This window comes from Lithobates pipiens, unplaced genomic scaffold (assembly GCF_037356315.1).
Source record: "Lithobates pipiens isolate NorthernLeopardFrog02 unplaced genomic scaffold, aLitPip1_a1.2 Scaffold_28, whole genome shotgun sequence".
NCBI lineage: Eukaryota > Metazoa > Chordata > Amphibia > Anura > Ranidae > Lithobates > Lithobates pipiens.
The window spans coordinates 56,683,933-56,901,078 of record NW_027507789.1 but is presented as its reverse complement, the minus strand read 5'-3'; the positions used below and the strand labels follow the sequence as shown (position 1 = coordinate 56,901,078).

At 45.6% G+C, this 217,146-nt stretch overlaps 1 protein-coding gene across 1 annotated transcript; it reads right to left on the bottom strand.

Annotated features, from left to right (window-relative positions):
• Window positions 1-47,871: 47,871 nt before the first annotated feature.
• Window positions 47,872-199,891, bottom strand: LOC143935411 (uncharacterized). The gene is made up of 5 exons (XM_077459251.1): window positions 199,779-199,891; window positions 120,587-120,931; window positions 103,359-103,522; window positions 71,416-71,536; window positions 47,872-50,815 (listed from the first exon to the last, which is right to left on the bottom strand). The coding sequence occupies exons 1-4, from the start codon at window positions 199,843-199,845 to the stop codon at window positions 71,441-71,443; spliced, it is 672 nt and encodes a 223-aa protein (XP_077315377.1). The 5' UTR covers window positions 199,846-199,891; the 3' UTR covers window positions 47,872-50,815; window positions 71,416-71,440.
• Between the last annotated feature and the right edge of the window lie 17,255 nt (window positions 199,892-217,146).

The window sequence follows — 217,146 nt, the reverse complement described above, 5'->3', positions numbered from 1 at the left end:
AATGGACGTTTAAACGTGGGTTACTATCTGTCAAGTTAAATCGTTCAGAAGAGGTTGTAAAAATGTCCCGTGTACATTAAGCCTAAGTCAGTTCTAGTGAATGTGAGTATACAAAATTATAAGCAAAAAAGATGCCAATGAGACCTGGAACTTTTCAAACCTGGATTTTAAGGCCCCTTTCACACATGCGGACCTTTCAGATCCGCCTGTCAGTTTTTCAGGCGGATCTGAACGGTCACTCCATACAGCTCTATGGAGCGTCGGATGTCAGCCGTGACATGTCCGCTGACATCCGATCCGCCTCGATTAGGGTGACCACATTTCCAAACTGCCGTTCAGGGACAATTTTGGCAAGGACCGGGGGTAGCAGGATTTCGGCGGCGAGTGACTTTTCGGGTGAATGGCTGGTTTTAGAACTTATATCATCCCAATACCATGATTGAAATGTATTTCTATTATTACATTGTAATAATAGACCCCCCTCCCTTAGTACAGACCCCCTTCCCTCAGTACGGACCCCTCCCACTAACTATAGACTCCCTCAGTACATACCCCCCTCCACTAAGTATAGGCCCCACCTCAATACAGACTCCCTCCACTAACTATAGGCCCCCTCCCTCAGTACGGACCCCCCACTAACTATAGGCCCCCTCCCTCAGTACGGACCCCCTCCCTCAGTACGGACCCCCACTAACTATAGGCCCCCTCCCTCAGTACGGACCCCCTCCCTCAGTACGGACCCCCCACTAACTATAGACCCTCTCCCTCAGTATGGACCCCCTCTCCATTAAGTATATATCCCCTCGGTAAAGACCCCCCTCCACCAAGTATAGACTTGCCTCCCTCAGTACAGACTCCCCCCCCCCCCCCAGTATAGACCGCCCCACTAAATACAGACCCCTTCTCCATCAGTATAGACCCCCCTGACTAAGTATAGACTCCCTTCAGTACTGACCCCCCTCCCTCATTATAGACCCTCTTCAGTACTGACCCCCCTCCCTGAGTATAGACCCCCCAGTAAGTACAGACCCCCCTACAGTACAGACTCCCCACTAAGTAGAGAACCCCCCCACAGCTGGGGGGACACTTTTTCCCTTATCCTGATCACTATCCCTGTCCCCCCTCTGCCCATCTACATACACATAACATAAGCTTAGAACAGATCTCAGATCAGCGCTAGGAATGCACAGCAGTGTCCCTGTACCCTCTCCGTGTACTTGTAAATAGCCAAGGAGGGGGAGGCGACTTCAGTCTGCTCTGCGGTATGAGGCAGGGACACATCTAGGGGAAGAGCTGCGGAGATGGTAACCCTGACTGAGTGCAGTGCTGGTGGATTAGTGTTTGGGGCTGCCCCCGCTGACAGCCTCGTCCGGCATGGTGGAGAGCGTTAGGAGCGGAGGAGGAGAAAGTTAACTTCTCCGCTTTGCATGCTGGGCAGAGTCAAGACTGTGAGGTCACTGGTTGGTAGACGTCAGGCGGCTATAGCAACCAGTGACGAGAGTCTCAGGTGGAGCTGAAGGCAGAGCGAGCGCCAGTGCTATAGTGGGGTTTGTGCGCTCTGTCAGTTCCATTCCAGCAGTGGCGTAGCGTGGGTTGTCAGCGCCTGGGGCAAGGCAAGTAATTTGTGCCCCCTAACCTGCTGACTTTTCACACTCACTGAGTCCCTTCCCTTTCTACAATAGTACTGACCTACCTGATTCCTAAACTGACCTACCTTACCACTAATCTACCTGATTCCTATACTGACAACTACACTAACCTCTACACTGACCTACCTGATTCCAACATCGACCACTACACACTACACAACCACTAAACACTGACCACTACACTACGCACTAACCTACCTGATTTCTATAGTGACCACTATACTATACTATTAAACAATACACTACACTACCCACTACACTATACAATACACTGACCACTACACTCACACTGAACTCATTCCTATACTGACCCTTACACTAAGCTACCTGATTCCTACATCGACCACTACACTACACACTGACCACTACACTGACCTACCTGATTCCTGTACTGACCACTACACTATACAATCCATTAAACTGCACAATACACTATACACTGACCACTACACTACACAATACACTATAAACTGACCACTACACTACACACTGACCACTACACACCACACTAACCTACCTGATTCCTATACTGACCACTGCACAATAGAACATGTGTTAAATCTTTCCAACGGAATTAATTCGTATCGGGGGGGGGAAAACCACTCGTTTGTATGCTATTCTGACAGACCAAAAACCATGCAAGGGCAGCTATTGGCTACTGGCTATTGAACTTTCTTTTTCTAGTCCCATCCTACGTCATCACGTTCCAAACGCACAGACTTTGGTGTGATCGTGTGTAGGCAAATCAGTTTCAGCGGAACTCCACAGAGTTTATTCTGTCACTGTCCAGATGGCGGAGATGGACGTGCATCCTGCCGACACATATATGCGATTATTCTTTTGTGCAAGACTTACCTGTAAATTGGTGCATCATACATGTCTTTTTTGCCTGTGGTCTGCTGTCCTACAACTTGCCCCTTTTTTTGATGAAAGTTTAGGCAGAGATTGGTTTTCGAGGAGTCTTGATAGGACCATCGACATACCATCATTATCAGTCTAGAGAACGTCTTTGTCCCTTTATATTGGCTTTAATTGGAGGAATTGTGTAGATAAGTGGGGGCCTACCCATGGTGACCTGGTCTGTTCATGGTCGTTATCTCGCCATTGGTCTGGCAGTTAACATCCATTATGCGTGCTATGGTATGATCCTCTTCCTGACAAGTGTCCCTGACGAAGGGATACAACCGGTCCCGAAACGCGTCATGTTGTCCGGATATATGTGAGAATCTACCAACACCTAATATCTTTGCTTTTATCTGGTTGAATATTGTTGAAATTATTTCTGTATTTATATATGCATTGTTTTGAATAAAACATATCTTTTATCATATTCATATTTTATATATTGTTGCCCTTAAAGTCAAATTTTTTGGGGGGGTTTCTCCTTCTTGTGTACACTGCATAAGACATGCTAAGGGTGTTACTGCACATAACCACAATTCATAAGTTTAGGGGTCCTCAAAGTATTTGCACATAATTCTCATAAGGTTTACAGTATACAGTACATAGAAAAAGTGTATGTGCAAATACCATACTTTCAGTGTTCCCACTCTTTAATGTAAAAGCCACCATCCACTAAAAACCAGTGCTATGCCTGGCCAAAAATTAAGATGTACGTGTGCAGCACGGTCTTCTCCTCATGTCTCCCAGTCCCAAAAGAAGCAATGAAGCAGCAGATAATACTGTACGCTTTGCACCCCAGAGAGCCTAATTTATAGCTTCCTTCATGATGGCAGGCTACATATGAGCAGCTGTGCAAACTCCATGCTGGCTCTGACATCAGTGCCTGAGTTCAGCTGTTCTGGAATGTGTGATTTAACCAGCAGTGGGGACATTTGTACTGGTGCCTGCTCCAGTCTGTACAGTTATAGATGGGAGCAAAACACCACTTTTTTGGCAACCTTGGGCAGTACACTGACGGGTGGGGGATTATTTAGAACCCCCTAGCCAACCCACCCTGCTTAGCTATGCCCCTGGTACCAGTGCAAAAAATAAATAAATACTGTTTGATAATGAGAGCCCTCGATTTTTTATAAAACTTTCATGGCGACATGGGAAAAACACCAATATCTCAAATGATATGCTTCGGCGTTGCCTTTAAGCTGTATGTGGGTTTACAGCATGGTTGTAGGTGAGGTTGAAAAAAGACACAAGTCCATCAAGTCCAACCTATGTGTGTGATTATATGTCACTATTACATTGTATATCCCTGTATGTTGCAGTCATTCAGATGCTTATCTAATAGTTTCTTGAAACTATCAATTCCCCCCCGCTGAGACCACCGCCTGTGGAAGGGAATTCCACCTCCTTGCCGCTCATACAGTAAAGAACCATCTACGTAGTTTAAGGTTAAACCTCTTTTCTTCTAATTTTAATGAGTGGCCACGAGTCTTGTTAAACTCCCTTTTGCAAAAAAGTTTTATCCCTATTGTGGGGTCACCAGTATGGTATTTGTATATTGAAATCATATCCCCTCTCAAGCGACTCTTCTTGAGAATAAGTTCAGTGCTTGCAACCTTTCCTCATAACTAATATCCTCCATACCATTTATTAGCTTTTTTGCCCTTCTTTTTACTTGCTCCATTTCCAGTACATCCTTCCTGAGGACTGGTGCCCAGAACTGGACAGCGTACTCCAGGTGCGGCTGGACTAGAGTCTTGTAGAGCGGGAGTATTATCCTTTTATCTCTGGAGTTGATCCCCTTTTTAATGCATGCCAATATTCTGTTTGCTTTGTTAGCAGCAGCTTGGCATTGCATGCCATTACTGAGCATATCATCTACTAGGACCCCCATCCCCTCCAAGAGTTTACATACTATTGATGTTAGGCTAACTGGTCTGTAATTCCCAGGAATGTATTTTGGGCCCCTTTTAAATATTGGTGCTACATTGGCTTTTCTCCAATCAGCTGGTACCATTCCAGTCAGTAGACTTGTCAGTAAAAATTAGGAACAATGGTCTGGCAATTACTTGACCGAGTACCCTCGGGTGCAAGTCATCTGGTCCCGGTGATTTATTAATGTAAATTTCCCAAGTCTAATTTTAATTTTGTCCTCTGTTAACCATGGAGGTGCTTTCTGTGATGTGTCATGAGGATAAACACTGCAGTTTTGGTTACTGAAGCCCCCCGATTCCCTCGTGAAGACTAAGGCCGCGTACACACGGGCGGATTGTCTGCCCAACTAAGTTCGTCAGACAATCCGACAGACAGTCCGTCCAAACTTTTGAATGAACGGACTTGCCCACACACGGCACTTTTTGAGCGGACTAATTACAGCGGACTAAGTCCGCCAAACAATCCGCTCAACTTTTGAAATGAACGGACTCGCCCACACACGCGGAGGAAAGTCCGCTCATTTCGAGCGCGTCTCCAGGTAGGCGGGGCCCGCGAAAGATACGTCGCTGGCCCCGCCGCCTGGTATGAACTTAAAGGGGAACCCCAACGCCGAAAAAAATCGGCGTGGGGGTCCCCCCCAAGTCCACAACAGACCCTTGTCCGAGCACGCTACCCAGGTCGGGAAAGGGGGGCAAGCGAGCGCCCCCCCCCCTCCTGAGCCGTACCAGGCCGCGTGCCCTCAACATGGGGGGTGCCTTGGGGAAGGGGGGGGCGCGCGGCCCCCCCACCCCAAAGCACCTTGTCCCCATGTTGATGAGGACAAGGGCCTCTTCCCGACAACCCTGAAGACCCCCGAAGACGGAAGACCCCCGGAGCTGTGCAATAAAATATTTTAACCCTGTGTTGTGTTTTTTTTTGTAGTTTTTTTCACAGGTGAATGGGTAGGGGTACATTGTACCCCATACTCATTCACATAGGGTGGGGGGCCAGTATCCGGGGGCCCCCTTATTAAAGGGGGCTCCCGGATTCCGATAAGCCCCCCGCCCGCAGACCCCGACAACCAACGGCCAGGGTTGTCGGGAAGAGGCCCTTGTCCTCATCAACATGGGGACAAGGTGCTTTGGGGTGGGGGGGCCGCGCGGCCCCCCCTTCCCCAAGGCACCCCCCATGTTGAGGGCACGTGGCCTGGTACGGCTCAGGAGGGGGGGGGGGGCGCTCGCTCGCCCCCCTTTCCTGGCCGGCGGGGTAGCGTGCTCGGACAAGGGTCTGTTGTGGACTTGGGGGGGACCCCCACGCCGTTTTTTTTCGGCGTTGGGGTTCCCCTTTAAGTCCATACCAGGCGGCGGGGGCAGCGACGTCTCCGTCGCGGGCCCCGCCTACCTGGATACCCACTCGAAATGAGCAGACTTTTCTCCGGGCGGGAAAAGTCCGCTCATTTCGAAAGTACAGCGGACTGGCACACACACGGGCGGACTGTCCGCTCAAACCAAGTTTGAACGGACAGTTTTATGGAAATTCCGTAAGACTTTGTTCGTCAGACAGTCCGCTGAAAAAGTCCGCTGAAGCCCACACACGAGTGGACTGTCCGCTCAAATGTGTTTCGGCGGACTAAGTTGGGCAGACAGTCCGCCCGTGTGTACGCGGCCTAAGGAGAAGAATAAATTCAATACCTTCACCATCTCCCCATCCTTTGTAACCAGATGTTCTGCCTCATTCTTTATGGGGCCAATATGGTCTGTCCTCCTTTTTTACTGTTTATACTGTTTATATACTTAAATCTTGGGATTTTTTTTTGCTCTCCACCGCTATGTGTCTTTCATGTTCTATCTTAGCCGTCCTTATTTCACCCTTACATTTCTTGTTGTATTCTTTATAAAGTCTGAATGCTGATGATCCCTCAACCTTGTAATTTTTGAAGGCCTTCTGCTTTGCTTTTATATGCATTTTTACATTGGAGTTAAGCCATCCGGGACTTGTTCGCTCTTTTAAATGTATTACCCAATGGGATGCATTGGCTAATGCCCTTATTTAATATGCTCTTAAAGCAAACCCATCTCTCCTCCACGTTCTTTGTTCCTAAGATTTTATCTCAAGATTTTATCCCAATTTATGCCTTCTAGTAAGGTTCGTAGTTTAGGGAAGATGGCTCTTTTGAAATTCAGTGTCTTTGTATTCTCCTTATGTTTGCGATTTGTGTGATTTATACGGAAGCCAATTGACCTGTGATCGCCGTTCCCTAAATTGCCCTGTATTTCCACATCCGTGATCAGGTCTGTATTGTTGGTAATCGCTAGATCCAGTAACGCTTTATTTCTAATTGGTGCGTCTACCATCTGACCCATTCTTGCATTACATAACTTTTTTTTTTATTGTGCACTATTCCTAGGCTTACATAAAGCATCAGCACTCTTATCTGATTAATTTTAATTTGATAAAATATCTCTTTTTAGATAATGTATACTGTGACACATTTTTGCAATATTTGCAAAAACACCTAAAAAACACAGCCACATATTCTGGAGATGAGACAATTGTTATAGAGGAATAACAATTACAGAGCCATATTTATGTGGGGAATGACCACCTGTCACTCTATATGGCTGGTGGACCCTTGGAAGCATTGTGACATATAGCAACAAGGTGCTGGATTCTTGTTGGATCACAGCAGGGCCTGAATAATAGGGTTTGGAGGGTAAAAATTGTATTTATACTGACAAGAATATACCGTACAGAGGTCTGCGTGTTTTCCATGAGGCATCATTTAATGTTCTGCATATGATCCAAATGCACATGCATGCATATAGACATAGGGTTTGCTGGGTGAAATGGAGTAATTGTTCAGCATATTTAGAGGTCCTTTTGTAAGGCCATAGTCTGTGTATGTCCCCTGCAGTCCCCCTCCAGGTGGTCTGGGGTACCTGCATTATGTACTGCACACTAATTGATGCATATGTCCTATTTCTATACATTCTGAGAAAGCAGGCGAGATCTAGAAAATGTGTAATGTGTCGCAAATCAAACTGTATGGCAAAATCCTGTGTATTTTAAACACTGTAATAAGCCTTTTTAGTAAGCCATATTTAAAAAAGGAGAGATAAAGTACATTTTATTCAGGTATAGAAATTAAAATTGATTATGTCAGATACACGAGGCAGAAAAATAATAATAGTACACATTATGTAAACCTTTGTAGTAGTTTGTATTGCATGTGAACAAAGAGAAACAATGCACTTTTCATCCAGAAATAAAAACTGCATTGGATTATGTCAGAAACTGAAGGCAAAAAAAATAACGGTACACTGAACATCATGTAAGCTTTTGTAGTAGCTCACATTTGACGAGAGATAAGACACTTTTTATCCAGAAATAAATTACAGGGGATTATGTCAGAAACCAGAGATAGAAAGTTTTACAGAGACATATTGCACATCATGTAAACCTTTTTAGTAGACTGCATTTGAACAGGGAGAAACAATGCGCTTTTTTATCCAGAAATAACAATTACAGTGGATTATGTCAGAGTCACAAAACAGAAATATTGCAATCAGTTGCAGTAGGATGCATTTTGAAATAACATGGCATGCATCTTTAATCCTACAAATCCACATCTAAGTTTATGTAAAAACAAAGAAAGAGAGATGTATAGGGCGCTCTGTGGGAAAAGGGCCTCTTGTGGTATCCTTGATCTCTGGGCCACCTAAGGGGAAGAAAAAACAGGAGGAGTGTAGAGGGCACTTGGGCAGCACTTTATAGAGGTTGATGGGTATAACGGAAAAAGAAGACGCCTCTAAGAGCAGTAAAAGCAATCACTATTTAGAAGACAATGGTTAAAAAAAAAACACTCACAAAATAGATGCGTTAGTCAAGCTCATCAATCCCATTTTGACATTATGGTTGCTTTGCTGTCATGGCTCTCACCAGACCTCATACGCCAGCCAGCAGCTATGGGAAGGGTAGGATGCCTATGCTGTGCTTCCGGAACTAGCATGGAATACACACACTGGAAGTGATGTCGAAAGGGGTGGTTACATGTTTTGGAGTATGCACAGAGCTCCTTTATCAAACCCTCAGCGCATGCTCTGAGCTCTGCATGTGCTCCAAAATGTGTAACCGCCACCCTTTGACGTCACTCTTGGAGCATGCGTTCCATGCTGGTCGTGAAAGCGTGGCAGCCATTTTGCATAGGCATCCTACCCTTCCCAGATCCTTGACAGACTTTGGAAGTACCATAATGTGGACATTATATCTTCTGGATATACTCTCTAATTCTTCTATCTTGGCATTGGACTATTTGTGTTAGCCCTTGTACACGCGGTCGGATATTCCGATGGAAAATGTCCGATCGGACCGCGTTGTCGGACCGTGCTGTCGACAGTGTGTGGGCTCCCGGAATATCCGATCGGAATAACATGATCCGATCGGACTTTGTCTGATCGTTTGTAGAGAATTCCGATCGGACAAAGTGCCATGCATGCTCAGATCAAATTCCTAGACCAAAGCTATTGGCTACTAGCCTGAACGTAGTCCCGTCGTAACTAAATTACCTCATCACGTTACGAACGATCGGATTTTGTCTGACCGTGTGTACAAGGGCTTAGGAATGTAATTCTGTGATCATAGCGGACTTTTGAAATAGTGCTATGCAGTTTGGTTTTACTCTCTCTCCTATGTTGTTTAGGTCACTTCTCAATTCAGTGATGATAATTTCACAGGGCTTAGATAACTCCTGTAGTAGGAGGACAGAGAAGTGTGTGAGGGGGGGTAGGTCGGTGGTAGTTGTTTGTCACCTCCTCCTGTTTCCCTCCTCATTTGGCACCAAGCAAGGGTTACATGAGAGGCCTACCCCGAGGTGTTTTTTTTTTTGGGCTATGCTTGTACAAGGTCACTTTACTACACACGGGGTACCTTTTTGTTTTGTGCTGTTTACTTTTATTTTTTTTCATTCAAAAGTTTTTATTGATGTTAACAGAATTTTGATAACCACATTTTTCAGGTATACAGTGTTGACATAAATACACTTATAGATGAAGCAGGAACAGCTTAAAACTAAACATGTTCAGCAGAATATCAGGAAATTTTCATTTGAACTATATCTTGTGCAGGGTCTTCTCGGGTTCTCCTCTGAAACCTTATTGTAGGTGACCAGTCATGTATACCTGATTTTGAAAGTGTCTGAAATTCATAGTACTTGAGAGTAGAAGAGTAGAAATAGAGTTAGAATATTGAGCTGGGGGGGAGCTGGTATAGGGGAGGGGGGAGGTGAGGGGTGAGAAGGTGTTCTGGAAATTATGGCCGTACGCAGAGCACACAGCCAAATCTTCTGTTTACCATAATAATAACATTTCCGTCTTAATGATATAATACTTTAGCTTACCTTCCAACCCATTCATCCCAATGAACAGACATGACCATCCTTCTTACGTTCTCAGTTCCATCAGCCTTCACATCAGCCAGCATGACCTTTTATTATCACAAAAGCTTTCCACAAACAGGAAGTGCAGATTCTAGCCAATCACTTCTTACATGGGAAATGACATCACAGGAAATTACCTACATTAAAGGGGAGGGCACTCACAAGAGGAAGTGCACACGCCCCCTTTTAGTCAGCATGCAACCCAGACAATAGTGTTTCAAAGTAAACAGTATCTAGTTAGCTCATTCTACTGGTTCTTACAGGCTTAAGACAATCTGCGGGGACATTGCTACTGGTGTTGACAATATACGGTACGAGTATATTAACAAGGCAGATACCAATGTCCTCTTATTAAAGCATATATACTTTTTATAAAAAAAATTTTTTGGCATATGTGCTTCTTAAAAATAAAAGTTTTTTTCTGCCATTACAATTAGTGCCCCTATTTTTTGATCACATTTAAAATTACTACACTATGGAGATTTTATTTTTTCTCCTATGAGGATTAAATTGGACTCCTTCCTTTCTTTGGATTGCGCATATGGTGCCTGAAAACTGGGTTCGCATTTAAAGGTGGAGTACCCCGGGAGGGGTGTATTTCTTAGAGCAATCGCATCGTATACGGATTTGAAGTTTGGAATCACACAAAGACTGATCTGAAGGCTTATTACCCCTGCATGGGTGTATCGTTCTGGTGAGTGGGGAACCTTGTGGGGGAGCATACAGTCACCTGGAGAATTCAGTCACAAGCACAAAAGTCACCTTATTCCTGCTGGATTTGCACAATCAAGGATTTTGTTTGATGATTTTTTTCCATTTTTTTATTTTTTCTTTCTCCTTTTTTTCACGTGTGGACATTAATAGACTTTTTTTGTGTTTTTTTCTTTTTCTTCCTTTTTTTGTTTTATCACTTTTTGGCTTTATTGTTTGCTTAATGTTGTTTTTGAACAACTTTTTATTTCTGATTTAAATTTATATTTTATGCACATAATTATATATACAAAAAATCTTTTTCCCCTTTCTTTATATAATATATAAATACCCTGGTTGATATTTATTGTATATGCATATATTTGGTAAAATTATCTTGCTATTTTGCACATGAGATTTGGGGTCTGGTGCCTATAGAAAAATTTTATAGCCATATTGTTTTTGGTTTTTCATGAGGTTGCACCATAGCCTAATTTTTTGTAGTTTATGAATGCTGAATAATATAACACATATAGGGAATTGTGTGAATTGCATGTGATTCACAACAAGTATTATATGTAGCACTTATCCTTGCACAAAGCACTTTATAAGATTTTCTGTAGTCCCTTTATGCACAGTTTATTGTATTTTTTGGTGAGGATTTGATTGTTTCCAACAAATTTATAACGATCAACCTACTGTCTTGTGGTAATATTGTGTCTAGTGGAAATAAGGGTGGTACTCATCTTTGATAATAGGTAGCGCCGGACACCCCATATTCTCTTGAGATTATTAATTATTTTGAAAGACCCTTGCGGGGATTTCCTGGTTGGGGGGCTGCAACCTGTATATACTGATATTTGGATGTTTTTCGTTCTTTGTACCCCTTCTGCTTCCCGTATTGCATAAGAGCGGCTCGATCCAATCTTTTTAATTTCAATACTTTAGCTTACCTTCCAACCCATTCATCCCAATGAACAGACATGACCATCCTTCTTACGTTCTCAGTTCCATCAGCCTTCACACCAGCCAGCATGGCCTTTTATTGTCACAAAAGCTTTCACAAACAGGAAGTGCGGATTCTAGCCAATCACTTCTTACATGGGAAATGACATCACAGGAAATTATCTACATTAAAGGGGAGGGCACTCACAAGAGGAAGTGCACACGCCCCCTTTTAGTCAGCATGCAACCCAGACAATAGTGTTTCAAAGTAAACAGTATCTAGTTAGCTCATTCTACTGGTTCTTACAGGCTTAAGACAATCTGCGGGGACATTGCTACTGGTGTTGACAATATACGGTACGAGTATATTAACAAGGCAGATACCAATGTCCTCTTATTAAAGCAGATATGTATCCAACAGGGATAGCGTAGCCACACAGAGATAAAATAATATGTTTATCTCGTTATGTGGACTTCGCTTTTCTAATGCGCATAGTCATTTGAAGGCAAGAAGCCCAGCGCATTGCGCTTGGTACCTACAAACCAACAAACATCCACAGACACAGAGAACACGTCTCAAATCCCATGAGAAGGTTTTCATACTGACCGTTTTTACCACTGGTCTCGATTTAACCCAAGTGCGCTCTGCTAGAGCACTCCTTGATTACACCAGACATAGTGAGACAGAGGACAATCTATAAAACACACATCCTAGAATAAAATGTTCACATAAATGTTATACAATCAAATTTCCACAACAAAGGGTAAGAGGGGGAAGGGGAAGAGAGGGGCAGTAGTTATAATCTGTCTTAAAGAATAACATTTCAGATATGTTACTCATTGATAGGTTGTCAACAGTTGAAGAATATATGATTACAATATTTGGATTCAAACGTGAGGTGGTAGTCTAGGGGGGTATGAGTATGGGGTCCATAAACCAAACACTGTCCAGGGCGCAGGTATAAGTGCAGGTACAGGTCGAAGCTGGAGTCCCCTAGGGAGGGGAGATCATTATGTAATCCGACAAGGCTGATCTTAATCTCTCATACTCCTGTGAGTATTTAAAAGCAAATCAGGGAGACCATGTCTTATGATATCGTTAAATTTTGTCATTTGACTGTGCAATAGTTTCCTCTATGTCACAGATGTCTGTGATTCTGTGTAGCCAGTCCCTTATGGCTGGGGTGCTAATAGATTTCCAGAACAGCGGTATAAGAGATTTGGCCACGTTCAGTAGGTGTTTAGATAAAGAGTTTTTGTACTTTTGGAATGAGAAATGAGTGACATGGAACAGACAGCATATGGCATCAAGCTTCAATGTAGTTTCTGTAATGTGGTGAATGATTCCTTTTACCTCCGTCCAATATGGAGATATCAAGGGGCATTGCCACCAGATGGAGGAGAGTACCTTTGTCTTTCTGGCAGTGCAAACAAATACCTGAAGATTGAGGATACCATTTACTGTATGTAGCTAGTATTTTGAATGCTGTTTCTTTCATTCTGGTGCTAAGAGAACATTTGTGTGTGAATATGCAGGCTCTCTGCCATTGCTTGACAGTACCACATCAAGGTCTTTTGATCCGCTCTTTCTGAATCTGTCCATGGGTGGTTGATTTTAGTTCTGTAGCCAAGCGTATGATATCGAGATGGCTTTTTGAATTTGGTCATCCTCTAAGCACACCGACTCCAATTCAGTTAATTGTCTAATAAAATAGCCCCTGCGGCGCATATTGTTAAAATGGATCTGAAAGTAGGCACGGGATATGGTTGTCTGATTTGAGTACGCGGAAGTCCTTAATCAGTGTGTTCTGAAAGCAGCGTTTTGTTAGGAGGAGGATGTCTGGGTCTGAGGTTTGTAATGAATGAAGGAAAAATAAACTGCGCTTGACAAAAACGAAAAATAAAAACGAAAAATAAAATTAATCTATAAAGTATCTATTTGTAATGAATGATTCCCTACCCCTGGTGGAAACTCAGGGTTGTTCTTTAATGGGGTAAGTGGACTTAGTGGTGTGGAAAGCTCAGATTGTTTAGTCAATAAATACAATTGGTCCTGAACAGGCGTTCACGACCAATAAATGAGTCAATAAATGAAATATTGATAGAGTGGTGCTGTTGTTTTAAGGTCGGTGGGTAGCTTGTCAAGGGATCCAGGGAGAGAATTTCAAAGGTAGTGGGCTTAGTTCATTTTCTAAAGGTACCCAGTCCTTAAGGTCACATTGACAGTGCCAGTCGACAATTCTTGTGATGTGTGCGGCATAGTAGTATTTTCTATAGTCTTGTAAGCCTATTCCACCCTTTTCTTTAGGTCTGGTCAGGAGGGTAAATTTGATTTGTGGTCGTTTGAGTGCCCAAATGAAATTAAGCTGGATCGATTGTAACGTTTTAAAATTTTTTTGGGGTATTTTTATTGGTAGGGTTCTGAATAATTATAGAATTCCAGGTAGAATGGACATTTTACAAATGAAATTTTTCGGGTACCATGTTAGCAAATCCTTCCCTATGGTTTTAAGAAGAGGCAGGAAATTCTTCTCAAAAACCTGGGAGAGTTGTGGGGTCAGCCAAATCCCAAGGTATTTGACAGCTGATGCTTCCCATTTAAATTATTTTGCGTGTTAATGATCTGGTCCGGGACAGTCATAGCTTCCGATTTTGTGTAGGTAATTTTTAAGTTGAATATATGTCCGTAGAGGGAGAATTGCTTCATCAGGGTGGGAATTGATGTGAGTGTTTTTTTCAGCATAAGCTGCTACCTTGAAGTCTGTATTCGTTATTTGAAATCCTTGCATTGCTTATTCAGCTATTACCCTTCTGATGAATGGTTCAAGCGGAAGAATAAAAAGTGGTGAGAGGAGGCATTCCTGCCTTGTACCATTAGTAATGTGTACAGTGTCTGATAAAGATCCAATGATCCTTAACTTGGGTTTTTGTAAAGCGCAGAGCCCCATGTTACCATGTGGATATCCAAGCCGATAAATCTGCACGTCTCCAGCATAAAGTCCCATGCTACTCAATCGAACCACTTCTCCGTGTCTGTCAACAGGAGAAAGCCATTGATCTTTCCCATCCGGGCAGCATAGATCAGATTGAGTGATTTTATTACATTATCCTTTGCCTCTCTGCCTGGCATAAATCCCGGCTGTTCAAGACCAATCAGACCATGCAGTAGAGGCCTTATTCGGTTAGCTATGAATTTTGCTAAGACCCCTTTCACACCACACCGCCCATAGCGTTTTACTGCCGGATTTGCGGCACATTTTCGACCGCTAGCAGGGCGCTTTTACCCCCCGCTAGCGGCCAAGAAAGGGTTAAAACCGCCGGCAATACGCCGTAATAGCGGCGTTTTGCCGGCGGTATTACAGCGCTGCCCCATTGATTTCAATAGGGAGCAGCGGTGGAGGAGCGGTAAACACACCGCTCCTTCACTGCTCCAAAGAAGCTGCTGGCAGGACTTTTCCCTGACGTCCTGCCAGCGGACCGCTGTAGTGCGAAAGCCCTCGGGCTTTCACACTATAAACAATGGTGCAGCTTTTTTAGGGCGGATTGCAGGCGCTACTTCTAACGCTATAGCGCCTGCAAAATGCCCTGGTGTGAAAGGGGTCTAATAGTTTGACATCTAAATTTAGCAGGGAAATTGGTCTATAGATGCGGTGTGCCAGGTCTTTATTCGGCTTGGGTATGACCATTATGTGTGCTGATGAAAACATCAATGGGACTTTTCTGGGTGTAGAGAAGGAGTTTAGTGCCTTTGTGATGAGATTTGTTAGGGTGTCTATAAATGTTTTACAGTAAATGGATGAGAAGCCATCTGGGCCAGGTCTTTTCCCTGTCTTTAGATCTTTGATTGCTATTTGGATTTCGGAGGTTTCAATAAGTTGTTCTAAGAGTTCAATATCTGTGTCTGTTTAGGAAATTTGGAGGAGCTCAAGTATTCTTATATTATTTGTGTTCTATTGCCCTGTATGTCAGCTGGTTTGTAGAGTTTTGGGAGGTTGTAAAGATTGGTATAATATTCATGAAAGTGGTGGGCAATTAATTTGTTATCTCTAATGTCCCATCCTTATTTTGTATACCTAAAATGTTGTTCTTGTTCCGGAAAGCTTTTCAGGGCCCTAGCCAGAAATTTGCCTGTCTTGTCCCTGTGTTCATAGTAAATTTTCTTCCTAAAGAATAGGAAGCGTTTAGTGGTGGCGTCTAATGTCTGCTGCAGTGTTTTCCTAGTTTGCAGAAAATAAGTGGAGGTTCATGTTGTCAAAGATTGTTCGTGTTGGGCTTCTAGCTTCAGGATTTTGTCAGTCAGTTTGGTTCATTTCTTTTTCCCGCTCCTTCGTACGTTGAGCTCCCATCTTGATCAACTCCCCTCGAATGGAGCACTTATGAGCCTCCCAGACAATCAGAGGGTCACTGTCAGGGGATACATTGTGCTTAAACTCATTTAAGAGCGATGTCACTTTTGGAAGTAGCACAGGATCAGTTAGTAAAGAGAAGTTTAAACGCCAAGTGGGGGATTTAGGGGTTGGAGCTGCAGGGTTCAATGTTAGAGAGATAGGAGTGTGGTCAGATATAAATTGGATTCCTATATCTGCTTCAGAGACTGCACTTAAGTCTCTACGGGATATGAATAAGTAATCAATTCAGAGAACCTCGACCTGTGAACAACACTTGTAATGCCGCGTACACACGGTCGAACTGTTTGACGTATTTAGTCCGTTGAAACACATTTCAGCGGACAATCCGCTCGTGTGTGGGCTTCAGTGGACTTTTTCAGCGTGCAGTCCGGAGTACTAAGAATTTCGGATTTTCCAAAAATCTCTTCGTCGTACTTTGGTTTCAGCGGACAATACGGTCGTCAGTATGCTAGTTCGACGGACTAAGAATGGCGCATGCCCAGAAAGGATTTACACGGCGGAAGGGTGCTTTGCTGTGTCTTGGACTTCCTATTTCTGGTCCCGTCGTACGTGCTGTACACGTCATCGCGCAAGCTTTCGACGGACTGTTTGTGCATCCGTGTGTGGTCAAGTCCGTTCAGTGGAAAGTACGACGGATTGTCCGTCGGATTGTATGACGGACTAAGTACGTCAAACAGTTCGACCGTGTGTACGCGGCATAAGAGACAGTGAGAATGAGTAATTATGATGTTGTCAGATACTTGTTAAAAGTAGAAATAACCACTATTAATAGATAAGAGAGTATATAGAAACAGTATGCGTTAAGATAGAAAATTATGAGTTATAGATTTAACACCTTTTAGATAGGTACACTATCAACAGGATCATTAGCAGTGTACTCTGATGTGAACAAATGTTACATCAAGAGGCACTTTGTGGGGTAAAGGGAGGCACCTGCTGGTATTGACAGCACCAAGCAAGACGCCTGTCATTCTGTAAAAGGTGACAAACTATCTAGTTGGAGATTAGAGGTTAGCAGCCTCAATAGACGGCAAATAAAAAAGGGCTAGAGAAGTAAGGCTGCACTTTGGTGCACAGGACATGAGAACTACCATGAATAGGTAACGAGGTAGGAGGGGGAGTAGTCAACCCTATCCTTACCCCTCAAGTGTGGTCTTAGGTTATACTTAAACATAGCACAACAGTTGAAGGTGAAAGTCATAGAGAGAGAAAACAAAAACAGAGCAAAAACAGAACTTTGTCAGAAACAGCTAAACTAAAAGGCAGGATAAAGCCTCTAGGCATATTGCCCTACAAAAATATTAATATCACATATATGAGGACGTGGAAAAATGTAAACACATAGACATATAAATGTGTAAACGTGGTTGGTCTAGAGACAAAACCTGGCTTTTGATAGGTGTATAGCAACTCTAGGTCGCAATGAGCTGGAAGTCTTCTGCAGTTGCAGGTATATGATATATATGCCCATGATGCCGGCCAGTCAGCTCAGTAATGTGACATGGATTGTGTGAGTCTCTGGATGCCCTGGAAACAGACAGGTGTCTGAACATGACCTATGATAGTAAGTGAGGGTCCAGGGATCATTGTGTATTAGGAAACCATGTTGTGTAGTGTGCAAATAAGGACTGCATGATCCTGACACAGCTAAGCTGAGCTAGCGAAGACACATGTCAGATAGGTCCGAAATTTCAACTCCCAGTCTCTGGGAACGCGTTGCACAGACATTTGTGCAAGGCCTTCCGGAGATGTCTCATCCTCTGCTCCCTCTGCGATGGCAAGATAAGGTCGGCAACCTTACCCTTGTACCGTGGATCAAGGAGAGTGGCCAGCCAGTAATGGTCCCTCTCCTTGATCCGAAGAATACGAGGATCCTTCCGCAGGCTTTGCAGGATCAGGGAGGCCATGCAGCGTAGGTTAGCTGAGGAATTCGGTCCGGAGTCCTCTGGGTCACTAAGGACAACATGATCCGCAGCTACCTCCTCCCAGCCACGTACAAGTCCACGGGTTTCTTGGGACTGTAAATCATCCCTACAAGACTGCTGCTGCTGCTGATGCTGAGTGCCAGCCTCCACCTCCATGCTGACACAATCATCCTCCTCCTCCTCTTCCTCCTCCTCATCCTCTTCCTGTGTGATGGGTGGCACAGCAGGAACACTGTCTGGATAAAGGGGGCCTTGAGAGGCAAGGAAGTCCTCCTCTTCCTGCCTCTGTTCTGCCTCAAGTGCCCTGTCCATTATTCCACGCAGCGTATGCTCCAAGAGGTGGACAAGAGGTACAGTGTCACTGATGCATGCACTGTCACTGCTCACCATCCTTGTGGCCTCCTCAAACGGTGACAGGACAGTGCATGCATCCCTGATCATGCCCCACTGGCGTGGTGAGAAAAAACCGAGCTCCCCTGACCCTGTCCTGGTGCCGTAGTCGCACAGGTACTCATTGATGGCCCTCTGCTGCGTGTGCAGCCGCTGCAGCATGGCCAACGTTGAGTTCCACCTGGTGGGCATGTCACATATAAGGCGGTTCTTGGGCAGGTTCAACTCCTTTTGGAGCTCAGTCAGCCGAGCACAGGCATTAAATGATCGGCGGAAATGCACACAGACTTTCCTGGCCTGCTTCAGGACATCCTGTAAGCCGGGGTACCTGCCCAAGAACCGCTGCACCACCAGGTTAAGGACGTGAGCTACACAGGACACATGGGTCAGTTGTCCCTGTCGGAGGGCGGAGAGGAGGTTGGTGCCATTGTCGCAAACCACCATTCCTGGCTTAAGCTGGCGTGACGTCAACCACCTCTCAGCCTGCCCCTGCAGAGCTGACAAAACATTCGCCCCAGTGTGGCTCCTGTCCCCCAAACAAACCAGCGCAAGCACGGCATGGCATTGTTTTGCCTGCGTACTTGCGTAGCCCCTGGAACACCTACGGAGCACCGCTGGTTCTGAAGACTGCAAGCTCTATTTAAAACGAGCAAGATAGTTTGCTATATAGGTGGATATAGCGGTGTGTACTGGGTTCAGAGCACGCAGACAGCACGCACAAGCTCCTACCGCTGACTGCAAGCTCTATTTAAAACAAGCAAGATAGTTTGCTATATAGGTGGAGGTTTTTATTAAAAAAAAACTGCTGCCAGTTGTATTTACAAAACAAAGACATAAATACTCATTCTTGAGAAGAAGAAAAGGAAAACCAACTTAAACAGACTTAATAAAATAGAAAAGAAAACATGCTTTCTTCACCAGCCTAAAAGAAAAGTCACTCGGATTAGAACAGTTTATCTACAATAACAACCTATCTATATACACTACACACCCTTTATAGACAGGAACGTAACAAAACCATCAGTGCCTACCATGCTTTTAATATTAGATTGCCCAAAAAACTAAACGTGAGGGACAGGGCAGACAGACCCACCACCTAGGGAAAAAGCAGGGGGAGGATCATCAAGGTGGGTGGAAAGAAAAGCCTTTTCCACAATCTGGCACACCTTTCCCTGCCCGTTCTTTCTCCCTCAAGATACCTCACCTTCACCAATTCCCGAAAGATATCACCCGCCACCTCATGCACGGGCAGGAACTTGCCCCTAGTGGACACTAAGCACCGCGCGTGCCAGGTGTAATAAAGGCAAACTGTACTAACTAAAAACAGTGACGATAACTCATGACCCCTCCGGACCCTGAAGTCGCCGTACACCCTCTCAGAATAGGTAAGGGCCCGGAGACGGGGATAGCCAATGGCATCCCCAACCTCCCCCAGAACCTCCAAGTTGAAAGGGCACTCAACCAAAAAGTGGTCCATGGTCTCCAGTGCCTCTCCACATTTAGGACGAGGACAGCCCCTGTCCTCAAGACTCCGGTACTTTAAGTTCGACCTCACATAGAGCCATCCATGGAACGCCCTCCATGCAAGATCCCAGAACTTGGCCGGAATTCTCTTAGAATTCAGAAGGGCTAATCCCTCCCTGAGAACCCTGTCCGGACAATCCCTTAAGGCTAGTGGTCTCAAAAAGTCCGAGGTCATGACCCGCTGGTACAGCTCGCGCCGACCCAACGAGCCCACCTCCAGGGCCGTTATCCTCCACCGCCTCAGTACCCTTAGGGCAGTTGGAACATAGGTGGGGAGGTACCCATGGGATCTCCGTAGATCACCGGGGCGACCACCCCCCTCCCACCCACTCAGGAAAACCAGAAACCAGTTCTTACATGAGCGTTCCCACAGGGAGGGTTCATCCTGAAAAATGGATTGTAGGTTGAACTTAAGAAAAACCACGGTAAAGAAAACCGTGGGATTAATCATGTCCAACCCACCCTGCCTCCTCTGTCGGTACGTGACCTCCCTCTTTATCAGATTCAGCCTGTTTCCCCACAAAAGCAGAAAGAACAGACCGCAGATCCGCACATAGAGCGATCTTGGTAGAAGACAAACGTAGCTGACAAATAGGAATTCGGGAAGCAAATAGGTTTTGACCAGACTCACCCTTTCCCTCAGTGACAGCTTCCAGCCTTTCCAGGCATTAACCTTTTGGGTGGCACTCACCAGCCTGCGCTCCCAATTTAGTTTGGGATAGTCACCCTGGCCAAAAAGGATGCCCAGAATTCTAATTTCTGGCCGGGGCTTGGGGAAGACGTCCGGGAGGGCAAACTGCTCACCCTCCCTCCCCAACCAGAGAACTTCACTCTTAGTCCAGTTGACCAGCGAACCGGACGCCTCGGAGTAATCTCCAATCTGTGTTTCTACAAACTGGGCCTCCTTTCGGCTAGCCACTACTACCGAGACGTCGTCCGCATAGGCCACCACCCTTACCGCCTTATCCGGGCCACTGCAGGGCTCCGCCTGGACCCCCTCAGGTTTCCGCAGTCTAGCCTCCTTACGAAGGGGTCAACCGCAAAGACGTAGAGCAGGGGACTCAGCGGGCAGCCCTCGCTAACACCAGAGTCCACCGGAAAGGTAGGACCCACCCAACCATTGACAAGAGGGAAGCTTTCAGCCCCCCTGTACAAAACTCTGAGCCAATCGATGAATTGATCAGGCAGACCGTATCTCCCCAAGAGAAGCCAGAGATACTCATGGTTCACCCGGTCAAAAGCTTTCGCCTGGTCTAATGCCAACAGATACCGCCCGTCACCCGTTGCCCTGCACCTTTCCACAGCCTACCGGACGTTGAGGACAGCACTAAAGGTGCTGCGGCCAGGAACCGTGCAGTGCTGGGAAACAGACAGTAGCTTGCCCGCGACTGCAGACATACGCACAAACAGTATCTTCGCCAGGATCTTTCTATCCGTGGAGAGAAGGGCGATAGGGCGCCAATTCTCCACCAGGGACGGATCTTTCCCCTTTGACAGAAGGATCAAGGCCGACCTTCTCATCGAGGGAGGAAGCAGGCCAGACGCCAAACACTCACTGAACACCTCCCTCAGACAAGGAGCCAAGAGGCCCTTAAAGGTCCTGTAGAACTCCGCCGTGAACCCATCGGGTCCCGGCGACTTCTTTAGAGACAAAGAGTCTATGGCCTGTTCAACTTTGGCCACAGAGATCTCCTCTGTCAAAGAGCCAAGGGGGTCAGACCCCACCTCAAGTGGAGTTTCATCAAGAAATTTCTTGGCTTTTCCCAGGTCCAAAGGCTTCTTCTTTAGGAGGTCCGAAAAATGGGCTCTGACGATCCCCAGGATTCCCGGCCTGGACCTCGCCAAAGAACCCGAGGGATCCCTCAGTCCGTGTATGACCTTCCCACTCACCGCGTCACCACAGCTCTTGTAGGGGTCCGGGTTGGTGAACTTCCCGTAATCCCTCTCAAGAACCAGGGAGGCGAGACGGTCATACTGACACTCCTTCATCTGAAGCTTCAGACCTGAAATCTGGTCCTGAGAGCCACCATCAGAAACCAAGCGGTCAAGCCGCCTGCGCAACTTCTGGTAGGCCTGGTATCGGGAAGCTGCCCGACGACCAGAGACTTCACGGAAGAAGCCTTCCGACCTCTTCTTCACTACTTCCCACCATTCCTGTCAAGAAGTCTTCATAGGCCGACCTGACTTCAGGGTCCTCAAGTAGCGACCCATTTAGTCGCCACAGGCCCCTACCCTTCTGAGGGGTGTCCGCCACATTCAGAGTGACCGACACCATACAGTGATCGGAAAACTCGACCGCAGGCAGCACAGGAGCCGCAAAGGACGAGTCCCCCTTCAAAAAAAACCTAGTCTACTCTTACTACTACCTCTGGAGTATGTGAAACCAGTGAGGTTGGGGAAGTGGTGAACGTGCACATCCACCAACCCGGCCTCCCTCACTATGCGATTCAAAAAGATACTATCATATCCCAGGGGGCCTGAGGTGCCTGCCTGGTCCTTTGACCTGGTGACTAGGTTAAAGTCACCACCAAAGACCACCTGCTGGGATGTAAACAGGTATGGTTTCAGCAGCGCAAGAAGGTCCTTCCTACCTCTCCTTGACTGGGGACCATAGAAATTTATGAGGCGGAGAAATTCCCCTCTCACGACTGCATCCACAATCAAACACCTACCGATTTCTAATTCAATCACTCGTCGACAAGCCACCGAACCGGTCTTAAAAAGGACCGCAACACCACTGCAGGGCTCAGCCGCAAGAGACCAGAGGGAGGGCCCATGTCTCCACTCCCTCTTTGCTAGGTGCATCTCTGCCACAGATGCCAGCCAGGTCTCTTGCAAAAACAAAATGTCGGCTTCAACGCGGCCGAGAAAATCAAAGGCTGAAAACCTAGCCGCCGCAGAACGCATACTTGCAACATTAATGGTCGCAAGGCGTATTGGAGCGGGTACCGTCATCCTTAGTGATTAAAGTTTACGTTCCTCTCTATATTACAAACCCAAGTTAATCCTCCTCGGAATCGGAGGATAGGACCCCAAAACGGTTCCAGAGGGCGAGCGAGGATCCCCCACCCGCCCCCAGACTGGTGCTGGGCTGAGGGTCCTCGCCACCCTCCTTCCCCTTCCTCTTCCGTTTTTTTGTCTTTTTCTTAACCCAGCCCGACTTGGGGGGCTCTCTCCCACTCTCACCGTCCGACCTCCCACTAGACACCTCCTTGGGGCGCTTATTCACCCCCTTACCCACCTCAGAGGTGTCCATTGGGATACCACCCTCCAGGCCAACCCGCCGACCACCCACCACCTCCGTGGAGGCGGGAGGTGGCATGAGAAGGGCAGCCGGATCCGGAGGCGGACATGGTACATCTGGGGGGGGGGGGAGAGGCGGATGGGGAAGGAGAAGAAGGGGGGAAAGGGAAGGTGGCGGGGGACGGTAAGGGGAGGCAGGGAGAGGGGAAACAAGGGGGAGGGAGGGGAAGGGGCGGGAACTGGGGGAGGGGGGGGTGCTTCTTAACAGAGGGCTTTTTTGGTTTACCAGACGGGGCCGGGGAACCTGCTGACATACCCACCCCTGCAGTACGCCTGGGGGGTCTGACCCTTTGAGGGAGGGGGGCGCCCTCATTCTGTGACCCAGAAGGATTTGGGCCCCCACTTTGTCTAGGGACCTGCCCACCCTCCGGGCCTGGAGCACTCTCCTCAGCCTGGCACCCCTTAAAAGCTTTGGGGCAGCGGCTGAAGGGGTGCCCTATTTCCCCACAGAGGTTGCAGACTAGAAGTCTGCAACCCTCAGGTGAGTGGCCGAAACCATTACACCTCACGCAGCAAGGCATAGTGCAGTCCGTGCTAAGGTGTGTGGGACTGCCACATTTGAAACAGCGACGGGGCTGGCCAGGGTAGAAGACCAGGATCCGGTCTCTCCCTATAAACGCACTCCCGGGTACATGCGCCACGGTGTTGTTGTGGCGCTTGAGCCGGATCCTGACCAACCAAGCACCTGTCCAGACCCCGCGCTCGTCCAAATTCTTCCTCAACCCTGTCTGGAGCTGCCCATACCGCGCCAGCCAGGTTGCGATGTCCTCAGGAGGAAGGGACTCGTTTCTAACCAAGACGGTCACGTTCTTTATCTCCTCCTGCCTCGAAAGAGGTACTATACGGAAACTTTTCCACGGATCTGACTTCCTGACGATTTCGTACAGGGTCAGGAAAAGTTCCATAGAGACCACGGAGACGAAGCTCACATCGAACTCCTTGCTGTTCGCAGGATGTATGACCGCGAACAAGTCAGAAACCTTGAAGCGTAATCCCAGCAGGTAGTCAATTACTTGACCCCTACTGGGACACGCGGCCGTCCCCTCCCACCTGAGCTGCACCACATTCCGCCTGCGCCTCTCCGGACCCCCCGTACCCCTTGACCAAGCCTGTGCCCCCTGGAGCTGTTCCTCAGGGGGGGCCCTGAATTTCTGGGCACCAAACTGGCCATACAGGGGGCCCAGAGGAACAGAGGAACCTGCCACCTGGGCAAATGAGCGCCCAGCTTTCAGGGCACCTAAGAGGTTTGCCTCTTCCTGCGTGCCCAAGATGGGATTCGGGACTGTGGGGGAAGGGTCAGACCCCGGCTGAGATGAACCCATGGGCTCTGACGGAGCAGCACACATCCCCCCACTCCCACCCTCTATCCCTCCCCCAACAGGTGCCTTGCTCCCAACCACCTCTGCAGATGGAGACGTAGCCACACCCCCCACAGCGGCGGGGGCCTGAGAGGAAGCCACTTCCATTCCCCGTGCCATATTCTGCTCCTGCCGCTGGGACCCCTCCAGTTCCCTGATGAAGTCCAAGGCCGGGCATTCTCCCCTTAGTTCCCCCATAGGGGACTCCCCCCAACTTGTCTGTCCACCGGGTAAAGCTCCACTGGAGGATTCCAGGGTACCCAGGGCAGTAGCCACCAGAGGAGCCCCCGAGACCCCCAAAGCCCCTACCTGACCCAGAGGAGCAGGAGACTTGGTCACCGAGGCCCGGGGTGTCCCCACCTCCTCAGTACATTCTTTCACAACCTCCGGGGTCACCGCAAGTGGTGCTTCCGGTTGACGGAGGTCACTTCCGGCCGCACCTCCAGAAACAGGAAGTGACACATCCACCTCCCCGCCCCCACCCTCCCTGGTGTCTGCAGAGGATGTTTGTCCAAGGTGTTTTTTCTGAACACAGTCCGCACTTGCCGGCACCTCCCCCTCACTACATGCAGCCACGGCGGGGGCCGCCATTACGGCCGGCACCCCTCACACTGTCTCAGATGCTGCGGGCTTGACCGGGGCCACTGGGGGGGCCCGCACAGCATGGCCCCTAGCAAGGACCACCACCAGCTTCCTTCCATGCTGTTCCATCCGACTTGCCTCTCCCCCGGAGCTTCCCTGTGCATCATGGGGTTCCCTACCCGGATCTATCTGCTCCACAGCCTCTGACTGAGCAGGTGAAACAACAGGGATCCGGGGACCCTCCGCACTTACGGCTCCGGGGGCCACGCTCACCCGGCTGGTCTCCACCTCGGGGCGCTGATCTTCCTCACCCATCGAGACTACATCCTCCACCGGGGTTCGCAGCTTCTCCTCCATTTCCAGCAACGCTTTCTGGTAAGAGCCTTTTCTCCTGGCTGCCTGGGATCCCTCCTGGCTTGCTCTCAGGAGCTCTTTTTTCACTTCGGAGAGGAAGCCCCTCTCACCAACTCCGCGTTCGCAGAGACCGCCCAGCAGCCGCCACAGGTCTCTGCACTCATGTTTCAGGCCTTCAATGGCCTCCCGGTACTCCCCCCTTCTGCTACTGGCTGAGCGGTCTCTGCGATTCTGCAGGTCCGCTAGTCTCTCAGTCTTTATCACATAGGCCAACGTGGCCTTCTGCACAAGGGCTTTGATCCTTGACCGACGCTTCTGCATCCTTCCAGGGTCCTCTCCCGGCTGGGCCCGGGTCCAATCCAGCAGCTCAAACTGTGTTTGCAGGAACAACCTCTCCTCCCTGGAGAGGTCTTTCACTCCAGGGGGATGAACCGTGGGCCCAGGCCGGGAAGAGGGCCCCGAACCTGGGCTGGCCGACGCCATCAGCTCCCTCTCCTCCTCCACCTCTCTGGAAGCTCTCACAGTTACAGGACAAGTCAGAGCACGCAGCCAGCACGCACAAGCTCCTAACACTGACTGCAAGCTCTATTTAAAACGAGCAAGATAGTTTGCTATATAGGTGGATATAGCGGTGTGTACTGGGTTCAGAGCACGCAGACAGCACGCACAAGCTCCTACCGCTGACTGCAAGCTCTATTTAAAACGAGCAAGATAGTTTGCTATATAGGTGGATATAGCGGTGTATACTGGGTACAGAGCACGCAGACAGCAGGCACAAGCTCCTAACATTGACTGCAAGCTCTATTATAAAAGATAGATATATCGCTAGCTATATAGGTGAATATAGCGGTGTATACTGCGGTCAGGGCACGCAGACAACAACCACTACAGAAGAGCAAGAACGAAAATCGGCCGATAGCGATCGGTGTATACTGTGTTGAAGGTACACAGAACACTCACTAACTGCTTCAGATGCCAACACACTACACAAGGCCGCCGCGCTGGCGGCCTTATATAGTGTGGGGCATGTACTACACAGCCTGAGCTATGATTGGCCACAGGCATCCTGCCTGTGGCCAATCATGGCTCTCCTCGCTGCCGGCGCTGTGATTGGCCAAGCATGCAGGGTCACAGTGCATGCTTGGCCAATCATGAGTCAGCAATGCACTGCGCCATCGCAGTGCATTGTGGGCCGTGAGCGCCACACGAATTTGGCGCGAACGGCCCATAACGTTCGGAATTCGCCGAACAGGCGAACAGCCGATGTTCGAACACGAAGCTCATCCCTATCCCCTACTATTGTCCTCTGCAGCAGACTGGGAGTCCTCACTGAACTATTCTTCAGTGTGGGTCGGCGCCATCTTTACTCCGACCACGCTGCTCCGGGAGAGAGGCTGGTTTTTGAAGATGTCAGAGATGTTCCTGCCTTTGTAAGCCGGGATTGGGTGTGAGGGGTTCAGTAGTTCTGCCTGCTCATTATCAGGGGTGAAATGTGCAGAAAAATTAGCTAGAGGCTGCGATTCCTCTGGAGCTCCTCTAATATGCTGCCATTTCAGCCGTGCGTCAAGCCACACACCCCTTTTTGCTGTTTTGCCCTGGGACAAAGCTGAGGCCTGCCACATGGGAATACTCAACCTTAAGGCAGAGCTCTACTGTTAGAGATACATGTACACCATGTATACTTTAACTGCAACTGTTCTCTCTTGGGTCCCCATGTCTATGTACACCTTCTCTGTAATTTGCATTTAGGAGGGACATGCTGAACCTTGTCCACATCCACCTAGTCAGTGTTTACCACTACCACTCCCCGGGGGCGGCGTGGGCCCCACCGTGCACCCCGCGTGGGCTCCAAACATGTGCTTTACTTAACTCTTGAACTTCCGTGCCTCTGTACAGGATGGGAACCTCTGCAGTGCGGATCTGCTCCCATTGCTCTGGGAGACAGACTTCTGGCAGAAGGAATGCTGATAACATTTCTCTCACAGCTAGAGGCCATTCCACCTATAACAGGTACACTCAACAGGCTGCTGTAAAATTTCCATTACTCTAGGTAACCACTTATGTCTTTGCATTACTCCACACCAATGTCTTCATACCCCAATGTGTTTAAGACCCACTCTGTAGATTACGTGTCCTGGTTACTTGCATAACACCACTTTCAGTAGCTTCAGACCAGACAGGGATAACATTTCAAATGCTTTGCTTAGAAAAGCGTAAAGGAAATTACACAGTCCAACATTCAAACCATAACACTTCCCGAAGTGCCATGTTGATCTTCCAGTGACCAGTATGAGAGAGTGAGAGCGATAACACCAAATTTAACACACCTGCTCCCCATTCATGCCTGAGACCTTGAACACTAACTAGTCACATGACACTGGGGAGGGAAAATGACTAATTGGGCCCAATTTGGACATTTTCACTTAGGGGTGTACTCACTTATGTTGCCAGCAGTTTAGACATTAATGGCTGTGTGAGCTATTTTGAGGGGACAGCAAATTTACACTGTTATACAAGCTGTACACTACTTTACATTGTAGCAAAGTGTAATTTCCTCAATGTTGTCACATGAAAAAATATAATAAAATATTTACAAAAATTTAAGGGGTGTACTCACTTTTGTGAGATACTGTATACACCTCTAATGGGCATTTTTATATTTTTGCTATGGGCTTATTTATTTATTTTATTGGGCATGAGTTTGTTGTAATTTAAGAAGATTGAGAAATACATACTGTACATACATCATTTTTTTCATTCTTCTGGGACAAACAGGGCTTTCTTTAGGTGATATTGTATTGGAAAAGTGTCATTTCTTTAATGTTGTCACATGAAAAGATATAATAAAATATTTTAAAAAATGTGAGGGATGTACTCACTTTTTGTGAGATACTGTAGGTACTAGAGCTGAAGTGGTTATAGTTAACAAAACAAAGTGTGAAAAGTGAGGTCGTCATCGTGACCATTTTTTCTGTTACATCTGTTGCAGATGTAATATGATTTAACACCATGCACACAAAGTTCACAGTTTTTTTTCAAAGTTCCTTCTCTAAATTTTATGTATGTCAAAAGCCTTGTGCTCAAATTGCATCTTTTTTTTTTTTTTTTGCCAAGTATCCTAAATATAAGCAACAAAGTTCTCAGCTAATTCCTGCTAAGAGTTGTCAGCAAAAAGTATACAGGTATAAAATATGGTTATCACTTTGAAATTTGTTTTATTTAACAATGACCATGAATAAGTATATAATATAACACATTCATAAAATACAGTAGTACAAAATAGTACGAAATAAGAGGAGATAACAGGTGCATAAACAAGCAAATTTATAAAACTATAAATATACGTAAATATTGAATTCCACTACCACAAATGTAAAATTAAATATATATAAAAGTTAATAGAGGTTCTGGGGAGAAGTTTGGATCTACTTATTTATTCAAGTGGAACTAAAGTAGATCCAAGTACTACAAGTATATAACAAGTTAATCCCAATACAATATCCACTTCATCTCATATATCATATATACAATTCCCTAATGCAGTCACATACAACCCTGTTCAGCAAGGGGTGTGTGGGAGGTTCTTCAATAAGTTTCTCAGGCTCCGTAACTCTGTGACCTCTTTCATCAGGAAGTGGTGTAATGCTATTTTAGAAGATCCAAATATTAACAGTTAAGTAAACCGCCAGCTTTAAAAACAAAAACCTGCAAGGCAAAATTATAATGTGCTAGTACGCATCACATACTAGCTCATTATGTGAAACTTACTCTAAAACATCGCCCTCCACAGCACGGGACTCTGAAGGAATGGCACTGGTATGCCGTTGCTTCAGAGCGCATGTGCAGATGCACGTTTAGGAGATATTTACTATATCTATAGGTAAGCTTAGGCTTTATTATAGGCCTACCTATAGGTAAAAATCAACCAAGGAAGTTTATTCCCACATTAAGTTAATGAATAAACAAATTTATCAACATAGCAAAATAAATCCAGAATATAACTTAAATACTTTATTGATAGGGTGATCTCCAACAGTGGTGCACTTAAATTCAGGATCATGCAAACAGATAAAAGCAAAAGATATATATATATATATCTATCACTCCCCCAAAACTCCAGGATGGAAGCTGAGTGCTGGGGAGGCTAGAAGTTGACAGTGACATTGACAACAAATTGGTCATCTGGAAAGACTCCAAAATGTAAAAAATGTGGAACTTTTAAAGGACCACATTTGGTTTCTTTGGGTCCTCCTGGGTCTCAAGCCTCCCCAACACCACACTTCCATCTTGGACATTGGGGATAGTAATATACAGTATATACCTGCTGTTTTTATCTGTTTTCATGACCATGAATTGAAGAGCACCACTGAGGGAGCATGTCTTATTTAACCACTTAACGACCGCCGCATGCCATTGTACGTCATCACAATGGCATGTACAGGCACAAGCACGTACATGTACGTGCTTGCCTTCCAGCGAGTGGGGGGTCCGATCGGACCCCCTCCCGCTGGATGCGGCGGTCCGGTTCGCTTCAGGAGCGATCCAGGATGAGGGGATGGCTGTTGGTTTCTGGCCATCCCCTCTCGATCGCTCCTGGGGAATGAGAAGCTTCCTCCCACTGTGTATTGTATACACAGGCAGGGAGGAAGTGATGTCATTCTCCTCGGGGCGGTCTTATTGACTGGACTACGAGGAGAGGATACAGTAAGTCTGCACCAAACACTACACTGACACTAACTAACACACAGGCACACAACCCCCCCCCCCCCCAGTCACAGTGTCACTGATTGCAGTGATCATTTATTTACTGATCACTGCATTCAGTGTCAGTTGTAAAAGTAAAAAGTGTCAGGGCAGTTAGTGTTAGGTCCAGGGTAGCCCCCTACCACCCCCCAATAAAGATTTAACCCCCTGATTGCCCTTAGAGTTAACCCTTTCCCCCCCTTTTGCCAGTGTCACTAAGCGATCATTTTTCTGATCGCTGCATTAGTGTCGCTAGTGTCGGTAGGTAGCTAGTTATTTTTTTAGGTTTACCGCCAGGTTTTTATAGCGCTAGGTACCCCGATATACTACCCAATAACGGTTTTAACTCCCTGATTGCCCCTAGTTAACCCTTTCACCCCCTTTTGCCAGTGTCACTAAGCGATCATTTTTCTGATCGCTGCATTAGTGTCGCTAGGTAGCTAGTTATTTTTTTAGGTTCACCGCCAGGTACCCCGATATACTACCCAATAACGGTTTTAACCCCCTGATTGCCCCTAGTTAACCCTTTCACCCCCTTTTGCCAGTGTCACTAAGCAATCATTTTTCTGATCGCTGCATTAGTGTCGCTAGGTAGCTAGTTATTTTTTTAGGTTCACCGCCAGGTTTTAATAGCGCTAGGTACCCCGATATACTACCCAATAATGGTTTTAACCCCCTGATTGCCCCTAGTTAACCCTTTTACCCCCTTTTGCCAGTGTCACTAAGCGATCATTTTTCTGATCGCTGCATTAGTGTCGCTAGTGTCGCTAGGTAGCTAGTTATTTTTTTAGGTTCACCGCCAGGTTTTAATAGCGCTAGGTACCCCGATATACTACCCAATAATGGTTTTAACCCCCTGATTGCCCCTAGTTAACCCTTTCACCCCCTTTTGCCAGTGTCACTAAGCGATCATTTTTCTGATCGCTGCATTAGTGTCACTAGTGTCGCTAGGTAGCTAGTTATTTTTTTAGGTTCACCGCCAGGTTTTTATAGCGCTAGGTACCCCCATATACTACCCAATAATGGTTTTAACCCCCTGATTGCCCCTAGTTAACCCTTTCACCAGCGATCACCGTATAAGTGTCACTGGTGACGCTGGTTAGCCAGTTAGTTATTTAGGCTCCCCGTCAGGTTTTTATATAGTGCCAGGGACCCCCATATACTACCTAATAAAAATTTGAACCCCCTGATTTCCCCTAGTTAACCCTTTCACCAGTGATCACTGTATAAGTGTTATGGGTGACTCTGGTTAGTTAGTTTGCTTTTTATAGCATCAGGGCACCCACCATTTATTACCCAATAAAGGTTTAACCCCCTGATCACCCGGCGGGTGATATCAATTAGGTTTTAGGGTCAGGGTCTGAGTCGCCCCAGGCAGCGCTAGGCTAGTGCCAGTACCGCTAACACCCACGCGCAAAGCATAAACCTCCCGTAGTGGTATAGAATCTGAACAGATCAATATCTGATCTGATCATATCTATACCAGCGTCCCTTGCAGTTTAGGGTTCCAAAAAAGAAGCATTGTTAGCGGGATCAGCCCAGATACCTGCTAGCACCTGCGTTTTGCCCCTCCGCCCAGCCCACCCAAGTGCAGTATCGATCGATCACTGTCACTTACAAAACACTAAACACATAACTGCAGCGTTCACAGAGTCAGGCCTGATCCCTGATCGGCAGAAGAACCGAAGAGGGGGACAAGACCCCCGAAGTCGGAAGAAGAGGCCGGCGGCGAGGAAGAAAGTCGGACTCCTCCGCTAGCAAAAGAGCTACAAGAAGATAGCGGAGGAGTCCGGCGAGAAGACCCCCGAAGACGGAAGACCCCCGGAGCTGTACAATAAAGTATTTTATCTCGTGTGTTGTGTTTTTTTTGTACTTTTATTTTACAGGTGAATGGGTAGGGGTACATTGTACCCCATACTCATTCACATAGGGTGGGGGGCTGGTATCCGGGGGCCCGCTTAATAAAGGGGGCTCCCGGATTCCGATAAGCCCCCTGCCCGCAGACCCCGACAACCAACGGCCAGGGTTGTCGGGAAGAGGCCCTTGTCCTCATCAACATGGGGACAAGGTGCTTTGGGGTGGGGGGGCCGCGCGGCCCCCCATTCCCCAAGGCACCCCCCATGTTGAGGGCACGCGACCTGGTACGGCTCAGGAGGGGGGGGCGCTCGCTCGCCCCCCCTTTCCTGGCCGGCCGGGTAGCGTGCTCGGACAAGGGTCTGTTGTGGACTTGGGGGGGACCCCCACGCCAATTTTTTTTCGGCGTTGGGGTTCCCCTTTAAGTCCATACCAGGCGGCAGGGCCAGCGACATCTCCTTCGCGGGCCCCGCCTACCTGGAGACGCGCTCGAAATGAGCGGACTTTCCTCCGCGTGTGTGGGCGAGTCCGTTCATTTCAAAAGTAGGGCGGATAGTACGGCGGACTTAGTACGCCGTATTAGTCCGCTGAAAAAGTGCCGTGTGTGGGCAAGTAGCCCGTTCGGAAAGTCTGACGGACAGTCTGGCGGGAAGTCCGCCAGACTAAGTACGTCGGACAGGCGGCTACGTGTGTACGCGGCTTTTGAAACCCTGAAGGCAGTGATTGGTTTTCGGGGTGCCGTACACAGCTAGACTCCCAAAAAGTCCCACATATGTGGTATCCCCGTACTCAGGAGAAGCAGCAGAATATATTTTGGGGTGCAATTCCACATATAACTATGGCATGTGTGAGCAATATACCATTTAGTGACAACTTTTTGTAAACTTTTTTTTTTGTGTCAATATTCAATCACTTGGGACAAAAAAAAATATTCAATGGGCTCAACATGCCCCTCAGCAATTTCCTTGGGGTGTCTACTTTCCAAAATGGGGTCATTTGGGGGGGTTTTGTGTTATTTTGGCATTTTATGGCCTTCGAAACTGTGATAGGTAGTGAGGAGTGAAATCAAAAATTTGCACTCTTTGAAATCCTGAAGGCAGTGATTGGATTTCGGGGTGCCGTACGCAGCTAGACTCCTAAAAAGTCCCACATATGTGGTATCCTCATACTCAGGAGAAGCAGCAGAATATATTTTGGGGTGCAATTCCACATATAACTATGGCATGTGTGAGCAATATATCATTTAGTGACAACTTTTTGTAAATTTTTTTTTTTTTTTGTCATTATTCAATCACTTGGGAAAAAAAAAATATTCAGTGGTCTCAACACGCCCCTCAGCAATTTCCTTGGGGTGTCTACTTTCCAAAATGGGGTCATTTGGGGGGGGTTTGTACTGCCCTGCCATTTTAGCACCTCAAGAAATGAGATAGGCAGTCATAAATTAAAAGCTGTGTAAATTCCAGAAAATGTACTCTAGTTTGTAGACGCTATAACTTTTGCGCAAACCAATAAATATACGCTTATTGACATTTTTTTTTACTAAAGACATGTGGCTGAATAAATTTTGCCCTAAATGTATGACTAAAATTGAGTTTATTCGATTTTTCTTATAACAAAAAGTAGAAAATATCTTTTTCCATTTATATCGCAAAAAAAAATAAAATCGCAGAGGCAATCAAATACCATCAAAAGAAAGCTCTATTTGTGGGAAGCAAAGGACACAAATTTCGTTTGGGTACAACATTGCATGACCACGCAATTACCAGTTAAAGCAGCGTAGTGCAAAAAGACCTCTGGTCCTGGCTGAAAATTAGTCCGGGGCTGAAGTGGTTAAAGTATAAGTTATTGATGGATTTATATTGCTGCATTAATACGTTCATTGCCTATACATTATTATTATTATTATAATACAGGATTTATATAGCGGCATCAGTTTGCGCAACACTTTACAACATGGGGTCAAACAGTACAGTCACAATACAATTCAATACAGAAGGAATCAGACATGAAAGAAATGTTAATATTTAGATCTTCTACAATTGTATTCCACCATTTGTTAAAGCAGTTTCCAGAACCTGAGAAATGCTTTGAAGAACCATACTCACACCCCCTCAAGACAGAGGTCTATGGACCTCCAGTTGTTCATCAACTACAATTCCCATCATGTCTAGTCAAGTCTGTTAATGTCAGAGTTTTACAATCCCTCATGGGACGTGTTGTTCCGCAACAGCTGGAGGGTCATAGTTTGAGGATCCCTGCCTTAAGGCATTCAAACACTGTTGTATGTGACTCCATGAAGGAATTGTACATATGATACAAAGAGTGATGTGGGTATTGTATTGATGGGAAACTTCCTGTAGACTATTTGATATATTTATATATCGGCAATATGATTATGCAATATAGTTGTATGTACTATATGTCTAGACAATTATTTTCTCAGTTGTATACACTATAAACAATTTGAATACTATGCAATTAATAAAATAAATATTTATTTTAGAAAACAAATTGTATGTGTTATGACTCTTAGTAGCATCTGAAATATTTCTTCTTTCTGTATTGTAGTATAATTTAGGGGATGTGGTATAAATTGACACTAGAAATCATTATATATTCAGAAGATCCAAGTACTAGAATTTATTTAAACCAGACTAAGCAAATTTCCACACCATAACACTCAACTCATATTTATTTAAAAAAAAAAAATTCATGAAAACAACAGTTGTAATTATTACAAGTCCTAATAGGTTTTGCATGAGTAAATCAATAGAGGTCGGAGTGGTATTTTCCTCCAGCTGATCATATACATGTTGTTAAAGGTATCAATCTGAGGTCTACAAATATACAGTCACATAAGTGGTATTAAAGTGGTTGTATACCCAAATTTTTAACTTTTACCTACAGGAAAGCCTATAATAAGGCTTACCTGTAGGTAAAAAAAATATCTCCTAAACCTGTACGGTTTAGGAGATATTCCCCTCGGTATGCGCTGCTGACTGCAGCGGCGCATGCGCACAAGGGGATTCTCGGCCTGAAAATCCGGCAGTGGCCGGCCGGCCGGGAATGAAATCTCCCGCGCGCATGCGCGGGAGTGACGATATCGTGGCTCCGGCCACTCACAGCGCCGGAGCCGCGATACCCGGAAGAAACGCCGAGGGAGCTGACATGCGTGGATCGGGCCAGATGTCGGGGCCTCGTTCTAAGGTAAGTATTTCATAATGAGCTAGTATGCGGTGCATACTAGCTCATTATGCATTTTGCTTTGCAGGTTTAAAAAAAAAAAATGGCGGGTTTACTACCGCTTTAACTACGATAACATAGGATCATAAATCATCATTTTTCCAAAACTCCCTCTTCTCTCACCTTTTTGCTTTCCCATGTTATCAACCCAAAACCACAGTTGATCTAGTATGAATTTCAATTAGGGCCTATCAGAAGAGAGTCATTCCATTCATTCCTGACTTTATAGAATTTAATAGAGCATTTCCCTTTTTTTAGAAGATGAGTTTTTCAAATTGGATTATTTGATTAACAATTCTTTTCCAACGAGCAAATGTAGAAAGTAAAGGGGACATCTAGCACAGGGCAATAGCGCTATGAGCAAGAAAGAGCCTTTATCCAAGAAAAACACCCTTTGATAGTGGTGGCCATTGCCCTTCAATGAAAATATTCAATATGCATATTTCTGGGGAAGCAGGGACAACTTGTTTCAGCAAATTGGATAATACATTTATAACTGTAGTTTGTGTATTGTTTACTACTGACTTTAATGGTTGAAGAAAAAGGCTACGATAATTAACCACTTGAGGTTCGCCCTATAACAGTTTTACTGCTACAGGGTGGCACCTCTGCGCTGGATCACTTTTATATGCATGATCCTACTCTGCTGGGTAGGGTTGGATCTGCTGGCAACCTGGCGATCATTGAGCAGAGAGGCAGAACGGCAGCCTGCCCTGTGTAAACTAGGCAGATCGCTATCCTGACAGGAGGGAAGAGATACATTTTGTGATCCTTTGAAGGGAATAGATTTAATTTCTTCCCATACTAAAAGCACCTCCCACAGTTTAGTAAAACACTGGTTAGACACCCAGTTAACCCTTATTGTCCCTGAAGTTAAGCCCTTCCCTGACAGTGTCATTAGTACAGTGACAGTGCATATTTTCTAGCACTAATCACTGTATCACTGGTCCCCAAAAAGTGTCAAGTGTCAAAATATCTGCTGCATTATCGCAGTCCCATTATAAGTCACTGATCGCTGCAATTACTAGTAAAAAAAATATCCCCAGTTTAAAGAGGCTATAACTTTTGTGCAAACCAATAAACATATATGCTTTATTGGGATTTTTTTACCAGAAATATGTAGCGGAATACATATTTGCCTAAATTTATTAACAAATTTGATTTTTTTTTTTTTATTTGATTGGATAGGTTTCCTAGCAGAAAATAAAATAATAAAATATATATTTTGTATTAAAATTGTCGGTCTTTTTTTGTTTATAGCCCAAAAAATAAAAAAATGGAGAGGTGATCAAATACCACCAAAAGAAAGCTCTATTTGTGGGAAAAACAGGACATACATTTTATTTGGGTACAGCTTTGCACGGCGTATAGCAAAAAATGGTCTGGTTATGATTTGGGAGGGTTAAACAATTAGAGTTTTATATATATTTTTTTGTTTTCCATTTATTTACAAGTATTTCAATATCAAGTAAAATATTGATATGCTTGCTTTTAAAGAAGATTTGATTGATTTTGGAGAGATGTGAGCCACATAAACGTGCCACAAGACTAACAACATAAATTAAACCTAAAGTGTGCCCTGGCCTGCTGGACGGTATGCCAAGAGAAGAGGGCATACCCAAGATAAGCGAGTGGATGGTTGTTACATAGTTAGTAAGGTTGAATAAAGACACCAGTTCAACCTGAGTGAGTGTCTACAATTGTCCTTATCCCTGTACATTGCACACTCACATCGGTCCCTACCCTCAAGGAGCCCACAATCCAAGGTCCCCATTCATATACTAGGGCCAATTTGGAACAGAAGCCAATTAACCTACCTGCATGTCTTTGGAATGTGGGAGGAAACCGGAGTACCCAGAGGAAACCCACGCAGGCACAGCGAGAACATGCAAACTCCAGGCAGGTAGTGTCGTGGTTGGGATTCAAACCAGCGACCCTTTTTACTGCTAGGTGAGAGTGCTAACCACTACACCACTGTGCCGACCCTTGTGATGGATCGGAAAATAATTCCTGTGACTCAAGCGGAGGGTATATGGTGGTGGTGATGTTGGTGGTACTGTCTTTGGGGGTGCACACAGCAGAGAGTGAAGAGGGTGCAGATCGAGAGGCTGAGGAGGGTGCAGAAGAGTAAGGCTGGATGAGCCACTCAACCAAGTCTGGTGCGTCCTTTGACGTAATCGAACGCATCTTTTGCAGTTTGCCACTTTGGCTCAAGCCTGTTGCTCCTGCCCTACCCCTACCACCCCTGCGGAAGGGCCTGCCTCTTCCTCTGCCTGTCATTTTTTTTTTTGTAATTCCTTTATTGAATGCCAGAAGAAATAACAGGCACATGGACAACAATAATAAAACATACAGAATTTCAAAACATAAATCTTTCGGTAGCACCCAGGTGGGATATATAGAGACCACCCCCAATATAGGCTTAAACTAAACATGAAAGCATTCCCGAACCGGGGGCTAAATTCCCCTCTTAAGACATCCAACACCAATTAGGCAATCCGATCCCACCCAGGGGAGCAGTAATCATCACATGGCCATGCATTACAGTGAGATGCACACATTTTGTTATTTTATAAAGAAAGGGAAGAGGAGGGAGATGGGCGATGGGCCGGGCCCCAGGCAGACAGAGCATACATTTGTTGAAAACTGGTCATTCCCAGGGGAGCCCACAACACATCCGCTGCCTACCTGGACTAGCCGGCAGAATCTAATCATGAAAGACAAAGGACTGAGGAGGCGAATAGGTAAGGGGGAAGGGGGTATGGAAGAAAGGGACTACAGGGGGAGACAGGGAGGAAGGGGGGCCAAGGAGAAATGAAAGGAGATCAGAACAGAGAGACAGACCAAGTAGAAGAAACAAAGAAGAGGCTCCAGGCGGGCTGAAGCGACAAAGGCTAGCATAAAAGAGCAAAATAGGGACTGTGTGCACCACCAGACCGCAGGGGGGGGGGGCCGAAGCCAGCGAACAGAGACCCTCTCTCAACGGGCATCTAAAGCTGCCACCCAGAGGTAAGCCTCGGTGTAGGTGAAATGTTGCCAAGGTCTCCAAGTCTCACGAAAGGCCTCCTCCCTATTATGAAGCGTCGCTGTAAGGTCTGCCATATCTCTTAATTCGTTCACTTTAGAGAACCATAGAGCCATAGCCGGTGGGTTCTCCGATCTCCAGCACAAAGGGATACAGGCCTTCTGCCTGTCATTTTTTAAATGACCCTGTGACAAAAGTCTCTAGAGAAGTGCAGTATGTATGTGGAAGAAGATATATAACAACCCGTTTCAATCTGTCGTTTTGGGGGGCCACTGGTCTATCACACCATTTATAATCCTTTTTTCTAATTGTGTGTGTCACTCTTTGTAGTATCTGTAGTATCGCTGCAGAACCGCTCAGCAGTCACAATGCTGCACAGTGGAAATGCACTATACTATGCTTTCAATATTTGAAAGTATTTTATACGTGTATTACACCCCTATATACTGCGCACCAAATAGTACACCTATACCAGTCCTTAAAAGGACCTTTGTGGACCTAATAGTAGCTAGCTAGTAACTAGTGAATTGCAGACTGCCCCTGCTCCACACACCAAACTGTCCCTACACTGAGAAACGACAGCTGCAGAATCGGTCAGCAGCACTGCATGCAGTGCACTATAATATGCTTTCTATATTGGAAAGAAAGTATATTATAAGTGTATTACAACCCTATATACTGTAAACCTATACCAGTTTTTAAAAGGACCTTTGTGGACCTAATAGTAGCTAGCTAATAGCTAGTGAATTGCAGACTGCCCCTGCTCCAAAAACCAAACTGTCCCTACACTGAGAAATGACAGCTGCAGAATCGGTCAGCACTGCATGCAGTGCACTATAATATGCTTGCTATATTTGAAAGAGGAAGTTTGTAGAGGAAGTTTCCTGAGAAGGGGTATGGGTGGGTGGGTACCGCACACTGGAACTGACAAAAGACCACTGTGGGTGGTCTGCTTAAATACCCCCCCGGGCTCCTCCCATAAATTCAGGCCACCATACTGCCCTTCCTATTTATGGTTTGAGCCCTATGACTGAGGAGATGTGAACCACATAAACACACCACAAGACTAACAACAAAAAGTAGACCTGAAGTGTGCCTTGGTCTGCTGGACGATCTGCCAAGAGAAGGTGGCAAAACACTTGGATAGGGAGGTAATAATTTAACTGAGCTGGTAACGTACTACTGGGCAAGCTTGCTGGAGGCTTGCAACATTTCTGCTTGCAGATTCGGAATGTACCAGGCAAAGCAAGCGGATTTCCACCTCCAATTATCTTGATGACATGGTCCGGTACCCCGTGTTGTGATGCTGCTGACACTGCTCCGAACCAGAGGGAATGTCCAGATTATCGGCCGAGGTCAAGGCCTAAGTTGAGCAAGAGGATTTTATTTTAATAATTTTTATTGAAGATTTGCATCAGAACAGAAAAGATAAACAATCCTCAATACAATTCAACAAGATAAATCCACCCATACATAGGCAGAGCCAAGCTAGACATACATGGATCTAGACCAGAATAGAACAAAACCAACCTATAAAGCCAACTAGAGGTACATTGATAAAACATTGGTATTATTTGGAACCCATAACAACAAGTTCAGTCTCCTTGGTGGAGAATGACTAGTCAAAGCACACGAGCCATAGATCCCCTGGTGCCCCAAACGGGATCAAGCTGCAGACCAAGGGCTAGGCCCGCCCGCCAAGACCAGGACTCCCCCCACCCCTCCTTACCAAGTTTAGTTGCCTGAGATGCCCAAAGAAATTCTGGGCCAAAAACCATCCCAGAACATCGCTGCCATCTCTAATAGAACCCCTTGTGGGGCCCATCCCAAACCACCAAGGGAGGTGAAGAAGAAGCGAAGAGAAAAAACGTGTGAAAAAAAAAAAAAAAAAAAAAAGGGGGAGAGGAGAAGAAGAGACAAAGTAAAATGCTGAATCAAATGTTACCTGCCCTAGAAGACAAAGTACCGGGCCGCACTCCTGGAATAAGAGAAATATTACACAACGTCGCCCATGGTTCCCAGATCATCCGGAATCTCTCCGTTTTGTCGTGCCACTTAGCCACTACTTGTTCTTGCACCATAATCCATGTTACCTTAGATCTGAACATCCTATAGGAAATCGTGTGTTTCTTCCAGGCCTTAGCAAGCAAGAGGATTTTAATGTGTCTGGTGAACTGGCTACCATTCAAAAGGTTGGTAAGGAAAGGTTGCAATGGGCTAGACTCTGACAGGTTGGGCAGATGAGATAACGACTGGTTTAGAATGGCCACTGGGCACCAGAAACCAGACTGTTGTGTATGGACACTATGAGGTGCAGGATGACGTGATTCTGATTGCGTGTCAGATAGCGTCTGCATAGTACCTGACAGCTGGGGCCACTAGTTTGGGGTTGCTGCCTGTGGATACCCTATAGCAGTGATGGCAAACCTTGGCACTCCAGATGTTTTGGAACTACATTTCCCATGATGCTCAACCACACTGCAGAGTCCTTGAGCATCATGGGAAATGTAGTTCCAAAACATCAGGGGTGCCAAGGTTCGCCATCACTGCCCTATAGGATGGTTTTGACTGCATGGGCAGAGAACAAGGATGGCTTGGTAGGGCCCTGTAAGGAGACTAAATGCTGGATGCCAGCTAAGTTGAGTCTGATGGTAGTATATGTAGAGCCAGCTGTGTGTGGCAGTATTATATGAAAGCCAGGATGTGTTTAAGAGCTTCCAACACTGCCCCAGAGTTTGGAGCTAGGAACCTGTCGTAGGAAATCCAGTTGGTACGATAGGCCTTCAGGGTGTTGCAGGATAACAACTGATTTACAAGGCGGGTCGCATTGTGTAGGTGTTGCTTTAATCCAGTGTTAGCTGTGACCAAGGTTGGATAAGAGATGTGGTCAGGTCGTTCCAGGTTCCTGCAAAAAGAATGATGCAAACTTAAAGCAGGATAGTGCATCGGCCAAGACATTGCTCTTGCCGGGGATATAGATGCAGTGCACTTTGAATTGACGCTGCAGGGATAGTTGCACCAGCCTGCGCCGGAAGGACATGATGGATAGAGATTTGGACCTGCCTTTATTTATGATATTGGCTGTGGCCTGATTGTCTGTGGCAAACATCACTATTTGCCCTGACCAGGTGCTGCCCCAGACTTGAGCTGCAGCCACAATGGGGTAGAGTTTGAATAGTGAGAAGGACTGACTGAACCCGAGGATCAGGAGGATTTCTGGTGGCCATGGCCCTGCAAGCAATGATGGCTAAAAATTGCAGCGGAGCCTGTAGAGACTGCAGCGTGCGTGGCTACCTAAGGTGAAGAAGAGGATGCGGATGGAATGAACATTGATATGGCATTCCAGTTTGTGAGACATTCATCCCACATTGACAAATCCACTATTTCTGCTGTGTCTAGCCTAGGAATTTGGTCGGAAATTTTGCGCCTGCTAGAGGAAACTAAGAAGTGCAAGATGAAGGACTGCCCCTGAAGGATAATCCTCATGGCGAAATCGAGCAATCCCAGCAAAGATTGTAGCTGTCTCTTGGTGCACCCTCGAACAAGGGTAAAGGTGTGAACGACACCTTTACCCTTACTCGGGAGGCAGGCTGGCCTGCATGGACCGTGTGACGAGCGTGACACCCAAGAAGGTGATGGTCTGTGCCGGGCTTTCCAATTTATTCTCTGCTATGGGCACATTAAAACTACCAAATACCCCTCTTAAGCTGTCTACATCTACTGGGTGCTCACTGGGTTTTTCGATGAGCAGTTAGTCATCAGGATGACTTTCTGGCAACATGTCTGATGCAACAGGGTCCAGGAAAGGGACTGGACAAAAGTATCGCACAGTAATGGGCTGTGTTTTTTTGTTATTTAGGAAGAAATGTCAATTTGGTTGCAAAATAATTCAAGACTTTCCACTTGATCCCTATGCCATCACGAGAGGGATGGCTCGATGGGCAGCAATTTCAAATTGTCTGGGATGTGCTCTTTGGACTGCCAAGCGCCTACTCCTATGCTAATGATGTCTTGAATGGCTAGGTTGACTGATAAATACTTAAGGGAAAATTCTTCTAAGGGTATTTTCGGAGTTCAAACTTGGGATGTAAGAACAATGAGGCGCAAACAAATTATACACTAACAAAGTTTATTAGAATACATGCCCTCGGCAAGTCCAATAGAGATGACTCTCCAGACTTTGAAAAGCGACTTGGAAAAAGGGCGATCATGTACCCTCGGTCCAGTTTGCTTTGTAACAAGATGCCGATGCCTGACTTGTTGGTAGCTGAGAGTAGGTTCTTGCATTCGTGGGTCGTGTGGGGAAACGTGATGAGGCCGGTGTGGAATCCTGAGGTGCATCCCTGCACGAGGAAAGCGGCCAGGGAGGGAGTTGGGTGGGAGGATAGGTAGAACCCGAGCCATCCGACATGCATGCGGCCTAGTCATGATGTACTTTGCTGCTTAATGCCGCACGTGACTTTGGGATGTGCTTTATGACATGAGAGGTAAATGTGAAGGAGCTTACAGTGAGTGTAGTTGCAAGTATTTTTTTTTTTTTGGAGCTGAACAATAGGATATAGACTGTGGAGAAGCCTGGGTGACAGGTTGGGCTGCCACTGGCAATGAGGATAGCCGCCTAAAAAGCTTGGTTTTCCTGGTTGTGGCAGGGTAGCTCTGCTGTGAGCTTGGGGATGGTCCAAGCTCTGCAAAGATGAGTGCTGCCACTTTCTGAACCACAGAGGGTGATGGAAGGGCAGAGGCAAAGGCTGCGCTGTCGGCCTGCGACATGGCTTTGGCTAAAAGACAAGGAGAGGGGAGTGCATATGTTAAGAGAAGTTGAAAAGGCAGGAGAGGACAGATGCACTGGGTAGGTAAAGATGGGGGAAAATGAAAAGGACAGGAAAAGGAACGACAGGTGTAGTGAAGAAGCACATTTGTGTACGAACACTGTTGAGAGTGTAAATTTAGAAAACTCAAAGAATGCGTGGCACTTGAGGTGAGCCAGGAGGTCACTGGCCAGGTAACCGATAGCTCATCTGTGCTCGGCACAAACCTGTGAACCAGAACCCCTAGGGCATACTGGGGCAGGGAGCTGCAGTTTGCTATTTCTAAGTAGGAATGTTGCAATCTGTAGTTTGACGTATGTTCAGCCCGCAAACGCTTGCACTGCCAGCAAACTTAATGTTGAGCGACCTTTTCTGCGTGGTGAAGGATCGTACTTCGAATACAGAATATAGCGCACAGAAAGATGTGACAGTTACTAATGCCCAACAAGCAACTCGACTCATGTATGTGAAGTAAAACATTTAGTGAAAGGGTGTTTAAGGAAATATTACGCACCAGATTTGATGTCCTAAATTGTGAAGTCCTGATTGGGGTCGAGAACTGGGAGGATCGGGAAGGTGACATAGGAGTTTGATTTAAAAAGGAGTTACAAAGAGCTGTTTGGGGCATAGCTGCACCCTGGTGAAGATGCAAGCCCTATCGTCAGTGTGTGTTTTTTTTTTTTTTTTTTTTTGAGGAAATACCGTCCAAACCTGGTGCAGGATGGACCAACTTGAGCTATACTGACCTAAAGGGGAAATAACTGAGAATAGGTGAATGGCCAATTTTCCACTAGAGATGATGTGTGGCCGAACTGAGTGCCACTGGAGACGTGCTTGTGAAGTAGAATAGTAAAGTATCGAACCAGGCAGAATTTCAGAAATGCAGGTTTATTAACAGCTGGTAACATACAGGTTTATGTTCAAAGTATTACATCATACAGGTCTAATTTATACAGTTTCTTACAATGCAAGCATGTTAGCTGTAGGTATTCCTATTCCCTACCCAAATTGAAACAATTGTGAATTGTTCTCACCTTGAACCAGAATGGGTCTTTTCTGCCAATTCTTGGGAACCCGTCACCTGATAGGGATCAGTCGATTTACCAGTGGTCCGGTCCCCTCACAGAGTTCTGGGTTCCAGCTCGACCAAATTCGTGAGGGAAATTCAACTGAGACCACATTCTGGAACAAGTTAAGAAGTCTTCCCTGACTTGTACGAGGAGACAAGTTATGGACAGATATTTGCCCATTGGTTCTGACCTCTGTGACCCTTTCAATAGGGCAGCATAGGGCAGCATACACAGAGTTCAGCCTTATGAGCTCCTATCTGACTTGTCTGACTAACAATTGTAGAGCTTGCATTTATATACCCTTTTTACAAGCCTTATCTTAATCATCTCTCCTACATGTGATTGGTCGCTAAAATCTACGTCAATGTAACTAACCATAAATCTGACACTTGTTCTATAACCAGATATTTATTCCCAGTGATTTATAACTGCTTTTGTCCAATTAAAAACACCTGTGTAGAGACAGTCTGGCACCCAGCTGTGTTATCAAACCCTCCTTATCTTTATAAGATTTAACTAAATTCAAGAATTACAGATTTAGGACCTTGAGAGAATGAATTTTCAATAACCCCACCAGATGTGTTATATGTCTCACTATATGTATGTATTTTAACAGTTTTAATGAGGGCACAAACAGACCTTTGTTTGACCCTGTCAAACTTAATGTTCTGTACATAACTTTCCCGTATTCCACATAATTATTTTAATCACCTGTTTTGTTATCTTATTTGTTTGATTTATATGCATTTCAAGGACTTGGGACAGTTCTATATAACTTAAATCAATTCTAATGAACTTTCACCAAGTAAACTAACTTATAAAAAGTATGAGAAAGAAGCAGAGAGGTCATCTAAAGTTCAGCATTTAAAACTTTCTCTATATTTATACAAAGATTATATAGTTTATAAAGATTCATAATAATTGTTTTCCTATTTAACAATAGTATTGATAAGACCACTACTATATAATAATAATAATAATATTTATATTATCGATAAAAGATATGCAAATCAATGTGAATAATATGAAATACATTGGCTAATATGAGATTCTACAACACTTGCAACGATTGCAAGTAAGCAGCCTTATCGGGAAAGCGAAAACATATATAGCGGAATTTGAGCATATAGAAATGACAAATGTATGAATAGATGGAGTGAGATGTGTATGTTATGCGCCTAATTTGAGCAATGTAAAGCCGAGGATCCAAATCGTTGTGCCGCCGTAATGTCACGCTGATGCGACTAGATTCGGATCAGGCTAAAGAGTGAGAAATATGGTGTGTGTAGAGCCGAGGACCGAATTGTTGTGTCGCTGCATTGTACCGCCGATGCAATTAGATTCGGATCGGGCTGAAATGGTGTGGTATGTAGAGCAGAGGATTTGGGTCATTTTGTCACCGATGCGACAAGGTTTGGAAGTGGCTGAAGTGAGATTGAGTGGCGTGGATTAGAATCGTTTGTGTTGCCAATGCGAGTTGATACGAATCGGCCTGAGCAGTGGGCAAACATGAGTCATTACGTCGCCGGTGTGACTGGACTCGAATGGGGTGTAGAATATTTTACAATTGGATGGTAGTGATTTTTGATAAACCAAATGGATACGAATACATGCGAATGATACAGTAAGTTAAATTAAGCAGTGGGGATAAGGCAAGGAACTTATGGCATGCGGTAACAACAGTTTTACGAATGGGGAACATGATAGACAATGGTTCGAAAGTATGCAATGTATCTGATATGAATCAGTTTGTAAAATTAGAAGACCCCAATACGAATCGGTTATGAAAGTATGAAACAAATCCGATATAGACATGTGGAGAGTGAAATAGTTTGTTTCGGAATTTCGTTTTCGTCAGAAAAATGTATTTATTTAGTTACTCCCGAAATTCGTTTTTATTTATTTAGTTTTTCGTTCAAAAATTGCATTCGTCCAAAAAACCACATGAATTATGGTCGAATCTGTCTTTGAAGGCTTATGGTGTCTGTCAAATGTATAAAGAAGATTCGATGGAGCTAGTATATAGCATACTTCGTGTGAACTTTAGAACCCTATTAAAGTCTATGGGACTCCAACGTTCAAAATCTAAAGTGCTGATTTTAAAGGCTAATATGCAAGTTACTGTCCTAAAAAGTGTTTAGGGACCTGGGTCCTGCCCCAGGGGACATGTATCAATGCAAAAAAAAGTTTTAAAAACTGCAGTTTTTTCGAGAGCAGTGATTTTAATAATGATTAAAGTGAAACAATAAAAGTTTAATATTCCTTTAAATTTCGTACCTGGGGGGTGTCTATAGTATGCCTGTGAAGGGGTGCATGTTTCCCGTGTTTAGAACTGTCCCTGTACAAAGTGTCATTTCTGTAGGAAAAAAAGTCCTTTAAAATCACTCGCGGCTATAATGAATTGTCGGCTCCCGTAATACAGAGAACACTCATTGAAAGTCATTGATAAAAAAATAAATAAATAAATAAAGCGTGGGGTTCCCCCAAATTCAATTATCAGGCCCTTCAGGTCTGGTATGGATATTAAGGGGAACCCCGCGTCAAATTAAAAAAAAATTGACGTGGGGGTCCCCCTAAAAATCCATACCAGACCCTTTATCCGAGCACGCAACCTGGCCCCCTCTGATGTAACGGAAACCTGCGTTACATCTGAGGGGGCGGGGTCACCCACACGTCATTGGGGAAGCCCGGCTTCCCCATTCGCGTCAGAGGGGCACGGGGTAGGGGACAGGTGGCCCCGCCCTCCGCATATAAGAAACGCCAGGCTGCCGGGCTCCCACAGTGTCTCCTCCGTAGAGACAGAAGATGGATGGATTCACTGTGCTGGATCAGATCAGCCATCGCTGGAGAGATGATCATCCATCGCTGGATAGTAAGAGTGCATTACCACCCCTGGAATCTGTTATTTATTTATTTTAATAAAGGACTTTCAAAAGTGTGTTTGTCTTATTTAACTATTTTTTACACTTTCTTTGTGAAATGGTAGGGGTACTTTTGTACCCCCTTACCATTTCAAACAGGTGGGGCGCCGGGATCTGGGGGTCCCCTTGTTAAAGGGGGCTTCCAGATTCTGATAAGCCCCCTGCCTGCAGACCCCCACAACCACTGTCCAGGGTTGTGGGGATGAGGCCCTTGTCCCCTTCAACATGGGGACATGGTGCTTTGGGGGGTACCCCCAATGTTGAGGACATGTGGCCTGGTACGGTTCAGGAGGAGGGGGCGCTCTCTCATCCCCCTCTCTTTTACTGTAGCCTGCCAGGTTGCGTGCTCGGATAAAGGGTCTGGTATGAATTTTTAGGGGGACCCCCACGTCAATTTTTTTTTAAATTTTACGTGGGGTTCCCCTTAATATCAATACCAGACCTGAAGGGCCTGGTAATTGAATTTGGGGGAACCCCACGCTTTTTTAAAATGTATTTATTTTTATCAATGACTTTCAATGAGTGTTCTCTGTATTACGGGAGCCGACAATTCATTATAGCCGCGAGTGTTTTTAAAGGACTTTTTTTCCTGCAGAAATGACACTTTGTGCAGGGACAGTTCTAAGCACGGGAAACATGCACCCCTTCACAGGCATACTATAGACACCCCCCAGGTACGAAATTTTAAGGAATATTACACTTTTATTGTTTCACTTTAATCCTTATTAAAATCACTGCTCCCGAAAAAATGGGCATTTAAAAAAAAAAATATTTGAATTGATAGATGTCCACTGGGGCAGGACCCAGGTCCCCAGACACTTTTTAGGACAGTAACTTGCATATTTGCCTTTAAAATTAGCACTTTAGAATCTTTTCTCTCTATGTCGAATATTTTCTCTATATAATCTTGGACTAATAGAGGTAAGGTTAGGCACATTCGACCACAGGTTCTATAGACACAGATTATTGTCAGAGTCACGTCGAATCTCCTATTCTATATCGAACTGTTGTAACAACTAAAATGAAAATAAAGCATTTATTTATGTTGGATCTTTCGTTTTTCGGATTCTGCACTTTTGTTATCGTTTGTCAAAACGAAAATACCTGAAATTCGGATGAAAATGCATTTGGACGAGAATGCACATGTCTAATCCGATATGAATGGTAGTAAGCAGTATTAAATGGATCTGATACCAATTGATTGTAGAGTGCATGCCACCCCTAGTTGTGAAACCGAAAAACAAACCAACCACCCAACCCCCCCAGGCTAATCAAGGTGCAGGCAAGGCACCAGGTGGGTCTATTTACCACCTCAATCAGCCACAGAAGCCAGACAAACAATACATGCTCATCACCAAATGGATGAGACGGCAACCCCATGGACAGAGAATCCTATAACCAGTGAAGCCTATGTCGGGTGATATCGGACAACGACCGACAGCGGCTCGGAGGCTTGGATTACAAATTAATCATATGTTTGTAGATGTATGATAAACAAGGCAGAATAAACCTATGAATGTACTACACCTGTGCCAAATGATGTCGGGACATGACTGACAACACGGAGGCAGGTTTTTTTTAACGAAAGGGATGCGGGATAGGAAGCATAACGAATCGAAAGATTGCATATTTTACGAAAAGGTTCAAATCCTACCTGCAACAGTGAGCGGGAACCGCCGACGAAGACCACGAACAGAGAAACCGCAACGCACTTTGCGATCGAATGCACAGACTCACGACCTTGAACTGGGAAGAGTCGGCCTAGTGAAGTGTAGTACCGTGCACTGCAACTGACAAAAGACCACTGTGTGTGATCTGCTTAAATATCCCCCGGGCTCCTCCCATAATTTTAGGCCACCATACTGCCCATCGCTCCTGCGCGATTCCCAGCGGGTTATAGTGTGAACCCAAAGTTTTATTTTTATTTTTATTGTCTTTACAAATATTTAGGATGTGTTACCCAAAAATAGGCCTTGTTGGCATCAAAGGTTTTAATTTATGGTGCAATAAAGTTTTTCTATGATGTGCAATGAGTAAGGTTTAAAGAGGAAGTAAACCCTGATGAGTTTCCCTGCAAAGGCAAAGCATAATGGACTACTATGCATCGCATAGTAGTCCATTATGTGTCACTTACCTGACACAGGAGCCAGCGATGTCACCGCTGTCCCCTGTAGTCCAGCGCATCCATCTTCTCAGTGGGGTCTCGCTGCTCCGCCGCTGTCATTCGGTGAAGCCGCAATGACGTCACTCCCGCGCATGCGCACGGGAGCCAATACGCGCGGCATCTTCGTCGTTGATGGTGCCGCGCTCAGTGCGCCTGCGCGTCGATGTCTACGGCACATGCGCCGTAGACAGTGGTGCCTGTCTTTCGGCAAATATCTCCTAAACCGTGTAGGTTTAGGAGATATTTCTTGGACCTACAGGTAAGCCTTAATCTAGGCTTACCTGTAGGTCAAAGTGTGTTGTAAGGGTTTACAACCACTTTAATTATATGTATGTTTGTGCATATATATATATATATATATATATATATATATATATATATATATATATATATACATTATACATTTACATTATAATCCTGATGCATCATAGTCATTGGCTAGCCTCCCGTAAATGTATTTCTGTTACTGTTCTTTGCATACATTTCTCTCATGATGTTTACTGTTTTACTGTTTTTCTTGAAAAGCACCAATAGAAATATTTTCAACACTAATTAATGCATCATTTTATAATGGTTAGGGCCGGTTCACACAGCAGGCGAGGCGAGGCGAGGCGACTCCGACTTGCCTCGCCGCGACTTGCAAATGACTTCTGTATAGAAGTCAATGCAAGTCGCCCCGAGGTCGCCCAAAAGTAGTACAGGAACCTTTTTTCTGAGTCGGAGCGACTCGAGTCGCTCCTCTCAGAACGGTTCCATTGTACAGAACGGGGGCGACTTGCGAGAGCGAGGCGAGGCGAGTCGTGTCGCCTCGCATCGCATCGCCCGCTGTGTGAACCGGCACTTAAGATGACATACACGTTTTCCTTTAAAGAAAGAAGGGTATTTTAGGATGCACCAAAGTACTGTGGATTTAGTTCTTATAATGATGAGCATGTCAGAACCCTCCTCTTGGCCCTCCCTCATCTCTACGACTAAGCCCTGGTTGGGAGAAATGCTTCAGCGGGGGCGGTCCTAGGACAGGGACTGTCATTGCTATGTATAGTTCATACAATAAATAAGGACGCTTGTAATATACTCGGAGTGCAGCTGCTTTTTTCCTTGTTCTGACTAGTGAGCATGGATGGATCCGTTTTCCTCTAGCACCCAGGGTTTGATTGGCAATGAGAAGAAGCTGCTTGGAGCAGAAGGATGTCTTGGTTTGATGCCATCTTAATGTGGGTTGTTATAATAAATGTAATACTTTTTAATATTTAAATGTACCAGTAAATTTATTCTTATTCTTTAATAGTAGGAGCAATTTGCATTAGCCAACAAACAGCATTGTTAATAGTAATATTAATTATTAATAGTATTTAATTACAAATCGCATACTTATAAACCCTTAAGTGTTCCATGTTCCAATCAGATGCAGTCACTGTTTGGCAGTGGGGATTTTTACAGACTGAGCGAGAGAAAATCGTACCATTTATGGCTAACTTGAGTTGTACCCAATGGTTTTTTTACTTTAATTGGTTACTGCTAGAAAAAAGTTCAGTTTTTAAGCACTTGTTACAACCAAAGACAGTCCCACCGAATGGCATTGTATTGAGAGCTTCTTCTGCTTTATCAGTCTGAAAAAGAAAATAACATAAATAGATAAGTTATGCTTTAAAATAAAAAAACTAACATAAAAACAATAGATTCTAAGGCTGAAGCTTTGACACTGTTATCTTTCAGTACAGGAATGGCAGGTCCTTAGTGCATGAACAGTGTGTTTTCAGACAAGGATGGTTAGTGTTACAGGTTGGGTTAGTATGATGGCAATTGTGAAAGTAGTTGTAAGAGCTCAAGGTTTTTTTTACCTTCATGCATTCTATGCAAAAATGTAAAAAACCTTCTATGCTCAGCAGCGCCCCCCAGCCCTCTAAAATGTACCAATCCAGTGATGTACATGAGAGCCTGGGCTCTCCTGGGTCTCTTCCACCTCATTGGCTCAGACAGCAGCGGTAGTCATTGGCTCCCTCTACAATCACAGCCAGTGAGCAAATGAGGAGACCCCCACGCCATTTTTTTAAAATTTTGGCATGGGGTTCCCCTTAATATCCATACCAGACTGAAGGGCCTGGTTTGCAATTTGAGGGGACCCCCGCTGAATTTTATTTAATTTTTTACATTTTGGTTCGGGGTTCTCCTTAATATTCATACCAGACCCAAAGGGTCTGGTAATGGACTGGGGGGATCCCATGCCATTTTTCAATGACTTATATGTATTACTGGGACCGACAATTCATTATAGCTGCAAGTACTTTTAAATGACTTTTTTTCCTTTAGAAATGTCATTTTGTGCAGGGACTTATCTAAACACCGGACAAATGCACTACTTTACAGACATACTATAGACACCCCCTAGGTACGAAATTTAAAGGAATATTCCACTTTTATTGTTTCACTTTAAGCATTATTAAAATCACTGCTCCCTGCTTTTTTTGCATTGATACATGTCTCCTGGGGCAGGACCCAGGTCCCCAAACACTTTTTATGACAATAACTTGCATATAAGCCTTTAAAATTAGCACTTTTGATTTCTCCCATAGACTTGTTCTGCGGCTTTTGAATTTGCAGCGACCACCCCAAAATCACTAATCAGTAATCACAGTAATCGGTGCATATTTATAGCACTTATCCCTTTATAAATGTCGATGGTCCCAAAAATGTGTCAAAAGCATCCAATATGTCCATCGCAATGTTGCAGTACCACTAAAAATTGCATATTACCGCCATTACTAGTAAAAAAAAAAAAAATGCCATAAATATTTCACAGTTTGTAGGCATTATAACTTTTGCGCAAACCAATCAATATACGCTTATTGCGTATTTTTTTGTTTTGTTTATGTCTGTTTGAACCCCCACCCCAACCACATCCCCTTTAACTGCAGTAGCCAGGGGTGTACACATGTTGCAGCCTCAGCAGGAATTATACACCCTGTCATGCTTGGCATGGGGCTGCTCTGCAAAGGCCATGTAACCTTGTGCAGTACAGTGACCAAATGGTTAAAGCAGGCGATGAGGTGGCATTGCATTGTATCATCACATCACCTGCTTTAATCCCTTGGATCCGATACTAGTATGTTGCTACTGAGTGCAATACACATGGTTGCAGGGTGTTTACAGAGTGGCCCTATTCAATTGATTGGGTCACGATCACCCACCAAAAGCAAAAGGGGGTATAATTCCTGCCGCAGCATACATATGTAATGTGGGTGGCATGGCAGGGACACAAGGGGGCCCCCCATGATCTCATATTGCCTGGGGGCCCCATGAGTTGTCAGTCCGCCCTGACTGTGCTCCTCTGTGTCAGCAACATGTTAGGTTTGTGAAAACGAGCTGGGACTAGGTAGGAAGATTTCCTTTACAAGTAGGGGCTGTGAAGGAAAGGAAGGGGCTGTTTATGTACAGGGTGGGGCCAGAGGCTTGTGTGTTTACAGATTTGTGTATGTGTGGGGCTGAAATTTTAAATACAGGTGTGAGGGGGCTGACATATATATATATACATACAAGTGGAGGGGTCGCTGACATATATACAGGTGTGGGGGGGTGGGCCTGACATATATATACAAGTGGAGGGGGGCTGACAAATATACAGGTGTGTGAGGGGTGGGGCTAACATATATACAGGTGTGAGGGGGGCTGGCATATATACAGGTTTGATGGGAGTGGGGCTGAGTGCGTACAGGTGAGGTGGTCGATGTGTGGATTTGGTGGGATGGCCCGTGGGTTAACTCTGGGGAATGTTGTTGGTCAGGCTCGGTGGGGTCCAGGCCTACAGCTATGTAAGTGGCCCAACATTTTCTGATGGCTGCCCTGTATCCAGGGAAGACGGAATGGAAACAAAAGTCATCATCAATAGCGAGGAATGCCTAACTTTTGTATAACTTTTGTATAACTATTATAACTAGTATAACTATTATAGGCCGGGGCAAACTAAGCAAAGGACCTAATTTCAGAGACCTATAAACAGTTCCTGACCTCACCCCTGTGTACATTACCTCTCCATTGCAAACAAATTTGGGAAAAGGATGTGGGACCTATTTCTGATGATATCTAAAAAACATTTTTACGTTTTGTTCGGTTGATGTCAATCTCCCCTTTACATGAGCTGACTCAATATTTATTCTACATGGATTCTACTGCACTCATGCATTTTTTCACAGAATTGGCCAATGCAGAAATTCTTGCTACAACAGATAACCACATGACACTTTAATTCACCCCCTGTGGTGGTGCCCCAAGCTCCAAAGGTATAAAAGCCTTAAAACAGGTCTCCTCAACACATCCCTCGTGGACGAAGGGATAAGTAAACTGAACAGATACATTGCCTTTGAGAGGCACCAGGGCAGGACTTAGGGTGGTGGGGGCCCCTGGGCTTGAGTCACTTTCAGGCCCTACCTTCTAAGAATTACCATATTTATAGGCGTATAACACGCACCGGCATATAACATGCACCCCAAGTTTAGGAGGGAAGTTTAAGGAAAAAAAATTACATTTAAATGCCCATCAATGCAGCCTTATCAGTGTCCATCTGCAGCCTTGCCCATCCATCTGCAGCCTTGTCAGTGTCATTTGTAACCTTGTCAGTGTAGCCTTGTCATTTGCAGCCTTGCCCCAGTGTCATTTGCAGCCTTTTTATTGTAGTCTTGAAGTTTAAAAATGGCGCTGCCGAGGTACAGAGTCCTCTGTATCTCGACGGCTGTTGGGTCCTCTCGGCAGCTCTTGGGTCCTCTCGGGTCCTCTTGGCGGCTCTCGGGTCCTCTCGCTGTCCCGAGTGGAGCCGAGAGTAGCCGAGTGTAATTGGCTCGGCTCACAGTCACGCCCAGTCCCTGTGTTATGTCCATCATAGGGCAGGACTGGGTATGACTGTGAGTGGAGCCGAGCTGAGTACACTAGGCTATGTATCTCGACGGGGCCCCCTATTGGGAGGGGCCCATGGGCTTGAGCCCAGTCAAGCCCAATGGTAAGTCCTGCCCTGAGAGGCACACTTATTGTGATTGACAGTATTTAGCAAATAAAAGTAGGGCGGGATGACAGGAAAACAGTAATTTACAGATCATGTTGTATATCAAAGAAAATGTTGAGGATTCCAAAAGAAATAACTCAGTTGTCGCATACCTATATCCCCAACTAATATGCTATAGGAAATGTTTAATGAAAGGGAAATTACTGGTATGAAAACAGCTTGAGTCTAGCACATGTACAGGATAAAAATGTTTTATTTTATTCTAATCAAATTAAAATATTCATCACTTTGGGGTGTCTCTATCTTCTCAGCGGGGTATTTAACTCTTTCTTTATGTATCTTTTATAGGAGTCCATTAGTTTAGACACCTGTTCTTGATTTCTTTCTGTAATGGATTGACACTATATACAGTGCTGTGAAAAAGTATTCACCCCCGTCCTGATTTTTTTTTATTGTTTTTGCACATTTCTCACACTTAATTGATTCAGATCAAACAAATTTTAATATTACACATCGATAACCCGAGTAAATCCAAGATGCAGTTTTTAAATTATTATTTCATTTATTAACCAGTTCCCGACCAGCGCACGCCGATGTACATCGGCAGAATGGCACGGGCAGGCATATTGGCGTACAGGTACGTCCAATCTTTAATGCCGCCCTGCCATCGCGAGTACGCCACGGTCGCGGGTCCCGCAGACTCGATCGCCGCGGGCATATCCACGATCGTCTCACGTGGCGGCTGAATAGAGAAATGCTGTTGTAAACAGCATTTCCCCATTCTGCCTTGCAACTAATGATGCTGATCTCTGCTCCAATCACATGGAGTGTTCACTAAATGAAAGCCCAGCCCCCCACAGTTAGTAACACACACCTAGGAACACTTAACCCCTACACTGCCACCCACTGGTTAACCCCTTCACTGCCAGTGTCATTTACACAGGAATCACTGCATTTATATAGCAGTGATTGCTGTATAAATGACAATGGTCCCAAAAATGTGTCAAAAATGTCCAATGTGTCCGCCATAATGTCGTTGTCACAATAAAAATCGATGATCGCCACCATTACTAGTATGAAAAAAATAATAAAAAATTAATAAAAATGCCATAAAACTATAGCTATTTTTTAAACGCTATAACTTTTGCGCAAACCAATCAATAATCCAAAAATATGTAGGAGAATACGTATCGGCCTAAACTGAGGGAAAAAAAAGTTTTTTTAGATATTTTTGGGGGATATTTATTATAACAAAAAACGAAAAAATAATGAGTTTTTCTCAAAATTGTCGCCCTATTTTTGTTTATAGCGCAAAAAATAAAAACCGCAGGGGTGAACAAATACCACCAAAAGAAAGCTCTATTTGTGGGAAAAAAAGGACATTAATTTTGTTTGGGAGCCACATCGCACGACCGCGCAATTGTCAGTTAAAGCAACGCAGTGCCGAATCGCAAAAAGTGGTCTGGTCTTTGAGCAGCAAAATGGTCTTGTCTGTAAGTGGTTAAGGGAAAAAAAGCTGTTCAAACCTGCCTGGCCCTATGTGAAAAATTGTCCCCTCCCATGCTGAATCATGAATGAACTGTGATTAACCACAATTTTTTGGAAAGCTGAGTTAAATTTCACTTGCCACACCAGGTCAAGATTACTGCCAGACCTGTTGAATTAAAAAATCACTTAGATAGAAGCTGTCTGACAAAGTGAAGCATGCTAAAAGATCTCAAAAAGTAACAAATCATGCCGTGATCTAAAGAAATTTAAGAACAGATGAGAAACAAAGTCATTGACATGTATCAGTCTGGAAAGGAGTACAAAGCCATTTCTAAGGCTTTGAGTTGCCAGCGAAACATGGTGAGAGCCATTATCCACAAATGGAGAAAACTTGGAACAGTGGTGAACCTTAGCAGAAGTGGTAGAAGTGACAGAATGAGCTGAACATCCCCTGGTTCGGTTCGCAGCAGAACATGCCAACAGCCCAAAAATTTGTTTGAACACGCGAACACCGTTAAGTTTGTGGGACACAAATGTGAAAAATCTAAAGGCTTATATGCAAGTTATTGCCATAAAACGTGTTAGTGGGGACCCGAGACCTGCCCCAGGGGACATGTATCAATGCAAAAAAAAGTTTTAAAAAGTTTTTTGGGGAGCAGTCATTTTAATAATGCTTAAAGTGGAACAATAAAAATGAAATATTCTTTTAAATATCATGTCTTGGGTCTGTCCTTAATATGCCTGTAAAGTAGTGCATCTTTTCCATGTTTATAACAGTGCCACAGTAAAATGAAATTTCTAAAGGAAAAAATGTAATTTAAAACTGCTTGCGACTGTAACGTATTGTCTGATCTCAGCAATATAGATAAAAATACCAAAAATACCAAAATAAAATGGTGTGTATATCACCCCCAAAATCCATACCAGCCCCTCCAGGTCTGGTATGGCTATTAAGGGGAACCCCACACCCAAATTTAAAAATAAATGGCGTTGGGGTCCCCCAGGCCCCCAGGCACTATATACTCTGAATAGCAGTAAATATACTCTAAATAAAATTGGGCCTTGGGTGTTGGTGGTACCAGAACACTGTAAGCCCTCACAGTTACTCTTGTTGGGCGTAGGAACGGGCCCTACTGTGAAATATTATATCAAGAATTGTAAATGAATGCCCCTGTTAAACAGGGGCAGAAAAATTGGGCCTTGGGCGGTGGTGCCACAACACTGTAAGCCCTCACAGATACTCTTGTTGGGTGCAGGAACGGGCCCTGCTGTGAAATATTATAACAAAAATTGCAATCACATGCCCCTGTTGTGTGGTGGTGGTGGTACCCTAAACCAAAAATATTGTTGGAAGCTAACATCATCAAGATTGAGAAGGAATAGGATAGTCAGCATAGGCAGTCTTCAAGGGATCCCACATCCATAGCAAATTCAATTAGTTACATTCATCATCAGGTGCTTGATAGCTTCTGATCCAAGACTGATAAATTTTTTAGAATGTGAGCCTATCAATTAATTCTGTGGACAGGCACACTCTTTGATCCCTTACAAACCCTCCAGCAGCACTGAATGTGAGTTCAGAAAGCACGCTGGATGCAGGAGAGGCCAGTAGCTCAATTGCATATTTAGCAAGTTCTGGCCACTGATCCATCCTCAAGACCCAGTAACCCAGTGAAATGTAATGTAGATGCTGGCGTTGGTTGCTTAAACTGATCAGACTTCGGCGATGAGGACTGAAAAATTGTTTAAAGTCATCGGTCAGCTGGCCACCTTCTCCACTGCTCTTCATCTGACTGAACGAAGCCTCAGCAACACATTGTCCAGCAACAGGAAATCGTAACCTCCCAGGGTCTGGAAATGCATTGCACAAAGCTTTCTTCAAGGCCTCCTGAAGATGTTTCATCCTCTGCTCCCTCTGAAAAGGCAGGATGAGTTCTGCAACCTTCCCCTTGTAATGTGGATCAAGAAGGGTTACCAGTCAGTAATGATCCCTCTCCTTGATACCACGATACCAGCAAAAGTTTGCAGAGGCATTCGATTCTGAGTTCCCTGGGTCACTAAGGATCAGATTATCCGTAACTACCTCCTCCATGCCACGTACAACTCCTTGGGTTTCTGGGGACTGAAAACCATTCCTTGAAGACTGCTGCTGAGTGTTATCCTCTACAGTCATACTGCCAAAATCCTCCTCCTGCTCTCTTCTTCCTGTGTGTTTGGCGGTTCCACAGGAATGCTATCTGGATAAAGGGGGCCTTGAGAGGAAAGGAAGTCCTTCTCTTCCTCCTGCTGTTCGGCCTCAAGTGCCCTGTCCATGATTCCACAAAGCGTGTGCTCCAGTAGGAAGAATAGAGGGACAGTGTCACTGATGTATGCATTGTCACTGCTCACAATCCTTGTGGCCTCCTCAAATGGTGACAGGGCAGTGCATGCATCCTTGATCAGTAGCCACTGGCGTGGCAAAAAGAAGCCAAGCTCCCCTGACCCTGTCCTGGTGCCATACTCACACAGGTACTCATTGATGGCCATCTGCTGTGTGTGCAGCAGCTGCAGCATTGGCAACGTTGAGTTCCACCTGGTGGGCATGACACAAATGAGGTGGATGATGGGTAGGGTGCATTCCCTTTGAATGTCAACCAGCCAAGCACTGGCATTTTATGACCGGCAGAAATTACCACAGACTTTTCTGGCCTGCCTCAGGAGATCCTGTAAGCCTGGGTACCTGGTCCACCAAATTCAGGACGTGTGCCAAGCATGGAACATGGGTCAAGTGTCCCTGTCAGAGGGCGGAGGGAAGGTTGGTGCCATTGTCACATACAACCATTCCTGGCTGAAGCTGGCATGGAGTCAACCACCTCTGAGCCTGCCCCTGCAGAGCTGACAGAATCTCTGCCCCAGTGTAGCTCCTGTCCCCTAGGTAGACCAACTCAAGCACCACTAGGCTTGTGCAACTCGTTTCGTATTTCGGCCGAATTTTGCATCTTTCGGACATTCGGATGCATCCGAATAAAAAAATAACGAATAACAACGAATACGAAAGAAATATAACGAATAAATTTGAATTAATTCGACATGATTCGGTAATTCTTTAAAGATCTAATGAAACAAAAGGTCAGCCCAAAGTAAATCTTATAGTCCAATCAGCTAATTAATTTTGTGCCGGAGGATGGATTACTGGCAAAGTGCATTCCTGAGAACTGAGTTAGAAGGGTGTTGTATTGTATTTGAGCCGAGGAGAAGAGACGTTGTCATTGTGTGTGTTATAAGAGTCAATAAACAAACGACTTTCCAAACTACGAATCATTATCACGAATGTCTATACATACATAAATAGCGAATTTCAACGAATACGAACAAATGAATTCGACACTCTACGAATAATAACGAATTATCCGAAAACGTATTAACGTAACATAACGAAATTATGTATTTTACGAATGACAACGAACCAAAACTAAACAAAATTTTCCGTTGTGCACAAGTCTAAGCACCACATGGCATCTTTTAGCCTGACTGCTTGCGTAGCCCTTTGAATGCTTACGGAGCACCGCTGGTTCAGAGGATTAATCTACAGAAGAGGCCATAAAGGAAGAAGAGGAGGAGGGGTTGGAGGAGAGAGCTGTGGCATAATCATCACTAGAATTTAGGAGGCGTGGTTGTGGAACAAGCTTCAACAACACTAAACCCTGTCCTGCATCCTTCCCAGTTCCTAGCAGAGTTACCCAGTGCGCCCCGAAGGAAAGGTAATGTCCCTGCCCATGTCTGCTAGACCATGAGTCAGCAGTGATATGAACCTTACTGCTGACCGCCCTGTCCATTGAAAACAAAACATTGCCTTCTACATGCCGGTAGAGAGCTGGTATGGCATTTTGGAACCTGTTACTGAGGTACAGCACATTCCACAAATTCACAAAAGGGGCCAGAGTCTACCAGTTAAAAAGGCAGCAGTTGGAGTGCTAACAATTTGGCAAAGCTAGCATTCAGACTCTGAGTATGTGGATGTCTGGGACCGAATTTCTTTTTACGGTTCAGCAACTGGGGTAGGGAAATTTGCCTGCTAAAATCAGATGGTGGTGTACTGCTAGCAGATTGGCTGCAAGTACTTGGGACACCTTTTGCTATAACTTCATTCCTCTCAGTGTAGGTTTTTGAGAGGACTGGAGGTATAGTAGGGTTGGAGATCCCAGATTAGGAGCAAGGAGAAGATCGCCTTTTTCTTTGATGTGGGTCTTTCAAGTGCTGTTGCCAACAGACTGCATGGCAGGTCGTCATATGTCTGGTCAAGCATGTGGTGCCCAAGTGGCTGCTGTTCTGGCCTTGCTTGATCCACTTCAGACATACTGTAGGTTGCAAACCGCAACGGTGCAATCTGCTGCACACGTGTCAAAAAAGCCCACACCAAGAAACTTTTAAAAGTCAGTGGGGAGTCAGTAGTGCCCTGCACCTGCGGAGCTCTGCAGTGTGATGCAATAGGGTGGCTGCCCTTAAGCTGCCCCCTAGAGGACATCCTGCCTCATTAGAGTTATGCCTCCTTTCTTCTCTCAGGCACCCAAGTAAAGTCAGTGACCTCATCATCCCCTCCCTCTTTGTCACTGGAGCAAATTTGGCAGTATGCTACAGCTGGGGGAACATGACTGCCGGTTTCTTGTCCTTCTGTGGCACCCCCTCTCTCTAGGCTCATGTTACTCTCTTCCTCAACCTGGGAACCAACATCAGAGCCTTCAAATTGCTGCGCATCCTCCAGCAGCATGTACCCAACACTGTGGTCGAATAATTCTGGGGACTCCTCCATGCGTGATGGTGGGGCTACGGAAGGAGTGACTGTGGACAAGGAGCCGGTGGAATATGCCACTTTGGCAGCTGGTTTGGAAGGCAAACTACTCTGAGCCTGGGTGACAGAGGATGAGAAAGATGAGGAAGGCTGTTTTATCTACTCCACCAATTCTTCTGCATGTTATGGCTCAATAACATGGCCAGCAGAAGAAAAAAAGGACAAGCGTGCCCCACGGCTACCTGCAGAGAATGCACCATGTCCACGACCACCACTGTTGACTGTAGACACAGAGGCTGCTTGCCCTCTTTTATTTACCATTACCACACTTACCAAAAAGCATCTTGATTATCCCCAAGAAGCTTTTTGGAAGGTGCGTGTCCTGTTATAACTGGCATAAAACGAATGCAGCATTTCATAACAAGAACATCATACCAACAGTCAGATATGGTGGTGGTAGCATGATGGTCTGGGGCTGCTTTGCAGCTTCCGACCTGGATGACTTACCATAATTGATGGAACCATGAATTCTGAGCTCTACCAGAGAATCCTAATGCCGCGTACACATGATCAGACTATCCGGTGGACTTAGTCTGGTGGACAAACCGCCGGACTTTCCGAACGAGCGTACCTGCCCACACATGGTACTTTTGTGGTGGACTTAGTCCACCGGACTATACGCCATACTTTTGAAATGAACGGACTTGCCCACACACACGGAGGAAAATTCGCTCATTTTGAGCGCGGCTCCAGGTAGTCGGGACTAGCGAAGGAAGCGTCGCTGGCCCCGTCACCTGGTATGGAGTTAAAGGGGAAGCCCTACGCCGAAAAAAGAGCATGGGGGTCCCCCCCCCCAGGTCCATATCAGACCCTTATCTGATCACGGTACCTGGCCGGTCAGGAAAGGGGGTGGGGACGAGCGAGCGCCTCCCCCCCCTCCTGAGCCGTACCAGGCCGTGTGCCCTCAACATGGGACAGACCCCCGGAGCAGTGCAATAAATTTTTATACCCTGTGTGTTGAGTTTTTTTGATTTTTTTTTCACAGGTGAATGGGTAGGGGTACATTGTACCCCATACTCATTCACATAGGGTGGGGGGCCGGTATCCGGGGGCCCTCTTATTAAAGGGGCTCCCAGATTCCGATAAGCCCCCTGCCCGCAGACCCTGACAACCAACGGCCAGGGTTGTTGGGAAGAGGCCCTTGTCCTCATCAACATGGGGACAAGGTGCTTTGGGGTGGTGGGGCGCGCGGCCCCCCTTCCCCAAAGCACCCCCCCCATGTTGAGGGCATGCGACCTGGTACGGCTCAGGAAGGGGGGGCGCTCGCTCATCCCCACCCCCTTTCCTGACCGGCCGGGTAGCGTGCTCGAATAAGGGTCTGATATGGACCTAGGGGGGACCCCCATGCCATTTTTTCGGCATAGGGCTTCCCCTTTAACTCCATACCAGGTGACGGGGCCAGCGACACTTCCTTCACTAGTCCCGGCTACCTGGAGCCGTGGTCAAAATGAGTGGACTTTTCTCCGGGCGGGAAAAGTCAGTTCATTTCAAAAGTACGGCAGACTAGCATACACACGGCCGTACTGTCCGGCGGACATATTTTGGTGCAAAACTACTTTCTTAGTCCGCCAGACTTTTGGGTAAAAAAAGTCTGCGGAGCCCACACACGGGGGATTGTCTGGCGGACTCGAGTCCGCCGAACTTTTCCACCGGATTGTTGGATCGTGTGTATGCGGCATACTGGAGAATGTCCAGCTATCAGTTTGTGAACTCAAGCTTAAGTGCACTTGAGTTATGCAGCAGGACAATGATCCAAAACACAACAGCAAGTCCACCTCCAAATGGTTCAAATAAAGATAAATTGCGGTTTTTGAGTGGCCTAGCCAAAGCCCGGACTTAAGATACCGTATACACAGGCTGTTCATGCTGGAAAACCCTCCAATGTGGCTGAATTAAAACAATTTCACCTAAACTCTGCACCCACCTTAACTCTGCACCCTCCACCCACTGAAACTCTGCATTCTGCACCCACCTGAACTCTTCACCCCGCACCCACCTAAACTCTGCACCCTGCAGCTAGCACCCACCTAAACTCTGCACCCACCTGAACTCTACACCCACCTAATCTCTGCACCCTGCACCCTCCTAAACTCTGCACCTAGCACTCACCTGAACTATGCACCCTCCTGAACTCTGCACCCATCTAAAATCTGCACTAAACTCTGTACCCATCTAAACTCTGCTCCCTGAACCCATCTAAACTCTGCACCCTGCACCCACCTAAACTCTGCACCCTGCACCCATCTAAACCCTGCACCCATCTAAACCCTGCACCCATCTAAACTCTGCACCCTTCACCCATCTAAACTCTGCAACCATCTAAACTCTGCACCCTGCACCCACCTAAACTCTGCACCCACCTAAACCCTGCACCCATCTAAACTCTACACCCTGCACCCACCTAAACTCTGCACCCTGCACTCACTTGAATCCTGCACCCACCTGAAGTCTGCACCCTGTGCCCACCTGAAGTCTGCACCCTGTGCCCACCTGATCTCTGCATCCTGTGCCCACCTGAACTCTGCACCCTGCACCCACTTGAACTCTGCACCCTGTACATAGCACCCTGCAGAATCCTGCGCTCTGTATGTAGCACCCTCCTGATATTTAATGCCTCTTTAGAACCCTCCCACACCCAGTTGCTGTGGCAGGTTCAACCCCCTGCCCCCCTGGGGAAAGGTGTGGGATATGGTTGAGTTCCTGCACCTATTCTCTGAGAAAAATTCCCTGGGTGACGCTATCAAGTAGCGCTGTGGCAGTCGGGGGGGGGGGGGGGGGGGGGTTTGTGCGAGGTTCTAGCTTGCTCAGTGCCCTACTGCCTTTCCTGCTGTCACTCCACAGTGGCAGGACAGAGCACCAGGGCCGCTGTTAGAAATCATGGGGCCCCATACAGCCTACCTGATGGGGCCCCCTTTAATCCTTCCCTCAACCCCACCCCAGGCCCCTCCCCTGTCCCCACTTCTGCAGATTTGTCACCATTTACATATGCGCACACAATCATTATGGCTTATCAGTACAGGGGGACAGAGACTGTGTCTTTAATTTTTTAACCGAACTTTTCCACCGGATTGTTGGATCGTGTGTATGCGGCATACTGGAGAATGTCCAGCTATCAGTTTGTGAACTCAAGCTTAAGTGCACTTGAGTTATGCAGCAGGACAATGATCCAAAACACAACAGCAAGTCCACCTCCAAATGGTTCAAATAAAGATAAATTGCGGTTTTTGAGTGGCCTAGCCAAAGCCCGGACTTAAGATACCGTATACACAGGCTGTTCATGCTGGAAAACCCTCCAATGTGGCTGAATTAAAACAATTTCACCTAAACTCTGCACCCACCTTAACTCTGCACCCTCCACCCACTGAAACTCTGCATTCTGCACCCACCTGAACTCTTCACCCCGCACCCACCTAAACTCTGCACCCTGCAGCTAGCACCCACCTATTCTCTGAGAAAAATTCCCTGGGTGACGCTATCAAGTAGCGCTGTGGCAGTCGGGGGGGGGGGTTTGTGCGAGGTTCTAGCTTGCTCAGTGCCCTACTGCCTTTCCTGCTGTCACTCCACAGTGGCAGGACAGAGCACCAGGGCCGCTGTTAGAAATCATGGGGCCCCATACAGCCTACCTGATGGGGCCCCCTTTAATCCTTCCCTCAACCCCACCCCAGGCCCCTCCCCTGTCCCCACTTCTGCAGATTTGTCACCATTTACATATGCGCACACAATCATTATGGCTTATCAGTACAGGGGGACAGAGACTGTGTCTTTAATTTTTTTTGTATCACTTTTATTGCTATCAGAAGTAATGAACAACATCCCTAGTGATAGCATGGGGCAATGACAGGTCCCCTTTATGGAGAGATCTGGTGTCTATTAGACCCCATACCTATCCTCTGGCCTCCAAAGCATCTGATCAAACCCAGATCTGTTTGATCAGACGCTTGTTCAAACTGGTAATTGCTTCAGGTTTCTGATGTCACACAGTGGGAGGAACCACATCAGTTCCCCTCACTGTATCTCAGGAACTGGATGCTGCTGCTCACATCCTTAACAGGACCCCTGATTGCACAGAGAGCCCAGTAAAGGTGGTGGTGGGATGGTGGTGGAACCCCCTTCAACTGACTGCCTGTAAAATATACGAGGGGCTTCTTAGCCACTAAGATTACTATTACTTTGTGCGGATTTGCTGGGTCTAAAAAATTATGTCTTGATCATTGCTGTAGCGATAATCAAGATTTCACCCTTCCAAACCAGCAATTTACCAGTAGGGCGCTGGACAGGAAGTGGTTAAAGGGAAGTGGTTGGTGGGTTGTTGGGGGGCACATGTTTACTGCCCCCCAAATGCAAGTGTAAAGCAGCATCTCACTGCGTCCTTACCAGCATTATAAAAATCACACAGGCAGCACAGTCAGCATGTGTTCTGTCATGGATCTGTCAGTGTCAAATGGCTTTTGGGTTCTGACTTTGACTATACTGTGTGTTACAATCTCTAACCCAGTATAGTCATAACAAAGTAAGCACCCAACCGCAATATGACACACTGTGACAGATTACAGAGCACATGCTGACTGTGCTGCCTGCGTGAGTAATCATAACTTGCCATGCTATGTGTAAGCGATACACAGTAAGGATTCTATCCTCTGTGCTCCCCTCACTGTGTGCACTGCAGCCACGGTGTCCGGGTTCTTGCTCCCTTGTCAGCCACAGAGCCGCCTGTTACCTCACAAGTCACATCAGTCTCGACACATGAGGTCTCGGCAGCCAGTGGAGCGGAGCATCGTAGTATCACTCCTCCAGGGAAGGCAGTGAGCAGCAGTGGCCGGAACTAATTAAAAAGCGGAGCAATGTGCGGTGCGCCTTTATGTACATCCACCCGAAAAACAAGAAATAGTCCAAACACTGCTCTCACCTCCTGGGCCTCTCTGATGACCTGATGGGGTCCAGGAAAATATAATTACACCCCCTTCCCTAAGCAAGTAGTAGCGGGGAACGATGGTGAAGTTTAGAAAGCTCTATTTTATAATAGCCGGAAAGTAACTGTAAAGTTGTCCGGGCCCCCCTGTGGAGCTGCTGGGAGCTGGGCCCGGTAAAACAGGGCTGGCTGTACTGCCCTATCAGCAGCCCTGCAGAGCACTGTAGCAGGCTGGTCAGGGGGTGACACCAACCCTAGTGACGCCACTGGCCGAAAGGCCATAACTGCTTTTTGGAAACTGCTGGTGTGTGTAGGTATCTTTAGCAGAATGTACTTTAAACTTGCAGCTGTGTTTTTTTTCTTGTTGGAGTCTCTTTAACACTAAGGAGCTATCCATACTCTGTCAGGAACATCATGCTAGCAATCAGTAAGGTTGTGCCAGCCATTGGGCTCATGCGCAAAAACAAGCGCATGTTTCCAGACATAGTAGCCTAGCTAAACTTGCGATAATGTACACATATAAGCACATAGATATGCGCACACCATGGTGTGCATGTGATTGGACTGGTATGTCCACCAGAGGTACTGGCACTAATACCAGCTCTCACAAGTCACAGTTTTCAGTTCCAGCTCCCTGGCACCTGCCCCCTTTCATTACCCTTGGTGACCCTATCTCAACTTCCAGGGGTACTTGGAAATTTTTTTTTGCGAAAAGCCACCCTGATCATCTCAAGCTCCTCATGCAGGTATACACATAACACTTTTCCTTTTTATAGACATATCCTTTTTATAAAGTATTACAGTAGTATAACCAGAGCTAAAGTCCTCCTTGCATCGGATAAATACTAAAACAGCGCTAAAACGAAAATAAAAATAGGGAAAAAAATGGATGGCAATGAAACCATAGGGCAATGGCAAACACCACGGCCAACAGTCTTTATGTAGCAGATGGATATGTGGACAGTTCAGATAATTCACAGTCACTTTTCTCTTAGCGTGCACCTTCCACCAGAGTAAGAATGCAATTATCCACCTCGTGAAGCACACACCCCTCTGGGGTTCAAACTCACCAGACGCCGCTAGAAATAGAGCCTTGTATCTGTGTCCAAACACTGCTCTGTGCTGACACTCCACTTATCCAGAAGGTCCCCTGGTATAGGAACTCCGATTGTATCATAACACACAAGGATAGATGTACATAGCGTAATCCTGTTTATTATAATGCAGCATACCCATACAGCAGAAACCCCCCTAATCCTAGCTGCTTACATTTAAAATGCAATCAACAAGCATAAAGAAATACAATAGAGGGCGTTATCACCATCTCCAGCCGTCCGCTGGAAGTGTGCTGTTCCTTGCAGACACTGTATTACACTTCCGGGTAGAAGGCAGAGTGTGGTGGAGCGCACAACGTCACTTGTGGTTTCCGTGCTGGTCAGGCCCTGATACAGTGTAATACAGTGTCTGCAAGGAACAGCACACTTCCAGCGGATGGCTGGAGATGGTGATAGCGCCCTCTATTGTATTTCTTTATGCGGGTTGATTGCATTTTAAATGTAAGCAGCTAGGACTAAGGGGAGTTTCTGCTGTATGGGTATGTTGCCAGGGCCGGATTAACATAGGGGCTATTGGAGCTGCAGCTCCAGGCCCCTTTCTCAAGATAGGCCCATTTGCCAAAAAAAAAAAAAAAAAGATCGACTTCGAGAATTGTAGCTCCGCGATCAGGAGTCACAGAGACCCCACCTTTGGGGGGTAGGTAGCTAAAGACCCACTCCAGCACTGGTTCAAATATGGGGCTGCTATCATCTATGGTTCCGGAGATACAGGGCTCCTTGCGCAGCCTGTCAGAAGCTGCATACAGAGCGACAGTATAAATACAAGCTGGAACACTCTGCAGCAGACGGAGAGGATGAACTCACAGTGCTTATAATAATTATTTGTAGATAATTTATGATAATTAATCCCTTGCCACCCAGGCCCATTCTGAGACTTCTCTCCTACATGTAAAAATCATCATTTTTTTATGCTAGAAAATTACTCAGAACCCTCAAACATTATATATTGTTTTAGCAGACACCCTATGGAATAAAATGGTGGTCTTTGCAACTTTTTAAGTTATACGATATTTGCGCAGCAATTTTTCAAGTTTTTTTTGGAAAGAAACTGTTTCATTCATAAAAAAAACACTAAAGTTAGCACGATTTTGCTTTACATTTTTTACAGGTTACATGTTTAGAGTTACAGAGGAGGTCTAGTGCTAGAATTATTGTTCTCGCTCTAACAATCGTGGCATATGGAACCTGTGTGTATCTGACTCTGATACTAACCAGAGCCTACCCAGGGACTGACTAGTATCTCTCCCCAGCCTGTCCCCACACACCCTCTCACCTGCTGACCTGTGAATGGGGCAATCACTCCCGCAGTGTTATTGTGTTCTGCCAGTCAATACAATGATTAGTGTTGCTAACTATAGCTGGCAGCACTGATTGTTTTGGGGAAAACCTGACAGGCTGGTTGTACTCAAGTTGGTTAATAGGTTGACTTGTGTAAAACCAGCTAGCCCATACATAGATCGACTATGGCTGGTCTCTGCTTAATTGGTGTAATTTCAATCCATGTCTGGCCCACTTAACCACTACGCAGTCCCTAAACATCCTTCCACAAACCTTTACATTTTTCCTTCCCAGATTACTTCATCCTCCTCTCCTATACATAGTGCCCACTGTCATACTCTCCACACTTCTCTCCTATACATAGTGCCCGCTGTCATACTCTCTACACTTCTCTCCTATACATAGTGCCCGCTGTCATACTCTCTACACTTCTCTCCTATACATAGTGCCCGCTGTCATACTCTCTACACGTCTCTCCTGTACATAGTGCCCGCTGTCATACTCTCCACACTTCTCTCCTGTACATACTGCTCACTGTCATATCCTACACACTCCTCCTCTCTTGTAAATAGTGCCCACTGTCATACACTTCTCTCCTGTACATATTGCCCACTGTCATACCCTCCATACTCCTCTCCTATACATACTACTCACTGTCATACCCTCCATACTCCTCTCCTATACATAGTGCCCACTGTCATACCTCCAACACTTCTCTCCTATGCATAGCACCCACTGTCATACCCTCCGCATTCCTCTCCTGTACATACTACCCACTGTCATACCCTCCGCACTCCTCTCCTGTACATACTACTCACTGTCATACCCTCCATACTTCTCTCCTATACATAGTGCCCACTGTCATACCTCCAACACTTCTCTCCTATACATAGCGCCCACTGTCATACTCTCCACACTCCTCTCCTGTACATAGTGCCCACGTCATACCCTCCCTCCACAATCTTCTCCTGTAATTACTGCTTACTGTCCTACTCTCCACACTTCTCTCCTGTACATAGTGCCCAATGTCATGCCCTCCACACTCCTGTACATATTGTTCACTGTCATACCCTCCACACTCTTCTCTTATACATAGTGCCCAATGTCATACCCTCTACACTCCTCTGCTGTGCATACTGCCCACTGTCATACCCTTCACACTCCTCTCCTGTACAAAGTGCCTTCTGCCATACCCTCTGCACTCTTCTCGTGTACATAGTGCTCACTGTTATACCCTCCACATTCCTCTCCCTCACCTGCACATACTTCCCACTTGTATACCATCCATACTCCTCCCCTATGCCTCTTACCCACAAAAAATGTTCTTTAAAATTATACTGAATATCCTCAATGTTACCAGCTCTAGAATGGGCACTTTTGTCAGTTCAACTAAAGGAAACCTCACAGTCCTCATATTTGTTCTGCCCCATTATTAGTACTTATTTCATTTTGTAATTACTATTGTGATGTATAGAGGAACACGGGGGATGTCAGCTACTATAAATATAGCACTTGTAAAGAAAAGCGTCCCTGAAAATATTTTTGAAATGTTGACAACTATGCACTTAGGCACTGCCCAAGGGCCACAGGGTCAGTAGGGGGCCCCATGAGAGGCTCGTGATATTAAAGCGGTAGTAAACTTTTCTAACATTACGACTTTTTAGCGGCCCTGGGGTAGGTTATGCCATAATGTACAAGTATGCCCAGCATATTAGCACATTAGGGTACACTTAAATTGTCAGACTGAGCCCTCCAGTGCTGTGCTGTGATCAACCGGCGGGGCCCCGGGCACTTCCATCTTCACCCGGTCTTCCTTCTGGGTTCTGTGCCTTCGGTCACTTGCCTTGGCCAGGCTGCGTTGATGTCATTCCCACACATGCTCATGTGCATCCTCTCTCTCTCACCCCCCCCCTTTCTCTCACATCCTCCCTCCCTTACCCCTCTTTCACCCCCTTTCTCTCTCTCTCTCTCTCTCTCTCATCCTCCCTCTCTCTCTTTAATTTAATTTGTTATCACAAAAAATAGTTTGCATTTTTATTTATTTATTGTTTATAAAAGGCCCCACCAAAATCCTCAGCACCAGGCCTATGATGTTCTTAATCTGGCCCTGTATGTTGCATTATAATAAACAGGATTACGCTATGTACATCTATCCTTGTGTTTTATGATACAATCGGAGTACCTATACCAGGGGACCTTCTGGATAAGTGGGGTGTCAGCACAGAGCAGTGTTTGGACACAGATACAAGGCTTTATTTCTAGTGGCGTCTGGTGAGTTTGAACCCCAGAGGGGTGTGTGCTTCACGAGGTGGATAATTGCATTCTTACTCTTGTGGAAGGTGAACGCTAAGAGAAAAGTGACTGTGAATTATCTGAACTGTCCACATATCCATCTGCTACATAAAGACTGCTGGCCGTGGTGTTTGCCATTGCCCTATGGTTTCATTACCATACATTTTTTTCCCCCTATTTTTATTTTAGTTTTAGCGCTGTTTTAGTATTTATCTGATGCAAGGAGGACTTTAGCTCTGGTTATACTACTGCAATACTTTATTTATATTTATTTAAACAGCTGCTTAGTCTTATTTTATGTTTTGATTTCACCTCTATTTTATATTGGTAATTTTATATGTTTATTTATCTATAATTTTTTTTTTTTTTATATCTGTGACATCGACATATGATATTGAAAAGTTCAACACATCTACCTGCTGCTGGCACTGTAGGATTGAGGTGGCGCTGAGTGGGTGACGCTTAGGCCATAGTTATACCTCATTTATCTATATCCTTTTTATATCCTCGTATTCTAGCAGATTAACTATTAAAAAATGTCTAATCCACATCTTTAACCCCCCCTAGCGGTAATCCTGAGTCTGGCTCGGGTTGGGATTTTAATTACAGGAGCGGTAACCCCAAGCCAGACTCGGGATCGCATCGCTCGATGCAGGGGAGGACACAGGGAGAGTTACTTACCTTGTCCCCTGGATCCAGCAATGTCCGCCGCGCTGTGTGATCGAGCTGTCCTCCGCTCGATTCACAGTGCCGAATGCCGCCGAGCTCCGTTCCCTGCGACGTTACGGCGCACGGGAGCGGAGAACGGCGGCAAATTCAAAAAAGTAAAAGTACACAAAACACACAGCACTGTAATCTTACAGACTACAGTGCTGTATTAAAAAATACACACCCCCTTTGTCCCTAGTGGTCTGTCCAGTGTCCTGCATGCACTTTTATATTATAAATACTGTTTTTTTCTGCCTGGAATTTAGAGATTGTCCATAGCAACCAAAACTTGTCCCTTTTTCAGTGTTTTAGGATTTGATTACATTATTGAATATTTTTTATTATTCTTTATTATATTATAAACTTTATCATACCCGGGATGTCTGCTAGACTCTGGTTTGAACAGATTTAAGAGCGTTATTCCTAAGAATTACAGGACTACAAAATAAAAGCCATGCAAAATAATTGTACCGCTTTCAGCACCTAATTCCAGACTGAATCATACCGCCAGGGAGGTTAATAGAAATCAGGTCAAATGTTTTAAAATGCTCATTCAGAATGTTTAGATTTCAGTGTTTTTAAGATAACAAATCACATACTTGCCAATGGTTGCTTTTTGTCATTTTATGAGCGACAATAAACATTATTATTTTGCATGGTGTTTCGACGGAGAGTTTGCATCATATCCACATAGGTATTGTTGTTGGTGATTTTTTTCTCCTGTTCAAAAAACAAACAAAAAAATATATTATTACATTATAAAAATGCATCATGGCAACTGATATTTCATTCTCATTATGCATTTCAAACTATGCATGAAAGGCAGATGATTGGTCACTTTAATAAAAATGACACTGGGAGAGATTTACTAAAACTGATGCACTCAGAATCTGGTGCTGCTGAGCATAGTAGCCAATCACCACCTTGTTCAATTAAGCTTAGCTTTGGCAATAAAACCTGATTGGTTTCAACGCAGAGCTGCATCAGATTTTGCACTCTTCCGTTTTAGTAAATAACCCCCTCTATGTCTTATGATATATGTAAATTGTTTAAAATTACATTAAACAACATCCTTATTATCAGGCATGTACTGGCCATCGGGACTACCGGGAGATTCCCGGTGGGCCGATGGCTCAGTGGGCCGGTTTCAGTGACAGCCTAGCCAAATGAATGGCTGCGCTACTCGCACAGCCATTCATTTGAGCACCGCTGTACTTCCGAGCGCAGCGCTGCGCACTTCGTCTCTTTCCGCCCCCACTCGGCGCTCTCACAACAATAGTATTGCACACATCTTCGGCCACCTCCGGCCCACAGTCGTCCTTTTCCGCCACCGCTCGGCTTCCCCCACCCTGCTCCTCTCCGACAACGCTTTTCAGCGAACAAAACTCGGCTATCTCCGGCGGCCCCCGCGGTAACGGACGCTGTGAGTTTAAATGAGCCGGGGGCCGCCGTGAGAGCAGCCGTCAGGCAGAGAAGTCCCCGGAGCAGACGAGGGAGCCTGGAGGATGGCGGTGCTGCAGGAACCCATCCAGGTAACCGGCCGGTATATAGAATATGGCTGTGTGTATGATATATATATATATCATCACGGGGCGGATCATTACTGATCCGTCCCGTGTGAAAGGGGCCTAAACCTGTTTGATGTTGGCAGCTTCTCATTACTGCGGTTGATCAAAAATAAGTGTGCGCATTAGTTGTTTATTTTAAAATATATAATGCAGAGCCAGACTTCGGGTAGGTGACAGGGGGACACCAGGGGGTAGAAGGGGGGGGGGGGGGCTGGAAAATAAAAGATCACCAGCAGTGTGCTGTCGGCTTCTGAGTATGCATACTCCTGCTATGTGTCTAGCCGGGCCGTGATGACGTCACTCTCGTGCAAGTGCGCAGCATACTGTTTTTGTGCGTGTTTGCAAAATTGGAGTGGGCCGGTCTGGATGAAGTCCAGGGCCAAATTTTTGTCCCAGTCCAGCCCTGCTTATTATCTAAAAAAGAAAAAAGAAAATCCACTATCTAATGGTCCTGCCATTTATTCAATAAAGTGGTTATAAGCCCTTATACATACTTGGTGAAGTAATAGCCTCTGGTGATACACAGAGATGAAAGAAACCACTCCTCCTACATGAGTTGTACCTGTTTATCTGCAGCCTCTGTCCTCTACAGCTGTTAAAGCTACACAGATCAATGACTATTTCTCAGCATTAGAAGGCAGGGGGCAGGGATCTGATGTCACACACTACACAGCATATAGCAAGAAGAGGAGTGTAATCTGAGACCCGAGTGGAGGCAATGGACACACCCCCTCTACATAGTCTAGGCCAGTGTTTCTCAACCTTTTTACCTTGGGGGAACCCTTGACAACAAGATTGAGATCTCGTGGAACCCCTGAAATAATGTTCACATCTACAGCTCATGGAACATTGGCATAATCAGCGAGCTGTTGATAACAAAAATTATTTGTAGAAATAGCATTAAATAAAACAATATTAAGACATACCTAATTAATGTGAAACTTGTGCTTTATTTTGCTGCAGAACTGATCCATTCAGGAGACATTACATGGGGCAGAGCACATGACAGGGGACATTACATGGGACAGGGCACATTACATGGGGCAGAGCACATTACATGGGTCAGGGCATATGACAGGAGACATGACAGGGGACATTACATGTGGCAGGGGACATGACAAGGGGCAGTGGACATGACAAGGGGCAGGGCGCATGGCATGGGGCAGAGCACATTACATGGGACAGGGCGCATGGCATTGGGCAAAGCACATTACATGGGACAGGGCGCATGGCATGGGGCAGAGCACATTACATGGGACAGGGCACATGGCATGGGACAGAGCACATTACATGGGACAGGGCACATGGCATGGGTCAGAGCACATTACATGGGACAGTGGACATTACATGGAGCAGAGCACATTTCATGGGACATGGAACATGACATAGGGAAGAGCACATTACATGGGACATGGCGCATTGCATGGGGCAGAGCACATTACATGGGACAGGGCGCATGACATGGGGCAGGGCACATGGCATGGGGCAGAGCACATTACATGGGACAGGGGACATTACATGGGACAGTGGACATTACATGGAGCAGAGCATATTTCATGGGACAGGGCACAAGACATGGGGAAGAGCACATTACATGGGACAGGGCACGTGGCATGGGGCAGAGCACATTACATGGGACAGGCACATGGCATGGGGCAGAGCACATTACATGGGACAGGGCCAGGGGCAGACTGACAACTCATAGGGTCCCCGGGCAATAGAAGATCATGGAGCCCCCTGTGTCCCCACCCACACACAAGCCACACCTACAAAAAGCCCCACCTACATAAATCATAAGGCACACAGCAGGGCACAGGCACATCACAGGGCATGGGGCACACAGCAGGGCACATCAAGGGGTACACAGCAGGGAACAACACAGGGCATGGGGCACACAGTAGGGCACATCACAGGGCACACAGGAAGCACATCATGGGGCAAAGGGCACATCAGGGTGTACACAGCAGGGCACTGAGAACATCACAGGGCATGGGGCACAACACAGTACATACAGCAGGCCACATCAGGTGGTACACAGCAGGGCACATAGCAGGGTTTATGCTGTACACAGCAGGGCACATTATTGAGCACAGCATGGTGCATCACAGGAGGCACACGGAACATCAGGAGGTACACAGTAGGCACATCATGGGGTACACAGCAGGGCATGCAGCACATCACAGGGCATGTGGCACATAGTAGGGCACACAGTAGGACACATCATTGGAAATGGCACATTTAGCGGTACACAGCTGGGCACATCACAGGGCATGGGGCACACAGTAGGGTACATCAGGGGGTACACAGCAAAGCACAGAGCACATCACAGGGCATGGAGGAAAAAAAGATATCAGTATCCAAAAACTGCAATATAAATCTTTATGTGTAGTTTTTATATTTTGCTCAAAGGGTCCTATTTTTTTATATTTTGCTCAAAGAACAGAACACACTTATAAACGTATAATATAACGTGAGTCAATAAATAGATGGTACATCATATAGCCTTGAATTGATAAAAACCTATCCAATCAGTGTACCCATTCTATCCTAAAAGATAAACAATTGTTCATTTAACCACTTCAGTCCCGGAAGATTTGGCTGCTGAATGACTAAGCCATTTTTTGCGATTCGGTACTGCGTCGCTTTAACTGACAATTGCGTGGTTGTGCGGTGCTGCACCCAAACAAAATTGACATCCTTTTTTCCCACAAATAGAGCTTTCTTTTGGTTCTATTTGATCATCTCTGTGGTTTTTATTTTTCGCATGATAAACACAAAAAAAACCACAATATTTTGTACTTTTTGCTATAATAAATATCCCATTTTTCTCAGTTTAGGCTAATGTGTATTCTTCTACATATTTTTGTTAATAAAAATCACAATAAGTTTATCTGGATTAGTTTGCGCAAAAGTTATAGTGTCTACAAAATAGGAGATAGATTTATAAAAAAAATTTTTTTTTTAACTAGTAATGGTGGAGATCTGCGATTTTTATCGGGACTGCAACATTATGGCAGAGACATCGGACACTTGACACATTTTTGGGACCATTGGCAATAATACAGCGATCAGTGCTAAAAAAAATGCACTGATGACTGTAAAAATTTCCCTGGCAGGGAAGGGGTTAACAATAGGGGCGATCAAGGGGTTAATTGTGTTCCCTGTGTGTGTTTCTAACTGTAGGGGGAGGGGACTGACCTAGAGGAAATGACAGATCGTGGTTCCTAACTATTATGAACTCACGATCTGTCCTCACAGAACAGAACAGGGATTTGTGTGTTCACACACACACGTCCTTGTTCTGTCACTCGTGCCTGCGATCGCTCATGGCCGCTGGTCATCGCTATCGTCGGCCACGAGCATCGGCACCCCCGTAGTGCAGTGGGTGTGTGTGCGTGCCTGCCATCCCGCTTAAAGGAGCCAATGTATAGCTACGACGGCTCGCCGGGATTGTGCCGACCTGCCGCAGTATGACGGTGGTTGGTTGGCAAGCGGATAATATATAGATCATGGACATTTAAAAAAAAAAATAAACATTTAAAATAATTGTTATTTGGAATATGACATTTATTCCTATTACACATCTATAAAGAAATACACACAAGGTGCTGACACTGAGTCTATATGTTCTATTATCAAACTAAGTAAGTAAGTACCTATATTCCCTGCATAGAGTGCTGAAGACTAAGTCCTTGTACACACAGTTGGATATTCCGACGGAAAATGTCCAAACGGACCGTGTTGTCGGATAATCCGACCGTGTGTGGGCTCCATCGGACTGTTTCCGTCGGAATATCCGACCAACAAAGTTTTAGAGCTGGGCTATAAAACTTTCCGACCACCAGGCATGTACTGGCCATCGGGACTACAGGGAGTTTCCCGGTGGGCCGATGGCTCAGTGGGCCACTCTGATGTAAGGGGGCTGGTGATGGGACACTCTGATGTAAGGGGCTGGTGATGGCACACTCTGATGTAAGGGGGCTGCTGATGGGACACTCTGATGTAAGGGGGCTGGTGATGGGACACTCTGATGTAAGGGGGCTGGTGATGGGACACTCTGATGTAAGGGGGCTGGTGATGGGACACTCTGATGTAAGGGGGCTGGTGATGGGACACTCTGATGTAAGGGAGTGCTGATGGGACACTCAAAATGTAAGTGGGCCGGTCTGGATGAAGTCCAGGGCCACATTTCTGTCCCAGTCCAGCCCTGCCAACCACATGATCCGATCGGACTTTGTCCGATCGTTTGTAGAGAATTTCCGATTGGACAAAGTGCCACGCATGCTCAGATCAAATTCCTAGACCAAAGCTATTAGCTACTAGCCTGAACGTAGTCCCGTCGTAATGAAATAACGTCACTACGTTCTGAACGATCGGATATTTGTCCAACCGTGTGTATGTAACAGTTTCAGACAAAATCCGTCGGACAAAATCCAACGGATTTGGTTGTCAGAATGTCCGACCGTGTGTACAAGGGCTAAGGATAGACTCTATGTTCATTGCTTAAAATGCTGGGAACTAAAAGATAAGAAAAAGAAAAGAAAGAAAAAAACTCTTGATCGTTCAGTGTATGCAGGGCCGGTGCTACCACTAGGCGGAGTAGGCAGCCGCCTAGGGCGCACTACCCCCCAGGGCGCAGCCACGGCCTCTGTATCATGCCTCCAATCCCCCCGATGTGTCCTGCTGAGCGCCCCGCTGTTCCCTCGCTCTCTTCAGAGTAAAAGCTCACAGCGCTGCTTCGGGACTACTTTGCTCCAGCCTGTTTCTCTGGAGCGGCGCTGTGTGTGTGTGTTTGCAGAGGAGGGGCTGGGCTTGGTGGACATCAGAGCATCGAGAGGTGCAGCATCTGTTAGCTGACCTCCCGGCCAACGGGGACACCAGAGAGCAACACCGCCCGCCCGCCCAGTGCTGAGGAGAACCTGGATGTGATTGTCGATGAAGCAGAGGTAAGGAAGGAGGGTGGATCCTCCCTATCTACAGCGAGCTGTGTGTGGGGGATGGGTGAGTAGTGCAAGAAATAGGAGTCAGGTAGGTAGATCAGTGTGTGTGTAATGGTCAGGTAGGTCAGTGTATGTGTCAGCTAGGTAGGTCAGTGTGTGTAATGGTCAGGTAGGTAGGTCAGTTTGTGTGTGTGTGTAATGGTCAGGTAGGTCAGTGTATGTGTAATGGTCAGGTAGGTGGGTCAGTGTATGTGTAATGGCCAGGTAGGTGGGTCAGTGTATGTGTAATGGTCAGGTAGGTAGGTCAGTGTGTGTGTAATGGTCAGGTAGGTCAGTGTGTGTGTAATGGTCAGGTAGGTGGGTCAGTGAATGTGTAATGGTCAGGTAGGTGGGTCAGTGAATGTGTAATGGTCAGGTGGGTCAGTGTATGTGTAATGGTCAGGTAGGTCAGTGTATGTGTAATGTTCAGGTAGGTGGGTCCATGTCTGTGTAATGGTCAGGTAGGTCAGTGTATTGTGTCAGGTAGGTGTGTGTGTGTGTGTAATGGTCAGGTAGGCTAGTGTATGTGTCAGGTAGGTAGGTCAGAGTGTGTATGTGCAATGGTCAGTGTATGTGTCAGGTAGGTGGGTCAGTGTATGTGTAATAGTTAGGTAGGTCAGTGTGTGTGTAATGGTCAGGTAGGTGGGTCAGTGTATTGTGTCAGGTAGGTAGGTCAGGTGGGTCACATATTGCAAAGGGGGTGGAGACATGGGAAGAGCCAATGGGGGAGCGGCAAAATGAGGTTTCGCCTAGGGTGTCAAAAATTCTTGCACCAGCGCTGAGTATGGATATGATTTGGACTCCTACTGTATCACTGGAGGGACACAAAGACTTCAAATCTAGAAGAGAAACATATAGAGATAATTCCGAGAATGTATGTGTGTATGTATATGTGTGTGTGTGTGTATGTATGTATATATATATATATATATATATATATATATATATACCTACCTGTAGATCCAGTATATGGTCTTAGCTGACATAGAAAGAACAACATAGATCATAAAAATAGAAAAAAATAATACAAAAACAGAAGAATTGAAAACACAAATCTATCAGTGTGTATGTTGATTCCCACTACAATGTGATAGTTGTCATTGTGAAAAGCAATCAAAAGATCTATTGGGCCATCTATGATGTCAGTTCCTGCTTTATTAATTTTCATACTGAAAATTGCATGATAACGTATGGACTCGCAAGCTCGTACAGATCCACCTAAAACAATGGCAATAAGGATAGAAGGGTAAAAGTTACAGATTGAAATGAAGACAAAGGAGGGTCTGAGGTAGTGAAGATAGTTAAAGCGGTTCTTAAAGCGGTTCTTCACCTTAAAGGGGAAGTTCCGCTAATCTGATCCCTCCCCCCCTCTGGTGCCACAATCGGCACCTTTCAGGGGGGAGGGGGGTGCAGTTACCTGGATAATCCAGATATCTGCACCCACTTCCGGGCAGACCGCCGCAGACCCCCGCAGACGCCCCCCCCCCCGTTGTGTTCTGGGAAACACACAGTTCCCAGGACACAGCGGGGACCAGAAGAGACGCGCAGTGCGACTCGCGCATGCGCAGTAGGGAACCGGGCAGTGAAGCCGCAATGCTTCACTTCCCAATTCCCTGACAGAAGATGGCTCGTCATCTGCCGCCGACATCGCTGGACCCCGGGACAGGTAAGTGTGATTTTATTAAAAGTCGGCAGCTGCAATATTAGTAGCTGCTGGCTTTTAATATTTTTTTTTTAGGTGCAGAACCACTTTAAACCGGACGGCTCGTGTTGCCGATCTCAATAGTATCGTCTATGGGCAGTTATATCAATGGTGATGTAGATATCGCTACATTTTCAAATATAAATGAACTATTCTCAGTTCATGACCCTCGTCAGCAGAAAAAGAAAAATATTTTATGTAGCTACATAGCAGTATTAAAAAACAAACAAAACACCCAAACAAAAAAATGAGACACGCCTTTTTCATTTAATTCATTTATTGGAGTATTATATTTGCCTGGGGCTTAGCTTTGGAAATATCTACCTTTTTCAGACTACAGCTTACCCTGTGTGTATTTTATTTTCTTAATTTTGGTTTTATTTTTTATACCACATTAGTGCAATGGTATTCCAACAGCAAGGTAAAAGAACACTGATCACTTGATTCATTCCCCTTAAATAGACTCTCCCAGCATGCTTAGCCACGAATATGATTGACTGAGAAATTATGTCTATTTACAACCTGAACACACTGTGGTCTTGTCATTCTAGTGCCAAAGGCAGCAGTGCCATTTATTGACAGAAGAGAGAAATGCACCAGATTCAGGCTTAAGACAAAAAAGTCAGAGGATACAAATACAAATTAGCCAGGCTAATTACCGCCTAGCGTGACTAAATTAGCTAGCAACCCTGCTACATATATACAGTCTCCACTCCTCTTTCCCCCTGCACAAACACTTTCTGAATCACCCTTGAGATGATCTGACAGTCTCCCAGTCAGCTTTAGCAATAGCCCGTTACAGGCAGGAACTCGCAGCCCCTTTAATTGTAGCTCAGATACAGTGAAAGAACATGCTTCTCTATGGCTACTCATCCTAGCACCATCCCTCCAGACACTGCCAACCCACCTAGCTGCAGTTGCCCCTCTCTCCAACCCTCCTGGCTATTTCTACACCAGTCCACCCGACTGACTATTCACCAGCCCACCTGGCTGATCTCTCAGGGAAAGGCCTGAAGACTTAAAGCGGAGTTCCACCCAAAAGTTGAACTTCTGCTCATCTGATTCCTCCCCCCCTCCAGTGCCACAATTGGCACCTTTCATGGGGGAGGGGGGTGCAGATACCTGTAAAATACAGGTATCTGCACCCACTTCCGGGAGTAGATTCCCGCGGGAGTCATGCCCCGCTGTCTCCTGGGAAACACACAGGTCCCAGGAGATAGCAGGGACCATTTACTACGTGCAGCGCGACTCGCGCATACACAGTAGGGAACTGGGAAGTGAAGCCATAACGCTTCACTTCCTGATTCCCTCACCAAGAATGGCGACAACATCGCTGGACTCCAGGAAAGGTAAGTGTCCATTTATTAAAAGTCAGTAGCTGCAGTATTTGTAGCTGCTGACTTTTAATAATTTTTTTTAGGTGCACTCTCACTTTTAAGCACACCTCTGTCTTCAAGGGAGACTGGCTACATGTGGCAGTCTTCCCCCTTTGTTAGTCCCCACAGTGTTGCACTATTCACACTGTCCTCTCTTGTTCCTGTGCCTCCAGAAAAAAACTTCCTCCTGTGTGTTTTGGCAGGATCCTTTCAGCATCTGACCCCCTGAGGCCCTCCGACAGCCTCCTCAACACTGTATCTCCATCTTCCACCTGACTGCCATTGCTGGCATGACCCATGTCTATTTATGGAGTTACCTCAGCCCTCTGCTGGCCCACTGCTGGGGATTGTCCAAGGCCCCATAAATATTCAAGGCAGCTCCTCCTAACCCCAACTCACTAATTTTAGAAGATTCTCCAAACCCTCTAGACCAGAGGGAGGTACCAGAGAGCTGCCAGGATGAGTCACCCAGCCCTGAATGCCAATAAACCCTGACCCAATTAAGACTCACCAGCTTAAATGCCTGGGTATGGTTTGCCTACACTCACTTCTAGTACACACTAGAGAGTGCTACATTTATTTCCCCTCTTTTTGAATATGAAGGTGTATATTTATAAAGGATTTGCTTTAGTTTTTTCTTATAGACATAATTTTTATGCTCTTATTTCCTTCAACATCATCACCCACTCAATAAAATTCTTCTCCTGTTGCAGTTAGAAATATTTACTGTAAATTTCTACAATTAAACCTAGGATATGAGTACCATTATATTACAGGGAACAGATAATGTTTTTGAATTTTAACATAATGTAGGTTTCTGGCTATTTATAACAAATTTGTAAATATGTAATATATCTGTTACTTTTCCAATGTACACATCTATATTTCACAATTCATGGATCCTCTGCTTCACCTGTGGGTGTACGCTTCTTCTGAAGTGTAACCACAGAGGGTTCTTAATGGTGGAATGGTGTTACATGGTGATGCCCTAGGGAATACCTCACAGAAAAGTCCAGTATTGACACCATATTTTTTGAAAACGCTGCTGCCATATACGTTTTCGCCTTTAGCATGTCCTTCAGATGTGGGTATTCATAGTTAAAAGGGGTACACCCTCTGCCACCAGTCATATATTCTAGAACAACAGCATGCAAAATGCCTTTCTTGTCTATATTACTAATGTTTTTTGTTACTACCTTGTTCACAAAAATTCCATAGAATATGACACTTTCCCCAGAGATCATAACAGGCAAGGAGTTTGCTTCTGATGCATGCATTGTCACAGTTCACATCTTCGGAACACATTTGTAGATTATTACAGGTACTTATAGAGCACTGGAAATTTACACAGCGCTTTACATATTGTACCTTCATCAGTCCCTGCCTTCAAGGATCTGACAATCTAAGATCCCCATCTTCACATGCATACAATGTACACATACTAGAGCCATATAACCTGCCAGAATGTCTTTGGAGAGTTGGTGGAAAACTAGAGGCAGAACATGCAAACTCCGTGCAGGTAGTGTCCCAGCAGTGATTAAAACCAAGGACCCCAGTGCTAACCACTAAGCCACTAAGCTATCGTATTGTGGTTGATTGTGTCCTTTCAATTACTGCTTATAGCTTCCAAATGACTTAGTTGATGTTTCAGGTCTGCATTTATTGAACTTAATCTCAGAGCATCCTATTTTTAGCTAGATTTTAGTTTCCAGAAATAGATTGCTTTTTGGCTGTCTTCTCTGCATTCTCTAACTGCTAATCTTCTTTATTATAACTGCTCTGAGGCAGAAAAACCATGAGGAGTTTCCTCTTTTTCATGTAGGGAAACATAAAACTTTGTCTTGAAATGAGTTAACAATGTCCTATCATTTGTCCTCAAACTTTCTAACCAAATATTCTTCAATGCCAACTGTAATCTTGGTCAATCAACGGTAGATTGAACACTGTTATTTTACATCCCCTTTTATTAAGCAATCTAATACCTACTCAGTTGATGGAGAAATCGGTATACCCTTAGCAAGATACTATTTTGGATGTCAAATTTTTTTCACTTTTTTTATTTTTTTTGATCTATTTGTCAGGCAGCAAACTTGTACAGGATGACAGTTCCTAATGGAGATAGAAATTATTTTGTTACAAACTATGGACCTTCAAATCTCTCACCTGTGCAGAGTCCTCAATGCTTTTAGCAAGAAGAGCACAACAGTCTTCAGCATTACCTTAGAAACCATTTAATAATGAAAGGATAGAAATATACTCACAAAAGCCAGGTGGTCGTAAGCATATTGATCTACAATCACAACTCAGAATGAGATGGATGTCCAATGTAAAATCAAAGCCATGCTCTTGATCAATGGCATCATGGGCTACACTCATGGTTCGGTCGATGTAACATTATAAAGATGAGTGTTTTACCAAAATTCCTCTATGTCTTTCAGGCCCTTCCTATTAATATTCCGCAGGTCTACTTTAATCAAGTGAATGCCCTCTTCACTAAATTCATATGAGCTAATAAAAGGACAAAGGATAAGAGGATGTCTATTAACCCTCCCCAAAATAATTAGGGTAATTGCGGTCCCGGATATCCAACAATGCCACCAAGCTGTTCTCCTCCCACAGGTGATTGATTGGTGCAGACACGGTGCTCAAAAATTATGGACCCAACTAGAACAACAATTCTGCACCATCCCTCTCCGTAGAGCTTCCTGATGCATTCAGGCCTTGCCCTCGATGCTCAAAACCCACCCTGTCATAGGCCCAACCCAAATGCCGGGTACACACGACCGGACTTTTCGACAGACTAGGAATGAATCCGTCGGATATTACAATCGTGTATGGGCTCCAGCGGACTTTTTTTTCCCCAAAAGTCAGATGGACCTAGAAATAAAACATGTTTCAAATCTTTCCAATGGACTCAAGTCCAGTCGAAAAATCCATTAGTCTGTATGCTAGTTCGATGGACGAAAAGCAACACTAGGGCAGCTTTTGGCTACTGACTATGAACTTCCTTATTCTAGTCCAGTCGTACGTCATCACGTTCAAATCCGTCGGACTTTGGTGTGCTTGTGTGTGGCCAAGTCCGTAAGTTTGGAAAGTCAGTCGAAACTCCGCCGAAAGTCCGTCGGGAAGACCGTCGGACCTAGTTTGTCGCAAAGTCCGGTCGTGTGTACGCGGCATGAGAGTTTGCAATGCTTTGTGCAAAATCCCAGGTATTGCCCCCTCAAAATGACCATTATACCCTATATACGGTAATCCCAACTTCCCCTTCGGTCTACAGAGAGGCTCGTTTCAGCACTTGCTGGATACGGGCTGTTTCCAGGCATCACATTTTCTCAACTTAGACAGCTGGCCGTCAATCTCGACACTGATGCAACCTGATGGGAGATTTACCTTAGATTTCTGGAGGGCACTCCAACTCTATATCTTCCTTCAAATGCTAGGGTCTCCGACAGAAAACAGAACGCCACCAACCACATTTGAATCCCATTGCATGGGAGAAGGCACACTACTATGCACCCTCTCCACAATGTACTCTATATTGATCTCTCCGCCTGAAGAATTCCGACATCCCAGCCTTATCAAATGGGAAACAGGTCTGGGACAATCTTTCATGCTCAAGCAGGATAGAAAAATCATCTGGTTTGCAATTAATTCCCCCATCTGTACACGCGTCCAAGAATGCAACTATAAAGGTACTCAACACATGGTACTACACTCCATCTGTTTTAAGCCGCTTCGTTCCTGAGGCCTCTGATTGAGTGCTGGAGATACCGGGGACACTGCATGTGTTTTGGGCTTGACCATCTCTGGAGACCTTCTGGAAGGAGGTGTGCAGACTCACACAACAGTTCACAGACCATATGGTCCCAGAGGACCCTGACTTCTTCCTACTACATTGCTCTTACATTCCAATTACAACATATATAAAAAAAAATCAGTGCTACATCATTTATTTGATGCTGCCAAGCATTGTATCACTTTGCAGTGGAAAGAACCTAACCCTCTGACTATCCAAATGAGGCTCTGAATTGTTGAGAATACCAAAAAATGGAGGACTTGTTGACTGCACAAAACAAACATGAGCATTACAAGATAACATGGTTTCACTGGAATATGTTCCTATATTCAGAGGAAGGACGGTTTCTTTTAGATGACCTTCCACCTGAATAGCTCCACCCTGCCTAGCGAGTTTACACCATTACTGCCCACCCACATCACTTCCGATCCAACTTTGCTCTGCGACTTCGGTTTGACACCATTCCGACTTTAATGAACAGGATCTGACTTGAGATGAGTGCGGCCTTTTCTATGCTGAATCTGATGCAAGCATAATTTAGTCCTGCACCCACAGGAGGTGGCTTTATGTAAACAGAAATTCCTCTTTAGCTGGAAGGAAATTCCATTTCACACCTGGGGATAGAGTTTCCTTCAGATCTCTCGCAATTCTTTATGTGTAACTTCGCCCCACTGTTTCAGTGAATTCAACAAGATCTTCAGGCTTGGGAAATCATTGTACTGGTTTGGTTTGGCAGTTGCCCTGAAAATGAATGTCCTTTTCGGCTTTCTATATATTATGCAGGTAGTGCTTATTTTGAACTTTCTTATGGAATAAACAGAAAGCACAAATCAGCATAGCCACCCTGCCTATCCTAAAATTTAAAGGTGGGAATCAGACTCCAGAAATATTATTGTGCCGGACACCTCACTAGGATTGTAGATTGGATTCAAAATCATTGGGCTTTTTGGGTTTGACTTTTATGGGTTTGGGCTTTTTTGCAGAATAATACTTACCTATGCTGCATCTGTCCCCCAGTGCCTCTGCACTGAGAACTGAGCGATCGAACACCGCTATCGCTCAGTTCTGACAACTCACTCTTTGATCAGAGTGCTTCAGACTGTCAGTCACCACACTCTGCTCTGCCCCCATCTCGCTCAATGGAGCGCTGGGATGTGGAAGGGGTGGAGAGGCTGGCTCTGGCTCACAGCAGCTCGCTGAGAGGCTGAACTGTGTGTCGGTCCAGGTACCTGGCAGATCCCGACTTCCATTGTCATGATGACACGACCCCTGGACCAACTTCTGTGATGTCAGCAGGCAGCAGTCTTCAGCCCGCTCTCTGCTGAAAACAGGTCACAGGAGTGCAAAGCAAATTGCACTCCTGTGACCCATAGGAGAAGTAAAGCCAAACAAGCTTTGGCTATACTTCTCCTTTAAGGACTAGGTGGGTCTGGAACAGGCTTCCTTGGCTGTCCCCTTAATGGCGGCCCCTTGAGTGCCTACAGCGTGGATTCAAGCAAAGACGATCGACCATCTTTTTGTGTTTGCTCCACTTTGCAATGCTTTCAGGCAGAAGCGGCTCTAGGCTTTGTGAGGCCTTAGGCAAATCTTAGACATGAGGCCCCATAACTCCCAAAATGGGAAAAATATTTAAGCGATAAACATTAACGGTATAAATTGCATATATAAAGAGCCTTAAATCCTATTAACTATAAATTTACAGTTTCTAGCACTTTCTCTAACCAATTCTTCTTTAATCAAATATATATACTACATATATATTATATTACAAATCTATATATATTACACAAAGACATATAGATAACATTTGTGCAGCTGCTACTAGCAATATGTTTAATGTATAACAAGAGTCAAAACCATATTTCTCCATTTACATGAAGGTCAGGTTAATATAACCCAACACAGAGTTCCAACTTACATCAGAGTGTGCAGGATTCCCCCTTATGCCGCGTACACACGATCAGACTATCCGGTGGACGTAGTCCGGCGGACAACCCGCTGGACTTTACAGTGGAGGTCCTCCGGACTTTCTGAACGAGCGGACCTGCCCACACACGACCTGACAAGTCCGTTCATTTTGAACGTGGCTCCTCTGGGACTGTGACATCATAATGGGCGGGGTCACCATGTGACATCACCCGGTGACCCCACCCCTTATCCCTCCTCCGCTAAGAGCTAGCAAAAGAGCAGAAGATAGCGGAGGAGTCCAGCAAGAAGACCCCCAAAGACGGAAGAAGACCCCCGGCGCTGTCTAACAAAGTATTTTAAAAACCTGTGTTTTGTTTTTTTATTAACACTTTTTTCCCCCCAGGTGAATGGGTGGTGGTACATCGTACCCCATACTCATTCACATAGGGTGGGGTGGCCGGAATCTGGGGGCCCCTTATTAAAGGGGGCTCCCGGATTCTGATAAGCCCCCCGCCCCCCAAGCTAGAGCCCCCCCTCCTGAGCCGTACCAGGCCACGTGCCCTCAACATGGGGACGAGGTGCTTTGGGGTGGGGATGGCCGCAGGGCCCCCCCCCAAAGCACCCCCCCATGTTGAAGGCACGCGGCCTGGTACGGCTCAGGGGGGGGGGCACTAGCTTGTCCCCACCTCCTTTCTTGACTGGCTGGGCTGCGTGCTTGGATAAGGGTCTGCTATGGACTTTGGGGGGACTCCCATGCCGTTTTTTCGGTGTAGGGGTTTCTCTTTAAATCCATACCAGGTGATGGGGCTAGCGAGGTGTCAATCTCGCCGATGGAGGCGGTGACATTGACTTCCTTCCCTAGTTCTGTCTACCTGGAGCCACGTTCAAAATGAACGTACTTTACTCCGCGTGTGGGCAAGTCCGTTCATTTCAAAAGTCCGGCGGACTGGCACACAGACGGTCGGATCGTCCGCCGGACTGCCGAGGCCGGCGGCCAATTTTGAGTCAAGAATTCTTTCAAAGTCTGCCGGACTTTTGGGAAGAAAACAAAAGTTGTCATCACCCCCAATGGCTCAACAACATACCTAAAAGCCAATTTTTCAGACTTAAAAAGAATTGCACTAGAAGTGAGGACAATGACAACCAGAGAAAGATCCTGAAAGAAAAGTTATTTTATAAAGGGTTCCCAGTTGATTTTGAGCTTATTCTCAGAATAAAAATATACTCCCCTTATCCCGCCATTCTACTATTGATAACATAAATAAGGATGACTTGCGTTTTATTACTCAATTTCATTCTCACCACAAACAGACGGAGAACATCGTGCAGAGACACTGGCCCCTGTTGCTTCAGGATGAGCATCTCCTTCCTGTTGTATCGAATAAGCCCAAGTTTGCGTATAGAAAAGCACCAAATATTAAGAGTAAGGTGGCACCAAGTAGACTCAAGGAGAAACCTCTTCCCTCCCTGGTTACGCTATTCCCACCTTCTTAGCCATTTCTGGCATGTACCAATGCCGCAAACCTTTATGTAAAACTTGTTGGTTTGTGAGGCATGGTCAGAGGGATTTTTGTGTGAAAGGCAAAACATATCCCATATCCCGTAAAGGGTTTTGTGTCATGTGGTCTACTGTTTGACATGCCCTTGCGGGCTTTTTTATGTGGGGCGGACCATTCTGCCGAACATCGCTGTTTTATCATCGGTGGTTTAGATAAACATAGTGTTCCTAGGCATTACCTCGACTACCAGGAAAAAACTACAGATGGCCTGAGGGTCTGGGTTATCGAGGCAATGCCGAGGGACCTCCCCCCCGCTGAACGCTTCAGAAGGCTCTGTCATAGGGAAATGTTTTGGTTTTTTTCTCTGTATGTCCTAGCTCCAGGTGGGTTGAATGAGGACTTTGAAACCAGTGCTATTTTGTAGTTTAGTTCTCCTTTCCCATGATCATGCATTTTAGTGTTTACTGACCAACCTTCCTTTCTACTTAATAGTTAACATTTAATATTTGATTGGCCAATTGTTTTTCTGTGAGTATGTGTATATGCTTGTGAGAATATATATTTTTAACATATGTGTGTATTTTTGTTCTTTAAGATAAATATATATACATATATTACATATTTTATATATTTTTAACCGCTTCCCGTCCGTCGGCAGAATGGCACGGACAGGCAAATGGGCGTACAGGTACGTCCCTTTTAATTTGCCTCTGTGCCATCGCGTGCGGTCGGGACCTCCGTGAATCCGTTCGCATGTCCAGCGGACTTGATCGCCGTTGGGATGCCCGCGATCGTCTCACGGGGAGATGGTGATGTAAACAGCATCTCCCTGTTCTGCCTTGCAACAAGTGACACTGATTTCTGCTCCCTGTGATTGTAGCAGAGATCAGTAATCTGTAAAACACAGCCACACCCCCCACAGTTAGCAATACGCCCCTAGGACTCACTTAACCCCTACACTGCCACCTCCTGGTTAACCCCTTCACTACCAGTGTCATTTACACAGGAAACAGTGCATTTGTATAGCACTGTTTGCTGTATAAATGACAATAGTCCCAAAAATGTGTCAAAATTGTCCGATGTGTCCACCATAATGTCGCAGTCACAATAAAAATCGCTGATCGCCGTCATTACTAGTAAAAAAAAATAATTAATAAAAATGCCATAAAACTATCCCCTATTTTGTAAACACTATAACTTTTGCTCAAACCATTCAATAACCGCTTATTCAGAATTTTTTTTTTTTACCAAAGATATGTAGAAGAATACGTATCGGCCTAAACTGAGGAAAAAAAATTTGATATTTTTTGGGGATATTTATTATAGCAAAATTGACGCTATTTTTTTGTTTATAGTGCAAAAAATAAAAACCGCAGATGTGATCAAATACCACCAAAAGAAAGCTCTTTTTGTGGGGAAATTTTGTTTGGGAGTCATGTCGCATGACCGCGCAATTGTCAGTTAATGCGACGCAGTGCCGAATTGCAAAAAGTGCTCTGGTCTTAAGCCAGCAAAATGGTTCGGGGCTTATGTGGTTAAAATAATAATTTTCTTTATTATTTTTTCTTGATATACATATATCTATATGTGTGGTATGGCCATTGTATCCTTATGATTGGCTAACACTTCCCGTTATTTATAATACCATTTTTTTGTCTTTTGTGTTAATCTAATTATATGTCTTTTTTTGATAGGGAAACATACTTTTTTTACTTTGTTTTTTAGATAATTATTATAGCAAAAAGTAATATAGCGATACCCTCACTTAAGAGGGCCGCAAGTTTGGTTTGGGCCCTGAGTACAACTCCGCCAACCCCCCCGGCAATCTGCTCTACCCACTCTGGCACAGTTAGTATCTAGCAATACACATTAAATCGCTTATACTCTAAATATGTGTGTGCGTGGGTGGATAACTCAAGCTCATAGACAATCTTTGAAAGTATATAACTGACTTTACTTGTTGTTTTATAAAAGGAATAACATGAATCGAACATTTGGTTTGCAACACATAAGCAGGTCCCTGCAGTAACCAGTAATAAAGATAAACAGAGTAATCAGCATAATAAAGTATTGCTATGCAACTCTAGCGCTGCAATTTTTCAGCTATTTCCCCGCATGGGTAAACTAACACCCAGCACTATCTACCTATGCAGTCAGGCCTGACTGATCTAGATGGAAGTCCAGTGAAACAATATTCGCTAGCAATCTTTCGGTGGTGCACTTGAAGAACAACTTTGTAATCCAAACGAATAATAAAGATAAAGTATCTGTCTTTAAACAGCTCTCACCACCCGGACAAGTCCAAGTCTGTTTCCTCCGCCGATTCGTCTAGGAACAGGAATCCACCGACCTCCGAGTCTTCAATCCTTCTGATGTACTGCAGCAAGGATGAGAAAATGTCTCTCAGGTGCAGCCAGGCTGGCAGAGGGCTCTTTGGAAAAGAGCACAAGGCCCAGGCTTCAGGCCTTGTGCCTCCAGCAGTTCAGCACAGACCTCCTCTTGCTAGGAGAGGGGGGGGGGTGTCCAAAAAGAGCCCGAACTAGGCCTCTCCCCCTCCTTATATGCCCTCCCCCATGAGTCTCTGGGGCATAACTCCAAACATCCTGGGAACCAGCGGGGTTCTGGGAACAGTAGTTTTATAGTCCTTAAAGAGACCCCGCTACAGTAAAAAATAAAAAATTTCTTTCAAAATTGTCGGCCTTTTTTTGTTTATAGTGCAAAAAAAAAACGCAGACAATTGCGCGGTCATGTGACGTGGCTCCCAAACATTGACGTCCTTTTTTCCCACAAATAGAGCTTTCTTTTGGTGGTATTTTATCACCCCTGCGCTATAAACAAAAAAAGAGCAGTTTAGGCCGATACGTATTCTTCTACATATTTTTGGTAAAAAAAAATCACATCAAGCGATTATTGATTGGTTTGCGCAAAATGTATAGCGTTTACAAAATTGGGGATAGTTTTATTGCATTTTTAGTAATATTTTTTTTTTTACTAGTAATGGCGGTGATCAGCGATTTTTATTGTGACTGCGACATTATGGCGGACACATCGAACATTTTTGGGACCATTGTCATTTATACAGCAATCAGTGCTATGCAAATGCACTGATTCCTGTGTAAATGACACTGGCAGTGAAGGGGTTAACCAGGGGGTGGCAGTGTAGGGGTTAAGTGTGTCCTAGGGGCATGTTACTAAGTGTGGGGGGCTGGGCTGTGTGCTAGTGAACACGGATCTCTGCTCCAATCACAGGAAGCAGAGATCAGTGTAACTTGTTGCTAGGCAGAACAGGGAGATGCTGTTTTCAACGGCATTTCCCCGTGAAACGATCGCGGGTATCTCCTCGGCGATCGAGTCCGCGGGACCCAAGACCGGACTCATGGGGGTCCCGACTGGCACGCGCACGTGATGGCAGGGCGGAAAATTCAACTGGACATACCTGTACGCCAGTTTGTCTGCCCATGCCATTCTACCGATGTACATCTTCGTGTGCCGGTCGGGAACTGGTTAAACCTCATTTGCCACAAAGTTGCTCAATAAAACAGTGCATTGAGGTCGGCTTGTAAGTTGGAGACATCCTATAAGGACGTTATTCCACTGCATAGATTGTTGTCATCTGCAAGGACTGAAATGGTACTTTTAATCCCAGACCCAATATAATTTATAACATTTTAAAAAGTAAGGGTCCCAACACTGAACCTTGGGGTACACCACTGATAACCTTAGACCATTCAGAGTAAAAATCATTAACCACTACTCTCTGAATTCTGTCTTTTAGCCAGTTTTCTATCCATTTACAAACTGATCTTTCCAAGCCTGTAGACTTTACCTTACACCTGAGCCGTGTGTGGGGAACTGTGTCAAACATTTTTTCAAAATCCAAGTATACAATGCCACAGCCACACCTCTGTCCAAGGTTTTACTTACCTCCTCATAAAAAGAAATCAAGTTTATTTGACAACTTCTGTCTTTCATGAATCCATGCTGTCTGTTGCTTAAAATATTTTTTTTACACAAGAACTCATCTATGTGGTCTTTTATTAAACTCTCCTATATCTTCCCAACTATAGAAGTTAAACTAACAGGTCTATAGTTACTTGGGAAAGACTTTGTTTCCTTTTAAAATAATTATCGGCACCACATTGGCCCTACGCCAATCCAGTGGTACTATTCCAGTCTTTAAAGATCACTAAAAATTAGAAACAGTGACAGGGCTCAATTCACTTTTGAACCATTGTGGATCATTTGGTACTGAGTCAATACCATCCCCTTTATGGACATGAGCTCCCCCAGCTCTACACAGAGCTGAAGAAATTATTTAATACATTTGTCTCCTCCTTGTCCCCAGTCACCCACTCCAGACTATTTTGGGAAGGGCCTGCATTCTCAGACCTGACTTTTTTACTATTAAATATAGTTGAAGAATTTTTGGGGTTTGTTCTCTCTTTTGCAATCTGTTTTTCTTTTTGTGAATTTTTTTTACCAATTCTTCTTTAATCAAATATATATACTACATATATATTATATTACAAATCTATATATATTACACAAACACATATAGATAACATTTGTGCAGCTGCTACTAGCAATATGTTTAAGGTATAACAAGAGTCAAAACCATATTTCTCCATTTACATGAAGGTCAGGTTAATATAACCCAACACAGAGTTCCAACTTACATCAGAGTGTGCAGGATTCCCCCTTATGCCGCGTACACACGATCAGACTATCCGGTGGACTTAGTCCGGCGGACAACCCGCTGGACTTTACAGTGGAGGTTCGCCGGACTTTCTGAACGAGCGGACCTGCCCACACACGACCTGACTTTTGAAATTAACAGACTTGGCCACACACGGAGTAAAGTCCGTTCATTTTGAACGTGGCTCCTCCGGGACTGTGACATCATAATGGGCGGGGTCACCATGTGACATCACCCGGTGACCCCACCCCTTATCCCTCCTCCGCTATTGAAAGAGCTAGCAAAAGAGCAGAAGATAGCGGAGGAGTCCAGCAAGAAGACCCCCAAAGACGGAAGAAGACCCCCGGCGCTGTCTAACAAAGTATTTTAAAAACCTGTGTTGTGTTGTGTTTTTTTATTAACACTTTTTCCCCCCAGGTGAATGGGTAGGGGTACATCGTACCCCATACTCATTCACATAGGGAGGGGTGGCCTAGGGTGGGGACGAGGTGCTTTGGGGTGGGGAGGGCCGCAGGGCCCCCCTCCCCAAAGCACCCCCCCATGTTGAGGGCACGCGGCCTGGTACGGCTCAGGAGGGGGGGCACTAGCTTGTCCACACCTCCTTTCTTGACTGGCTGGGCTGCGTGCTTGGATAAGGGTCTGCTATGGACTTTGGGGGGACTCCCATGCCGTTTTTTTCGGTGTAGGGGTTCCTCTTTAAATCCATACCAGGTGATGGGGCTAGCGAGGTGTCAATCTCGCCGATGGAGGCGCGACATTGACTTCCTTCCCTAGTTCTGTCTACCTGGAGCCACGTTCAAAATGAACGTACTTTACTCAGCGTGTGGGCAAGTCCGTTCATTTCAAAAGTCTGGCGGACTGGCACACAGACGGTCGGATCGTCCGCCGGACTGCCGAGTCCGGCGGCCAATTTTGAGTCAGGACTTCTTTCAAAGTCTGCCGGACTTTTGGGAAGAAAAAGTCCGCCGGAGCCCAGACACGGGCGGATTGTTCGGCGGACTCTACAAAAGTTGTCATCACCCCCAATGGCTCAACAACATACCTAAAAGCCAATTTTTCAGACTTAAAAAGAATTGCACTAGAAGTGAGGACAATGACAACCAGAGAAAGATCCTGAAAGAAAAGTTATTTTATAAAGGGTTCCCAGTTGATTTTGAGCTTATTCTCAGTATAAAAATATACTCCCCTTATCCCGCCCTTCTACTATTGATAACATAAATAAGGATGACTTGCGTTTTATTACTCAATTTCATTCTCACCACAGACAGACAGAGAACATCGTGCAGAGACACTGGCCCCTGTTGCTTCAGGATGAGCATCTCCTTCCTGTTGTATCGAATAAGCCCAAGTTTGCGTATAGAAAAGCACCAAATATTAAGAGTAAGGTGGCACCAAGTAGACTCAAGGAGAAACCTCTTCCCCCCTGGTTACGCTATTCCCACCTTCTTAGCCATTTCTGGCATGTACCAATGCTGCAAACCTTTATGTAAAAAATGTTTGACACAGTTCCCCACACACGGCTCATGTGTAAGGTAAAGTCTACAGGCTTGGAAAGATCAGTTTGTAAATGGATAGAAAACTGGCTAAAGGACAGAATTCAGAGAGTAGTGGTTAATGATTTTTACTCTGAATGGTCTAAGGTTATCAGTGGTGTACCCCAAGGTTCAGTGTTGGGACCCTTACTTTTTAAAATGTTATAAATGATATTGGGTCTGGGATTAAAAGTACCTTTTTGTGAATTTTTGCGTCTTTGATTTCCTTTTTAAATATTCTGTTATATTCTTTGTAACATTTAAACCATGATAGTGTTTATTCATTTTTATATTTTTTAACAGCTCTTTTCTTATTATTTATAACTTTTTATTTTTTACTTTGGCCGTGAGCCACATAGGTTTTATTTTTAGCCTTTTAAATGTATTGCCCATGGGAATATACTTTGCAGTGAGTTTGCATATAGTCTTTGAAGAATTCAGATTTCTGTTCTGTTTTCATTGATGCTAATATTAGTCCTGGAGAGCAGTCCTCGTCCTGGGAAAATTTGCTCTCTTGAAGTCAGGTGTTTTTAACTTTCCCGTATGTGCTTGTTGCTTACAGCTAACATTAAATAAAATCATGTTATGGTCACTGCAACCAAGATGTTCTGTTATATAAATATTGGTAATAAGCTCTGCATGATTTGAGATTACCAGGTACAGCAGAGCATCATTACTAGTCGGAGCCTCAATAAACTGGATCATATAATTGTCTTATAATGGGTTTATAAATGTTTGCCCTATAACTGTTCCACCAGTGCCATTACTCCAGTCAATTTCTGGGTAGTTAAAGTGTTTGTATACCCAAATTTTTAACTTTTACCTACAGGAAAGCCTATAATAAGGCTTACCTGTAGGTAAAAAAAATATCTCCTAAACCTGTACGGTTTAGGAGATATTCCCCTCGGTATGCGCCGCTGACTACAGCGGCACATGCGCACAAGGGGTTTCTCGCCGTCAAAATCCGGCAGCGGCCGAGCGGCCGGACTGAAATCTCCTGCGCGCATGCGCGGGAGTGACGATATCGCGGCTCCGGCCACTCACAGCGCCGGAGCCGCGATACCCAGAAGAAACGCCGAGGGAGCATGTCAGCTCCCTCGGCGTGGATCGGGCAGGATGTCGGGGCCTCGTTCTAAGGTAAGTATTTCATAATGAGCTAGTATGCGGTGCATACTAGCTCATTATGCCTTTTGCTTTGCAGGTCAGAAAAAAAAAAAAAAAACGTGCGGGTTTACTACCGCTTTAAAATCCCCCATTATTATCACTGTCCCAGCCCTTGCAGCCCTTTCCATCTGTGCAAGGAGCTCAGTCTCCACTTTCTCTTTAACACTGGAAGGTCTATAACAAACTCCAATGATAACCTTTGTACAGTTCCACCCATAATGCTTCAGACTTATCACACTCTCCATCAACTAGGTCCTCTCTCGCACTCGCTTTGAGATCACTTCTCACATAGACAGACAGCACCACCCCTCCGTTTTGCCCTATCTTTCCGAAAGAGAGCATAGCCAGGAATATTAATAGGCCAGTCATGTAAAGAATAAAGACAAGATTCAGCTTGCCAATATAATCATAGTTCTTCTCGTGCACCATAGCTTCCAACTCACCAATTTTGCTTGGCAGACTTTTGGCATTGGTGAACAAACACTTTAATTCATTGTGAGATTTTGCACTTGTCACCCTGCCGAGCCGGCGTTGGCTCCTCAATCACTCTCAGGCAGAAAACAGTCCTTGTGCTTGTTTTTTTTATTTTTATTTGAAAATTTAACTTGGATGGGGTAAGGGGATTATGAGATGCACAGCGAATTGTTTATAAGTCAGTTGGTAGATTGATATACAATCCACCTAATTGACTGATATATGTGTTGCATTTGTTAAAAATATGATTTTTTTTTATATTAATCAGATATAAGATACATAGGACAATATTACAATAGTGAGTTGGTCAGATTACTGTCAGTTTTTTGGCTTGAGTAGATTTCCCAAACAAATGCTGTTTCATACAGTGGGGTTAGATACCATTGTTGTATTTAATTGACAGTTTTCAACAGGCTATTGTCTCTATAGATACAGTAAACAAGTAAGACATTACTTGTTTGAGATTCTATCAGCTCTCAAACTGAAAGAATGACTAACATAGATACCATTGTTGTATTCAATTGACAGTTTTCAACAGTCCATTGTTTCTACAGCTACATTAAACAACTTGTTTTAGATTCTTTCAGCTCTCAAACTGAAAGAATGACTGTTAGTCGGTTGTTATGGAAACAAGTTTGTAACCATTAACTTTTGGTGACAAACTTGTACATAAAAGGGATGAGTAGAGACTGGGAGAACACATCCTCATTATGCTTTGAAGATCAGAAGCCACTCATGATACAAGAAAAAGTGCCTGGGGTCCAAGAAGCATTGTTGCCAATGGAGATCACAAACATACAGTAACAGAAGATACTTTAAGCGTATTTATACTGTTATAGACCATAGGCTGCATTTGCTAGGCATTTTGCTTGTTATATATAACTGTCAGTCTTGTATTGTATTCCTAAGATTGTAATAGTTTTGTATGTACAGCATCTTTGTATAGTAAAAGAACATTTACACACTGCAGAAGTCTAGGCTTCCTTGCTTATACCACAGAGCAACTTTGCTAGATAGACGCAAGCAAAACAATATACAATCAATTGGGACAACTGTGTACACAACACTTCTCCAAACTCCTCCTGCACAACTCTTGCTTGCAGACTATGGCTCTTTTTCTCTCCCTCCTGCACAACTCTCAATCTCCCAGGAGCAGCTAGCACATGTTTAGGCCTGACCCAGGCCTAAGTAACTTGCCCTTTGTAGGCAGGGACTACCGCCCCCCTATGGTGTAGCAAAAAGTAGAAAGTCTTTTTGTGCTAGCTGTCCTATACTACTGCTCCAAGTCAGTCCTCTTCAGGCCCTGCTGGCCCTCCTGGGTGCAGCTGCCCGACTTCACTGCCTATCCATTGTAATCTTCCCCACTGGCACCACATCTAGCTCTGACTGTTTCCTCTCGACGTTTTCTGGCATGCCTCTCCAGTCCTCCTGGATGCACATTTCTTGGAGGGCTCCATCCTGCACCCGAGCCCAGGCCCAAGCCCACCCCCCTAAGACTGAAGAGCTCCCTCAAAGGCCCGGACAGCCAAGTACTCCATTCTCAATTCTTCCACCGACAACTCCTCCCTAGCTGGGCCGACTCTGGATATTTCAAAGAGCCCGGTCCCCTGCCAATACTAGTTGGGGATTGGTCAGGGCTCTCTGAGTCACCCCTCACCCCAGACAGCTCAACCTCTCTTCCCCTCTTCTTCTTCTAGAATCCTCTAGAATAAAGAGGGAAGTGACAGTAAAGTGATGTTGTCTGTCAGTCACCAGCTGCCACTCTGAGTCACTCCCAGCCCACACAAACCAAAAACAAACAGGCCTGCTAGGCCTGCTCAAATTTGCCTGTACTTTAAAAAAAATCCTAACCTTTTGCACCTACCTATGTAGAAGGTGCTACACATATTTTTTATTTTAGTAAAAAACAGTACCATTTCCAATGGCTGTTTATAACATGGGAACCTTCATATCATCTGCCATAGCCCTCCCTCCATCTTTCCCCATTCCACCCACCAATTGGTGCTGACCCCTATCTGACCTGTATGTCCCATTATAATCAAATTCACCTTCTCCCTCAATCCTAGTTTAAATAATCCTCCAGCCCTCCCATAAACCTCTCCTCCAGCACAGCAGACCCCCTTCCATATAGGTGCAAACCATCTTTAACCACTTGACCACTGGGCACATAAACACCCTTAAAGAGGAAGTAAACCCTGATGGGTTTACTTCCTCTTTTTTTCCCTGCAAAGGTAAAGCATAATGGACTACTATGCATCGCATAGTAGCTCATTATGTGTCACTTACCTGACACAGGAGCCAGCGAAGTCGCCGCTGTCCCCTGTAGTCCGCCGCATCCATGTTGCTGGTGGCGTCTCGCAGCTCCGACGAATCACAGCGGCGCAGCCGCGATGACGTCACTCCCGCGCATGCGCACGGGAGTCGCGTCTCGCAGCTCCGCCGCTGCCATACGGCGAAGCCGCGATGACGTCACTCCCGCGCATGCGCACGGGAGTCGACAAATTAGGCAAATCCATTCTTGGATTTGCCGCATTTAGTGCGCCTGCGCGCCGCTGTCTACGGCGCATGCGCCGTAGACAGCGGTGCCCATTTTCGGGCAAATATCTCCTAAACCATATAGGTTTAGGAGATATTGCTTGGACCTACAGGTAAGCCTTAATCTAGGCTTACCTATAGGTCCAAGTTGTTTGGAAGGGTTTACTTCCTCTTTAATAACCAGACCAATTTTCAGCTTTCAGTGCTCTCGCATTTTGAATGACAATTACTCAGTCATGCAACACTGGACCTATATGAAATTTTTGTCCTTTTTTTCACACAAATAGAGCTTTCTTTTGGTGGTATTTAATCACCGCTGGGTTTTTTATTTTTTGTGCTATAAAAGAAAAAATACCGAAAATTCTGTAAAAAAACGAATTTTTCTTTGTTTCTGTTAGAAAATTTAGCAGATTAGTAATTTTTTCTTCATAAATTTTGGCCAAAATTTATACCACTACATATCTTTGGTAAAAATAAGTACAAATTGGTGGATATTATTTGGTCTTTGTGAAAGTTATAGAGTCCACAAGCTATGGTGCCAATATCTGAAAATTGATCACACCTGAAGTACTGACGGCCTATTTCAATTCTTGAGACCCTAACATGCCAGAAAAGTACAAATACCCCCCAAATGACCCCTTTTTGGAAAGAAGACATTCCAAGGTATTTAGTAAGAGGCATGATGAGTTTTTTGAAGTTGTCATTTTTTTCCCACAATTCTTTGCAAAATCAAGATTCTTTTTACTTTTTTACTTTTTTTCACAAAATTGTCATATTATCAGGTTATTTCTCACACACAGCATATGCATACCACAAATTACACCCCAAAACACATTTTGCTATTACTCCCGAGTACGGTGATACCACATGTGTGAGACTTTTACACAGTGCGGCCACATACAGAGGCCCAACATGCAGGGAGCGCCATCAGGCGTTCTGGAGCACCCAGGACAATTCTGACATTTCTCTCCTACATGTAAAAATCATCATTTATTTGCTAGAAAATTACATAGAACTCCAAAACATTATATATGCTTTTTTAGCAAACACCCTGGAGAATACAATGGTGGTCTTTGCAACTTTTTATCTCGCACGGTATTTGCGCAGTAATTTTTCGAATGCTTTTTTTGGAAAAAAAACAGTTTTGTGCTTAAAAAAAAAAAAAAACACAGTAAAGTTAGCCCAATTTTTGCATAATGTGAAAGATGAAGTTACGCTGAGTAAATAGATACCTAATATGTCACTCTTCAAAATTGCACACGCTCGTGGAATGGCGGCAAACGTCGCTACTTAAAAATCCCCATAGGCGACGATTTAATTTTTTTTTACTGGTTATATGTTTTGAGTTACAGAGGAGGTCTAGGGCTAGAATTATTTCTCTCGCTCTAACGTTCGCAGCGATACCTCACATGTGTGGTTTGAACACCGTTTTCATATGTGGGCGGGACTTACGTATGCGTTCGCTTCTGCATGCGAGCACATGGGGACAGGGGCGCTTTTAAAAAAACATTTTTTTTTATTGTTCATTTTACTTTATTTATTTTAGTTTGACATTTTTTTCCCCAAAAATAATTTTTTTGATCACTTTTATTCCTATTACAAGGAATGTAAACATCCCTTGTAATAGGAATATGGCATGACAGGTCCTCTTTACAGTGAGATGTGGGGTCAATAAGACCCCACATCTCACCTCTAAGCTGGGAAGCCTGAAAAAAAAAAGATTCTGGCTTTGATCGTATTAGCGATTCGGTAGAAGCACCGGAGGGCGGAGGGCGGCGGGAGATGTCTATGGCTGGGTATTGCAGGGTATCACCGACTATGGCTGGGTATCTCAGAGCATGGCGTTGCAGAGTACTGCGTTGCAGAGCATTGCAGGGTATTGGCGGGTGTTGCAGAGCATTGCAGAGTGTTGCAGGGTATTGGCGGGTGTTGCAGAGCATTGCAGAGTGTTGCAGGGTATCGGCGGGGGTTGCAGAGCATTGCAGAGTGTTGCAGGGTATTGCCGGGTGTTGCAGGGTATTGCGGAGTGTTGCAGGGTATTGCAGAGTGTTGCAGGGTATTGCAGAGTGTTGCAGGGTATTGCAGAGTGTTGCAGGGTATTGCAGAGTGTTGCAGGGTATTGCAGGGTGTTGCAGGGTGTTGCAGAGTGTTGCAGGGTGTTGCAAGGTGTTGCAAGGTGTTGCGGGGTGTTGCAGGGCATTGCGGAGTGTTGCAGGGCATTGCGGAGTGTTGCAGGGCATTGCAGAGTGTTGCAGGGCATTGCAGAGTAATGTAGAGTATTTGCAGGGAATTGAGGGGTTAATTTTCGGTGAGCAGCGATGTGGGCACTGCAGATGCAGCCCACATCGCTGCTGACACGATCTCTTCCCCCTCCGCTGTACCGATCGGTACAGAGAGGGGGAGGGAGGAACCGGCGTCATAACATGACGCCGGCTTGTTTACAAGTGATCACTCCGTCATTTGACGGAGCGATCACGTGGTAAACGGCCGCGATGAGCGGCCGTTTACCGTGATTCGTGATGCTCCAGGTCCACTGGACCCAGCGGTCACGGATGCTCTCGTGTGCGCGCCCCAGGGGGCGCGCGAGAGCAGAATTCTGGGAGGCCGTTAATTAACGGCCCCTCAGAGTTAAACAACCGCCCTGAAGCCGTTAATCGGCAATGGGCGGTTGTTAAGTGGTTAAGCATATAGGTTGTGCCCCAATGAAAATTCAGGTCTTTAGTCATGCATTCTGGTCTCTAATCCCCCTACCTTTCCTGTTTTTGCACATGGTACAGGCAATATTTCAGAGAATATCACCTTAGCGGTCCTTTCCTTCAACTTGCTGTCTAGTTCTTTAAATTGGTTCTTAAGGAGCCTCCACCTTCCATATATTCTGTCATTAGTTCCAACGTGGGCCAAGACAGCTGGGTCATGCCCAGCCGCTCCCAGTAATTTATCAACCCTGTCCACCACATGTCAAACCCTGGCACCAGAAAGACAGCATCTCATTCGATTACGGCGATCCTGGCGACAAATTTTTCTATGAGTCCTTCTGATTATAGAATCCCCTATTACCACCAAACTGTCTAGGCCTACCTGCACTACCGTCACCACCCCTACTAGATGGGCTGCTCTCCTGGTTGTTAGGGGTAGAAGTGATATCTAGGGCTGCCAACCCCACATCTTTACCCAACTTGGCAAATCTGTTAGGGTGCTCAAACACAGGGCTGGCCTCCCTTTTCTATTAGCCCGTACCACTCCTAACTACATTTTCCTACCTGATAATCCTGACTTATCTCTCCACATTAACCCTACTAGCTACCAGGACCCCTTTCAAGATTGTCAGTTCTGCCCAGTGTTCAATTTGCTCCTCCAGATCTCTAATGTGATCTTCCAGAAGGGCAACCTTCCAGAAGAGCTGTTGCTCCATTGTTGTATACATGTGGCACACTGGGCACTGAACAAAACCTACAATCTTGCTAGCACACATTTTCCCAGTTACAAAAAGACTAATGACAGGACATTTCAGATGTTATTTATAGGTTTGAAGACTCCTGTTTTAAACTCTGGTTTTTAACTTACCACTTGGCCAGAGTTCCAGCAAACAAAAAGTGCAAGCTCAGAAATTAGTTCCACAGAAAGTTATATAGGACCCTGCATTACCTGTGACCAATTGACCGTTACCTTGAATTAGTAGTCTGAAGGAAGGAAAGAAAAAAAAAAAGGGTAACAGAAAAGGTGTTAAAAAGCTTCAAGGAAAGACCCCCCCAAAAAACACTAAAGATGCAAACACGGAAATCACCAGCAGTCCAAAGCAAAACAGTTTTTTTACTCTCCCTCAAATTTGCCACTTCCAACTAGCAAATCTGACAAAAAAATCTGGCACTGTATCGAGTAAGGGTAAGTTTAAGGGGGGTGAGGTGTTGATACTTTAACCTAAACATTTTTTTACCTTAATGCAAAAAATGTTTAGGCTTTACAACCACTTTAACTGCTTGCTGACCAACCGCCGCAGTTTTACTGCGGCAGAATGCCACGGCTGGGCGAAACGACGAAACCTTACATTGCTTTGCCTTTTGGCTACTAGGGGCACGCGTCCGCAGTGTGTGACCGCCGAGCACCCACGATCGCTCGTGACAGAGCGAGAACCGGTATCTGTGTGTGTAAACACACACATCCCAGTTCTTTCAGAGGAGTAGAGACAGATTGTGTGTTCATACTAAGTATGAACACTGATCTCTCTCTCCTCCTATACAGTCAAATCCCCCCTACAGTTAGACCACACCTAGGGTAAACAGTTAACCCCTTGATCGCCCCTAGTGTGAACCCCTTCCCTGCCAGTGACATTTATACAGTAATCGGTGCATTTTTATAGCGTTGATCGTTGTATAATTGTCAATGGTCCCAAAAAACTAGTAAAAAAATAAAATAATAATAAAAATGGCATAAATCTATCCCCTATTTTATAGACGATATAACGTTTGCGCAAACCAATCAATATACGCTTATTGCAATTTTTTTTTACTTTTTTTACCAAAAATATGGTAAAATATTTTAATAAAAAACGTGGGATATTTATTATAGCAAAAAGTAAAAGATATTGGGGGTTATTTATTAAAGGCAAATCCACTTTGCACTGCAAGTGCACTTGGAGGTGCAGTCGCTGTAGATCTGAGAGGGACATGCAAGGAAAATAAAAAACAGCATTTTAGCTTGCACATGATTGGATGATAAATCAGCAGAGCATCCCCTCATTTCAGATTTTCCCCTCAGATTTACAGAGACTGCACTTCCAAGTGCACTTGTAGTGCAAAGTGGATTTGTCTTTCGTTTTTTTCTCCTAAATTGTCTCTATTCTTTTGTTTATAGCGCAAAAAATTAAAACCGCAGAAGCAATCAAATACCACCAAAAGAAAGCTCTATTTGTGGAAAAAAAAGGACGCAAATTTTGTTTGGGTACAGCGTCGCATGACCGCGCAATTGTCAGTTAAACTGATGCAATGCCGTATCACAAAAAATGGCCTGGTCATTACGCAGCCAAATCTTCCGGGACTGAAGTCGTTAATGTCCATTGTCTGAACACAGTCTAAATAACCTTTCCTTTGTCTATACTAGGCATAGTGAGTTTGGCCTGCCTGCCCTATCCCTGTGGTGATAATACTGGAAATGATTTTCGAACAATAATTTTTTTTCCGTTGAGTTTGGTCAGCTAGACAATGTCTGCAGAGGTTGCAGAGTGTCCATAGATATGAAATAGTTTTCCTTATCAGAAACATTAGTCTTCAGGTATTTGCTTTTTTCCTTTAAAATATAAAGATATTCTTCACTTACCATCTTATAATATCTGACAAATGCAAACAGTGCAAGGAAGAGGAAGAGACCAGCAGTTATACTGATGATGATGTACAAGTGTACTCGGTGCTTTGAGCTGTTTAATGTTTCATTTACATTAAGTTCTTCTGTTGCATTTTCCTTCTTTGTGACTTCTTGTTTTCCTGTGGAACAATGACAGTATTCACAACTGATGTCACATTTTGCTCTTTAATATAAATATTCTTCTTCAGAAATACTTTTCTCTAAAAAAGACAATTTTTATAGTTGAATTTAAAGGTCTGCTGTAGGATTGCATTGCAAAAAGGGAGCTTACCAAAGGATGGCATATTCGTAGGCTCTGTGAGCTGTATGACTAGAGTAATGCCCCGTACACACGATCCGAAAAAAATCGGATAAAAATACTGCTTTCAAAGTGATCGTACGATAATCGGATCCTTAGTACAGAGCTTTGGAGAGCCGATAATGTCAGTTCATGCGATATTATCAGATCGGACAATAACAAAAAATGTTCTCGTATGATAAAAGATCGTACAATTTTCATTGAATCAGTACAGTACACCGAAAATACAATAGAAATACACTAAAACACATGAGATCACTTCCGATTTTTTTATTCTGTCGTACGAGAATTTTTGTAACTTTAGTAACCTCTTCATTTTCAATATGTGACTAGCATGCAAAAAAAAAAAAAAAAAAAACGGACGATCTGTTGTCTGATTTTCGGAACGTGTGTAGAGGCCATTAGTCTTAAATGGATGGCAGCGGAGATCCTGTCACCACTTCAACCTTTTTTTAAACGGAAATTCACTTTTCCTAACTTCACCCCCCCCCCCCCAAATATAAATGAATAAATACACTTGCCCTTATCTTAAAATAAAAGAATACTTATGCTGTGTACACACAATAGGATTTCTCATCGGAAAAAGCTCTGATGGTTTTCCCGTCGGAATTCTGCCAGAATTGCTCTCAAACTGTCTTGCCTACACACGGTCACACCAAATTCCGACTGCCAAGAATGCGGTGAGGTACAACACGTATGACGGGACTAGAAAAAGGTGGTTCAGTACCTAGTAGCCAATAGCTTCCATCTCGTAGTTGAATCTGAGCATGCGTGAGTTTTTTCACAAAGGAATTGCATACACACAATCGGAATTTCCAATAGAACATTTTTCCATTGGGAAAATTGAGAACAAACTAACAAATTTTTGCTGGCGGAAATTCGGCCAACTAAATTCCGATGGAGCATACACACGATCGCATTTTCCGATGAAAAGCTCTCTGTCTCATCTGTCTTTTGCTGGTGATCACGTGTACGTGGCATTACTAAACCATGGCATCCGGCATTGACTTGCTTGAAGCATAAGTTCTCCCTTTGCCCCTCTTATCTAGTGCTGCTATCTTTAATGGAGGTCTGGCATATGCACAGATCCCCTTGACATACCTGACAGAGTCCTCCACAGCACATTGGGGCTTCCACGAGATCCCCTGCTCATGCACAGACACACTGCAGAAAACTGGTATGCATTTGCATGCGTGACATTTTGAAAACTCCTAGAATGGCTTTGTCACACATTAGCAAAATAAACTTAATTTCAATTTTGTAATGTGTAAGAGGGAGGGGGAAGCAGTAGAGGCAATCTTGCAAAAAAGGAGTAAAGTTCAGTTTTAATTAACTGGTTGCCGACCACCCTATAACACTTTAACTGCTACAAGGCATATATATATACAGTGGGGATCGAAAGTTTGGGCACCCCAGGTAAAAATGTGTATTAATGTTCATAACGAAGCCAAGGAAAGATGGAAAAATCTCCAAATGGCATCAAATTACAGATTAGACATTCTTATAATATGTTAAAAAAAGTTAGATTTTATTTCCATCATTTACACTTTAAAAATGACAGAAAACAAAAAAATGGCATCTGCAAAAGTTTGGCCACCCTGCAGAGTTAATATCTTGTACTGCCCCCTTTGGCAAGTATCACAGCTTGTAAACGCTTTTTGTAGCCAGCCAAGAGTCTTTCAATTCTTGTTTGAGGTATCTTTGCCCATTCTTCCTTACAAAAGTGTTCCAGTTCTTTGAGATTTCTGGGCTGTCTGTCACGCACTGCTCTTTTAAGGTCTATCCATAGATTTTCAATAATGTTGAGGTCAAGAGATTGTGAAGGCCATGGCAAAACCTTCAGTTTACGCCTCTTGATGTAATCCCCCGTGGATTTTGAGGTGTGTTTAGGACCATTATCCATTTGTAGAAGCCATCCTCTCTTTAACTTCAGCTTTTTTTCAGATGGCATCAAGCTACCATCCAAAATTTGCTGAAATTTTATTGAATCCATTTTTCCTTCTACTCGTGAAATGTTCCCTGTGCCACTGGCTGCAATACAACCCCAAAGCATGATTGATCCACCCCCATGCTTAACAGTTGGACAGAGGTTCTTTTCCTTAAATTCTGTGCCCTTTCTTCTCCAAACGTACCTTTACTTATTCCGGCCAAAAAGTTATATTTGAACCTCATCGGTCCACAGAACTTGTTTCCAAAATGCCTCAGGCTTGTCTATATGTTCATTTGTAAAGTTCAAATGCTGATTTTTGTGGTGAGGACGTAGAAGAGGTTTTCTTCTGATGACTCGTCCATGAAGACCATATTTGTACAAGTATCTCTTTATAGTGGAATAGTGTACCACAACTCCAGTGTCTGCCAGATCTTTCTGGAGGGATCGTGCAGTCAAACATGGGTTTTAAATTGCTTTTCTCACAATTCTGTGAGCTGTTCTGCCTGATATTTTTCTTCGTCTTCCAGATCTTGCTTTAACTTCCACTGTTCCTGATGACTGCCATTTCTTAACCACTTCCCGACCAGCGCACGACGATGTACGTCGACAGAATGGCACGGGCAGGCATATTGGCGTACAGGTACGTCCAATATTCAATGCCGCCCCGCGCTGGTCGGGACCCCCGTGAGTCCGGTCGCGGGACCCGCGGACTCGATCACCACGGGCATCCCCGCGATCGTCTCACGGAGCGGCCGAATGGAGGAAATGCCGAGTAAACAGCATTTCTCCATTCTGCCTAGCAACTAGTGACGCTGATCTCTGCTCCATGTGATTGGAGCAGAGATCAGTGTTCACTAAATGAAAGCCCAACCCCCCCACAGTTAGTAACACACCCCTAGGAACACTTAACCCCTACAGTGCCACCCACTGGTTAACCCCTTCACTGCCAGTGTCATTTACACAGGAATCACTGCATTTATATAGCAGTGATTACTGTATAAATGACAATGGCCCCAAAAATGTGTCAAAAATGTCCGATGGGTCCCCCACAATGTCGCAGTCACAATAAAAATCGCTGATCGCCGCCATTACTAGTAAAAAAAAAAATAATAAAAAATTATTAATAAAAATGCTATAAAACTATCCCTATTTTGTAAACGCTATAACTTTTGCGCAAACCAATCAATAATCGCTTATTGTGATTTTTTTTACCAAAAATATGTAGAAGAATACGTATCGGCCTAAACTGAGGGAAAAAAATGTTTTTTTATATATTTTTGGGGGATATTTATTACAACAAAAAGTAAAAAATAATGCGTTTTTTTCAAAATTGTCGCTCTATTTTTGTTTATAGCGCAAAAAATAAAAACCGCAGGGGTGATCAAATACCACCAAAAGAAAGCTCTATTTGTGGGAAAAAAAGGACGTCAATTATGTTTGGGAGCCACGTCGCACGACCGCGCAATTGTCAGTTAAAGCGACGCAGTGCCGAATCGCAAAAAGTGGTCTGGTCTTTGACCAGCAAATTGGTCCGGTCTGAAAGTGGTTAATTACATTCCGAACAGAGGATATTGACATCTGAAAACGCTTTGCTATCTTCTTATAGCCTTCTCCAGCTTTGTGAGCGTCAACTATTTCCAGTTTCAGTTTTCTAGACAACTGCTTAGAAGAACCCATGGGGCTGATTGTTGGGGCAAGGTCAGATGAGTCTGGCCATTTAAAACCTTTGAGATTGACATCACCTGGTCTTCCCAGACGATGATTGAGAACAATTCATGAAACTGGCAGGTTTGCAAAGGGGGCAGTGCATGCTATAAATTCTGCAGGGTGCCCAAACCTTTGCAGACGCCATTTTTTTGTTTTCTGTAATTTTATGTTGTAAAGCGCTGAGCAAACTGTTGGCGCTATATAAAACCTGTATATTAATAATAATCATTTTGAAAGTGTAAATGATGGAAATAAAATCTAACTTTTTTTGACATATTATAAGAATGTCTAATCTGTAATTTGATGCCATTTGGAGATTTTTCCATCTTTCCTTGGCTTCGTTATGCACATTAATACACATTTTTACCTGGGGTGCCCAAATTTTCGATCCCCACTGTACATGATCCTGACCTTCCAGGTATTGGGCATGAGTGCATGCCACCGGCAGCTCGCTCCCACTGGTGATTCTACAAAGCAGGAGCTGATCAGCAGGTCTGGTGGACCCGATGACCGCCGACACCTGCTGATTGTTCTCTACATGGGCAGAATGGCGATCTGCCTATGTAAATAAGGCAGATCACCGTTTTGTCAGTCAGGAAGGCATTGATTCTTGTTTCTGCAAAGCAGGGACACAGATCTATGCCTTCCTCTAGTCAAAGCCCCTCCTCCACAGTATTAAAACACCAGCTAGGCACCCAGTTAACCCTTTATCGCCCCTGATGGTAACCTCTTCCCAGCCAGTGTCATTAGTACAGTGACAGTGCATATTTTTTAGCACTGATCACTGTAATAATGTCACTGGTCCCCAAAAAAAGAGTCAAAAGTGTCAGTGTCAAATTTTCCACCGCAATATCACAGTCCTGCTCTAAGTTGCTGATCGCCGCCATTACTAGTAGAAAAAAATTAAAAATAAAAGTTCCATAAATATATTTCATAGTTTGTAGACACTATAACTTTTATTTATTAAAACACATATCAACAAACTGGTAAATTATAAAATAACCAACCTTCACCTGCCAGGACTATTCATTAAATATCAGGCAATACTAACAAAAGCCTTTGTAGTTTACCATAGAAAATTGTCATGAAGTAGAAACCTGTAAACCAGCTCGGAGTTGTAGTAGTCATTTAATAGTGAACGCGTGCTTTAGATGTTCCATAAAGTCCACTGTCACACATATGAGAACCCAACTATGGGAACAAAGTAACCCTTTACGCAAAAGAAAGAGTAAAAGAAGAAAAGAGATAAAGGAGAAAAGAAAAGAAAAAAAGTAGAGCAGAAGAAGAAGGGAAAAGAAAAGGGAGTAAAAGGGTAGAAAAGAGAGAGTGTATAGACGATCTCCATGCTCCAGCCTACTAACCCCCCCCCCTCACGGCGACTGAAGATATCTAACCCAGGGATTCCATATCTTTTCAAATCGGTTTTGTTGGTCTCGGAGAATACTAGTTAATTTTTCATTAATCATGATCCAGGAAATTTTATTTTTGACAAGCACCAGGTTTATTTGAGAAGTTTTCCATGCACGCGCTATGGCAATTTTAGCTGCCAAAAAAATTAAAGACATTAGGGATCTAAGGTGTTTAGGCAGGTCATTCGAGAGGTCAGAAAATAGAGCTGTTTTAAAATTTTTAGGTATATTCACTCCGGTCACCGAATACACCAAGTTAAAAATTCTTATCCAGAATCTGTTGACTTTTGGACAGGACCACCATGTGTGGAACATTGTTCCCTCTTGACCGCACCCTCTGAAGCAGAGGGGCGAAGCCTCTGGGTGTATTTTGGCTATCCGCGCCGGAACCAGATACCACCGCGACAGTACTTTGTAACCGGCCTCCACAAGGGAGGTGTTCAAAATTCCCCTGTGCACCCCGACTGATCACCTGGACCAAACATCCTCGTCAATCGTCTCCCCCAAGTCCGCTTCCCAAGCTATTTGGTAAGGAAGCTTAGAGTTTCGGTCTGTTAGCAAGGCGTACAACTCTGAGATGCTTCCCCGCGCCCCAGGTGCTTTGAGGCATTTATTTTCATAAAGTGTTCTAGCGTTAATATCTCCCTGGCCTTGACCAAGTGATTGAATATAGTGGATAATTTGAAAGAAGCAAAATGTCTCCGTCAGAACCATTTCAAATGTGTCCCGAAAGTAAGAAAGTTTTTTGATACCTCTATGGTCTATGAAATGTGCTATCCTAAGCAGGCCTTTATTGGTCCACCAAGTAAACTTTTGCGGGTGCTGCCCTGGAGGAAAGTGCGGGTTTCCAAAGATAGGAGCCACTGGGATATGTGGTGACCGTAAAGGGTATACTTTGCACATCCCAGAGGTCCAAAGAGTGGGAGAGGGAAGGGCTCAGAATGGCCCTACGCTCTCTAGAAGGTAACCACATTAGAAGATCTATGGGGAGGGGGGAACACGCCTGAGCCTCTAAATTAACCCAATCAGGGCGGTAGGTGGTAGAGTAGATGTGGTAAAGCTGTGTCAGTTGGGCCGCTCTATAGTAGTGCAAGAAGTGTGGTACCCCTAGTCCCCCCGGCCCCTTTGCGGCATATAGGGAAGATCGAGCCACCCTGCAACCCCCTCTGCTCCAAATAAATTGAAAGACTAATGATTGGAGTTGTTTAAAAAATGTTGCGGGAACCGGGATCGGGAGGGACCTAAAATAGTAGAGAATCCTAGGGAGGGTCATCATTTTAACAGTAAGACAAGTATTTGGCGCAAGTCAAAAATATTAGGTTCCCACTGGGGGAAAAAAGCAAAAGCGAAGTCTATAAGATTACGTATAGCAGTGAGTTCAGGGGATGCACTACTTTATCAAGTCCAGAAATAGATAATAATAAAAATAGTAGTAAAAATAGAGAGTTCTTTAGTTCATGAATAGAGGGGGGGGGGGGGGGGTAAAAAAGGGAGGATGGGGGGAGATGAAACCACATGCAGGGCTGCCACCTAAAAAGAGCTGAAACTTTGGCTCCTGGAATGCTGTAGATAAAGGAGAAAAGAGAGAGAGAGGGGCGCCTCTGGGTGTAGATGTTTCAAAAAGTATTTAATTTCAATATAAAAACATAGGATTTTGCACTCACATTTAGTAGGCAAAAAATAGGCATTTAAACACAGAGGGTCGTCTGGTATATCTGATTATGGGACGTCAGCCAGTAATCCGGTCCACATCTGTCATCTTATTGTTCTTTATTGCTCCTGTTCCTTTCGCATGGGGTCCACTACAGGTGTTTTTGCCGGCTTATGGTGGACACGAGATGTGCGGTCTTTGGAACGAGGCTTGGGAGGCAGAGATGACCAGGGCGCGGAGCTGTGACGTCAGAGGGTATGCGACGCGTTTCTTGAGCGTGCGGGTCGAGGTTGTCGTACGACCGCGCTCTTTCATCAGGCAGAATCAGAATAGAACGAAGGGAACTCGGGATTTAAATAGGGGCAGGCTAGGGGCGGTAGGCGCGGTTGGGAACGGACTAGGAACAGGTCAGGGGACGTGGTTACGGCCGAATGTGTGAGGAGAGGGGAAACGAACGAGTGGTGAGGGAGGGGAGTGGAGGAAGAGAGAAAAAAAGAAAAAAGAAAAAAAGGAGGAGAGAGGGCGGGGGCAGCAGCGGGTTGGTAAAAAACGAGAAAGAAACATGTCTATGGGGAAATCTTATGTTTACATCAATAAAAAGTTCTCTGGGAGTGAGATCAAGAGTGGAAAAAATGGAGGGATAAAAATCTATAGAACTCTATATATGTATCAAAGGATAAGAGGGTTAAAACGAGGAGTGTAGGTCTAATTGTATTGGACGTGAAACATAGTGGAAAACTATAATAATAGTAAAAAATAATCCTAAAAATAACTATAAAAATAAAAATGAATATAAGACTAAAAGTGACAATAAAATTAAAATAAGAATAAAAATAAATATAAAGATAAAATAATATAAAAGTGAATATAAAATTCGAAAAAAAAAAATGAAAGGGGGTAAAAAGCAGGAGCGTACACCCACACACATAATACACCTACAGGGACATGTGTAGGGAGGGGGGGGGGGAAGAGAAAGGAAAAGGGGGGGGGAAGGAAGAAAACGGAAGAGGAGGGGAGGGGGGGGAGGAAAGGGGTTTGGCGGAGGGGGAAGGGGGGGGGATAGGAAGTGTTACATTAATACAAAAAACATTTTCTAGATATACATGGGTACATATACGGACTGGTTTCAATACATGATTTTTTACAACACGTAATTTTTACACGTAAATTGTTACAGTGTTGTTACAGTGTTGAACAAAGGGGGGGATTAGGGGATTCCCAGAAGCCCATAGCAAGGTTCATATACGAACCTTGCTATGGGCTTCTGGGAATCCCATTACATCTACAAAAATAACCCCTTCTCAAAAAATATAATCTTCTTTGGCAGATACATAGACGACCTTATCCTCATCTGGGATGGAGCAGCAGACCTAATCCCCCCCTTTGTTCAACACTGTAACAATAACCCCTATGGCCTATCCTTCACGTCTAATACCAACCCTGAAACCATAGCATTCCTAGACCTAGAATTGGGACATGAGGGTCATGCTATTATCTCAAAAAAAATTATACAAAACCAACCGCGGGCAACTCCTACCTTCACTTTAATAGCTGCCACTACCCAAAATGGATTAAAAACATCCCAAAGGGACAATTTTGGCGCCTAAGGCAAAACTGCACCAAAGAAATCGACTATATCAAATCCAGCAACACCTTAAAAACTAAATTTAAAGAAAAAAACTATCCTACCCCGCTCATAGAAAACGCCTTTAAACAGTGCCTCTCAGAAAAAACTGCGACTAAGACAGATCGCTCCCCACAAAATTTCTCTAGTAGATTCATCACCACCTTCCATAATGAACATAAAACTATGGAAAAAATCCTAAAAAAACACTGGAGTATTTTACAGCAGGACCCCCATTTGAAAACTGAACTCCCAGCTCGACCATCTGTCACTTATCGTAGGGCCCCAAACTTGAGAAACAAAATCGCACCAAGTAAATTAAAAACGCAATCTATTCTTCCCAAAACCCTTCAACTGATACCCCTTATTGGGATGTATCAATGCCACAAAGCACTCTGTAAAACATGTAAATTTGTCCATCATGGACAAAAAGAATTCACCACCAAGGGCAAAATAATTTTACAACTGCTCATCTGATTTTGTAATATATGGTCTAAGCTGTCCCTGTGGTCTCAAATATGTAGGGCGCACCATTAGAACAATTAGACAACGCTTTGGCGAACATCGCAGACTAATAGAAGGAGGCACAGACCCCCATAGCGTGCCTAGACACTTCGCCCTCCTCCATAAGGGGTCCACATCAGGCCTCAAGGTCTGGGTCATTGAGCAGATCCCCAACCATCTCCCTCCAGCGGAAAGATTAAAAAAATTATGCTCCCGCGAAACCTTCTGGATCTATACCCTCGACGCACTCTCCCCAGGGGGAATCAACGAGTGTATCGAAATTGCCACCATCCTCTGATATCCCATTCGTCCATGGTGCCGTTCTTATCACACAACATTACTCTACACAAAAACATCCCCTCACCTATATAGATATCTTTTGCAATTTATCTGCTCGTTCTAGTCACCAATGCTTTAGACAAATATATTATCATGCATACTATGTTACCAATACCGTATCTCTTTAGTGATGATATTCTCTTCTTATCTTGTAAAAAATTATGTAAAAAATTACGTGTTGTAAAAAATCATGTATTGAAACCAGTCCGTATATGTACCCATGTATATCTAGAAAATGTTTTTTGTATTAATGTAACACTTCCTATCCCCCCCCCCTTCCCCCTCCGCCAAACCCCTTTCCTCCCCCCCCTCCCCTCCTCTTCCGTTTTCTTCCTTCCCCCCCCCTTTTTCCTTTCTCTCCCCCCCCCCTCCCTACACATGTCCCTGTAGGTGTATTATGTGTGTGGGTGTACGCTCCTGCTTTTTACCCCCTTTCATTTTTTTTTTCGAATTTTATATTCACTTTTATATCATTTTATCTTTATATTTATTTTTATTTTTATTTTAATTTTATTGTCACTTTTAGTCTTATATTCATTTTTATTTTTATAGTTATTTTTAGGATTATTTTTTACTATTATTATAGTTTTCCACTATGTTTCACGTCCAATACAATTAGACCTACACTCCTCGTTTTAACCCTCTTATCCTTTGATACATATATAGAGTTCTATAGATTTTTATCCCTCCATTTTTTCCACTCTTGATCTCACTCCCAGAGAACTTTTTATTGATGTAAACATAAGATTTCCCCATAGACATGTTTCTTTCTCGTTTTTTACCAACCCGCTGCTGCCCCCGCCCTCTCTCCTCCTTTTTTTCTTTTTTCTTTTTTTCTCTCTTCCTCCACTCCCCTCCCTCACCACTCGTTCGTTTCCTCTCTCCTCACACATTCGGCCGTAACCACGTCCCCTGACCTGTTCCTAGTCCGTTCCCAACCACGCCTACCGCCCCTAGCCTGCCCCTATTTAAATCCCGAGTTCCCTTCGTTCTATTCTGATTCTGCCTGATGAAAGAGCGCGGTCGTACGACAACCTCGACCCGCACGCTCAAGAAACGCGTCGCATACCCTCTGACGTCACAGCTCCGCGCCCTGGTCATCTCTGCCTCCCAAGCCTCGTTCCAAAGACCGCACATCTCGTGTCCACCATAAGCCGGCAAAAACACCTGTAGTGGACCCCATGCGAAAGGAACAGGAGCAATAAAGAACAATAAGATGACAGATGTGGACCGGATTACTGGCTGACGTCCCATAATCAGATATACCAGACGACCCTCTGTGTTTAAATGCCTATTTTTTGCCTACTAAATGTGAGTGCAAAATCCTATGTTTTTATATTGAAATTAAATACTTTTTGAAACATCTACACCCAGAGGCGCCCCTCTCTCTCTCTTTTCTCCTTTATCTACATCATTTTAACAGTGCCTATCCTACCCATCCAGGAAAGACTATAGTTCTGCCAATTATTTAGATCCTCTGACGTGGAAGAGAGAAAGGGGGCGTAATTAGCCTTGTACAAGGTGGATACATTTGCAGTGAGTTTGATGCCAAGGTAAGGGAGGGCCTGTTTGCTCCATCGAAATGGGAAAGAGGCCTGTACAGTGGTCTGGGTTGAAACAGCTAGGTTAATGTTCATGGCCTCCGATTTAGACTGATTGACCTTCAGGCCCGATACTGCTCCAAACTCCAAGAGGAGCGATGCCAAATGAGGTAATGTCGTGATGGGGTCTGTAACGAACAGCAGGAGATCATCCGCAAACAATGCGCACTTATGATCCCTGCCTCCGCCAGTTACCCCATGTATGTTGGGATTGGCTCTGATAGCAATTGCCAATGTCTCTATTGCAATTATAAATAGAAGTGGCGACAGGGGACAGCCTTGTCTGGTTCCTGTTCTTATTTGTATTAAATCTGATTTGTGCCCAAAGGCGACGATGTTAGCCGAAGGGGTAGAATATAATTTGGATAGTAAAGAGAGAAATTTAGGTCCAAAATTCCATTGTCTCAGAATGTGGAACAGAAAGGGCCAAGAAAGGGAATCAAAGGCCTTGTGGAGGTCCAATGATAACAGCATACCTCTTCTTGTTCCTAGGCCATCCCAATTAGAGTGGAGCAAAGATATTATGTCTACTGCCCTACGGATTTGATCCGCTGCCTGACGTCCCGGGACAAATCCCACCTGATCCACATGGATGTATTGTGCTAGGAAGGTATTGAGTCTATTAGCATAAATTTTGGTTAACAATTTCAAATCCACGTTAATAAGTGATATAGGGCGATAATTTTATGATGATTTTTTTTAACCAAAAATATGTAGCAGAATAAATATTGGGCTAAATTGATGAATATGTTTGATTTTTTACATTTTTTAATTGGATATGTTTATAGCAGAAAGTAAAAAAATGTTTTTGTTTATAGGGAAAAAAATAAAAACCGCAGAGGTGATTAAATACCACCAAAAGAAAGCTCTATTTGTGGGAAAAAAAGAAATATATCTAATTTGGGTACATTATCGCACGACAGCGGAATGGTCAGTTAAAATAATGCCGTGTCGTATCGCAAAAATGGACTGGTCAGGAAGGTGGGTAAATCTTCCGGAGCTGAAGAGGTTAAAATGCTCTTTTTCATAAAGCAAACAGATTACATACTTGTGTCTTTTTCCTTTTTTTTTTAGCTACTTTTTTTTTATTAGCCTTAGAAAGTTAGTAGGCATCTGAGACTTCCGGGAGTATCAGATCCCACTAACTGATGCTCCCCCCACGGCGTTGTCACCACTTTGCAAAGCCTCTTGTTGATACTGATAGTGCTGAGGTGGAGAGCATGCTCTATTAATATTCAGACTGAGAACTGCAGAGAATGTCTCTCCAGAGCTATCAGGGCTGCATGATAACAAAAGTTCTTTACAGCTACGCTATATTACAAAAAGTATTGGGACACCTGCCTCTACACGCACATGGGAAGGCTGTCCACAAGGTTTAGGAGTGTGTCTATGGGAATGTTTGACCATTCTTCCAGAAGAGCATTTATGAGGTCAGGCACTGATGGTGGACTACAAGGACTCGCTTGCAGTCTCCACTCTAATTCACCCAAAAGATGTTTTGTCTCGTTGAGGTCAGGACTCTGTGCAGGCCAGTCATGTCCCTCCTCCCCAAACTCGCTCATCCATGTCTTTATGGACTTTGCTTTGTACACTGGTGCACAGTCATGTTGGAACAGGAAGGAGCCATCCCCAAACTGTTCCCACAAAGTTGTGCACCATCTCACCCTTGCACATGGGGTTGGTTTGTGCCTCCTATGAACTCCACCACCGTGGGGCTGCCTGGAATTCGCCATGTTGTCCCTCCCGATTGTTCCACCGTGTGTATCGCATGCAGAAGAGAGATGGTCACGCCCCAGCGTCATGACGCACTGAGAGCGTAATTTCACACATGCGCAATGTATATAAAGCCAGAACGCACAGGCGATGGAACAAAAATACAATGATGATAACTAGATGTTATTCAAATATTTCTTTCTTAACCTCCCTGGCGGTACGATTATTTCGGATTTTAGATGCTAAAAGCGGTACCATTATTTTGCATGAAAATTTGGCGTTTTATATTGTAGTCCTGTAATTCTTAGGAATAACTCTCTTAAATCTGTCCAAACCAGAGTCTAGCAGACATCCCAGGTATGATAAAGTTTGAAAAATGAAATCATAAATTATAATATAATAAATAACTATAAATAATTGTACCAAATAATAATATAACAATAATAAAAATTATTCAATAATGTAAGCAAATCAAAAACACTGAAATTTGCTCAGTTGCAGAATTGTCACTATCATTACTTTTCAGTATTTGATGACGGATCTCCCCACAAATCGCTATCGCTCAATTCTGCGAGTGATTACAATTTATTATCGCTGTTTTCTAGCTGGTCTAAAACCATTTTTGATGTAAAGTGACAGTTTGGTTGCTATGGACAATCTCCAGTTTCCAGGCAGAAAGAACAGTTTTTATTATATAAAACTGCATGCAGGACACTGGGCAGACCACTAGGGACAAAGGGGAGGTGAAATATTTACATACAGCAATGTAATCTGTAAGATTACATTATACTGTATGTATACTGTGTGTTTCACTTTTTGAATTTGGCGCCGAACTCCATCCCCGTGCGTCGCAACGCTCGCAGGGCACGGAGATCAGCTCCGTGATAGATCGAGCGAGACACGGCTCGCTCGTACAGCGGGGAGACAACGCTGGATCCGAGGGAGAAGGTAAGTAAACCTCCTCCTGGATCCAGCGATGCAGTCCCGAGTCTGGCTCGGGGATACCGCTTTTGGTATAAAAATTCCACCCCGAGCCAGACTCGGGAATACCGTCAGGGGGGTTAACAAAGTGGTTTCCATATCAATAGACAGTAGTAACCAAAAATGATTTAAACAAGAATGAAAAACGATGGGGTCAGAATGATAGTCTTTTCTATTTCTCCACATTCAATTTGCAACAGTGAGGAGATCAAAATTGTGTGTGATTGATGATGTGATGTTCCACATTTTGTCATATTACAACCAAAAGCATAAATGGATTTTGTATTCAGGCCCCCTTACTCTGATACCCCTAACTAAAATCTACTGGAACCAATTGCCTTCAGAAGTCAGTTAATTAGTAAATAGAGTCCACCTGTGTGTAATTCATTCACCATCATAAAGGCCAAGAAACACACCAGATAGGTCAGGGATAAAGTTGTGGAGATGTTTAAAGCAGGGTTTGGTTCTAAAAAAATATCCCAAACTTTGAACAGCTCATGGAGCACTGTTTATGCCATCATCCAAAAATGGAAAAAAAGAGTATGGCACAAATGCAAATGCAACAAGACATGGCCGTCCACCTAAACGGACAGGTCGCGCAAGGAGAGAGTTACACCCCTTTCACACCAGGGCGTTTTGCAGGCGCTATAGCGTTAGAAATAGCGCCTGCAATCCACCCTAAAGAAGCTGCACCATTGTGTGTAGTGTGAAAGCCCCGAGGGCTTGCACACTACAGCGGTGCGCTGGCAGGACATCAGAAAAAAGTCCTGCCAGCAGCTTCTTTGGAGCGGTGAAGGAGCGGTGTGTTTACCGCTCCTCCACCGCTGCTCCCCATTGAAATCAATGGGACAGCGCTGTAATGCCGCCGGCAAAACACCGCTATTGCGGTTTTAACCCTTTCGCGGCCGCTAGCGGGGGGTAAAAGCTCCCCGCTAGCGGCCGAAATGCACCGCAAATCTGGCGGTAAAACGCTGCTAAAAATAGCGGCGTTTTACCGCCGACGCAAAGGGCGGTGTGGTGTGAAAGGGGTGTTAATCAGAGAAGCAGCCAAGAGGCCCTTGGTAACTCTGGAGGAGCTGCAGAGACCCACAGTTCAGGTGGGAGAATCTGTCCACAGGACAACTAGTTGTGCACGCCACAAATCTGGCCTTTATGGAAGAGTGGCGAGAAGAAAGCCATTTTTGAAAGAAAGCCATAAAAGGTCTTGTTTGCAGTTTGAGAGAAGCAATGTGGGGGACACAGCAAACATGTGGAATAAGGTGTTCTGGTCAGATGAAACCAAAATTGAACTTTTTGGCTTAAAAACAAAACTGCACATCACTGTGAAACATGGTTGTGGCAGCATCATGTGGTGGGGATGCTTTTCTTCAGCAGTGACAGGGAAGCTAGTCAGAGTTGATGGGAAGATGGATGGAACCAAATACAGGTCAATCTTATAAGAAAACCTGTTAGAGTCTGCAGAAGACTTGAGACTGAGGTTGTGGTTCACCTTCCAGAAGGACAATGACCCTAAACATACTGCCACATATTTATGTGTAAGAATGGCCCAAAAAGTCCAGAACTAAATCCAATTGAGAATCTGTTGCAAGACTTGAAAATTGCTGTTCACAGATGCTCTCTACCCAATCTGACTTTGCTTGAGCTATTTTGCAAAGAAGAATGGCCAAAAATACTTGCAGCTGTAATTGCAGCAAAAGGTGGTTCTACAAACTGAATACAAAATGCACACCACACTTTTCAGATTTTGTTTGTAAAAATGTTTGAAAAACATTTACCATTTTCCTTCCACTCCACAATCATGCGCTACTTCTATTACATCAAATCCCAATAAAATACATTTATGTTTTTGGTTGTCCAAAATGTGGAAAATGTCAAGGGGTATGAATACTTTTTCAAGGCACTGTAAGCAATGTTGTCTTTTAAAGTATGTACCCTAAGAATAAACTTATTTTATTTGTTCTCTCTTGGTTTGATATCTGTTTGTTCTGTGCAAAAAAAGTGGTTGATCCTGCTAGAAGTTTAGTGAGATGATTAACTGTGCACTCCACCTCTGCTGACTGTTATCAGATATAATTGTTCCCTGCTATCTATGTGGACTACAGAACACCTCCCCACATGGTATCAAGATAAGGAGAATGGGGAAGGGGTATTCTGATGTTCTAACACAGTTCTTGTCCTAAGGTGACAATGCTGCTGCTCCATATTTACTGTAGAGTGAGTTAGCATTGTCACCCTGAGACAGGAAATGTGTTACTGGCAAGATCACCAGGTAAATAAATAGGAAAAAAAGCCTGATAAAAAAAATCAAAATAATGCAACGTCCACATCTAAGGCCTCTTTAGCTAAAGGAAGGAAAAATGCCAATAGTGCAACACTGCCTTAAAATGCTTTATTGGAAGGTAATGCAATGCTGCATGTAATGAAATGACTCACAACCCAATCACTCGTTTAGGTAAAAAAATGGAATTCCAAACAGAATAAAATTACATCAACATGTGAGGGTGATCGCGCATGCGCAGAGCGTAGTGAAGGAGTTTTTCCTTCCTTTTTTTACATATTCACTTACCTGCACACCGGAATTGATGCTGTGGGATTGGATTCGATTACCACTTAGCATGTGTTTTTCCGGCAGGGAAAGTCTAATACATCAGGATATCCCTTCAAGCCTCAAACATCAGGATATCTTTTCAACAGATTCCAGATCCAACAAGCCTTGTATGACCCCCCTGAATAAGGGCGGTTGCAGGCTTTCAACAACTGTGGAAATTTTCTGGTGGGGAAAGCCTAATACATCAGGATATCCCTTCAAGCCTCAATTATCGGGATATCTTTCCAATGTATCCCACATCCAACAAGCCTTGTATGACCCCCTGAGTAAGGGAGGTTGCTGGCTTTCCGCATCTGTGGAAATTTTCCGGTGGGAAAAGCCTATTACATCAGGATATCCCTTCAAGTCTCAACCATCAGGATATCTTTCCAATGGATCCCAAATCCAACAAGCCTCGTATGACCCCCCTGAGTACGGGTGATCGCTGGCTTTCCGGTAAACCTCTTGTCTCTCCGTGGTGACGGGTTTCATGTGGTCAAGTTTATTTTTTATGCTTTACATTTCATGAATGATCCACCTCGTTGAACTCACATTGCACTAGGATCTTAATCCAAGAACTTATGAGTTATATGGATATGTGTATTTTGTGCACTTCATGATGCATTGAACTTTCACCTCTTAATTTTTTGTTGTGCATTGTATTGATTTTACATGATTAATGTTTAATAATCACAGTTAATATTACAGTTAATATTTGTACTTTTGCACTTCAATACATGCATATCTGTATCATGTACATGCATATATGTATCAACTAATTTTAATTTTATAGCGCTGCACTTTTTTGTCATATATTAAAATGTATTGGATGAACTTACCCACAAAAATTAAGGTTCCTTCTCCAATGATGGCCTTAAACCCTCCAATGATTGCATCGCAGATATAAAGGTCCGAGTCATCATGTGTCACATTCTTCAACATTAGAGTGAAATGTGGAGCCTGGCCAGAGTATGTCAGACGATTCGTATACTTCTCACTACTCATATATTCATTAATATGGGTCGTTTTCACTACTATAGTCATTAATTTTGTGAAACGTTTCCTGAAGAAAACATTTTTTATTACTGTATTATTGCCAGGGTTCACTGTGCAGTTAATGATTGCAGTTTCTCCAGGATTAAGTAGTAACTGTTTAGGTTCTTGTTTCACTAAAAAGCTTCCATCTAAGAGAAACAAATAATATATTATTTCACACTTGACATAAATTTAACTGATAACTAAACCTGAGAACAAAAATACAATAAATGTTTAGGTTTAAACCAGCCTTTCTCAACCTTTTACCCCCTTCCTGCCGAGTCCAATTTCCAGCTTTCAGCGCTGTCACATTTCGAATGACAATTGCACGGTCATGCAACGCTGTACCCATGAGAAATTTGATCATTTTTTTAACACAAATAAAGCTTTCTTTTGGTGGTATTTAATCACCGCTGGGTTTTTCTATTTTTTTGCTAAATAGTCAAAAAACACAGTAAATGTTGAAAAACAACCAACATTTTCTTTGTTTCTGTTATAAAATTTTGCAATAAATAATCTCTCTTCATAAATGTAGGTTAACATGTATTCTGCTACATTTCTTTGATGAAAATAACCCAAATCAGTGTTTATTATTTAGTCTGTAGGAAAGCTATAGAGTTCACAAACTATGGTATATGTGAAGGAAGGTCCCTACACTCCGCTTGAGTGCTTTCGTCATATACCACTTCCTCCCAGCCTATATATAGATGTCAGATAATAATAATCCAACCGCTCACAAGCACAAAACAAGACGACACTTGCTTAGCTGTTCAACATGGACTCCTTTAGTAGAACCAAAATGACAAGTATTTATAATACAGTAGAATGGGAGGTCCCCCCTCCTGATCATTTTCTCTAACAATACAACTGTAGCCAGACACAGAATTAACCTGATCTAATTATCTAAATCAACACTCAGACTAGTTGACTGAGAGATAAGACTTTTTGGTTCACTAACAATTCTATAGACATGACCATAAACATCAACACAGGGTTAAGTAGCACAAACAACAATGGGTGGAATACTCTTACAAGCCAGACTAGACTCATTTACATTATACAAGACAACAGACAGGTGGCTGGAGTTCATGACATTAGCATATGACAGTGTGTGTTAGGGTTAAGTTCGCCTGCTGGTGTCACTATCCTGCTCTGGGCTGTTTGCTGCAGTTCTAGTGTCCACCAGCAGGTGTCACCCAGGAGCCAGCAGGCTGGTGTAATCAGGCTAATTAATGTTCAGCTGCCTGGGGGCTATTTAACCACTTACAGACCGGACCATTTTGCTGGTCAAAGACCAGACGACTTTTTGCGATTTGGCACTGCGTCGCTTTAACTGACAATTGCGCGGGCGTGCGACGTGGCTCCAAAACAAAATTGACGTCCTTTTTTTCCCACAAATAGAGCTTTCTTTTGGTGGTATTTGATTACCCCTGCGGTTTTTATTTTTTGCGCTATAAACAAAAATAGAGCGACAATTTTGAAAAAAACGCATTATTTTTTACTTTTTGTCATAATAAATATCCCCCAAAAATATATAAAAAAAAATTTTTTTCCCTCAGTTTAGGCTGATACGTATTCTTCTACATATTTTTGGTAAAAAAAATAAATAAATAAGCAATTATTGATTGGTTTGCGCAAAAGTTATAGCGTTTACAAAATAGGGATAGTTTTATGGCATTTTTTATTAATAATTTTTTATTATTATTTTTTTTACTAGTAATGGTGGCGATCAGTGATTTTTATTGTGACTGCGACATTGCGGCAGACACATCGGACATTTTGACACATTTTTGGGACAATTGTCATTTATACAATAATCACTGCTATACAAATGCACTGATTCCTGTGTAAATGACACTGGCAGTGAAGGGGTTAACCAGTAAGTGGCAGTGTAGGGGTTAAGTGTTCCTAGGGGTGTGTTACTAACTGTGTGGGGGCTGGGCTTTCATTTAGTGAACACTGATCTCTGCCCCAATCACATGGAGCAGAGATCAGCGTCACTAGTTGCTAGGCAGAATGGGGAAATGCTGTTTACACGGCATTTCCTCCATTCAGTCGTCCCGTGAGATGATTGCAGGTATGCCCACGGTGATCGAGTCTGCGGGACCCGCGACCAGACTCATGGGGGTCCCGACCGGCACGCTCGTGATGGCAGGGCGGCATTGAAGATTGGACGTACCTGTACGCTAATATGCCTGCCCGTGCCATTCTGCCGACATGCATCGGCGTGCGCCGGTCGGGAACTCGTTAAGGATTTTCCTCCCTTCCCCTGATGCATCATGATTCTGGTCCCTTCCTTGCCAGCTGTGCCTAGCTTGATCCAGTCTGTACTGCTCTGCCTTGTTCCTATTCGAGTAGCCTGTTGAGATCCCCCTTCCTTGCATTCCCTTACCCTTGTCCTTTAGATGGTTTTTGTATATAGTTAGTAGTTAGGTTCCTTTGTTATTTGTCTTTTGGGGTTTGTTTATGTTCACGTGTTTGCTGTGTTGATGGTTTGCTGTGTTTCACTATAAATAAATATCACTTAAATATATATATATATATATATATATATATATATATATATATCTATATCTCCTTTGTTTGGTCTCAGTTCCCTTGTGTAGCTACGTGTCTGGTCTCCCTAGCCACTGATCCTGACATAATCGTGACACCACCAATGACCAGATCAGCTACACTTGGGAACTGGGAGCCAGTTTCTTTGGATTTTTGCTTTTCCTTTCACAATGCTGAGAGTGCAGGTTATTTGCCGCGTGCAACTTGCAGTAGAGGATAAGGATTTGAGTCGTTCACTTTGGCAGGATCTCACTGAGGAAGAACTGCTTGAAGGGATTTTGACTGCACATGCCTTAGCCATTGAGGGTAGACTTTCACTTGGTGAAGTACAACCTTTCATTCAGGTCTGTTCTGAACTACTATTTCAGGTTACCTCTCAGGGCCGTGATATTTTCACTCCTCCATTCACTTTGTACTAGGTTGGATTTTTGGGATGGTTGCTGAAACATTGTGCAGGTTTGTTTCTCCAGCAGTATTCAGCCTATCCACAACAGGTGTTGTTGGATTGTATTGCTTCTGTGCACCGTTTAATTGAGCAATGTGAGCAGGGGCGTAACTAGAAATCACAGGGCCCCATAGCAAAATGTTGTATGGGGCCCCCCCCCAAAAAAAAATTAACTAATGCCATTGAACAACAGATTACCACACCCATGTGGCACAGTACCCAGGCAACAGCTTATATTCATTTCGAACAACAAAGTATGCAGTATACTGTATGCAGCCCCTGAAGGACACAGATTGATGACCTCCATCAGTACAGTGCAGACCCCCCAGCAGTACAGACACCCCCTACCTCAGTGCAGAACCCCAGCAGTACAGACACCCCCCCAGTGCAGACCCTCCCAGTGCAGACACCCCCCTCAGTGCAGGACCCCCCAGCAGTATAGACCCCCCTCAGTAGTACAGACCCCCCAGCAGTGCAGACACCCCCCTAGTGCAGACACCCCACTTAGTACAGACACCCCCCCATTACAGACCCCCCCTCAGAGCAGGACCACCCCAGCAGTACAAATACCTCCCAGTGCAGACACCCCCCAGGCCAGACCACCCCCTCAGTACAGACCGACCCCAGTGCAGACACCCCACTCAGTGCAGGACCCCCCTCAGTGCAGACACCCACCCTCAGTGCAGACTCCCTCAGTGAAGACCCCCCTCAGTAGCGCAGACACCCCTCCATTACAGACCCCCACTCAGTGCAGGACCCCCCAGCAGTACAGACACCCCCCAGTGCAGACACCCCCTTATTACAGACACCCCCAGCATTGGAGACACCCCCCAGCATTGCAGACACCCCCCCTGAGTAGTGCAGACCCCCCTCAGTGCAGACACCCCTCAGTAGTGCAGACAACCCCCCCATTACAGACCCCCCTCTGTGCAGGACCCCCCAGCCGTGCAGACACTCCCCTCAGTGCAGACACCCCCCCAGCAGGCTCCCCCCTCAGTAGTGCAGACTCCCCACCTCAGTGCAGACTCCCCACCTCAGTGCAGACTCCCCACCTCAGTGCAGACCCCCTTCAGTAGTGCAGACCCCCTTCAGTAGTGCAGACCCCCCTCAGTAGTGCAGGACCCCCCCTCAGTAGTGCAGACTTACCCCTCAGTAGTGCAGGCGCCCCCCACATTAGTGCAGACCCCCCCTCAGCGCAGACCCTCCCCCTCAGTAGTGCAGACTCCCCCTCAGTGCAGACCCCCCTCAGTAGTGTAGACCACCCTAGTAGTGCAGACCCCCTCAGTGCAGGACCCCTCTCAGTAGTGCAGACCCCCCTAGTAGTGCAGGACCCCCCCTCAGTAGTGCAGGCTCCCCCCACAGTAGTGCAGACCCCCCCTCAGCACAGACCCTCCCCCTCAGTAGTGCAGACCCCCCCACAATAATGTAGACTCCCCCTCAGTGCAGATCCCCCTCAGTAGTGCAGACTTCCCCCTCAGTAGTGCAGACTTCCCCCTCAGTAGTGCAGACTTCCCCCTCAGTAGTGCAAGCTCCCCCCACAGTAGTGCAGACCCTCCCCCTCAGTAGTGCAGACCCTCCCCCTCAGTAGTGCAGACCCCCTCCACAGAAATGTAGACTCCCCCTCAGTGTAGACCCCCCTAGTAGTGCAGGACCCCCCTAGTAGTGCAGGACCCCCCTCAGTAGTGCAGGACCCCCCTCAGTAGTGCAGGACCCCCCTCAGTGCAGCAGACCCCCCCTCAGTAGTGCAGACCCCCCCTCAGTAGTGTAGACCCCCCCTCAGTAGTGTAGACCCCCCTCAGTAGTGCAGACCCCCCCAGTGCAGCAGACCCCCCCCAGTGCAGCAGACCCCCCTCAGTAGTGCAGACCCCGCTCAGTAGTGTAGACTCCCCTCAGTAGTGCAGACCCCCCCAGTGCAGCAGACCCCCCTCAGTAGTGTAGACCCCGCTCAGTGCAGCAGACCCCCCCTCAGTAGTGTAGACCCCCCTCAGTGCAGCAGACCCCCCTCAGTGCAGCAGACCCCCCCTCAGTAGTGCAGACCCCCCTCAGTGCAGCAGACCCCCCCTCAATAGTGCAGACCCCCCTCAGTGCAGCAGACCCCCCTCAGTAGTGCAGACCCCCCTCAATGCAGGCCCCCCCCCTCAGTAGTGCAGACCCCCCTCAGTGCAGCAGACCCCCCTCAGTAGTGCAGAACCCCTAGTAGTGCAGACCCCCCTCAGTGCAGGACCCCCCCTCAGTGCTGAAGATCCCCCCAGTGCAGGACCACCCTCAGTAGTGCAGAAGACCCCCTCAGTGCAGCAGACCCCCCCTCAATAGTGCAGACCCCTCCAGTAGTGTAGACCCCCCTCAGTGCAGCAGATCCCCACTCAATGCAGACCCCCTCAGTAGTGCAGACCCCCCCCTACATACCTCAGAACAGCGCTGAATCTGATACACAGTGCAGTGTGTGTCCCTCGAGCGTAGGCTCCTCCTCCTCTGTGGATGTAAACAGAGAGGAGGGGGAGGCGGCTGAGGTCCATGCTGCTGTGTCCCTGTCCCGGCACGAGGTACAGCGGAGAGCAGTGTTAGTGATGCGGGCGGCTGCCGCTACCCCAGTGTGTCACCCCTCTGGCGGGTGTCACCCGGAGCGGCCAGCACCCGCCCGCTAACACCACTCCCCAGGCCCCAACTCGGCTGCGGGCCCCATAGCGCCCGCGTGGGTCGCTATGGCGGTAGTTCCGCCACTGACCTCCATCAGTACAGTGCAGACCCCCCAGCAGTACAGACACCCCCTACCTCAGTGCAGAACCCCAGCAGTACAGACACCCCCCCAGTGCAGACCCTCCCAGTGCAGACACCCCCCTCAGTGCAGGACCCCCCAGCAGTATAGACCCCCCTCAGTAGTACAGACCCCCCAGCAGTGCAGACACCCCCCTAGTGCAGACACCCCACTTAGTACAGACACCCCCCCATTACAGACCCCCCCTCAGAGCAGGACCACCCCAGCAGTACAAATACCTCCCAGTGCAGACACCCCCCAGGCCAGACCACCCCCTCAGTACAGACCGACCCCAGTGCAGACACCCCACTCAGTGCAGGACCCCCCTCAGTGCAGACACCCACCCTCAGTGCAGACTCCCTCAGTGAAGACCCCCCTCAGTAGCGCAGACACCCCTCCATTACAGACCCCCACTCAGTGCAGGACCCCCCAGCAGTACAGACACCCCCCAGTGCAGACACCCCCTTATTACAGACACCCCCAGCATTGGAGACACCCCCCAGCATTGCAGACACCCCCCCTGAGTAGTGCAGACCCCCCTCAGTGCAGACACCCCTCAGTAGTGCAGACAACCCCCCCATTACAGACCCCCCTCTGTGCAGGACCCCCCAGCCGTGCAGACACTCCCCTCAGTGCAGACACCCCCCCAGCAGGCTCCCCCCTCAGTAGTGCAGACTCCCCACCTCAGTGCAGACTCCCCACCTCAGTGCAGACTCCCCACCTCAGTGCAGACCCCCTTCAGTAGTGCAGACCCCCTTCAGTAGTGCAGACCCCCCTCAGTAGTGCAGGACCCCCCCTCAGTAGTGCAGACTTACCCCTCAGTAGTGCAGGCGCCCCCCACATTAGTGCAGACCCCCCCTCAGCGCAGACCCTCCCCCTCAGTAGTGCAGACTCCCCCTCAGTGCAGACCCCCCTCAGTAGTGTAGACCACCCTAGTAGTGCAGACCCCCTCAGTGCAGGACCCCTCTCAGTAGTGCAGACCCCCCTAGTAGTGCAGGACCCCCCCTCAGTAGTGCAGGCTCCCCCCACAGTAGTGCAGACCCCCCCTCAGCACAGACCCTCCCCCTCAGTAGTGCAGACCCCCCCACAATAATGTAGACTCCCCTCAGTGCAGATCCCCCTCAGTAGTGCAGACTTCCCCCTCAGTAGTGCAGACTTCCCCCTCAGTAGTGCAGACTTCCCCCTCAGTAGTGCAAGCTCCCCCCACAGTAGTGCAGACCCTCCCCCTCAGTAGTGCAGACCCTCCCCCTCAGTAGTGCAGACCCCCTCCACAGAAATGTAGACTCCCCCTCAGTGTAGACCCCCCTAGTAGTGCAGGACCCCCCTAGTAGTGCAGGACCCCCCTCAGTAGTGCAGGACCCCCCTCAGTAGTGCAGGACCCCCCTCAGTGCAGCAGACCCCCCCTCAGTAGTGCAGACCCCCCCTCAGTAGTGTAGACCCCCCCTCAGTAGTGTAGACCCCCCTCAGTAGTGTAGACCCCCCTCAGTAGTGCAGACCCCCCCAGTGCAGCAGACCCCCCCCCAGTGCAGCAGACCCCCCTCAGTAGTGCAGACCCCGCTCAGTAGTGTAGACTCCCCTCAGTAGTGCAGACCCCCCCAGTGCAGCAGACCCCCCTCAGTAGTGTAGACCCCGCTCAGTGCAGCAGACCCCCCCTCAGTAGTGTAGACCCCCCTCAGTGCAGCAGACCCCCCTCAGTGCAGCAGACCCCCCCTCAGTAGTGCAGACCCCCCTCAGTGCAGCAGACCCCCCCTCAATAGTGCAGACCCCCCTCAGTGCAGCAGACCCCCCTCAGTAGTGCAGACCCCCCTCAATGCAGGTCCCCCCCCTCAGTAGTGCAGACCCCCCTCAGTGCAGCAGACCCCCCTCAGTAGTGCAGAACCCCTAGTAGTGCAGACCCCCCTCAGTGCAGGACCCCCCCTCAGTGCTGAAGATCCCCCCAGTGCAGGACCACCCTCAGTAGTGCAGAAGACCCCCTCAGTGCAGCAGACCCCCCCTCAATAGTGCAGACCCCTCCAGTAGTGTAGACCCCCCTCAGTGCAGCAGATCCCCACTCAATGCAGACCCCCTCAGTAGTGCAGACCCCCCCCTACATACCTCAGAACAGCGCTGAATCTGATACACAGTGCAGTGTGTGTCCCTCGAGCGTAGGCTCCTCCTCCTCTGTGGATGTAAACAGAGAGGAGGGGGAGGCGGCTGAGGTCCATGCTGCTGTGTCCCTGTCCCGGCACGAGGTACAGCGGAGAGCAGTGTTAGTGATGCGGGCGGCTGCCGCTACCCCAGTGTGTCACCCCTCTGGCGGGTGTCACCCGGAGCGGCCAGCACCCGCCCGCTAACACCACTCCCCAGGCCCCAACTCGGCTGCGGGCCCCATAGCGCCCGCGTGGGTCGCTATGGCGGTAGTTCCGCCACTGAATGTGAGCAAGGGAGAGACAAACTAACTTTAATTCAACCTCTACTACAAGCTTGGTCAGAGATCATATACCCAGTGCAAGATGAGTCACATAAGTACCCTGCCACCAGTTAGCACACTTCCCCTTTATGCAATGCATCGAAAGCTCCCCCTGCAGTGCTGTTACCCATAGCAACATCTCAGGCCCCTTCCTGCATTTCTAATACTCTTCCCTCTATTCTTCTTAGCACTGTTACTACCTTCCCATCAGCAGTAGGCAACTACGTGCAGGACTCCAATATCTAAGCCTAAGAAAAAGAAACAAGACTCGTCTCCTGCTCTTATACCTGTGCTGCTATCCATGTTGCCTGCTGATCCTGTTCTCACCGATCCAGTGCCTCATGCGATCCAGTCCTCCTCCATGCAGACAACTGCTGCTGATGCGATCCAGTCCTCCTCCATGCAGACGGCTGCTGCTGATGCGACCCAGTCCTCCTCCATGCAGACGGCTGCTGCTGATGCGGTCCATGCCACCTCCATGTTGCCGCCTGCTGCTGGGGTCCATGCCTCCTCCATGTTGCCGCCTGCTGCTGGGGTCCATGCCTCCTCCATGTTGCCTCCTGCTGATGGGGTCCATGCCTCCGCCATGTTGTCTCCTACTGATGGGGTCCATGCCTCCTCCATGCTGATGTCGCCTGCCGATGGGGTCCATTCCTCTTCTATGCTGCCGCTTGCCAATTGTGTACATTCCTTCTCCATGCTGACGTCTGTTGCCAAGCTTGCCACGGTGGTTTCCCAGGCTGCCGCTGCCCCGCTGGTCTATGCTGGTTCCCAGGCTGCCGCTGCCCAGCTTCACTATGCTGGTTCCCGGGCTGCTACCCAGTCTGATGTGCCCGCTGCCCAGCCTGTTATGGTGCCCTTTGCCCGTCTGGACTATGCTGATTCCGGGGCTGCCACCCCTCTGGACTATGCCAAATCCCTACTAAAAATCCAGTGTTAAGTGGCCTAAAGGGGTTGTCTGGGTGGGTCAAGATCCCTACATTTGCTCATCCTGAGTTCTTTTTGCAACCAGAGGAGCCTGTTGTGCCAAGGCCAGGAGGTCCAGATAGGCACTTTGAACTGGAGAGCCACATCTGCTGTTACAGCCTCGGTAGTAAAGGTCCCATGGGAAAGGACAGTGTTCCATTTGAGCCTTGTCCTGACCCAGGAGTCCTCTCTGCGATCCCTGGTGCATTTGGGGACTGAAGTGGGATAACCGATGTGCCGGGCAGACCCAAGGGACAGGTACCGTGCAGAGTAACAGAGGGAGAGAAGGTCCAGTCATGAAGGAATGCCCTGGTATCAGGGTACCTGCACGGACCAGGGACTCTGGCATTGGGCAGTCAGGTGTCCTTTGGTGTCCCAGAATTGGGACACAGGCTCCTTTTGAGTATAAGCCTTTGGTGTTGCACCTCCTTGGGGATCTGACCAGCAAAAAACCCAGCCAGTATTGGGACCCTGGCGGCGGGGTTCTAACCAGGCCTTCAGACATGGACAGTGGAGTGCTCAGTCAGCTTGCCGACCCTGGTGGTGGGGCCCTATGGAGTGTCCAGAGGCCGCTCCTTCAATTGGAAGTAAACCCATGGATTTAAACAGTTAAAAAAAAAAGGCATGCCGGGAATGCTAACTTCACATCGTCTGTGCTTTCAGCCAAACTATCAAACCATCCAATGGCTGGTGTCATAACGAATCACATGTGCAGCACCATAGCAGTTGAGGAATAAACAGAGACAAAGGCAATGTCAGCTTCCTTGGCTGAAAACGATAGGGGAGTTTACTTCCACTTTAAGGGGGGAATCTGTTAGGATTAAGTTTGCCTGCTGGTGGCACTATCCTGCTCTGGGCTGTTTGCTGCAGTTCTAGTGTCCACCAGCAGGTGTCACCCAGGAGCCAGCAGGCTGGTGTAATCAGGCTAATTAATGTTCAGCTGCCTGGGGGCTATTTAAGGCTTTTCCTCCCTTCCCCCAGTGCGTCATGATTCTGGTCCCTTCCTTGCCAGCTGTGCCTAGCTTGATCCAGTCTGTACTGATCTGCCTTGCTCCTATTCAAGTAGCCTGTTGAGATCCCCCTTCCTTGCATTCCCTTACCCTTGTCCTTTAGATGGTTTTTGTATATAGTTAGTAGTTAGGTTCCTTTTTTATTTGTCTTTTGGTTGCTGTGTTGATGATTTGCTGTGTTTCACTATAAATAAATATCACTTATATATATATAATTAATCTCCTTTGTTTGGTCTCAGTTCCCTTGTGTAGCTACGTGTCTGGTCTCCCTAGCCACAGATCCTGAGAGTGTGTGTCCCAACAGCATGAGACAGCACACATTATATATGCATATATACAGCATTGAATAGAATTGAATTATAGTGGGGTTCTCATGCACCCTGTGCCCCTAAAATCCAGGGCCCATAATCAGTCGGCAAGAGGCTCGCATTCAGTCCTCTCAAAAAGCCTGTGTCCCGGATATATATATATATATATATATATATATATATATATATATATATATCATAAATATTTTGATCAGTCCTGATGTGCACCCTCATTTCTTGAGGCCCAAAAATGTCAGAACAGTACAAATACCCCCAAATGAACCCTTTTTGGAAAGTAGACAGTCAAAAGTATTTAGTAAGAGGCATGCCAAGTTTTTGAATTTATAATTTTTTGTCAAAATTACTGGCGAATAAAGAAATAAAAAAAAAATGTTTTTTTTCTTTTTTTTTTCTTTTACATACTGTTCTACTGCACTGGTGATAGTATCACATAAATGGTGTCACGGTGATCAGGGACACTGACTGGTGACAGTATGTAAAGAAAATATATATATATATTTTTTGTGATTATACTGTGACCAAAATAATACCATGTTACCGTAGTAGCACTGTACTACTCTGGGGAAGTGATCAGGATTTTTTATTTTTTTGTTTGTTTTTTTTATTTTTTTACATATTATGATTGCTTATACCAATGTAAAATGTATAAGCAACTATTTTTACTGAATGAAACTGGCTCAGTGTTTTTTTGTTGTGATTAGCTGTGATTAGCCAAAGCTAAACACATGGTACAGATAGGCTGTGATTGGCCCTGTCTGTACCATGTGATCACTGTGACCAATCACAGCTAGCAACACAATTGTATACAATGGATGGCATGAAAGGAAGTCATCCATTGTTTACAATTGTCATGTGATCTGCTGTGATTGGCCACAGTGATCACATGGTACTGGCAGCAGGCCGGTACAGTGAGCAGCCATCCGGTAGACACAGCTATTGAGAGATAGTACCACTGCGTGGCCTCGGGGCCTCTTATGACGTCCTCCCAGAACATTGGTGCTAAAGAAAAAAAGGGAAATTGGCTCTGTAAGGTGGTTAGTGGGACAAGAAGTCCCAGTTTGACTATTAGCAGTCTCTATAGGCACTTCATATCCCCCCCATTACTTATCATTTATTAGCAAGAAGGAGATGCTGCCAAACAAAAGAGGGTGGAAAATATAGTTTTGGAACATGGAATTACATGACACCACTACTGCCTAAAGGAACAGGGTAGGACATATGACCCATTGCACCACATAATATGAGTTTTCAATCTATTTTATAATCTCACTTTTGTTTCCAGCACTCATGGTCTTTTTTGACCATTATCTTTTGGAATTTCCTTCCTTGGAAACTATCTCTGTTGAGTCCTGGTCTGCCATAACCACCTCAGCCCCCAACAGTGATACCCCTAGGGCAGTGATGGTGAATTTTGGCACCCCAGATGTTTGGGAACTACATTTCTCATGATGCTCAACTACACTGCAGCGTGCATGAGCATCATGGGAAATGTAGTTGCAAAACATCTGGGGTGCCAAGGTTCACCATCACTACCCTAGGGGGTTTCTGACTCATGTTGACACATTGCTACTGCATAGATACAGACGATGTAAGCACTCTTGAGAGTGGTTTTGGGGGGTTTATCCTAAGCAAGATCACCTTTTAATTACCTTATTTTAATCTTCTTTCGTGACAGGGTCAGACCTTACAGATATTCTTGTTACTATCATACTACAGCATTCAGTTTTCCATGTGCATGCTCCTGAAGAGTAGAGATGAGCTTCGAGTTTGAGTCGAACTCATGTTCGACTCGAACATTCCCTGTTCACTCGTTGGCCGAACAGCGAACAATTTGGAGTGTTCGCGGCAAATTCCAAAAACCGCGGCACACCCTGTAAAAGTCTATGTGAGAAATCTAAAGTGCTAATTTTAAAGGCTTATATGCAAGTTATTGTCATAAAAAGTGTTTGGGGACCTGGGTCTTGCCCCAGGGGACATGTATCAATGCAAAAATTTTTTTTAAACGCTGTTTTTTCGGGAGCAGTGATTTTAATAATGCTTAAAGTGAAACCATAAAAGTGAAATATTCCTTTAAATTTCATACCTAGGGGGTGCCTATTGTATGCCTGTAAAGTAACGCTTGTTTCCTGTGCTTAGAACTGTCCCTGCACAAAGTGTAATTTCTGAAGGAAAAAAAGTCATTTAAAAGCACTTGCGGCTATAATGAATTGTCGGCTCCCGCTAATACAGAGAACAGTCAATAAAAGTCATTGATAAAAAAAAAAAATGCGTGGGGGCTCCCCAAAATTCAATTACCAGGCCCTTCAGCTATGGTATGGATATTAAGGGGAACCCTGCATCAAATTAAAAAAAATATGATGTGGGGTTCCCCCCAAATATCCATACCAGACCCTTTATCCGAGCACGCAACCTGGCAGGCCGCAGGAAATGAGGGAGGACAAGAGAGCGCCCCCCCTCCTGAACTGTACCAAGCTACATGCCCTCAACATTAGTAGGGTGCTTTGGGGGTAGCACCCTACTAATGGGGACAAGGGCCTCATCCCCACAACCCTTGCCCAGTGGTTGTGGGGGTCTGTGGGCAGGGAGCTTATCGGAATCTGGAAGCCCCCTTTAACAAGGGGACACCCAGATCCCACCCCCCCCCCGCTTGAAATGGTAACGGGCACATTGTACCCCTACCATTTCACAAAAAAGTGTAAAAAATTGTAAAAAAAAACACAGACACCGTTGGAATAAGTCCTTTATTAAAAATAAAAACATTTAAAAAAAAATTCCAGCGGTGGCAATCCACCCTCAGTATTCTGCGATGGGTGATCGATCCTCTCTGGGGTTCAACGATGGATGATCTCTCCTCTCCTGGTCCAGGGTCCAACGATGATGTCCAGCGCAGCGCATCCTGTCTCCACCGGAGACACTGTGAGAATTCCGGCAGCCTGACAGGTCTCTTAGCTCAGGACGGGCCATCCGTCACGTGATCCCCTCCCCCTCTAACGCAAGGGGAAACCCAGGCTTCCCCAGTGACGTGTGTGTGACCCGGCCCCCTTTGATGTAACGCATGTTTCCATTACATCAGAGGGGGGCGGAGTCACCCACACGTCACTGGGGAAGACTGGGTTTCCCCTTGCTTCAGAGGGGGCGGGGTTACGTTACGGGTGGCCCCGCCCTCAGCTAAGAGACCTGTCAGGCTGCTCGGATTCCCGCGGTGTCTCTGGTGGAGACAGGATGTGCTGTGCTGGACATCATTGTTGGACCCTGGAGAGGAGAGATCATCCATCACTGGACCCTGGAGAGATGACCACCCATCGCAGGATACCGAGAGTGGATTACCACCGCTGAATATTTTTTTAAAAAAATGTATTTTTAGTAAAGGACTTATCCCAATGGTGTCTGTGTTTTTTGTTTTTTTTCTTAGTTTTTTACATTTTCTTTGTGAAATGGTAGAGGTACAATGTACCCGTTACCATTTCAAATGGGGGGGCGGAGGAATCTGGGGGTCTCCTTGTTAAAGGGGGCTTCCAGATTCTGATAAGACCCCTGCCCGCACACCCCCACAACCACCGGGAAAGGGTTGTGGGGATGAGGCCCTTGTCCCCATCAACATGGGGACAAGGTGCTTTAGGGGGCTACCCCCAAAGCACCCTCCCAATGTTGAGGGCATGTGGCCTGGTATGGTTCGGGGGGGCGCTCCCTCGTCCCACCTCTTTTCCTGTGGCCTTCGAGGGTGCATGCTTGGATAAAGGGTCTGGTATGGATATTTGGGGGGAACCCCACATCATTTTCTTTTTAAATTGGATGCAGGGTTCCCCTTAATATCCATACCATACCTGAAGCGCCTGGTAATTGAATTTGGGGGGACCCCCACACATTTTTTTTGTGTGTGGGTGTGACTTTGTGCAGGGACAGTTCTAAGCACGGGAAATAAGCGCTACTTTAAAGGCATACTATACACACCCACTAGGTACAACATTTAAAGGAATATTTCACTTTTATTGTTTCACTATTAGCATTATTGAAATCAATGTCCCGGAAAAAACTGATGTTTTAAAAAAATTTGTTTGCATTGATACATGTCTCATGGGGCAGGACTCAGGTCCCCAAACACTTTTTATGACAATAACTTGCATATAAACCTTTAAAATTAGCACTTTAGATTTTTCATGTTCGAGTCCCAAAGACTTTAATGGTGTTCAGATGTTCGGACATATTTATTGCCTGTTCGCATGTTCTGATGCAAAGCGAACTGGGGAGTGTTCGGCTCATCCCTACTGAAGAGTGGATGAATCCACTAAATGCATAGAGCTATTATATGCCATGTTTTTATGGCAACTATATGTTTCACCTACTTAATGATCACCTGTAATATGTGATTTGTATTATTAGTGGTTAATTGTCATTGCTGTATGTTTATTCACTGAATTAAATATATTGGTTTTCTTGGTGTACGCATAATTACTCTCATGTAACTTATCACTGATTTCCAATAAATGTAAAAGTTTTACACCTGCCTGCTTCATTTAAAATCCCAACCCCCAGTCCTCCTGTTTGTTTCAATTACTTCAGGGAGAGGATGGCAGTCATCTTTAACAATCAACAAAGCTGTCAGTTTCACTTCTGGCCACCATTACCTCAGAAAAATAGAACAGTAGCCATCTTGAATAGTCAGCAACAATTTCAGGGTGAGTTGTCAGCTTTACTCGTGGCTACAATTACAAGGTGTGGCCATTGGTTATTTCTTGAAGGGAGTGAGGCGGCGTACACACGCGGGGACTGTCTGCCGAAACTAAGTTCGTCAAACAGTCCGCTCAAACTTTTGAATGAACGAACACGCCCACACACGGCACTTTTTGAGCGGACAAATACGGCAAACTTTGTTCGTCGTACTAAGTCCGCGCAACTTTTGAAATGAGCGGACTCGCCCACACACGAGGCAACAGTCCGCTCATTTCGAGCGCGTGTGCAGGTAGGCGGGGCCCGCGACGGAGACGTCACGGGCTCCGCCGCCTGGAATGGACTTAAAGGGGAACCCCAACGCCGAAAAAAATCGGCGTGGGGGTCCCCCCAAAGTCCACAACAGACCCTTGTCCGAGCACGCTACCCGGCCGGCCAGGAAAGGGGGCGAGCGAGCGCGCCCCCCCTCCTGAGCCGTACCAGGCCGCGTGCCCTCAACATGGGGGGTGCCTTGGGGAAGGGGGGGCCACCCCAAAGCACCTTGTCCCCATGTTGATGAGGACAAGGGCCTCTTCCCGACAACCCTAGCCGTTGGTTGTCGGGGTCTGCGGGCGGGGGGCTTATCGGAATCCGGGAGCCCCCTTTAATAAGGGGGCCCCCGGATACCGGCCCCCCACCCTATGTGAATGAGTATGGGGTACAATGTACCCCTACCCATTCACCTGTAAAATAAAAGTACCCAAAAAAACACAACACACGAGATAAAATATTTTATTGCACAGCTCCGGGGGTCATCCGTCTTCGGGGGTCTTCTCGCCGGACTCCTCCGCTATCTTCTTGTAGCTCTTTTGCTAGCGGAGGAGTCCGGCTTTCTTCCTCCCCGCCGCCGGCCTCTTCTCCCGACTTCGGGGGTCTTGTCCCCCTCTTCGGTTCTTCTGCCGGGCCACCGCGCCTTCTTATAGCTCTTTTGCAGGCGGTGGCCCGGTCTTCTGTCGCCGCCTTCCGTTCTTCTGTCGCCGCCTTCCGTTCTTCTGCCGGGCCACCGCGCCTTCTTATAGCTCTTTTGCAGGCAGTGGCCCGGTCTTCTGTCGCCGCCGCCTTCCGTTCTTGTTCTTCTTCTTGTTCTTCTCCAGGAGATGTTGACACGTCGCTCTCTCCGGCCGGAATGCCAGAGCCGCGCTGAGCGGCCACTTATATAGTGACAATGGGGCGGTGTCACATGGTATATGTCACATGGGTTGGTCACATGGTGACCCCGCCCCCTTACGATGTCATAGTCCCCATGTGACATCAACCCATGTGACATATACCATGTGACACCGCCCCATTGTCACTATATAAGTGGCCGCTCAGCGCGGCTCTGGCATTCCGGCCGGAGAGAGCGACGTGTCAACATCTCCTGGAGAAGAACAAGAAGAACAAGAACAAGAACGGAAGGCGGCGGCGACAGCGGCGACAGAAGACCGGGCCACCGCCTGCAAAAGAGCTATAAGAAGGCGCGGTGGCCCGGCAGAAGAACCGAAGAGGGGGACAAGACCCCCGAAGTTGGGAGAAGAGGCCGGCGGCGGGGAGGAAGAAAGCCGGACTCCTCCGCTAGCAAAAGAGCTACAAGAAGATAGCGGAGGAGTCCGGCGAGAAGACCCCCGAAGACGGAAGACCCCCGGAGCTGTGCAATAAAATATTTTATCTCGTGTGTTGTGTTTTTTTGGGTACTTTTATTTTACAGGTGAATGGGTAGGGGTACATTGTACCCCATACTCATTCACATAGGGTGGGGGGCCGGTATCCGGGGGCCCCCTTATTAAAGGGGGCTCCCGGATTCCGATAAGCCCCCCGCCCGCAGACCCCGACAACCAACGGCCAGGGTTGTCGGGAAGAGGCCCTTGTCCTCATCAACATGGGGACAAGGTGCTTTGGGGTGGGGGGGCCGCGTGGCCCCCCCTTCCCCAAGGCACCCCCCATGTTGAGGGCACGCGGCCTGGTACGGCTCAGGAGGGGGGGCGCGCTCGCTCGCCCCCCTTTCCTGGCCGGCCGGGTAGCGTGCTCGGACAAGGGTCTGTTGTGGACTTTGGGGGGACCCCCACGCCGATTTTTTTTGGCGTTGGGGTTCCCCTTTAAGTCCATTCCAGGCGGCGGAGCCCGCGACGTCTCCGTCGCGGGCCCCGCCTACCTACACACGCGCTCGAAATGAGCGGACTTCCCTCCGAGCGGGAACAGTTTGCTCATTTCGAAAGTAGCCTACACAGGGGCGGACTGTTCGCTCAAACCAAGTTTCAGCGGACAGTTTTTCGGAATTTCCGAAAAACTTTGTTCGTCAAACTGTCCGCTGAAACTGTCCGCTGAAGCCCCACACACGAGCGGACTGTCCGCTGAAACACTGTTCAGCGGACAAAGTTGAGCCAACAGTCCGCCCGTGTGTACGCGGCCTGAGATATTTCTGTATGCACGTCTCAGTGATTTAAGAAGAGGACTCCAGACAATTACAATTAGGGATGGCCAAACTGTTCGCCCGGCGGTCGGTTTGCGGCGAATTTTGCGTGTTCACGATTCGCCCAATCGGCGCTGTTCGCCCGGCGGACATATGTGTTTACAGTGTGAAAGAACATTTGACCCACCCAATATATAGGGTTCTGGTGCACTGCTGTGCTGGTGATTGCTGAGTGCACTGTTGACTGATTCTGCAGCTGTCTTTTGTCAGTGTAGGGAAAGGACGCTGTGTGGAGCAGGGACAGTCAGTTTAATCCCTAGCTATTACTATTAGGTCCACAAAGGTCCTTTTAAGGACTGGTATAAGTGTACAGTATATAGGGTTGTACACGTATAATATACTTTCTTCCAAATATAGAAAGAATATTATACTTGACTGCTGCCCGATTCTGCCGCTGTCTTTTATCAGTGTAGGGACTGAGGGACAGTCTGCAAATCACTAGCTACTAGGTCCACAAAGGTCCTTTTAAGGACTGGTATAGGTGTACTATTTGGTGTGCAGTATATAGGTGTGTAGTACACGTATAAAATACTTGCACATATAGAAAGCATAGTATAATGCATTTCCACTGTGCAGCACTGTGACTGCTGAGCAGTTCTGCAGCGATACTACAAAGAGTGACAAACGCAATAAAAAAAAAGTATTATAACTGGTGTGATAGACCAGTGGCCCCCAAAAACGACAGATTGAAGCGGGGTGTTATATACCTTCTTCCACATACATACTGCACTTCTCTAGAGACTTTTGTCACAGGGTTATTTAAAAAATGACAGGCAGAGGAAGAGGCAGGCCCTTCCGCAGGGGCGGTAGGGGTAGGGCAGGAGCAACAGGCTTGAGCCAAAGTGGCAAATTGCAGAAGGTGCGTGCGATTACGTCAAAGGACGCATCAGACTTGGTTGAGTGGCTCACTCAGCCTTATTCTTCTGCACCCTCCTCATCCTCTCAATCTGCACCCTCTTCTTCACTGTCTGCTATGTGCACCCCCAAAGACACTACCACCAACACCACCACCACCATATACCTTCCGCTTGAGTCACAGGAATTATTTTCCGATCCATATTAAGACATTTCCGATGCGCAGCCACTCTGGGCATTGGATCAGGAAAAGGAGGTAGCAACAACCACCACTCAGGAGTCTGACGACAGTACCCAGATCAGCCCAAGGAAGAGGTTGGTCCCCGCTGTTGCTGCCTACTCTGAGATCTCTAATTATAGCGGTGAGGAAGGTGACATCGATGATGACATGTCTAGCGATGTCACGTGGGTGCCCACAAGAGACAAAGAGGAGGGGAGTTCAGAGGGAGATATGGACCAGCAGATAGGGAGGAGAAGCAGAAAGAACTTACATTGCACAGGAGGGACAAAGCAGACTGCAAATGTATCAGGAGCGAGGCATCAACCATGTACGGTCACATCTGACGCGCCCAGGATGCCGGCACATGGCTCCGCAGTGTGGGCTTTTTTTAACGTGTCCTCTGCTGACAATAGTGTTGCCATCTGCAATATTTGCAGTCAACGCATAAGTCGCGGTAAGCCCAACACTCACCTAGGGATGACCGCCTTAAGAAGGCACATGAGCTGTCATCACCGAGCCCAGTGGGAGCAACGGAACACACAAAGCCACACTCCAGGCTCTCACCTTCCAGCCTCGTCTTCTACTTCTCTTTCTAGTCTCTCCTCACAATTGTCCTCCACTCCACCTTCCATCACACCATCCTCACGTCTTCCTCACGTCTTCTGCAAAAAGGCATGCTTCCGTGGGCCAAATGTTTAAGCGTAAAAAAATGGATGATGCCGGATAACCCTCTTGCCCAACGGTTGACGACTGGCTTGTCAGAACTGATAGCTCGCCAACTACTGCCATATAAACTGGTGGACTCGGAGGCCTTTCAAAAATTTGTGGCCATTGGAACACCACAATGGAAGGTCCCAGGAAGGAATTATTTCTCAGAGAAGGGCATCCCAGAGTTATATGGTCATGTTCAGCGGCAAGTGAATGTATCTCTGGCACACAGTGTCGGTGCCAAGATACATCTGACCACAGACACGTGGTCTAGCAAACAGGGGCAGGGAAGGTATATCACTTTTACTGCCCACTGGGTGAACCTTCTGACGACCGTCAAGCATGTAACCCGTGGCACCCGTGTAGATTTTGTTTTACCGCCACGGATTGCATGCAGGCCTGCCTCTTCTTCTCCTCCTCCTACTCCATCCTCCTCCCTCTCCTCCTCGGCTGACTCCTCCTTTTCCTCTGCTAGCATCTCTTCCGCTGCGCCGCCCAAGTTCCCCAGAACCTATTCGACATGCCAGGTGAGACGTTGCCATGCTGTGCTGCCTCTGTTGTGCCTGGAAGCTAAGAGCCACACTGGCCCTGCACTCCTTTCAGCTTTGCGTTCACAGGTAGATCAGTGGCTAACACCTCTCAATTTTACAGTTGGTGAAGTGGTGTGTGACAACAGTGCCAATCTGCTTAGTGCATTGAAACAGGGCAAAATTATGCACGTGCCATGCATGGCACACATCTTAAACTTGGTCGAGCAGCGATTCGTTGTCAAATACCCTGGGGTCCAGGACATCTTGCGGCAGGCAAGGAAAATCTCGGCCCACTTCAGAAGATCTTACATGGCCATGGCTTGCCTTGCTGACATTCAGCAGCGACACAATCTGCCGGTCAGACGTCTTATTTGTGATTGCCTGACGCGGTGGAACTCAACCTTCTATATGCTTGATAGGCTGCGCCAGCAGAAACGTGCAGTTAACGTCTACCTGTACGAACTCTGCAGCAGAACAGGTTCTGGGGAGCTGGGGTTTTTTTCACCACGCCAGTGGCTGCTCATGCGCGACACATGCAGACTTCTGCGCCCATTTGATGAGATCACCAAACTTGTCAGTCGCAGCCATGGCGCCATCAGTGATATGGTACCTTATGCCTTCTTTATGGAGCGTGCATTGCGTCTTGTCATTGATCAAGCCATGGAGGAGATGGAGTGGGAAGATGAGGAAGTCGCAATGCTAGATGAATTCCCAGGGGGGGCTACTCTACCTGAGACAAGTCAACAACAGGAGTCTGAAGAGGAGTCAGAGGAGGATGGTGCCGGGGCGGATGAGGAGGAGCAAGAAGAGCATGCTTTAAACCTTTCTGGGATCCCTGTTTTTGTGCGTGGATGGGGAGAGGAGAACAAGGAGGATGACATTATCCTGGATGATGAGCAGGAGCCAGGCCACTACACCACTTCCAGTTTAGTGCAAATGGGGGCCTTCATGCAGTGTTTTAACAGGGACCCCAGTATAAAAAAGCATAAGGCTCAAGGACCAGTACTGAGTGGCAATGTACTTAGACCCCTGGTACAAACACAAAATGGCGGAAATGTTACCACCGTCACAGAGGGCTGTCAGAATGGAGCACTTCCAGGCCTTGCTTTGAGAAATGCTGCATTCTGCTTTTGCGTGCGCTGGCAGAGGATTAATTCCCACTCCCAGAGAAAGAGTTGTGGGCACCAATCCAACAGCGCCTGCAAGAAGAGGGCGGTTTGAAGATGTGTTGGTGACTTCTGATATAAGGTCATTCTTTCAGCCGACCCATCGACAGGTCTCATCCGGATCCAGCATCAGGGAACGCCTAGACCGACAGGTGTCCGACTACATCGGGTTAACAGCCGATGTGGACGCTCTGAGGAGTGATGAACCCCTGGACTACTGGGTGGGCAGGCTTGACTTCTGGCCTGAGCTTGCCCAATTTGCAATGGAACTGTTGCCTTGCCCCTTGTCCAGTGTCCTGTCCGAAAGGACGTTCAGTGCATCAGGGGGGTTCGTGACCGATAAGCACACTCGCCTAGCTCACGGCAGTGTTGACTACCTCACATTTATAAAAATGAATGAGGCATGGATCTCAGAGGAATTCAATACATGTGACCAGTAGACCATGTATATCTCTATAAACGATTTATTTAATCAAGCACACAGACCTTTTTTCTACCTTTGGCTCACTTCCTTGTACAAAAAAAGCACACCGTACTATATGCCCGTACCCTCCTGTTTGAAGAAGTTGAGCGGTGTCATATTTTTGGGGCCCAGCAGCGAGTTGCTGGTATCAGTGCTGCTGTCAGTGCTCTCTATCACGGTGCTGGTGTCAGTGCTCTATATCACGGTGCTGGTGTCAGTGCACTCTATCACGGTGCTGGTGTCAGTGCTCTATGTCATGGTGCTGGTGTCAGTGCTCTATATCACGGTGCTGGTGTCCGTGCTCTATATCACGGTGCTGGTGTCAGTGCACTCTATCACGGTGCTGGTGTCAGTGCTCTCTATCTCGGTGCTGGTGTCAGTGCTCTATATCACGGTTAGGGATGAGCTTCAAGTTCGACTCGAACATTGCCTGTTCGCCTGTTCAGCGAACAGTGAACAATTTGGGCTGTTTGCGGCAAATTCGAAAAGCCGGAATACCCTGTACAAGTCTATGGGAGAAATCTAAAGTGCTAATTTTAAAGGCTAATATGCAAGTTATTGTCCTAAAAAGTGTTTGGGGACCTGGGTCCTGCCCCAGGGGACATGGATCAATGCAAAAAAAAAAGGTTTAAAAACAGACGTTTTTTCAGGAGCAGTGATTTTAATAATGATTAAAGTGAAACAATAAAAGTGTAATATTCCTTTAAATTTTGTACCTGGGGGGTGTCTATAGTATGCCTGTGAAGGGGCGCATGTTTCTGGTGCTTAGAACTGTCCCTGCACAAAGTGTAATTTCTGCAGGGAAAAAAGTCCTTTAAAATCACTTGCGGCGTAATACAGAGAACACTCAATGAGTGTTCTCTGTATTACGGGAGCTGACAATTCATTCATTGATAAAAAATTTTTTTTAAATAGCGTGGGGTTCCCCTAAATTCAATTACCAGGCCCTTCGGGTCTGGTATGGATATTAAGGGTAACCCTGCGTCAAATTTAAACTTTTTTTTTTACGTGGGGGTCCCCTAAATATCCATGCCAGACCCTTCAGGTCTGGTATGGATATTAAGGGGAACCCTGCGTCAAATTTTTTTAAAAAATTGACGTGGGGGTCCCTCTAATAATCCATACCAGACCCTTTATCCGAGCATGCAACCTGGCAGGCCACAGGAAAAGAGGGGGGACGAGAGAGCACCCCCCCTCCTGAACCGTACCAGGCCACATGCCCTCAACATTGGGAGTATGCTTTGGGGGTCTGTGAGGGCCTCATTCCCACAACCCTAGCCGGTGGTTGTGGGGGTCTGCGGGCGGGGGCTTATCAGAATATGGAAGACCCCTTTAAAAAGGGGACCCCCAGATCCCGGACCCCCTGTTTGAAATGGTAAGGGGGTACAAAAGTACCCCTACCATTTCACAAAGAAAGTGTAAAAAATGGTTAAATAAGACAAACACACATTTGAAAAATTCCTTTATTAAAAAAAAAAAAGAAAAAAAAAAGATTCCAGCGGTGGTAATCCACTCTTTCTATCCAGCGACGAGTGATCATCTCTCCGGGGTTCAGCGATGGCTGATCTGATCCAGCGACGGGTGATTTTCAGTCCAGTGCAGTCCATCCATGCATCCATCTTCTGTCTCCACTGAGGAGACACTGCGGGGAGCCCAGCGCCTAACGTTTCTTATATTAGGAGGGCGGGGCCACCCATCACTTGACCCCGCCCCCTCTGACGCTAGCGAGAGAAGCCAGGGTTTCCCCAATGACTTATGGGTGACCCCTCCCCCCTCTGATGTAACAGAAATGGTACTTTTGTACCCCCTACCATTTCAAATGGGGGGGCCGGGATCTGGGGGTCCCCTTGTTAAAGGGGGCTTCCAGATTCTGATAAGCCCCCCGCCCGCAGACCCCCACAACCACCTGCCAGGGTGGTGGGGATGAGGCCCTTGTTCCCATCAACATGGGGACATGGTGCTTTGAGTGGTCACAGACCCCCAAAGCATCCTCTCAATGTTGAGGGCATGTGGCCTGGTACGGTTCAGGGGGGGTGCTTTCTCATCCCCCCTCTTTTCCTGCGGCCTGCCAGGTTGCCCTTTAGGTCTGGTATGGATATTAAGGGGAACCCCGCGTCAAATTTTAAAAAATGTGACTCAGGGTTCCCCTTAATATCCATACCAGACCTGAAGGGCCTGGTAATTGAATTTAGGGGAACCCCACTCTTTTTTTTAATCAATGAATGAATTGTCAGCTCCCGTAATACAGAGAACACTCATTGAGTGTTCTCTGTATTACGCCGCAAGTGATTTTAAAATACTTTTTTCCTGTAGAAATGACACTTTGTGCAGGGACAGTTCTAAGCACAGGAAACATGCACCCCTTCACAGGCATACTATAGACACCCACCAGGTACGAAATTTAAAGGAATATTACACTTTTATTGTTTCACTTTAATCATTATTAAAATCACTGCTCCTGAAAAAACGGACCATTGATCCATGTCCCATGGGGCAGGACCCAGGTCCTCAAACACTTTTTAAGACAGTAACTTGCATATTAGCCTTTAAAATTAGCACTTTCGATTTTGAACGTTCAAGTCCCATAGACTTTAATAGGGTTCTAAAGTTCACATGAAGTTTAGGTCTGTTCGCAGGTTCTGGTGCGAACCGAACAGGGGGGTGTTCGGCTCATCCTTAATCACGGTGCTGGTGTTGGTGCACTCTATCACGGTGCTGGTGTCAGTGCTCTCTATCTCGGTGCTGGTGTCAGTGCTCTCACGGTGCTGGTGTCAGTGCACTCTATCACGGTGCTGGTGTCAGTGCTCTATATCACGGTGCTGGTGTCAGTGCTCTATATCACGGTGCTTTTGTCAGTGTTCTTTACGGTGTTGGTGTCAGTGCACTCTATCACGGTGCTGGTGTCAGTGCTCTATATCAGAGTGCTGGTGTCAGTGTTCTCACGGTGCTGGTGTCAGTGCTCTATATCACGGTGCTGGTGTCAGTGCTCTATATCATGGTTCTGGTGTCGGTGCTCTCACGGTGCTGATGTCAGTGCACTCTATCACGGTGCTGGTGTCAGTGCTCTATATCATGGTGCTGGTGTCAGTGCACTCTATCACGGTGCTGGTGTCAGTGCTGTATATCATGGTGCTGGTGTCAGTGCTGTATATCATGGTGCTGGTGTCAGTGCACTCTATCACGGTGCTGGTGTCAGTGCTCTATATCACGGTGCTGGTGTCAGTGCACTCTGTCACGGTGCTGGTGTCAGTGCTCTATATCACAGTGCTGGTGTCAGTGCTCTCTAGCACAGTGCTTGTGTCAGTGCACTCTATCACGGTGCTGATGTCAGTGCTCTCTATCTCGGTACTGATGTCAGTGCTCTCTATCACGGTGCTGGTGTCAGTGCTCTCATGGTGCTGGTGTCAGTGCACTCTATCACGGTGCTGGTGTCAGTGCTCTCTATCTCTGTGCTGGTGTCAGTGCTCTCTATCTCGGTGCTGGTGTCAGTGCTCTCTATCATGGTGCTGGTGTCAGTGCTCTCACGGTGCTGGTGTCAGTGCACTCTATCACGGTGCTGGTGTCAGTGCTCTCTATCTTGGTGCTGGTGTCAGTGCTCTCACGGTGCTGGTGTCAGTGCTCTCACGGTGCTGGTGTCAGTGCACTCTATCACGGGCTGGTGTCAGTGCTCTCTATCAAGGTGCTGGTGTCAGTGCTCTCTATCAAGGTGCTGGTGTCAGTGCTCTCACGGTGCTGGTGTCATTGCACTCTATCACAGTGCTGGTGTCAGTGCTCTATATCACGGTGCTGGTTTCAGTGCACTCTATCACGGTGCTGGTGTCAGTGCACTCTATCACGGTGCTGGTGTCAGTGCACTCTATCACGGTGCTGGTGTCAGTGCTCTCACGGTGCTGGTGTCAGTGCTCTATATCACGGTGCTGGTGTCAGTGCTCTCTATCACGGTGCTAGTGTCAGTGCTCTCTATCACAGTGCTCGTGTCAGTGCTTTATATCACGGTGCTGGTGTCAGTGCTCTATATCACGGTGCTGGTGATCATCTTCTGCACCCTCTTCATAGCCTACCCTGACCTTTCCTCTCCTCCATTGCCTCCATGCTCTCCTGAGTCCTGAATTGTCAAAATTTCACAGATAAAAAAAGAATGCTTGTAGTTGTCGATCCCAGATTCACCTCATACATGTGTTATGTCATTGGCCATGCGTGTGCACAGCTAATAAGTATTTTGTGGCTGAAAATATGACCTGTAGGTTTTTAAAGTTTGCTTGCCATTGAAGTCAATGTGGCCTGCCGCAAACTTTGCGGTTCGCAAACTTTTGGCCGCGTTCGTGGTTTGCGAAACGTCCCATCGGAAGTTCGTCCATCTCTAATTACAATGACTTCTCAGTGAGTCAAGGCAAATCTTGCCAAATATCACTTACAGTCTATATATCCCAGTGTAGACCTGGTGGTCCCTCAGCATACCTCATACATCAGCTCCCCCTATCTGGAGTTCAAGCTATAAAGCTGAAAGGGGTCCCTCCGCCATCAAAACCAGTGAACAAGAATTAGTGAGAAAAAGTTGTCAAACCCAATTTACTCAAATTATAGAAGCAAACCTACTGCTAAATCACAGCCAATAGAAATAGAATTCATCCTACTCTCTTCCCCCATTTGAGCTTGCTTCAAATTATCTTCACCTATCAGTGTTTCTGTTCTTTTCTAAAGTATCACTGTAAAAACACCTTTAGAAGGATTGATGGTCCTAACTAAGATTCACCACTTCTGCACAATCAAAGAAGGGCTCCAACTAAGCTAGAAAAAAAAAAAAAAGGACAATGTCCTCTTATCGTAATTATTAGAACTTGTCTCACAATTTCTTTTATTAAAGAAATTAATATAAGATTATTATTAATATATCTCAAAGCAAACAACTTAGATTTAGCAGGCCCGTCCCTGAGTAGGGATGAGCTGGGTGTTCGAGACGAACGCATGTTCGACTCGAACAACGGCTGTTGGCTCATTCGGTAAAACCAGAACTTCGGTAAAACCAGTACATTGCTGGCTGATGATTGGCCAAGCATGCACTATGACCCTCATGATTGGCCAATCACAGTGCCGTCAGCGAGGAGAGCCATAATTGGCCACAGGCAGGATGTCTTTGTCCAATTAGGGCTCAGGGGGTTTAGTACATGCCCCACACTATATAAGGCTGCCTGCACGGCGGCCTTGCATAGTGTGTTGTGGCAGCTCATAGCGACAGATGGGCAGAGACAGTGTCTTCATTTCCTTTGAACCTAGTGCAATTACAGTCGGTGTATTGTGCCCACTGCACAATGTACACCTGAAGCTACCCCAATTGCTGGTGTTGTTCTGGTCCTATACCACAAGCAGCTGCAGCAGTTACAGTCAGTGTATTGTGCCACCTGCACAGTGTACACCTGAAGCTACCTCAATTGCAAGTGTTGTTCTGGACCTATACCATAGGCAGCTGCAGCAGTTACAGTCGGCGTATTGTGCCACTTGCACAGTGTACACCTGAAGCTACCCTAATTGCTGGTGTTTTTCTGGTCCTATACCACAGGCAGCTGCAGCAGTTACAGTCGGTGAATTGTGTCCCCTGCACAGTGTACACCTGAAGCTACCCCAATTGCTGGAGTTGTTCTGGTCCTATACCACAGGCAGCTGCAGCAGTTGCAGTCGGTGTATTGTGCCACCTGCACAGTGTACACCTGAAGCTACCCCAATTGCTGGTGTTGTTCTGGTCCTATACCACAGGCAGCTGCAGTAATTACAGTCAGTGTATTGTGTCATCTGCTCAGTGTGCACCTAAAGCTACTCCAATTGCTGGTGTTCTCATCTCCCTGCATGCCATTAGTATGTCTGGAAGGCCAACAAGGAGAGGCAGACAGGCACAAGCCAATAAAAGAGGGTAAGCAGGCTCTGTGTCTAGAGGCTACAATGCTGGTCCTGGACACGGTGTATCGTCATCAGCACGTGGCCATGGGACAAGCCTGTTGCCTCGTCTCAATGGCATCAGTCACTCCTTCCCTTGACCCACCATGTCCTCCTGAGGAGTCCCCCAAACTGTTGGAGCACAGTGTTTTGTACATGCTCCAGGAGGATGCCCAGCATTTTGAAGGTTCTGATGATGATACTCAGCTAGAGGAAGGCAGTAGCATGACCCCAGAGAGAGGCGATGCCCAAGAAGGACAGCAATCTGGCAGTCATGTTCCACCAGCTGTAGTATAGTGCCAGGTTTGCTTCAGTGATGAGGAGGGAGGGGATGATGAGGTCACTGACTCCACATTGGTGCCTGATAGGAGAGAGGAGGAGGAGGAAAAGGAGGAGGAGGCACATCTCCAAAGAGGCAGGATGCTCTCCAGGGGCCAGCTTAAGGGCAGCACACCGACTGAATCACACCGCAGAGCTCTGCCTGTGCAGGGCACTGCCTCTGCGTGTTATTCCAAAAGTTCTTTGGTGTGGGCCTTTTTTGAGATGAGTGCATCAGATTGCAGGTCAGGAAAGTCTGTGTGCATTTCCGCCAGTCATATAATGCCAGTGCTCGGCTGGCTGAGCTCCAAAAGGAATTGAACCTGCCCAAGAACCGCCCAACACGTGGAAATCAACTTTAGCCATGCTGCAGTGGCTACACATGCAGCAGAGGGCCATCAATGAGTACCTGTGCGACTATAGCACCAGAACAGGATCAGGGGAGCTCGGGTTTTTTCCCCACACCAGTGGGCCATGATCAGGGATGCATGCACTGTCCTGTCACCATTTGAGCAGGCCACAGGGATAGTGAGCAGTGACAGTGCATGCATCAGTGACACTGTACCTCTTGTCCACCTGTTGGAGCACATGCTGGATGGAATAATGGACAGGGCACTTGAGGCAGAACAGAGGCAGGAAGAGGAGGACTTCCTGCTGTCCCACCGATCACACAGGAAGAGGACGAGGAGGAGGAGGATGGTGTCAGCATGGAGGTGAAGCCTGGCACTCAGCATCAGCAGAAGTCTTTTAGGGATGATTTACAGTCCCAAGAAACCCGTGGACTTGTACGTGGCTGGGAGGAGGTGGCTGCGGATCATGACGTCCTTGGTAACCCAGAGGACTCCAGACGAAGGCCTGATCCTGCAAAGCCTGCGGAAGGATCCTCGTATTCTTTGGATCAAGGAGAGGGATCATTACTGGCTGGCAACTCTCCTTTATCCACGGTACAAGGGTAAGGTTGCGGACCTTATCTTGCCATCGCAGAGGGAGCAGAGGATGATACATCTTTGGGAGGCCTTGCAGAAGCGTCTGTGGAATGCATTCCCAGAGACTGGGAGCTTAAAAATTCCTGGTCCTGGACAACGTGTTGCTGAGGCTTTGGTCAGTCACAGAAGGAGCGGTGGAGAAGGTGGCCGCCTGACTGATGCGTTCAGACAATTTTTTAGTCCGCAGCCCCAAGGTATGATCAGTTCCAGCAACCATCGCCTGCGTCTGATTTACATGGTGCAGACTTGGACACCTTTCCCACCAAAAATCCTCTGGGTTACTGGATCTTGAGGATAGATCACTGGGCAGAGCTTGCACAGTATGCAATTGAGCTACTGGCCTGTCCTGCATCCAGCGTTCTTTTGGAATGCACATTCAGTGCTGCTGGAGGCTTTGTAACCGATCACAGGGTGCGCGTGTCCACCAAGTCGGTTGATCGACTGACCTTCATAAAGATGAATCAGTCTTGGATCACCACCAGCTACCAAGCACTTGAAGCGTGTAATTACAACTTTTGATGCAACATTTTGCAGGAGGGTTCGTTACTGCGCTCAACTACAATATTTGAGTGGTTGCAGTGTTATGGCACCAGCACCAGTGCCTAAGGCCCAATTTTTAAGCCCCTGTTTAACAGGGGCGTGTAATTACAATTTTTGATGCAATACTTTGCAGCAGGGCTCATTCCTGCTCTCCAACTAGAGTTTCTGTGAGGTGTTTCAGTGTTGTGGCACCAGTGCCTAAGGCCCAATTTTTCAGCCCTTGTTTAACAGGTGCATGTAATTACAATTCTTGATATAATATTTCACAGCAGGGCCCGTTCCAGTGCCCATCAAGAGTAACTGTGAGGACTTACAGTGTTGTGGCACCACCACCACCACAACCACCAAAGGCCCAATTTTTCTACCACTGTTCAAAATGGCATGTAATTACAATTCTTGATATAATAGTTCACAGCAGGAAGTTCCAGCGCCCACCAAGAGTCACTTTGAGGGCTTACAGTGTTGTGGCAACCCCAACACCTTAGGCCCAAATTTCTGCAGAGCATATAGGGCAGACCTCTACTTTCAAACATCCAATTTACAAATGTCTCCTACTTGCAAAAGGAAGGAGACAACAGGAAGTGAGCTGAAAAAAGACGGGCGGCAAAAAAATCATACAGGGGTGATAACCCTTCCCTATGTTTTCCAAAAAGCTTAAAAATAGATTTTTTGACTGGAGCTACACTTTAAAAATGTACCAGTTCAAAATTACAAACAGATTCTACTTTACACAACAAACATACACAGTCCCTGTCTTGTTTGCACCGCCTATATACTGCTGTTCTGAGTATATAGGGCCTGGGGGCCCCACGCCTTTACTTTTTTTAATTTGGGTACAGGGTTCCCCTTAACATCCATACAGACCCAAAGGGGCTGGTAATGGGCAGGGGGGCTACCCGTGCCATTTTTCTCAATGATTTTCATCCATATTGCCGAAACCAGACATTACATTAAAACCGCAAGCAGCTTTAAATTACTTTTTTTTCTGTTAGAAATGTCATTTTGTGCAGGGACTGTTCTAAACTTGAGAAACGTGCTACTTCACAGGCATACTGTAGACACCTCCCAGGCACGATATTTAAAGGAATATTACCTTTTTTTTTTACTTTAAGCATCATCAAATTTAGTGCTCCCCAAAAAACTGCCTTTTTAAAAAAAAAATTTGCATTGATACATGTCCCCTGGGGCAGGAGCCGGGTCCCCAAACCGTTTTTAGGACAATAACTTGCATATTAACCTTTAACATTAGCACTTTTGATTTTGAATGTTCAAGTCCCATTGACTTTAATGGGTTTCTAAAGTTCACGCAAATTTTCGGTCCATTCGCAGGTTCTAGTGTGAACCAAACTGGGTGGTGTGGTCGGCTCATCCCTATCCCTGAGTAGCTTGACTTCCTGAAGTTTTTTTTCACATTCTTCTATTCACTCTGCTTGGACTATGGTGGTCCTGTTACAAGTCAAGTTATAAACATAGTGGAATCTGGGCTCCATCACCATTAGTAAAAAAAATCTCTATAAATATCCAGTCTGTTTTGTGACTGCATTTCATGGTAGTAAATTATTATAAGGTTGTGATTATAGTTATTTGATCACACTTCTGCTCAGCACTACTAACACAACTATTCTCTATGGTCCTCCTACAGGTATATGTCAGCTCAACCACATCTTACCCCTTTAATTGAAACTGGGATCTGCTTGCTAATTCTGTTTGTGCTTTTGGTGATCTATGCTGTGTTCAAATTCTTTACCTCTGTCCATATGACAGTGATGTTTATTTTACTTTCTTATTGTCTATACCTACATTATGAGCTGTTGCTATCCTTATGGCTCTGCCCTTTCTGCTCTCTTGCTGTATCTTGTAGTGAGCCTTGGTGTGAGAAGTTTATTCTGTTAGCCATGTGTTCCTCCTATATGCAATCATGACTAATTCATTGGCAATACCCCCACCCAAACTCAGTATAAATGTAAGCCTTACCTAGGGGATGCGCAGGCAGGGGTTGCATTGGCAACTATCATCTTGGATTAAGTATTCATATTGGATTAAGTATTAGGCCTTGTACACACAGTCGGAGATTCCGACAGAATGTTTCCTATCGGACCGTTTTGTCGGATATTCCGACTGTGTGTGGTCTGCATCGGACTGTTTCCGTCGGAATATCCGACGGACCAACTTTTCCAACTTGCCGGTAAAATTTTCCGACAAAATGCTCCGATCGGACATACTCCGATCATGTGTAGCCTACTCCGACGGACAAAGTGCCACGCATGCTTAGATCAAATTCCTAGACCAAAGCTATTGGCTACTAGCCTGAACGTAGTCCCGTCGTAACGAAATAACGTCATCACGTTATGTACAATCGGGTTTTCCAACAACTGAGTCCGACCGTGTGTATGCAGCATCACTTCCGGACCTCTTCTGGAAATACACAACAGACTTCTGCAGAACACTAAACAGACTACAGGTGACCTGATTCTCCATCAATTCTACATCAATTTCACCACTCTATCATGCACTCCCTACTTTTCCTTCTCACAGTTGCATCCTCTCTCCTTCACCCATCTTCTCCACCACCCCACAGCTTATATATTCCACCTCAGTCCTGTCCAGTCCTGTCTTCACCTTATTACTGCATGTATCAGCTAATGCTAATTCTGAACCCATATGCCAATAAAACCAGCAGGACACTGGGACGTGTCCCCCACATAAGTCTCACTCCCATATCATGTCACGATCTGGAGTCAGGCTCAGAGGCCAGTAGCTATAGCAGCAGAGCAGATATTCACACAGGTCACCCTGGCTGATGACACGGGTTCACCTGAGGTGCGGGGTCTAAGCACTAACCGGTATTCACCAGAGCTCCCAAAGGTGGAGGTGGGCTTGGCTGCGTGTTAGTGCCAGGTCGCGGTCCTCAGGATAGCCCCACTAGGAGGTGAGCAAGCCGGGGGTCTGGTAGCAGATATAGCAGGTAGGGATCAAGCAGAAGCGTAGTTGAGAAACAAGCCAAAAGTCGGTAACAAATAGTTGCAGGTTGGGATTCAGCAGAAGCGTAGTCCAGGAACAAGCCAAATGCCGGTAACGAATTGTAGCGAGGATACGGTCGGCAGCAGGAGAGATAGGAGCAAGATATTGGCTGGTGAAGGCACAATATTCTGGCAACCAGGAAGTGCAGAGACATGGCTTAAATCAGGAAGTTCATGGGAGGAGCAAAGGGTTCAAGGTTCAAGGCAAACAAGATTCAAGACAAGATCATTCAAGGAATTGTCCAAGGAGCTGTCCAGCATTCCAGGTGGCTCAGCAAGCAGAGTCACTGCCAGACACACCAGAGGTCCCAGGTTCAAGCCCAGGTCCTAACAGTACTCCCCTCCTCCCAGGATGTCCCCTGGATGTCTTAGGGCCCGGTTTCTAACCTGTTGTTAATCTAGGGGCATGAACATTCTTTTCAGGCTCCCAAGAATTTTCTTCTGGCCCGTATCCTTCCCATTGAACCAAATATTGCAATTTGTTCCTAGAGATTCTGGAGTCAAGAATTTTTCCCACCACAAATTCTTCTTCACCCTGTACCTCGACAGGTGGAGGAGGAGGATGAATTCTTCCAGAAAAAGTATTTTCATGAAATGGTTTGAGTAGTGATATATGAAACACAGGGTGAATCTTCATATTGTCAGGAAGTTTTAGGCGAAAAGTGACTGGGTTGATTTGAGCAGAAATCTCAAAAGGTCCCATAAACCCAACTTAGCACATGGAACTTGAACTTTTACATTTTTGGTAGATAACCAAACTTTCTCACCTACTTGAAAAGTGGCAATAGACCTACGATGTCTGTCGGCAGCCTTCTTGTAATATTCCTGCGCCTCCTTCAATGTATCAGTCAATTTCTCCTGGATCTCATGTAATGAAGTTAGTCTGTTGGTAACAGCAGGAATTGAAGTTGAGATGGGGAGATCAGGAATAAAAACTGGATGATACCCGGTGTTTAAGAAAAATGGGCTTTGGGATGTGGAACTATGTTTAGAGTTTGTAATGTTCGGGTGATTAAGCACAATTGGTAGATGCACGTTTTAGTCTACATCAGGCAGGCGTTTTATGGTTAAGGGCCTGGTAGCCCACGTTTATTATAAGAAAACAAAATATTAGTTCATCCAGTAATCCCACGCAGGGGTTTAAATTCATTCAGCACACAAATGAACATACCAAGCCACCTGGCTCTCAATTGTCAACAGTTCCTCTGCTTGCTCCCAACAGATTTGTCAACTCTTTCCAGCCCCCTGGACTCACCGACTTCCTTAGTCTTCCTGACTCTCAAGGTTGTCAGCCTTTCCCAGTCCCTTACACGGACTACAGTCTCCCACAGGGCAAACCACTCTTCAACCAGCAGCAAGCTGCTCACACTCCTCCACACCCATCTACAACTTCCTGTCTTGCTTTTTAAAGACACTGCCTTAACAGGTGGGTTAATCAATTGTATTCCCTTAAAGAGAGCACAACCCAAACAGAGGGGAAATATAGCGTCCTTCCAGGACCCAGCCACGGCGTCCATTACATATCCCCCCCCTGTGTTTCGATCCGGAGGGAGGAACACCAGCACCCATCATGATGGTTGGGACACCTCTGTGCTGGCTGTCAGCCACGTAGGCCCAACCTTTTTTCCGGGTGCGCTTCCAGGAACATTCCCCCCTGGATCTTAACAGGTTCCTATATTGTCCTATACTCAGCCTTCCTCTTCTTTTGGGGTCCCTGGGCTTATTCACTTTTCTTGGGGGAACTCTGCCTTCCTTGAGCCCTCCTTTCAACTTACAAATACCCATTTTACCCTTCACCATCTGTATTTCAGGTTCAAAACAGTTTCTCTTGTTACCCATGGCAACCAAATCATTGTTTGCAGAACGAACTCTTAACAGATCACAGCTTTCCGTATCATCAGTGCTTTCCAAATCAGTGTTTGTTAGAAGAAGACCCGAGGAGGGACTACATCCGACGGAACCATAGCACAGCTCCACCTCACCCGTTGTCCAACACTCCATGAGTACCTGTTCTAACAAACTACCCTGACCTAAGCATAAACCATTTTTTCCAGGTGTACACATTACATTGTTATGGCAACCAACATTAACACTTTCTCCCATAGTGTCTCTGGGCACCTTAACTTGTACCCCTGGGCCAGTGACAGAAAGCATCTCTGCTACTGCTGAGTCCATTCTGGGCCGTTCCTTCTCATGAGGCCTAGCGGGTAAGGCAGTATCTGCGCCCTCTACTGACAACTGCTCCGCCGCACCTCGGACCACACCAGCAGAGATGTTTCTAGTCACCGCATCAGACGGAGAGACCTCTGATATCTCAAGCAGTTCTCTCGCGTGCCTTCCATACCAATCAATAACTAGAAGTACGCTCACAGAGAATCTGGAGATCCTGTGCCAAATGGGTAACCATTGGTCCCACCAATTCCACTGTTGGTCAAGGTTTCCCAGCACTGCCTGTACCACTTGGCTCCACCCATTGGTGCTACGCAGCACCACCTGGTCCAACTGCGGCGGAGATACCAAAGTATACAGTAAGTTCATCTTTACCAATTCTAGCATTTCCAGTAAAGTTTCTGTCATCTCTAAACATCCCATGTCTAAACACCAGAACTTTCTAGGGTCTTCTACCCTGTCCAAGACATGGAGGGGCTCAGCGACTGCAGGTTGAGAGGGTGAGACATTTGAAGAGACCTCATCCTCCTTGGAGGTACTCATCATCACAGCTTGTTTCTCCCCTGGAGAGCTGTCAGACACATGTCTCACACTTATCCCTTCTGCACCAGTGTTGGTGAGCCTCTGCAGGTCATTATAAGTCACACTATCACTTTGATACTCCATATCATTTAGCTGTGGGGCTGTGGACAACACATCTGCGATGCCAGTGCCCTGAACTGTTTCTTCAGAGGGGAGGGCAGCAACCTTTGCAGGGACCAGGACGCCCTCAACCACCAGCGGCTCTGCGATCCCCCTGTCTGGCATAGCAGTTGTGTCCACACCCTTGTTATTTAAGCTAGCCTTACCCAGCATGGCTAGCAATTGTTTGGCCCAGCTGTCCCAGTCCATTGTGGTTCCACCATGGGCGTTCCACAGCGTTGCATCACCTGCTGTAGAAAGCCGCACAGAAACCTGGGATTCATTAGCTTTAACTGCACATTCCTCACTTCTATATACATCATTTTGTAACACCACACTTTTATCAACGTTGCATTGGGGTGATGCTTCATCACCTAAAGCTTGGTGCAGCACACCATTTTGAACACCTTTTCCTGGTGGCATTACAGACACATTCAGCTTTGTACACTCAATTTTTGCAGGCTGAATTAACCCCTTGCCCACTGGGCTACATGTAGGGTTGTGGGGCTGCGCCCACACGCTCTCACTGTGTGAATTAGTCCCCCCTTGTTCCACGAGCATAGCACCAGAGCCATCCTGGGCAGCCTCTGACTCCAACACATGGAGACCCCATGAGACTTCCATGGACAATCCTGTGCCTCTGCCTATCATGGGAGATCTCCTACTCTCATCACTGGTAGTGAACACATTACCAACCTCACTCTCAGATATGACATTACAAGAAATACATGTTTCAATGTCATTACACTCATCACGTTTAGCAATAGTATCACTTTTGTTAGTACGATCATTAGCATTCTCATTACATGTAGACACAACTGCTGTTTTTGTGGTTTGTTTATGAGCCACCATAACCTCTGAGCGACTCTTCACAGCACCTGCTCTCTGTAAAGGGGCACTTTTGCCTATTTGGGCAGCTCCATAGCTGACCTGGGAAACTCTCTGCTCCAACACTGCAAGCTCCTTGGAAGTTTCCCTGGGCAACCCTGCAGCAGCTGTCACTAGGGAACATGGTACCAGCACTGTTTTGGTCACCCCTAGCTCAATTTTCCCAGCCATCTGCTGGATCATAGCAGGCATATGCAGAGTCCCCATGTCCTTTTCAGTCTTTAGCCCTGCGTCTAGTTGGGCTTTACGCTGCGCCTCCCCACTGCTCTGGGTAGCACAATGCAGAAAGTCTATGTCCATTTGTACCGCGGATCTCCCCACTGGACATACTCCCACTTCACTGGGTTCAGCATCATAAACTGAAACAGTCTTACCAGTTCCTGCAGCTGATGTCATAGCCTTCACTTGAGTGCGTTGTCTCACTGGTGTGGTGTCTCCATAGGCTGACTCCCCCATGTGGCCATGGAGCAAAACTGCAGCCTTTCTGGACCCACTGACGCCCCCTGTAGGTAACTCAAGATCCTTGTTGCTAGGGGTAACTGCAGACTTGCACTCCAAAGCTGGTTGGCTATACCTCATGCAGGATTCAGGCTGATATACTCTCCTTTCTGGACTGACCCCTTTGCCTAAGCGGCCATGACAGAAAACCTTACGTTTCTCTGGATTTCCAATTCCTAGGACTTCCGGCGACACTTCTCCCATCCTGGAGCATTGCTGGCGGCCCATGATACGATGGAACTCTCCTCTAAGAAGGATTTCCTCTTTAAACTTGCGATAGTCATCCTGGTCCCCATCCATCAAATGGTAAACCGACCGGAACTCTATCCGCAATAAGGTTTGCAGCAGTTTTGGCCACCGGTCCCTAGGCCATTTTCTCTTTACAGCAACTTTTTCAAATCTTACAAGGAAGTCTCCCACCTCCTCTGTAGGCAGCATGGGTTGCACATAGTCAGAGGCCAAGATGTCAGCCCCTTGCAGTGCACCCCACTCTTTGCGATTCCGCTGGAACCATTCATTCGCTGTCTCACATTTCACTGGTCCCTTTTGGCTGGCCCTACAAGGTGGAGACATCTTCTCAGGCCATGCTGAGCTCACATCCTCTTTAACTTGATAAAACATGAACTTCTTGCTTTTTGACTGCCTCATCCTTGCAATCACATGCACACAGCAGCTTGTAACAGTTCTCAGCAAAGAAGGAGAAAAAAAAAATCTGATGTTTGATTCTTCCTTCACAGGTACACAACCCGCATTCAACACAGTCCATCAAATAAACGTATACGCAATGCTGTTCGCCTGGCTGCCACACACAGCTAGCAGCAGTTCCTGATGCGACTCACTGTGGAGCAAGGACCCGGATTCCACCGTCTACATGCCCGCATTCGAGCACCACTTGTAATGTTCGGGTGATTAAGCACAATTGGTAGATGCACGTTTTAGTCTACATCAGGCAGGCGTTTTATGGTTAAGGGCCTGGTAGCCCACGTTTATTATAAGAAAACAAAATATTAGTTCATCCAGTAATCCCACGCCGGGGTTTAAATTCATTCAGCACACAAATGAACATACCAAGCCACCTGGCTCTCAATTGTCAACAGTTCCTCTGCTTGCTCCCAACAGATTTGTCAACTCTTTCCAGCCCCCTGGACTCACCGACTTCCTTAGTCTTCCTGACTCTCAAGGTTGTCAGCCTTTCCCAGTCCCTTACACGGACTACAGTCTCCCACAGGGCAAACCACTCTTCAACCAGCAGCAAGCTGCTCACACTCCTCCACACCCATCTACAACGTCCTGTCTTGCTTTTTAAAGACACTGCCTTAACAGGTGGGTTAATCAATTGTATTCCCTTAAAGAGAGCACAACCCAAACAGAGGGGAAATATAGCGTCCTTCCAGGACCCAGCCACGGCGTCCATTACAAGTTATTATAAGCAAACTCTGCCGTAGGAAGGTAGTCCACCCAGTCATCCTGAAGATAACTCACGAAACATCGAAGGTATTGCTCCAGAGTTTGATTGGTCCTCTCTGTCTGATCATTAGACTGCGGATGAAAAGCCAAGGACAGATTAACTGTTACACCCAAAGCTGAGCAAAAACTTCTCCAAAATTTTGAGGTAAACTGTACCCCTCTGTCAGACACCACATCATCAGGAATTCCATGAAGTTTAAAAACTTCTCTAACCATTACCTCAGCAGTATGTTCGGCGGAGGGTACCCCTTTAACTGGAATAAAATGAGCCATCTTAGTGAGACGGTCAACGACTACCAGAATGGTGGTCATCCCTTTTGAAAGAGGAAGGTCAACCACAAAGTCCATAGAAATTGACCCCCATGGTCTTGATGGAACAGGTAGTGGTAGAAGTAACCCCAGAGGAGAAGATCGAGGTGTCTTTTTGCGAGCACAGGTTAGACATGAAGCCACATAACTCTTAACATCTTTCTTGTACCCAGGCCACCAAAAGGAACGTGATAAGAGTTCTTCTGTCTTAGAAACCCCAAAATGACCAGCAAGCTTAGAGTCATGTACCAACCTGAGGGCTTCTACCCAAACTGATTCAGGTACATAGAGGCAATGCGCTTGAGTCCAAAAACCATTGTTGTACTTGAGGTTAATGTCCTTAGGAGGATTATTAAGAAGTGGGTCATTCTCATACCCCTCCTTGAGAAGATTAAGAAATGTCTTCGAACTCATGGCCCCTAAAAAGTTCTTTTGAGGCAGGATTGTACATTCAGAGGTGCTTTGCTGGAGAGGCCCAGACAACATCCGTGATAGGGCATCAGCCTTACCATTCCTTGACCCAGGGCGGTATGAAATAACAAAATTAAACCTGGAAAAGAAAATGGTCCAATGTGCTTGTCTAGATGACAACCTTTTAGCAGATCTAATAAATTCAAAATTTTTATGATCGGTGAGAACGGTTACAAGGTGCTTAGCTCCTTCCAGCAGATGCCTCCACTCAGAAAATGCTTCCTTAATTGCCAGCAGCTCCTTGTTTCCAATGTCATAATTCATCTCGGCTGAAGACATCAGTCGAGAGAAATAAGCACAAGGATGAAGCTGCATTTTTTCTCCCATTCGCTTAGAAAGGATAGCTCCCACAGCATAATTAGAAGCATCAACTTCTACGATGAAATCTAGTTCTGGATCTGGATGTACCAGTATTGGTGCAGAAGTGAAGAGAGTTTTCAGTTTACTAAAGGCAGCCTGTGCCTCAGGTGACCACAAAAAGGGCACCCCTTTCTTTGTCAACTTTGTGATTGGAGCAATTACCCTAGAGAAATTCCTTATAAATCTTCTGTAAAAGTTGGCAAATCCAACAAATCGCTGTATCTCTTTAACATTCTTAGGGGCGGGCCAATCCACCACAGCTTTGATCTCATCGGGATCCATGCTTACCCCTTCAGATGAGATTATGTATCCCAAGAACTGGATCTGAGTTTGTTCAAACTCGCATTTCTCTAATTTTATGTAAAGTTGATTTCGCCTTAATCTCTCGAAAACAATACAGACATGCTTGCGGTGTTCTTCCAAAGTATCAGAAAATATTAGAATGTCATCCAAATATGCTATTACAAACTGATCAAGCAAATCTCGAAAAGCATCATTAATAAAATGTTGAAAAGTTGCAGGAGCATTGCAAAGCCCAAAGGTCATGACCAAAGACTCAAAATGCCCATATCTGGTTCTGAAAGCAGTTTTCCATTCATCTCCAGGACGAATGCGGACAAGGTTGTATGCCCCCCGTAAATCTAATTTGGTAAAGAGCTTGGCAGAGCGGAGTCTCTCAAGCATTTCTGGAATCAGTGGGAGCGGATAGCGATTCTTAATTGTGATCTTATTTAAATCTCTGTAGTCAATACACGGACGCAGGGTGGAGTCCTTTTTCGTCACGACGAATAAGGCTGCGCCAGCAGGAGAGGTTAAGTGTCTGATAAAACCCTTCTCAAGATTCTCATTAATCCACTCCCTGAGCACTTTCAGTTCAGGTTCTGATAAAGAATAAAGGCGACCAAATGGTATTTCTGCCCCTGGAAGCAATTCAATGGGACAATCATAAGAGCGATGAGGAGGCAGCTGATCTGAGTTCTTTTTATCACAAACGTCCCGAAACTCAAGATATTGTGGAGGTAGCTTGTCGTATGACTGGATAGTTGCCAAAACTGCTTGTAAATCTTGGGTTGGTGGAGGGCTTATTTGATAAGATTCTTTGCAATGTTTCTTGCAATGGTCAGATGTAAAGCTTAAAGAACGTGTCTCCCAGTTGATGGAGGGATTATGGATAGAGAACCAAGGAATGCCCAGGATAATAGGGAACTTGGGTGATGTAATCAGCTCAAAGCTGATAGTCTCCTGATGGTCAGTTTCAATTAGGAGTTTAAGTGGGATTGTCTCGTGGGTAACAGGACCTGAAGTCAAAGGTGAGCCATCCACAGTTTCCATATCAATTGGGGAGAGTTTATTTCTTATTTGAATGTTATTACTTTGGGCAAATTCGATGTCGATGAAGTTTCCCCCAGCCCCTGAGTCCAGCATAGCAGAGCAAGGTATTTCATTGCTTTCAACAATAAGCTTTATAGGGATGACAAAATGAGTTGATAAAGAATTAACTTTATTTGCTTCCTGAATCAAAGGAGAGATGGACTGAGAAATTGAGTTTATTTGTTCAGATACTGTAACATCCGTTGCTGCAATTGTTCTTTTAAATTTATTGGGACAATTAACTGCGTAATGTCCAGAGTCTCCACAATAAAGACATACGTTTTCTGAACGTCGTCTTTCTTTCTCTTGAGTAGTAATAGATCTTTTAATAGCATCCACCTGCATAGGTTCAGGAGTGTCAGAATCAGGAAAAACTCTTGGACCCTTAGGAGGATACTGAGTAGTAGAAAAACGCATGCCACCATTACTGCCTAGGATTCCCAGTCTCTCCTTTCTCCTTTCAGTAAGTCTCTGATCAATTTGAATACATAATTTAATAAAAGCTTCAAGGTCATCAGGACTTTCTACTCTGGCAAGCTCATCTTTTACTTGTTATGAGAGTCCTTGACGGAACTGACTCTTTTGTGCTGCTGAATTCCAATTGGTATCTGAGATCCAACGTCGGAATTCAGTTATGTACTCTGCAACAGAGCGTCTTCCCTGCCGTAAATTGTGCAATTTTGCCTCAGCAGTAGAACAGCGGTTAGGATCATCGAAAACTTGGCATGTCACAGTCACAAAAGAATCAAAATTATCCAGGATGACATCATCTTTCTCCACATAAGGGGAGGCCCAGGCTAAGGCTTCCTCAGTCAGGAGGTTGATAATAAACAGCACCTTTTTCCTGTCAGAAGTGAATGCAGCAGGTTGCATCTGAAAGTATATACGACATTGATTAAGGAATCCTCTATAATGGTGGCGGTCTCCGCTAAACTTGAGTGGTAGGGGCATTCGTGCATTAGTTTCTATGGCAGCAGTATCTCGGGCATGAAAATCCCACAATTGTTTGTGTAGATCAAGGATTTCCTCCTGTAGACATTTCACTTCAATTTGTAACTCAGAAATTTTTTCCTGGTAGTCAACACCAAATGCCTGTAACTCAGCGATTTGAACCCTGAGAGGAGCCACGGCAGCTGCTACAACGGCCTCCATGTTTTCGGCCAGAATATTCTGTCACGATCTGGAGTCAGGCTCAGAGGCCAGTAGCTATAGCAGCAGAGCAGATATTCACACAGGTCACCCTGGCTGATGACACGGGTTCACCTGAGGTGCGGGTCTAAGCACTAACCGGTATTCACCAGAGCTCCCAAAGGTGGAGATGGGCTTGGCTGTGTGTTAGTGCCAGGTCGCGGTCCTCAGGATAGCCCCACCAGGAGGTGAGCAAGCCGGGGGTCTGGTAGCAGATATAGCAGGTAGGGATCAAGCAGAAGCATAGTTGAGAAACAAGCCAAAAGACGGTAACAAATAGTTGCAGGTTGGGATTCAGCGGAAGCATAGTCCAGGAACAAGCCAAATGTCGGTAACGAATTGTAGCGAGGATACGGTCGGCAGCAGGAGAGATAGGAGCAAGATATTGGCTGGTGAAGGCACAATATTCTGGCAACCAGGAAGTGCAGAGACATGGCTTAAATCAGGAAGTTCATGGGATGAGCAAAGGGTTCAAGGTTCAAGGCAAACAAGATTCAAGACAAGATCATTCAAGGAATTGTCCAAGGAGCTGTCCAAGGAGCTGTCCAAGGAGCTGTCCAAGGAGCTGTCCAGCATTCCAGGTGGCTCAGCAAGCAGAGCCACTGCCAGACACCAGAGGTCCCAGGTTCAAGCCCAGGTCCTAACATATCACCTCTCTCACCCTTCTGCTTCTCCTAACTTCTGAAGATATTTCCCCAAATCCTGGACCGCCATAATTTACCTTCGGACAACATACCCAGCACCCCCCATCCTCTGATAGCAATGTTTTTAACAAACTCACCACCGTCCATGACCTATTTATCACAAACTCCCTGAACCTACTTGCAATTACCGAGACCTGGATTCAAGAATCTGACCTTCCATCTCCTGCTTCTCTCTCCTATGGTGGCCTCCTGTGGACTCACTCTCCCAGGCCTAGTGGATGAAAGGTAGAGGTAGTGTTGGAATCCTCCTATGCCCTCAAAGCACTTTTTAGGTTCTTCATCCGCCCCCCTCTCTGTCCCTCTCTTCATTTGATGCTCACTGTATTCATCTATTTTCTCCAGTTTCATTGAGAATTGCTGTGATCTATCGGCCCCCTGGACCGGTATCAAACTTCCTTGATGACTTCTCTGCCTGGCTACCCTACTTTCTCCCTTCTGAAATTCCAACAATCATTCTAGGTGACTTCAACATCCCTGTTAATCTTAACACTCCTGATACTTCTAAGCTGCTGAATCTAACCTCCTCTTTTGACCTAAAACAATGGACAAGCGCCTTGACCTTATATTCTCCTACTTATGCACTCCGCACAACCTCTCCAATATTCCTTTTCCTCTCTCTGATCACCACCTTATTAGTTTCACTCTCTCCTTGTCTGCCTCCTCCTTGCCTTCCAACTACCAAACTATTACCCGTAGAAACCTTCGCCATCTTAACCCTTCTCTTCTTTTTTCTGCTACAGATTGTCTCTACGACAATCTCATCCTTGTCCTTCCCCAACGTGGCCACTTCTGTCTACAACAGTTCACTGCCATCCACCCTAGATACCTTTGCCCCTCTCACTACACATAGAATCAGGCCCCGACCGCTACAACCCTGGCAGACAGACAATACCAGAAGCCTTAAAAAACGTAGCCGCGCTCTTGAGAATCTGTGGCGTAAAACTAAGTCACAGCAAGATTTTAGCCAATATAAATCTGCCCTCCAAAAATACCATTCCTGCCTACACACTGCCAAACAGCCCTACTTTATCACTCTCATTAACACCCTCTCACGCAGTCCCCGTCAACTCTTTTCTACCTTTACCACTCTACTACATCCTTCATTACCCCCACCCACTAACTTACTCACTGCCCAGGAGATTGCTAATCACTTTAAAAATAAGATTGAGACAATTTGTCTTGAGATCTCCGCTCTACAGATATCTCCCTCACTTTACACTCCTTGTCCTCCTGCACAATCAATACTTCCCTCTTTTAATCCAGCTACTATAGAGGAAGTCACTAAACTTTTTTTCTAATGCACACCTAACTTCCTGCCCTCTGGACCCCATTCCTTCTCAAGTACTATGGTCACCATCTGACTCAATCCTACACTCCTTAACTCATATCTTCAACCACTCATCTCTACTGGCATCTTCCCCAACCCTCTAAAACATGCGCTAGTCACTCCCATACCAAAAAAGGCCTCAGACCCCACCAACCTTAACAACCTAAGACCCATCTCTTTACTCTCTTTTGCCTCCAAACTCCTTGAACGTTCAGTCTACAACTGACTGAGCAACCACCTCATTGAGAATAACCTTCTTGATCCCCTTCAGTCTGGATTTCGCCCACAGCACTCCACAGAAACTGCCCTCCTAAAACTCACAAACTACTTACTAACAGCCAAAACCAACTGTCATTATTCCATACTCTTGGACCTTTCTGCTGCCTTTGATAAAGTTGACCACCCCCTCCTCCTCAAAAAACTCAATTTGCTTGGTCTCCATGGCTGCACTCTATGCTTCGAATCTTACCTCTCATTGCACCTTCAGTGTCACTTACAACTTCACTTCCTCTTCTCCAGCTCCTCTTACCGTTGGGGTCCCCCAAGTTTCAGTCCTTGGACCTCTACTATTCTCGATCTACATGTCCTCCCTGGGTCAGCTGATATCCTCCCATGGCTTTCACTATCATTTATATGCTGATGACACCCAAATCTATCTCTCTGCCCCTCAGCTCACTCCATCAATCTCCTCACGCTTCACTGATCTACTAACAGAATTGAGGAGAAGTGTTGATATCTCTGGTCTCCTATCAGAGGTGTCAACAAAGAATTGTGAGCATGGGGACTATTATGGGGCACATGTTGCATTTTTTCAAATAGAATAGTATCAAAACACTAGTTCAAATTAAAAACAATTTATTCAAGAAGAATATACAACAATATAAATGTATAAATCACAGTTGGTAGAGACGAATGAGGTAATTGTTCAACTAGTTTCGCTTCGCAACTTCATCAGGATATTACCTAAGTCTGGAAATACATTAATTTAGTATAACAAGATATTAAACATTAATAATTACAATGTAAAGATATGATCGTTTTCATATGGAGACATAATTAAAACATTTCGACGTGAGGGCGCGTTCCTACCTCTCCAGCCCTGTTCCAGCTCCAGGTCAAGCTCAATGGTGTTAATAGAGGAAAGGATCTTTCCCGGCGACTGGGAGGGGAATATTTCAAAATAACGACTCGGATCCAAATATAATTGGCATTAACTAAGTATAAAAGAATGTAAAATATAAATATAATTTTTATAAGGTTGTAAGAGTATGAATAGAAGGCACCAGTTGTGGAAGGAAATGTTGAGAGGAGGGGTTAAGGTGAATGAAAATGACCAAAGGGAAAATACAATGGATGTTAATCATCCATTGTTGTAAGCAGTGAATAAACCCTGGAATCTATAGACTCCCAATTCTAAATATAAGAAGTTACATCAGTGTAGGAGAGAAAGTGTGACTAACACACCAGGGAAGTGAAAAGAGGGAAGAAACCGACCAGAAAGACACCAAACGTGATTATGAGATGCCAGAAGAAGATATCAAAAAGGTGTTTAAGCATAATTACCCCTAGTTGGATTGAAAAGGGGAAGATAATTGGTCCCGGAGGTACAAAAAAGTCTGATTTGTCCAGTAATGTTATGAGCAGGGGGTGTATATAGGTGACGAATACGGTACGGTTTCCATTTAAGTCACTTGGATAGTATATGCAAAGTCCATGCATCGCCAATGCCGTACTATCAGGGTAAAAACAAAGCACATTCATATTCAAGGCCATATATAGATACCTGTATGGCTCAGTGCAATGTCCTATAAAAGATTGTGGCTCACCCATGCACCAAAACGCCCTGAGTCTCCTCCGGGTCCGGTCGACACGATTGACTGGCGTATTGAACGCCATTATATACCCCTCAACCCCGCTGTAACCATAGCGCCGTGTCGCCGGCGCATGACGTCGGCGGGGTCAATGGTCTGAACAGAGCATGCATCAGTACCAGTCACGCGCATGCGCACAACAGTACCAGGCACCAGAAACATGGCCGCGCAGCTAACATAGGTGCGTCAGCCCGGACAGTTTACCCGGTCAGCAGCGCATGCGCAAGGGCCGGAAAGAGAATGCGCGACTGCGCTTATCAAAGGGGGGGAGGGAGAACCCAGCCCCCCATTACGTCAGCAGGAAAGGAAGGAAGGCACACTCCCACAGTCAACACTAGATGTGGATCGCCGCCTCCTCCCATCCCCAGACCATACCAGCCGCCGGGGAAGAAACCTCCCACACACCAAAGAACCTCCCAGACCAGTCTGAAACAGGGCCACTTCACAGGAGATAATTGGAACAAGCAGTCACGTCTCCAAAAGTTGCAAAAATGTTTATAGAATATTTTTGTATTTTAGTAGCACATATTATATGTTAAAGCGGTTTGGTACCTAAAAATGAAAATTCATGTTATTAAATTCACCAGATAGCATACTTACCTAAATGAACCCTGAAAAAAAAAAATATTCTTTACTTACCTTTTTTTTTTCTGATGTTTCTGCTGACTTCCGGGTTGTCCTCCCGTGGGAGTAGGCGTGGTTATTTTCCTCGCAATGGTCCCTGGGAAATTTCTAAGCTATTTCCCAAGAATCCATGGGGGACAATGAAATTGCGAAATCTCGCCGGTCACGTGACGAGGGCTCTGTCCCGTGTTGTTTTCATTGCCTTGACAACGGGGTGGGAACTTCCGGGACGCCGCCCGTTGTGATGGTAACCACAAACTTTTTCATTGCTGGTCACTGCTATCACTGAGCATGTGCAAGATGGAGCGGAGCATGCTGGGAGCCGAGCGTCATCATATACAGGAAGTAAATGCTTGTGAGCTTCAGACGCCCACACTTAAAATGGAAAACGCCAGAGCAGTTTTTTATAAGTCATCCCAAGGAAAAGAATCGTCGCGCCGGGGGTAAAAAAAACGCTGGACGTGGATGCTAATCGAAGGTAGCACTCGCCCACCTGTGACACAGGTAAGAAAAAAAAAAAAAAGAGCGGAATCCCGCTTTAAATGAATAAAATACAATACAAGAAATTAGCTAACCACAAATTATAAAAAGAAAACCATAAATACAAAGACATGGGTTTATACATTGATGCTATTAGAAGCACAGCTGGCTGTTGTATCAGAACAGTCCCCACAAAGTTGGGGACAACCAAAGGAGGGTGTCACATAACGGGGCCCCTTCATCCCCTCGTTAAGGGATCATGTTACAAACAAGGGAGAATGATCTAAGGCAGAATCTAACAGACTGGGAGACCACACATTGGGAGTTGCATATTGAATGTATGCAATCAATTATATTACAAAAAGGCTTTAAATTAGTTGGTTTCGTTGAGCCCGGGGGGGACAAGTGCATTCAATTTTTCGATCCATAGAGCTTCTTTTTGTAATAATATTTTATCCCTGTTACCACCGCTAATGTCAACTGAAACCACTTCAAGTGCCACAAATTTAATGGTCCCTACTTCAAATCGATGGTATAATCCAATGTGTCGTCCGATGGTAGTTAATTTCCCGTTGGAGGTATAGTATATGTGGTCTCCCACTCTTTGTCTGAATTTGCGGATAGTTTTGCTAATATAATATGCACCACAATGACACATCATTAAATAGACAATGCCAGGTGTGCGGCAATTGGCTAAAGGTTGTAGTCTATGATTATGATCACTAATGTTCCAGAGTATATCCAAGGACACATAGAGCATTGGCCGCAGGGAAAAGTACCTTTTTGAGTGGATCTCTGGGTTTTATCTGGTAATGACTGCTAGTCAACCAATCTCTAAGTGATCTAGCCTTTCGGAAAACGATTTCGGGGGTTTCCCTTATGTATTGTGTAAGTATATGATTTTCTGTAAGTAAATGCCAGTGTTTTGAAAGTATGGTTCTGAATGTATCGTGATGAGCCAAGAATTGTGTAATAACTTTGACTGTTTCTGTCCTAGTTTTTTTCCTATTGGGATACAGTAGGGATCTTCTCTTATGGCCTATAGCCTGGTTAAAGGCCTTTCGTAAGTTTGTAGAGGAATAGCCCCTGAGTAAAAGGCGTTCTCTAAGGGCTGCTGCCTGTATAAAGAAGTCCTCATCCCGTGTACAATTTCTACGAAGCCGCAGGTATTGTGCGAATGGGATGCTGCGTAGCAAGGGTTTAGGGTGAGCACTTGATGCATGCAACAGGGTGTTGCCCGCTGTTGATTTTCGATATAGACTTGTTTCAAGAAGTCCATCTGTATTTTTTGAGATGTATACATCTAAGAAGGGAATCCTCAGAGAATCCGTAGATTTAGATTATTTTGATTAATTAATTAATAAATTCCATAAGTTGGTTATTTGGACCTGTCCAAATGATGAATAGGTCATCAATAAATCTGAACCAGCATAAAACATACTCCAGGTGGACCTGAAACAAGTCACTTGAAAATACTTGCCACTCCCATGCGCCTAGGTATAGGTTCGCGTAGGAGGGGGGGCACATGAAGTGCCCATGGAAACACCCTGTGTCTGCAAAAAGTATTGTTCCTCAAACAAGAAGAAGTTCCGAGTGAGGATAAACTTCAACAGTTGAAGGATAAACTCATTTAGAGGCCAAGAGGACTCCTCCTGTTCCATTAGAAACATGCTGGCCGTCTCGACTCCCCCCTCGTGGGGAATACTTGGGTAGAGTGCTTCCACGTCCAAGGCCACGAGGAGGGAGTCAGGAGGAACCACGATGCCATCTATGTGTCTCAAAAGATCTGTGGTATCACGAATGTATGACGGGAGACTTGAAACATGTGATAATAAAAAACTATCTACAAATTTACTGACATTGTCAGTTAATGAGCCTATGCCCGAAATGATGGGTCGGCCTGGAGGTTTGCTTAAATCTTTGTGTGTTTTGGGCAGGCTATAAAAAGTGGGAGTGCGGGGATATTTGGGGACGAGGAAGTCCAAAGTTTCCTTGTCAATCAAATCTTGCCAATAAGCTTCCACACAAATATGTGTGAATTCACTAATAAACCCAGATACTTCAGCCGAAGAAATCAGTTGATAGCAAGTCCTATTGTTTAGTATTTGATAACACATGTCACGATATTGAGGGCCAGACATTATTACCACATTGCCCCCTTTGTCTGAGGGCTTTATGACCAATTCATTCCGCGTTTCTAAACTCTTAAGGGCCTTTTGTTGTTTGGAGGATAGATTAGGGCCCCGTTATGTGACACCCTCCTTTGGTTGTCCCCAACTTTGTGGGGACTGTTCTGATACAACAGTCAGCTGTGCTTCTAATAGCATCAATGTATAAACCCATGTCTTTGTATATATGGTTTTCTTTTTATAATTTGTGGTTAGCTAATTTCTTGTATTGTATTTTATTCATTTAACATATAATATGTGCTACTAAAATACAAAAATATTCTATAAACATTTTTGCAACTTTTGGAGACGTGACTGCTTGTTCCAATTATCTCCTGTGAAGTGGCCCTGTATCAGACTGGTCTGGGAGGTTCTTTGGTGTGTGGGAGGTTTCTTCCCCGGCGGCTGGTATGGTCTGGGGACGGGAGGAGGTGGCGATCCACGTCTAGTGTTGACTGTGGGAGTGTGCCTTCCTTCCTTTTCTGCTGACGTAATGGGGGGCTGGGTTCTCCCTCCCCCCCTTTGATAAGCGCTGTCGCGCATGCTCTTTCCGGCCCTTGCGCGTGCGCCGCTGACCGGGTAAACTGTCCGGGCCGACGCACCTATGTTAGCTGCGCGGCCATGTTTCTGGTGCCCGGTACGGTTGTGCGCATGTGTGTGACTGGTACTGATGTGCGCTCTGTTCAGACCATTGACCCCGCCGACGTCATGCGCCGGCGACACGGCGCTATGGTTACGGCGGGGTTGAGGGGTATATAATGGCGTTCAATACGCCAGTCAATCGTGTCGACCGGACCCGGAGGAGACTCAGGGCGTTTTGGTGCATGGGTGAGCCACAATCTTTTATAGGACATTGCACTGAGCCATACAGGTATCTATATATGGCCTTGAATATGAATGTGCTTTGTTTTTACCCTGATAGTACGGCATTGGCGATGCATGGACTTTGCATATACTATCCAAGTGACTTAAATGGAAACCATACCGTATTCGTCACCTATATACACCCCCTGCTCATAACATTACTGGACAAATCAGACTTTTTTGTACCTCCGGGACCAATTCTCTTCCCCTTTTCAATTCAACTAGGGGTAATTATGCTTGAACACCTTTTTGATATCTTCTTCTGACATCTCACTCATAATCACGTTTGGTGTCTTTCTGGTCGGTTTCTTCCCTCTTTTCACTTCCCTGGTGTGTTAGTCACACTTTCTCTCCTACACTGATGTAACTTCTTATATTTAGAATTGGGACTCTATAGATTCCAGGGTTTATTCACTGCTTACAACAATGGATGATTAACATCCATTGTATTTTCCCTTTGGTCATTTTCATTCACCTTAACCCCTCCTCTCAACATTTCCTTCCACAACTGGTGCCTTCTATTCATACCCTTACAACCTTATAAAAATTATATTTATATTTTACATTCTTTTATACTTAGTTAATGGCAATTATATTTGGATCCGAGTCGGTATTTTGAAATATTCCCCTCCCAGTCGCCGGGAAAGATCCTTTCCTCTATTTACACCATTGAGCTTGACCTGGAGCTGGAACAGGGCTGGAGAGGTAGGAACGCGCCCTCGTGTCGAAATGTTTTAATTATGTCTCCATATGAAAATGATTATATCTTTACATTGTAATTATTAATGTTTAATATCTTGTTATACTAAATTAATGTATTTCCAGACTTAGGTAATATCCTGATGAAGCTGCGAAGCGAAACTAGTTGAACAATTACCTCATTCGTCTCTACCAACTGTCATTTATACCTTTTTATATTGTTGTATATTCTTCTTGAATAAATTGTTTTTAATATGAGCTAGTGTTTTGATACTATTCTATTTGAAAAAATTCAACATGTGCCCCGTAATAGTCCCCATGCTCACAATTCTTTGTTGACACCTCTGATAGGAGACTAGAGATATCAACACTTCTCCTAAATTCAACTTACTGGGATGAGGGTGCACACCTACAGTTATATCATTCTAATACCCCTAAGCCATTTATTTCTTCAGATCTACTAACAGACATATCAGCCTGGATGTCAAACCACTTCCTCAAACTGAATCTATCTAAAACTGAGCTCTTCCTCCCCCCACGTGCCCCCCTCCTCTGACTTCTCTGTCAAGATCAATGGCACATCTTTCAGGCTCACATGCAATCCCTCTCTGAATTATGCTGCCTTAGCCTCCGTAACATTTCCAGAATACGCCCCTTTTTAACTACCAAGCTTCTAATTCACTCCCTGGTCATGTCTCGCCTCAATTACTGCAACTCCCTCCTCATTGGATTACCTTTACATAGACTATCCCCTCTTTAGTCCATAATGAATGCTGCTGCAAGACTCATCCACCTTACCAACCATTCAGTATCCTCCACCCCTCTCTGCCAATCCCTCCATTGGCTTCCACTCACCCAACAAATAAAATTAAAAGTACTAACAATAATTTACAAAGCCATTCATAACTCTGCCCCAGCTACATCACTAATCTAGTCCCAAAATACCAACCAAGCCACTCTCTTTGGTCATCCCAAGACCTCCTCTCTAGCTCCCTCATCACCTCTTCCCATGCTGGCCTCCAGGATTTCTCCAGAACTTCTCCCATCCTTTGGAACTCCCTACCCCAATCTGTATGACTGTCCCCTAAGCTGTCCATCTTTAGGCGATCCCTGAAAACCCTTCTCTTCAAAGAAGCCTATCCTGCTACTAAGACTAGCTTAGCAGTCTGTTGGACTTTTATGCCCCACTTAAAACGAGAGCTGTTACTTTTACTCACTCAGCCCCGTGGTATACAGATGAGCTTCGTAAGATGAAGGCAGTGGGACGGGTTCTTGAACGGCGTTTTCGAGCCTCTGGCCTCACTGTCCATAAACAAATTTACTGGGAGCATCAACATCTATATGCACAGTAGACCGGACCATTTTGCTGGTAAATGACCAGAGGTCTTTTTACACTTTGGCACTGCGCTGCTTTAACTGGTAATTGCGCGGTCATGCAATGTTGTACCCAAACAAAATTTGCGTCCTTTTCTTCCCACAAATAGAGCTTTCTTTTGATGGTATTTGATTGCCTCTGCGATTTTTATTTTTTGCGATATAAACGTAAAAAGACCGCAAATTTTGAAAAAAAATGATATTTTCTACTTTTTGTTATTAGAAAAATCCAATAAACTCAATTTTAGTCATACATTTAGGACAAAATGTATTCAGCCACATGTCTTTGGTAAAAAAAAAGTCAATAATTGTATATTTATTGGTTTGCGCAAAAGTTGTCACATCTACAAACTAAGGTACGTTTTCTGGAATTTACGCAGCTTTTAGTTTACGACTGCCTATCTCATTTCTTGAGGTGCTAAAATGACAGGGCAGTACAAAACCCCCCCAAATGACCCCATTTTGGAAAGTAGACCCCCTAAGGAAATTGATAAGAGGCATGTTGAGCCCATTGAATATTTTATTTTTTTGCCTCAAGCGATTGAATAATGACAAAAAAAAAATTTTTTTTTTTTTTTACACAAAGTTGTCACTAAATGATATATTGCTCACACATGCTATGGGCGTATGTGAAATGACACCCCAAAATAAATTCTGCTGCTTCTCCTGAGTACGGGGATACCACATATGTGGGACTTTTTGGGAGCCTAGCCGCGTACAGGGCCCCGAAAACCAAGCACCGCCTTCAGGCTTTCTAAGGGCGTCAATTTTTGATTTCACGCCTCACTACCTATTACAGTTTTGAAGGCCATAAAATGCCAAGATGGCACAAAACCCCCACAAATGACCCCATTTTAGAAAGTAGACACCCCAAGCTATTTGCTGAGAGGCATGTTGAGTCCATGGAATATTTTATATTTTGCCACAAGTTGCGGGAAAATTACAAACTTTTTTTTTTTTTTTTTTTTTTTCACAAAGTTGTCACTAAATGATATATTGCTCATGCATGCCATGGGCATATGTGAAATGACACCCCAAAATAAATTCTGCTGCTTCTCCTGAGTACGGGGATACCACATATGTGGGACTTTTTGGGAGCCTAGCCGCGTACGGGGCCCCGAAAACCAAGCACCGCCTTCAGGCTTTCTAAGGGCGTAATTTTTTGAGTTCACTTCTCACTACCTATTACAGTTTTGAAGGCCATAAAATGCCAAGATGGCACAAAACCCCCACAAATGACCCCATTTTAGAAAGTAGACACCCCAAGCTATTTGCTGAGAGGCATGTTGAGTCCATGGAATATTTTATATTTTGCCACAAGTTGCGGGAAAATTACAAACTTTTTTTTTTTTCACAAAGTTGTCACTAAATGATATATTGCTCACGCATGCCATGGGCATATGTGAAATGACACCCCAAAATAAATTCTGCTGCTTCTCCTGAGTACGGGGATACCACATATGTGGGACTTTTTGGGAGCCTAGCCGCGTACGGGGCCCCAAAAACCAAGCACCGCCTTCAGGCTTTCTAAGGGCGTTACAGTTTTGAAGGCCATAAAATGCCAAGATGGCACAAACCCCCCCCCCCAAATGACCCCATTTTAGAAAGTAGACACCCCTAAATTTAGGGGTACACTAGTGAGACTAGGTAATAAATGGCGGGTGCCCTGAAACTATAAAAAAATAACTAACCAACCAGCGTCACCTGTAACAGTTATATGGTGATCACTGGTGAAAGGGTTAACTAGGGGGCAATCAGGGGGCTTTATGCGGTAGTATATGGGGGTCCCTGGCGCTATAAAAAGCTGCGGCGAACCTAAATACCTACCTGCCTAACTAGCGTCACCTGTGACACTAATACAGCGATCAGAAAAACGATCGCTTATTAGGCTGGGTTCACACTGGAGCGATGCGGGAACGCCACGAATGCGCGGCGGGTTCCCGCATCGCATGCCTCCCGGCGGCAGTTCACACTGCCCTATGCGAACTGCTGGGAGTGTCAGTGAAATGTTAATGACACCCCCAGATCAGTTCGCATATCGCAGTGCGATCTGCAAACTTGGATCGCATGGTGTGAACACCCATGCGATCCGATTCTGCTGCGGACCAAAAAAAGGGTCCCGTGCGAGTTTGCGGCGGGTGCGACACGAATTCAGCCATACTATCTGTATAGCTGAACTCGAATCGCACAGAGATCGGATGTGATTTGCACTGCAGTGCGGTGCGAATCACATCCGTTCTCATAAACCGCTGCAATGTGAACCCAGCCTTAGTGACACTGGCGACGGGGGGTGATCACGGGGTTAAACCTTTATTGGGGGGGTTAGGGGGGTACCTTAGAACTAAAGGGGGCTAACCCTAACTGCCCTAACAGTTATTAGTCACAAATGACACCTGCCGGGTGATCAGGGGGTTAAACCTTTATTAGGTAATAAATGGCGGGTGCCCTGAAACTATAAAAAAATAACTAACCAACCAGCGTCACCTGTAACAGTTATATGGTGATCACTGGTGAAAGGGTTAACTAGGGGGCAATCAGGGGGCTTTATGCGGTAGTATATGGGGGTCCCTAGCGCTATAAAAAGCTGCGGCGAACCTAAATACCTACCTGCCTAACTAGCGTCACCTGTGACACTAATACGGCGATCAGAAAAATGATCGCTTATTAGGCTGGGTTCACACTGGAGCGATGCGGAAACGCCGCGAATCCGCGGTGGGTTCCCGCATCGCATGCCTCCCGGCGGCAGTTCACACTGCCCTATGCGAACTGCTGGGAGTGTCAGTGAAATGTTACTGACACCCCCAGATCAGTTCGCATATCGCAGTGCGATCTGCAAACTCGGATCGCATGGTGTGAACACCCATGCGATCCGATTCTGCTGCGGGCCAAAAAAAGGGTCCCGTGCGAATTTGCGGCGGGTGCGGCGGGTGTGGCGGGTGCGGCGGGTGCGGCGAATGGCTGAACTCGAATCGCACAGAGATCGGATGTGATTTGCACTGCAGTGCGGTGCGAATCACATTCGTTCTCATAAACCGCTGCAATGTGAACCCAGCCTTAGTGACACTGGCGACGGGGGGTGATCACGGGGTTAAACCTTTATTGGGGGGGTTAGGGGGGTACATTAGAACTAAAGGGGGCTAACCCTAACTGCCCTAACAGTTATTACAGTCACAAATGACACCAATGCAAAAAAAAAAAAAAAAAAAAAAAAAATGACATTGGTGTCACTGTGACTGGGGGGCAGGGGTAATTGGGGGGGTGATCGGGGGGTAAAGGGGGGGTGTGAGTGTGCCTGGCATGTTCTACTGTGTGTGGGATGTGTTGGTGCAACTCACTGATCCGCTCTCCTCCGTGTCGGAACGAAAAATACCGACACGGAGGAGAGAATACATCACTTCCTCTCCTGTGTTTACATTACAGGAGAGGAAGTGATGTCACCGGGGATTTCCATTCGTCGGGAGCGATCGCGAGGGGGTGGCCATGAATGAATGGCCGTCCCCTCGTCCGGGATCGCTCCCGAACGAAAACTGACCGCCGCAGGCACCGGGCGGGGGCCCGATCGGGCCCCCGACCCGCGGGAGGCAAAGGACGTACATATATGTGCTTATGCCTGCCCGTGCCATTCTGATGACGTAGATCGGCGTGAGGCGGTCGGCAAGTGGTTAAGGAGGCTAGGTCGCAGTTCTATTCTAAAGTTATACAAAATAGTTCAGGAAATTCTAAGCAGCTCTTTTCAACTATAAATCAATTGCTTAAGTCAAATTCGCCATCGACTACTGCTATTTCGGAAGAGCGGTGTAATGAATTTATGGATTTTTTTAGATCCAAGATTGATCATATCCGTTCCTCTCTGTCTGGTCCTTTGGCTCAAACTGTCCATTTAAACTGTTTTGTGCCCCGACAAATGGATCATTTACCAGAGGTGTCATTGGAAGAGGTACAGGGTATTGTTAAGCGAATGAAGCCCACAACCTGTTCCTTGGATCCTTTTCCAACTCCACTGGTAAAAACGTATGTTTTAGTTTTAAGTCCATTGATTACTGCTGTTGTTAATTACTCTTTTCGAACTGGCCATGTTCCTTCCATTTTAAAAAGTGCTGTTATTAGACCACTGCTTAAAAAATCCACTTTTGATCCGGAAGTCCTTTCTAATTATAGGCCTATTTCTAATCTTCCCTTTTTATCTAAGGTACTTGAGAAAGCAGTTGCAAGTCATCTTCAGGATCATCTCAAGCATAACAGCCTTTTTGAAAAATTTCAATCAGGCTTTCGTTTTGCTCATAGTACGGAGACCGCTCTTGTTCGGGTTACAAATGATCTTCTTATGTCATCTGATGCCGGTTCTCCGTCTTTACTTATTATGTTGGATTTGTCAGCTGCGTTCGACACTGTCGATCATGGCATTCTTTTAGATTGTCTTCGTGATAATGTTGGACTAAAAAATTTAGCCTTCAGTTGGTTCGAGTCATATCTTACAGATAGGATTGAACAAACTACATTGGGTCATTTTAAATCTAAACCACATATGGTTACCTGCGGAGTTCCCCAAGGGTCAGTGCTTGGCCCGATTTTATTTATTCTATATCTTACTCCCTTGGGCCATATTATAAATCGTTATAATATTTCTTTCCATTGTTATGCTGATGATACACAGCTTTATGTAAAAGCTGCAGCTGAAACTCCTTCAGTGCAGTCACCCCTATCAGTCCTTACCGCCTGTCTGGAGGAGATAAAGGAGTGGATGGAACAACATTTCTTGCAACTAAATAGCTCCAAAACTGAGTTTATTATGATTGGAACATCTCACCAGATTAAATCATCGCTGATAACAAGTATTGCCTTTTCAGGCTCTAAAATTCCAGTTTCGTCTGTTGTCACTAATCTTGGTGTAAAAATGGATTCCCAACTCACTTTTGAAGCTCATATAAATCAAGTATGCAAGACTTCTTTCTACCACCTTCGTAATATCTCTAAACTTCGTCCTATCCTTTCTTTTTCCGATGCTGAAAGATTGATTCATGCCTTTGTCTCCTCCAGGCAGGATTATTGCAACGCACTTCTCATTGGGATTCCGAGAAAGAGCATGCAGAGGTTGCAATACGTTCAAAACTCTGCAGCGAGGATCCTAATGAGAGTGCGGAAGCATGAGCATATCACTCCAATTTTAAAATCTCTTCATTGGCTGCCGGTCTCTACAAGGATTGAGTATAAGGTTTCTCTTCTTGTGCATCAATGCATACATGGACAAGCTCCACCTTATCTTAAGGAACTTCTTAGATTGCAAAATCTACCGCGTTCCCTTCGCTCAACTAATTTGAATTGTTTAGAGGTTCCAAAAACTAGGTTGAAAACCATGGGAGATAGGGCTTTTTGTGCTGCTGCCCCACGTCTGTGGAATGCTTTGCCTGATAGTCTGAGGGTTTCTCAGTCTACTGAAAATTTTAAAAAGGGGTTGAAGACTTTTCTTTTTAGCAAATGTTTTGTAAATTAAGCGGTTTGTTTGTTTTTATTGTAATTATGTAGCACTTTGAGGTCTTTTGATGGAAAGTGCATTATAAATAAAATTTATTATTATTATTATTATTACTATTTTTCTTCCTCCATCAGCTCATCCCCCCACAGCTATTATCTTTTGTATCAATTGACCCTTCCTTTTTAGATTGTAACCTCTAACGAGCAGGGCCCTCTGATTCCTCTTGTACCAAATTGTAAAGTAACTGTAATGTCTGCCCGCAAACTGTTGGCGCTATATAAAACCTGTATAATAAACCTGTATAATAATCATAATAGTTCTATATCCTTGTCTTTGCTGACTCACTTATCTTCAATATACTCAAGGGCATTTTAAACTGGTGTGGTTTCTTTGTGTAAAGGGTGTGCCAGAGTGGTCGAGATATTACACCACTCATTTCAGTGTAAGAAGAATAACTGCAGAGGAATTACCAAACTAGTGACTTATACCTACATACAATGCCTTGAAAAAGTATTCACACCCCTTGAAATTTTCTACATTTTGTCATGTTACCTATTTTATTGGGAGTTTGTGTGATAGACAGCACAAAGTATACATACAAAGTCATATGACGGCCTCCCATTTAAACAGGGAATACGCGCGCATCCCTGTTTCTTCGGTGGCGGCATGTCACGGAGACACCGCTCGCCACCAAAGGGGGTGAACAGCCATTGGTTATGGCTGTTTACCACGTGATCGGCCGTGATGAAGTCACGGCTGATCACAGATGGTCACACCCCCACTGTGCACGGCGCATGCGCGCGAGCACGCTACGCGTGCACTTTGGAGGCATGTTCTCCGGGAACACCGCTCGTCACCGACGCTGGTAAACAGCCATTGGCCGGCTGTTTACCCATGTGATCGGCTGTGATCCTTTCACAGCCGATCACTAAAATGTAAACAAACAGCGGTAACGAGATGTTACCGGGTTCTCCTCCTCACACACCGATCGTGTGTGAGGAGGAGATTGCAGTAACATCTCATTATCGCCTACAGTGTACACCAATCACACTGATTGCCCCCCCAATAAAGAGGACCTGTCACCACCCCTCATAGTACCTGTCAATCACAGTCCATCAGAGTACCTGTGTACCTGTCACAGTCCATCAGAGTACCTGTCACAGTCCATCAGAGTACCTGTCACAGTCCATCAGAGTATTTGAGTACCTGTCACAGCCCATCAGAGTACCAGAGTACCTGTCACAGCCCATCAGAGTACCCGAGTACCTGTCACAGTCCATCAGAGTACCCGATTACCTGTCACAGTCCATCAGAGTACCCGATTACCTTTCACAGTCCATGAAAAGACCTGAGTACCTGTCACAGTCCATCAGAGTACCCGAGTACCTGTCACAGTCCATCAGAGTACCCGAGTACCTGTCACGGCACATCAGAGTACCCGAGTACCTGTCACGGTCCATCAGAGTACCCGAGTACCTGTCACGGTCCATCAGAGTACCCGAGTACCTGTCACGGTCCATCAGGGTACCCGAGTACCTGTCACGGTCCATCATGGTACCCGAGTACCTGTCACGGCCCATCAAAGTACCCGAGTACCTGCCAGGGTTCATCCGAGTATCCGAGTAGCTGTCACAGCCCATCAAAGTACCCGAGTAGCTGTCACAGCCCATCAAAGTACCCGAGTACCTGTCACGGTTCATCCAAGTACCCGAGTACCTGTCACAGCCCATCTGAGTACGCGAGTACCTGTCCCAGTCCATCTGAGTACGCGAGTACCTGTCCAATCCATCTGAGTACCTGTCACAGTCCATCAGAGTACCCGAGTACCTGTCACGGTCCATCAGATTACCCGAGTACCTGTCACGGTCCATCAGGGTACCCGAGTACCTGTCACGGTCCATCAGAGTACCCGAGTACCTGTCACGGTCCATCAGGGTACCCGAGTACCTGTCAGGGTCCATCAGGGTACCCGAGTACCTGTCATGGTCCATCATGGTACCCGAGTATATGTCACAGCCCATCAGAGTACCCGAGTACCTGTCACGGCCCATCAAAGTACCCGAGTACCTGTCACGGTTCATCCGAGTACCCGAGTAGCTGTCACAGCCCATCTGAGTACCCGAGTACCTGTCACAGTCCATCTGAGTACCTGAGTACCTGTCACAGTTCATCTGAGTACCTGAGTACCTGTCCCAGTCCATCTGAGTACCTGAGTACCTGTCACAGTTCATTTGAGTACCTGAGTACCTGTCACAGTTCATCTTAGTACCCGAGTACCTGTCACAGTCCATATGAGTACCTGAGTACCTGTCACCGCCCTTCAGAGTACCCAAATACCAGTCACCAAGCCATCAGAGTACCTGTCACCAGGCCATCAGAGTACCCGAGTACCTGTCACCAGGCCATCAGAGTACCCGAGTACCTGTCACCAGGCCATCAGAGTACCTGCAACCAGGCCATCAGAGTACCCGAGTACCTGTCACCAGGCCATCAGAGTACCAGAGTACCTATCTCCAGCCCATCAGAGTACCCGAGTACCTATTTGCAGCCCATGACTCATAGAATATACGTTGGGGTGTTTGCTTTCCAAAATGGGGTCATTTTGTGGGTAATTTCATTGTCCTGGTGGTCCAGGACCTTCAAAACTGTGATGGGTAGGAATGAAATGAGATGTGTCATTTATGCTCCTAGAACGCCTGAACGTACTACTTCAATGTTCGGCCTCTCTATGTGACCAGGCTGTGTAAAAGTCCTACACATGTGGTATCGCCATACTCGGAAGGAGTAGCAGAATGTGTTTTGGGGTGTAATTTTTGCTATATACATGCTATGTTTTAGAAATATCTTATAAATTGACAACTTTGTGTAAAAAAAAATGCGTTTTCATTTTTTTTCCACATATTCCAAAAACTTCTGGAAAAAAATGAACCATTCAAAAGACTCATTATGCCTCACAGATTATACGTTGGGGTGTTTGCTTTCATTTGCTTTCAAATGGGGTCATTTTATGGAAAATTCCATTGTCCTGGTACTCCAGGGCCTTCAAAAGTGTAATAGGTGGTTGAAAAAATGAGATGCGTCATTTTTGCTCGTAGAACGTCTGAAGGTACTACATCAATGTTGGTGCTCTGTATGTGGCCAGGCTGTGTAAAAGTCTCACACATGTGGTATCGCTGTACTCGGGAAGAGTAGCAGAATGTATTTTGGGGTGTAATTTGTTGTATTCATATGCTGTGTGTGAGAAATAACCTGATAATATGACAATTTTGTAAAAAAAAAAAATAATAAAAAAAAAATCTTAATTTTGCAAAGAATTGTGGGAAAAAATTACAACTTAAAAAAACTCACCATGCTACTTACTTAATACCTTGGAATGTCTACTTTGTAAAAAGGGGTCATTTGGGGGGTATTTGTACTTTCCTGACGTGTTAGTGTCTCAAGAAATGAGATACACCTGATGTACTGAAGGCCTAAACATATGTGATCAATTTTCAGTGATTGGCACAATAGATGATAACTTTTACAAAGACCAAATAATATACACTAATGTGGGTTATTTTTACCAAAGATATGTAGCAGTATAAATTTTGGCCAAAATATATGAAGAAAAATTACTAATTAGCAAAAATGTATGACAGAAACAAAGAAAAAGCCATTTTTTTCACAAAATTTACGTTTTATTTTATTTATAGCACAAAAAATAAAAAAAACCCTAGTGATTAAATACCACTAAAAGCAAGCTCTATTTGTGTGGAAAAAAGGACGCAAGTTTCATATGGGTACAGTGTTGCATGACTGAGTAATCATCATTCAAACTGTGAGAGCGCTGAAAATTGGTCTGGTCAGGAAGGGGGTGTAAGTGCACTGTATTGAGGTGGTTAAAGACCTACACCAAAAAACAAAGCGGACCTGTCCTTGCTCTTCATCAGCTGGGATCTTCAACCCCACTAGACCTTCAGTCCTCTCTGAAACCTGCACTGAGAGGAATGAAGGTGTAGAATTAGGTGTGTCACAGCCAAGTACTTGCAGGCACTCTGCTAGCAGTACACCCACGTCCGATTGTAGCAGGGAAATTTCCCTGTCCCAGCTGCTGGACCGTTGAAAGAAGTTCAATACCAGCCATCCACATGCCCAGCGGTTGAATGCTAGCTTGGCTAAATTGTTTTCAGTTGGTAGACTCGGCCCCCTTCCGTGAGTTTGTGCAATGTGCGGTTTCTCAGTGGCAGGTCCCCAAACGCCACTTTTTCTCACAGAAGGTGATTCTGGCTCTCTACCGGCATGTGGAAGGCAATGTCCTTGCCTCGCTGGACAGGGCGGTCAGCGGTAAGGTGCATATTACCACTGACTCATGGTCCAGCAGACATGGACAGGGATGTTGCCTATCTTTCACGGCCCATTGGGTCACTCTTCTGGCAGCTGGAAAGGATGCAGGACAAGGTGCAGTAGTGTTGGAGGTTGTTCCGCCACCACGCCTCCAAAATGCTACTACTGGTTGTGACACACCTCTCTCCTCCACCCCATCCTCTTCTTCTTCCTCCATGGCCTCTTCCAGAGCTCTGTCCTCAGAACCAGCAGAACTCTGTAGGCGTTCAAGGGGCTATGCAAGTACGCAGGCAAAAAGATGCCATGCACTAGTTTGTTTGGGGGACAGGAGCCACACTGGGGCAGATATTTTGTCAGCTCTGCAGGGGCAGGCCGAGAGGTGGTTCACGCCACGCTAGTTTAAACCAGGAATGGTGCTTTGCGACAATCGCACCAACCTCCTCTCCGCCCTCCGACAGGGACAACTGACCCATGTGCCCTGTGTGGCTCACGTCCTTAACCTGGTGGTGCAGCGGTTCTTGGGCAGGTACCCGGGCTTACATGATGTCAGACAGACCAGGAAAGTCTGTGTGCATTTCCGCCGATCATTTAATGCCAGTGCACGGCTGGCTGAGCTCCAAAAGGAGTTGAACCTGCCCAAGAACCGCCTTATATGTGACATGCCCACCAGGTGGAACTCAACGTTGGCCATGCTGCAGCGGCTGCACATGCAGAAGAGGGCCATCAATGAGTACCTGTGCGACTATGGCACCAGGACAGGGTCAGGGGAGCTTGTTTTTTTCTCACCGCGCCAGTGGGGCATGATCAGGGATGCATGCACTGTCCTGTCACCATTTTAGGAGGCCACGAGGATGGTGAGCAGTGACAGTGCATGTATCAGTGACACTGTACCTCTTGTCCACGTGTTGGAGCATACGCTGCGTGGAATAATGGACAGGGCACTTGAGGCAGAACAGAGGCAGGAAGAGGAGGACTTCCTTGCCTCTCAAGGCCCCCTTTATCCAGACAGTGTTCCTGCTGTCCCACCCATCACACAGGAAGAGGACGAGGAGGAGGAGGAGGCTTGTGTCAGCAGGGAGGTGGAGCCTGGCATTCAGCATCAGCAGCAGCAGTCTTTTAGGGATGATTTACAGTCCCAAGAAACACATGGACTTGTACGTGGCTGGGAGGAGGTGGCTGCGGATCATGTTGTCCTTAGTGACCCAGAGGACTCCGGACCGAATGCCTCAGCTAACCTATGCTGCATGGCCTCCCTGATCCTGCAAAGCCTGCGGAAGGATCCTCGTATTCCTCGGATCAAGGAGAGAGACCATTACTGGCTGGCCACTCTCCTTGATCCACGGTACAAGGGTAAGGTTGCGGACCTTATCTTGCCATCGCAGAGGGAGCAGAGGATTAGACATCTCCAGGAGGCCTTGCAGAAAGGTTTGTGCAATGCATTCCCAGAGACAGCGAGGTTACAAACTCCTGGTCCTGGACAATGTTTAGCTGAGGCTTCGGTCAGTCACAGAAGGAGAAGGTGGCAATCTGACCGATGCGTTCAGACAATTTTTTAGTCCGCAGCCCCAAGGTATGATCGGAGGGACCATTACTGGCTGGCCACTCTCCTTGATCCACGGTACAAGGGTATGGTTGCCGACCTTATCTTGCCGTCGAAGAGGGAGCAGAGGATGAGACATCTCCGGGAGGCCTTGCAGAAAGGTCTGTGCAACGTGTTCCCAGAGACTGGGAGGTTACAAACTCCTGGTCCTGGACAACGTGTTGCTGAGGCTTCGGTCAGAAGGAGCGGTGGAGAAGGTGGCCGTCTGACCGATGTGTTCAGACAATTTTTTAGTCCGCAGCCCCAAGGTATGATCGGCTCCAGCAACCATTGCCAGCGTCTGATTTACATGGTGCAGGAATACCTAGGGGCAAGGTCAGACTTGGACACCTTTCCCACCGAAAATCCTCTGGCTTACTGTATCTTGAGGATGGATCACTGGCCAGAGCTTGCACAGTATGCAATTGAGCTACTGGCCTGTCCTGCATCCAGTGTTCTTTTGGAACGCACCATCAGTGCTGCTGGAGGCTTTGTAACCGATCACAGTCCACCAACTCGGTTGATCGACTGACCTTCATAAAGATGAATCAGTCTTGGATCACCACCAGCTACCAAGCACCTGAAGCTGATGTAACTGAATATTTTTTTTTAAATGTCACATCCCTTCAAGACTGCCTATGCTGATGCTGAGTGACTGTCCTGTTATGTTGACTGACTATCCTTTTCCTCCTCAATGATCCTTCTGATATCTTGGAGGAACATTTTTGGTTCTGGGTGATGCCACCAGCCCAATTTTTCAGCCTTTGTTTAACAGGGGTGTGTAATTAGAGTGCAATGCTTTGCAGAAGGGCTCATTCCTGCACTCCAAGTAGAGTATATGGGAGAGGTTGCAGTGTCGTGGCACCAGTGCCTAAGGACCAATTTTTCAGCCCCTGTTTAACAGGGGCATGTAATACAATTTTTGATGCAATGCTTTGCAGCAGGGCTCATTCCTGCACTCCAAATAGAGTATATGGGAGAGGTTGCAGTGTCATGGCACCAGTGCCTAAGGACCAATTTTTCAGCCCCTGTTTAACAGGGGCATGTAATTACGATTTTTGATATAATATTTCACAGCAGGGCCCGTTCCTGTGCCCACCGAGAGTAACTGTGAGGACTTATAGTGTTGTGGCACCAGCATCTCCACCACAACCACCAAGCCAGAGCCCGGTTTTTCCTACCACTGTTCAACAATGGCATGTAATTACGATTCTTGATAAAATCGTTAACAGCAGGGCACTCCAGCAAGAGTCACTTTGAGGGATTACATTGTTATGGCAACACCAACACCTTAGGCTCCCATTTCTGCAGAGCATATAGGGCAGGCCCCTACTTTCAAACATCCAACTTACAAAGTCTCCTACTTGCAAACGGAAGGAGACAACAGGAAGTGAGATGAAAAAAGACGGACGCCCCAAAAAATTATACAGGGGTGATAACCCTTCCCTATGTTTTCCAAAAACGGAAAAAAAATCATTTAAAACTGCTTGCGGTTTTAATGTAATATCTGGTTCCGGCAATACGGATGAAAATCATTGAGAAAAATGCCATGGGTAGCCCCCCCTGCCCATTACCAGCCCCTTTGGGTCTTGTACGGATATTAAGGGGAACCCCGTACACAAAGTAGAATCTGTTTGTAATTTTGAGCTGGTACATTTTAAAAGTGTAGCTCTAGTCAAAAACATTTTTTTTTAAATCTCTGAGTGCCCCCCAAGCTACTACAGGCGTGTAGAAGTCAGACATGGATTGACCCACTTATCAATTCTGCATCCTTTTTTGCTTATGTGTTTCTACACCTGTATTCGTATAACTAAATATAAATGAATGTGAAACATATCATGGATTTGAATCATCATTATTTATTTGTGTATTTAGGATGGAGTTTTTTTTTCTATCCCTTTGAGGATGTGACTCTTTTTGACACACAATTTTCAATTCCACCATTCCCTATTAAAGCACTTGCCCATGGTGTATGAGACTAGCCTAGTTCTGAGGAAGGGGGTGTGCCCCCCCAAACGCGTGAGCTGTACCCTGTGTTCTGTGCATATTCATGTACTGTGTTTATGGCCCTTTGTCAGTTGCATTTTGTGAGTATCCACTTTTATACAAAAATGTCTTATTATTAAATTATCTCTGGTAATGCACTAGGTGTGCGTGCCTTCCATTTCTGTTTTTCTCTTAGTTCTTTTCGGAATACTTCATCTGAGGAAGGCAGCATCCACCTAGTTTTGGGATACCATATATACCTTTTACACCACCATTTTAGCTGACATCTGTTACTCCTCAGGTTTTCTTCTAAGATTGCCCTGTATTTGGGTCTATCCATCTTCCCATCAACTCTGACCAGCCTCCCTGTCCCTGATGAAGAAAAACATCCCCACAACATGATGCTGCCACCACCATATTTCACTGTCAGGAAGGGCATGCCAGCACCCAAAATGGCTGCCGAAGAAGACGACCTGTTACCTCTTCATGTCAGGAAGGGCATTCCAGCACCCAAGATGGCTGCAGAAGAAGATGACCTATTACCTCTGCCCCTGTCAGGATGCCATTGGTGTGCATGCACCATGTGACAGCTTGGTCCGCCCAAACGGGCTATTTAAACTCAGCCAGTTTCCAGGCTCAGTGCTGTCTGCTCTACAGTGTTCCCTGTGTAACCTGCAATTAGCTACCTGACTTCTGTTCCTGTTGTGACCCGGCTTGCTTCCTGACGTTCCTGTTTCCTGCCTGCATCTGACCCCGGCTCGTCCCCCACTCCGCACCTGCCTGCTCCTTCTGCCACTCCGCTGCCAGCCTGTTGACGACCCGGCTTGTAATCTGATTCTGCTTCCGCTTCAGCCCCTGTTCCTGACGTGCCCGTTGTGTATGACCCGGCCTGCCTGTACTTGCCTTCTCTTCAGCCTTGAGGGTGCCACCATCCCTTCTGCTGCATCTGCACTCCTGCCTGGAGGGATCAGTTGTCTACTTGTCCCAGCTACCTGCCTACCACTTCTCTGGGATTTCTACAGACACCTCTACAGCCCGGCCGAGTGCTCCGATCCAGCTCCAGGTTCAGCGATCCTACCAGGCACTCGTGCGACTCTGCATCTCGGTGCTTCCTGTCGGCTCTATCAGGGACTCCGAGTCAGAGCTGTAAGAGAGGCCGTCCTCTGCATATCAGGCTCCATCACCAGGTACGTGACAGTAGCAGACAGCCATGTCCGAGCCTGTGCGAGGACCCTCTCCTATGGAGGAACTCTGCCAACACCTCGCCGGATTAACCCAACCGTAAAAGACTTACAACATGGTTATACCCAGCTGGAAGGCCAAATACAGACCTTGTCTGCCTCTGCTCCTGCTCAAGCACCTTCCACTTCTGGGATGCCAGCAACCCCCGCAGTTGTTATGCTTCCACCTGAACCCAGAGTTCCAACTCCTGAAAAGTTCCAAGGAGAACGCAACAAGTTCAGAGCTTTTCGCAACGCATGCGAACTCTATTTTTCGCTATAACCACGCACCTTCTCCCTGGAAGCCACCAAAGTCGGGTTTGTCATTTCCTTGCTTCAGGGGGAACCGCAGGCCTGGGCCCACCGACTCCTTGAACAAAAGGCTACATCTCTGATGGACTTGGCCTCTTTCTTTGGAGCCATGGCTCAGTTATATGAAGACCCCCAGCAAGCCGCTACTGCGGAAGCTGCTCTTCACACGCTTCGGCAGGGTCGCAGGGCCGTGGAGGACTATGTTTCTGAATTTAGGCGATGGAGTTCCGATACCAGCTGGAACGATGCTGCCCTGCGTTACCGGTTTCGCATGGGCCTTTCTGATCAGCTCAAGGACAAGCTAGCACGAACAGGTGTTCCTTCCACCTTGGAGACACTTATAAATTTGTCAATCCAGATTGACCATCGCCTAAGGGAACGTAGGTCGGAACGAGCTACTGACCAGTCACGCCCAGTATGGATGCTTCCAAGAGTGCCTGGTTCTTTCAGTCCTGCTTCACCTGCTCCTGCCGCATCTGCTTCAGATGCATCTGAACCCATGCAGCTTGGTCTCCTCCGCCCTTCTTTGACTACGGAAGAACACCAGCGCAGACGCCAGCTAAATCTTTGCCTGTACTGTGGAGGATCAGGACATTATGTGAGGTCTTGCCCAGTCAAAATCCGTAAGTGCCTCTCAGTTACATCCGCTTCTCCTCCATCTCTACCCAATAACTCTGCTCATCTTGCTCTTTCCATTTTGTTGCAGCTCCCAGGAGGAGTTATCCAGACTCCCGCTATAATTGACTCTGGAGCTTGCAGCTGTTTCATAGATTTAGCTTTTGCTGCCAAACATCACATTCCTCTACTACCCAAGGCTCAGAGACTTTCTGCACATCTGGCAGACGGATCCACCATTAAATCTGGATTGGTTACTCATGAAACCATCCCGTTATCCACCACCATTGCCAAGAACCATCAAGAGCTTTTACGCCTAGATGCCATTGCCTCCCCTCTGTTCCCAATCATTCTGGGTATGCCTTGGTTAAAAGCTCATAACCCTCACATTAATTGGGTTACGGAAGAAATCAAGTTTCTTTCCCCCTATTGCCTTCAGCATTGCTGGCAAGAGAATCATCAGAACCAATCTCCCCTGCTGTGCATCGATGTGGAGTCCGAAGCTCGCCAAGTTGTTCCAGTGGCATACCATGACTTTTTGGACGTTTTCAGCCAAAAGGGGGCAGAAACGCTTCCTCCCCACAGGGCCTATGACTGTCCAATTGAGCTCCTCCCTGGGGTTGAAGTTCCTTTTGGCAGGATCTTTCCTCTATCTGAATCTGAACTTGCTGCTTTGAAGGACTACATTGATGAGAACCTTAAAAAGGGGTTCATTCGCCCTTCCACGTCTCCTGCTGGTGCGGGGATCTTCTTTGTAGAAAAAAAGGACCACTCATTACGCCCCTGTGTGGACTACCGTGAACTTAATAAGATCACTGTGAAAAACCGTTACCCTCTTCCACTTGTGCCTGAACTATTCCAGCGACTCGGTACGGCCACTATTTTCACAAAATTGGATCTTCGGGGTGCTTATAACCTGGTTCGCAAACGAGAGGGGGATGAATGGAAGACGGCGTTCCGCACTCGGTTTGGGCATTTCGAATACCTCGTAATGCCCTTTGGACTTTGCAATGCTCCCGCTACTTTTCAGCACTTCATCAACGATGTCTTTCGAGATTTCCTGGATCTTTTTGTTGTCGTTTTTCTTGATGATATACTAATCTTCTCTCCCTCTCTAGATCACCACCGTAGTCACGTCAAAAATGTATTGAGTCGCCTTCGACAACACGGACTTTATGCAAAACCAGAGAAATGCGTATTTGAACGCCAAAGCATCCAATTCCTGGGTTTAATCATTTCCACTGAAGGCATCCAGATGGATCCCCAGAAGGTTACAGCCCAGTGATAGGAAGGGTGTCCAACGTTTCGTGGGGTTTGCAAATTTTTATCGAAAATTCATCAGAAATTTTTCTGCAATCATATCCCCCATTACAAGTTTAACCAAGCAAGGTACAAGATTCTCTTGGTCTCCGGAAGCTCAGAAAGCTTTTGACACCCTAAAAAGACTTTTCACATCTGCATCTGTCCTGAAACACCCTGATCCAGCCCTACCCTATGTCTTGGAAGTGGATGCCTCAGAAACAGCGGTCGGAGCAATATTATCTCAGAGGCAGGGAGCTAAGGCTCTACTGCATCCAGTTGCTTTTTTTTCCCGCAAGCTGTCTAATGCTGAAAGGAACTATGACGTCGGGGACCGTGAACTTTTGGCCATCAAAGCCGCTCTGGAGGAATGGAGGTACCTGCTAGAAGGGGCTGCACACCCAATCTTGATCTATACAGATCATAAGAACCTCGAGTATTTAAGAACAGCAAAAAGATTGAAACCCCGACAAGCCAGGTGGGCACTATTCTTTTCTAGATTCACTTTCCACTTAACATTCAGGCCCGGATCGAAGAATACAAAACCCGATGCGCTATCACGCATGTTCAGCAAACCTGAAGAAATCTCATCTCCTGATACCATTCTATCCCCTGGGAACTTCATGTTGCTTCAAGGAGAGTTAATAAAACAAATTAAACAAACTCTAGTAAGGAACCCTTCACCAGCTGGGGTCTCTCTACTGGCAAAGGATGGGCTACTTTGGCACGAAGACAAGGTCTTTGTGCCAGAAGACCTCCGAATGGCCATCCTGGGGTGATGCCATGATCATGTGCTGGCAGGTCACTTTGGCATTGGCAAGACAACTGAATTAGTACAACGGACATTTTGGTGGCCGGGGGTGGAGAAGGATTGTAGGAAATATGTAAAATCTTGTACCACTTGCATCCGCAATAAAACCAGCAGATCCAGAGCCTGGGGTCTTCTAAAACCCTTACCAGTTCCCAGTAGACCTTGGAAGATGATCTCAATAGATTTTATTGTAGAACTCCCCCCATCTGAGGGCCACAATAGTTGTCGATAGGCTGTCTAAGATGGCACACTTCCTGCCCATGAAGGGCACACCATCTGCACGAGAAACAGCTCAAATTTTTGTCAAGGAGATCGTAAGGCTTCACGGGATTCCGGCCAATATTGTGTCCGACCGTGGGGTGCAGTTTACATCCAGATTCTGGAGAGCCTTATGTGATTCGCTCAGGATTGAACTTTCATTTTCTTCTGCATATCACCCACAAACAAATGGGCAAACAGAGAGGACTAATCAGACCCTCGAACAGTACCTACGATGTTTCTCCTCATTTTCTCAAGACGATTGGGCTTCTCTGCTTCCCCTGGCCGAGTTTTCTTATAACAATTCAGTACACTCTGCTACAAAGCAATCTCCATTTTTTGCAAACTACGGTTTCCACCCTTCTTTTTTGTCTAATACAATTCCAGATTCCCCTGTACCAGCTGTTTCCGAAACTATAAATTTCTTCAACGCCAATAACAGACTACTACAGGAAACAATGGCCAAGACACAGGCATACAATAAGGAAGTTTTTGACAGGAAAAGAAGAGGAGAATTGATCTTGAACCCTGGTGACCAAGTGTGGCTAGCAACTACTAATTTGAAACTGGCCTGTCCCTCGAAGAAACTGGGCCCTAAATTTATAGGACCCTTTCCGGTGAAGAGACGGATCAATGAGGTTGCGTATGAATTAGAGTTGCCTGAGTCATTTAGAATCCACCCTGTGTTCCACATAACCTTGTTGAAACCTGCCATTCCTGACCCCTTTCTAGGACGAAGTTCTGGCCCGCCTGAACCTGTAATTATTGACGGGGAGGAAGAATTTGAGGTAGAAACAATCTTAGACTGCAGGAAGAGAAGAAATCAGATCCAGTTCCTGATAAAATGGAAAGGATATGGGCCAGAGGACAACTCCTGGGAACCCGAAGGTAATATCCATGCCCAAGATTTGGTTCAGGCTTTTAAGAACTCCCATCCTGACAAGTGGGCCAAGTTGGGCATCCGGAGGCTGCCCTTTGGGGAGGGGCAGTGTCAGGAAGGGCATGCCAGCACCCAAAATGGCTGCCAAAGAAGACGACCTGTTACCTCTTCATGTCAGGAAGGGCATTCCAGCACCCAAGATGGCTGCAGAAGAAGATGACCTATTACCTCTGCCCCTGTCAGGATGCCATTGGTGTGCATGCACCATGTGACAGCTTGGTCCGCCCAAACGGGCTATTTAAACTCAGCCAGTTTCCAGGCTCAGTGCTGTCTGCTCTACAGCGTTCCCTGTGTAACCTGCAATTAGCTACCTGACTTCTGTTCCTGTTGTGACCCGGCTTGCTTCCTGACGTTCCTGTTTCCTGCCTGCATCTGACCCCGGCTCGTCCCCCACTCCGCACCTGCCTGCTCCTTCTGCCACTCCGCTGCCAGCCTGTTGACGACCCGGCTTGTAATCTGATTCTGCTTCCGCTTCAGCCCCTGTTCCTGATGTGCCCGTTGTGTATGACCCGGCCTGCCTTTACTTGCCTTCTCTTCAGCCTTGAGGGTGCCACCATCCCTTCTGCTGCATTGCCTGGAGGGATCAGTTGTCTACTTGTCCCAGCTACCTGCCTACCACTTCTCTGGGATTTCTACAGACACCTCTACAGCCCGGCCGAGTGCTCCGATCCAGCTCCAGGTTCAGCGATCCTACCAGGCACTCGTGCGACTCTGCATCTCGGTGCTTCCTGTCGGCTCTATCAGGGACTCCGAGTCAGAGCTGTAAGAGAGGCCGTCCTCTGCATATCAGGCTCCATCACCAGGTACGTGACATTCACGGTGGGGATGGTGTGTTCAGATTGATGTGGAGTGTTTCCGCCACACATAATGTTTTGCTTTTTGTTTCATCTGACCAGAGCACCTTCTTCCGCATGTTTGCTGTGTCCCCCACATGGCTACTTGCAAACAGGGCTTCTTATGGCTTTCTTTCAACAATGGCTTTCTTCTTGCCGCTTTTCCGTAAAGGCCAGATTTGTGGAGTGCTCGACTAATAGTTGTCCTGTGCACAGATTCTCCCACCTGAGCTGTGGATATCTGCAGCTCCTCCAGAGTTACCATGGGCCTCTTGGCTGCTTCTCGGATCTCTGCTCTCTTTGCCTGGCCTGCCAGATTAGGTGGACGGCCATGTCTTGGTAGGTTTGCAGTTGTGCCATACTCTTTCCATTTTCAGATGTAGCCATACCCCCGTGGGGCCGCTGAGTGTAATAGTTCCACCTGTCACACTGCCCCAGCCTGGCATTCACTTCCAGTCACTCTCCAGACAATGAACAGTCCATAAGATTATTTTTGTTATTTTATTGAGGGATTATACTTGGATGGGGTAAAGGGGTTATGGGATGCCCAAAATCAATAGGATTAAATGATTGATTGAAACCTCTATTCAAATCCTCTAAAGCTCCAGACTTCTCCAGCACAAGACTTATTTGTAGACTGTTACTTTCTCTCCTTTGCAATACTTGTTTCCTGGCACAACTGGCACATGGTTAAGCCCAACTCTGAATAAAGCCCAACATAAAGGATTTGCCATTTGCTGGCAGGGGCCACAGGCACCTTTGATGTAGGAACCAATAGCAATAGAAACAGAAGTCTTTAGTGGTAGCTGTACTGAGGTGTACTACTGATCCCAGTCAGTCCTGTGCAGGCTCTGCCAGCCCTCCTGGATGCAGCAGCCTGACTTCAATGCCAGTAACATCACAGTCTCTTCCACTGGCTCTACATCCATCTTAGACTCCCAGTCCACTATGGTATGCTTCTCCCAGCTCTCCTGAATGTGCCGGTCACTCACCGACACCTGGCGGATCACTCCTGAAGACTTGCCCAGCAGTGTTCTCCATTGTCCTCTCCTGCTCCTGATCAGGACGCCCATTGGGTTGTGTGGGGTTCCTTCACAGCTCTGAGCCCCTGGCCCAAGGTCATTCCCCTCCAGACAGGGGGGCTCCCTCCAAGGACATGAGAGCCTAACACTCCATCTCTCAGTTCTTCCACCAAACAACTCCTCCCTAGTTCGGCTGACCCAAGGTATTTATGTAGGTCTGCCCCCTGCCAATCCTAGTTGCATAGTTGCCAACAGTCATGATTTTCCCAGGACAATCCCAATTTTGGGACCCTCGCCTCTCCACTGAACACAGGGCGCTGCTCATGGAGTTTGCTCTGCTCTTGTCTCTCTCGGTGTAAAGCGATGTAACTGTAATGTACGGGGGGAGGGTAGTAACTATGTACGGGGGGTTACTATGTACAGGAGGGGTTACTATGTACAGGGTGGTAACTATGTTCAGGGGGGGTAACTATGTTCAGGGGGGGTAACTATGCACAGGGGGGTAACTATGCACAGGGGGGTAACTATGCACAGGGGGGTAACTATGCACAGGGGGGTAACTATATACAGGGGGGTAACTATATACAGGGGGTAACTATGTACAGGGGGTAACTATGTACAGGGGGTTAACTAGGGGGAGAGGGGTAACTATGCACAGGGTGTAACTATGGCTCTGCCTGGGACACTGATGTAAGGACTGAGGCTGGGGACACTGGTGTAAGGACTGGCTCTGCTGGGGGCAACTGATGTAAGGAGGGACTCTGCTGGGGGCACCTGATGCAAGGACAGACTCTGCTGGGGGGACCTGATGCAAGAAGGGACACTGCTGGGGGCACCTGATGAAAGGGCGGACTCTGCTGGGGGCACTTGACACAAAGACGGACTCTGCTGGGGCACCTGATGCAAGGACGGACTCTGCTGGGGGCACTTGATGCATGGACGGACTTTGCTGGGGGCACCTGATGCAAGGACAGACTCTGCTGGGGGCACCTGATGCAAGGTCCGACTCTGCTGGGGGCACCTGATGCAAGGTCCGACTCTGCTGGGGACACCTGATGCAAGGACGGACTCTGCTGGTGGTAGGCAATGTGACAGGTGACACTCCGAGGGGTCCCACTGAGTCTGCATTATGGAGAGTTAAATGATTTCATTTTATATTACAAAGTAATAATAGAAATAATGCGCTTCAATCATCCTGACACCATAATAACCATGGTACAGGGATGATTGAAGCACTAACACCAGGTGTTTGGAGTATCTTTATCTGCTGATTGTTTAACTCTGGAATACACATATTTCTATTGTGGTGTAGAATCTGGGGCTGCTGTCCCTCCATCTCTCTCCCTCTCCCCCCCTTTCCCTCTCCATCCCTCATTCATCTGAGACTCTAACCACACCCCCTTTGAGACATTTAAGCCACGCCCACTATCTCACGTAAACAAAGCCCATTGTTCAGCGCAGCGTGCCACATTGTCATTTTTTTCCTATGCCATGCCAACAAACGCATGCCCCACCATCTAATTATAATGCGACTCCGCCTACAGCCAAAAAAGTGTCCCTAAATCTTTTTTTACAATGTTGTCAACCATGTAGTTGGTGATTGGTTAAGGCTCCTTAACACACCCCAGACAGCTCCATCTCTCTTCCCATCCTCTGCTTCCAGAATCTTCTCAAATCCAGAGGAAGGTAGCCAAGAAGGAATATTACCTACAAGTCACCAGCCTACACTAAACCAGTCCCCAGCTCCCAGATCAAAACAAACAGGCCTAGCTTTTAGCTTGGCCTGCCTAAATTTACCTGCATTGGCCAAAAATCTAACTCTAGCACCTAAGGTAGAAGGTGCTACAAGATGATGGCTTGAACAGTGCTCTGTGAGGTGTTTAAAGCTTGAGATATTAGTTTATAATGCAGCGTGTCACTTGCCACCATCACCTGTCACCAGATGCAGCGTGTTACTTCCCACCATCGCCTGCCACCAGATGCAGCATGTTACTTGCCACCATCACCTGCCACTAGATGTGGATTGTCACTTGCCATGTCGCCTGCCACCAGATGTGGATTGTCACTTGCCACTTTCACCTGGCAGCAGATGTGGATTGCCACTTGCCATGTCGACTGCCACCATTTGCAGATTGTCACTTGCCACGTCTCCTGGCATCATTTGCAGATTGCCACATCTCCTGCCACCATTTGCAGATTGTCACTTGCATCAGAAGTGGGTTGTCACTTGCCAACTGATGTGGATTGTCAGTTGCCATGCCAGCCAGTGCCACCAAATGTGCATTGATGCTGCATTGGTGGCAGGCTGACAGCTTTGGTCCATTTAGTGAGATCAGGGGAGCGGTTATGCTGGGCAGGCAGTGAGAGATGATGTCATCTTGCTGCTCCCCGCCACACCTCCCACATTGAAGCAAGGGGGTCTGGCTGGAAAGTGGAGCTCCACGATGACAAGAAGCAAGTGACCTCCACTCCACTGTGCTGTGAGGGCGGAAGAGCACTGATGTGTGGTGGGCAGTGAGAGATGATGTCATCTCTCTGCTGCTTGCCACACCTCGCTCCCAAATTGAAGAGGCCCAGCTGTGAAGAGCGCTGATGTGGAGCGGACAGAGAGAGATGTAATTTCTGCTCGTCCACCTGCTCGCTTCTCTCCTCTCCTCCGCCTCTCTCATGCAGCCAGCCCGCCTGCTGCAGCACCCACGACCTGCTGGATAGGCAGGGACCCTACGGCAAGAGACTCAGTTGTCCTCCCTATATACTTTGTAAAGCGCTGCGTAAACTGTTGGCACTATATAAATCGTGTATAATAATAATAATAATATTAATAATAATATGGGTCTCAGATTCGGGGCTATAGCCCCAATAGCCACCCCCTAGCATCGCCCCTGCCTCCCTGGGTTCTCAGCTAGCTATATAATGGCAAATGGACATTTGGGAGAGAGTATAAAAAAGGTCTAGTAGTTGGTATAACTGCATTGCATGTTGTTGTGGGACATTTGTGGGGCTTCCCCATTGACTTGAATGTATAGCTACAAATTGGCTCAACTTTGCCACAGGCGTGAAACGAAGAATCGCAGCCGTGAAATGTAGGCTGCATATTGCAGCTTAAGTGTGTGTGTCTATGTGTTTCGGTGTGTGTGTGTGTGTGTGTGGGGGGGGGGGGGGGGCAGTTGATGGGTGACAGGAACACAGCTCGACTGCATACTGTATTTCCCCATGTCTGCAATTTTAGACTTCAATTCTAAACAAGGCTGTAAGTTAGTAAATCAACTGTGAAAGGAAAGCAGGAAAAACTACGGGTTGTGTCCAGGATGGGGAGATATATTTGTCCCAGTTTCAGGGCCAGTTGACACCCTGAATCACAAAGGAATGCGCTGTTTATTCCTATGTGATTCACATGCGATCTGAGTGCAGTGCAGCTAATTTGTTTGAATGGGTTGGAATCAGGCCAGACCGCACCAAAAGTAGTGCATGCACTACTTTACAAAATGCACAGCGACTGGATCGCATGGTGCTACTGTACCATGTAAACCACAGTGAAATCGCATCTTGTGTTCACATGTGTGCGAACATAGCTGGTATTATTGGCCTGAAAAAAATTGCAGCTGCATCCAATACCATCTGAAATTAGATTAAACTTCCATTACAATTACACTGTCTTATGCACAAATCGCACCACAAAATTGCACTATGCTCTGAAAACCAACACAAATCTGCATGTAAATCAAACCCATTCACACCGATTCAGTGTGAATCCAGCCTAAAACTCCCAGTCTGCTTAGGAAAGATGCTCTACCCTGGAACAAGATGTTTGTGCATGACAGGATAGCAAACTGCCTGTGTGGTTTGATTAAAGTGATACAAAACACACACAGCTTATTTATAGTGTCCCTTCTCTTTTCTTTCCTTCTCTTTCTTAGTGTATGGTGGCACTGTAATTATTTTAATTTTAAAAAGTACCCTTTTTCCTAATTAACATACAGCTGTCATATGACCTAGCTCTTTCCCAGCCCATCTTTAGGGAAACAGTGGCAGGAGGAGCTTCTAGTCCTCTGTTACTGCTCTGTTCAAAAAAAAAAAAACAGCCTTTGGGATACATAGTAAAAAAATTATTACTATCAATAAACTGTTTTAAATTGCAATATGAATACTGTATTCATCGGCATATAACATGCACATTAATTTTAAGAGGGAAGTTTCAAGAAACAAACTTAAAGGGGTTGTAAACCTTCTGTTTTTTTTACCTTAATGCATCCTATGCATTAAGGTGAAAAAATATCTGATAGTTACAGGCCCCCCAGCCCCCAGGTTTACTTAGTTGAGCCCTCGAAAGTCCCACGTCGAGAACGTGCTGGCTTCTCGGCTCTTCTCGGCCCGGTCTTCTCGGCTCTTCATTGTATAGATTCATAGCAGCGCAGCCATTGGCTTGCGCTGCTGTCAATCAAATCCAAATGATGCGGCCGCCGGGGGGCAGGACCGAGACATACACTCTTTGTAGAGAGAGCTTCCCGAGGGGGTTAGCTATTGCATGGAGGAGCTGAGAGAGGCGCCGTGGGACCCCAGAACAGGAGGATCGGAGCCACTCTGTGCAAAACGAGCTGCACAGTGGAGGTAAGTATGACATGTTGGTTATTTAAAAAAATAAAAAAATGAACCTTTACAACCCCTTTAAATTTTAAATAAGGAACTTTGAAGCAAAATCAGGTCAGTGTCCATCTGCAGTCTCACCATTGCCATTAATGCAGCCTGATCAATGCCCACCTGCAGCCTTGCAAGTGCCATCAATGCAGCATCATCAGTTCCCATCAATGCAGCAGCCTCACCATTGCCATCAATGCAGCAACCTCACCATTGCCTTCAATGCAGCAGCCTCACCATTGCCTTCAATGCAGCAGCCTCACCATTGCCATCAGTGCAGCCTGATCGATGCCCATCTGCAGCCTAGAGGAGACAGGAAGGGGGGCGGGATGAGCGCCAACAGATTACATACAGTGGGAATCTCCTATGATAGACAGAACAGTGATCCAATGGCAGCCCAGGAGACGGGACTTCCTATTATAGAGGCCGCCAAGTAAACAGGAGATTCTCCCTGTATGTAATCTGACAGCGCTCGTCCCGGCCCCCTCCCTGTCCCCTTCGAGGCGGCTAAAATTGAAGTATTAGCGTATAACACGTACATGCTATTTGCACCCAATTTTCATGGTGAAAAAGTGAGTGCTATACGCCAATAAATACAGTATATATTTGAAATAATGCCGCATACACGCGATCGGAATTTCAGCCAGCAAAAGACCGATGAGAGCTCTCATTGGAAAATGCGACCGCGTGTATGCTCCATTGGAATTTAGCTGGCCGAATTCCTGCCAGCAAAAATTTCAGAGCATGTTCTCAATTTTTCAGACGGAAAAACTTTCAGAAATTCCGATCGTGTGTATGCAATTCCGACGCGCAAAAACTCACGCATGCTCAGATTCAACTACGAGATGGAAGCTATTGGCTACTAGGTATTGAACTTCCTTTTTCTAGTCCCATCGTACGTGTTGTACATCACCTCGTTCTTGACTGTCGGAATTTGGTGTGACCTGTGTATGCAAGACAGCTTGAGCAAAAAATCCCATAGGAATTCCGTCAGGAAAACCATCAGAGCTTTTTCCGACCAAAATTTCGATCGTGTGTACGCGGCATTAGAATGTAAAATTCTCCATAGCAAAACACTAATAGATACTTTGCAGTAGCGCAAAACATAAATATAATCAAATTAGTGCCCCATATATCTAAAAAAAAAATCAAAAAAATGTCAAATTGCATAATATTAAATGAGTCCTTTAAGCGAAAAAAGTCCAAATATAAAGTGCTGAACATCCTTGTGGAATTCTATTAAAGGATAATAACTGCACCACAAATCCACCACCAGTGTGCTTCATGCGATCCCTTTTCCCTTTAGAGTGAATAATATTATGCACACATTTTTTTATTTTTTTATTTTTTCATTGATATATTTGAAATTAAATCTTTATAATTTTTGGTAATAACATGATGTGGGAGGATTTCTGCCAGCTACAGCCCCTCCAGCCTGTGTCTTAGAATAGCCGTGCATCAATTCTATTGTGATCCATTTTGTGTCTTTTTAGCTGCTAACAGATGCATTATTTTTGCATGTGAGTTGATTGTTTATTGTTATATGCTCTAAAATTTCTTTAAGCCCCCGTTCACATCTGTGCGATTTAACATTCAATTACATCCCAGTGTGAATGAGGGCTAAAACAGACCTTTTAACAAGGTTTCTAAATTCAATCTTATGTCTTTTGTGTTTTTCCTTTATATTTCCATCACTAAAATACATCCTAGAAAGAGTACAGCATATACAGTATATTAAAATATAACATGGTGAAAAACAAAGAAAACTTTTACTTACTTTTGAGACAGACATCTAAGGCCATAGTGACAGAGCACATGAGACAGATAAATGTCTTCAGCAACATTTCCTCTAAGATTTCTTTCTAGCTGTGGTTCACCTGCGAGGTTTCGTCACCTATATACTTCTGCATCTTGTTTTCAGTATATATAACATAACATGCCACCCCCACTCCTAAAGCCCACCTACTTAAAGACCTCAGATGTCTCTTTTTTCCTCTTCTTCAAGTCAGTGATAGTAAATGCGAATATACAAAATTATAAGCAAAAAAGTTACAAATTAAATCTGGAACTTTTCAAACCTGGATTTTCAAAGCATTTTTTAGCTGGTCTGACAATTTTTCTTTTCTAGTTTTAATGAATATACTATATTACCTCTCTTTTTTGAGCTCTTTTTTGAACTCAGTTCAATTAATGTATGGTGAAGAATTACCCATTTTTTCCTATGTATTGAACTCATTTACAAATGAGTAGGTTAGAGCTACATGGGTGATTTTACTCTTGTGCTTTAAATAAACTATATTAAAAAAAAGTGTTGGGGCGCCTGCCTTTAAATGCACATGAACTTTAATGGCATCCCAGTCTTAGTCCGTAGGGTTCAATATTGAGTTGGCCCACCCTTTGCAGCTATAACAGATTCAACTCTTATGGGAAGGCAGTCCACAAGGTTTAGGAGTGTGTCTATGGAAATGTTTGACCATTCTTCCAGAAGCGCATTTGTGACGTCAGGCACTGATGTTGGATGAGAAAATCATCTCAAGGGGTTCTATCATGTTGAAGTCAGGACTCTGTGCAGACCAGTCAAGTTCCTCCACCCCAAACTTGCTCATCCATGTCTTTATAGACCTTGCTTTGTGCTCTGTGTTCAGTGTAGAATATATATACAGTGCAGGCAGTGTACAGTATATAATAAAGTGTACTGAAGTGGTTAAGGCGAACCCTGTGACAGAATAAAAAAAGAAACCCACCCCGGTCCATACCAGACCCTTATCTGAGCAAGAAGCCTAGCAGGCTAGGATAAGGTGGGGGGGGGGTCGAGCAAGTGACTCCCATCCTGAACCATACCAGGCTGCTTGTCCTCAACATGGGGAGGGTGCTTTAGGGTCCCCCCAAAGCTACATCCCCACAACCCTTGCCCGGTGGTTCCAGATTCCGATAAGCCCCTTGCCCACAGACCTCCACAAACAATGGTCAGGGTTGTGGGGACGAGGCCCTTGTCCCCATCAACATGGGGACAAGGTAATTTGTTGAGGGCAAGCGTCCTGCAACATTGCGGTGGACAGATCGGACACGTTGACACTTTTTGGGATCACTGAGATTTATACAGCGATCAGTGCTAATAGCCACTGATTACTATATAAATGTCCCTAGCAGGGAAGGGATTAACACTAGGGGGCGATCAAGGGGTTAAATGTGGTCCCTCAGTGTGTGTTGTAACCGTGGGGGAATGGGACTAACTGGGGAGGAGACCGATCATTGTTCCTACTTACAAGGAACACACAATCACTCTCTCTACTCCCCTGACAGAGCCAGGATTTGTGTGATCCCTGTTCTGGCTCTGTCAGGAGTAGGGATGAGCCGAACACCCCCCCAGTTTAGTTTGAAGCAGAAAATGCAAACAGGCAAAAAATGTATGTGAGAATTTGGTGAACAAGTAGGGGTACAATGTACCCAATATCCATTCACATAGGGGGTCCGGGATCTGGGGGCCCCCCTTGTTAAAGGGGAATTCCAGATTCCGATGGACCCCAAAGCACCCTTCCCATGTTGAGGGCATGTGGCCTGGCATGGTTCATACAGGACGAGCTTGGATAAGAGTCTGGTATGGTTTTTGGGGGGATCCCCATGCCATTCTTTTTACATTTTGTCACGGGTTCCCCTTAAAATTCATACCAAACCTGAAGAGCCTGATAATGGACTAGGGAGAACTCGCAACGTTTTTTTTCAATGATTTTTATGTATATTGCCGGGATCCGACAATACGTTACAGCAGTTTTAAATTACATTTTTTCCTTTAGAAATTTAATTTTGCTGCTCTCATTCATTACACTATGTACAGCCGCTGTGTAAGCAGCCTTACAAAGTGTGGGGTTTGGCCTTAGCCCTGTGAGCCATGATTGGCCAAAGGCACCCTGCCTTTGGCCAATCATGGTTCTCACAGCAGAGGGCGTTGTGATTAGCAAAGCATGCAAGTCAGGTGCATGCTTTGGCCAATCAGCAGCTGTTAATGCACTGCAATTTCCCAGTGCATTATGGGACTTTACATGGGCGTTCGACTTTCCTGTGAACACCCCATATGCACTATATACTCTGCAGAAAATTGGGCCTTAAGTGTTGGTGCCAGAACACTGTAACCCCACACAGTTACTCTTGTTGGGAACAGGAACGGGCCCTGCTGTTAAATATTATTTCAAAAATTGTAATTACATGCCCCTGTTAAACAGGGGCAGAAAAAATGGGCCTTGGGTGTTGGTGGTGCTTTAAACCTGTAGAAATTGAGTTATTACTGTATTAATAACTATATTTCAATAATTCATATTGATGAGGAAAGTTCCAAGAAAATCCGTTCAGTTCTCGTGTAAAAATACCAAAATTGATTTAATAATAAAAATAGCTAAATATTACAAGAACAGTGTCAAAATGTAGAATATAAAATAGCATCGATAAGTTTCTTATTCTTAAAATGAAGATTGTATAAATTTATCTTTGTGTGTGTGTGTGAGAAAGTTTGTCAGCTTCTCCTCCCAAGTCTGTGTCAGTCTGACTCTCTGCAAGTCTGCCCTCTAGAAAACAGCCTGTCTGTATTTTTCTACCCCTAAAACTAAAAACCCCCACCCTTTTCCCAATTAAGAATGGTTTAACTGAGCTCTGTTGTACCACAGGGAAAGCCCGCGAATTCTGAATGAGCAAATTCCCTCCCACCTCATCCAACAGGGTGTTGAAATACAAAACCGTCTCTAATCAAAACATTCCATTGGGATGGCAAAACTGCCATGTATAAAACTATTTAAGTTATACAATACAAGTTTCCTATCTTCTAAACCAAATTCTACATACCGTGTATACTCGAGTATAAGCCGAGATTTTCAGCCCCTTTTTTTAGGCTGAAAGTGCCCCCCTCGGCTTATACTCAAGTTACCGCCGTCTGCCTACCTGATCAATGTGTCGTGCAGACAGACGGCGGCCATTCCACTGTTCAAAAGCCACGCCTCCCTGGCTGTGATAGGCGGAACACTCAATTTCCCAGCAGTCAGTGTTCCGCCTATCACGGACATCCGCTCATCCTCATACTACGGACGAGGATGAGAGGATGTCCGTGATAGGCGGAACACTGACTGCTGGGAAATTGAGTGTTCCGCCTATCACAGACAGGGAGGCGCGGCTTTTGAACAGTGGAATGGCCGCCCTCTGTCACAGTCGAGGAGGAGAATTGCGGCTTTTGAATCCTGGCATGTTTTTATGACATGCTGATACATGCTGATCGGTGCAAAATGGCACACAATGGCACACGGAGCTGCAGAAGGACACAGAGCTGCAGAAGGACACAGAGCTGCAGAAGGACACAGAGGCTGCAGAAGGACACAGAGGCTGCAGATTGGCACACGGAGGCATGCACAGGACACAGGTAGGCTGCAATGGACACAGGGAGGTACACAGGGAGGTACACAGGGAGGTATGCAGCTGCAGATGGGCATTGTTGACCCTCTTTTCCACTCTTTTAAGCTGTAACAGTAGCTGCTGCATGTCTCATCTTCGGCTTATACACGAGTCAATAAGTTTTCCCAGTTTTTTTGTGGTAAATTAGGGGCCTCGGCTTATATTCGGATCGACCTATACTCGAGTATATACGGTATATCAGTAAATAGATTATATACGTTTAAAATGCAATGTACGTAATGATAATCCTAATCAGGAAATACTGTAATATAAAGAAATAACATGTATCATACTGAAACTCTGTATCTTTGAACAATAATGTAACATTATCTCTTCAATGGGGGAGGGGAATGATCAACTCACTCTAAATTACAGCCATATGTGAAATGTACATAGAACTACTTCCCATGAAATGCATATGAAGCTTCAAAGACTTTTACATACATGTATGTAAACATATATACACATATATACATATACATACATATATATATATATATATATATATATATATATATATATATATATATTATTTCACTTTATCCATATCTAGAACATATAATGATATACATAAGCAAGTCAATCATTCTCAAAAGACCCAAACCATTTATACATTTTAATATTCTAACAAAACCAAAAATATTGTTGGAAGCTAGCATCATCAAGATTCAGGAGGAATAGGATAGGCAGCATAGGCAGTCTTCAAGGGATCTCAGATCTATAGCAAATTCAATCAGTTACATCAGCATCAGGTGCTTGATAGATGATGATCCAGGACTGATTCATTTTTATAAATGTGAGCCTATCAACAGAGTCTGTGGACAGGTGCACTCTTTGATCCGTTCAGAAAGTATGCTGCATGCAGGACAGGCCAGTAGCTCGACTGCATATTGAGCAAATTCTGGCCAGTTGTCCATCCTCAAAACCCAGTAACCCAGTGGATGCTCTGTTGGAAAGGTCTCCAAGTCTGCTCTTGCCCCTAGATATTCCTGCACTATATAATGTCAGCCTGCCACCTTCTCCATCACTCTTCCTCTGACTGAACGAAGCCTCTGAAACACATTGTCCAGCAGCAGGAAATTGTCACCTCCCAGGGTCTGGAAATGCATTACACAAACTTTTCTTCAAGGTCTCCTGAAGATGTCTCATCCTCTGCTCCCTCTGCAAAGGCAGGATGAATTCTGCAACTTTACCCTTGTAACGTGGATCAAGAAGGGTTGCCAGCCAGTAATGATCCCTCTCCTTGATACCACAAATCCTAGGGTCCTTTCACAGGCTTTGCAGAATCAGGGAGGCCATGCAGCGTAAGTTTGCAGAGGCATTCGATTCTGAGTCCTCTGGGTCACTAAGGATCACATTATCCATAACTACCTCCTCCCAGCCATGTACAACATACAAGGACTGGCATTGTATGACCGGCGGAAATGACCACAGACTTTTCTGGCCTGCCTCAGGAGATCTTGTAAGCCTGGGTACCTGGTCAAGAAACGCTGCACCATCAAATTCAGAACGTGTGCCAAACATGGAACATAGGTCAAGTGTCCCTGTCAGAGGGGGGAGAGAAGGCTGGTGCCATTTTCACATACAACCATTCCTGGCTGAAGCTGGCATGGTGTCAACCACCTCTGAGCTTGCCCCTGCAGAGCTGACAGAATCTCTGCCCCAGTTTGGCTCCTGTCCCCTAGGCAGACCTCAAGCACTGCATGGCATATTTTAGCCTGACTGCTTGCATAGCCCCTTGGATGCTTACTGAGCACTGCTGGTTCAGAAGACAATTCTGCAGAAAAGGTCATAGAGGAAGAAGAAGAAGAGGAGGGGGTGGAGCAGAGAGCTGTGGCAGAATCACCACTAGCTTTTTGGAGGGGTGGTAGCGTAACAAGCTCCAACAGCACTGAACCCTGTCCTGTGACTTTCCTCGCTGCTAGTAGAGTTACCCAGTGCACCATGAAGGAAAGTTAATGTCCCTGCCCATGCCTACTGGACCACGAGACAGCTGTAATATGAACCTTACTGCTGACCGCCCTGTACAACGAGGCCAAAACATTGCCTTCCACATGACGGAGAGCCACAATGGCCTTACGTGAAAAGAAATGCCATTTTGGAACCTGCTACTGTGGTACAGCACATTCCACAAATTCACGAAAAGGGCAGCGTCTACCAGCTGAAAAGACTGCAGTTGTAGTGCTAGCAATTTGGCCAATCTAGCATTTAGACCCTGAGCATGTGGATAGCTGGGACCAAATTAATTTTCAATTTCTTACCCCAGCAACTGGGGTAAGGAAATTTGCCTGCTGAAATCAATTGGTCGTGTACTGCTAGCAGATTGGCTGTAAGTACTTGTGACACCAATTGCTATACCTTCATTCCTCTCAGTGCAGGTTTTTGAGAGGACTGGAGGTATAGTAGGGTTGGATATCCCAGATGAGGAGCAAGAAAAAGTCCGCCTTTTTCTATGATGTGGGTCTTGCAAGTGCTGTTGCCAACAGATTGCATGGCAGGTCGTCATATGTCTGGTCAAGCAAGTGGTGCCCAAGCGGCTGCTGTTTTGGCCATGCTTGATCTGCTTCAAACATAGGTTGCAAACAGCAAAGGTGCGATCTGCTGTACACGTGACAAAAAAGGCCCACACCAAGGAACTTTTATATATATATATATATATATATATATATATATATATATATATATATATATATATATATAGGGTGGCTGCCCTTAAGCTCCTCCCTGGAGAACATCCTGGCTTGTTGGAGTTGTGCCTCCTCCTCTATTCTCTCAGGCACCCAAGTGCAGTCAGTGTCACGTAACTGGTGGAAATCATGCTGTAGAGAGGTCTTCTTTTGCACCTCCTGTCCAACGCCCCTGATAGTGATGACGGGGAGTGAAGGACACAGGGCATGAGGACCGGTTTAGCAGGTGACACCAGCTGAGGCTTGACTGGAGCCCGATGGCCGTAGATCACCAGACAGGTACTGGAAACTGGAACACTGTGTAACTGGATCAGCAGGCAGAAGCGTTGCTGGAACATAAGCCAGGGGATCATCAAGAGCTGAACATAGCAGGTACGGGAATGTGAGGCTGAAGTGGAGAAAGGATACAGGCCTGGTTCGGTATGCAATCAGATTCTTGTCCTTCTGTGGCACCCCCTCTCTCTAGGCTCACATTACTCCCTTCCTCAACCTGAGAACCAACATCGGAGCCTTCAAATCACTGTGCATCCTCCAGCAGGAGTAACCGACACCGTGGTCGAATAATTCTGGGGACTCCTCCTTGAATGATGGTTGGGCTACGGAAGAAGTAACTGGACAAGGATCCGGTGGAATAGGCTGCTTTGACAAACTACTCTGAGCCTGGGTGACAGAAGAAGAGGAGGATGAGGACGGCTTCATTATCCACTCCACCGACTCTTCTGCATGTTGTGGCGCAATAACATGGCCAACAGCAGAAAAAAATGACAAGCGTGCCCCGTGGCCACTTGTAGAGGATGAACCATGTCCATGACCACCACTGTTGACTGTAGGCACAGAGGCTACTTGCACTCTTTTAGTGACCTGTGAGTGTCTGTCTCTCATTGGTGGCCTTCCGGACATGATGGGTTTTTTTCTGACACCTCACTACACTGTATTATATGCCGTGTACACCACCTGAAGTGTATTAGAAACAATACACCACTGAATTCACTGTATATATAGTCTACACTGAATACAGTTGTGCTCATAAGTTTACATACCCTGGTAGAATTTATGATTTCTTGGCCATTTTTCATAGAATATGAATGATAATGCAAAAACTTTTCTTTCACTCATCGTTAGTGTTTGGCTGAAGCCATTTATTATCAATCAACTGTGTTTATTCTTTTAAATCATAATGGCAACAGAAACTACCCAAATGACCCTGATCAAACATTTACATACCCCAGTTCTTAATACTGTGTATTGCCCCGTTTAAAATTAATGACAGCTTGAAGTGTTTTGTGGTATTTGTGGATGAGGCTCTTTATCTTCTCAGATGGTAAAGCTGCCCATTCCTCTTGGAAAAAAGCCTCCAGTTCCTGAAAAGTCTTGGGCTGTCTTGCATGAACTGCACGTTTGAGATCTCCCTACAGTGGCTAAATGATATTGAGGTCAGGAGACTGAGATGGCCACTCCAGAACCTTCACTTTATTCTGCTGCAGCCAATAACAGGTCGACTTTTACCAAATTTTCTGTGTCTTTGTAGCTCACACATCCCCAAAAGATCAGCGTTCCACCTCCGTACCTTTCATCATAGGCCTTGTTGACTCCTCTCCAAATGTAGCGTTCATGGTTGTGGCCAAAAATCTAAATTTTGGTCTCATCACTCCAAATGACTTTTTGCCAGAAGGTTTGAGGCTTGTCTCTGTGCTGTTTGGCGTATTGTAAGTGGGATACTTTGTGGCATTTGCATACTAATGGCTTTCTTCTGGTGACTCGACCATGCACATGCAGCCCATCTTTATTCAAGGGCCTCCTTATTGTACATCTTGAAACAGCCACACCACATGTTTTCAGAGAGTCCTGTATTTCACCTGAAGTTATTTGTGGGGTTTTTTTTTGCATCTCAAACTATTTTCCTGGCAGTTATGGCTGAAATTTTAGTTGGTCTACCTGGCCATGGTTTGGTTTCAACAGAACTCCTCATTTTCCACTTCTTGATTAGAGTTTGAAGACTGCTGATTGGCTTTTTCAATTCCTTGGATATCTTTTTATATCCCTTTCCTGTTTTATACAGTTCAACTACATTTTCCTGTAGATCCTTTGACAGTTCTTTTTCTTTCCCCATGACTCAGAATCCAGAAACATCATTGCAGAACTGGATGAAAGATGCAAGGGTCTATCAGGAGTCCAGAAACACATTGACCTGTTATATACACACACACTAATTACAAGCAAACAGATCACAGGTGAGGATGGTGTCAGAAACCATGAAATCAGACAGAGACAGAAGTACAGTTAAATCACACTCGTTTAATAATAAAAGTAAAAAGGAAAAACTTAGTCAAAACATAGCCAAAGTTCAGTAACCAGAATGGATAGTCAGCCAAGCCAGAAGTCAGGGATCAATGTAGTGGAACAGCAAGCAGGATCTGGAGCCAGAAGGGATGTCAGCAAAGCAAGTCTTTAAACAGGAACGCAGGCAATGTGTCTGTGATGTTGACCAAGGCAAAGATAGAGATCCACTGGGCTAAATAGCTTAAGTAGGCAGGACTGATGAGCAGGATATCATCAACAGCTGAATACCTGTGGAGAGATAGGAGCTGGCAATTACCCGACAGCTGAGCGGCCAGATCTGAGAAGGAAGGGCTGAGCCCAGCCCTGCCAGTACCCCACCCTCAACGACCTCTCTCCCTTGGAGGACCACCAGGCTTGAGGAGAAAATATATATGGAAATCACGGAGGAGGACAGGGGTATGTATGTCAGAGAATGAGACCCAAGAGCGTTCCTCCAGACTGTACCCCTTCCAATGCATGCGTCCACAGAACCTACGGGAGTGTACGGGACTGTACTTCATACTCCTCATGGTTCTCAACCAGTACAGGGTGAAGACGTGGCACCGAGGTGGTAAAGTGGTTGCAGACCAAAGGTTTTAATAAGAAGACATGAAATACATTTGAAATATGCATATTAAAAGGAAGGTCTAATGCGCAAGCCACTGGGTTAATCCTGCAAAGAATACGGAAAGGCCCAATAAACCGAGGTGTGAACTTCAGTGAGGGAACACAAAGTCAAAGGTTGTGAGATGACAGCCAGACCCTGTCCCCAAAAAGCACAAACACAAAAAAGAGCGCACACCAGCCCTAGTGCATTAACGTTTATTTAACTCAGTAAAAGATTAAAAAAGCCAGGTATATCACTCACAAACATCCGTTGAATGGTTGCATTGACATTTACAGCCTCCGCTGTTGCCTCCTTCCCCGATTTTAGGCTCCCTGCAGTAGCTAACAATGCGGATGGTTAAGTACTCAGTTCGCTTGCTGGTTGCAGGTACACTCTCTCTCCACGCCTCACACGCACAGACCTGCCGGCTATGGATGACGTCACTCGCAACGGGGGGCGGATCTATCAACGTGTGTGCTGACTCTGACGCTGGCTCTGACTAACTGTTCCCAAGACAACATGTTTCGGAGGCGTGGCCTCCTTCTTCAGGTGACGCCCTAGTGTATGCTTACAACATAAATACGCTGACACCCTCCCCGCCCTCCCTGCTAGTGCCAATCACAGGGAGCCTAACATCTAGGGGAGGAGACAAGCCCATCTACCAATCAAGAAGAGCGACATGGAAACAAAGATATTCTAGAACTACTATTGTAATCATTGCTATTAGAAGTGAATCAATATCTTTCAATGTATATCTGTATGTAAACCATAACAAGGAAATGAAATGAAATTATTTATACATGAAATTGAGATAATACTAGAGAAATGAACCAACAAAATTTGTATATATAAGAAATTAAAGAAAAATATATGAGATTAAAATAAAATTAAATTTAAATTAGAAATAAAAATAAAATTTAAATTAGAAATAAAAATAAAAATAAAAATAAAAATGAAAATAAAAATAAAATTAATATAAACAAAAATAAATATAAATAAAAATAAAAATAAAAATGAAAATAAAGATAAAAAACGAAATATAAAGATAAAAATAAGAATAAAAATAAAAATAAAAACAAAATAGAAAATATATATATATATATATATATATATATATATATATATATATATATATATATATATATATATATATATATATATATATATATATATATATATATACACATGGAAAAATTCTCGTAAATGAATAAATGAACTATAAGAATTTTTTTAAAAGATAAAAGATTGACAAAAAAAATTTAAAATATATATATATATTAGAAGTCTATTACGGGGGACTAGTACGGATGGGTTTCTGAGATATACAGATATGTAAATTTTCTTCATATGGAAACAAGAGCTATTTATTTGTAGCAAGTATATATATACACGCACACACAAAAAACATTTTTTATATATATTTTTTTATATATTTTTTTTTATTTTGTATATATTTATATATAAAAAATATATATAAAAAATGTTTTTTGATTGTGCGTGTATATATATACTTGCTACAAATAAATAGCTCTTGTTTCCATATGAAGAAAATTTACATATCTGTATATCTCAGAAACCCATCCGTACTAGTCCCCCGTAATAGACTTCTAATATATATATATATTTTAATTTTTTTTTGTCAATCTTTTATCTTTTAAAAAAATTCTTATAGTTCATTTATTCATTTACGAGAATTTTTCCATGTGTATGTATATATATATATATATATATATATATATATATATATATATATATATATATATATATATATATAATTATTTTCTATTTTGTTTTTGTTTTTATTTTTATTTTTATTCTTATTTTTATCTTTATATTTTGTTTTTTATCTTTATTTTCATTTTTATTTTTATTTATATTTATTTTTATTTATATTATTTTTATTTTTATTTTTATTTTTATTTTATTTCTAATTTAAATTTTATTTTATTTCTAATTTAAATTTAATTTTATTTTAATCTCATATATTTTTCTTTAATTTCTTATATATACTAATTTTGTTGGTTCATTTCTCTAGTATTATCTCAATTTCATGTATAAATAATTTCATTTCATTTCCTTGTTATGGTTTACATACAGATATGCATTGAAAGATATTGATTCACTTCTAATAGCAATGATTACAATAGATGTACTAGAATATCTTTGTTTCCATGTCGCTCTTCTTGATTGGTAGATGGGCTTGTCTCCTCCCCTAGATGTTAGGCTCCCTGTGATTGGCACTAGCAGGGAGGGCGGGGAGGGTGTCAGCGTATTTATGTTGTAAGCATACACTAGGGCGTCACCTGAAGAAGGAGGCCACGCCTCTGAAACATGTTGTCTTGGGAACAGTTAGTCAGAGCCAGCGTCAGAGTCAGCACACACGTTGATAGATCCGCCCCCCGTTGCGAGTGACGTCATCCATAGCCGGCAGGTCCGTGCGTGTGAGGCGTGGAGAGAGAGTGTACCTGCAGCCAGCAAGCAAACTGAGTACTTAACCATCCGCATTGTTAGCTACTGCAGGGAGCCTAAAATCGGGGAAGGAGGCAACAGTGGATGCTGTAAATGTCAATGCAACCATTCAACGGATGTTTGTGAGTGATATACCTGGCTTTTTTAATCTTTTACTGAGTTAAATAAACGTTAATGCACTAGGGCTGGTGTGTGCTCTTTTTTGTGTTTGTGCTTTTTAGGTTTGTCTGCCACCCAGTGGACTTTAATAAGAGCAGCAACACCCAGAGTGGATGTAACAAGCAATATATATTGTGTAGAGGTATTCTGGAGGAACTGGATAGGATGTGACAGCGCCGTGCTTGATATATTTGTTTCCTGTTAGACCCTGTCCCCAACCTGGTAGGAAGGCACAGGCTGGCATCTGCAGTCTGCCTGGAGTCTGTACCTATCATTAGCATGTCACAAAGACTCCTGGATTTATGCCCAAGTGGAATGAAGACCACAGAGATGCTCCTCTAATGCAGGACTACTCTGCGGAACAAATGAGTCAGGCAACATGTAAGGTTGTAAACCATAGTTCGCCATAAACAGGGACAATCGGGAAGCATAATTCAAGGCACTATTTTGAGCAAACTCTGCCCACAGTAATAGGTCTGAACAGTTGTTATGATGGTCAGAAATATAGTAATGTAGGAATTGCTCCAAGTACTGATTGGCTCCTTCTGAGGCCCCATTAGACTGCGGGTGACATGCAGAGTAAAAGGCAAGCTGAATTCCCAACTATGCACAAAAGGCTCGCCAGGGCACAAACTGACTACCCCTGTCCGAGACAATCACCTTGGGTAGCCCATGTAAGCGAAAGATCTCCTGAGCAAAAATGGAAGCCAGTTCCTTAGAAGTGGGCAACTTCTTAAGCGGAATACAATGAGACATTTTTTAGAACCGGTCAACCACCATAAGGATAACTGTGTTGCCCTGGGAGTCGGGTAACTCCACAATGAAATCGTGCCTTCACCTATTGTCAGAAACCATGAAATCAGACAGAGACAGAAGTACAGGTAAACCACACTTGTTTAATAATAAAAGTAAAAAGAACAAATGTAGTCAAAACATAGCCAAAGTTCAGTAACTGGAACGGCAAACAGGATCTGGAGCCCGAAGGGATGTCAGCAAAGCAAGTCTTTAACCACTTCCGCCCCGGAAGGATTTACCCCCTTCCCGACCAAAGCACTTTTTACAATTGGCACTGCGTCGATTTAACTGGTAATTGCACGGTCATGCAATGTTATACCCAAACTAAATTTGCGTTATTTTTTTCCCACAAATAGAGCTTTCTTTTGATGCTATTTTATTGCCTCTGCCATTTTTATTTTTTGCGATATAAACGGAAAAAAGACCAAAAATTAAGGAAAAAAATGATATTTTCTAATTTTTGTTATAAGAAAAATCCAATAAACTCAATTTTAGTCATATAGTTAGGCCAAAATGTATTCAGCCACATGTCTTTGGTAAAAAAATGTCAATAAACTTATATTTATTAGTTTGCGCAAAAGTTATAGCGTCTATAAACTAGGGTACATTTTCTGGAATTTACACAGCTTTTAGTTTATGCCTATTAGACTTGTGCACAACGGAAAATTTAGTTTAGTTTCGGTTCGTTGTCATTCGTAAAATACATCATTTAGTTCTGTTATATTCGTTATGTTACGTTAATACGTTTTCGGATAATTCGTTATTATTCGTAGAGTGTCGAATTCATTCGTTTGTATTCGTTGAAATTCGCTATTTATGTATGTATATACATTCGTGATAATGATTCGTAGTTTGTAAAGTCGTTTGTTTATTGAATCTTTTAACACACACAATGACAACGTCTCTTCTCCTCGGCTCAAATACAATACAACACCCTTCTAACTCAGTTCTCAGGAATGCACTTTGCCAGTAATCCATCCTCTGGGTACAAAATGAATTAGCTGATTGGATTATAAGATTTACTTTGAGCTGACCTTTTGTTTCATTAGATCTTTAAAGAATTACCGAATTCATTCGAATTCATTCGTTATATTTCTTTCGTATTCGTTGTTATTCGTTATTTGTTTATTCGAAAGATGCAAAATTCGGCCGAATTTCGATTCGTTATGAAACAAATTGCACAAGCCTAATGCCTATCTCATTTCTTGAGGTGCCAAAATGGCAGGGCAGTACAACCATATTTACGCCCTTAGAAATCCTGAAGGTGGTGATTGGTTTTCAGGGGCCCCGTACGCAGCTAGACTTCCAAAAAGTCCTACACATGTGGTATCCCTGTACTCAGAAAGAGTAGCAGAATGTATTTTGGGGTGTAATTCTACATATGCCTATGGCATGTTTGAGCAATATATCATTAAGTGACAACTTTGTGCAAAAAAAAAAAAAAGAGTATTTTTCCTGCAACTTGTGTCACAATACATGTACATTTTTTTTTCACACAGTATTTGCGCAGCAATTTTTGAAATACTTTTTTGGGGGAAAAACACACTTTTTAAAAATTTTAATACACTAAAACACACTATATTGCTCAAATGTTTGATGAAATAAAAAAGATGATCTTAGGCTGAGTACATGGATACCAAACACGGCATGCTTTAAAACTGCGCACAAACGTGCAGTGGCGACAAACTACATACATGATGTAGTATGAGGTTTCTGCTACATCAGAGGGGGGGTGTGGTCACGCACACATCATTGGGGAAGCCAGGCTGGATGCGCTGTGCTGGAGGGAGAGATCACCCGTCGCTGGATCAGATCAGCCATTGCTGGACCCCGGAGAGATGATCATCCGTCGGTGGATAGCAAGAGTGGATTACCACCGCTTTTTTTAAACATTGTATTTTTAATAAAGGACTTTTGCAACGGTGTGTGTGTCTTTTTTAACATTCTTTTACACTTTCTTTGTGAAATGGTAGGGGTACTTTTGTACCCCCTTACCATTTCAAATGGGGGAGTGTGGGATCTGGGGGTCCCCTTGTTAAAGGGGGCTTCCAGATTCTGATAAGCCCCCACCCGCAGACCCCCCACAACCACTGACCAGGGTTGTGGGGATGAGACCCTTGTCCTCATCAACATGGGGACAAGGTGCTTTGAGGGGTCACAGACCCCCAAAGTATCCTCCCATTGTTGAGGGCATGTGGCCTGGTACAGATCAGGAGGGGGGGCGCTCTCTTGTCCCCCCCTCTTTTCCTGCGGCCTGCCAGGTTGCGTGCTAGGATAAAGGGTCTGGTATGGATTTTTAGGGGGAACTCCACGCCATTTTTTTTTAAAATTTGGCATGGAGTTCCCCTTAAAATCCATACCAGAGGGTCTGGTATGGATGTTTAGGGGGAACCCCACATCATTTTTTTTTTTATTTGACACGGGGTTCCCCTTAATATCCATACCAGACCTGAAAGGCCTGGTAATTAAATTTGGGGGAACCCCACGCTTTTTTTTTTTATCAATGACTTTCAATGACTGTTCTCTGTATTACGGGGAGCCGACAATTCATTATAGCCACGAGTGATTTTAAATGACTTTTTTTCCTGCAGAAGTGACACTTTGTACAGGGACAGTTCTAAGCATTGGAAACATGTGCCCCTTTACAGGCATACTATAGACACCCCCCAGGTACGAAATTTAAAGGAATATTACACTCTTATTGTTTCACTTTAAGCATTATTAAAATCACTGCTCCCAAAAAAACTGCAGTTTTTAAAACTTTTTTGCATTGATACATGTCCCCTGGGGCAGGACCCAGGTCCCCAAACACTTTTTAGGACAATAACTTGCATATTAGCCTTTAAAATTAGCACTTTAGATTTTGAATGTTCGAGTCCCATAGACTTTAATAGGGTTCTAAAGTTCACACGAAGTTTAGGTCTGTTTGCAGGTTCTGGTGCGAACCGAACCGGGGGGTGTTCGGATCATCCTTATTCAGCAACATACCAGTATGTTGCTGGTCCTTGTTGGCCATATATTGTAATCATTTTTTTCATGCAGCCTGTGGGCTGAACAAAAAAAAAAGATTGATCGGTGAATATGCCCATCGTTAGAATGCCTCCCTTCATTCAGCCACTTCTAATGATGGGCATACATGTACCGTTTTGTTTTTAACTGTGTTGGTGAAATCACCTTCTACAGCACTGGAGTCACGGCTTTATGTACCGTGGGAGCAACCACTGTTGCTGTCAAAATAAATAAATCCGTGCTGCAACTGAATGGCGTACCTGCTAAACAAATGATGGTTAACAATAAATCAAAGTAACATTACAGTATAACACTAAGACATACCATACCTGCAAAGCAAATACAAAAAAATTGTAAAAATTTTTTTTTTTTTAACGCAATCCGTGTTTAAAATATATATATATGCTGAAGCATGGGGGCATCCGCCCGCAAAAGTTAGGAGCAAATCGCTCCTCCACCCCTGCTGCCCCCATGCTTCGGCATATATGCTCTTTTTTTTAACTGTGGTGGGGAAATCACCTCTTAGGCCGCGTACACACGCGGGGACTGTTCGCTGAAACTTTGTTCGTCAAACAGTTGCCGCAACAGTCCGCTCAAAATTTGCATGAGCGGACTTGCCCACACACGAGCGGACTGTTTCAGCGAACTGTTTGCCAAACAGTTCGCTCAACTTTTGAAATGAACAGACTCGCCCACGTAAGGCGGAGGCAAGTCCGCCCATTTCGAGCGCGTGTACAGGTAGGCGGGGCCCGCGAAGGAGACGTCGCGGGCACCGCCGCCTGGAATGGACTTAAAGGGACACCCAACGCCGAAAAAAATCGGCGTGGGGGTTCCCCCAAAGTCCACAACAGACCCTTGACCGAGCACGCTACCCGGCCGGCCAGGAAAGGGGGGGCGAGCGAGTGCGCCCCCCCCCTGAGCCGTACCAGGCCGCGTGCCCTCAACATGGGGGGTGCCTTGGGGAAGGGGGGGCCGCGCGGCCCCCCCACCCCAAAGCACCTTGTCCCCATGTTGATGAGGACAAGGGCCTCTTCCCGACAACCCTGGCCGTTGGTTGTCGGGGTCTGCGGGCGGGGGGCTTATCGGAATCCGGGAGCCCCCTTTAAGAAGGGGGCCCCCGGATACCGGCCCCCCACCCTATGTGAATGAGTATGGGGTACAATGTACCCCTACCCATTCACCTGTGAAATAAAGTACAAAAAAAAACACAACACAGGGGAAAAAATATTTTATTGCACAGCTCCGGGGGTCTTCCGTCTTCGGGGGTCTTCTCGCCGGACTCCTCCGCTATCTTCGTGTAGCTCTTTTGCTAGCGGAGGAGTCCGGCTTTCTTCCTCCCCGCCGCCGGCCTCTTCTCCCGACTTCGGGGGTCTTGTCCCCCTCTTCGGTTCTTCTGCCGGGCCACCGCGCCTTCTTGTAGCTCTTTTGCAGGCGGTGGCCCGGTCTTCTGTCGCCGCCGCCTTCCGTTCTTCTGCCGGGCCACCGCGCCTTCTTATAGCTCTTTTGCAGGCGGTGGCCCGGTCTTCTGTCGCCGCTGTCGCCGTCGCCGCCTTCCGTTCTTCTTCTTCTTCTTGTTCTTCTTCTTCTCCAGGAGATGTTGACACGACGCTCTCTCCGGCCGGAATGCCAGAGCCGCCCTGCGCTGCCACTTATATAGTGACAATGGG

Coding starts and splice junctions, on each gene's coding strand:
- LOC143935411 (XM_077459251.1), bottom strand. CDS start 199,845: ATGTTGCTGAAGACATTTATCTGTCTCATGTGCTCTGTCACTATGGCC. Junction 103,523..120,586: donor AGGAACCTTAATTTTTGTGG/GTAAGTTCATCC, acceptor ATTGTTCCACAG/GAAAACAAGAAGTCACAAAG. Junction 71,537..103,358: donor TTGTCAGATATTATAAGATG/GTAAGTGAAGAA, acceptor TTTTTTGAACAG/GAGAAAAAAATCACCAACAA.